This window comes from Nilaparvata lugens, chromosome 2, assembly GCF_014356525.2.
Source record: "Nilaparvata lugens isolate BPH chromosome 2, ASM1435652v1, whole genome shotgun sequence".
NCBI lineage: Eukaryota > Metazoa > Arthropoda > Insecta > Hemiptera > Delphacidae > Nilaparvata > Nilaparvata lugens.
Window position 1 is genome coordinate 6,305,520 of NC_052505.1, and position 286,151 is coordinate 6,591,670.

The following is a 286,151-nucleotide window of genomic DNA, read 5'->3' on the forward strand; positions in this document are numbered from 1 at the left end:
TTTTTAGTTATGGGAGTGAGTGAGTGAGTGAGTGAGTGAGTGAGTGAGTGAGTGAGTGAGTCAGTCAGTCAGTCAGTGAGTGAGTGCCATTTCGCTTTTATATATATAGATAAAAGGTGCTATAAGATTTATTTTGTTTAATAACTTTAATTTTGTTTGCCCCATCATCAGCTAGACTGGTGGATGGGGCGGGTGTAGCCCAGAAACCATGGTTCTTTTGAAAAACAAAATTAAAGTGGTATTGACAAAATCTGTGTCTCATTTTTTCACTTATTATAATTATGTGATTAGTTTGCAAATAGTAAAGTTTGCATTTATGGACCAAAAATTTTATTTTTCTGCTATCACTTTCATGATTACATTGCATATAGTAAAGTTTGTATTTATGTTTTTTACTGTAATTTTTATATTTCATGTTCATTGAAAATGTAAATTCAGGTTCAGATTTAACTGAAATGCATTGTGTAATGGTTGAGACGGACATTGAGAGATTTAGTTATCCATTGAGATAAATTGAAATTTGTTAATCTACAATAACTGCATTCAAAGTGCTTCAATGATGACCATTCGCTGACGATTGGAAGATCTATATTCATTTCTTTAAGCCTTCCGTATAGCAAAGTGACCCCTTTTGTTGAACAGTACCATCAAAGCATCAATGAACCTTATGTCACTTTATCAATTTATTATAATTTTGAGAAATAGAAACCTATCATAATACTTTCGATTGAAAAAATATTCATATTTCTTATGAAACATGAATAATATCTACGAAAAAGGCTGGAGCTGTCAAAGCCTAGGATAATTATGAAGAATTTACCCAAATTATCTGTTTTCTCGATTATTTATCATCAACCAAAAGCCAGTGCGTTATTCAACTCTGATAATTATGAGTGGAAAGTGGATCGTACTTTCCACTAATAATGATTTGAATCTTCATCTTGTTTCTGAGATTATAATGACAATGTCTATATTACTGAGTATAGTATTTAATTTGGGTTACGATTAACAAACCTCAATTCAACAGATCTTACAAATTGAAAAAAATCTTGGAAAGTCGAATCTCTATTGAGTAAAACTCAATATTTCAAACTAAATATTAAAAAAAATAGCTCAACTAACAATTTTACAATTCAAACTCAGATTCTTTTAAAATGCCAATCAAATAGGAGATAGTTTGACATTCATAGTGAATTGCTTTCAACAGTTATGGATGCTGGGTTACTTCACATTTCATTGATAATGTTCACCTGGCCAATTTCAATTATTAATGAATGGCGGCGTCATGCCTGTTAATTGCTGGCGAATAATAATTAGAATTAGGCGCGCTGGTTCTTGTCACTGAGCGGCCGTAGTGTAGATAGTATAGATATAAATTGAGCTTTTTCTTAATGAGTCGGATTGTGATGATTGATGTGGTCCGCCGCACACGCTGTGGACTTCTCCTCTCCTCCTCAGATGAGGACTTCTCCTTTCCTCCTCAGCTGAGGGCTGCTCTCCTCTACAGCTTCCATTAGCGTCCGCCACTCTATAATGTAAGAAGAGTAACTGTTACTGAGACCAACTGCCAGTAAGATTAATTTCCAGGCTGCTCCGCTGTCGTCCCAAAACTAGAGCTCGTTTTCAGCGGCCATGTAAAACAAATAAACGAATCTCATTACCTGCAGCCATAATACTCTCCTACTCTATCTCTCTTTTTATTATCCTTTTCCTACACTTGCCACTAAGCACTGTATATCATATTGTGCTTTATCAATTCTTATGCTCCCTGTTCTTATCTTGTTTTCTCATAATATAGAAATCTCTCCTTGTTCTCCGTTTTCAAAATTCAATTATCTCTCTTCTTTTTTTCTTCTTCTTTTCCTTCTTCTTCTTTCTTCTTCTTCTTCTCTTCTTCTTCTTCTTCTTCTTCTTCTTCTTCTTCTTCTTCTTCTTCTTCTTCTTCTTCTTCTTCTTCTTCTTCTTCTTCTTCTTCTTCTTCTTCTAATTTTCTTCTTCTTCTTCTTCTTCTTCTTTTCTTCTTCTCCTCCTCCTTCTCCTACACCCCCTCCTCGTCCTACTACTACTCCTCCCACCACCTCTTTCTCCTCCTCTTTCTCCCCCTCCTCTCTCCTCTTTGTTCAACACCTATGCATGAATAAATAACTCTAATCTAATCTAATCTAACACCTGAAAGATGTTACTGCTTCTCTTCACTTATTTCTGGCTTTTCATTCCTTTTACCCACTTTGTTCTTTCCTTTCCTATTTCAACATTGTTGTACTCTCTACCAATTTACTGCTGGTCAATCATTTTTCTAGATCAAACTCTTCCTTTGAATATATCTCCCTTTTTTCACATCTTTCTTCCATCTCCTCCTCAGTGTTTCTCAGAGTTAGTTTTCGTCTCAGTTTTTCCTTGCTTCATTTTCCTTTATCCAGTTTCTCCCTTCAATTCCCTTCATTTTCTTACCTACACTCTTGTTCATTTTTAGTTCTTTTTACACTCTTTCCTTCCTATACTGATCCTACTTCTAATATTGTTCATAATCTGTCGATACTTCTTTTTCTCCCTCTTCTCTTCTCTCCTTCCCATCAACTATTGCTTCATCTTTTCCCAGCCTGTTACACTCCTTTCAATTTTTCTCACTTATTACTACAAGTTTCTTCCTCCCTCCTTCTTCAGCACAGTTCTTCCATGTATATTCCCTCATTCTACACCAATTCTCACTTCTCTCCTCTTCCCCCCTTTTCCATTTCTTCTTTATTCTGTCTATCAAGTTCCTCTTTCATGATCTCATTTTTCATTTCTTTCCAAAAACGTTCATTGAATCCCTCTTACTCGACCAGTCTCTTCTTTGTACAGTATTACTTCACCTCCACCTTTACCAGCTGACCAAACTCACCTACTAATTCTTTCGATGTGGTAATCAAAATGTGATCAAATACTCAGTGCTGAAGGGCACTTAGATACTCATGAAAACTGCTCTCAATGTACATGACTGACGATCAAAGGCATTTACAAATCTTCAACGATAATCATTTTTCCAGAATCATGTGCGGTCGCCCATTTATCAACTAAAACCACTTGAAAGGTACACTTATCGTACAGCTCACCTGCTTGATCTCTAATTATTATTTTTATTACCAAATTCATCAACTTAATTCCATTACATAACGGAGTCCAACAATTGAGGCAATGCGTTTTATAATCTGTAATATGTTGTATAATCTGCGTTGTATAATTGCGTTGATTTGATATATATAAATAATATTTATAATAATATTATAAATAATATTTAATATATTTATATAAATAATAATTGATATATATAAATAATTGCGTTGAGAATTGCGTTGTATAATCTGTAATCCTGTCCGCAGCGCCATGTAATAACTGTTGGTATTATAAATAAAACTTCATTTTAGCACAATAACATTTATTAATTTCTTCTTGAACATGACAACATTATTGAGACAACCTTCTTTTAGCCGACCACATTTCTGTCTAGCCTCTCTAGTCTATTTCGATAATCGATCTCTGGACTATATCGATAGGTCGATTCTTAATGTATAATCGATACACAACATATTTATGACACTGTACAGAGGTTAGAGGTTGTCACATAATTGAAACCTCAGCTTTACTACTGAGTTTTTATTGTTTTATTTATATTTTTAGACCATATTTTATATTCTTTTCACTTTTACTCTCGAGGCTCATTGTATATTATCGAAGTACAGCTATAAACCCAACAATTTATTACTGTAAATTATTGAATTGAATGCCTTATAATGAACAGTGAAATAGCATGGATTGTAGTATTCACAGATCGATTTGAAACTTCACATAATCGATAAAATTTTATTTGAAACTGTCCATAATATAACAGTCATAACATGGAAATCATCATGAAATTCCACATAATCGCGTGAGTACTGCCATTCACACTACTGTTGAATTGCCCATTCATTAAAAACCCAATATCCTGTTGCAATATCAATGATAACACCAGTAGCTGTTATTATTTTACTTTCTGTGTCTTGAATTATCCTCCAATGGCATGAAGTAATTTCGATGCGTTAATGATAAATTCTACGATCAGTAAGCGGAATGATTCGCTAAGGTTGACTTGGAATGATCTTGAGTAGGTGCGGCTCATTACTATCATTCATGGTAAACTTTGATAGGTGATCGTTATTTTATTATTTAAATGATTATAATTTTGTGTTTTATTATTTACAGCACCATGGAGCTTGATCTGTTTTTGTCCCGGTTTTCCTGTATTGTTGTTGAGATAACGTATTCATTGCATTGTGAACTTTTTCAGAAATTTGAAATCGACAGCCTCATTTCAAAACCCAGATCTAATTATACCTGTACCTGATGATCATGTGCTCTCGCGAAAGATTGGATATCATAAGTTGTAAACTACGCATCATAGTTAAATTTAATTTTTACCCATCATATCAAATTTTTCAAGATCAATGACTTTCGTGAAAATTAAACTTATTTTGATGGGATTAAATATCCTCACTTCCCAATATCTTGTTTTGTTTTTTCTATTAATTTTCGATAATATCTATATTTGCTTGATAGAGAAAATGTTTATTTCATCTATACACCCGTTTCCAATTTTTCCTATTTCATTTTAATACCCACATAATCTTCCACATGGGTAATGGATAGGATGATGAATTTTTGTTCTCATAAATAATGTCATTCTTGGGTAGTCGAATAAAAGAGTCACCTATTCAACGGGAAAGAAGTCGCATGTTTCTTTATCATATCTCAGCGATTATATTCCAGTGGAGTCAAACGTTTCCCAAACTCATTTTAGTTTATTGATTTTAATTCTGTTAGGAGTGGATTAGATTTACTGAAGGGTAAATTTAATGAAGCATTTAATTCTCAGAGTCATAGATACAGAGTTAAAGATACAATTTTGAAGGAGAACCAATGAATATCAAAGGGCATAAATCTTTAACAAAAATGTAAGGCAGGAGGTGGGACTATAAAACAGTAAAACCGTAGAAGCTGAAGGTTTTGATTCAAAGTATGATTCCACTTTGCTCTCAACAAATAAACAAGTCAGTGTGGTAATTTCATAAACCTTATCTTTATCTTACGGTTTTTGAAAAATGTAAAAGAATCTTGTTTCTGACTCATACATTCTTCAGCGACATCCCTAGGTTAGTTTCCAGTATAAATCAATCTCAAAACATTCACCTTCTTTTACAAATATAATCAATCTCATATAAGTAACGGAGTCTAACTATTCTTCCAAAATATGCCGTATATAACAGTGCTCTTATCTCAGTCACAGCTGTTGATAAGTGTAATCTTCATTGCTATCAGGTACATTTGATACTCTTCCTAGCCTCTGACAATAATAATATATTCTATTACTTAGATTTATTTTATTTTATGGTCTCAATAATTTTAAGATGTCACAGAGTGTATAATAATAATAATAAAGGGATACCAGTTCCCAAGAAGTGATATTGAATAGCACCTACTCTGCAAGAGGAATTTCTGATCGACTGTCAGGGACTAAATCAGTCATTCTATTCCCAAAGTAGAAGAGGCCTCATTACCTCATTACCAACACCTTTGAAGTAATCACCGAAAATTCCCCTTTGGAAGAATAAGTGCCTCGGACTATCATTATTAGAAATGAGAGCTTGAAAAAGATTTGAAGTAGAATTTCGGTCATCACAGTGTATCTAATCATTGTTCCTCAAATCTATAATTATAAAAAGATATCTCCACTCCACCTTCTCTCTTAAACAAGAGCTTAGAATATGCAAGATTATTGAAGGTACTTAACTCTACTGTGGATGATGAAAGTTGTATTGCACTTCGAATTGGCTTGATTTATGAGTGGAAACTAGTGAAAATCGATAAAATCCTCCTTGGATGGTAGGAGCACCCTCGCATTATCCAAATATATCCTGCCAGCAATCTCTCCAGGTGGCTGAGACCTGTACTTCCAACTCCCATATACGCTCTATTGAATCCATTATCGATGATATACTCAGTTTCAGTGGCAATATTGGAGTAAACTCACCCGGAGCGTAGAGATAGGCGTACTCGATTGTTTTAACAGAATTTATTCCTATTATTATGTATTATGTATCTCACCAAACACAATACAGCAGCTCGCTGGCAACAATATGCAAACAATACGGTAAGGGTGAAATAACGGAGAATAGTTTAGATTAGCGGATTCAGATATTATTGTTTTCTGGAGAAGTGAATGCGGAGAAAATTCTGAGAAATAATAGGTTTGTCTCCTTTTCGGTACTTTCTTATTACAGTAAATATTTCATTCTTACCCTTACTCTTCTCACTCACTTGAGAGAGCCTCTCTCTTTCTCTGTTTTTGTTTCACGTGCCCGCCCAGATTACGATGAGACATTGAGTGGGTGGCGACTATGCCAGTGAGATACAGACTGGCAGATAGAATGATTAATGCACGTCTGGTGCTCAAGAACAATGAAGCGGCTGCGTTATCAGCCCGACGCGTCACAACGAATTTAAAACATGCGAATAATTTAATTAAATATCTACGCGCTATGAATCTAGCTAAAAGAGGCCGAAAAGAGAAACCTAGACAAAGATGGCGAGAATAAATTGAGGGGGCAGCAAACGAACGAGATGAGGGTAATTTCCTGCTCTATTTGCTTGTCTGTGTTAGATTTATGAGCTCAATTCCTCACCGTAAATAGGCGTTCGTGTATCTCTCATTTTCGAAAAGAATTTACATGGTCAATCTATACCCTGCGGCCAGAGTACTCCAGCCCACGTACTGTGTTCCCAGTTGCCTATTCTAGTGATGAACGAGATAATGTTTGGGGGAAAGTCAGGCCGCTATCTATCCAAGTATCGTGAGCTGGGAGTCCTTACTTTGTTGTGGTCAGTGTTTGCTTCAAATATTCATTATCGACTTCCAGATAACTTTTTTCATGTATCATCTACAATGAATAGATCATTGTAATGACATATAAGTAGCATATTTGTTTCTTTGACCTTACTAATATGTTAGTTATCAATATTCGAATGTTGAACACTATAGAATAGTTTCATTGTAATATAAAATTTGAACGGCTGAACCTACGACATCCAGTGTAAAAGTGCGTACAGATATACGCGCCGCGAACATGAGCAATTCACTTTTAATCAGCTGACTATATCTGTATTTTTACAGAAACGGTAAGATACAGTTATAAAAAGTTTGGCATCAGCTGATTAAAAGTGAATTGCTCATGTTCGCGGCGCGTAAATCTGTATGCACGTTAAGACATTTTGATGTGGTTTGCACAAAGAACAAAGTTTAGGGTTCACAGAGTTACTTTTCATAAAACTTATTGGAAATGGAGAAATTGATTCAAAAATACAGGTGGAACAATCTAAACCACTTGTCATCACTGTACAAATTCAAGTGAAGTGTTGATTTTCAAACAATACAATTGAGATTTTGGTAGCTTGAGATTCACGGTGTTTTACAAGAGAATATACATAACAAATTCGTTTTTTGGCTGCGGTAGGTCAGTATTTTACATCATATTATTTTATATCATCAATATCCCAATTTATACTTCGAACAATAAACAAGCTACATACATGAATTTTGGTGAATTAATAATGAATATATGAAAATTTAAACAAATTCCACCTATAAATTTAGATAATCTATGCAAAAATCGTTACAGGAACAAAAAAGTAGCTGGCAGAGCAGAACTTCTCATGGCCCTTGAAAATAAATATAGAATATTTATTCAATCATGAGCTTGATTAAATTTAAATTTGAAAATTGAAAATTGAATTTGAACCATAACTCTGAAGGTAACTCATTCTTACAAATTATTGAAAAATTATGGTTTGAATGTGTCGTATTTCAGCATTAATCTCCCAGATTTATGTTTTATTTTGTTGGTAGACACCAGATTACTACCATAGCTTTCTTAATTCGACTTAATACAAGTGAATTTCATCCCGAAGCCTGTTGACGTTGCATTTGCAACAACTTAGGTATTTATGGTAAATTATCATACTCCTTGTAATTTATGACCAATAAAATATTTCGCTGTTGGAGTTGATTTCCATGTGGTCTTACATGAAACGACGCGATCAAGGAAAATTATGTTTTTGATGGATTGATGGTCAAGTACCCCGATTAGTAGCAAATCATAATTTGAATTCAAATTTCATTCTCTACAGTGAATTATTCACTGAATTTAACAATATTGACCATGAATCTTTCGCCAAGAAGGTAATTGGGAATATGTTTGCAATAAATCTATAAATCTGTGTTTTATTTTAAAAAAGACATATACAAATATTATGGATGCGTTGAGCGATTTATTTAGAACTATCCTAATATTTCGGCTAATCGCTCATTGTTCAAGGCAGTACGTTTAGAATGTCATTACATTCTATACTCTCTGGTTTAAGGTGATTTTCAACTTGATTGTTCAGTTAAAAAATCTATCTTTTAAAACAGTCAATAGCTTTTGAGCAATTTTCTAATCCATTTGAGCTTTTCTCATCCATTATCTTCTTGTTGTTTTATCAATAATTATAATAGTGACTCTTGAGAATTCACTCAATCGTTTCCAAGGGATTCCATGGAATGAAGGTTAGTAGACATTCGGTTCTCACCATACAACATTCAACAATATAAAAACCCCTATTAATTTTAATGGATTCCTGATCGAAAGTATAACATACTGTACGTTTGCTTGTTATTTCTCTTGAGTCTTGGTAATGCAATCGATACGCATCGAGAATAAACAGATACACAGCAATTCTGCAATGCAGTGGATGGTAGATTATCCCACGATCATAAAATTTCAAAAAAGCAACACCATATCAGAAATAAAAAGACGTTGAACCGAATCATATTCTGGTCGGACTTTTCCGCCATCTTGGAAATGTTCGGTGTCCATCTGCGGATGTATCGATTTTGATGGGTGGATCGATGGATGATAAATCTCGATTTCTTCATAAGCGAAGATCTACGAGCTGCCAAAGGACATTGTCTAGTCGGCGCTTATATGGACCGATGATATAATTCAAAGTCGTTCGTTCTTTATCTGCGGACGTTATTAAAAACGTGCTCATGACAATACAATAGAATACAGAAGCGATCGCGTAAATAATAGATGATGGCAGCTGACTGCGGAGAGCCATAGCTGTGTTTCTTCTGCTACAAGAAAAGGTAACAGTCTCATTGTCTTTGCGCGGGGATGTAGAAAAAGTTGCAGCGTGGAGGAGGCAAGTGGGTGGATGGAAGTGCAGCCAGCCACGTCACTGCTTTGATTGATCGTCCACCTGCTGATCGCTGATTGCTTCTTGCTTTGCTCTGTTTCTTCTTCCTCTCCTCCTTCTTCTTCTTCTTCTTCTTCTTCCTTTTCTTCTTCCTTTTCTTCTTCTTTTTCTTCAATAATCATTGAATTTCAATAAATTCTCAAATACTCTCGAATTGGAACTTGCATTTCTCTTGACCGTTCCTGCCCAAAGCCTCCTGAAAACGTAGATAATTATAATACTCTACTTAAAAGTTGGAAACCAAAATCAATGTCTCATGTTTCAAACGTCTCTTGGCTTCCGCATCAGCACGTGACGTGCTCAATGTATGTAAAACTATATACCTAATATACTATATACCTAATGTTGATATACCTAATATACTTAATGCTTTCTATTATTTTTCATCTTAAACACTTTCTAAATCATATAATTTGATCTTTTCTATATTTTTTAATGTTTTCTATTTGCACTCTCCTTTATTTTCATTATGACTTGTAAGTATCGAACGAAATAAAGTAGGTAGTAGCTTTGACTATAGAAAGTAGCTTCTTTCTATAGTCAAAGGTAGTAGGGTAACGTAAGCTTATGTATAGCACTGTAAGGTGCTATAGTGTGCTATATACTTTTATAGGGTTGTGAATTTGATTGTCAGGTGTCAATGCCACACTAGGTTTCAAGAATCAAGATTCAAGATTCATTTTATGAACCATCAGGCTACAGTTTATTATACAGTATATACTGCTGGTAAGTATGGCTTCTCATAGTTTTAGTAAGTCTTATTTGTGGTGCTACAATGTTTCTACTGTTCCTGGTATTTTATGCATGGAAGTCTTCATGAATGGAAAATGTTTCTGAGTTTTCCTTGACGTGAATTGGATTGGAATAAATGAAGAGAGGTGGAAGGATTAGTATACCCAAATTAGGGAAATCCAATTAAAGAATTCTTCAATCAATATTGACTGTTACATTATAAATGTTAATCAATCAAAATTCCATTGAATAATGTATTGTATAATCAAATCCCCTTCCAACATTCAAATAGTACCGTAAAAATCAAATTGAATAACACATGGAAAATATTATACAGTGGCGCAGGAAAACGAGATTAATTTTACATTTAGCAGAGTCAGCAGTTGTTCGAAATTTTGCAAAATTGCCGTGCAGTAATCATGAGATGGGCGTGGAACGTGCAATATCGGTGAGGACATTTTATAAAATCAGTGATGTAACTGCCGCAAAGAGAATATTTTGACAGCATTTGACAACGTATCCAAGGGAGGATATCCTATCCTGGCACTTACATATATATATGAACACATACACGTTCAACAGAATATGAACTATACACTCCTATACACGTTATGAATTAATTCGTGGTAATGACATTATTCAAAACCGTTTCCCTGTGCCATTTTGCACTTCAACGATGGACATTTTCTATCCTGTCAATTGTCAGCTATTCAGGAGAATTTCACTTCTATTACATCACAATTACGATTTGTGCTGATTGAGAAAGAATGATAATGACAGTACTCAATATTATGCTTTTTTCTATTTCCGACAACCATCACCTTTTCTCAGATCAAAATCACTTCAGCACCAAATTGTTATCTTATTTTATTTTTGCTACATCTCAAATGAATTATGTTGCCATACAATAATAATTATTAGCTTGAAATAATTTTCTCTGTACTCTTCCTCGGTAAAATATTGAAGATTGAAGCTGTACCTTCAGGATATTCTTGAAAATGGAAATAGCGAGTTACGAATCTTCACTTGAAGAGTAACTTGAGGTTTCCTTGTTACCTGATCAGTTATGTTGTGGGACCTTACCTCACCTACTGGAAACAAATAATAGCGGTTTGTTTATTTTTCTAAATACACGAACATGTTTCACCAATGTTGTTGGTGAACTTAATGAATTCGAATGATGTATGACTCTAATAACGAATTCTTGACATGTCGGTTTTTCAATTAATGAGAACATCACATATTTGCATAGGCAACGCACCTCTCACAAAAAGATAACGGTAACCGAGCAATAAATCTTCAAACAACACTCTGACACACCGCTACCCCTTTCTGGCGAATTGTGCGGTCATAAATTATGATCGATTATCGACGTTGGCTTTTGTGTGTTTCCAATCTTTGTCGACATTGTCGTGGCGAAAATCACGCCGAACATGACATGAGGCCGGTAGGATGGAAGCGTCGTTGTTCGAAAATAAATAAACAGACGCGGCTGATAACCATAAAATCAATAATTACATTCGAACACGCTTCAGCTAATAGGAGCTGGTGGATAATTACAGAGCCACAGTCACGCTTGAGGACTTGGGGCAATCAAGGCTGGACCCCTCTGTGCCCGGGGCATCCTAGCCTGGGTGTTCCTCCGAACTCAGCCATTATTCACACCTACCCCCAACACAACTCGAAAAAATATTTCATCACTTCCATTTGTCCTCCCAGAGAAATTTACAGTCTATTATATGCTAACACGAATCCTATGCTGCACTGGACAACTACGATGCAATCTCAGCTACCTTTCCAATATCATAGCCCAAGATAAACAATTAAGAACAATGTAACATAAATGTGTGTACCACTCAGTAGTTTCGAATTACACCCTCGGTTACCCCAGGGGCCTCAGCTGAGTTAGACGCTTTCGAATTCAAATACCGTGAAAAAGATCCCAACACCCACCTACTCTGAATGGAACAATGCTCCAGTATTTCAGTGAGATGTCGTGTACTCTACTTTATTAGCTGATATCTCACAACACTGTAGATAGCTTCACAATTTCCTGATGCTCACTCGTACCAGCAAGTACCAAGCATCGCGCAGCTTTGGAAAATATTATTTATTTATTCATATACAAATACAATTAAGGTAAAAACAACAGGCATTCGCCCAAAACTGTTCTGAACCTTAATTTGAAATACACAGACTAAAGGTTATGTAAATGATAACTTAATTCACACTCTATTTTGAGTCCAAAAAAATGAATCTACTACATTTTTTTGAATTTATCACATTAATTGATTTCAAGATACAAATCCAAACAAAAATCTCCCTTCACAATCACAAAAAATATTAAAAATTTCACTTAAAACCACAAAATTATAGAATTCTTACACAGTAAAACCTCGATAATTCGGACTTCTATAATTCGAAGTAAAGCAATTTACTGTATTTCGTTCCCCTCGATAATTCATAATAAAAAAGAGCTCTCACTTATCTTAGGCCTCTATAATTCGTAGTTTTGTCTGTGACAACTCTTTACAATTCTTAATAAATATTGTAACATACATAAATAAATAACTCTAATCTAATCTAATTCGTATTTTTTTGTACATTTTAGAAGGAGAAGATATTTACAGTGTACTAAGCTATCGCTAATTCTCCAGACATAAGGTCATCAACCGGAAATCGCATACATAACTACCAGACGGAATTATTGTCTATTGACATAGTATTCAATTCAATTAAGTATTGGACGTCATCATAATGAATTCTTAAATCGGTTTGTGAACGTAGTGTTGTACGCTAGTCTACCGGAAATGAATTCCATACTGATTGAATATTTACAAATCTATTAATTCAGAACATATATAGTCTTTTTTCTTTAGGATTGCTTTTATATAAATAAAATACAAATCTCAGTACCCTTTTAAATTATTTTATCACAACATGTTTCGGACAATGAAAATAACAATAATTATTAGAAATGTCATTTTCATTGAAAATGGCATTAATGTCCGAGACATGTTGTGATAAAATAATTTGAAAGGGTACTGAGATTTATATTTTATTTACAGAACATATATAATACATTCAAAGTATTGGAAAAGTGTCAAGATTTTTTGAATATTATAATAATTTAGAGCTTATAATATCACTCACTTTTATACTATTTTCCATTTATGGAAAGAAAATATAATAGGCCTATACCATAATACATATACCATAATATATGCAATCATACGCTCATTAAATCTTTAGCATCAGTTATTCGATGCTTTCTTCATCTCCATCCATAATAATATTATCAGCGTCCTCCTTCTTGTCCACCCCCTCCTCCTCATCAGACACTTCCTTCTCAACCGTAGCCTCTATAACTCGTAGTAGAAGCTTGGTCCAGTAAACTACGAATTAGAGAGGTTCTACTGTAGTACCATTTCGAATGTTCAATTTCCCTAACTCTTGAATACCAGGATGATTTCTTGTTAGTGTGAATGATGACATTCTGTAAATGAGAAAATTTATCAACACTGAACAGTCTTCTTTCCATTTCCAAAATCAATACTGATTTTTACTTTCCTTGCTCTATTACCATAGGTAAGGAAAGTATTGCTTTCCGAAAAAAATTAAGTTACCTCAATTTCTAAATTTCTATACGTTTCAAGGTGTGTGTGTGTGTGTGTGTCTAAAGCTGCGTACACATATTCGCGCTTCCAACCAGCACTTAGCACGCTCCTCCCTCGTACCGCCCTCGTACCACCATCGAACCACAGTCGCACCGCCCACGCACCCATCATGAACGTTATGGAAGATGTTAAGGTGCGTACAGATTTACGCGCAGCGAACATGAGCAATTCACTTTTAATCAGCTGATGCCAAGCTTTGTATATCTATATCTTACCGTTTCTGTAAAAATACAGATATAATCAGCTGATTAAAAGTGAATTGCTCATGTTCGCGGCGCGTATATCTGTACGCACCTTAAGATCTTCTCGCGTTCCCCGGTCGAACGACTCTTGCTCGCCGGTCGATCATCAATCGTTCTGCTGGAGTGACGTTCGGTTGCGGAGCAGAGCGAAAGTCTGTACGCACCTTATGAGTGTATGTGCGTCTGTGTACACGATATCTCATCTCCCAGTTAACGGAATGACTTGAAATTTGGAACGTATGGTCCTTACACTATAAGGATCCGACACGAACAATTTCGATCAAATTCAATCCAAGATGGCGGCTAAAATGGCGAAAATGTTGTCAAAAACAGGGTTTTTCGCGATTTTCTCGAAAACGGCTCCAACGATTTTGATCAAATTCATACCTGAAATAGTCATTGATAAGCTCTATCAACTGCAACGAGTCTCATATCTGTAAAAATTTCAGGAGCTCCGCCCCATCTATGCAAAGTTTGATTTTAGATTCTCAATTATCAGCCTTCATATACAGTTCAAACAAAAAATATCAAGTGGAAAAGATTAAGCATGAAAATCTCTGCAATTAATGTCCAGTAACATTTTTGCCTAAAATTGAAAATAAGCTTGAAATTCGAGAAAATGTGATTATTAAATTGCAAACTGTTGGCAACTGTTGGTTCTATTAAATCATTCACTACGAAGAGACAGCAGACCTCGTGTGTCTCCAGCGTTATTGTTAGCTGTCTCATAATCTTTGAATAGTAGATTTGAGATGCGCGAGAACACTAGCGTCAGGTGATAAATTTTCATAACGGCAAGGAAAGTTGTGTGAGTGCACCACACCAGATTTTTAAGTTTTCAATTGTCTCATTTCATATTTCCATGGAATATTATTTAAATGGAAGACTATTTTTCCTTCCAAGTCGTAAACATTTCAAACTAGAGGAGGTTTTGAAATGATAGACAATGACCAATTTCAATTGGATGTTCTTGTAACAGAATTAGGATATTCCTATCAGACCGAAATTATTATAATTTGTGATTTCGATTAGAGCTCAATTGAACCCGATTTGATCACCCCAGTTTATATATCGTACTTACTGCAATAACTATAATTTCACATGAACTCATTCGATGAAACAGACAGATTTGTTTCAGATGCAAATTTATTCGTTGATATAATTACAAATCATATGAATATGATCGGGATAGAACAACAGGCATAGCCCAAAACTATTCTGTTCCCAAATTTTGATAAATAATGTCCGAAAAAGTAGGTTATGTTCTTACTGAGGAAATTTAAAGTTCAAAGTTCTGTCCAAGAATATATATATTAGCTAGAAATTTTGAATTTAGAATGATTAAAATACCAAATTATAGTCAAATTTTTCACTTAATATCACCGCACTTTGAATAAATCAAGTTATTTCAAAAAATTTTGAAGCCAAAAATATACACACAACTTTCAACTAGGCACAGCTGTTACAAACTGATTAATTCATAATCCCTCATTCAAGCAGAATGTCTCTACTTTGAAAAAAGTACAATTTGAGTTATTTTGAGCTATTTGAAACTGTAATAGATTCATGTATGAATACATTCATGTGTCAAATAGAACACATCATTTTCAAGATTGACTGATGCATTCAGCAATGCACTAACATTCCAAGTAGTCCAGTCAACGAAAGATTATAGAGGGAAAAGTTTGGAACACAATTTTCAATTTCACAGCTCTTTTAAGGAAAGTTAGAGGATTTACATATCAAAAGTCCTCACCCCTACTCCCTGTGCTAAAGGGGTGGGGCTGGTTTGAAATTACCATTTTTTCGTTTTTCGTATATATCACGGAAACTATGCATCTTATGAACATTTGTATTCTTTACAAAATTGAAGCTTACAAAATTACCAAAAAGTTTTGTCTCTTACATTCTTCCCATATCTCTCATAGTTTCTGAGATATCCGCCCTTGAAGGGCATTTTTTGAAAAAACCCTTCTGCCTTCAATTTTTTCATCTTTTTGGCCTTATAATTTTTGAACGATTGATGAAAAAAATCCGTGCTGATTATGAGCTGATAGAGCATCAAATTATCTTCAATTTGATGTATTTTTTCACTATTCTACGCATTTCCCTACGACTGTTGCAGCAATTTTAGTGTTGAGAGTGAAATTTTCTGTTCAGCAACAATAGATCAGTTGACAATGAAATTTGAAGGGAATGTTAGGAACACAATTTTCGACTTAGCAGCTTTGTTGAGACTAGTTTGGAGGTGAGCATATCAAAAACGCTTCCAAAACAAAGTGCTGAGAAACATTGCTGATGCTCCTTGGTACGTCAGAAACAGCGACCTACACAGAGACCTGCAAGTCGACCTGGTATGCAGCGAAATCCAGAGGCATGCAGAGAAACACTCCACCAACACGACATCATCGAAGCAATCCAGCTGGAAAACGAAGGATTGGTGAGGAGGCTGAAAAGGAAGAAGCCATTTGAACTGGTCTATTGCTGATAGCTGATTCAAGTGTCTTGTGTCCAGTGAAAAGCAGAGCAGTGGAAATGAGTGAAACCCACCTGTGTAGTATAATATTAGAATTTGGATAGGAGACCCTATGGAGGATTCTCATGTATGGATCATTTATTAGTATTATAGGACAGAAAAATGTTGCTCATTAGTCCCTAGACTAGATAGCAATGTATCGTTGAATAATAATAAAATGTTTCAAAATGATGCAGTCGGAAATTGTGTTCCTAACATTCCCTTTAAATTTCATTGTCAACTGATCTATTGTTGCTGAACAGAAAATATCACTCTCAACACTAAAATTGCTGCAAAAGTCGTAGGGAAATGCGTAAAATAGTGAAAATATACATCAAATTGAAGATAATTTGATGCTCTATCAGTTCATAATCAGCACGGATTTTTTTCATCGATCGTTCAAAAATCAAAAGGCCAAGAAGATGAAAAAATTGAAGGCAGAAGGGTTTTTTCAAAAAAATTCTTACCTTTAAGGGCGGATATCTCAGAAACTATGAGAAATATGGAAAAAATGTTAGGGGACAAAACTTTTTGGTAATTTCGTGAGCTGCAATTTTGCAGAGAATACAAATGTTCATAAGATGCATAGTTTCCGTGATATATACGAAAAATGAAAAAATGGTACTTTCAAACCACCCCCACCCCTTCAGCACAGGGGGTAGGGGTGAGGACTTTTGATATGTTAATCCTCTAACTATCCTCAACAGAGCTGTGAAGTTGAAAATTGTGTTCCAAACTTTTCCCTCTATACCTTTATTTGAGCATTCGTTGCCTGGACTAAAGTGGCAGAGTATTGAAATGCATGTTCGAGCTCCTGAGAGGTCTTTTGAACCTGCGTTTCACTGCTTTCAACTTGGGCTGATCATGTGTACAACACATGTCCAACTGCTATCCAACGTTACAATTCTCTAACGTCAAAACATTCAACTAGAGATGGCTGTGGAGCTGTTCATTTATATTGATTCACGTATCCAAATGCCTAGAAACAGCTGAGTTTAGGGTCAATACTCCCACCCCACCTGTCGCATCAAAACAATAACATAACAGGTTGCGAGAGCCTGTTTCAATTTTTTCACATGGTCCTCCTCCCACCCGAACAAGTTCTGAATTTTATCAATGGTGAAGTAAAATGGGACCGGTGTGTGGGTAATTAGTGATAGGCGGTAGTAGTCAATCAGAATACTAGAAGAATATTGGAGTGTGGAAGTGGCGGTAGACAAGCCACCCCCTTTCGAGTGCACCAGAAAACATGGGGAACCGGTTTCCCATTGTGGAGAGACAGACAAGTCCCAATCGAAATGCACCGTGCAACGTGCAATGTGCAACAGTTCAGTGCACTACTGGTTCTTGTCTACGTCACACATCATTGTAGTAACTAACCTCTGATTCATTGTTAGCAACAGCTGGCATACTGGTTTATCTTTATCTCTACTCTACGGTGTACCGTAGACGAAATGGGGCGACCTTCAATGAGGCCATCACCGTCACCTTGCAGGTTAACACATTACAGGTGCAAACTCCCACTATCTCCTAATCTGTGCTTGTGACGGAAATTCCTCTTGATTATCGTCGACTCCACACCTTATCATCTGCTTATCACTTTTGCATCCACCCACGAAGGGTTTTGAGATATCTAATCAGAGGTCTGAGATGAAGCTTAAAATCTGTTATGATTGATGGACGGACGTATTATGATTGCTGTGTTCTAAAATCTGCCATGATTGCTTAAACGTGGTATGGATTTGAAATAAATGCACTATGTTTTCATTTTTTTTTGTAATGATAGTTTTATTCGCTCGTATTTCTGAAATTTCATGTCATCTCTGATGATTAGAATTTATTAAGGTGGATATGTTGATAATTGTAAAGATAGGTTTTGAATTCAAGCTTAGAAAACTGTCATGATTGTTAATTATTATTTTATATGACATGTGGAATAATTATTACTCTATAAAAAAAACATAAGCATGATAAAAACTTGGTGAGGATGCAGGGCCACTTCCAAAATTATCAGATAGGCCTCCTGCTGTGTGGATTATTAGTATTTGTTTGTTATTATTTTCAGTGATTATTTTCAAAATATGCATTGCTTTTCAGGTGCATGATTAAGTAAAACAACAAATGAAGGAATCGAGTTCTATCGAAAAAATGATGCTGTACCAGATTACCACCAGTATACATCGCTAGAGTACCGGCCTCTGATAGAGGATAATATTGATCCAATAAAGAAAGAAAGGAGAACTGTGATAAGAAATTGCATTTGTTCAAATGCTAATGAATGAATAATTTTATTTAAACGAAAATCCAAAGTTAAGTGCTGTAAGCCACCCCGAAAACTTCTGCTACTGGATAATTATTAGATCTGATCGAATTTCCTTCCAGCTGTTCACCCTCTTTGCAGTAGTCGAAGTCTTCGAGGTGATACACAGCATTTAACTTTCGATTTTTGTTCAATTATAGTTATTAATTTGAACTTCTTATAAAATCCGGCAAATTAATGTCAAACTGACAGCTGTCTTGGAGTTGCACTTGGATGCGTTCTGGTGTTGTTTCATGAAACAATCTAGTGTATGCATTTCTAGTGCATTATTAGTTTATAACCAGTTTATCTACTAAGTTAGTTTATAAGCTATTCTGTAAAATGCACTTGTTTTGTGCCTTTTTATCTTATTGAATTTAAGCAATGGAAACATGAACAGACAACTGTGAAGCTGTATAGTGTCACCCAATGAATTATAGATCAGTGATTAGCGTTTAGTGGATAAGTCATCGAAGAATCTTGTACAATAATAAGTGACAACCATTGTTTTTTAATAAACTTCTAAATGCCAATAAGCCCTTCTTTTTAATACGATATTTCCTTTATTGTTCAAGCTTTAAATCGAGGTCGATAATTTTTCAAAAATTCATTCAACAACTCTATTGATCATGGGTAATGATAACCCATTTGGTTTACGTAAGTTTGGTTTTGATAAACGTGAACATAGTACCATGATCCAGAATCACAAAAAAAAAAAAACAGTTTCAGTTTTGTAACAGTATATATCTTCAAATTGATGTGAAGTTCCTGTCAATACTGTTGATCGTATACCGTACTTCTTGGTTTTACGATCTGTTGTAGAGAGCATAAAGTTAATGGTATTTCCTTGTCTACAAAGCGGTAGTCAACGGTTATATCCGACAGTCATAACCTAAAACCTTCTAGAAATCAAATCTTCATCCTGGAAAGAAGTATAGTTCAATTGGAACATTTGTATCATGTTAGATGAGATCTTTTCAGTTCAACTAATAAAATCCAAATAATATTTTGGATTAAAAATAAAGTTGAGCCAATGTTATTAAACTTAGGAAGCTAGTAATTTACATTCACAATATTACTTTGTAAATCATTATTGGATTGCAGTGTGAATAATGGAATTGTATGCCTAAGTTCATTTTCAGAATACAGTAAACAGTAATTATCTCTGTGCAGCTGATGAAATGCAGCAGGAAACTGCAGCTGATGAAATGACATGTTTTTAAATCATAAGGATGTGCCATGAACTCATTTTTTGCAAGAATGTAATGAGAAGTTGAGATTCCTGGTTTGATGTTTGTGACTTGTGGTATAGGTATAGAGTGCAGGAAATCACTTTCCTCATCAAAAACTTGAGTGTTAGTTTTAATTTGGCATTGATAATACTGTAAACCGTCAGGCATTGTTGAAAAATTGAAAACTGCGAAATTCCCAATTGTTTTTCGGTTCAATTGAGGACTTTATTGTATTGGCGAAAGAGATCTCTTTGTTTGTGGAACTGTGAAGGGGAGCGGGTTGAGCGGGGAGAATAGGTGGAGAAATAATAAAAAAATGTGAAGCGAGATGAGAGCGGGAGAGCAGCGCAGCGCAGTATGAGGAAGAGGAGGACAAATAATAAGAAAAAGAGAAGAATAAGAAGAAGAGGGTTAGGTTGGAGAGTTGGATGAGATGAAACGCGGTGCGGTTTTATTTACGAACGTCTGTGTAGGATGCTGTTGTTGATGATGTAGAAAAGATAGAGAAAGAGAAGGCAAATGTATAGATAGGTGGTTAGAAGAGAGACGAAGGAATACAGGTAATGAGAGAAAAGATGTAAGGTGTGGTGTTAAGGTGGACGGCGAGGGGAAGAAGGTGAAGAAGAGGAGAAGGCGGGACGGGTCTCTCTCTGGATAGAGGAGTAATAATAATAATAATGAAAAAACAAAAACGCAGCAGGTAGAGTAGAAGGTATTTGTGTGAGTGAGAGAGCTGTGAAGAAGGAAAAAAGGAAGACCAGGTGAGATGCCCGAAGGTATGTCTATGGCCTCGACGAAGACGGAGTGAGAGAGAAGGACTGATAGTGGTAAGGAGACGTTGAGGGGGTGGAGTGGGGGAACAGGCGGCCATATTGGAACGCGGCGGCGGCCGGCCAAGCTGACTCCCCGAGCCGACAGTCGAGTCTAGAATGCGGGAGAGAAGTACGTTGTTGTCGGTTGGTCTTGGTTTCGCTGGCGTTGTTGTGACCGTTCCCTTGAGCAGCGCAGGAGCTGCACAGCACAGGTGACTCCCAGGACGAGCAGAGCACGATCAGGTGAGTGAATGCCATGCCATGCACTGCACCCAGTGGTGGTCGGCGATGACACTAGGCAGGCAGCGGGTCGCGAACACGCTCTTATAGCAGCAGCAGCAGCCACCAGGCGGTTGTTCTGGTTATTCCAGACCGACCAGTCCCGGAGTCCTCGCGCGCCGCACAAAACAGGGTCCGCTCACTCGCTCACTCCTCACGCCGTCGCAAATTACACTCAAAACAGTACCCACGTCGAAAACAGGTCCGCGGCCGTCATCGCGACAACACCCACACCTGCTGCGACTGCGTGCGGCTAGAGCACTTTTTGTCTATGTTTACAAAACGCCACCTCGTCCCTCCAACCCCTTCCCCCCCTACACCTGCTGCCACCGGCCCGGTTACTTTTACGCTGCGACTTTATGAATGAATGAATGGAAGAATTATTATTGTTGTTGCATCCCCCCACCCCCCTCCCGCTAGTAGAGAACCGGTCTCCAAATACTGTACTACTAGACTACTACTACTTGTTTGAGACCCGCGCACTCCAACAACCTTCCAAGTAGTGCACTTGCTCTTCTTCAGTGCAGTGCAGTGCACAATACAGAACCACCGCAGTGCAGACGGCCAATAATTAGTGGCGACGCTACTTGAGAAGATAGGTTAGGTCGGATGCCCTTCCAGTTCCAATGTCTATAGAAAGTGGCCTTGAGTGCCTTTCAACGCAGCCTTGGTTCATGTCTGGGTGTTGGAGTTGGAGTTGGCTCCTCTTACCCCGTTGTCTGTCTGCCTCGATAGTCACGTTGTCTAGAATAGTCTAATTGTGTAAATTTCCAACATTCTATAGGCTTATGCTAGTCAGAATATACTAGGAACTCAACAATAGGTTGTTTTGTTATTAGCATTCCTACATTAAATACTTGGTTATTTTTAACTTGTGGTCAACTTATTATATGCTTAGTAGAATGTGCCATGTTTGGACTTTCATAATGTAGAACATTGTTTTCGATAATAATGTTTACACAAATTATTCAATACTAGAGATTGCTGAAATAACAATTTGACTTTGAGAAAACATTCAACTTGGTTTCTATGAATTGTATTTTATATCCTCATTTCCAAGACAGAATTTATTATATAGGCTAGTGTTTTGATAGTCTATATATTGAGTTATATTATGTTGTATCATTTAATTATTGATATATTCAATTTGATATAGCTATTTAATTGACTATGGAGAATGAAACATCACTATCATTTTCAATTCGTATCACATTACGGTATCTCTGAAATAATTATCTTTTGATAATAATTATTATAGTTGATATCGGTTCAGTTCCGTATTGCCTTTGCCAATAGATGATGAATCATTTGCCTTTTAGTTATGAGTTTTGTATCTCATTATTTGACAACTTCTATTGAATTTTGTTTTATACTTTTGAGAATGATGAGGTCAATTAGGTTGTTGATAGTTCATGCATACTATCAGACATATTTATTTCTTATTTCCAATTATTCCTGCTGGATTTGATGCCCTCTCAAGCTTCAGGCTTGAGAATGATGACGAAAGATGAGTAAACCTTGCAACTATATGTGTGTACTGAGCCAGCCAAAAGCTAGAGATTGACCCTTGAATAATATGAGCGTTATGATATCAATAATGTACAAGCTCCCATGAAATTGTTTCTAGAATATTATTGGCAGATAGTAATTCTTCCACATTACTTGACCTTGACCATAAACTATTTTTGTCAATAATTACATGAGGCTGACTGTAGTGTTCCTTCCTAAATTCTATCAACACTCTCTGTTCCTATCGGTATTTTACAACAAACTGTGATAGCAGTGCATTAAACGTAGACTATACTTCATTTCTGATAGTGTTAAAGATTCATTATTTTTATATTATATTGACAATCCTAAAGTGAAGCTATTCACTCTTCTCACATACTTAGCCACGCCAGTTTATACATGCCTTTTTATTTACATAACTGATGAGAAATGCAAAGAACAAGTAGGCCTACAACTTGGCCTTGTAAAGCCAAGTGCTTTCGTTCCACCAACTAATCAAGCTATTATAGCTGTAGTAGTTTTTCAGGCCATTAGCAAACATTTTATATTAATCATGCCATGCATCAACAACTATACTGGTATTATATTGCGCTATTATAACAATCTGGAAATCTTCAAATCAATTTTAAATAATTTCCTAGGAATCGTGAACTCTTGTTCTTTGTGATTTTCAACAACATAACATGAAATTTGAAAGATATTTCTAGCCTGATTATGCATTGTCATAGTGGATGATATTTCCACCCACCATTGAACAATATTCAGTAAATTGTCAGCACATAAGTCATAGCTTTTCATCCACTCGTTTGTAGAAAAATGGATAAGATAAGAGATTATATTCTTTTAAATGAAGTTTGATTTTTAAATCCCTCTTGACTAATTTCCCTTTTCTGACTCACTTATTATATATTTTTTATTGCTCTGTTGAGAATCACATCTCACTAAATTCAACACCCAAAAAAATACGATACTACATCTTAATTTACCACAGTTTTGTACATTCTTTTCCATGATAATTTCAGTACAAAGATTCCATTTTCATCGTGAAAAAATTCAAAGCTCTTAAATATTGCACGCCAATTCTTGGCGTCTTATTATTTGAATCTCTATCCATTCCATTGAGATAACGGTTCCGATGTGAAAGGTCAAAGCGTCACGCTTGACTCATAAGCAACAGTGAGAATAGCAATAATATAGGTATATAGAGAATATATTATGTGTATGTGTTTAGTATATGGAAGGTTACACTATAGGCTCTGTGACTGGAGTGGTGGATGGTCAATGCATGTACAGCCATGTCTGTTTCTTCGCTGTGTCCTCTATATATGTATTTCAAAAATAATGTACTGTTTAGGTGTGTGTGTGTGCCTGTGTGCATTCCTGTGTTCCATTCGCTGTTTGTTCTTTCCCCAAGTCACCTTGTTTGTTCTCTGGTACACCTGTTTGGTTTGGAGCACCCAAGTGAAGCTCTTTGCTGAGGAAAAGCTTGACAGACCACGCAACTCTGTGGCTAGCAGCCAGTCAACAGTGAAAAACACTGGTTGGCCGACATTTCCTGTCTCTTTTCTCACAAGTCACAAACGTTATTTATAGCTGAGACAATTTTCAAACATATAGAGCCATGATTCAAGCATTGGAGAAGTAATGTAAATATAGTTGATAAAAAAACTGAAAACTGTGAGAATTGAAACTAATTTCTCAATCATGAAAATTTATTATTTAATCATTGACAAATAATATAATATATTCATTTATTTATTCAATCATTCCTAATTACACAACTTTCAGAAGAGTACCCCAGGCTTACGCCCAAAACGGTTCCAATTCTAATTTATACAACAGTCCAAATGTAGCTTATGTGTCACTTCAACATTTTCCAATATACACACTCCAATTTACAATTCAAAACACACAAAAATCATTTTTAAATTGAAAAATACTGCTAAAATTAATTAAATCAATTACAAATAATTAGATAATTCCAAACTTCGAAAAGTTTTCTTGGTTTAGTACCAAAACAAAATGGATGTTTATTTTTTTTCTGTAGCCGTGTAGCCCATTCTCAAGTACTTTGATGGGTGATGATAATTTTAAATGATTTCAAATCAATGTAGTTGAAAAACAACCATTCTGCAATAAAACACCAGTAGATTATGATTCTAATGCAAGAATAAAACATTAATAGCACTGTAATAGATATGACAATAATCTCGAATAACAATAATCAACTAAGTTACCGGTACTATTTCTATCACTATCGCTGTTAATATTATCATCATTATCGAACTAGGTAATGATAAGAAGATAAAACCAGATATAGGCCTATAACTATCAAGAGATAAGTATTAGGCCTACATCTTCTCTCTGATGAGAAAAACATTTTCATTATGAGTTTATTTTGATTATTGAACTAAATTCAGCTACTGTATATATTTTTTCTTTCTGATATTTATTTAATAAACTTGGAAGTTCAATTCATCTACTGTATATCATGAGAAAAACATTTTCATTATGAGTTTATTTTGATTATTGAACTAAATTCAGCTACTGTATATATTTTTTCTTTCTGATATTTATTTAATAAACTTGGACGTTTAATTCATCTACTGTATATCGTGATTATTCTTTTAATACATTTGGACTTGAAATCGTAAATGAAAACTTTGCAGCCCCTAAATTTAATGCAGCATTATTACTAAACTGAGTCTTCATTGCTATTCGGAGCTATTCGTTGGTAGTTCTCCTTTCAGTAATAAGTCTGATAGATGAAAACAACATACGAGTATTTAGCCGTCGAGGAACTGCCTACTAGAGTACAGCAGTATGTCTGTCTGTAATATTCGCAATTGCAATCTAGCATTAAAACGGTGTCCATTCCGGCGGATAGTTGTGGAAAGTAACGGTGCCAGTAAGTTAGATTCTGCCAAATTAAACTGCCACACACTTTTCCTTCTTCTCCATCATCATTCACTTCTTTTTCCATTATCATGACTCGTCCATCTTTAGTTTTTCGCCTTGTTCTCATTGCGATACTCGTTACTTTCAGCTTCAATCGTGCCTTGTTCCTCCTACTTTTCATCCTACTAAAACTAATATTTTATTTTTGTTGATGACCCCGTCAACTCATACAGTATTTTTTTATTAAATGCACCCAGTCACCACATATAATAATTTTTTCACAAAAAAAATTGTGTCAAATTTTTCTCCCTTGACATAATATGACAATTTACGAATTAGAGTAATCATGAAATAAGAATATCTTTTATTTATCACATAAGTACTAAGAATCTATTTAGATCTCCATAATATAATAATAACAATAGTATAAACTGAGAGAATTAATTTAGATATCCATAATATTGTTATTAAGATTTTGTGGCATCCCCATGAAGCTAATTTTAGCATATATTGGGGTATTGTACTTACTTTATAGATATTTTTGAAATATTTAAATTGATATAATATTAATAATAATAAATTGTATAAACATACAAATATAGTACATAATAATACAAATTGTACTTTACACATTTGGTGCTGGTTACAGTCCAATTTCAATACTTTTTGAGTTTTTTCAAGTACCTGCCTTGCCAACTTCAGTATTTTTCACTGCTCATCAAAAATTTATTTCCAGCGCCCTTAGCTCTTTGATTCTCTCAAATTTTCAAGTGACTAGTGATGAATCCAATTGTTCAATCTCCTTATTCAAGTGGGGTCTCTTGTTGCCTCAACTCCGCCCACATCACTATTATTATTGTAAAGTGTAAATCAAAAGGCATTTATCTATATATCTGTTTACCTAGAAAAAATAACGCAAACTACAAATTATATTGTTTAGTTTACTCCCTCTTCTGTGATTCCTAAACTTCAGTAATTCATTGATTACTGTGTAGTGGGAAGAGAAACATTTTCATGAAGATTTATCCTCTGAACATTTTCTACACTGTCGAAAACATTGTACCTCTATCAAGTTGAGTTACCAACTTCACTCATGTTTTCCGATATTGGTTGAGAAAGGAAGGTGAATCACAAACACATATATTTATGAACAATATTCAATATTTTAATATTGATGAACAATATCGCTTGAAATTACAAAAAAGTGCATCAAATAGTTACAGTATTGGTCAACAATATTCAATATTTCAATATTGATGAACAATATCGCTTGAAATTACAAAAAGTGCATCAAATAGTTTCAGTATTGCTCAATTATATGCGTATATATAGTAAATTTCCATAGCATATCTCGGAATGTTAAAGTAATACTTGATAGTTGAAAAAGTGAATTGTTGAGCATTACCAACAATGCAAGGACACTCTCAAGAGGTTTTTTCTTTACAAAAGAGGCTTTTTCTCATAATTGAAGTGTACACACTGCATAGGAATTGTTGTATGTGTGCGAGAAAAGGAAAGGAATATTTTGAAAGAGAATGATGAGGAAGGGAAGGAACAGAGAAAAATAAGAGAAGTAAGTTAGTTGGTGGCTGGTGCAGAGATGGGGATTATCGATGGAGCTCGAAGACCACCTTTGGCTCGAGCGCACTGCACGAATATAACTATATTGTAATGTAGATACAAATTCAAGAGTATTCCTGTGCTGGCAGTATGGCAATGAAACTGTGCTGATCGTAGGCGTCTTTATTGTGATTTAAGTCCTTGGATCTGTTTCTTCTATTAAAGGTTAATAACCGCTGGAACCATCTCCCCTCTAGCTCACTCTTTGAAATTGAGAAGCATCACTGGATTTGAAAATGCAAATTAGGAAATTCTTCTAAAAGTCACAGTGTGGATGACTGGGAAACTTTTCAGCTTGCAATGAGAATAAGTGATTTATTGTAGCCAAAACGTATTGCTGTTTGAAAAATTATGAGTGAACTGATTTTTCGATAAGAAATAAAAGATGAGGATCTTCCTAAATAATCACAAGCAATGTACCAAATAAACAATGTATTCTAAGTACATTGCTCCTAATTGATACTAATGATACTACCTCATGAAGATTACAGATTATGTAACGAATATAAATGGTAATAATGCATTCTCTATTTATGAATAGATAACTAGTTTGAATGAAGAATATGAGATTTCCTACTTTGACATCATTCCCTTGTAATCTGAATTTCAAATTCCACCTCTTCCAACTCTAATTTTCTCTAAATCAGTCATTCAAATGAATTATAGAATAAATAATTGAAAAAAATTGTTTAATCCCTGCAATAAAAATTTTACAGAAAAATAGTTATTACTACATAATAAATGACACGAAAAATGATATGGAAATACACCTACTTCACTATGGCAAACCATGTAATGGAGTTTGTGTTGGTTGAAACTTATCAGTAGTGGTGTGTATTGTGAGTGAGTATTATGTTTGTTTATATTTGATAAATGTACAAAATGTATTTGAAAATGTACAATATTGACTCGGATTTTATAGGGGATATTCTTGTTCATTTTCTTCTTGTATTACCAAGTGCAATTATTCTCATCGAATACACTATTATCCAAGTATTCAGTTACAGCATGTTTTACAATCCGTTGCATTAGTTGTGTGATATTTGATACTTGTGATTCCTGGTTCTATCTTGAGCGTCAATAGTCTGCACAAATGAATTCCTCTGACATCCATGAAAGTGAATGTTTCTAATGTCATGTTATTTCAAACAGTCTCCTGGGATATGCTATCAATATCCTCCTCTGTTTTTCTCCAAGTGTTGGAATAATTTGCAATAATCTGTTTTGAAACTTTGCCAAACTCTATAACACAAAGATCTTCCACGGATGTGTTGTAAACTTGGTAATGGAGGTATAAACTAACGTTATTGGTTCCTCCCCTATGCTTATGCATACACTTCAACATACATTTGGTTATGGTAATGGATTCATTTGAGATTTTTGTAACTATATTGAAGCATTTTCATGCTAATTGTATACTTCGTGCAACAACGAAATAGTATAATTCTCATGCAGTGCGTATCAATAAAATGTCAGAATTATTATAGTTTTGCCAGACTACTTTGTTGTTGGGAGCTGGAGATCTTTGTTGTATGGAGAATGGGATTTCCAGGGAACTTGTAGTTGAATAGTACTACAGTACTAATGTTTTGTACCATATTCTGTCCTGCTCACAATTCTCAAGTTATAGAAGCAGAAGCTTCCCCCTATGCATAAGACATGTATCTCAGAATGGTTTGCAAAGTAGCAATTAAAAAGCAATATTAAACCTTGTGATCCTCACTCTACGGTAGTTCTTTCTTTGAGACAAAATTCATGAGGGAAATTTCCAGGGGGATTTGCATGTGATACTAGTCACATTGCAATACTCTTTTGATTCGGGGCTAAACTCTTACTCCGACTGATGAATTGATACTATACATCCTAGACCGAAACTAAAAGCATAGACTAAGTAAACGGGTTAGATCTGTAAATAGTTAATCTAGCAATCTATTTAATATGTTAGATCTGTGCTAATAGATAGAGTTGCTAGATTGCCACAAGAATATTAAATTACCACGTGAGTGTTCGTGCAACAGTAATTTGGTATGATACTGATCCGAATTCTGTAATTATACAGTAATATTGAATTGCCAGTCTGACACTATACTGCCTTCTCGATCTTCTAAGTGCATGCATATTCGTTGTCGCTTCCAACAGTGTTATGTCTCAAACTGTCACTTTCTAATTGCTGTGAAAGTTTTCACCAAATATTTTTCAATTCTGCTGTCAAGAATATACAATAACTATAATTATATAGAAGCTATCTATGTTCGTGAAGATAGATTGTGTGTAGATTACACGTAGAGCTGGTAGTGGGCTGCAAGTATGAATACGGTACAATGCAGTTCAGTTTAAATACTAACATATATTGCTATTCAAATTCTCATGCTCATCTGAATTATTCAGTGGTTCTTGCAAGTAGGGAATGAATTAGAATTTTTTGCACTTACAAACAAGAAATAACAAATGATAAGACCATAGAAATTATTTGTTGTGTATTTATTTGAGCACTGTTCAATTGATTGCAAATTGAAATAGTATTCTTATCCTGAAAACATACAGCCAACTAAGTGGAATAAATCGTTATTTCTCCTTCACAGTAGATCGGTTCAATATTACTTCAAATAATAATTATTAACAAATTACGGACGTAGCATTCTCATTTAAGTTGATTACTGTATCGGTTCAGTGGGCACCAATTATTAGTATTTTATTATTCACTCAGTTGTATTGAATCATTCAAGGAATTCACTATATTTTGATTGATTGATCTGTATTTCCCCATTATTGAAAAAACAAATCAGAAACTATCGTCATTTCTTATCATATATTCTGTAATATATTATCTAGACTTCTTCTACTGTATTATATTGCAGTCAGCTCTACCTCAGTGACAAATACACTTTCCTATATTTGAATTATGTGATTTTCTGAGCCTGAGTGATTCCAGATTTTATATTGAAAGACTCAAACTGCGATTTCAGTAAATGACAATTGCAATACTATATTTATATAAAATAAATGTTTTGCTAGGTTAAAGGTGCATTTTAGTTTGTGCGTAAATCTCCGCAGTCGACGACGGCAAGCATTGTTCACATTCATATTGTCCAAACTTCAAGTGTGCTAAAACAGCTTATCAAATAACTTTTCATTGTTTATGTTTATTATTCAAGAATAAAAATATTTCTAATAATATCAAGATATTGCCATTTGAAAATATAAAAAAGTATAAACTCAAGATCCCCCATTTAAACATAATTAAACATCATATTTTAGGTTATTTAGACAAATTGAAATCTACCCAATCTGAGATCCTCACCCTGTCTTGGTCGGCGACGGCATTTACGCATAAACGAAACCCCAGCTTTAACGAGCTTGCTCTCTCTACCTATCGCCTTCAGTGTTCAGTCTGCATTAATTTTTTTGTACAAGGGTGAAATTGAATAAATAATGATAAATAAACAAATGAATTCTATTTCCTACAGTAAAAATAATTTAGAAAAAGAATGCAGAACCTTTCTGAACAAATTAGTTCATATTATCAAGTTGACAGAAGTATATCCCTTAACATACTAAAGACTGATGCAAAGGTCTTCTACAATATGCTTGATTACTATAGTCGGTGGACAGCGATTTTAAGAGTATCTTATCGACCCAAGTGTTGGAGAGTATCTCTACAGTTATATAGTGAATAGATTAGCCCGAACACTATACACCTCTGTAGAACCTAGAGGTATAATTGCCATCATTAGAGCCAGCTAGCTTCGATCACAACATGCTAGGAACCGTTATACATAGGCTACGATCCCTCCAAATAATATCCTAGCCTAAAAATCGGATTGCTTCTGAAACAATCAGTCGTTAGTCCGTCGTGCCGTGGCCTGAGGAGTCGGGATGGAAACCCTCAGTGGCTCCTACCTTCTCACTATGAGACTTTTCATTTTCACCCTTTTCCACTCCATCACTCTGTCTCTCTCTATCTTCTTTATCATCCCGCGGCTATCTCACTATCTACTTGTGCGCTTCTACCAGCTACTTTCACTGATCGGTACATCGGTAAACTACCAACCAGAGTCCCTTCCGATGTCTTTTAATTATTTATCTATCGAACAGCGATTGGGTAGATAGAAACGGAACCGATACATCCGGCGTGGTCAAGTACCTCTCACTCCCTCTCTCTCTTTCAATCTTTTCCTCGCTATTTCTTCATCATCCAATGACTTTCTCACTCTCTCTCTCACACTCACTGAGACACACACTTGCTGCGGTATGGGTGACCTCATAGAAACCAGCAATAAGACGTAAAGACCTCACACAATGGCTTGACCATGTCTGCCCACGCTAAACATGCTGTATTTGACTTTCCTATTCACAAAAACAAAACTGTTTAGTTAATCGTTATCATGCTTCAGAGAGTATTTAAAGTAATATTCTATACATTCTTACATTCTATACTCACTGACTTCAAATCATGTGGAGCTGTGTATTTCTTGATTTGTAAGTTCTTGGAATAGATCTTGAAGCATAGTGGGTTTTTGGAATACATCTTGAAGCATAGTAGGCTTATTGAAGTTGATGGTTCAAATTGAATGGTTGCTTCTTTGTGAATACTTTTTGGAGTTGGAGTTGTTATCTTCCAGTCTTTACTTTTCATCACAATCATTATAAATTAGGATATACTGAAATGTAGTCTCCGTTGAAGAGATGGATTTGGAATTGAACACTATTATTACAATACTGAGTCTTCCATTTCTTCTGCTTATATACGATTCAATATTTTTGGTTTCCTCAAGCTTTGCACTTCTCCTGTTAACGTCAACTCTCTTATTCGAAATATCCAAGTGCTCTGTACCCTAGCAAGAGAGTGTAAATGTATTGATAAGTTTGAGAATCGCCTCAGCTTATCGATCTACACAAATAATTATCATAGCTGCTCTCCTTCTGAAAGCTACAATAGAGATTCAGTCAGTGTCGTAAGTTATAATAGCAGATAATTGGCATATTTTTTCCATTCAGCCCACTTCTACTTGTGGCTGTTGCAGCTCCAGACTTATCAGATTGACCTTTCGGCTCGCTCAGTGGAGGGATATTTACTGCCATCCGAATTTGCCACTTTTCCAATCGTCTTCGAGTTCAATATTTTCACTTTTGAGATGACAACCGATTCGTCGAGTTGAACGCGACTTATCAAGTTGACGCGCCTTCCTAAAGTTGAAAAAAAAATTCGAAATGTCCTTTCCTGAATGTCCGACCCACTTTTTCGGCAGTAGAAAGGAAGGACACTTGTTGCATAACATGCGCGCAACACTCTGAGCTCGCGTATCACGGTCGTGTTTCCAGCCAACTCCGTTCCTCCATCGTATTCATATCACAGGATCATCAGTGGCCAATCTTATGAATTGACGGAAAAATATGTTACAAAGTTTTAACAGACTCAGCGGATGTTGTTTTCAAATGTTAAGCAGCAATATAATCTTGACGTGTAATAATATTTCCCCACTTGATTTACGGTAAATGTGACTACATGAATGGGTAATGGAATGCTCCTTTATGAATATTTCTCACTGTTTGAATAATTTAAAAACAACAGTCAAGTTTCATTTCATATAAATTCCATACACGATACCTTATTGAATATAATATATTGTAATATTGTTTATTGATTCCATTATCACGTATTTGATTCATTTACCTTTTTGCTTATGCCGTATCCAACAACCTCTAGAATCACATCAGTTCAACACCTTCACATCTCACACCTGTCAGATCATACCTCAACATTCATAACAGTTGTTTGTTCACCCCCAACCTATAACGTGATTATTTCTCCATTCAAGTGAGAGTTCATAGAGACAATTATTTACATCACTTTATAAATGAAGCACACACAAAAACTTTTTAAGATTAGCTGAGGTTCTTTTTTACTTTCCTTGCCCTATTACCGTAGGTAAGGGGAGTATTGCTTTCCGAAAAAAATTAAGATACCCAATTTCCAAATTTCTATACGTTTCAAGGTCCCCTGAGTCCAAAAAAGTGGTTTTTGGGTATTGGTCTGTGTGTGTGTGTGTGTGTGTGTGTGTGTGTGTGTGTGTGTGTGTGTGTGTGTGTGTGTGGTGTGTGTGTGTGTGTATGAGTGTATGTGCGTCTGTGTACACGATATCTCATCTCCCAATTAACGGAATGACTTGAAACTTGGAACTTAAGGTCCTTACACTATAAGGATCCGACACGAACGATTTCGATCAAATGCGATTCAAGATGGCGGCTAAAATGGCGGAAATTTTGTCAAAAACAGTGTTTTTCGCGATTTTCTCGAAAACGGCTCCAACGATTTTGATTAAAGTTATACCTAGAATATTCATCGATAAGCTCTATCAACTGCCACAAGTCCCATATCTGTAAAAATTTCAGGAGCTCTGTCCCATCAATGCAAAGTTTGATTTTAGATTCCCAATTACCAGGCTTCAGTTCAGATACAATTCAAACAAAAAATTCCAAGTGGAAAAGATTGGGCATGAAAATCTCTACAATTAATGTTCAGTAACATTTTCTCCTAAAATTGAAAATAAGCTCGAAATTCGAGGAAATGTTATTATTTCAATTGCTAACTGTTGGCAACTGTTGATTCTATTAAATCTTCACTATGAAGAGATAGCAGACTTCGTGTGTCTCCAGCGTTATTGTCCTGTCACCAGCTGGCTTGGATCTTTGAATATAGTAGACTTGAGATGTGCGTGAACACTAGCGTCAGGTGATAAATTTTTCATAACGGCAAGGAAAGTTGTGTGAGTGCGCCACACCAGATTTTTTTTCACTGCTCACCAAAAATATATTCTCAGCGCCCTTAGCTCTTTGGTTCTCTCAAATTTTCAAGTGACTAGTGAATCCAATTGTTCAATCTCCTAAGAGGCTCTTATTGCCTCAACTCCGCCCACATCACTATTATTATTGTAAAGTGTAAATCAAAAGGCATTTATCTATATATCTGTTTACCTAGAAACAAATAACACAAACTACAAATTATATTGTCACACCAGATTTTTTAATTAAATTTTCAAGTATAAATGATTGAATCAATAAATTCATTATGTTCTAGTTGAACCACAGCTATCTATAAATGTTTCTTAAATAATGAGAGCGAGTGATGACGTTTACTAAGTGTGAATTTCCCTGTAAAAGTGTACATTTTGCTAAGCTCTTGTGGCGCCTGCAGAATCAGCAAGCACTTGCATGCAGCATACCTGAGTAAGGCGTTCGAGGTCTGCGCATGCGCATATTTAAATAGCAGTGTCTGACTACCCGGTCGTTTCTAGAATATTAATGATATTTATGCTAATGTAAACACACGCCAACCACAGAAATGATTTAAATGCGGAACATTTAATTAAATCGGTATTAGCGTTAGAGCGCAGCTACATGCCGAAGGCTCGTATTTTAGATGTGGGTTATTAATTCATGATTTTGACGACAGAGTCGCTGTCGCAAACTAGAAATGGACAAAATAAAATCGGTTTATTAGATTTTATGTTTCTTGCCTACAGAATTTACTATTTGATTTTCCATTTATGGTGTAACAACAGTGAAATTTCAAATGAATATTCAGTGCTATGCATGTTTTTAGTGTTGTGACCCGATTGAACCTACTTAATCCAATTGAAAATTTACATTCTACGAAAAGAGAGTGAATTTTTCTCATTTTTTTTGAAACCAAACTGGACAGTGTTGAAACATAGACGGTTGTTGACCTAAGTTAATAAAAACAGTAAATTGAATTTACATTAAAAAATCCATTACATTAACCTATAATAATAAATATTATATTATCCTTATAAAATAATAATAAATAAATAAATATATTAGTCATAAGTTTATCTTAACCTCAGTGGCGTAACTTACACCCCCGCTAAATCCATGGTGCGGGGGTGGCCGGGAGAGCATGCGGATTGATATAAAGTTATAATTGACTCGGGCCCAGACTGATAATCAAATTAAACGATATTATTTTGAAAATATTATCACCCCGTGCCCAGTCTGACAATATCATCAGAAAAAATGAGCAACTATTTAGACATTTAAGCAACAATTAGAATAAATTGAAAATCGTATGCATCATCAAACATTGGATGGAGTTATGATAGCCAAGCATGATAATGATGCAAATATTGCAAGGAAAGAAAATAATTATTGTAGTCAGAAATGCCAGAAATATTTGAGACGTCTAGAACCCTCTGTTTCTCTTGCTTGTTCAATCACTGTTCAAACAAATATCATGAATTCGATCACCAGAGACAATTAACATAATTTATCAGGAAACGTTAAGCCACTGTTTATCCTGGAATGCCTACGATTTCTATAACAACTATACTATTGTGATTCAAAAATGCTGAAAATTTAGTAGCTGATGCTCAAACATTTTTGTCACGGATAATCGCATTAATGATTTGTCTACTTATACCTTCACCACAGAGAAACAATTAAATAGCATACACGTACGCTATTCTTTCTCTATGCCTTCACTTAGTCAACTACTATACCTAGGATAATTTTCTTATCAAAATACTCTATTGGTATTTTGTAGTTACTAAATTCTTGGCAAAATTCAGATGGCAAAATTCTGAAATGGGTGAAAGTATATCAACGGCCAGTCAGGAAGTCTGATCAGGATAGAAAAATGTTTTGTGGATTTCAGTTTTACACAGAAATATTATTAATTTCTGTTAATAAAAAATAATTTGATACAAATTTCCAATACGGAGAAATTTCCAATTCTATAAATGCTTGTTTGGTTCAAGTGGTTTTATATGATAGTTTGTTTCGTAAAATAATTATTTTTGAAGTCTAACCTACTCCGATTTTCCAGGCAAAGGTTTAAAATTTCTCAGTAAATGAGTATGCAATCGGTTGTATAAAATATCAAACTAGATTGTTATTCTATTGGACGTTGGACAACATTATTATATTTTTACAATAATGCTCTTCTGTGTAGGTTGTGTCTCTGTGAATAGTAATAAGTTCTATAATCTTTCTAATATTCAGTCCAATTTCTAAAAGTAATGGCATACACTACTGCAGTAATGGACCTTATTTTAAATGTCACGTTCCAACCTTCGTGTTGTGACTATGTTGAACATTGTTCAGAATTCCTTTGAATAATATAACGATCATCTTGAATTTGTTAGTGTAAAGTAATCAATGGAAAATCCAGCCAACAACTCTAAAAGAAACAGAGTACAATTCAAATGTGTTTTTATTTGAATTTTTGTCTGGATGACTGCCAGCTCTTTGTACTAGCTGAGCCTGAGACACACTGCCAACAGTGCCAACTTGGTCAATAATTCAGCACTGCACTGGTGACATGACATTGAAATACTAGAAGCACACATAGGAAATAAACACAGACTTGCGTTATCTTACCGATAAATTACTGTTCAAATTACCATTCCAATTATTAAAAACAATTAAAGTCAGATTAACAAGATTAACTTGAATTCAATAACAATCACAGATTAATCTAAGAAGGGTATTTTAATAAGAAGATTATATATTATAAGAAGGGGTGATAGATTCATCAATTAATTTCATTCTATTATAGCATAGATAAAGGAGCATAAGGACTATATTTCTTGTCTCTGATTATAGGTAGTCTTCCCTACTTGGTAATTCCACTGATATAATTTATGAATACTCTTATGCCTTCATTAATACTTTTTATAAGAATAAAGTGATCCACTTGTGTCACTCCATGTCAAGCTTGTCTCCTACAAATTTTCCTCTGTCAAGAATTTTCAGTCAAGCGTAGTTTTTCAGAACTCTTTGGCCCTTGATTCAATGTAAACCATTTTCTAACGAATAGTTAACTAATTATAACTTCTTGATAATATACTCATTAATTGATAAAAACTAACTATACTCAATAATTCCTTGGTCATTTGACACCACAAGCACTCAAGTATACATTCAAAGAAATAAGATAATTTCACATCCGGATGTAGAATTTCGTGATCTACACTTTGGTAAAACAACTTTAGTCCTATTTCTGTTATCAAGACCATTATAACAGGTATTGCAGATGAATTTTGGGAATCTATGCTTGGGTATAAACACTTTACTGTAGTTAGTTTGAAAATGTGAATAGCTCGCTGTTTGGATGGTATAAAGTATCATTTGGTAAAATGTCTCAAGTCCACATATCTCATTGTTTTTTTTTCATGGACCAAACAACTCAAGTCCACTTAAGTCATAATTAAAATCAGTAGTTTTTTTATTTTCTCATTACTTTGTATTCATAAATAAGTGTATTTTGAGCCTACTTTGATAGTTTCAATGTGATAGGATCAAAAATATTCTTGAAAATTATGTTTGAACATACAAGAAAACTTTGGACTCCATTTTCTCAAAACTGCAGTTTGGGACTTGCGTGCTTATGACATGTAACTAAGGAATTGATAAAAAGGATTATTTCTCTTTGCATAATTACACGAAAAATGGACAGTTTATCAAGTAGCCTACTAGGAGAAATATCCTGAGAGAAATATATTGAACATTGTTGAATACAGTACTATGTATTGAAGCTCTTATCCAGCATAACTGTAGAAGAGTGGAGACTGATGAGAAAGAATCAATTCCATTAGTTAATTAATAATACACGTTATCAATAGTTAAGGGCATTCACTTGACACCTAATGTTAGCGAGAAAATAATTTTGTTATTTTTGTTTGTGAACAGGTGTGCCTGTCGGTTAGTTGGGAGACAGACAGCGAGCGCAGTACAGCCGAACAAGCAGGGAGTGTCCTGCTTGCCGTATGATGTAAGCAACAGTCTGTACCGGACAGAGACAGTGTGCAAGTGAGTGACAGAGACAGTGCTAACAGTTAGATTTGTTGCAAAAGAGTGATGGAGATGGAGATGGAGCAGCAGCAGCAGTCGCCGCCCCAGGACGAGGTGCCGCCTTCCATGACTCCACCGCCTCCGGCGGCAGCCGAGATCGAAATGCAATCCCCCAAGGACGAACCTCCCGCCTCTCCCGTGATGCTGGCTACAATGACGCCGGTCAGCGTCACCGACTACCAGGACCCCGATGATTCCAAGACGGTGATCTACGTGCCAGGGGGCCCGGGCGACCCCTTGGCGGGGGGACAGCTCTACCAGGAGAATCTCGATACCGGCAACGTCTCAGTGCTGGTACAGCCGTCCTCCCTCGGACAGACCGCCACCTACCAGGGCCCCCCGGGCACCACAGTGCTCGTACTCTCCGAGCTCGTCGATGACATGTCATCTGTTCTCGGATTAAGGTAAGACAGCCTTTACAATTATTACTCAGATCAACAGAATTACGTAAATACAATTTCTAAAATTGTGACAGCAACATCCTCACATTGATTAAACTCCAGCAAACTAACTAATGGACCTCAAAATACCTGCTACAGATACGTCACCCTCCTTCGAAAAGTTTTTTCATCCTCATTCATAAAGTTTTCATTTGAAAGGTTTGGAATTTTAATCTATATTCTAAGAGTGAGAGTAATTCGGGTCTTGTTAAGATTTTCTTAATTAGCAACAGTGAAACTTGGATAATTCGAAGTGGTGGGATTCTTCGATTCTTAATTGATTGTTTATCACAAAGAACAATGTATTGCCAATGTTTTGCAAATTTATTGCCAGGAGGGCGGATCAAACTTGTTGCAATTTGATCTTATTGTTAGACTTCGGATTAAACAAGTTGGAAAGTTGAATAATTGTTTTTTAAAGGAAATCATCCAGTAGCAAGGAAAGAATCCATTTACGTGATATGGTGACAACAAATCATTCTGATCCAAAATCCTTGCATATAAATCATGAAGCCAATGCACTGAAAAAAGACAATTTTTTTTATGTTATACATTTTTGCTGTATATATTTTTCGCACCACTTGGATGTAATGAGCTGGTTTTCGTGAGTCATATGGAGGCCGAAAATGATTGTTTTCTGACCAGGCCGGTAAAAGTTTTACGGCCCTAGGGCTGTAAAATAACCTTGAAGTCAGCTGATTCTGATTTGATTTGAACGTGTTTACAAAATGGTTTATGAAACGGAATCAGTTTATGCTTCTAGAATTGAATAAGTATCCTGCAATAAGATACTATCATTTTATTTGGATGAATAAAATACAGATAAGATATATATTATAAACTATTCAAATTCGATTTTCAGAGTAGGATAGAACTTCTAACCTAAACTTCCGAAGTCAACGACAACAAGCATTGTTGACGTTGACATTCAGATTGGCCAAAATTCAAGTGTGCTAAAACAGCTGATCAAAAAACTTTCCATTATTTGTGTTTATTATTCAAGAATCAAAACATTTATAATAATATCATCTTATTGTCATTTGGAAGAATAAAAAGTATAAACTCAACCTCTTACATAATTGAACATAATCTTTTAGGTTATTTAGACAAATCAGAATAAAAATAAAAATACTTGGACAATTTCCTGATATTCAGATTACCTCAGATTTGCTAGAGCTATGACCTTCCTGTTTTGCTTTCGGAAGTGCCTAATAAACAATTATTCTCATATTTATATTGTTTATTTTTCTGTGTGGCGAAAAATAACGTTCTCACCATGGGCAAAAATTTTTTTCCGGCTCTCAATCTTTTCTAGTCCTCGGCCTACGGCCTCGGACTTGAAAACCGATTTCGAGCCGGAAAAGACTCATTTTCGGCCCTAGGTGCGAAATATACTATTGTTTCTATAGGACCATATTTCAATTTATCGTTATACCAGGTTGAATTTTATAATTTGTTCACTATAATACGGACCCAGATCATAAGCTTTGACTGGGCCTACATTCATTAGATTGCAGCCTAAATCCTGGTTATAGAAGTTACCAGTTATTACAAAGTTGTCATCAGATCATAAAAGATTATCCTCAGTTTTGTTCGCTTAAAAACTAAATTAACTCTGCGGGAAAAGTTTGGAGAAATTCAGTCCACATGCTAAATCCAGTACAGCAGCAAACATAAGTTATACGTAATAGTTGTTGCACGAAAACACAACACACGAAAAGTGATCATATGAACGGAACCTTCGTGTTTTGCATGTGAAGATTGTTGTCATCCGAATTGGATATTTGTGGGTTGCATTACGTGAATCAGTCGACATCGCATGCATCCACACTAATACTCTAGTAGTCGAGTGTAAACTCGGACATCCATTCCATTCAGAAAGTCCTTTGCAATATGGAGAACGCGGAACTAGGTCCTTTCTCTAGATAATCTTCCCTCTTCAATGGTCTACATGCAAGACTATCAAGAACCAAATCTTCCCTTACCGGTACTTGATTAGCTATTTCAATGAAAATAGCTGAGAAATTTTTTTGTTTGATGATTTCATTTACTGTTCTTGAGCTTAAATAATCAATACAAACAAGTTGAAGTTGTGTTTCTTTTCTGGCTCAAAATTACTCTATACAAAAATTTCCAATTTGTAGAGATTTGAGTGAAATATTTTTGTTTTTAATCAGTTTTTAAATATCAAAATTCAAAATTTTTAGTTTAGTCATTAGTTTTGAAGTGGAAATTGGACTTTTTGAAGTGAAAGTGAAATCTTAACCTTATTCTTTTTTGAAACTTTTATTTGTAAAAATTTGGAAGAAGACAGTTTTGGGCTATGCCTGTTGTCTTCTCCCAGTCATATTATATTTATTATAATTATGATATGTAATTGTAATACACACACAGTTAATATTGTGAAGTTTGAAGTGAATATTTTAAGTCTCAAAGGTCATAATAAATCATTTTATCCAAAGTGAGCTTGTGAATATTGTAATGGTCAGTGAATTCTCAAATATTCCTTGTATTTAAATTGAAAGAATTGCTCAATTGAGGAATTTTCTTCTTAATCCTTGATACTTTTGCATGTAGAAAGAAGAAAGGATTCGTTGTTAGTTATCCATCTTGCTTTTACTATTATTATTAGTATTGTATTTTAATATAACTTTAAAGTGAAAAAACACTTCATTCTTTGGTGTGGCGACGACCGTTTCGTGCTGCTATTGCACATTTTCCATCTTCAACCGTTTCTGTTGGGCTTTCTAATGTGCAATATCAGTACAAAATGGTCGTCGCTACATCAAAGAATGTGAGTGTTTTTTCACTTTTAAGTTATATTAAAATACAATAGTAAGAAAGGATTGTTTGGTGGGAGAGTATATTTATGAGAAGGGCTCAATATAAATATGAATATTTCAAATCTATGGGAAAGTGATTTTGAGCAGAGAAAACTTATACTTAAGAATGTTTTATTCTATACTTCGAGGTCCAGGATTGGAATAATGAAGTTTTTAGAGATCTGCGTATCCAGAGGTATTTTGTATCATGTCTCTTGTATATTGCTAAATATTCATGTTTCTAAATATTCAAAGTGTGAAATACATTTTCTCATTTTTCACTTATAGTATGAATAGAAAAGATTGAAGAGATAATTCTCCAGTGATTTTTCTTATAGCAAGATAAGAGATTCTGTCAGTATACAAATGATTGTCATTTGGAATTTTGATGGGAAAATCTAACAACACTGCGAACTGCAAACTATTAGAAAAACGGGAAAATAAAAATATAATATTCCGATTCTTTCGAATTTAGCTTATAGTGTAGGTCGGAATCTATCATCAGTCAGACTTATGACCTGCTGACGGTGGAATTTAGTGATATAAAGTATGGTGTGAATGGTTTCCATTAAAACTTTAAATCATGGCAGGCTGACGATGAACATTTGACCTTCCCGAATCACACGCCTTCTTAGCTGTGATTATCCAAGCAAGGCCAGCTGTCGAAAATACTTCTCTAGATTTATCAGTAGTCGATGCCATTCCAAGTGGATTCTATCTTTTTGTCGACGACGTTCAAACGTTTTACACAGCTCTCCTCAGGATCTATTATTCTTTGCGAGATTTTCGGCTGCTAAAATCTTTGAAAAGTTCATGGCTTATAAAGCATTCTTGGAAATGTCAAACTAATTCACATTAATCAATCTTTTGATTTCGAGTAAAGAAGATAAAATGATTGAAAAATGTATTATTATACTTGGAATATATGTGGAAAGAATAGCAAATTTATGTGGTAATAAAAGCTCCAATCAGAATATAATATTCAAATTCAACACAATCAAAAAACTTTGAAACTTCTCAACCTTAGTGTTGTTCAATGATTTGCAACTATAGATGAATAACGACGAGATGGGCCCTGGATTGCATGCTATCTAATGTTATCCAGAGCTCATCTTGCCATTCATCCATTGCGATTCTCATGCTATAAACTACACATGCGGGAAGCCTATTGATTTTTTTTTTCATCATCTCTGTACCCTGTAGTATTGCAGCTATGGATGCATAATTTGTTTTACCATATTTATCATGCAAATTATATGCATTTCCAAAAGTATAGAACTGCAAATCAGCTATTTCCATGGAAATATTCAAATTGGATAGTACATTTCGAATATCGTAACTCATCTATATTATTATCCGATGTAATGAACCTTCCTTTTAGGGGGAGATTTCTTGTAGACTCCGATTGGAGTTGGTAATGATTTGACTTGATATCTTAGTCTAAATTTTACCATTTAAATACTTATTTATCCTGAAAATACGTGAAAACAGAAGAAATAGAATGTCAGACTTAACGAACTCGGTTCAATCGGCATCCAATTTCCGCTCTTCTTTCGTCAGTCTTTATATTTATTTCTTTTTCAATCTTATCTGTCTGTCTCCCTTCATTATCACGTTTTATTTCACCTTTCAATGTGAATATTTTTCCCGAACGGACACTCTCAGTTTCTTCTAATTAATTGGATTCAAGGAAAGCAGTAGACCAATCATTTTAATTATCTACTGACAACAGGCTTGTGCAACCGATTTTTCAAATCTTATGTTTTGTTTTGTACCGTTGGTGTTGTCCATGCACTCTTTCAACCATGAAAGGAGTACTTTTATTTAAATTTCAATGAGCTAAATTTTTTACCACACCAAATGAATCCTACATTATATTGCGGGTCCTGCACCCGAGTTGAGGGGCGGACCTCCCGCCTCTATCACATCATAGGCTTCAAATGAGTTGGTGAGGGGGTCAATAATATATCAATGTAGTGTCATCTCTCATGCTGAAGATTCACATTTGAATTATTTATTTATTTATTCGTGGACAAAATCACAAATCATATAGGCCTAAATATGATTAGGAAGGAACAACAGGCTTGGCCCAAATCTATTCCATTCCCAAATTTTTTTTCATGAGGCTTATTTACACGACATTTAGAGAAAAAATATATGCCTGAAGCCTTACAAGCGCTTCTGATATTTCTCCAAAAGAATCTTATCGTTGAAATAAATAATCAAACAAGCATTATTGAAAATCAAAATATCGCATCCAAGAGATAAGCTGACCTATAGCCGAACTGTATAAGAAACCTAGAAGATAATGAAATGAAAAGATCACAGTATCGCCGTGGACGCTGACAGCATTTATTCCAGTCAATAAACACAAGCTTATTGTAGTGAATCTATTTAATCAGGCCCATTTTCTCAGATTTTTCATATAATGAAAATAAAGCCTCAAGTTAATGAGGCTACATAGCGTTGGACTACAGTCACTTCCATTCATAATTGTATTTTGTGTTGCAATATTGTTCTGAAGATGGTGATACAGCAAAATAGAATTTTTTCATTTCATGAATGATGATTGTTTGTATTATGATGATGAATGAATGGTCTGCTGTTTTAATTACTATTGAGGAAATAAGGACCGCACAAGATGATAATTAGGTAGCATCAGTGAGTATAGAATGTAATAGAAATACTCACTGGGTAGCATTTGCATTGGTATTACTATCAATATAGTAATAGTTTATTTTTTTTAGATCCGTTGCAAAACATCCAAGCATTCAAGCATAAAAATAAAATCTTTTGCCTCGATCCGGGCCCCCTAGGGCTCCTGTCCCGGGGGATAGAGGTTCTATTTCCCTCCTATGTGAGGGTCAGGCCACATTTTACCAACTATGTATCTTAGTAACAATTTAATTGTCTGAAAACTTGGTATAATAATTAACAATAATATGCATTCACATTTCTCAGCTCATACAAAAATTTCTACGCTTATCCTCAACCAATAGTCTGATTGATGATTCAATAAATGATTATTGAATCATCTCAGTAACAAATTATTGTCAGCACACTCAGTGTAATTGGTAACAATAATATGCAATAACATTTCTCAGTTTTTACAAAACATTTCATGCTTATCCTCATTCAATTTTCGTTATTGTGATAAGTAGTTATTTCAAATCTTAAGTACAACTTTTGGATGTATCAATCTCAGTTGATTTTGTGTAGTCACTTCAAATTAATTTGTAGGTGTGATTAGTGCATATATGTGGTTGACAAATAAATAATACAAGATAGTATAGATTGAGAGGCTGAAATGAACGGTGCGTTTATTCAAATTAATATATCATAGTTCACAGTTCACAGCTAGTGCACGACTCCCCCGATTCACCGCCTACTTGCAGTCTGCTCGGCACTCCATTCCATTACTGGCAATTCACTACTCAACCATGAACTTTGCACGCTCACAAATAAATGGCAGCCAGAGTTAGAGCTAGTGCGCTAGTGCATTCTCCAACGATTATTCATTCTCAACCTATTATTTTACTCTACTCCATTCCAAGTTCCGTTGGCAGTGTAGTGATTCTCTCCTAAACCACTTCACCATAAGCTAGCTTGTTTGAGAGTGAGATTTTTTAATTTTTTTTCGGTATTTATTTTATTTCTACAGAAAAACACATATATCAGGAGAGAGATAAACCAAGGATACCTTGTACTTTTCCTCCCCTAAATTCAGATAACATTGAAAAGTCCGAAATAGGGTTATGTTTTTTTGGGTTTTCACTTTTTATTTTAGGTTTTATTTACTTCCATAGAAGTTATTCTGTTCATTGAACCAAGTGGAACATGAATTGTTCAAAAAAGGAATATTTAATGTTGATCACTCTTTTAATGCAATAATAAAAAAATGATGATTTGTATTTTTTTAAGTAATGTTATTTCCAATGAAGATTCAGAATAAAATAAGTATGAGAAAAATCCTATAATGATTACATTTCTCATTCTATAACCCGTCATGTATAGTATGCATTCACCAACAATGTTTACAATGTTTCACCAACTGCAGACAATGTTTACTTTCTGCCAGTTCAAGTAGTTTATCACGTTGAATATATTATATAGAAATAGATTTATGGATAAACGGTGGGATTAAAGTCTTCAATGATACGAACCCTATTCACCCTATTCAAGTCTGCATTAAATTGATGTAACAAGATGAGACATCTCATTTTAATAAAATTCAACATTGAAAAGGAAGAAACGATAACATTTTTCTATACATCACTAGCATTTTATGAATTTAACAAAACATGGCAGGAGTAGAACGGGAAACGGTAGGCCTATGTCTCTCTCTACACAAAAGATTTGCAGCAACTCGGTCAAAAAGTATCTTGGATGACTTGGGCTACTACTGTAGTAGTAGTTCCATCTTCTTCATTTCGGGGTTTTATAGTTTCTGCTCTCTTCTTCCTTGTCTCATCCCATCTGTGAGCCTGACTGATTGGGAGTTTTACGATGGATAATAAACAACCAGGTGTATGAGAAGGCTTCATAGAAAACTTGTCAGAAAGAATGAACAAGAGAGAAAGAGAATCAGAGAATTATAGAGGCAGAGTGGAAATAGTGAGTTGGTCCAGCATGGCATTGTTTTGTATGCTGGTGCTTTTTGACACTGCCAAAAAACAGTTTCCCTTTGCGTCCGCTGCGCAGCGCTACCTGTCACCATGATTTAGGATCCTTCGCTGCCTTTACGATTTTGACCTTCTAGGAATTTTATTATGACCACGTCCAGATTATAACTGTTCAGCGTTTTTCCGACTTGCGATTGCTAAACTTTTATTTGACATTAAGCTAAATATACATCAGCAGTAAACCTACTTCCACCATTTCTCATTCTTCATGTCATATTATCGCTTACATCCTTATCACCTCTTTGTGTCTCCATTCCTTCGTCTTAGTTAGTACAGTACTCTTCTACATGAAGAATATAATATTTCAGAAATCTCTTTTCATGGTTTTTCCTCTGTACATCATGGGGAATATATAAAATTAATGCTTCATAACTTGCTGGATAATGTGTGATGTATGTGGAAATTCATGTATTAAATAAGTGTATCTGCGACAAAATATAAAAACGTTATTACCGAACCCATCTAGAAATCTACGAGTAGATAGGAGCTTCTCCAGTATACATGGATGCATTCATGATTAACTGAAAAATGCATAATAGATTCAAAAAGGAATTCATATCAAACTGACCATTTATTACACCTTGCAGAAACTAGTCTCTCATCTCTCAAAGAAACCTCAAACCTCAAAGAAATTTGAAGGTTAAGTGTAAGAGAGGGCCGACTGCGCCCTAACTTCGCCCTCCCAGGTATAAAATAAAGGCAGTCATTCTATTCTATTCTATCTCTCAATTTCTCTGAAATAACAAATTCATATATCATTTATAATTGATATCTAAATATCAAAATCCAGTCCCAAGTGTGGGACTGGCTCAATGATATTGGTTGAGAAATGGAAAGTATCATTGATATCTCAATTTCATATTTTTAAGATAACTCATCATAACTGAGCTTTGCTACGTTCTTGAGTGATGCATTGATGTGAGTTAGTAGCTTGGTGAACAAACAAATGTGGGAGAAAAATGATGCGACCTCGACTTGACCTAGACAACGTTATTCAATGTTGGAGTGAACCATCGTGCAGAACTGCAATTAACTGCTTAATTGTCAGGTGTTTTCATAATCACTATAAATCCACGCATCAACCGAAGAACACTATCCTTGCAAACAAAGGTTTTATTATGTTATTACTCAATTTTTCTGTGATTCAGTGTCTTGAGAAAATTGTCGGTGTCCATAATGTCCAGTGTTTCTGTATCTTCAATTTCAAAGCCAGAATGATTTGGCGATTCATCTCTTATTTATTCTCTCTGGAGTTTATTATTTTAAAAGATAATGTAAGATTGCAAAACACTTTTTATGAATGTTACACTTTGTTTTGAAGTGTTATGATTTGTTTTTTATTCATTGTATAGTATAGATAAGTCTTGACAGTATAGATAATTATGTAATAAAATTGGGAAGAAAGATTTGTAAATTGATATATAAAAATGTTTAAGGCATCAATCAGGATATCAATTATTAATGGAAGAGGATTGTACTAGAGAGTACAATGTGAATCGACAGTAAAATTTATCAAAAAATAGATTCAGAAATGGAATATCATTGTAATAACAGTTCAATGTATAGTTGAGACCTTTTGAAGTCAATGTAATAGAGAAAAATATTATATGAATTACAAAGTAAAGTGCATAGTCATGTTAACCTTCTTGACCTTGACCATATGTCAGAACAATGCAAGAAATATGGTTAACATTTGAAATTATCTTCATTCAACAAATATTCCCAGCAGATCTGAATCATGCACGTATCTTACCTCTTGATTAAATTCTATTACTTACTACTTACTCACTCCTCAGCTTACAGGTCCTTACAACCCTTGCCCTCCCTCACATAGTCTCTCCATCTGTCTTGATCCTCGGCCGGCCTCCTCCAGTTACGAACTCCAAGCGTCCTTGGATTGCGTTCCACATCATCCATCCACCTATTCTCGGCCGAATTTTTCTTCTTCTGTTATATATCCTCTCCTTCCATGTATATTTCACTACTCTTCCATTTCCCTTTCTTAACATATTTCCCATCTAATACTGCCAGCTTTAATAAACCGCACAATGACTTCATTGTTTAAGAACTGCTCTATTTCAATTTCTTTTATTCCTCTCCAGAGACCCATTCTCAAAAACAGGGCCCACGATTCTTTTTTCAAAAACTCTCAGTCTTTGCATATATCCAGCAGTAAGCAAGCACCCATGTTTCCGATCTGTAACAAGATTAAATTTTATAATGATTTCGAAATATCTTCATAAGTATAGAATTATGCTAGAATAAACTATCCATGCAAGATACCAGAATATTTAAGAGAACTTGATAAACACGTGAATAAGAAATAGGAATGCTCTACAAATTAGAACAATAGAAATCCCAGTCCCCATACATAACACTGGAAAACTATACTAATTCACAGAAATGCCACTATTTACATAAATGTATTACAACATTTCCAAGTTTTGACAGAACTTAATGAAATACTATGAAAGCTAAGTTTCTACTCCTCTTTCTATCTTTTCGTTTCATTTTCGTTTATCTTTTTCATAGCCTTTGTTCGAATTCGAAATGTTCTTCGGTACAGCAGCAATTTTCCTCTTTCTGCAGCCGATAGATAGTATTGGCATTGTGAATAGCATCTGTGCTGGCAATACATTTGCGTGTATTTAATATTGAGAACGTGTTGGATAAATCTAGGAGAGGCTAGAGACCTCGGCAGCTCGGCACCCCTCAGCTCTCTCAGGCAGGCAACAGATCAAAGCATAGAAAACACATTATTTCGTGTGCGTGTTGTTGCTGCCCTGAGAGTACGGAGAGTACCCAAGTGGGCAGAGGCTGAGGCAGAGGCAGACTCAGTTCATGAAGTGAAGTATACTGATGACCGAAGATCATTGATGATAATGAACTAGCTAATGGCGCTCGATATACATGTATACTGAACTGCAATAATATATCCATGTCCATTGATTTAGTGGCTGGCCAGAACGGTACAGACATGACCTCCGCATAACACGTCTGCACGAAAACATAGCTCTCTCACTCCATCCGAATCACAAAACTATTTCCGTCTCATTCACTTGTATTCTCATTCGTTTTTAACCTCTTTACTCTCTTTTGCTGTCCGTAATTAATCAATATCATTTTTCAAAATAATAGAACTGCTCCAGAAATATGTATATTGAACCAATATATTTTCATTGTCAAAGAGATAATAGAACTCACTGTAATTATGAGCTCAAACTCAAAGAATTAAAATCATCTCTGCACTTTAATATCATAATAATATCGAGTGACCTGGCTGGCTCAGGTCTAGTGTCAGAGTTGATCAGGTCGCAACTGATCAATTTTAGGGCCCCCTGGCATGACTTAACGACCTATTTATAATAATAACATAAATTTATGGTCGATCCTTTCTGTTGCTTTTTTATCTGGCATATGAATATGCATAATGAATTAGCAAATCCCTATGAATTGGCATAATCCCCTAGGATGAAGTAAACTAGTAGTTCTGTGAACAGTAGACCTCACGCAGTATTCTCATCCACAAGTAGGCTACCTGATTGAAACTATAGACCTTATGGAAATACAGCAATAGACTGGCTTCTCCACACATCTGTGTAATCACTTGTCAGCTGATTTATGATGAATTTTTGATGAAAGTCTGATTATGCTGAAAGTCAGCTGATTATGATGAAAGTCTGATTTTTACTCTAATATTGGCGTATGAAGGAGGCTCCTTTTTCCTTTTATATTATCCTTGAAATGCAAAATTTCCAAAAACCTTGTATATACGTCGACGCGCAATTTAAAAAGGAAAATACCTGTCAAATTTCATGAAAATCTATAACCGCGTTTCGCCGTAAATGAGCAACACATAAACATTTAAACATTCAAACATTTAAACATTAAGAGAAATGCCAAACTGTTGACTTGAATCTTGGACCTCACTTCGCTCGGTCAATAATAGCCCAGTCTTAGCCAATTACTCTCTAAAATTGAATGAAAGGAAGAAGTGAACTAAAAAGATATTTATTCCTTTATTCGAATTTGTATGTTGCATACAATTCTTATCCACTAACATTGTGTTAAAACCAATAATGAAACTATAAGTAGACTTATAGAATGTACTCCATACTTGCTCATCAGGTTTACAATTCTAACTGTTAGGAAAAACTGTTCGATCCCTGAAATTAGCGCTGATTGTTCATTCTCTCACGCCAGCATTATTCGTTTATCGATTTCATAGATGAGCGCTGAGCGTAGTCCACATTATTAGCGATTTCATCGTAGCTGAAATTTGTGTTTAATCTCAGGTGATCATTAATTCGTTCTTTAAGGTGCTTGTAAAACGAAACTCCCACACTAGTAGTTGCGTGTGAGAATACTGTATCTACAGTCAAATTTCAGGTGCTAACACGAAATACAAATGCGAACTGCACATCTTTCTTCTTCCCTGTTGCTTCCCCTTCTATTTCTCTCTTTTTCTTCTCCTCCGTTCAACTTCACGAATATTAACTCTTAATTCTAAATTTTGTGTACATGTTCTGCCCTATGAGTTGACTCCAAAAATTGGCCGATAATTTATTTTGAACAGTGAAGCAACTAACTATTCACTGCCTCCCTGTCTCGGACATGCAGTCCTGCGTGATCGAACTGTGTTACTCACCAACTTCCAATATTCTACTGAAAAAGTTCTCTCTCTCTCACTCTCTCCCGCTCTCTCACTCACTCTTTCTGCGTGTAACAAATTGAGTTTTTCACAACTCGCTCACACCTCTCCTCTTCTCCTTTTCTACCTTTCTTTATGTTTTTAACTATGCAACTTCAATCAGGACCTGCAATTTCAGGTGTAACTGTATGCCGAGGATGTTCAACTGTAAATCTCTATTCGATCGTGAAGCTATTACTTTGTGAAATTCCTTTTTTTCTTTTGGAATTTTGCTGTTGAATCTTCTTCATTTACATCGTCATCTTTATCGTCTTGGCTGACACCCCACTTACAATAACTAACTCTCTTTTCACTCCTCATCCTTTCTCTATTTTTCTTCAGCCTCTTTCTACTACTTCCTACTACTCCCACTTCGTTTCTCACAAGCTATTCTTTTTCTTTCATTCTTCTATGATTTTACTTTTCAATTATGTTCATTCTTCGTTCTCAGTCTTTTACATGTGCGCCTTGGCTATAAATTCGTCTTTTTCTTCTACTGTAGACTATAAACATTTTCATATTTGAAGAATTTATAATCCACTTATTCATCATTTGCAATCCATTTGAAACCTCTTAATTGTATCAATATTAATTATTTCACAAATAAGATTAAAATTATTATTATTTTTGTGGTATAAATAAAATACAATAATAGATATTTTACAATAATAGCAATGATTATTTACAATAGTAGATATTTTACTAAACATTCAACAAATAAGATGAAACACATTATTGAGTTTGTGGTAAAAAAAAAATATATATATATTTTTCAATCTCCCAAGATTGAAAAATCTCAAGATGACGAATCTCACTTTTTCGGATCTCAAATAATTCTTGTATGAGGTTAAATGGTTTTGACAATTTCGTCGATATCTCCGAATCACGTGGTTTATTCATTTGAAGGACGATCCATGTATAGGTTCCTTCGCATCATATAGGTTCAGTGCAGTAATAAAACTTGCGAGTTTTAATGAATGGTCGATGCTCGATTCTTGGTTCTTTGATAAATCGAGCTCTCGTGAACTTGCACAAATTAGTGCCGCGGCGGATTCATCGTTCTTCAACAGTGTAAAGGTCAGCACGAGTTTCATGACCAATATTCTTCTTATTTTCTTTTATTTCTTCTTGCAGCAGTCAAATTCTAATGATCAGCTATCATGGCTGCCGATACTGACTCACTGTCACACACTTTTTTCATCGATTGAATAGTGAACAGTAACTGGCTTTACACAATTTATGAGGACACAAGTATTTTATTTACACAATTATTTAAGAATTTATAGGGACGGCAAAAATCGTACGTCCAAAAATGTATGTGTGAGTGTGTGTGACTACTGGCTTTAATGTGTTCTCAGGTTAGTGAACATAAAAGGAACTGAAGAGACAATTATTGTACAGTAAAGATTGAGACTTCATTGAAAGATTCAAAGACTTCACGATTGTAAATGAGAAGAAACATTATCAGTTGGGTGGCTTAGTTTGATGAAACTCCCTGAGTATTCAGTTTGTACCACTTCAGATGCCACAAATTCACTGTATGCAGCATTTATGTGTTCCAACAATTTTGATTTTATGTCTTGATCTACTGTATTCAAGATTTTGAAGGTGGTCAGTACTTCTCACCACCTAACCTTGTTGACTATTATAGAATCTTCGATTGGATTATTGAATTTTTTCTGGTTCATACTGTATTCACTTGTTGTGATAAGTCTTCATCTGATGCCAGCAGAACTAACATAATATTCCATTCTATCAAAGAGGATCAGAAGTTGAAATATAGATTATATTCTTCTACAGTATTACTTTATAAAAATAATGATTCTCTAATAATTGGTAATGCCTTCTCATATATCTGATTCGATCACTAGGGATACCTGTCATTTCTTCTGTTAAATTCACCTCAACCAGAAAATTACTGAGAGCAGAGATTCCTCTACTTAGATATGTTTCTTGGGGATGGTTGAAAGGAAGCTAGACAAGCGGTCTAACATTTAAAAATATTTTCACTTGTAGATATTTGAATGCTTGAGTTGATTCTCTTCTAGCGTTGCTGTCATCAACTTTTAAAACTACATCTACAGTATAATCTGATTTTTTTCCATCCAATCTAGCAGAATAAAGGCCACAGATGGTTCGTTTCTGGAGGAACAAATTCAAGTTTCAACATCGCAAAATGATGGGAAACTCTTGTTATGCCATCCAAAAACTTGAAATGACAAAATTAATTTGAATGATTACAATACAAATGCTCCTTATTGTAGTAAATTTTTGACAGACTCCAACTTTGAAGATGTATTTCCAGAGTAGCCAACTCATTCATTTTATGCTCTACAGTTATCATCTATCTCATCCTCTGTACAGTTGTATCCTCTGTTGATTTATTCTTATCATTTCATTGTATTCTTGTAAAATTTAGTTGGACTATTTCCATAACTGATCGAGGAATTTGAATTAGCACACTGACGCATTGGAAGAAATTAGACCATGCATTTCTTTAGTGCGTTAACTGGAGTAAACTTTTGACAGACTACAACTTTGGAGATGTATTACAAGAGTAGCCAAGTCATCCATCTTATCCTCTGTACAGTTATCATCTATTTTATCCTCTGTATAGTTTATCCTCTGTAAATTTATTCTTATCATTTCATTGTATTCTTGTTGAATTTAGTTGGACTATTTCTACAACTGATCGAGGAATTTAAATTAGCACACTGATGCGATGAAAGAAATTAGACCGTGCATTTCTTTAGTACGTTAACTCGTTAGTGATTCCGCTGGGAAGCACATTAGCTATACAGCCCACGCATTGAGATTCAGATTCCGATCGATTAGAAACGAAAATGTTTTTCAAATTCAAATGAAACCCACACGTCCTTCTCATAAATTATTTATCTCTATTGGCTGTCATGAAACACCTCTCTTCAACATATGCACTCTCAGCTCTGAGGCCGCTGCTAACTCTTTCTCACTCTCTCTCTCTCTGCCTCAGTCCTACTTGGAAGCAGATTGCAAATTTGAATAACCTCGTTCTATCCATAGGATGCAGTTGCTTTTATTTGTGGCTCCGATTAGGTTAATGGATTGTAAGCTTAATTAGGATTTCATTTACGAACCAGCAGAGTTGGAATTTTATTCGTGAGAATGAAGCCAAAGAGAGAAATTTTGATCTTTTGATATTATTATTTTGACTGCATTTTATCGTGGTCGTTTTCATGCTTACCCTCTGCTTGAATGTTGATATTCCATAGATTAGAAATCATGATTATTTGAAATGCCAACTTGATAATTTGTATTGGATGTTTCCCAAAATATCTGCCATTGTCACTCCGTCACATAAATATTTTCTCACACGAATATATTGAATCTAATAAAGATAATTTGAATAATACAGACATCTCAGTTGGATGAGAAGGGATTCGAATAATCACTAAAAATTATAATAGTGATGTAATAGGTGAAATATATTAACTGTAGTATACTGGAAGCATGTTCAAAATTTATGTAGTATATTGAATTGATCCAAATTTATTCAAATAAAGAAGTCATAATGATGAAAATAGCATGAGTGGCATGAATAACACTGTATTTGAAAACATTGACGAACTGATTCCACTCTGAGTGACTCAGGTCCAGGCATTTAATTCCAAGCATGAGAGATCTGTATTTTTTATGTGAATAGTTCTAATTTGTTTAGTTAACGATAGTTTCAACTTGTTTGTTGAAAAATTGTTAGTTTGAAAAATTTTCAACATGTTTGTTTAGTATGGTTTCGTCAACAAGTGCATCGCGATTTGTCACTGGAATACAGAGAAAAGTAGATCTTACCTTTTTCATACTGATCTGTTCTTATTTATGGCGAAGTTCAAATATCTGAGCAAATTCTTTGATTGAGGCGTGGCAACATATCGTCGTAAACAATACCAGTGCAGATGATGAAGATGTATGAAGAAATAAAAGCAAAAGAAGTCTGAAGAGATCTGGTGAGTTGTGTCTTGTGACAGGGTTCAATGTGCAAGGAAAAGGATACACGCAGCTTCTCTCCTCCTTCTTCTATTTCCTCTTTATTCTCTTTTCTCTATCCGCGTCGGAAGTTCTCCACCGTCCCTCTTTGTTTCCTTCAAGTATTTTTTCGTCTTCCTCCATTGCTTCGCAGAACCATTCGAGATCAATCTAGTCGGTGACTTTCTTTCTCAGGTTTGTCTTTCCTATCCTCGTTTCTCCTGTACCTTTGGATCTAGCTCCTTCGTTTTATATAAATATTCTATGATCGCAACGACAAACATTTTATTCGACGTCAGTTCAATGCGGATAGCTGCCTTTTCGCCGTGGTCTATCTAATTTCAACACAATACTTCCATTACTTGTTCCTGCCTCGGCTGAAAGGGAATTACCCTTGGCCTTTGGTTAATATGCCGAGCCTGTTGAATTGCTATTACTGAGAGGGTATTAAAGAGTGAATGATCCCAGACGTCTAGTCACTCTATGTTCTTTGTCACGTAGCGTTTCCTCCCTTTCCCTTTACAACCTTCTTTCTTATTCCTCGACTTTATTCGGTCGTCGTCTCTTTGTAATCGTCTTCGTGAACAAGACCAGGAGGACAACTGATGCATTACAAGAATTTAGTTTATAAATCGCCATCTGAAATTCAAATATGTGAACGACATGACAGGGCTCTCGTTGGTGATCTTCTGCGGAAGAAAAAATGTCTCCGGTTATAACCCGATGGGGATATTGAAGGCGATCTGGATACAAAGAGTTGGTGGTTTCTCACATTATAATCACTTACAGATAAAGTTCTCACATTTCAAATGGAATTCCATCGAAATTTTGTTGTGAAAATGAGAATCAGTAGTCAGTATTGAAGCTTTTTTGTATGAGAAGCTGTTTGAAGCTATTATTTACGAGAAGCTAAGGTAAGACGACGTATTCTTGTTTGAGAGAAGATTGAATTTGTCTATTGATAAGAAAATAAATTATAATTGAAAGTTTGCCGGTGTAGCATACATGTGTCATCTTGTAGCCTGCATCAAAATATTTATCGTTGATCTGAAATAGAAAAATATTTGTCTGTAATTCAGTGTATCTATAGTTAGTAATATCACATTCCGTACAGTCCCATTTTTCCATTTCTCCTCCTAGTCTTCAAAAACCAATTGAAAAATATTGCTTCTCTGAAAACCATTTTCTATATTTATATTTTTCATATTTTCGTAATATAATCATATTTTTTCGGTTCAAATATATACCGGTATCTTTTTCAAGTGATTAATTTTGTCATTAGCGCCGAATCTTATTTTTGCTTATTCATTCCTCTCTAAAACACACACTTTTTCTCTGTCTCTAATGTAAATTAGTGTATAAGTCAGTATATACTGTAACATACATAAAAAAGAGCTCTAATCTAATCTCTCTCCACCACTTCTTTCTTCATATAGTACCTATCCTCTCTGTGTACTCTAATTTTATCTCTCCCACTACACGAATATCGCCATCACCGAACTGCAAATTCAGAGATTACACAGTGAAACTTGGAAGCTATTTGTGTCATCAATCGGGAGCATAAAAAAGCTATTACTAATTTGGATAGTGCCTCCCACTCATGTCACCCAACCAACAATCGTCCAAATATTTGAAGCCAACTGCAAATGGACTCTGAGTTGGCATTGTGCGCATGCGCAGATGGACCAATCCGCGCCATGACGATGCATACGATTATCATCTCGTAAAATGTTGTGGGGTTCTTCACCTTAGCTGCGTCCTCAAGGTCATCACGCCAGGAGCAGAGCAGGCCTAAATCCTAAATGCATCCACCGCCTCCCTAATTAACTATTTGTCTCCCTCCTTCACTTATCTCTCTATTTCATTCCTTATCCTCCTCCTACTACTCCTCCTCCTTCTCCTCCACCTCCTCATACCCTCCTTCTCATCCACCTCTTCCTCCTCCACCACCACCTCCTTCTCCTTATCCTCGTCCTCCTGCCCATTTTCTTCCCTCTTCTTCAATTCTTTACTTTTTCTATTCTTGATTTTTTCACCCTAAAACATCGGTTTGATAACTGAAATAATAATAACGGCCCTGCCGTACCTTACAAGGCCTCTCCTCTGACTTGGAAGCATTAAAATTCCTATCGGTGATTTTATCTATTTTAACACTCACATACGCACTTTCATATGCATGTATTACTGTACTTATCTCACTATACTACACTTCATATGCATGTATGCACCTTGCTTGCTTTTAGTGTTTAGTGTTGGCCACAATTATTATCAAAATATAGCTTACTGTGTGTGTGTACTTGCATGCAGGTGTCTAGAGAGCTCTAGATGGTACAGGTATCGGTTGAGATATCTATTTATCATAAATATAGGAGTTTATTTGGATGCCAGGATGTTCGCTTTCTACTTACGGTTCTCTCATACTCACACAGTTCTATAATAGATAACAACCCGTACGTATAATCTGTTTGTACACTATCTCCCCTTCTATTTTATATCACCCTTTTATCACTCTCTTACAATCCTTTTAGTCCGCATGATTTTAGAACTCTTACCTACTGTAACTCTCAAGAAATTGTAGAAAAATAGGATTGAAATTTCAGTAGCTCACCTTTTTCTTCAGTTCTATTACTGAAAACTGAATAATAAAGTTTACTACTATAGGCTAATTCATTCAGGGCGCCAATACAATAAGCTATTCCAGAGACAAATAATCAAGGTATCTTTACTCTATGGCTGTTCCTACAACTCTCTGAAATACATTCGAATTTCATGCCTTTTTTCGTTATTGATCATAAACCAACGCAAAATGATCGAATGGTCCAGCTCCTTGGAGATTAGAGTAGAGTCCTGAAATATGATACTGTACTGTGTATTATCCTGTATACAAGTAATTTACAAATTTGCTGCTCTGAATTTAACATATTATATAACATGGTTTAATATTTCATTTGTAACACCAATTTATTATTTTAATCGACTTGAAATCCACGTTTGTTCGATTATGGTTGTACAGTTGCCAGCTGATGGTGATTAGCAAGGGATTGGGAGCAGATAAGCTGCCGCTTGATAAATCAGTTTAGCAGTGGCAGCCATTGGAAGCAGACACGATTTGACGTCAATGGCTGATTGTAGTTGTTACAGTTACTCTATACTACCATGGGCTAAAGAGAGAGAGAGAGAGGAGCACTGTTCAAATGAGAGTGCAGGGAAGGACATGCTGGAGAGCCGGTGGCAATGTTTTGTTGCATAACCGCGAAGGCCATTCAATTCTTCGATCACCGGGTCCAGTGACGTGAAGGTAGCTCTTAATTGTACTCTCTCGAGCTGAAGTTTGAGTTTGTTGATGACCCTTAATCCCAAAATTCTCCCCAACAAACCCCTGAATGAAATATGTATGCAAATGCGAATATTTCTATAAATCGCACCCGCTAGAAAGGTTCCTTCTATTTTTGTTTTTGACAAGTGAAAGTCGGCACTAAGCAAACGTGTCAATTAGCAACTGCATCGTTATTTGCTCTGCTGGAAGCACCTCCGGCTAATATTGATCGTAACGTTGACGCTCGCATGGCAGCTGACGTTGTCTTGTGAGTCATTATTATATTTGTATGAAGGGTGAGTGCGGTTCAATCCAAATTGAAGCCGAGAATCGAGTTGATTGTATTGTGAAATTTAAAATTCAGTATTCAGTACAATCCAGCTGGTTACTGAGCTGTAATTTACGTTTAGTTTCGTTTCCTCATGAGAATTTCATCACATGTAATGGAAAACCTTTAATTGGATAACAAGCTGAGGTACATTATTCACCAATTCGGCCATTCCTGCTTGTAAATAATCTAGTAGTTCTGTGAACAGTAGACCTCACGCAGTATTCTCATCCACACGTACCTGATTGAAACTATAGACCTTATGGAAATACAGTAATAGACTGGCTTCTCCACACATCTGTGTATTCACTTGTCAGCTGATTTATGATGAATAATTCTATAGTCTGATTTTTACTCCAATATTGGCGTATGAAGGAGGCTTCTTTTTCCTCTTATATTATCCTTGAAATGCAAAATTTCCAAAAACCTTGTATATACGTCGAAGCGCAATTAAAAAAGGAACATACCTGTCAAATTTCATGAAAATCTATTACCGCGTTTCGCCGTAAATGCGCAACATAAAAACATATAAACATATGAACATTTAAACATTAAGAGAAATGCCAAACCGTCGACTTGAATCTTAGACCTCACTTCGCTCGGTCAATAAATCCAATTTTAAAAGGAGATAATACAACTGATTGTTTAAATCCGTGATGATTGACTGTGACTATATAAAAAGTAATCGTGGCTTAGCGTTTGACGAATATGGTGCAATTGACCCTTAGAAACCCCTGTTTATTGTAGGCCTACCCTCTGAATTTGAATACTCTGACCACTTCCTTCGTTCCAATATCAAATTATTCCACTTCTGTTATGCACTTCAGATATTTTCTAATCATAAATGCATTGATAGTTTTTTTCTATTATCAAAGTGTCTTAAATGACCAGAATAGTCTACAATTTGTTTGTGTTCTGAGTGGGATTAAAGTATTGTAGGTAATCCCCAAGGATGAGCACTGCTGCAATACATAGGAAGGTTGTAGTGCAGCTACTGAGTCTTGAAACATCGTCGGGACATTACGTATTCGTAATTGGAGGTTTTTAGTTTTCAAAAGTTACATTCGAGCAATTGGTGTTGTGTCTACAGCTGAATAGATCAGTCTAATTCACAGCGAGCCCGCGTGTAGACCGAAGTAGACAAGATAGAGTAGTCGTGGCTAGAGTGACCAAGCACATTTCAAGGTCCTTCGAAAGTAAAGAGTCATTTCATTTCTAAATACTTCTCTGTAGAACACATCTGCTCTAGCTCTTAGGACTCCATTCATCCTCATCATCTGCTCTTATAATTTATACCTTGTTGATTCTATTCCTTTTTCCGTAATGTAATTATCATTTTAGAATTTCCTCTTCTCCACTTTGATCTGCTCTTGTCAATAGACGGACTGCAACACTACTATTATTATACAGTCATCCTGGAAGATAGACTGACAGTCGTGCAACGCTACAGATTAGAGGTGTTAGCCAAATATTCATAATAATGCTTCTTTCTTCAAGTGGATTAAACTCATAATTTGAATATATTTTTTGATCGTTGGTAGATATTTACGTTATATGATACATATTTGGTTTCTTGTGTTTGTGACAAGTAAACTTTTCTTCCAAATTCTTCCACACCTACTGTTCAAATGGTTTTATTTTTATGAAACACAACAGGGTCGGGTGTATCATCAAGAAGTGACTTCAACAAACAAATAAAGGATACTCATCTGAACTCATTTCGAATTCATGTTCGAGGATATATACAAGAGGATTTTTTCCAGGTTGGATACAGAAAAAATATTCAAAACCAATAAAATTCAATTTGATTTGATATCACATACTTAACGGTAGGCCTAACATATTAGTGATCTGCTTCATGGTTCAAAACTCCTTCAGTGATTTGAAAAGTTTGGTGATCAATCTCTTATTAATATTCAATGTTCCGTAAAGAATAGGTTAGCTCCGTAAACGGCATCCCTGTAGTCAGCAAATCAATTTCGAGAAACGTATAAAAGGTGCGTGTAATCGTGTGTTGGCCTTTCATGGCCCGAATTTACATGAAACTCACATCGAGACTAACCAACCCTGGCCGGAACATTATTTGCGTCAATGGCCAATTTATATAGAAGGCAGTGAATGCGTTTTTTACGCTCTTGGTTCAACTTCCAGTTTATCTGAGGTTGAGAACCGCCTATCCTCTAAGTAATTCCATGGAATATTGAATTTTTTTCACTCGAAATTCTATCAGAATGCTCAAACGGAACTTTAATAGCTCACAAATCTTGCGCAGCATTTTTCCCTCTGAAGTTTCGGCTACTTCTTATTCCTACGTAGGGTGATTGGAAATATTTAATCTTTGTATTGTTGAGGAAAAAGTCCATTCACAAACACTGTATTATCACAGTTCTTCGAAAACTATCTTATATATCCCGGAATGTAACCCAAGTCTTAGAAGATCGGATTGAAACATATTTAATCTTTGTATAGTTGCGAGAAAAGTCCATTTCAATATCCTGTATTATCACAGATCTTCAACAACTATCTTATACATCCTGGAATATAACCAAAGCCGTAAGAAATCGGGTTTCATCGATCAATTAAAAATTTCCACTCAAAAATAATAAAAAACAACTCTTCTATTATTAAAAAATACTGTTGTACTTTAAATATACTTTATGATTCTCGTGTATATTTTTATATTTGGTTGTATTATGCTTACTGTTTGATACTCGAATATTGTATATTGTTTATTTATTATTCCTGCTTGTATCTGTTTTTCTCTGTTATTTTTCATGTAAATTGGTATTGTACCGTTGGAAGATGAATTGGAAGAATTGGATGAATGGAATTGAAAAATATAAATATTTTTGATCATTTATTCCACCATTAAAAATTACACAACTTCTAGAAACTTCATAATTTTATACAGTATATTAATTTAAACTGATTCTATATCACAGTGTTCGCAAGAACGGTCAGAGTATAGTTTGCAATTCTATATGTTCTAAATGTAATACATTTCGGAACGCCTTCAAAATGACAATCTGCATGTTGGTAGTGACAATGTTAGCTGATGTGGTGAATTATAGCGACCACCCTGTTAATGCACTGATAGAATAGAATTGAGTGGAGTCGCCAAGCCCCCAACCCGACCCGACATTGCACAATGGCCTTTCACTCGCACAGGCATGAGTCTGAGCCTGGGCCTACGCACTAGGTGTACCTAGCCTGCCATTGTGCACACTTTGTCATATATCTCCTCGCACAAGTGCTGTGTGGATCAATGGTATCAAATTGTAATTTTATAAACATTTCGAAAACGCCCATTCGTTACCGTTGTATTATTATGATGCCATTGAATCATCCATGTGCGATTGATGGATGAAAACAATGGATAGGGCTGGTGTAGCTACGTTAGATACGTATCTCGGTCCTGTAGCTCCAAACTATCATTCAAGTTTATTTGTTTGGATCTGTCCAGTAAATTGTGACGATTACATGTTATTTCAATGTGGATACTCCCCCAGCTAGTGAAACTTCTGAAGATCATAAATTGTTATGTAGGTAATACAAGTGAAATTTTTGGCCTGATTCGTGGAATACATGAGGAAGATTATCCCACTTCAGCAATCAAGGTGGGAGCCCAAAATCTGAATGCTCCCTAATCCATTTACTAAATCGAATCAATAGAATATATTGAAAACAATTCTATGTTAATAGTTATTATTAAATGTGTATTAAATTAACAGCATTTATGAGTAATTGGGAATCTCGTTTTATAAATATTATTCATAAATTAGCATTTGAACAAATGCTATTTTTAATTTAATTCGATGTTATTATGTTATTTCTCAGGCTTGATACAGATACTTTGTGAGAAGTATCTTTGGTAATCGAATCAAAGCAGATCTCTTTCCCTGGCTCCTGTGGAATTATCGTTCCAAGATATCGCCATTAAACATTCTGCCCTGTCTAACTAACATTGTACTTGACTGCAATTAGACTGATGAATAGGTCACGATATTACAATTACCAACATCATACCGCAATAAATATCCGGCAGTTCAATCCAATAATTATTACTATTATTGCGGTCTTTGGAACTGTGATATTTACAAGAATGTTCATTGGTAAAGGCGTTTTATGTACTGCACAGATGAATTACAAAAGGGTTGGTCGTCTGAACGAGATAATAGACACACTGGAAGATTTAGAGAGAGAGGAGTGGGTGACAAGCAGAAGAGAGATCTTAACAACACAAACCTGCAACAATTGCACGTATTAGTAATTATTGAGGATGATGATTGCGAGTATTGTTGGAAGGGTTATTGTTGAGAGTCGCACAAACGCATGCGCACAATCAGAGTCCTGATAAGCGGTGATCGAAGGGGAGAGACTTGTAAAGTGGGATAGCAGATGAAGAATATCAATAAATAGTAGATGGGGAAGGGAGAGGCATCACGGAGACTTGAATGCCCGACGAAGCAGCAGGAACACTCCTGGAGAGCGGTCCACAGCCTGGAGGTTGTCAACCTGCTGACCAGGTGAGAGAGAGAGAGAGTAAACGACTGATTGAATGAGTGAGTGAGTGTGTGTCCAGCCGACCTCAATGAATCCACCTCACCTCACACAGTCATGAGGAGGAACAAAGAGACCGCTAGTCCATTGTACGGCAACAGCCTTCGCTGAATCACTGCCATCTCGACTCGACGTCACATGCAAATACTTGATTGTTCAGTTGGCACTACATTTCTCCATCAGTTCGGTACTAGAAGTGTACAGAGCTCTCTATCTATATATTTCTCTCAAAACAAAACAATTGCTCAACGTTCTTGAATTTGCAATCAGTTTGCGCTCTTGTTATCGAATCGCTTATAGTTCATTCAGTTTGCATTCAAGTGGTGGAGATCAGGGTAGATTTTGTAAATTCATTATCATTTCAGTTTTAGGCGATATGGTGTTGTGTTGAGTTGTTTGGTTCATCACAAATTTGTCATATTCCAGTCACAGCCACTGACATGAGAAAAAAGAAGATGATGGAAAAACAAAGAGATGGAAAAATAAGAGTGAAGATGATGATGACATATGATATTTTATTCAACACAGTCTTCTTCTTCTTTTTCTTTTTCTTCTTCTTCTACTTCTTCTTCTTCTCCTTCTTCATCTTTTTCTTCTTTTTTCTTCTTCTTCTTATTCCTTCTTCTAACATTTACAGTTTGATAATGTTAAAGAACATGTAGATAAGAGTGAAATGATAAGATATTATAATATTTTTATTCAACACTGCACATTCTAAAATTTACAGTTGGATAACGTTAAAGAACATGTGAAAACCTCACAGAAAAAACTCAATAAATCACAATGATGATTACAAAATATGCTTATAATAATTATGATGATGATAATGATAATGTGGAGGAGGAGGTGATATGATGTTAGGTTATGTTTTAAGGGACGGATTCAAGGATCCAACGGTGCAAAGAACCTCACACGTCAACCGGAGCTTATTGTGTAGAAGGTGATATAACTCAAAAATAGGAGATTAAAACTGAGCTCAATTTTTGGGTATTTCTACCAAAATATTTATTAATATTACCAATTTTTAAATTACCAAATATTTATTTCGGTACAGACTGAATTACTTGGAATGGGACTATGAGCTTGATTCCAAGAAATGAATTGATCAAATAAATAAATTTTCAACCCAATAAAACAGCTCTGACAATAAAATAGCATGATTCCAAGAAATGAGTTGATGAAATAAATAAATTTTCAACCTAATAAAATAGTTCTGTTCCTGGAATGGATATAATAAGATGAAGAAGGCTGTGAGTGGAGTGACTATGAGTAGCGTGTGGTAACAGGGCACGGACAGTGCGGTGATATCAGTGTTGGTGATGGGCAAGTTGGACGAAAGTGTACAGTCACAGCAGACAGAATGGACAGCGGTGGCGCTCACTGGCGCACCTGTGCGTGTGAGAGTGACAGGAGAAAGTTGTGGCTACTGTCCTGGCCCCGACTGAGAGGCTGCAACTTTGCTAGCAGATTTCAGATTGCAGGTAGATGGTAGAGACATGCAAGAATGTTCGGTTTTCACGAAAACACCTTGAGTTACAACAGAGTACAGAACATTCTGAACATTTATCTACTGAACAGTAGGTATCTTCAAGTATCATGGAATTCAATAGTCTACAATAGTATCCAAAACAAATATCGGGAAATCTGGGCCACGAAGCAATATCATTCTACAATGTATTTTTCAGTATATTATATCCTAATAATAAAACACTGGATTATTGTCTGAATATAATTATCACCAATTTATTAAAAAGTTACAAATATGTTTCAACACCTATGGTATCATCTTCAGTGTGACAATTCAAAACTTGAAATTTAGACAATATTCCAGTGTTTTATTGTGGATAAATATCACTATATCTCACAAAAGAAGAAACAGTATCTGAAGTCCATAATATTTTATTTCTTGTCTTTTTTCCTTAGGGCTACTTTTAATATAAATAAAAATATAAATCTGAGTTGCTCCTCCAGCAAATAATGTGAGTTTTTAAGGGATAGGATGAAACAAATAAACACAATCTTCATGTCATATTTTATCGAAATAGCTTAGTATCTTTGGCTCTACTTAAATAATTATTTAATTAAGGAATAACTACATATACTTCAACATGCATATCACTTTATTACGCCATCCATTCTCATAGTCAGCTTTATAATATCTTTGAGACACAGTGTACTTCTACATGCGAGAAGGGAGAACGAAATACCTACTAGACAACTAGACAATTCCCCTTTTATGCATAATAAACTGATCAACATAAACAGACTTCTATGAATCAATGTATAACAACACCAATAACAAACATCATTGTTTTCGCTCATATCTGAATCGCTTTCAGTAGGTATATTATGTACAAATTGTGGTGCAATTTTCGTAAATTTCTGAACTGTTAGTTGATAAATGAATTCCGTGCAGGCATTGAAGGTTAGTCGGTGTTAGTCAGCTCTCAGCAATGATGGGATGAGAAGTGAGCCAGTCAGGGAAATTTCATAATGAGTGTTCATTCTCGTGCTCGACCTTCCCGTTGCCTTGGTGGCGGGAGGATTACGCTTTTACTAATTATTGTCTCAGAAAAGAAAAATACATGCATCCGAAGAAGTACAGCGCACACTCGAAGATTGTGGCATGTGTCAATCACTGATATCAATTTCCGATACAGAGCAATTACGGAAAATTACGTAACAATTGAATGTTGTGCCCCAATCCCTTATGCATAACAAAGTTCAATACTGTCGCTCATGATTAAAGTGATCAAACCGTTTAAATATTCACGAAAAATCTTATAGAGAACAGAATTTCTTCGAACATTCTACCAATCTAATTGCTCCAATAATTATGTATGGCTAACAAAATCGAAGGAATGTGGCCATCAAATTTCGTAACTTTCACAAAGTTATAACATTGTTGATGAAATAAAAACATACATATATCGTCAAATTTTACAGTTTTAACGACAGTGACTCAGTCGAATTTTTATAACATTATAGTTGATACAGTATTATTATTCTTATTCCTGATGGAGATGCGATAGGATAGGAGACAGAAAAAAACTTCTTCCAAATAACTTCTGAAATTGGTTCAAATTCTTGGAAGTGATTTGTTTGGCTTGAATTAATTAGAATCAGATTGTAACAATGTATATAATGTTTCACGATATTATCAACTCTATTTTATATATTATTTATTGCCGAATACAAGAAATTTTTTTACAAATAAAAATAATCATTAAAATACAATACTTTTTGGCGTGACTGGAAAAAGAAGCCTTGAGCTCCAGCCACGAGTTCTAAAAATAAGAAATACATTTTTTTAATCCAATAACAACATTACAAATGAAACAATCTGTTGATGGATGTTGAATTTTATCAATAATCCAAGTACTTGATAAACAAAATATAAATGCACAGAAAAATATTATAATAATGGTCGAGTTTTTATAATTTTCACATAATAAATAATAATATTACCAAAATTGGTGATTTAGCCAACTCAGTTCTCAATTTTAAAAATAATAGTTTTGTTTTAACCACGATTTCATTAATCTCTATTCGGTTTTTGTTATTTTATCCTTAATAAAGTCTTCTGGAATTTTATTTATTAGTTTATTACTCTGATATTCAAATTGGTGTTTACTAGATGTTAATGAAGTACAATTAATATTGAAATCATTTACTATAGTTGAACGTATAAGGGATTGTGCGACGGGTAAATTGATGTGTAACTAATTCCATTCGCCTTGTAAATTGATGTGTAACTAAATTCCATTCGCCTTGTGAATTGGGTTTGGAAAAAAATTGCTCTTTTGATGAACTGACAGGCATTTTATTTAGTATGAAGAATAGGAGGGAAGAGTTGCAATCGTGGAGTAGGTCTTCAACCATTTAAGTTTGTATTTCTGTCAACAATGAACTACTCTATGATGGTAATTAATCATGGATTAATGATTATTGAGAACTCTGACGCTGTTTATTACATTATACTTACATTCAACTTATTTTTGATTTTTATTTCTTTATTACATCTCTAGTTTAAAATTTGTACTAGCATTTTGAACTTGGAAGCGACCAGCAGTGGCGTAACGTTTCCAAACCAGGCCCCCCCGCAAAAAAAATTCCGGGCCCCTCTTCTAAAATCATGCCACCTTTCTCCAGCCCCCTTCTCCCTTAATCCCAAGCATTAAACTCTAATGTGAACGTACATCTTTCATGAGTGAATTACATATATTTTATAGGGTATATATGTTCAGGAATTCAATGGGAAAATAATTTCTTTCCTCCAATGCTTACCTTAAAGATACTAAATAAAGATAACGATCTACTTTAGAACCATTCTGACAATCTTTGTTTGAATCAGAGAGAAAAGAAGTAAATCTTATCTATAAGTAAGTGGTTTGAATAGTCTCAGTCTGGATTGTCTCACCGAATGTATAAATTTTAATGATTTGTAAACAAACAACATTCCTAATTTTTCAATAAACCAGCACACAATTATTGAAGCTCTGTCAATGGAACTATATATTATTACAAGTAGATTTGCACAATGTTCGTTTTTCTTTCTTGCCTTATTCATTATTTTCTACTTGTATTTTCTTGATATTAATTTATAACGAGACTGATAACATTGTTCTATTGCATATTTCTTCTTACACAATGAATGAAACCTGTCATTTTCCTCAATAAAACTCCTCCTTTTTTATCAAAAGTTACTTCCATGATTATTTAATTTTTCTTTTTAAAGTATGCAATATATAATAATCATTTCGGGCCCTAACCCGGGCCCCCTAGACCAGGTAATTTTATTTTTTCAGAAAACCTATATTAGCCTACATATTATCCGGGCCCTCGCCCGGGCCCCCTAGCAAGGGTCACAAGCCCCCCGCGCCACGGTGGCAGCGGGGGTGTACGTTACGCCACTGGCGACCAGAAATTGAATAAGCGAGCGTATTCATCTAAAGAATCCTTGTTTGAGAAATGTAATGGAACTTAAGAAGGTCGATAACATGTAGTGCTGTTGTGGTGGTGTATGTGATATTGAGCCAACCTGAGAGTCTTGTCTTACCTCCATCGGCAATAACAATAAAGAGAAATAAAATATCGAATGTAAGTACGTTGGAATTGGATCGAGTTTCGTTTCGATGTCGGAGTATTGGAACATATTTCGCTGCAAAGTATCGAATTTCCTATTTCACGAAATTGTTAAACTTTCAAGTGCTTAGAACTTGAACTTTCAAAAACACTTGGACTTTCAAGTGCTTAAAATTATAGTCTACAACTATTGAATTTTCCTCTCCTTTCATCTATCCTACCCTTGTCCTTCCAATTTCATGTTCTTTCTCCCACTCCTCTTTTTCTTGGCGCAAATTTCTCCATTATTCACTCTTCCTCATCCTTCTATATATTTTTTTTTAATTTTAATTCAAGACTCATATAATTGTTCAATTGCGAGTACCCAAATTGTTCAAAATCATCTTCTCGTAGAGGTCATACTCAGCACGATTCATGAGACACTTGCTATCATCCAAAGCTCTCAAAACATGGAAGATAGACTTCAAAAAGTCTAGAATCTGATAATGTTACTATCAGGAAGTAGTCTCACTCACTCTCAGTGTATGAGAGTGACTACTCTCATATTATATGTGTGAGTTTTATAAACGATGACGTCGATACTGTCGGAATGAAACACTGTGATAAACAGACATCAAAGCAGGCCAGTATGTGAGTGAGAAATTCTGCCGGTGACTGGGAGAACGGTTTGCGTGTCTAGAGAAGCGAAGAAGTAGCCAGCTGCTGCTGACGCTGTTGCTGCTTCTTCTGTTGGTGTTTCTGCTGCTACGGAGTGCAGGGTACAACGGCCTTGACGTGGAGGCCACGAGGCTCAAGCGCAAGGAGAAGACAACACAAACCGTCCACAAGAAACAAATACGATTCAGAAATAACTGAAGAGAAATATCTAATGAGCATGATGTTAACGAATTGATTAATTTACATTGGATGAATTCAATGAAATGAGTTAATTAATTCTATTGGATTGGGTGAAGTACGAAAATAGTTATTTGTGCAACTAGTGCGCAAAGTGTCAGTTTGCTGCACCGAAAGAAACGTTTACGCCCGAGCCGTAGGCGAGGGCGGAATGGTTTCTTGAGTGCAGCAGAGGAACTTTGCGCACGTATTTCACATTAAGTTTTTCCTACAGTTACCATTGAATATGAAAAGTGGGTAATTATGGGTAAAATTGCCTGAAATGCATCAAATGTTTTTCTGTGTAATTTTATTATTGATAAAAACCTTAATCCTAAAATCCTAAAGTCCTCGTTGTCGTTGGTTATAATATCTAATGAATAATAATTAGCGCGTTGTGCTTCGTTGCACCTCTGCTCACTATAGCAGCCCAGTCACTGTTACCAACTTCATTTTGATTTTGCTGCACTGTTGCTCCATATAACCTACTAAGTATTTTGCGTTGCCATGTTGCAAATCTGGAGTGCAGAAAAATTTTTCCCGCACTAGAGCGGAAAAGTGATTCTTTGCGTTCTGTAATCAGTGCAGCAATGGCCACTTTTCAACGTAACTGTAGGAAAATGTATATATGCACGTATATTTGGAGTTTGCCAAAATGTTATAAATATGTTGAAAACAATGTACGTTCAAATTCATGAACTCGTGTTAATCAGTATCATCCTAATTTCAATCAGTAACAAAGATTCTCGGATGAAGATCAGACAACAATCTATAAAACTAACACTTGTGAGTCGAAACAGGCAAAGGATTCCTAATCCTTACCGTAACCAACTACTGTATAAGCTCAAGAAGAAGAAGAAGAAGAAGAAGAAGAGTAAAAAGAAGAAGAAGAAGAAGAAGAAGAAGAGTAAGAGGAGGAGGAAGAGGTAGACGACAAGAACAACAACAACAATAACGATAACTTGAAACTTCGACTTATAATTAATAATTTTTGGGGAAAACTATCTTTGAAAAATTTCTTGGGGAGGATTCCCAAAATATTGGTGAGGATCTTTGGAAGGGGTCTACTTCCAGATCTTGTGATTACCAGTCCCCCCCCCCACTGAATTATTATCTATCCCCATTTCCTAGAAATTGGCACCAATTCTTGAAGTAGTATGATAATTCATCGTCTGATAGCGTTTGTAATATCGCTCACTGAAAGTGAAGCTCTAAAAAATGAAGGCAGTGGCAGACAGACGCAGGCAGTGCAAGTGGCTTCCGGCTAATAACATGCACACAAACCATTCCAAGTGAAAGAAGTCAATCTTCTTGTACTCCAAGCTGAGAAAGTTAGTCTATCCGGACAGTAAAAGAAGTCTATTTGTTGGAACGTATTCATTTTTTCAACAATCTATGGAATTATTTCAATACAATTTCAGATTAGTCTGACTTTTTGTAATATAGTAAACACTAACCTAGATGATTTGAAACAAGAAATAGACTGGATATTACCTAACCAATATGAAAATGAATATACGACACCGATTACAGCGTTTATTGTACTTGAGATTGAACACGGAACAAAACGTCTCACATCATATATGAAGGAAATGTGCAATTATAAAAATCTATCACATAAAATTAGTGGAAACCAGTTTCAGAAGCTTAAATCATGTAAGTGGGAAACTGTTTTCTAAGCTAGTCAATTTCCGGCCCAGCAATTGTGAGTCATTTGTGCTCAAGGAAAAGAATGGTAAAATTTCCAAGAAAAGGAAATAATTCAGTTGACAAGATGAGCTGCCCATGAAGGAGGAAAGAAACGGTAAAAATTATTAGTAGTTTAATAATCATACACAATAATTCTGCGATGAATTACGGGATGAAAATCATTATTTTTGCTTGAACTTTCTATAAAAAACGCATTATGTTCTTTGCAATAATTAGATAGTTTTCAGAAGAGAGAAAATATTTCCTAGAAATTTCCTTCAGCACTAGTAACCTACTTCTTCCATGTTCGATGTTCCTGAAAATTCCAAATAATAATGAAAAATATAATCGTCATTGATATAATGTTCTTGTATTCTATTGACATTATTTATTAATCTATTTATTCAATTATATACAATGGTTTTGTTAATCAAATATAGCAATAAGTATCCATTGATAATCAAATATATATTTTAATAAGTAATCTTTTTGAAAAGAGGTTACTCATACGTCCCTGTTAATATCTGTTATGATAGTGAGCTCTTCCTATTTTTTTCGTACATGACAGAGTGAACAAAGTGGGAGAAATGAGAAACACTCATGTGAAAAATTTTCCCACAATTTATCTATTTTGTACCAAAAGGAAGCATATATTTGAAAAGTTCTAGGATGGAGCTTTAATAGAATTTACGTAATATTTCAATGTCTTAATGGCTCATAAAAACTATTCAATCATAGATCGTGAAGCATTACTTGAACGATGTTGTACATATCGATAGTAGGAGTAGGCTGCCAGTTATTAATTGTGAATCCTCTCACTTTCAAAGCACATACAGCTCCTATAATCATGTTAGTATTGAACTGCTCATGATTTTCTACTTTGAACTGTACTCATTTAAATCATTTATGTATTGCGTGACCCACATGAGGCCTTGGCATACAAATACTACTCATAATATATATCTTGAACTCCACCTGCTGAACATTCCTGATTTCCAGTATATTGATTATTATAACTATTGAATCTCCATAAACATAATCCTTCCAAGAACTTTGATTTTTTGCTCATCTAATTCCTGTCGTAGGTTGAGATTATTTTCTACTAGCAGGTAACACGTGCTCCGCAAGGGTCTAATTAAAAATCTGACAAACTGAAAACTTGACATAATGAAATCTTGAAGAATTGAAAATTGGCCTATAACCATCCTCGATAAATGAAGAATCTATATTATTTAAAATGTCAAGTTGATCAGTCCAGTAGTTCAGACTTGATGATATAATGTAAACTATTGTTGCATTTCAGAACATAATCATTTTTGAAATAATTTACCCAAAATATAATTGAAACATTTTCTTCATTTCCCTTATTTAAAAAAGCATTTAACTATTATTTACTTCTTTTATTACAGGTAAGGATATGCAGCCATGTTTTGCACTGAGTGAATGAAATATGTCACGTAAGTTTATTATTCTACATCTTTTAAATATCCATACTGGTTTCCCATATATTGCATGTATAGAACTCTCGTTTACCAACTTTTTTTAAGGGCTTCTCTTATTTATAAGGGTACTTGGATTTTTCATTTCCCAATAACTCTTGTTTATCCTTTTCATTTTATTTGTTGCAATTAGTTGAATACAAGTGATTATTTTATTCTTAATGTTGCACACACTCTAATGGGAATATCATGTCAAAAGATAGAAGCTTCTTCAAGTAAAACCTGATCTTCGATTATTGTTAAAATGCAACCACAAACCTGAATTTGAAGTAAATCTATATTGAATTCGTCCATGAACCAGGGTATCGACCAACTAACTGGTACTTTTTTCGGCTTTTTCCTCTATCGTTTAATCTTCGATGTGGAATCTCAATAACTGTGAGACGATTGACGTCAAATCAATTTGTAGGCTACAATCACACTCACTTGTTATCCTCTTTGAATGCATAACTTACGGTTGATTTTCATGAAACTTATTGACATTTCGACGACTTTAATTGGTCGAAACACGACAAAATTGCTGCGGCTTTGTTCAAAGGTCACACCTAATCTCTAGGACAATGAAAACTCACATAGTAACATCAAAGATGGAGGCTAGAAGATCTACGGTCCTTGTGAGGAACACAGAAATCCTTTCAAGAGAAGAGAGAAATGTTCATTTATCAAGTTGCATCCTTCTCACTTCCAATCGATAGTTGCCGTCGTTGTTTCTTACTATTAATCAGTTCATCCTGCTGTCTCACTCTTTCACTCACTATCATAGGTTTGTTCTCCAAATTCCTATTTCAATGTTCACATTTTCAACACAATAATTTACTTCTAAAAAAGTCGGGGATCTTTTAGAATACCGTATTTGATATTTAATTATGTCAACAAAAGTCTGTTGGAATTTAGATAGTTTTGAACTATTCAACTTCAATGCAAAAATAATGTAGGAAATGTTAAATATTTTCGTTTTTTTCCTCATTCTTCTATTTTCTATATCTCTTCTACACTTGAACTTGTATTCCTCTTCTTCCTCATGTTCTACCCTATATTTTGTCTTTTATTTAATCAATATTGTAGTTGTCTTCAGTGAGTATGCAATGTGCTATTGAGAGGAATATCAGGCATGACATAAATTCAATTCATGACACATTTTCATTCATAACTCTTCAGTCTATCCATTCTACTCCACGTCTCTACGATACTTTTCATTCATACTGTGATCATTACGCGTATTTTATTAAACGAATGAACCCAACCTTACCTCGCGAATTGTCCAAGAGTCAGAGTTTTATTTACTATACAGTTCTTTGTCGAGATAAGAGAATCAAAATATTGTGTTTTACTATTCATTGTTTCTAACAATGCTTATATGAATATATTAGTATTAAACACTATCTCTATGAATAGTTTTTAACTCATTGTTTCTAATCTCATCCTGATACTTCTTTCTTTGATCAAATTCCTTATAATCACATCCTGACACCTTTTTTCGCAAGAAGATACCACATAATTCTGTAATGAGATTCGAGATGTACAGATGATTCAAATAAAATTCTTAAACTGGGAATCAAATCCAAACTTGAACTCAGTTCCTTCACATCACATATCGTTAAAACGAATAGTGACAAAATTATTAAAGCAAATGCATGATCCAGCATAGACTAAATAAAACATAGGTTTGGATCAAAGTTAGTAGACAGAAGATTCGTCACTCATCTGTTGAATTCAAGATGACATGCAATTGGAGTAGGGGAACTGCAGCCGTGACGTAGGCTGTAGTACAAAGTAGGCAGAATGCTGTCTAGTAACGTTGGGTTTAGGTTTAGATAGCCTTAACATAGTAGGTTAATTAGTAGCATACTAATTAGTAGCATTAGTAGCATAGATCTGTGGATGAAGTCATGTAGTCAATGATGAATGAAGAATCAAAATCTTCCTCGATGTCGAAAAGTGTTACTCTTATTTCTTAGTTATACACCAAAAATCCTTCATTTATAACAAAAATGTTCTTTGATCATTTATATTGACATGTTCTTCTTCATTCATGCAATAAATTGTGATTGACAGAAATTGTCTTAGCAGAGCTATTCACAAACAGCTGTTACTACTGGTGACACTCTGTTTCTACATGATATTGTTTGATGTGCATCCCTCGTCCCACCGTCTGTCCACAAAAAACAACTGCAAACGCTCACTCACAAATTTGTTTCGTGACAGTGAACACTCTTCGCACTTCTTTCACACCTTTTCACACTGTAATCGTAATCGGTTAGCTACTCGCACACCATTAATCCGCACCGAGATGACGATAATCGTGCTTTATTTATCATACTGCAGCAGCGGCAGCACGAGTGAGCCTTCACCCTTCAGTGGACTTGAACGAAAACCATCGACTGTATCACACCATCCTCAGGAATGTCTGCGCGTGCAGGCCTGGGAATCTGACTCAGGACTCTGATTCGGGACATTGACTCGGTACTCTGATTTGGGACTCTGACTCCGGACTCGGATTCAGAACTCTGATTCGGGACTCTGACTCGGGACTCTGATTCGGAACTCTGATTTGAGACTCTGACTCGGAACTCTGATTCGGGACTTTGACTTGGGACTCTGACTCGGTACTCTGACTTGGGACTCTGATTCGGGACTTTGACTCGGGACTTCTCCGTTCCCTGCTGCTCACCGGTAATCAACTGGCCATTTGTAATAAGTTATTTCTTCCAATTCCCTCCACTTAGCTGCATGATGGATGTGGTGATGGATGACACACATGATTCGGCATCGGTGATATATGGCGCCTCACCACACCATCTCCACTCAAGGTCAGAGTGAGGAAAGGTCATTAACACTGTACGGGTTCCTGGTACTTCCATCAAGGCTATAGCGACCTCCATGAATTGATTTCAATTTGGACTAATCCACCATAGGAGATGGCGAGGCACAAATCTCTTGAGCAATAATCTGTTATGGGTCTCAATAATATGTTAATTATTACAATCTTCATGATCTCGGTCAGAAATAATCAATTATAATTTTCTTAAAATCAATAATATAATGAAAAGTCTTTAATTCAATACTGGGACTAATTATCAATTCATAGTTCCATGGCTAATGAATTCATGGATTCCATAATCTTTCAGTCTTTCAGATATAAGCTCTGATTTCTTTTCTGCTGTTTCCCAAAATTTTAAGAGGAAACCGAATTTTTGAACATGAAAACACAGCTATGTGTGCTAGTACAATCAATCACAGAATTGTAGCTCTTATGTTTTCTATGCTGATTTAATTGGTGCCTGGTGATGATACACATTTCATTAGACTCAAACGCATAATTATTAACGATTTTGAGAACAAACGTGAACGAAGTATGATTTGTTCTCTTATTATAGGTTGTCTTTAGGCTTGCACTACAATCGTTCTGATTTGCTTTTTTTCTTGGTTGAGGGAGCCGACCTTATTTGGGAAATGTTTAAAAATATTATTACTAGGGAGGATGTCATTGGTTTTGGAAAGGGAACAATTTTTGAGTCTCTTAATAGAAATCAAGAACATTCAAAAATGATATAAGTAAACATTTGAATGGGATTCTATTCATGAGAATAATAGTGATGGAACTATAGGGGGAAGAGTTGCTAGGACAGATTGCAACTAGCAATACTGCACACTCTTTTCCTTTTTGTGTAGCTGAGAGGTTGATATTGTGGTAATTATTCATATTAAATAAAATATACTAAGAAATTTTCAATAAAAACCATAAATTTCTGTTTATTTTGACAATTTCTTAGTCTTTTTATTTAATATCCATACTCTTTACTTTACTGTTCATCACTTTACTCGTACATACTGTACAACATGGCGAGGATATTAATCTAACCACGTTAATTGAGTATGCCTTGTTAATTTAGTCAAAAGTTTTATGGTCCTGTATATATTCTGTTTATTCATATTTTGTTTATTGAGACCAGAGTAATTCAGGAGTTGCCTGTCTGCTCATCCTGTTGACCAACAAACACAAGCTGTAAATAACTAATCCGAAAAATTGAACGCTTAAAAAATAATGAAATAAGACGAACGAGAAAGCAATAAAATTTGAACAGCTACTGTGATGAGCTTTGTTGAAGGTGTTCCTCCTATAGGATGGGGAAGGGTCATTGGGCCGAACCAACAAAGCGATTGGATTTTACGATTGGTGAATATTGTGCGGTTCACCCAATACCTTTCGTGGGTACCAGACATAAAATCGCTAAAATATTATCAAATAGTTTCCGTATAAATTCGACGCATTCTTTGGTTCCGACGAGGTATTACTGGAGAGACTTTATAGCCTTGTCAACGTAAATAATTTTTCGTAAAATAACCCGCTATTTCAGAAACGATTCTCCTGAAACGAACGTAACCCTTTCACACGCGCATGCCCGCACCACAAACAAAAATCAAGAATCAAGTTATCACTCTAAATGTCATATTCGGTGTAACAAATCTCTGAAAATATCGTCACTAAAAGTTTATGCAGTAGAAAGCTCCGGTGATAGAACAATTTCATGCGATGATTGACATTTGGGAGTTGTGCTTCAATAGAAAAAGAGCTCGCAAAGAAGCACATGTTGATAAGAAAATCGCTGCTTATTAATGATTAATGCAAAAGTTGTGTTAGTTTTTCTACCATCACTTCTTACCCAAGTCTAGAATTGGACGAGTTTTGATTGTAACATAATAAGTGTGTTTCTTTCATACTTTCTCGTTTCTTCAGCACATGCTGCATGCCTGTCATCAACAGGATATTATTGATGGGGGCAGTTGAAAAAGAAAAGAAAAAAATCAGAAACTTTCTCATTTCTCAACTACTACTACATAAATTGATTTAGCCAGGAGGTAATCACTGTTACCTGATGATCTTCATTTCACTTTCCTCAAACTTAGATCTGAAACCAACATTTGTTACATGTTATTCGCAAATCGTTTAGAACTGCCCTATATAGGTATAGCTGTTTCATTCTCGTATGATTTATGAAGAATGCGATCACTACTTGTGTGCTCTGTCTTCAAATACTTTCTAGTCTGGGTTTCTTAGATAAAGTCTGGGGCGCTGTACTCCCACCCACAATCAAACAAAACAATAACGTATAATAATTTTCAATGACACATGAATCAATTTTATATGTAAATCTTGTGGGAGGCGAAATGAAGATCAATTTTCAATTTATTATCTTTAAATTTTATTCCTTTTTAATATTGACTCCTGCTCCTACTTTTCAGGAAGAGCGATATGATTTTTATTTTCAATTCATGACTTCATACAAACTCTTTATGCTGGAGCATTTTTCCTGTATGCAATAGGAAAATATCACTTCTGACGGAACATACTTTGTTTCGAAAAGGGGAAATGTCACAATATTTCTCAAGTGATAATTGTTGTAAAAGTGATAAATATTTCTCAAATATGTTCCTATTCATTTACCTTATCCACTTCTAAATGTGTCATCAATTCTATGAATTATTTTTATCACTTATACCACTCAACTGATAATTGAAAACAAGATACTATGTTCCATCCTTTACTCCGTTATATTTCTAGTAATTTTACGAGACCTTCAAAATAACAGACCACTGTAGGAGGTAAATACTGTCGAATATTTCAAGCAAGTATGTGGGATAATAGTTGTACTCAACCTTTCTTCCTCGTATTCATTAGCACCGTACTACAATAACAATTACGATGATAAACATCTTATTATTCGTCAGTGGTTTTTTACAAGTTGATGAGTAAGCCAAGCACAGACCGATAAGATCGCTTCAAGTACACGAGGATGGGTATTATAGCGTGCTAGTACAGGAGACTCAACCAAATATGAGCATTTTTCTAATGCTTTTCAAGCCGCAATAGTTTTAGTATTCTTCGAGCGACTGGACTATTGAGTACGTGTCTCGAATGATTTCCTATCTTTCTTCAGTTTATAGGAACATCACTTGAGAAATATTGTGACATTTCCCCTTTTCGAAACAAAGTATGTTCCGTCAGAAGTGATATACTACACCTGCGCAGTTCTAGTCTTTCGTAGACCAACCTCAGCACCCACCTCCCACCATCCATCTATTTATTTGTAGCTTACAAATACTGAGTTAATTATACATTTTCAAAGGCTGCTGAGTCCGCGGGGAACCGGTTACACTATCCACAATTTTATGTACTATACGATCGTAAACTCAGCAGGACATTTCATTAGGTTTTATATCATTTGGTCGTTTCGTTTTCTCCATTTTGGTGAGCCTCAATATTTTTTCTCCACAAAAAAATTATGTTCACCCATGTATCTGCTTCTTAACTTTGATCGTTTAGAAATTTGTCAAATTTTATAATCTGATGCATCAAGGTTGAGGATAAGATGCCGGTGAGAAAAAATATAAATGTTTTAATATCGATGGAAATACACTGGAATCTGTCAATATTTATAACGTGATGGTTTGAATGTCATTTTTACGACAAAATATCCTTTCGAATTTTGTTTTTATGACTCATCCTGACTAACCCCGTCAGTAGTATCTTGGAATCTAGTGGTGAATTCCAATTTTCAGGAGAAAGAAAATATTTTTATATAATAGAGGGAAAACTGCTCAATGTGGGATTTGAGATAAGTATAATCCTCCTTATGCTGAAGCTGTTATGTCTTCATTGAGATAAATTGGCTAATCGGTTTTTCAGTTTTTGAAGCCCTTTGTTCTATGACGATAGATGACAACATTGTACCATTCAAACATCAGCGGGCTTATATTTTCGTCTAAATTTTGTCTCTTGGACATTATCCAGTTTATCAGGGGAAACTATCTCTCAAATTAAAAATTAAATGAATGAAAATGTAATTCTGTCGTGATTTAATATAGAAGACGAAATAATAAATTCTATTTTCATTAATATACAAATAAGCAATCCAATCAATAAAATGTACACAATATTAAAAGAAATACAATATATGAAATCTACTACAAATATAAATTTAATAAATGCATTTTTTTGGAGATTAACCTACTCAACTATGGGAAACCCATGTTCTAGAGCAGGTGTAGTAGTAATATATTATTCAATCATTTTTTCAATTTTCAATTCATTAAAACACACAAAACAAGACAAAGCAAAATGATGAAGAATTACAAAACAAATAAAATACAATAAAATGTTACAAATATAAAAAACCATGGGCTTTGTGGTTGGGTGTCTTGGAGAAGAGAGAAAAAAGAGAGGAAGATACCTAGCCAACTATGGTTTCCCATGTAATAGGCAGGCAAAGAAGAGAAGAGAGAAGTGATCAGGGAAAAAGGGAAGGGAGAAATGGGGGGAAGGAAGAAAAAAAAGGAATAGGTACGCAAAATAAAGGTAAGCGATTCCACTGAAAAATGAAAAAAAAACTAATGAAAAAACAATGCTGGAGCAGAAATCTTGAGTCTTATATATCTAAAAAAACATTTAATTTAGAGTGGGGGTGCAAGACATTGGGTAAGTGAGCTCACATATTGTTCGAAATTATGTTTTCTATGTCTTCCAGTTGTTGTGATACAGTTTTTAACGGTTTCTATAGATTAAGTTGAGTAAATTTTTCTCAGTACAGCACTGTGCTAAGAAATTGACGGTTTTTCTGAACAGCATAACAAGAGAAAAGATCGGAAGAGTTCAATATCTTTGCAGGAGCTACTAACTAGAAAAAATTGAATTTGAAAAAGGTAAAGAGAGACGGTTTGAGTGTTTGAGAAATGAAATGGAGGAGAATGAGTGAGAAGGGTAGTGGAGTAGAGTAGAGAGGGTTGCGTGCTGAGTTCGTTAGGAGACAAGAGTCAGGAGCGCAGCAAATCAATTGATTAGGATTCGGCAAACGTTGCGTGCCTCCATTGTTTTCATCAAATTGTAATCTTCCAAGTGAGACAGAGGATGCAAGAGCACAGAAGAGCTACTGGTAAGAGGCGAATAAGGGAGGACGATGAGGAAGAGGAATCGAGTGGAAATACATACAACGTTATCTGCACTTTGGAAGACGACCACTCCTTATTGGCCACGTGTGTGTGTGTGTGTGTGTGTGTGTGTGTGTGTGTGTTTGTGTGTGTGCGAGAAGAGCAGAAGAAGCTGGGGCTCATCAAATTCAAGATGGCCGTAAGATTGCAACAACAACGATGTCTGCAAAAAAGCATCACATACGGAGAGATGCGACGCTGCTACATCTGTATACTCTTCGATGCTGTTATTGCGATCGATGTGTCCCGGGACACTGCAAAAAAGATGATGATGATTGTGATGTGGAGGATCCGTAACGCACGTACGCGAATGTGCACACAAGCGCCTTGACAAGTTCAAATACTGTAATGCTGAAAGCGTCATTACAAGAATCTGCGGAACTTGGATCTCCGCATTGTATCATGATAGGAGTATTTTTCCTGCGTTGAGAGGGCTGAATGAAAGCACTGCATTTTGCTCCTGTTGGTAATTTTTCTTCTTGGTGTGTAGAACTTCTCTGTCGGTTTCAAGTAGAATTAAATTAGTGCATTTCTTATAATAGTTTGAACAAAGATTGAGGCTCATATTATGGTTTCAAGGAAAATGGATGGGTTTTGAAACCATATACTTTCCACCCGACCTACTTGAGATCAACCGAATTGAGGAAAGGGTGTTATAATGAACAAGTATCCGTATTAAATATTATGAATGATAGAAGTGAATGACAAATCATTTTAGTAGATCAAAACACTGAGAGTAGAGGCTGTAAGGCAGCGAACATTTTATGAGACAGAATATAAATTTCAATACAAAACTAATGTATGTAATAAATAGAATGATTGATAAACTCTTCAGTGTCATAACTTACTCTTGAATCACTAACTTTCTTATGAAACTTATGATCAGATCATTAGATGCTATTGAACTCCACTTGCTCATTTAATGAAATAAATCTTCCAATTTCTTCCAATATATTTGTCTTGTATATTCACTGTTCAAAGGTTGTCTTTTTTTGTACAGAAAACCTTTCAATTTTTCCATTAGTTTCTTTTCACAATATATCTTTTCCTCATATGGGTTCAACTTTCTCACCAGAACACCCAGAGAAATATTCAATCATTCTAGAATAGCTTGTAAACAAATCTATTCAGTTTTCTTCAGGCACTTTCTATCAATTTCGAGTCAACATACTCTCTTTCGCTGTTCTGTCTTTCTCACACAACGTATGTATATACCGACTCAAATCCTCAAGTTTATTACACTCTCTTTTTCTTTCCTTTTCCTGCTCGAAATTTCCATCTCTGTCGCAACACTCATGTTTCGTGACGTCGCCGTTGTTCACGACCTCAGCATCATATTCTGTGACCTTGACATTTCTGCCGCTCTGATTTGCATGCCTCGAGACAGCGTTCGGCCTTTCCAAGGACTTGCGGCAGCCACCGTCACTCGCTTGGCCGCCATTTTATTCACTTTTCATATTATATTACCACCACTTATCCTAATATATATTGCTGAGCATACGTCACACTAGAATATCTCACGTAACTGGAATTCCTGCATCAGACACAACAACAACAAATCCTATAAAGTGAACTAAGCAATAGCACAGATCTCGTTTAACTAGTCTATGGCAATTCATAGGTTTTACACCTTCCTGTACGCGTCATAGTTGATAATAATTTTGGAATTCATCTCGATCTGAATGAACTCGCTCCAACATACAGTAAACAACAACAACTCAATTATGATAAAAAATGAACGGACGGAGTAAATGTGGATTCTTGTGATAGAATGAAAGAATCTTTCTTGGAAAAAGGCGTAAATAATTCTCGGTTTGGCTCGAATCTGAATACCGGATGCGCTTGTGGCAAACAAGTGTCGTTGTTCTGTAGAATTGGGATGACATCATCCAGCATGAATGAGCGTCAATGGAGTTACCCAACATACTTCTATTTCCTACTCAATGAAAAATATGAGTTTTCCGTAGTGGAAGCTATCAATTTCAATTGAATACTATTAAACGATATTCTGACGGAATTTATGAATGGTTGCTAAATTATACAGAGATAAATGGAAAATTGAAATTACTCATAATTTTTCCTCAAGATCCTTTAGGTCTGAATATTATTAATGAATAGGAATTCTTGCGGGTAGATTCTTAGTAAATGATAATGAAAATGTAGATAGGTGAAATGAAATTATAGGTATCAATGTATTCATCACCTTCCTTTATCTGAATGTGCAGTATAAGAGTAAAATGATTTAAATTTGTTCTCCCTGAACATAATTTGTTCCTATACCATATTCCAGTGAAAATTCTTATCAAAGATCATCTACATACTGTAACATATTATGGATACTACTCAAATATATTTATATTTGAAAAAAATTACACCTATCTCCTATCTTGGCAATAGAATCAATTGGTTCCCACACCTTTGACCGCTATGATTTTACATGTAGAAGACTGATTGAACTCTTTATCAGCTCAAAACTCGAAAGCAGTATGAAATGCAACCATACCAGTTAACAACAACTCAATTATAATAACAAATGAATGGACGCAGTAATGTGGATTCTTGTGATAGAATGGAAGAAGCTTATCTTATATTATTGGTTCCATATTTCATCAAGGGGAAGTCCCTACTGTTCAAACGTTCGAAAATTATTTTCCGATTTTCACTATTCTTATCAAACTGATGTATCAATCAAATTTAACAAATTTATTTATTTATTCAATCATTCTGAATTACACAACTTATAGAAAAGTACCACAGGTTTACGCCCAAAACGGTTCCAATTCTAATTTATACAACAATCCAAATTTAGCTAGATTATGTGTCACTTAAAAATTGAATGTAGGATGATGATTCAATGGTTATATATGATGGATGCGATTACATCAATACAATCAAATTGAATAATAGATAATTATCGTTTCTCCTTTCTGGGTAATATAATCAATAATTGGTTCCCACACTTTTGACCGCTACGATTTTACATGTAGAAGACTGATGCAATTTTCAAACTGGAATATAGGTGAAGATCATTTTTCCAGCAGAAACAACCAGCTGCCTGCTATTCAACTTCAACTTTTTTGCTTTACTCGCGCAGTTAGTTTTGAATTCATTCACGATTTGTCGTCTCCCATTCATAGACCGATGACCGTCAAACGAGAACAGGTCACGCTGACCTGTAGGCCTATATAGGCTACTCACTTCTCTGTAGTCCACTATGTGTTTGTGGCGTATTCAAAACGGTCAGAAACGAGTTCTGGTTCTGGATGAAGGAAGCAAGACCGTGGTGCAAACTGAAGCTGATCAAAGCTGGAAATGAACTGCCAAACCGTGCAAAAGAGCTCTGCCAATATTGAACACTTCCCGTTTTCATCAGCATTGGAATTTGGATCTACGAATAAATATAAGTGGCCAGTTCTGGATCAAATTATATCACACGGTCGAATAGGGATGGGTAATCTCGGGGTTGATTAGAGTGGTAGAAATGAAGAGTGATTGTAGATGGGCTGAAGATAATGAGTAGAGTAGTAGGGTATAGCGTGTATATAGTGTGTTAGTGGAGAGAATAATTATTACAGAAAAGTTGCAAAATAGGAAAGAAGTAGTTGAAAGTAGAAACAGGAGGCATAAAATAGAATAGAATGACTTCTTTATTTATAAAATAGAATTATAGCACCCATTAAAATTAAAAAAACAAGAATACAAATTGTAACGTAACTACTAGTTTCGGTGATTACACCATCGTCAGGCTATAAAAATAAATGTTTACTAATAGTTTTGTTATTTTAAATAAAATCTTCAAGTAAATTATTTTAGCAGCTGCCCCTATCTATCAACTGATTTATTTATTTGACTTCTTTATTTGTTGACGTGACGAAGTTTGGACAATAATGTCCACTCTACCTACTCTAATAACCAAGAAATAATCAGGAATAAGAGAATAAATAAAGCAACAAATATATTGAGAGGAGATTTGCTGCGTGAATGATCGCTTCCCATTGTTTCGAAACCAACGTATATTAGCAACCTATATATCAGGTATGAAGCATAATATTAAAATGTATGGACCCAATCTTCTCCAAATACCATCCTCACAATAATCAACGCACAAGGCTAAAGCAGAGGGAATCATCCTGAGGAGAAAACAGTTCTGTGCAAAATTCAAAATTTTATACTAGTACCTACTTAGAAAATATTATTTCAGTAGTCAGGATGGATCTATGATTAAATATATTTAGCTTCAACTTTTGGAATATCCTATGATATATATTTGATACTAGGTGTCGCGAAATAAATTTCGTTTGATAAAGAAAAAAAATCAATGAATTGTTTAGTCAGTAATCACTGTTTAAAAAAAGGAAATGTTAATTCAAATTGGAAAACGCGCCAACGTTGAATAAATTGAGAAAGTAGTTGATCACATGCGGAGCACAAATTTGACAGGTTAACGGATTACAGAATAAGGGTGGCTCAACTGCTGGTAAGACGAGAATGTAAACAATAATAGAGAACCAGCTTTTGGAGGTATGATTGGCTTTGTGGCGGTGAACTGAACAGAGACGGCAGCGTACAGACTGATGTCTGTTGTGGCGATTTGCCTGCCGGTAACACGTTTGCCTTCACAAGGTCTTTCTCTCCAGGCTGGAGGCTGCTGGAGCTGGAGCTGGAACGCTGGACACGCGTCTCGGCTGCATGGCTCGTGTCAATACTTGCTCTCTTTGTTGCACGCAACCAAAACTAACTTGCTTTCTTTGTTGAACTCGAATGCAACATAGCTTCTGCTTCTCGATTAGTACTGCATTTGTACTCTGATGGTACGAGTACATACTGTAGTTTACAAAATCTGTACTCTCAAGGTATATACTGTACAAAAACTGTACTCTAAAGGTACATACTGTAGTTTACAAAATCTGTACTCTCAAGGTATATACTGTACAAAAACTGTACTCTAAAGGTACATACTGTAGTTTACAAAATCTGTACTCTCAAGGTATATACTGTACAAAAACTGTACTCTAAAGGTACATACTGTAGTTTACAAAATCTGTACTCTGAAGGTACATACTGTAGTTTACAAAAACTTTACTCTGAAGGTACATACTGTAGTTTATAAAAACTGTAGTTTACTTTACTTATCTCTGTTGTACTTAGTAGTTCACAGAACTACAGTATAATGATATTTATAGTATGCTTCTCAATAAGTAGTGTATTTGTACCAATAAATAAAAAATCCAAGTACACTTTTTAAAAACCTTTATTCAAATCATGTTTCAACATATTCATGTCATTTTTAAAAGACTCTGCCATTAATATGATGAAACATGTCTGAATAACAATTTTCAAAAAATGTACTTGGATATTTTATTTCTTGATAAGTTAAATAAGAGTAGCTCCAACCCACATCAAGGGTATTTCTACTAAGATTTTTCACATTGTAGTTCAATCTTTTGTATAATATTATGATGTGTATCTGGGTAAGTGAAGCTGTTAGTGGAGGGGGACTAACTATAGTAACCTAATACAGTATTTTTGATTCACCTATTCATATGCATATAGTGTGATGTCCATATAAGCCCCAGGATTGTACGTTGGTTATAGAGCTCCAGTATTAGAGACAATGATTATGAGAATGAAAGATAAAATTATTCTCTTCTTCTGTCAGGTTCCAACGTTGGCGATCATATTGGCTATGTTAACTTGGAAGTTGCGCTCCGGAACAATAATTGAATGGAGGTTTATCCAAACCCGGCTCTCAGGTTGGCCCGCCAGGATATTCTTCTGCGACAAAAATTAATCTAGGACTGCCGAAATATTAAATTTTAATATATATGATCAAATATTTGATAAAATTTCCAGAAAGGTGTCAAGCCTACTTATACCCCACAAATACCCTACTTATTGAGAAGCATACTATAAATATTATCAGTTTTGTATAACTACATAGTAAGCACTGCAGAGTAAACTACAGGTATTTCTATTACAGGTAGGTATTGCTTATTATCTCCTATCTCATTTCTTTGAAAAGCATCACCAATATTTTTCTACAATATATCAACTTAAAGAACTAAAGTAGTGAGCAAGATAAGAAAAATATTATTGAATTAGCAAATAATATAGTCAGTAATAGGAAGTGAAAAAATAATGGCTGGCCTTCCACTTAGAAATCTCATTAAAAACATGGCGAGTGCCAAGTTAACTCCAATAATAAGATTTGTCCAACGATGCTGAAACACTGAAAGGTTAAAAGCATAAAAACAAACCTTGTATTACTCCAAGCCTTGAAGGCGGTTACAATGTTAATAGAGAATTAAGATTTTTATTTTTGCCATAAAATTTTTATAGTATAAAACTTATTCAGAATAGGCTTCAAGAACTGCCCAAACAGATGCGGATGTCACTAGATTCATTCTCAATTTCTTTTAGGTGATAAATTCTTATGAGGCCTTCTTTTACCTCTATTTTATTATTCCTACTTTATTTTCTTATTATATAAAGTCATCCATATTAAATAGCATGATTGATAGTTGAGGCATTTCTGACCTTTCCCATTCCAATAACCCCTTTCTTCAATTTATATTACTATTTTAATTTGCTACGCAAACATCCTCTTCCTCTTATTCAAAAAACGGCGGCTTTACTGCATGATTACAAACTCCAGTATAATTCATCCTTTAGTGCCCTTTATCCTACCTACGTTCAATATAGTACCGGAGTATAAATATATTCTATTATTTTGATTTTGAAAATTCGGAGACTTTTTCCACAAAATAAAGAAATACTAGCATTGCAAGGAAAGTATTCTTCCTTACTCTGTACATCTAAGGGTGGCCACTAAGAGAAGAACATGCATGATAGTAATAATAATAATAATATCGAGTGACCTGGCTGGCTCAGGTCTGGTGTCAGAGTTTTCAGGTCGCAACTGATCAATTTCAGGGGGTCTGACATGACCTAACGACTGCTTTTAAAGCAGCCGGGACCGACGGCTAATAACATGTCCATCCGAAATACACGGATAAATATGCATGATACACAGTCGTCATACATTGTTGTGTCATCACATTATATGAGCACAACGAAACAATTCGAGCAAAATGTGTTGAGGTTAGGTTTTGTATCTCCGATTCTTTTCCTTCGGTGCTCTATTTGATGTTGAATTATTTTTCTATCTTTATAATTTCTAATTTCTCAGTGGTTCAATTATTGTTATCAGCTTCTCGCTGATGATGAAAATGTGGATGTGCATGCTACACATGCATGTTCTACCATTGGTGACCAGCCTAATGTAGTGCACCTACAACCATGTGAAAATTCATTCTTTGACGTCCATTGAAGATGTTTGAAAAGGATGAAAGGGATGTGATGTGTGCATTTTCACGCAGCCGACGTGAGCCGTGAATGATGAATGAATGTGTGGCGCGACAATTGGCGATGGTCAGTGATTGACCAGTTCTTTGTTCGCGTCGTGACGGTGATATTACGCCGTATAATTGATTTGAGAAAATGGCGCGCGACAGACGCCACCACTCAATGAAGTTCTCTATGTACTGAGATTTACTTTGTCAACATTAGATTGGTTGGGAAGCATTGAAATAATCTCATCTGGGATGCTGACTGTTTGAAGTGAATCTCAGTAGCGCCCGCCAGCCTTGCGCCAATGCAATATAGACGACACGAATATAATCGCTATTGTGCGTTGACAATGCTTCTTCGTATCGCTCTAATTTTCCGCCGGCGGTTCTTGAAGCGATTTGTGGCTCTGAAAAAAGTAAAAGTTTGCTACACTTGTTTGCTCTTCCATTAGCCGGATGGCGTTAACTATCGTGACAGTGGTTATGAGTGGCTTGTGGCGGGATTGAAATGAAGTGATGAATGAGTAAAGTCAGTCAAAGGAAAAGAAAATACAAAGTAATTGATGAAATGATTAATTCAGTCTGATTTATACATTGATAGATATAATATCATTCACAACAATGAATGATTGGTAAAGGAACAACAGGCTTAAAGCCCAAAACTGTTCCTTTCCCAAATTTAGATAGAAATTATCCAAAAATAGGTTATGTTTACACTAGGGTTATGATTTTTGTTTTATCACAGTTGTAGGTGATGAATAAACGACGAGAGGTTGATAAAAGTTTCGAAAGTAACAATGTGAATTTAAAATTCACACTTCAACAATATCAAGCAAAAAATTGATATTTTAAAATTAATTTCATAATACTATGCATCTTGAAATGGGCTTCAGGTTCTATTCAGAATGTTTTGGTGCTTATATTTTGTGGAACTATTTCCTCAGTTTTCTAATAATTTGCATTTCACCATAGTCTGTATAAATTTTATATAATCGATGGGCCCACCAATTTCATCACATTCACCTGAATTGATTCAGACCGTATAAATGCTTGATGATGAATAACAATGAGTTTGATAGAAGTTTCGAAAGTTACAAGGTGAATGTAAAATAGACACTCCAAAAATAGCAAGTACAAAATTTGATATATTACAATTAATTTCATAATACTATGTATCGTGAAATCTAACATTGACTCAAGTAGACTGGATTGGAGTGGTGAAGCATTTGTTTCTCTTTTTCTCGAAAATAATAGAATCTGTGATCTTTTCAAGTATACACATAAAAAATGTTTCATATCAATCATAAATCAATCAATAATATCAAATGAAACATTAATTATTGGAGTATAATATCTATCACTTTTCATAACTTATTACTATCTCTCAAACCAAAGTAGACTTTGTTGTATAACTTGGTGAAGAAGAAAAAATGTTTTTTTTTTCAAAGAGACAGTTGAACAGCTCTATTATCCAGTTTGTCTGTCAGTAAGGATTCACGGTGGAAGGTTTATTAGGCATGTAACGTGGAAGTGAATTGTTATAGAGCGTGACACTCTATTTAGTCGCCATGCCACGGTCTTTGCCTCTGCCTCAATCCTCCTCTCATGTGTGTGAGGGAGCTCACGTTGCGTAACATGGATAATGACTTTGTTTGCTTTCTTTATTTTGCAGGTGAGTGTTCTGTGCTGTGCACGACAAAACCAACCACTGTCAAACCACACAACTCGTCTTTGCTTTCATTCATACTGTGAGTCAATTATAAATGCACATCTACAGCAATAGACATGACATGAACTATCACTTGATTGCCACACCCAAGTTATCAAGTTTCTTTGATTGGAGATGACAATTAAAAACTAGGGATTTCCGATAATGCAATCAGTTTTACAAATTTGGATTGCTCACTGTATCACATAATTACATAGCAGTACTTGGATTAATTTTTGGTACATTTTGAAGATTAAATTGACTTGGTGAAAATTTAGGTAATTTCATAAAAGTATTCTGCCAGTTAGATTCCAGAATAGAGAATAGATAGCATAAGAAGATATTCCATGGTATAAGGTGTTTATGTTTCAAATTTCACTGTTAAAACAAGCTGATAGACCTAGAAGTTATTTTTCTTGAAGGTATGTGACGCTGGTAGTCTCTCATAGTGTGCCGTTTCTTAAACTCTCATCCGGCCAAAACAGTAATAATAGACAGTAATCGGCTTGAGTTGACAAGAAATTGGCTTGAAATATTTGGAACATATACAGCCTATACCATGGGATAAATTCACCAAACGTTCACGGAGGTAGTGATATAGCACAAGGAGATATATATATATATATATATATGTTCCAAATTTCAAGACAATTTCTTGTCAACTCAAGCCGATACTGTCTATTATTAATGTTTTGCCGGGTGAGAGTTTAAGGACGGCACAGTATGAGAGACCACGTATGTTTACGGAGGTAGTGGCTATATTCTCTCTGTGATCTCAGTAAGTGAATTCCCAGTATAGATAGAATCACCCAAAAATTGTCTTCTGATTTAAACTATTTATCCCAGAATTTCGACAAATTTCCTGGAAATACAATCATTAGCTTCTTAGAAGTGTTTTTCTTAGACGTTTCATAGAATTTGGTTGGTCAGAGTAGCAGTGTTTGTTGCCATTCATGAAATCGTGTCCAAAATGAACTGTCATTATCTGAAGGGGCGCACTACACGTCTGATAGGAAGGCGGTGAAATAACAATCTAGGAAAAGACGTCCATACAAATTGGCTGGCGTTTTAGATATAATATTCGTAGAGCAGATAGAGGGCCGCCAGTGAAATTAAATTGGTCGCGATCAGTTATTAAAATTGTGACCGGTTTTGATAGTTTGGTGGTGTGCGGCGCGGGGGTTTATAATTGGCAATAATGCGGGTCTAGTCCCAGTTGAGAAGCTGTATGCAATGGCCGCCGGTCATCCAACAGATTGGTGGTTGGATCCCTCGATCCTGATCCAGATCCAGGTTCGAATCTCCCGCTTTTTCTTTTCTTCCACCTTCATTGATTGAGATTTCAATGAGGTGATTGAAGTCTATCTGGCTAACGGTTGGGCGTTACCAGAAATAATTTCGCTCGCCACAAATTCTCTTTCTCTCTTTTATCATCTCGAAATAATCCCCTACTATGCCCCGGGTGCTTTCAGTGAGGTCCCCTTTACATCTCACATTATCTGTCTCTCTCGAAAACACCCGCTTTTAATCGTGAAATTTCGCTTTAATCTCGGCTACCTATGGCACTAGTCATTAGACTGCGATCATTGGCAACAGCTGTAATTGCCTGGACATCCACTCACTATAACACCGTTAGCCGTGGATCAAGAGGCTGCTCCTGCTTCCTAATAATGCATCCAAGTAGCAGCCATGGGAAGCAAGTCCGCTGCTCTTGGTATTCTAATACATAGGTGAAGGCCTGTTATTATTATTGACATGGTCCCGTAGAATTATTGACGGATGTTGATTCGTTAATGTGATTTGACGATAACAACACTGTAAATCTATCTAATATGAGTCCAAGTAAGTATTCGATAAATGAGTAGTATTGGAGGAAAATGAGTAGTCTTTCCAGGCTATTTGATTGCGAGAAAGCTAGAGAAATATCACTTCGATAAAGACTAGAATAAAATATTTCCATTTAAAATGTTTATCGATCAATATAATTTTTATTGATCTTCTTTGACATTACGATAATGTACTTTTTGAAGTTAATGAATGATTGACAGTATACGTCTAGAAATGCTTTGTAGAAATTCAAATTTTTTGAATCGATATGAATAGAGCTATTCAAATCCTTGACAGTTGAAACAGCTAGTAGAGTAGAATTTTATCTTGATCGAAGCACAAGGCTGAGCTATATTGAATCGTATTTTACACACAGAATATTCCAATTCTTTGAACCTAATTCACACTTTATCTAAGAAGTATATATTTTCTTATGTAAGTCCTCAACATTGTTATGATGTTTACCTCTAGACTGTGTATTCCAAATTAAGGTTCAAAGCAGTTTTGGACGAATGTCTGTTGTCTTTACCTGCATTGTATCAATTGTCTATGAATAAATGAATGATAGGTGTATCAAAATCTCATATTACTGTATTATCTTAGAATGAATTATAATACTGTATTATACAGTAATTTGTTTCAATTATCTATTTCATTATAGACAAATGACTAATACTCTTTATTCACTATTTCACGTTATCTCTATTTCAAGCCCAGAATGAACCTCCAATCTCCTATTACAAGAAGAATATCAGTAGATCAAGCATGTACTTGTGAATAACAATTCTTTTCGAAACTTTAATCAAAATTCGAGAGATGAACAGTTTTGAGCTGAATCTGTTGTCCTCTCCCAATCATAGTATATGATTTTGTACTTGAGTTAAGATGAAATGGAATAAACAAATCTTGATCCACCAATGAAAGGACCAGAGAGAGACATACATTATTGCAATTTGAAGTTGTAAAGAAAGAAACAGAGTGGGAGGTAATGGATCCATCTTATCCATGTAGGAATGGTGAGCTACCAAGATAATATCGACATAAAAACTTCTTTCTCCATGGCCGTTAAAATGTAGCCATAAGAGAGGAGTGTACTTTCGGGCCATAGGAGGAAGATAGATGCTGCTAAGGATAGGCAACCACACCCTTGCTCATTCGCTCAGATGACCTCAGGCTTTAATGGTACTGTACATACAAACTCATTTCAGGACAAAGATCGCTATAAAACTTGGTCGTGAGAAAAATTAGAAACACTTTCTTCTGCAGGAACGCAGACATAATCTTTATTGTAGATGGCCACATATTAAAAGTATATCACACTCACAATACAACTCCGATAAGGCTTTTATTGTTCAGCTGACAGAGCTCGGAATAATGTATGCAAACAATAAAGTTCATCTTTACTATCGGGTTCCATATGAATTATAATTATATTATGATTGTAGTATTTTGTACAATAGATAAATAAATAAATAAATATGAATCACAGATGGGATTGATAGGCTCGAATGTTGGAGAATTGGTTATCACTTATCAGTGCTTCTGATAGTTTTTTCCATGCTATTCATACTAGTTCGAACTATTCCTCTTCCCAAAAAACTGCATCGTTCATGCTACGAGAGTGCCTTCTATTTTCTATACTACATTTACTGAGGAAATTACTATTTGTACCACAGAAATGAGAAAGTCCAATTTCGAAGTTTTGACCATATCATAGAAAGAACCAATTCCAGAGAAAAAGTTATAAAATTAATTTTTCTGATAGTTTTAATGTAATACAATATTTTTCATTGTAAATAGGCACCTGTTGAAATGAATAGGCACCTATAGTATTGAGAGAGCATTCGATGTGAAGAATCTCCAATTTATAACGAAGAGGGTGAAAAAAGCATTGACATAATATAGTTAACAATCATCTTGAAATCATATTATTTCTCAAATTATTGTTATTGGAATTAATGGAGAGTAGCATACAGCCAATTTCACCTCTACAGTATTGTGTATCATCCACGCTATTTAAATAGTTATTTGTGCAACTAGTGCGCAAAGTGACAGTTTGCTGCACCGAAAGAAACGTTTACGCCCGAGCCGTAGGCGAGGGCGGAATGGTTTCTTGAGTGCAGCAGAGGAACTTTGCGCACGTATTTCACATTAAGTTTTTCCTACAGTTACCATTGAATATGAAAAGTGGGTAATAATTATGGGTAAAATTGCCTGAAATGCATCAAATGTTTTTCTGTGTAATTTTATTATTGATAAAAACCTTAATCCTAAAATCCTAAAGTCCTCGTTGTCCTTGGTTATAATATATAATGAATAATAATTAGCGCGTTGTGCTTCGTTGCACCTCTGCTCACTATAGCAGCCACAGCAGTCACTGTTACCAACTTCATTTTGATTTTGCTGCACTGTTGCTCCATATAACCTACTAAGTATTTTGCGTTGCCATGTTGCAAATCTGGAGTGCAGAAAAATTTTTCCCGCACTAGAGCGGAAAAGTGATTCTTTGCGTTCTGTAATCAGTGCAGCAATGGCCACTTTTCAACGTAACTGTAGGAAAAAGTATTTTTCTCATTAACATTTCTTCTGAGAAAGTTTTTTTTCTTTTTTGGTATCAACATTTCTCAAAAGATTCAACATTTTTCAGTGTTTAATGAGATTTAAGTGTAATATTATACAATTCTATTTTGGTTTTAATCAATCAACATTCAAAATTTCTGGTTACAGTATTATATTTTTGGATTAAAAATTGGACTCAAAAAGATTTAGGAATTAATATATACAATTTCTGGTATTTTTAATCTGAGCCTAAATTTGGGAGAGAAATCGATCAAGTTTAATGTTATTCTTTCTTTTTCAATCATTTTAATGTGAGTGTTTTGTAAGAATGAATGAACAGAGATACAATATCATTCTCAACTATGAGTGATCGAGAAAGGAACAAAGAAAAAAGAATAGATAATTATCTGTACAGAATAGTGAATAATTTATCATCCTAAATCCTGTAATTATTTTCTAGGTTCATTTAATCTCGAGTTGATTTAAACTAGATTTCATTCATCTTGAGCCTGACATTACGACTTTAGTATATTTATCTGTGACACGAATATTTCAATTCTGTATTCCAGTCTCATTTAACAGATTCATATATCATAATCCAGAAGGATAACCAATAAGCAGATCCTTCAATTTAAAAACAAATTTCGAATAAATTTATTTTCAGCATATTTATTGAATATTCGCCTTAGAAACGGGGACATTCTTTCAAGTATGAAAACGAGACGCCCTCTAAACCTGATGGAATCACGTACCAGGTTCCATTAACTGTAAATGAGGAATGGCACTTGAAAAATATTGAAAATTTCAGCGACATAAGTAGTAATTTGCATAGATTATCAAGAAAGCTCGTAAAAGTTGAAATGAAAAAGCTGAAAGCTATTTATTGGTTATACAAGTTAGTCCAAAATAAAATCCGTTTTATGATTCTAATATGCTGAGAAGTTCCTTTACTTATGATTTGAAATGGTTAACTGGGTGATAAAAGTGATAAAAGTATATGAATTTCTATTTCAATATAACTGCTAATTAGACCATTTACATAATACCATAGACTTTCTATAAAATGATAATTATTCATCACAGTGATTATAATGTTTTTATAGCTTCTCTGACACAAAAATACCCCTTTGATAATAATAATGATTATATTCCAGAATGACGTAAAGCGTAATAATTTTATATTGAATGTTCAAACAATTAATGAATATAATATCACTTGACAATATCATTTGCATACAATTAATTCCTCATAATTGCAGACTTTTTCGAAAATAATTGTTTACAGGATGAAACATTCATTTGTGATCAAGTTGGTTTGGAAATCGTTTATGCAAATTATGCTATTGTTTCATATGAGTTGAGGTTTTTTCGTTATTCAATTGGAACCGACCGGGAGTTTACAGCAGATTATTCGAAAAACATAGATTAAAATAATTTTGTATCAGAGACGCTAGACATGCCAATTCGTATGGAATCAACAGTGAGGAATTCCGATTGATAACGTTCTTTTAATTATACTTACCGATTTTGAAGATAGAGATAATTTTTTTATCTGTTATTTTGTTATCAAATTTTTGTTCCTCTCTTCGAAACCAATAGAAAATCCTTTCGTTCGGCCAGGAAAAAAAACATAGCACCATTATTACTAGAAAAGAGTCGTTATTAAGTGATGTGAGAAAAATTAAAATTATGTATGCTTGCCAATTGAATAGCTTTGTCAAAAATTTAAAAGTATAAAACTACATGAAAGAACACATATATAAACTTTCCGAAACCATTCAAGAAATTTAATAGGTTGTACAACACATCAATGATCATAGAGCTTTGCTTCCATAAATTTATTATTTTATCCTTTTTCTAAAATTATATTTATTCTCATACAACTACACATTTCATGCGAGGGAGCTTTGGTATGAAGAATTCTGTATGATTGTGGAAGGATATCAACCTTGGCCGATACCAAATGCATCAGTGTGAGTGACTTCCTGCCTCGCCTTGCATTGAACGGCGTCTGCAGTGTGCAGTGTGCAGACGTCATGTCATTTGTGGTGGTGGTGACTGCTGACCGGTGGCCAGAGCAGAGCAGAGGTGATCCGTGCTCAATAGCAGTAAATCTTGGCTATCGGACTACCGCTTTAATTGAAGCCGTAAACAATGTCTGAAGGCTCACAATAGGCATAGGATAGAAGACAACTACAGTGGTGGACAAGAAGAGAAATAATGAAATAGCTCCGGAGTCGGATGATCGACAGAGAGCGAAGGTGATGGTGAAGAGGAAGGGGCGAAATAAGATAAAAAAATATGAGAAGAAAAAGGTGAAGAAGAAGAAGAACTAGGAGAAGAAGAAGAAGAACAACAACAACAACAACAACAACAACAACAACAAGGTGGTGAAGTAGGAAGAGAAAAAAGTTTATAGGAATATGAACGGTTAATATATACTGAAGATATGTTGGTATGAAAGAAGAATAGGTATGAATAAATAAGAGGAATATATTGAAATAAAAATACAAATTCACGGATATTTGAAGGAAAAGGCTATGGGGGACAAAAGAAAGTAGAATGAGTTATTAAGGATTGATACCAGAAAAAATTTAAAATTTTTCGATAAGAAAAATAATTATGATACGATGAATAAGTTGTAACAACCAACAAGGAATGTGATAAGATTTTAGAATGAGTGGAGGATGAGAGAGAAAAAAGAGAGAGATTAATTTTTTTATAAAATAGAATGGATGCCTAAGAAGAAAATAATATTTTGAAAAATTTTTTGAGAGAATGAGAAAGGAGCAGGAGAGGGGTAATATGAACAAGAATAACTAGTAAGAAGATAGAGTTGAAAGGAAAGAAGGAGAAGACTGAGAAAGATGAGTAAATAGTCATGAAGGAGTAATAGAGGAGGAGTAATAATAGTAAAAGGAGGAAGAAGTTGAGCTAAAGAGGAGTAATTTTTATATATATTTCATTTTTACTATTTATTTCATATTTTATATTACTTCTATGCTTAGTTTTGAAGCATCTAAATTCTACTGTGAAAATATTTGAGGACTGAAAATTGTGTGAATTGAGGAACAACAAGACTTAACCTATTTCGGACTATGTGTTACTTCACGTTATCTAAGTTTGGGAGAGGAATAGCACAAGGTTACTTTATTTTTCCTCTTCTTCTCATTTCGATAATGTACTTATTGTATAAATGAATAAAGAATATTTCGATAATTATTAAAATATATAGAAAACGAGTAATAAAGAGATTGAGTTGAAAGCAAAAGAGAAGTACTGAGAAAGAAAAATATGTGGTCAATGAAGAAATTGTACACAAAAAAAGGAAGAAGGTGAGACAGAAGTATGAGAGAAGAATAAGAAAATAGTGCTATAGGAACAAGAAGGATAAAAGGATATAGGGAGAAAAGGATAGAAAGAGAGACATACATAAGAAGAAAGGGGAAGAATAAGAAGATAGCGCTATAGGCGTCGAAGCTTCAATGCTTTACGATTGGTTAGATTTATGCTGTGCCGGGCCCAAGAATAAGTCTATATTTCAAATCTCATTTTGGTAGTCTTGAGTTATTGTACACATAGGGATTTGCATGTGGGCAGACCCTGGTCCAGCGTCCAGCTTTGCTTCTGATGCATCCACATGAACAGCAGCCAGCAGCCAGCAGCTCGCACCATAGTAGCCAATCTTTGTATCCGTTGTTATTGTTGGTTTAGGTTTGGGCGCGTAATGAACACTATTCACGACGAGAGATTGATGATGGCTGCTCGATCCTCTCAAATCATCATTATTCACGCCATCGTCATTGTTACCCTGTGATGTGATTTCCCCGAGTTACACATGTTGGCACTGCATACAGTGCATAAAGTACTGCAGACGTGTCCAACTGAAATTCCTATATTTTCTAATCCTTGAGCTTTCACGTAATGATATAAATAGCAGACTTTCTGATACTCATAATTCTACATATTTCTACGGCAGAATTTGTTAATGTTCCTGTAATTCAAATTTTAAAGCTTGGAATTCACTGCTAAAATCATTTCAAATGTATTGCACATCATCTCTGAGAATTCATACAATCACGCATTATTATGATTGTAATTTTCATTGAGATTGATATCATTACCAAAATCAGAATAATGCAGGATTGATAGATCATTTAGCCTATCAATGTCCGATTATTAGCCTATTATGCCCGAAAATCAACACAATAGGTGAACTATTTCCTTGGAGATTTGAAACTAGTTTCCTTTATTGTTGTTGACACTATTTTAATAGTGATAGTATTACTATTAGTAAAGCTGCGTTTACACCAAAGTTATCAACAAAATGTTAATAACTTAATTCTTATAGATTCTATTAGATTGAACATAAGTTATCATACACATGATGAACATATGTGTTTGTCAAGATCCGTTCAATCTAATAGAATCAATAAGGATTAAGTTATTAACATTTTGTTTATAACTTTGGTGTAGACGCAGCTTTACTAATAGTAATACTATCACTTATAGATTCTATTAGATTGAACATAACTTATCATACACATGATGAACATATGTGTTTGCCAAGTTTCGTTCAATCTAATAGAATCTATAAGGATTAATTTATTAAAATTTTGTTAATAACTTTGGTGTAAACGCAGCTTAATACGTCGAGATAAATGGTAATGATGAGCAATAGCTGGTTACTTTTCGAATTCTGCACCAAGAAACCAAAATTCTAGACCAAGAGGACCATTTACGAATTGACAACGAGAAGTTGTATCCATATCCAAAACCAGAATCGTTTGGTATCCCAATATAACTTATATATCATTTTCATAGTCCTTACTTCTACATCTTTGAACACAGGCTGCTTTCAAATGATATTATTTCATGGATGCCAACAGGCTCCAATTCCACTGATTAAATCAATACAAATTGGTGGGCAATTACTTTTCAGGCTGAGTTTAGGATTAGGAAAATAATTGTCTGGTTACACTAGCCGTTTTTTATGTTTATTACTCAAAATTGCTTACTAAATTACTAATTAAAAGACATGTTTACTGAAAAACTGTATTGCTTGATTCGATCACGTTATACATTAGTAATTAATGCGATGAAATAATTTAGAAAAACTTTAGCATGACGGGTAGTTATGAGATTTTCAAAATTATCTTCTCCTTGCTATTTTGAAAATGGCATGCTTATTATGCTTGGCATTAGAAAGACGTTTGAGGAGAGAATGTTGGGTGTCTGGGAGATGCGTGAGTGGCACTGAAGTGAGGCTACATTTTGAGAGAGTATGTTTCGGAGGGTGTGGTGGGGTGATGGTATTTCCCATTTGATGGTTCACGATTAGTTTAGCACAGGTGACGGGATAATGCCAGTTATTGTGCTTGTATTTGCTAATTTGCCGGTCTTTCACGAAATCTGAAAGTAAATTATGAGATGTCATATCAGAGCGAGCGGAGATGGGTAGATGCAAGTTGGTGGAAATACGCTGTTTAATGATTATAGACCAGATAATGCATGAGCGCAACGGACCCATGCCAGTCATTTCACTTTTCTCTTCTTATTTATTATCTCTTCCCATCTCTCTTATTCTCACGCACTTCCACGTCAGTTTCTGTCTCTCTTCACCTGCTTCGCGACAGTGAAACGTTTCGAGCGGCGCTTATAATATGCTAATTGGCCATTCAAACGGAAAAAGATTCAAAACTGTATCCTTTAATAGAGTGTCATTTCGTCTAGAAAAACACGAGAACAAAAATTATAAGAACGCCTCGTCCGTTTTTAATCTCCTGCACTGACAAGATTAAATGATACAAAGTTATTTAGGATCAAACTGTCAAGGAAAAGAGAGAATTTTTCAAGTGAAGTGTCAAGTGTGTAATATTTATATGTTACAATTTGAAGGTTGATCTTGCATATCCACGATTTTGAGCCTATGATTTCATACGACTCATTTGATTATATAAAATTTCTCATAGTAAAGAATGATCTCCAATTATTTTTAATGCATGATATGAAGAACAGATAATTTCTAATTATAATGGATGCTTGAAGGAAAAATTATAAAAATTCATGATGGGATGGGATAGTATGAGATAATTATGTTTGTATTATCAAAGGAATCTTGAAGTAGGAGTCGATATACATATTATTATCTGGACAATTGTAATCCCTAAAAATCAATATTAATTTCTATGAACCATTACCTATCAGTAAAAATTTCTTCAAAAATGTGCCTCCAATTTGGTCAATATTGTTTGTACTAAAATGCTGGTAATAAGTAGATAAATCAATTGCAGCCTTTCACTAGAGTCTAGAGAATAATCAACCGTAAATTATTGTTATCGTAGTCCAGTAACAAGGTCACAATCATTTGATCAAATGATATCTATTCTACAGCGAATACACTTCATTTGAATTGATCTAACTGAGTAACGGTCAACAGTGCAGTTTAGATCTGTACAACAGGAATGTACCTGAGCCAATAATAATTTCGAACATGGCTGCTCTATATGTCAAGGTGATGACGTAATGGAAGGAATTAACACAGGCCAATGCTTTTAAATGGACCGACCACTTGTTGTATCGATGGTGTTTATCACTGAAATTAAGTCACGTTTTAAATCACGGTACAGTTTGTTATAACGTTAGACAGGGTTTGGTAATTGTCGACACTTTGTTAGAGGGGTCCTCAACCATATCTATCGTGATATTATTTTCAATATTAGCTTGTCTAGTTGTTATACTATAAGTGTGTACTAGTGTATAAGTGTGTATTAGGTAGATTCCGGGCTAACCTTAACCCATCATGTATTGATTCTTGTTAGTTCACCTGCATTGATTATGGTTAGGATTTTTTGTAGCTGTTTTTCCATTGTCAAAATGGCCAAGCCTATATCTATAGTGCTGTTCGAGTCTATATTCTATGAGCACGCACGGCTCTGTGCCCAACTAGGCGTGAAGTTAGTCGACTGTTGGAGCCTCACAACTCTCATAATCCACATCGAATTTTCCTTGACTTTTTAATAGAAAAGAGGACTTTTCCTTGAATAACAACGTCTAACTTCTATCACGTGCTGTTTTTTGTTGCGACAAAAAGTATGGTCATGGCCATAGGTCAGGAATTTCAGGAGAGGAGTTTTAAATTATGTTGTGGACTATCATCATATTAGTTGAAAGTGGCAGTTTAAGTTGAATGTATTAAATCTGTAATTCTAACAATGCACCATAGATGAAAAATTGAATTTTTCGTTCTATATCGTGAAATATGTTAGGAAATACCCAGTTAAAATAGTATTTTAATGAATTATTTTATTTAATTTCGTACATCATATAATACCCTCAAAATTCAGTACACTACAAACTCTTTTTCCAAGGATGATGCACCCTGAATTTATGTGTAGCTAATGGGAAGATAGATAGATAGATATAGGTAGATGGGCTGCCTTTATTTTAACCTGGCGCAGGTTAGGGCGCAGCCAGCCCTCTCTCCCACTTGAGGCTGTGCAAAGGCTAAAAAAAACTAGTGATGATATTTTTCAAAGTTTTTCGATTTGTATATCATCAAGCTATCAAAATGAAATTTTTTTCTCAGGAAAACAATTTTTTCCGATCTTTAATTTTTGAGATATGAGCGGCTAAAGTTTAAATTTTCGGGACAGAACATTTCAAATTCGGTAAGAGATACATGAGATTTGAAGGATGAATTCTTCATGGTATTGTTGATCCAGTACCAATACCATGAAGAATCTATCCTCCAAATCTCATGGATTTATCTCTCACCGAATTTGAAATGTTCTGTCCCAAAAATTAAAACTTTAGGCGCTCATATCTCAAAAAGTAATGATCGGGAAAAAATGTTTTCTTGTGAAATAAATGTTTTCTTGTGAAAACTTTTTCATTTTGATAGCTTGATGATATAAAAATCGAAAAACTTTGAAAAATATCACCAGTAGAAAGTTTATTTTTAGCCTTGTTTATTTTAACCCTTAGATCAGTGTACCTACCGTTTTATGTGGGTTACAACCACTGGGAAGTGATTTTGCCGTTCTCAATACTCTGTTAGCTGAACTGACATCAAGCAGAACCGATACATAGCATGACTCTCATCTCAATCTATGTAATAACATGGTCTTTCTCACGAGGACAATCACACTGATACCTATATATGTTTGTAATAAATAGCTCTCAAAAACAACCAAACTGAAACACAACACAAGAAAACTAAAATAATTCTTGTTATCTCCGGCAATTCAATGTCTATCTTGATACATTGTATGCGACTGTCTCTTGTGCTCCACATTCAACCTACAATATTAGAGCAAACTAGACCAAAGACTTAGACAAATTAGGGAAACAAACTCTTGACGCAATGTATCTGCCGAATTTATCCAATATTTATTATACTTCTATCTAAACTTTATTGCTGTACACCAGTTGAAAAAATTGACATTTACTTTTATTTTCCTCATTCCTATATCTGTTGTTTCTCTCCATTTCAAATCCTCTCACTACTCTAAACATAGTATGCAGCCTCTCCTATAATTTCTACCGTATGAGTTATCTTATGGTCACTAATAACGATTATTTGTATGACTTGAAAATTATAACCCTACTAATCTCCTAAATTATCACTCCAAAGCTTTACGGATATCTTAATTTTGATTAGACTTCTGAATGATAACTCCAAACCCTGGATTTATATCTTACCGAATTTGAAATGTTCTGTCCCAAAAATTCAAACTTCAGTGTTGCTCATATCTCAAAAAGGAATGATAGGAAAAAAATGTTTTCCTGAGAAAACTTTTTCATCCTGATAGTTTGTTTGATGATATACAAATCGAAAAACTTTGAAAAATATCACCAGTAGAAAGTTTATTTTTAGCTTTTTGTGTAGTTGAGAAGTTGATATTGTGGTAATTATTCATATTGAATGAAAAAGACTAAGATATTGTCAAAAAAACACTGAATAAATCAGTGGTTTTTTGACAATATCTTAGTCTTTTTCATTCAATTTATTTTTAGCCTTTGCGCAGCCACCATATCAAATCCACCACACCATGGAGTAGAGAAGATCTTCCTTCTTCTATGACTATACACAGATTAAATACTTCTGACAGGTATCAATAATCATCTCGTTGGCTTGAAATTTATATATTCAACCTACACGATTCAGTGCACGATTATCATAATTGTTACGAGTGGCATGAATCTGGCATGAAGCTGTTTTCACCGCCACTATAGAAACTACCACAAAAACCGCTTCCCAGAAAATGCGATATGGTTATCATGCCTATTTCAAAGTTATTTCCCAGACATTTGTGTAGATATTATAGGCTGTAGTTTTTCTGCGACGTTATTAGTCACAAGTTATTAAATTATCGTCGTACTACTACAGCCGAAATCTTCCTTTATCCTCTTCTTCCCTCATACTGTATTTTAATTTCTTTTCCTTTCAATTTGCTTGTCTTTTTATTGCATTTGTATTGGTGCTGCAGACCTTAGCGTAGCCAGGAAAGTCAATTATCGATTTCACGGGTCAAATTGTTCGACTGGAACTCCGAACCTCCGTAGCTGCAAACTCCCATAAGTGTTTGTATAGACATGGCGCATGCATTCTACCTGTACAGTACAATGTGTGTGTATCTGTTCCTTCTTTCAGTTCGCGCGTTGATCTGACTTTCACGAAATCGCACAAATTTTCCTATAATCTGCTCTCACGACGCTGAAAGCAGACAGACATTCTCTCGCCCACTCATATTGATCTCACCTCTCCCTCCCACAAACATGTCAGATGAAAAATGAAGGGGCTAATAGTTGATAACTTAGTAGAATGTTATTCTGGAATATGCATGCACAACACGAGGTAACACTATAAATAAAGGAATAATAGTTCAGAGTGGAGTGAATCTGAATAAATGAAATAACATATGAAAAGATCAATTTTCATTCAACTGCATATTGAATTCAAAAATTTCAAGTTACTTCGTGTTACAGCTCTTAAATTCTCCAACCATCCAGGGAACTTACACCTTCGAACGTTTGTCACTCGAATCTTAATTTTGTATTTTTCCCATCTTCCAGGTTGCATCAGTGGTATCAAAACTTGAAAGATTCTGTGTCTTGATTAATCTATGAAAGACTGGCAGGTAAATAGTGTTCCACAAGTACAAATAGATTCAATCTAGACAAACTGAAAACTTGACTTACTGAAATCTTGAAGAACTGAAAGTAGGCCTATAACCATCCTCGGTAGACTTTGAATTTATTTATGCAAAATTTCGAGTTCATATTTTCAGTAGTTCTGACGTGATGATGCGTCATTTGTGTATTACCCATCCTGTACATGTATAAGACGATTCTTTCCTTCATTGTATTATAGATATGAATATTGTAATAACTATTCCAGCCTCTTGCATACCGAGATTTCCTCATCTGATTTTGTTGTTGCATCTGCTTATCCTCCTTCAACTTTTTACTGTTCTATATCCCTCTTTTTGCTCCAATAATGTCTACACTCATTCAATTCCAGGAAAGATGTCTACTCAGGAACCTCAGAAAACTCAGACTAGACACTATCTAGCTTGATTATCTTAAAATAATTTATAATAGTTTAGTATAGTATTTGTAATAGATAATAGATATCCCATCCTATTATAGTTTCAATAATTTTAAAATTTGGCTTGGAATATCGAAATTTTACATAACTAATTACATGTAGCAGTAACAGTAAGTATTGTTGTTGTCTCTAGTTGCATTTTGCACACTATTCCCCACATGTTGGCTACTTGCAATGCATGTCCAGACGCCAGCCAAGTACACCACTCCTTTTTCGCGTTTGTGTTGTGTTATGATTGGTACTTGGTTGATGTCCTATATGGTGACAGCACTGTGGATGATGGCCACTGCAGTCTCATTCTGCCCGCATACTTTGAATAGCTCTCTACTCTCCGTTAGAAGTCCTCTAACAAGCACTGCTACCTTTTCTTCTCAATTTAATTGCACATTCGCTACCAACCCATCAAACATGCCAGGTATGTTCCTCCAATCATTTCTTCCATCCTCACTTTTTCAAAAAGCTATTTTCCAATTATATATAATTTTACCTCTGTGGAGGCGTCATATTGAGGAAGAACTGTATCATATATGATATTTTTATCATATGAATTTGATTATTCAAGTAATAGATGAAAACTTGAAGGGAGAATGTTTCAAGTAGAATATGGGAAGAGAGATTGACAAAAAATGATAGGTTTGAGAGAGATTCGACATTAATACATCCTAGTGATTGATTTATTGATTGAGTACTTTATCTATGTAGATTATAATATATACTGGCTTCTACACTTATATACAATAGCTTATAATACGGCAAAATTATAGATGAATTTACATAATATAGACTAATAAAATAATTATTGAACTGTATATGATATGAAAAAAGCAGTTTTGAATAACTATAGATAATATTGTTATGCATCTACATAAATTGGCGGAGCTTTGGACATTTCGATGTCCATTCTTCGGAAAGAATATTCAAAATATCCTTCCCACTAACTCTCTACCAAATGACAGTGACAGATATTTGAGATGACACAATAATACTCGAGTAGTATGAGGTTATCAAAATCTACTGTGACTGAAAAAATATGAAAATCCAATCCGAATCTCAATTCTGGTAATAAATATTATAGATTGTTACTTGAACAGAATGAGATGATCGGAGTTTATTGAGAACGATCGTTCAAGTTCTGATACTACTGCTGCATCATGGATGATGGGAAAAATGCAAATTTGAAATGGTGGAAATCCAATTTATAGCTGAATTTGCTATAAGTGGGGTTTAGTTATTTATTGTAACGTTCTTCGATTAATTGGAATATTGTATTGTATGATTATATCATACACACTAAAACCGGTGTCGCCCCTACAATTGTTTAACTTTTCAAAACTCTAGTCTAGTGCATGGCCTCAAATAATAAACTTGTAGGTTACTCACTAATTTCCAAGTTTCCTGATCCATTACCCACAGTTTTATCACCCTCTCATTACGCTCAGTAGATACTAATTTTGAAACATTTACGGAAACAGTGTATCCTACTAGCTGAGTACATTCCAACCGCCATTAAGGTAATAATGATTTGGCAAAACGTTAATTGTCACTGTAGTTGGCTGCCGGCAGAGTCAGTCATTAGTTGAGTTGCGCAATGTATTATTTTAACAGCCAGCAAAGAGGTGTTCATGATAGAATTGCTTGTTACAATGGAGCCTTGAGTTGCAAGCTGCAAGGCTCCTACACTCACAGTCCAATTGCTTCAACAAATAGCGTACGTTATTCAAAATGTTATTGCTATATCTCGTTATTCTGCATTCGTGATCGCTATATACCGCATCTTATCCAGGGACAATTAAAATATAACACAGATCTATGATCAGTGCACGTTTGTGAAATGTTAATTAAGCGAATTATTTGCGCTTGATTGCACAGAACTTGTTACTGGAGAAAGCAGAACCCTTTTACAGGCTGCATGCTGCTCCACATCTGATCAGGAATTTCCAAACAATTCAATATAAATGTATTTCAAAGCGCAAGTACTTGTTTGCGGAAGATAATGAATTATCCAAGCTGGATGTAATAAATGTTAATTTCGTAATCTATAAGATTGAGTGAGCTTGTTGCATTCAAATATTAATACTACTGTATATATTACTATTTTAGTTCAATGTGGTGAAATAAATGAATTGAAATTATTATGTCATATTTTGGTGGAATTGATTGAAGATTGAATCTAAACTACTAGATTGGACAAAACTATGACTCTGCTCTTATCACCTAATACAGATCATAAAAGCTAGTACTGATTTACTTGAAGATGTTTATTCTAGTTGAATTGGAGATAAATATGAGCTCCCAAAAACTTCATTCAATTTTCACTATACACTATACATGGTATCCAAGCTTTATTAAATTATGCGTCTTCTTTGTAATTTATTATTATTTTTTTCAATAAATCCATGCTATCTATTAAAGAGATATCTTCCTATTCCATCCCTTCTAGCTTCAATATATTATCTTATTTCTCTCATTAACTTTTATTAATTACATAATCTCATTAAATTATGTATCTCCTTCATAAACAATTTCAATTGAAATATTTTACTTCTATAACTTTGTTTCCCATAATTAATCATAAATCCTGTGTCACACGAACACATTTTATTGAGTTTTGAAATAGAATTGCGTTCTTTTTTATCTTACAATTTTTTCCTCTTTGCCTAAACATTCCATTCTTGTATGTACAATGCAGCCCCTACAGCGTTATGTAGATGCGTACACACCCAAATCAGAATAAAAATTGTTAGAATATGTTAATATAAATGTACTTACATGAAAGTTGGTCCATTCACGCTAGCACGATATGGGCTGAATTTTTTCCTGGTTCTTCACAAGTGCCTGTGGAAACGGAAATAATGCAAGGACCTATCTGTTATGCACGATTCATGTTCTTGTACTTTGTCAAATGCTTGCCAGGTTCGCCCGCTGATTTTCATGATTTATTGTCAATTATCCTGAGCAAATAAGTAATACATTACTGCGGCCGATTGCCTTGTTCGTTGCTCTCTGTGAATAATAATTAGACGCGGTCATCTCGAGGGCCTCGGCAAAAACTAGCGCTTGAATATACCACTATCATAAATTTTCCAACTGGCGGATAGTACCGGGTCATCTGAAAAATGATCATTTGCCCACATACTCCGCGCATCAATCTTCCGAAATCTTGCCGTAACAGGCAACAAATGAGAAATTTGTATGTGGCACCAATCACCTACTGCTGGCTGAATCCAAAAACGTAACATGGGAAAACCTGTTAATTATCAAATCTCCTACATCTGAAGGTCTGTCTGTCTATCCTCAACAATTTTGTAATTATTCCCTTCATTAGATGCGGGCTACATTGAAATGCTTATTATAATACAAGCATTTAATATTTATATCAAATAAATATAAGAATATAATGCTTATAAAACCCATCAAATATAATTATTATGCCTGTAATAGTATTATAACTACAAATATTAAGAGAATGAGTAGAAAGATGATGAATCAAGGTAGAAGAACAAATGTTTTGTGAAAAATTATATGGAAAAGATATAAGACAAAACACCGAAGCTTCAACGTAGAGGTATGGATACCGGATAGGCCTCATTAAAAATATATATTTGAGAAAAAATAGATTATTGAGTTATCTATGACTGATTTCATGAAACTTTCAGGTCATGTGGTAGGGTATCATCTTATAAACATTTATAGTTACTCTATAAGCTCATCGGTCTTCTCCTACATATTTAACCCTCCCATTCCTTTTGATCTAGGAGGATAAGAGAATAATTGAATCTTATTATACGCTGAGGGCAGCCATCAAGTCCGATGAAGCGAATGTGGTCACTAGAAAAGGGGACGCAGGAAAACTTTCAAAATAAAGGGTAGTTACGTATAAAAGAGCTGAGTATTCTCCTGACTAGGGTTTTTTTGAGTTATGCATTCTACCCCTTTACCGCGCTAATAACCCACCCCTCGCTTGACCAGAGTGCTGAGAATAAAAGGTCTATGAATAGGAGAAGGAGCATCCTCTCTTTCGCTTTTACTATACCATTAGGCCTATTATTATTATTCTAAAAAACTATTCAAGGACAGGTAGGAGGTGAATAAGAAGCTAGTGCACTGTGGCATGGAAATTCATCAGAACGGCAGATGGACACTCCGTCACAATAGCCACACAGGATAATATAAGAACGAAACGTAACTGAAACCACTATGATATTCAAATACAATCAGCAATATGCTATTTAATACCATTATTCTATAGTTACTATATAGCTCCTGCCAACATCCCACATCCCACAAGTATGAAGGAGAAATATTTCGAAATTGTGGAATGGTTTTTTTAAACGAAGGCGATTCAAGTGCAATAATTTTTTCCTACAGTTACGTTGAAAAGTGGCCATTGCTGCAATGATTACAGAACGCAAAGGATCACTTTTCCGCTCTAGTGCGGGAAAAATTTTTCTGCACTCCAGATTTGCAACATGGCAACGCAAAATACTTAGTAGGTTATATGGAGCAACAGTGCAGCAAAATCAAAATGAAGTTGGTAACAGTGACTGGGCTGCTATAGTGAGCAGAGGTGCAACCAAGCACAACGCGCTAATTATTACATTATTATATTATAACCAACGACAACGAGGACTTTAGGATTTTAGGATTAAGGTTCTTATCAATAATAAAATTACACAGGAAAACATTTGATGGATTTCAAGCAATTTTACCCATAATTACCCACTTTTCATATTCAATGGTAACTGTAGGAAAAACTTAATGTAAAATACGTGCGCAAAGTTCCTCTGCTGCACTCAACAAACCATTCCGCCCTCGCCTACGGCTCGGGCGTAAACGTTTCTTTCGGTGCAGCAAACTGTCACTTTGCGCACTAGTTGAACAAATAACTATATACATACTGCAGTAGCACGATTAATAAATGAAGAAAAATGTACAGGAATTGATTTTTAATAATAAGGAAAAGGCAAATATATTTTCAAAAAATTATAAGCTCACAGCAAGATAATGGAAAGGAGTAAATTGTTTAGCATTATTGCAGCGTCATTCAAAATCATCGCAAAAGTATGTAGCAAAAGATATCAGAAAAACAAAAATTTAATTTTGTGTTGAATCAAATATTTCCAAGATAGATGATAGTTCGATAACAACATAATATAGTAAGTAGCTCCTTACAAGAAGCTTTTAAGAATCTAAACGTTCTTAATGTAAGATTGTTATTTACCTCTAAACTTATCCAATTAAAAAGATACCAAAACACTAATACACATACCAAATGCAATTCAAGAAGTAAATGGACTTCCGTTTTTTTTTTTAAATAAAATGATTGGACAAATGCAGGCCGAATATGTTTGTAACAAATTAAGAAGAACTGTTCCTTACTTACCAAATGCACCTTGTAGTAAAAATGAGCTGAAAGTCTTTCTATTAGAAAATGAAACCATTCTAAAGTCTATATTCTAACTAAAATCTGCACTTATTAACTTTATTGAATCTAATACTAGCCTAACTATTTGATATAAATTTTTTATGGTAAACTATTTAATTTAAGTCATTACTGATTTACTGATTATTTTTTTTTAAATCGAAACTTCCCACACACAAGCTCTGCTTTCGTGGGGCTTACATTCATATACTTAATTTTTTCTTTTTCCTACAAAACTTTGATGTACTAAATGTTAATATAAGTAGATAATATGTATTATAGCTATGTAGTCATGAGTATACATAGGTAACCTATTGAAATTGTCTTATCTATTTTTCATCTTGTTTTTGTGTTAATGTCTATGTTCAACTCATAAATATGAATGTAAGACAGCAATAAAGAATAAAAAAAAATATATTAAATAGCTCCATGGTACAGTATTCAACTTCCAAAAGAATGATTAGGTATCCTTATCTAAAACAATTATATTCTTCATTCCCAAATTATAGACAAGCTGAATAATTTCCCAACTAATCGGCATTATTTCTAAAGTTTTTTCACAACCCACCCATTTTAATTCAGATCTGAAAACTATAACAATTTAATGACTTCCTAAGACATTTATAAATTTCCATGTCTAGAGTGGTCATTGTACAAGGTAAGCTACTCATTCGAAACATCACTGAAATCGTGAAATCATGGAATTTATTGTACAGCACATCGAATTACAGAAAGCTCAAGAATGATGCAACGGAGTCCCATCTAATAATTCACATAGATGTGCCCTCACAGTTGTAGAAGATAAGGAGAAGCGTCCTGCGCATTTTTAATCATTAGAAATACCTGTAAATTTTGAAGGAAGTAGCATTGCATCGGACTACGAAGTACAAATTGCATGAAGCACTTCCATGCATGAAGACCGTGAAGCTTCTTAAATCCTATAATGTCGGCTGAAGAGAAAAATTACGTTGGTCATAGTGTCTGATAAATTTATTCAGGAGAGGTATTTATGCAAACGATATGGGAGATCCGTTTTTTCACATGAGACTCTGCAAGTCTCAGCACTCAATGACCCGATTGAAAACTGTAAGAATACGTGGTTGGTCTCCCCTTTTCAGTAAACTGACCAGAGAGGTCCGATGATGCATCGATTATTATTCTATTCTTCAGCTTAACAACTATCAAGCGTTTAAAGCTATTCTTGATTTTACCAACTCTATTGACTTTTTCTATGTGCACAGTACAGCACAGTATAGTATAGTATAAAATCACTATTTCCTTTTAAAATATGAATTGATACTTGATTGTAATTGTTATTCAAGATACCAAAGTACAAACTTTACAGTGTTGTAATTTTCAATTAACATGGATTTATTATGTAATTTAAAAACTGTGTCCCAATAGGACTCGTCATCAAACAATTTTTTATCCATAAATCATAATTTTCTGTTTTAATCAACAGCTTTGGCGAATAATTTGAAAGTAGGGAATACACAATACACATGCATGATTGAACGAGCATCAACGAGTGAGTTCCTACTATTGATTCAAGGCCAAAATCGTCGTCAGCCTGTTTGTTTGTATATTCAACAATAACTTTTGAACACTGATTAATCAGCTTCAGTTTTTTAAGACATATCTTACAGATCAAGTTCATTGGGCAACAACATTTACCGACTCTTTCGTCCTTTTTCAGACAAAAAAATAATAGTGTATCAATATATCTATGTATGGTCTCTATGTATTTACAGAAAGACTCAATAATCACGAGAGGAAAAAATCATACAAAAGTCATTACTAGCCATACAAATGAAGTAAACAGCCATACAAATTATTGATTCACATATAATATTCTTGTAACTATTACAAGTTGTGGGTTTGAAAGTCAGTAAAATAGGCATGTTCGAGCTCTCCAGACCGGCGGGATCACTAGTAAGAGAATATCCAATAAGCTTGTATTATTAACTTTCTGTGATACAATTCATTTACCAACATTCAACTTTTTTAAGTCTAATATTTCCCACTTTCTGGGATACAATTCATCTTCAAGAAATGAACACATCGAACATTTTTCACTTTATGGGGTCCAGTTTAACTACAATCTATAATTTTATATTTTTTGGGATACAATTCTTCTACAAACAATCAGCATTCCTAAAAATTATATTTTTCTCTGTAAATATGATCTCACAAATTCAATCAAACGGAATTCTAGATAGCCCTTTTTCAGAATCCATGTTAATTAATTGAGATATATCTGTTTCTCAGAGGCTTCTTCCGACCTGAGGACTCAAGAATCGATGATACCTGCAGAACGAATCCACTCTCTAATCATGCGGAAAAGAAAAATTATTCTTCTCTGACACGAAATACGTTGAATCGTCTTCCTTTCACGGTAGTCGATGGTGCATCCCATCTGACAACGTAATTTATTTTTTCTGAATACCAAGATATGAGTGTGTGTTGTGATACACGTTAATTTACTATCGGTCTGAAAGGAGAGATGAGTTAGCATTTATCGGACATACGGCTCTACCATCGTTATTTCTACATGGTAATATGAAGAGCTAATGATCGAACATTCCCACCTCCATTCACTTGAAGCACTTTATCAAATGTGTTTGTCTTGGGAGTCAAATTTTGTTTTGGAAATTAGTATGCACCAACCACCGTCGAATTATCATGATTGGAGAGAACTATGAACACTTCTCCGGAAAAAGTTAGAGCATCATCTATAGCTATGCATTGAGAGAATGTATACATCGTTTTGCTTTTTGTGTGAGAACATCACCTAATTATTCGTTTGTTCTGTATTTCACATTTGATTATTATTTTTCTTATATCATTTTAACTGTCCATCTCATACCTCGCTAACTCCTCACATCAAGGACTATCACTGACTGGTCCTTCTATGGTATTTTTATGGCTGCTATCACTATGGTCCTTCTACGTGGTTGTTGATGATAAAAATAAATAGTAATTGTACCGTATTCTAATTAATTTCCATTTATTTATGAATGGAAGATTTTCAGACTACGTTCGATTTTTCAAATTTGTGAGAATGAAGGTTTGTTCATTCAATAATGATTCCACAATATTGATGGTATTATTAATGTATTGATGGTCCATAATAGTGTAATCTGTAGTGATAAGTTTATATTTATACTGTATTAGTTTTCATCTATAGTGATAAGTTTATAAATTTTATAAAAATTTGTGACTGTCAGTCATCAAATCGGAAATTGTTTTTTGATTACTTTCCATGGTTGTAGATTTATAATAAGTTGACCATACTAGTCGGATTCGATAAAAATATATTAAACAATTACTAAAACTATTGCGATGTTGAAGATCTACTTGAAAAAATATTTTCTCCCATCTTTTTCATCTCTAACATTGAATTCCATCTTCAACATTTAATGGCTGGTGAACTTGCCTAATGAAACAATGTAGCCGTATCGCATCTTGGAGACTCACTACTTAATTACTATTCACTTTTGATTGGAGACATCTGAATGTAGACTACAGCCATTCCTGTGACACCAGTATACCAGGATATGTCCGTCAAATGCACTGAGCTGTCCAGATAACGTCTTGGAAGTAACCAGTGTTCATTGATAAAATCGCCGACTGTCTGTCAATCCTCGTTCCACATTCGATTCGATTCGAACTTGAGATGAATTTTCGATTCAGCGCTTCGCTTTGGCGCATTCCGACAATAATTCAATCGTTTGTGGAGCAATTTTGCGGCTAGATCGAGATTACCGATTCAACAAGTCCGAGCTACGACAGATGATGTGACAACGAGGGGGGACTAGAATGGGCTCGGAACCCAAGACAATCTAGAGAAGAGAATAAATTGGAAGAATTATATCATACTTTGATGCTAAAAAATTATTATCAATAATTTTCAAGTGCGAATTGTATTTTCATATCAACCTAGCTTCGATTGACAGGATCAGCTTGTCAATTGGCATTATCTGCTCTGTTAATCTCAATTTAAAATGCTAGGATAATTATAAGCTCAAATTATCTCTTCAAAAACTTATAATTTTTGGATATTTCTCTTATTAGATTTTGAATTATCATATAAATATCATTACTGACCATTCACTTCAATGAATATAGTAGAGCGGCGAAGGTGGCTTCAAGCTTCACAGTGTTGAATATAATGCAAGTAATTGAATGGTGAGGAATAGTAGAGCACTATGTGTGCCAACATTCAAATACTTGCATTACATTTAACACTCTCAAGCTTGAAGCTACCTTTGCTGCTCTACTATGTTTGAACCCAAAGATAGATGATATACTTAGAAATATCGGCCTATTTGTCAACAATAATTTTTGGCAACTTTATTCTTGTATGGGCAGTATTTTTCTTTAATGTTGTGTCATTTATTGAGTTTTTAACATTTTTTCCCTTATCTCCTAATGGAGATTCAGCTCTTCACTGTTGTCTTTGTGCCCCTCATGCTTTTTCACGTTTTCTTTCCACAAGTCATCCCTTGAAATATTTCAAGTGCTGAAGCTTATAAAGCTTGAGACTTACAATATTTTCAAGAAACATCATCACTGATCGATTTTAACTTATGATAGGCCTATCCTTTATATAGTTATCATTATTGTTATCATCATCATCATTTTCATCACCTTTCAATCCAATTATTCCGTTAAAATGTAACTAATTTATTCTTGATAATAATAGATTGATCATAGTTGGAAACATCTTCAATTATCATTGATAGCTTCTACGGAGGTGAAAGTTGAATAAATCAATCACTTCAAATATACTCTTGAGAAAATTTATCTTATGTGCTAGATCAATTTTAAATTATATCATTGTTTTTATGTGCTACCGGTTTCAACAATAACTAATTTACATTCAAATCGATGATCGCGGTGCTCTGCTCCTGTTCTACTTGTTTCTTTCCAGCACAACACACAACTGTTGCTTCATCTCTTCTTGGACTCCTATCAGTTGTTGCTCTTCTTTCTAATAGGCTATCCAACTGTTTCAAGGACGAAATTCGTGAGAGAGCGCTACGCTAATTACAATAATCGTTTTTCGTTGTTCCATATACCTATTTATTAATCGATTGCTATATAGAAACCTAAATTTGATAGCAACTATATACATTTCCATCTTTTTCTAATCTTTTTTCTGTTCTCTCGCACCTGTGAATCAGTTCTTATAGTGTCTGTTTTGGTGTGTACATTTATTTATTCATCTGGCTGGACGTTTTTTAAGAATGGAACCTGATTGTTCTTGAACATGCGTCAAACGGCGGTCTTGAATAGAGGGCGAGGACACTTGTCACACGTGCCGTGCCGCTCATGTCTAGGTTATCTGATTAGATTTAGTCGCGGTATTTATCCTAAAGTGCCTACCGTTTTGCATTTTTGCGACTTGATTCGGACATTTCTTTCTGGTGACGTAAACAGACTCCAGAAATGTCAAGAAAGTGATATAAACAAAAAATTGATTATTCCAAATATAACATTTGGCAGGTTTGTCTGGTACAGTTTTCCTATTGTATTTTATAAGCAGGGGTGCCCACCATCCCAAGCCCATGAACGTATCCCCTCCCTAAATTTTTGGCCTATAACACCCCCCCCCCCACCACAGAAGGTGGGTTTTTGTTTGTGCGTATTCGCGTTCGGCTGCGTATGCGATTAGTCAAAATAGCAATTATCCAAAACAATAGATCGTACCTGAACCTATTAGTATCACATTCATTCAGTTGCTATCGTATTCAGTATTGAAATTACTGTAATATTGAATGGAACGACGTACTACACGTCGCACATAATAGTTGAAGTTCAATTCATTTACTGGATTTTTATCTAAAATATGAAGGAACGTTCTAGTGTTTATTGCATAGATTCCGTAACCATTCGAAATTAAGAAAGCATTTTATTTTTAACATGAAATACACATTTATTGGCCGAATGGAAGGCTTGGCTTGGCACAAGAATAGTATATAGTTATATTATATAGTAATATAATATAGTATAATACTATAATACTTATACCATAATACTATAAATATTATCCTTGGGCTTGGCATGCACTACCCTGCCTATAATCAATACAATCAATGATGTGATTATTATAGATATGATAGATAATGATGTAAGTAGTTAATCTGTCAAACTTACGCTGCTTAAGAGACAAGATGGTGTGGGGGACATTGACCCCCTCTCACTTGAAGTGGCGTCATTTCGGAATGCAACCATCCCAATAAAAACTGCCCCAAGCCAGGAAATCCCAATCGGGCTAGTAAAAGAACTCCAATTGTGCTTTGATTTAAGTGCGTGAGCGCGTGTTAAAAACTTTCAGTACCCAGATATAGTTGCCCTCAAAATGCATCTATAACTATACACTGTTGAGATTAACACATAAACTGATCTACATAATAATTTGATTTCTCGATATTTACATAGAGGCGAGAACTAAGACAGCTCTGTTGGGATATCTCAATGAAATCTGTATCCGTTGGACTACTGGACCTTCTCGATCCAATTAACATTTGAAAAAATAATACCGTAATTATACCGCTGTCAAACGGGCCCCTCACTCTCACATTTGTTTATTAACTTATTATATAATCCTGCGGCTGCTCACTTTGGTAAGACCGTTACTAGCTGACAAATGGACACCTCTGTAATTTTTATTCTGTCTAGCACCTCAATAATAACTGCTTGACAATGTCTCCCTTGCTCTTCAACAGGATATGTTCATTAAATCTCTGGGCATAGATTAATCTCCCGACTATTACAGAAGGTGTGAGTTATCCTGGTAACGACCTGTCAAATTCGAGATTTTTGTGACAAGAAGTACTTTAATTTGGTCATTCTCCATAACCGTCATGTTGCTATCAACAGCATGAGTAGCATGTGTGTCCCAACCCAACATACACTCATCCTATACCAGTGGAGTACAATTGAGTGATGAAATGTATTGAGTGCTCTCTCTATCTTGACAAGAGATTTTCTCTTATTAAATTGATGAAATACTAGTCTAACCCACTCCACAACTCATGATTTTTCAAAGTAGAGCCTTGACAAGCTGGTAGGTAAAGATAGAGGGTGTTGTTACTGAAATTCCATTAGATAAAAACACTAACTAGCCAAGATGAATGATGTGAACTGGTATGATTAATAGGCCGTTCGTAAAAAGCGTTGAAAGCTCTCTCCGATTGTTATCGAGGTGTTGTCTCTATCGAGTCCCGTTTTCATGATTTATTTCGTTGCCGCCATATTGTTGATATAAACATTACTCTTATCGGCTAAGTTATGATCCAAGTGTGAAGTTGTTTTCCTCTAATTTAATTCAGTTCCGGGTAGATGATAATTCAGGGGAATGTGTGTCCTGATTTAATTTAAATCCTGAAGAATTTATGTGGGCATAAACTTCTTCCGCATGCAGGCTCTTCTCGAATTTAATATCTATACTAAGGTTTAGAGGTTACTATCTTAACTAAAGATAAATTTTCCAGTAATGACTCTTTCACTCTGTCTTGTAATTAGCTGTATCATGAAACCATAGAATCTAGAAAATCTGGAAGCAATTCAGATTGAACATCGACTAAAAAATGCTAACATCAAATACCCTTATACTCTATTTTTCTTAGACAACCTTTCAACATCAAATAACCTTATACTCTATTATTCTAAGACAACCTTTTTGAGATACTAGGCTGCTACCCTTTTCACCTGACTGATTCATGACCACATTGCGTGACACCTTCTTCTTCCTACTTCCTTGAGATGTTATTAACATGTCTCGAATGCCGAGAGGAATGCTCATCGGCTGACCAATCCGCTCTTGTTAAATTAGAGAAGGCTCACTTTGACATGTCCTTTTACTCTGTCAGTGTCACTAGCGCTTGTAAGTAAAGGTCATACGGTAAATGTTAATTTGAGCTTATTATACCTTTGTTGAATGTTGTGTTTGTCATTTGCAAAACTACCTCGGGGAAATTGAAAAAAATTCAAGAATAGCTGAGATTTTCTGAAGCTTCTCTCACAGGACTCCATTTTCTTACGAAATCGATCATTGACAGTTGTTCAAAAATCCACCTTATTAGAAAATGTAAAAAATTCATAGTGGAAGACTTTGAATAATATATTGTAATAGAAAAAATCATGTTAATTATGGAAATTAAATTATTGAATTGAGATATGCACACCAGGAATATGAACACGAGGGGTAGCCTACAAGATATACAGTTGAGGATTAAGCAATTTGTTAATTTTTCATTTTCAATTTTCAAAATAATTTATATAGTTTTTTATAATTTTTTAAATATACATAACACTCATGACTATGATACACATTACAGGATAGTAAAGTTATAAGATACTGACTGATAAACAACAACTTATTTTTGAAGAAAGTAAAGTAAATAAGATTAGTTGCGTAAGAACATAAATAGGATTTTAAATAATCCAATTCCAGATCATTGAAATGAACATTTAGATTGTTACACGTGCGAAATCATTATAATGCTAGTCAATTATGTAAGTACAATTTCTTATTGAATACACAATAAATATAATTTATTGAATATTGAAATATCAATTTCACCCTTACACTGCAAATGTACTATTGTCTAACTTCAAACAGGAGATAATAAATAGAATTTCAAAACATATGCATTTGCATTTACAAATAAAATAAAACTGACATTGAATATAATAATTCTCTCATTAATTTGCGTTTATTCTGCTATTGCCTGACTTCTTGGACTGTCAACATTAGTATATATTATATTATGCACATTAGATATAATGATTATTTATGACGAGCATTCGTGTTATTAGAATGCATTGCTGCCAGAGTTTCAAGCCGACTATATAGCTAATCGCATTACAAAGATTAATCTGCTATTTCTGCATCCAAACGAGCTGAGTTAGCGTGCCAAATTCCAGTGGGATTATGTTGGCTCAACCGGTACTCAAGCTTTTTGAAAAAAATGTGTGCGAGCATTAACCCATGTTACAATTTCATTCCACCACCATAATGAAATATTAGTGAAATCGCTCAGGTCGTTCATTATTTAGAAAACAGTTGATAAGCCAGTGCTGATTTGTGAAAATTAGTTTGAAATTAAATTATTGGTACTGTTGTGGAAAATTTTATTACATTTGTCAAATAATTCTAATAAATGCATTTTTTTATTCGTGATGCATATCTTATTGTTTAACACTAGTAGAACACACCATTTGATAATAGTAGAAACATGATTACTTGTTAGTAAGCTATCAAACGTGTCATCTGCCCATCTGGGACCTAACTCACCCATCTATCCTGAAAAGCTTTGAAGTGTCACTAATTCTCTGACGTTTGGAACGGATTGTCGAGTTTTTGAACAGCTGCAGCCATCTAGCGTCGTAATCACTAACTAATCCTATCGCTTTTTTCTTTGCTTGTCAGTTGGGGTCTTTTCCTTATAGCGTCCTTCTATCCTTGATTGCGCTATCCTTCCATCTCTCTCATTTTGATCTGCTATGCTCGATGCTCTCTGTTCATAAATTATCGTTCTTGCTCTTCCAATCTTCCTCCATATCATAAAATTGTACGATCCTTGAATCATAAAGCTTATGTATCCTTAGTGCATATAATTTACAATTATTTCTCCTTTTTTAAAGTAGACTAGGTTTAAACACAGCGTATATTTTAAAGTCTAAATTTCTATAATATGTTTATGAAAATATTCATCTCTCATTTTATCTAATCTCTTTATCGTTTACATGTTCTTCCATATTCTTATATTTTACTTCACATTCAAATTCACATTTCCTAATGAATATTCCAAATTCATGAGAATAATCAATAAGAGCAAATCTCCACGGATTTAATGCAAATCTCCAATGCAATTTATTCTTGTGAACAGCATTTATCATATTATAACATAAATGTGTTCCTCGATTTGTTATGCCATACTGTATAATCTAGATCTAGTGAATAAAATTTACTTTCTCCTTTGTTTCAGGTGAGAACTTTCAATTTTCCTCTTATGTACAGCAATCATTGCGTAAGTAACTACTTGTACTAATTTATTGCTTTAACCCCTATTATGTTTATTATATTAATTCCTTTTCTTCGTGTTCGCTTCTGCATGTTAAAGGTTCTCTTGATGTTTGCACCCATGTTGAATTATTTATTGTACCATGTATCAGATTATATTATCACCACTTTTTGTAAATCTTAAACTCAATATTTTTAAAAACTCATTATAATTTATTTCCATGATAATGCATACAGGATTGCTGAAACCAACCTGTGATCTTCCTAGTTACACAATTTTCCAACAATATTCATTTCAATTGGTGTATTCTAATATTTGAAAGAATCAGTATCAATGATTTATCGATCAACTGAAATCAATGATCAGAGAGAGCATGTTTCCTGATTTCTCATGAGCTCCAACATGAATCTACCAATCTGATAGATGGTTACAAGTGGCCGGTTCTAAGCTGTGGAGTAAGTCTACTAAGCTATAGCTTAGTGGTGCAAGCAATCTGAATTATGAAGCAAGCCGCTTGTTGATATTCAACATATTTATTAATGAATTTGATGTCCGGTCATTCTGATAACTGAAAGGTCATACAATCCGGCTGAATTTATTACTGTTGTTGACTATATTACTCAGTAAATATTGCTGAGAATTGTAACGACAAGTAACTGTATTCGCCTGCATGAATTTATGAGAGCTATCCATCTTTCATTTGTATCATGTACCTGTGTTCCCCATACACGGACGGCTCAATCTGCAGCTCTGTCTCTCCCATAAATGGTTTGTTCGATTCACTTCTTCGTTGAACTATCATCCAATTTTGATTTATCTCCTTGTTAAATGTATAGGGACAATGTAATGAGCCAATATCTTCTGGATGTACAGCTAGTAGAAAATGGAGTTATCGGGGGAGTATGACGTGTTTGTTGTGAAGTGAATTCAAAATTACTCTTAATTACTCTTGAATAGTTCAAGATACTCTGAATGAAATGAAGAGTATTTGCGGTAGGTCTGCATGTATGAAATCTTTACGATGAATGCACTTGTATTTTTTGTTAAAAAAATCATTGATGTTGAAATTAAACTTGTACTTGTTGTTGAGACAATACTTCAATGTAATATACATAATTTCTAATTCATATAATACATGACCATCACATTAATGTATTTCGATTGATACATTGCAACATATGCAAACAAATGTATTATTATTTTGTTGCTAGAAAAGATAACGATTTGGAATATTGTGACCTCGAAAAAGAAGCCTTGTTCCAAAAATGCAGGGTTGTTGAGAAACTTTCTAATACTTTTAAGAAGACTCAAAGGATATATTTTCTGTATCTTTTGTCTACTAAACAGAGATTACATTTGGTGCGCTGAAGTGTCAGCTTATTCAGATTTGTGAATTGGGCAGCCATTCTGCCGGCTTCCAACCAAGGACTTGGCGAATGCCTCAATGCAATTTTGCGTGCTGACAATGCTCGCTTTAAAAAGAACCAGTTTCAAAAGTCGCTGACTATATTTATAATGGGACTTGACCGTCGAGTGTTGAACCTGCAGGCCATCTCTTGCTTTTTCGTAGGAGTTTTGTTTTTTAATCACACTAAAATTCCTGCTTTTAGAATGAAATCGGGACAGAACAGGTGTGCCACGTTGGGTAGCGCATTAAAATTGACCCAGTTCCCAGCACTCACCTTAACTGCCGCCGCACTAAACTAATCCTTTATTCGGGGTGCTTCTTTATATTTTATCGAGACATTTGAACAATCTGGCCAAAGTTATTCTTTCTCTCGCTTACCGTTAGCTCTTTATCGGCGCCTATAATTTTCTCTCTCTTATTTCTTCTCTTTTCCACTCTTGATAACTTGATACAATTTCCTCATTATGATAATCCCCCATTCCAATTTGGTTGTCCACTTTTATCTAAACTCGAAATATTCAACAGCTTCTATATTATGTTAGCTTTCACATTGTTCGGTGCTATCTTATTTTTCGGATGAGATGAGCTTCTGTCGACCTGAGTACATGATTTTCGAATTTCGGTCGCTGCTTTTTCTATTTAAATCGTTTCACACGTATCCATCCAACATTCCATGGAACCAACACAGATGAGGAGAAAAGAGATCGTTTAGATAAGCTGGGTTTGTGAAGATTGTCACGTATGTACTTAGTGCTATTGTATATCAGTGTTACTTTATATCATTCAAAAACTTACATTCCAGTGATTTTATCTTAATTTCCAGTAGGATTTATATGGGTGTGACATGAACAACTTTTCAGGAAAGTAGCTGACTGAATAGATTTAATATGAATATAAGTAAGTGAATGACTATGATACTTATATCAGATACATGTACATACAGGTTCGATTTATATATATATATATATATATATATATATATATATATATATATATATATATATACAGAGAAATCTGGACTACCTAATGCAAGACTCCATACTTTTTCAAAAATAACAAATAACGATTCTATTGAAAATCTTGAGGGAATAACTAATAAAACACAAAATAAGATAGAATAGAGCTCTCTTTTGTAACTGAACTCGAAACATACAAAATGTTCATTTTCACGGTTATTTTAATTTATTCTCATTACATCGATTCGAATTTTTCAATATTTTTACTTTCCTTGCTCTATTACCATAGGTAAGGAAAGTATTGCTTTCCAAAAAAATTTAAGGTACCCCAATTTCATGTTTTCTATACGTTTCAAGGTCCCTTGAGTCCAAAAACATGATTTTTGGGTGTTGGTCTGTGTATGTGTGTGTGTGTGTATGTGTGTATGTCTGTGAACACGATAACTCCATTCCTAATTAACCGATTGACTTGAAATTTTAAACTTAAGTTCCTTATACCATGAGGATCCGACAATAAGAAATTCAATAAAATTCAATTCAAGATGGCGGAGAAAATGGCGGATAATTACTAAAAGACCATGTTTTTCACGTTTTTCTCGAAAACGGCTCTAACGATTTTTTTTCAAATTTATACCATGGATAGCTATTTATAAGCCCTATCAACTGGCATGGGTCTCATTTCTGGGAAAATTTCAGGAGCTCCTTAATATTCTTGAGAAAAATGGCGGATAATGACTAAAAAACCATGTTTTTCACGGTTTTCTCGAAAACGGCTCTAACGATTTTCTTCAATTTCATATCATAGATAGATATTCATAAGCACTATCAACTGGCATGAGTTTCATCTCTCAGAAAATTTCAGGAGCTCCGTAATATTCTTGAGAAAAATGGCGGATAATGACTGAAAAACCATGTTTTTCACGGTTTTCTCGAAAACGGCTCTAACGATTCTCTTCGAATTCATACCATGGATAGATATTCATAAGCCCTATCAAATGAAATGAGTTTTTTCTGGAATAATTGCAGGAGCTCCGTAATATTCTTGAGAAAAATGGCAGATAATTGCTAGAAACCATGTTTTTCACGATTTTCTCAAAAATAACTTGACCGATTTTTTTTCAAATTCATACCCTGTATAGTTAGTTATTTATCAGCTCTATCAACTGGCATAAGTCTCCTTTCTCGGAAACCAATGGGGGGTCCACTCCATCCTTGGGAAATGGACTTAGTAACCTCCTTCTCGTGCATGAGGTAGGTAGGTAGCGCAGTTCATAAAAAGAACACATAGTCGAGATATTTCATCTGTAGAACAGCTGTTTTGACGACTTTTAAAAAAATGACGACTGAAAAAAATCATCGAATTTCACAATTCACACAAAGAAAAAGTACTCTGAAAACAATTATATATACTCATATACAGAAGTCTGATCGTAGTTTCAAATATGAGCAAGGAAAGTTGTGTGAGTGTAGAACACCAGATTTTTACATTTAATTTTGAATAATAGAAATAATTTGAAGTGTTTTCTTGAATCAAGTCTCCTGTGCTTAATGTATTTTTCGTTGGAATCTCATAATATATCCATTGGTCCAAGTCCAAATTGATGTTTATTGATTAAAATGAAGCATCTTTCTATTTTAACATATTAAGATAGAATTTAAATCATTCACCAAACATTGCAAATGAGTGTATATTCTCCATCATGTATATTCCACCATTTATATTCTCTATAATACCAAAATACATCCACTTTTCATTCACAACCGTCTTATACCAATACATTTTCAACCCCACGTAGATGCAGTACGGTACGCCACTATACCAACTGTTTTCATTTTTTATCCATTCAAACTAGTTTCTCTGGCATGCATTCATTGTCAACCCTCTCTTTCCAATACCACCCTCGCTCGCTAGTGCACCTAGCAATCTTCTTCCTATCCTTTTCATCCCTTTCCTGTTCATCTTGTGCAAGTGCTGACACCACTTCCACCCCCCACGCCACCGCTTATCAATCCACCCGTGAAATAGCCTAACCGTTTCACTTGAACTATTATTCTATTCAAGTACTCTTCCGGATAGGTCATCATCTCCATTAACCGCCCCCTCATTCTATTGTAATCCGAGTAGGAACATTGAATTAGCATAACGGTGATTTTTTGTCGGTTCCGGATGAACTGACATTAAAACATCTTTTTGTTTACATCTTTCATCACTAACGAATATGTCCTCATGCATGAAGATCTTGAAACACACAGTCTCCCGTTTCTGAATTTCAGTACAATAATTTGTTGGTGTATAGTATTTTTGTTATACAATAATTTTTGGTGTATAATATTTTTTTCTATACAATAATTTGTTGGTGTTAAGTATATCAGATATAACCAAGGGAAGACATGAGTAAATACAGACAGTACTCTTATACAATTCAGTTACTGCTTCTGAACTGGAACGTTGTGGCTTTCTGCATTCTTGCACCGGTTTGAGCTTTCAATTGACACATTACATCAATTGGAAGTTGGATTTATACCTTTAGTACAATAAAGATCAGATGTTAGGTGTATCAATAGAAAGTTTCTCAATGAAATAGGTACTTGGGAATATATTCACTTTTAACTTGTCAAACTTATCAATAAAAAGTTTCTCAATGAGATAGGTACTTGGGAATATATTCACTTTTAACTTGTCAAACTTATCAATAAAAAGTTTCTCAATGAAATAGGTACTTGGAAATATATTCACTTTCAACTGTTCAAACTGTTTTATAAAACATAAATACATTTAATGAATTTACTTGGAGAATATTCGCACAAACTTTATACTATTGACTGATCTATTCCTTGATTGAAGACATACGATCTTTCCTCTCTCTCTTTACTTTTGATCACTTTCTGAACCAACGTTATAGACACATCTCCTAACTCCAAAGAATAGCAATAATGTGGGCTTGATTTCTGTATATAAAAACACATTGGGGTGAACTTTCTAAAACTGCCAGGTTTGAGGAAAAAATTATCGTGAAGGGTGAATTCGGAATGGAATCAACGAAAATGAAACATCAACCCTCCCCCTTCGTTTGATTTTGAAAAAAACGACCCCTCGTAATCTATTAAATGAATATAGTAGGGGAAAAATCAATGCAATACTTGTTCACCTGTTGACTGCCGGCATGTGAATAGAGCTTTCTCGTTATTTTTCAGAAAAATGTGTTTTTAAAAAACTTATATGAAGTTGTTCGAAGTGAATGCTTCACACAGTGAGACTTTTGTGTTTGATATTCCTCATGAATAGGTCTTATGTTGAATGCATACTTTTGCTTAAGTGATCAGAAAGAATGATTCTATTGAGTCATGTAGAATTATTTATCTATAATCTAACAAAATTAAAAACTCCTGCGAAAACAAATCTATTCAATTTATTTATTTATTTCAATTTTCACAACATTACATTTCATCAAGTACATATAATAACTTCTCTAGCTATTTAGCTATTTGAGAGGTATACAGTTAGAAAATTTTCAGACAATAATTATTTTATAACTCTTTGATAATTCCAATGAACACAAAGTCAACAACAGAAGTTCGAAAACAGTTCAGTACAGATTGTCGGTACACTTTTTTAGCATCTATTTTCAGAATATACTATTCTTTAACTGCTATGAATAAAGGATGTTGTGGGTACTACTGCTCTAACTATGCCTGTTCGATGATACTATTTTTACATTATCTTGTTATCAAAGTATCCAGGCATTGCATGATATGTGACTTGTGATTGAGAACTATTAAAACAAATCTAAAATTGAAATTCATTAAATAAATAGGTGGAATTTGTGAATGACAGAAGAATATGGATGATAATGATAATATAAATCAATACAGGATCCCAGTTATTATTGGGGTTTATTGAAGAATTTTACATTTTCCTAGTTCTCAATCCTCCTATTCATGCTCTAGGAAGATATTCATCATACTGAAATCAAATCGATCTAGACAATAATATTGGAAATTTAATTTTATAATGTGTCTAGTAGTTTTCGAAAATTTGTAAACTAAATTTCAACTGCAATGGAATATATAATTTTCGAAAATTTGTTAACTTAATTTTAACTGCAACGGAATATAATATTATCTAGATGGAACTCTCAAACAAAACCGCTTCTCATAATGGATTAATGTTTATTTGAATAAATGAAATGAAGCAAGTGGGAAGGTATCATTTGTAGTCGTGGCCTAATACTTGAACTAGAGCCTCATAAACTCATCTTATACAGCAGCCGTTTCAGATTGCTTTCTACTCAGTAGAATAGTAGTTCATGTGGAAGTGATGTGTCTGACTGTATCAGAAATCTTGGAGCAGGGAGACGGTTAACCGGGAGGAGAAGAAGAAGATCGGATTGTAGATGAGTTCAATTCTGTAGCAAGCCAGCAAAAGAGAAAAAATAAGTACACAATCGTTGGCGTTATCTTTCAGCCGCCATCTTTCTTCTCCGCTTCTCTTTGCGCTTAAGCGGATTAATTTCCGCGTCTTTCGACACTGCTCGTCTCCCTCTTATCAGCTCGTCTCTATTCTGTGGAACTCGCACGATCGAGATAGTGAGTGGTCCACGCCTCTCACTCGGCAGGCAGCAACTCCTGTTCGTGAGGGTCTCCTGTCGGTGGCGCGGAGATTACTGATAATTTTCGTGTTAAATGGCAGGATACACACAGTAGACTGAGTAGAGCGTCGTTTGTCTGGACTAATAACTTCGCACCGGAAGCTATCCTGTCTATCTACGCTAGACAGAATACAGCAATGAATAAAGTACAGTATTACATTCTGAATTATATACGTGTAGGTTGTATAGAGCAGATTGGAGCTGAGAATATAGTTGGAAGATGAAGCTTTTTGGTCATAGATGAGTTGCAAGTTTATTTTGAAGAATAGGAGAACTCGAGTACTTGGACTTGAATATTCTTAAATAGTCAGCATTACAATTCATGTACGTTTGATGTCAATTCCAATACCTATGATAGAAGAAATTACTGAGGAAATTGATTACTTCATACCATTGAGTAACTTGGAGAAATTTTCCTCATTACGCTGTCTCATACAGTACAAAGTTTCCATCTTAGATTTCCTTCTAATGTACTTTTTATCACAGTCTTGCCGTATCTCTCATCACATATATACATGAAATTAGGTTTCATATTGTAACTAATGAATTTTCCTTCTACAAGAATATTAAAAACTATTATAAGCACATTATTTAGTTGACTACAGTAAAATGTGTACGATTAGAATCGACGACTCACAATAGGTTTTACATGCGACATTTGTTCCACGATCCTATTCAGCGGTCGGCCAAATAAGGTGCCCAATCTAATGCTAGTATCAATGCCGCTATTGAAAGGCTAATCAAATCGGGTGCTTTGCATAAAGAAGGCAAGGTCAGTACAGTAATACAAACCCAATGATCGCTGTGAAGGAGAGTGTAGGAATAAAGGAAATGGAGAAATGTATGCTAAATACGTATACTGATCAGGATAAGAGAAAATTAGCTCACTTACAGATTATTGTTGGTGAGAATCTGTGAAACTTGCACAATTCTCTCTCTTTCTGTCTCTCTTTTAGTATTCTCTCTATGAGGGGTCCATCCTACAGTGTTGAACAGCCTTCGATTGACTCAATTTCACCATCCCAACTTTCCCCCATTAACCTCTAGAGTACACGAGCTGTGTATTTATATGCAGGTGTTCCAGTGATATATTTTGTTAAACGGCCTGTGTCTATCTTGCGCCTGCGTACAGCACAGTGCACATCACCCGAGTTAATCGCCATAAACAATGGCTTTACGAGGCATTTATTGGGCGCCGTATAATAAGACAAGTACCGTTGATGATGCACATAACTAAACAGCCTTTCAATAGGCTAAAGGCTAGTTAACTATAGCACTTTCCAATCGTAGCCATTGTACGAATTGGAGCCTAAATAATGCTCTCTGGCCTAATGAAGTATGTGATCCTCACTACTCTGTCCTGTTCAGATAACGATGCTACAGGATTCGACTGATTATTGTAAGGGAAATATAAGGGATGTCATCTCTCCTGTATTTGATAGTTCACAGTTGTCAGGGAGACTATTCTCTATTCAGGGAGAATAATTCACAATTCAGGGAAAATAATTCACAATCCAGGGAGAATATTGTAACCTGCATGATTGGGAGTAACTTACCAGATAAGTGTTTCGGACTTTTTTATATGGGTCAGCCTATGGACACAGTATAATTTTGTAACATTCAATGAGTCCTCATTTGATGTTGTTATAATTCATTATATTGTTACTATTATCAATAGTAATTCACCATTCTATAGTAATTCACCGCATTCTACCTAGTAGCCTATTCCAATCGTTGGGAGTTTCTAAGTTGGAACTTGCCTACTCAAAGTTCGCGAATAGAAAAGTTTTGATTTGACTTGAAATAAATAGCCTGAGAGAACGTGTCATGTAAATAGCCTAAAAATTTAATTATTCAGGGAAAGGCTAAAACTAGACAATGCAGAATCTCAGTATACAAAATATACAATAAAGTTAGTTAGAAAATTAAAACTGATGCAACAGATTTAGCCTAAGAAACATAAAAAATAGCTTGCATATCTTGTTAGATGAGTGAATTGACAAATGAAGAAATGGTTGAATGATACATTTTATATTACAATGATACAAAAAAATTATTATAGTGTTCATACATCACCATAATGGAATATTATGACTTCGAAAATGGATATAATATTTAGTGTTATAATCAGAATACACATTTACCACAGGCATTGGCCCATGTGTGGAGCCTTCTTCATCCTGTTTGTATACTTGTCATTTGTATTACACTCTATATGAACGAAGAAGGAAATAGTTATTTGTGCAACTAGTGCGCAAAGTGACAGTTTGCTGCACCGAAAGAAAAGGCGAGGGCGGAATGGTATCTTGAGTGCAGCAGAGGAACTTTGCGCACGTATTTCACATTAAGTTTTTCCTACAGTTACCATTGAATATGAAAAGTGGGTAATTATGGGTAAAATTGCCTGAAATCCATCAAATGTTTTTCTGTGTAATTTTATTATTGATAAAAACCTTAATCCTAAAATCCTAAAGTCCTCGTTGTCCTTGGTTATAATATATAATGTAATAATTAGCGCGTTGTGCTTGGTTGCACCTCTGCTCACTATAGCAGCCACAGCAGTCACTGTTGCCAACTTCATTTTGATTTTGCTGCACTGGTGCTCCATATAACCTACTAAGTATTTTGCGTTGCCATGTTGCAAATCTGGAGTGCAGAAAAATTTTTCCCGCACTAGAGCGGAAAAGTGATTCTTTGCGTTCTGTAATTAGTGCAGCAATGGCCACTTTTCAACGTAACTGTAGGAAAAATTAATTTCAATTTGAACTCAGTGAGTTAAATTTGTTCTAGCAGAACTAACCATTATCTACAAGTTACTAGAATACTGTAAAGTATGTGGAGTTATCGGCAACACTGTTTACGTACATCATGTGACATTTGTAGTGCCTTGGCCTACACACTACTACACACACATACCTGAGTTGACAACTTGTTTGAATGAGTGGCTGCGACTGTGACCATATGCATTTTGCAGTTGCGTCTGGTCACTTTTCGTGGTTTGTTTGTAAACAGAGTTATTGATGCGGTAGGATATAGGTAGAACCAGAAAAACCAGGTCACCAGCCCTGGAAACTTGTTCAGTGTGTTTGCATACTAGCCTATATGGATGGAAGTTGTGTTGCGGCTACGACGGGTTTGTCCAGGATTGATGCAGTCCGGATGCAGATGCAGTGCGGTGCAGAGTGCAGTGGATCGATGGCCCTAGGCTGCTCAGTCAATGACTCTGCCGGTCATTCTCAAGTTCAAAACTGATCATTCTTAGGCCAGTAATCCGGTTTTTAGGATTTATTCTATCTGAAACATCAAGTTTGTTTGAGTAAACTCTGTTATAATCGAATAACTTTGGACATCATAAATTTGGGAGAGGGATAGCACAAGGTTACCTTATTTTTCCTCTCCCTAACATTTTTAAGATGTACTTATTGTATGAATCAATAGATAATTAATAAAAAAGAATAAATAATACATGATGCACTAGTGTCACAAATGAACTTAGCACATCTAATCTGACTCACAAATAGTCATTATCGTGAATAAATGATAGTTTCATTCATTTCGATGACATTTTTCTATTGATCAGTGTTATTTGCTGCGAAAATTATCTGATAATGTAGCTAGATTATATATATATATATATATATATATATATATATATATATATATATCGGCATTCAAACTAACTATGTACCATCATAGAGGTAAGATAGCATAAGAGAATTATATATTGTGCTATCTTTTCTCTATGCTACATCGAGTAAAGCTAAAAATTGATTAACCAATGAGCATCTGACCTTCAGTTTTCACTTCAATATCACTTGTTAATTGTACAGCGTTTTTGTTTCGAAAAAATTAAATCTGATCAAGAATTGGTTGGAAAATAGTTTATTCTTGAAATTAATTTTGGTGAGGGCAAGTTCTGCTCATCAAACCAATTCTCCTAAAAGGGTGTGAATTTTGATTCAAACTACACATTATGAAGGGTTGACTAAATTTATGATACTTTTATCTAATTAATGTGATGAGAAATAAATGGATTACAACATATCTTTTTGGCGGTTTAGAAAGATAAAAAGTGTTCCTCACTACTTTAACTATCTAACTCAATCTTGAGATCTTAAAACTAATTTTACACAATAAACCATCAAATGAGAAAAATATAATATATTTTTCTCATTTCCATACAGAATATAGAAAGTGTGTTCAGCTCCAGAATTTTCATATACCAAAAATTCATAGAACATCATGTCACTCGCTAAGAACGTATAAGTTAATATTCACATCGAATAATATTTTTGATAGTCTCAAGCCTCAACTGAGTCCAATTAGACAATCAAATCATTTATATGTTTGAAATCGTAGACAACCCAATTCGTTAATCTTTAAGATTCATGTTCGGACCCTTAATACTCGAGTTTTCTCTTCCTTATTTTCCAGATTATTTCTTACTTCTGATTCAGTAATGTTTGTCAAATAAACTCAATTTCAAGTCCATTGACGTTAATTTATCAGCGATACGCTTATCGCCTAAAAGAAAAATACATAATAATTGTGATATATCATGAACCTGTTTGTTCTCTTTGTTGAAACTATTATAGTTTTTCAATTCATCGATTGAATTCACTTGATTGATTATTAATTCTATGGTGAATTTTGACAACATTATGGTATTCCAAACGAAACAGTTCCCAACTGATTATCAGTTTTTCATCTCCCGAAGTAATGATCACTGAGTTTTATAGAAAACTGGAAAAATATTGGATGCATTTTGGTAAATCTTATCAGAAATGTCTGGGGCTGAGCATAACTCAATGAAGCAATGCTACAGGTAGAGTCTACATACACGTTTCAGGTGTTTTGTATAGCAAGTAGTCGATGTGAGTTGTGAGTGTGTGTGTGTGTGTGTGTGTCCACTATTGTCCACAGGTGGGGATAAGAGGAGGTACAGGTAGACGTGGTGGGGATGGATGGTGCGTGTGTGTGGCAGGGTGTAGCGGGGAGGAGGGTTGGTTGGAAGGGGCTTTCGTGGCTTACCCAGTCGGGTCCTAGTTTTTACCAGTACTCTTCCACACCAGGCACGTTACAGGTGTTGGAAAATATTGCGAAAGATCATCAGCTCGCTAGCCGGAGGTGCGCGCGCGTCAGTGCTCCAGTGCCACCCGCAGTTTTCCGGCATTTTCCACTCGTGACCACTGTGCAATTCTGGATTTGTGCGTGAAACATGTCAGTGTCTGTGATTGATTTACTTCTCAGTTCGTAATAAATTTATCAAAACAAACAACAGTCGTCGGCTCGACCCCTGTAGCGGGCCGAGTGTTTTCCACCAGTGTTTGTCGTATCTGCTATAACGTCTTACTCGGGAAATTTTGTTTGTCCCCCCGAAGTGCCTCCGCCCGTTTTTAAGACGAAGCCAAAATTTTGGCAGCGCGGTCTGGACGACGACGAGGATACCTGGTTCGAGGAGTACAATAGTTTCAGGTTGGTGTTCTCTCTCAAAGTTCAATTTTGAGAAAATTTTCATTCTAGGGCTAGGTTACCTTGTTTTTTAATAACAGTGTTCTCTCTCAAAGTTCAATTTTGAGAAAATTTTCATTCTAGGGCTAGGTTACCTTGTTTTTTAATAACAGTGTTCTCTCTCAAAGTTCAATTTTGAGAAAATTTTTATTCTAGGGCTAGGTTACCTTGTATTTTAATAACAGTGTTCTCTCTCAAAGTTCAATTTTGAGAAAATTTTCATTCTAGAGCTAGGTTACCTTGTTTTTTAATAACAGTGGAAGATAACGAAATGTTCCCGGTAGAGTGCACAATCGACGAACCTTATAAAAATAGACACCTCAAGGAATTAAAGAATATATATCAATGATTGAAAACGTAACTTGGAGGCTCTTCATAAATTCAAAGCATAGAGAATGAATTCTAGGAAGAACACTAAAAATGTGTAGTTTTTGGTTGAACGAGTTCATGTCACAATATTTGTAAAATAATTTTGTTATAATATTGACCATAAAGTCATATTCAATTAAAATTTATTCATTCATGAAAAATCATATTATCAAGTAACATATTATCATAATAGAGTAACAATAACGTAATGAATAAGATCATGAATTATATAATGAAGTAAATTTCATGGGAATAAACATGATCGTAACTTTAAAAAAAATGGATCAAAATTCAAAAATTATCGATAACGTCTTGATCGTTTATTAAACAGAAAATACAATTCTTCATATTATTTTCATAAACTAATGATAATATAGAAATATGATTTGTCACCCTATTTACTTGACACAACTGTAAGCTTGAACCGTGAATTTTCCAATGAATAGTTTGATGCGTACAATAGTTATCCCGAGAATACGATGAGTGAAATTCTTATAGAAACTCTCCGTATAAGGTCAATTCTCCTAGAATTCATGTTCACCTATTAGATACCGAATTAGCAGTGAAGATAAGAGAAATTTATTTCTAACGTGAAGAACTATGACCTCAACGATAAGTCAGTTGTGATGGTTCGATTGTATGAGGATTTTCCTCCAGATACTATTACGGGATAAAGTAGATTAGGCTACTGCAAACTGAATCATTCTGTTTCCACTGAATTCTGCTTATATGAGATCAGAACGGCAAATAGTTTTCTGAATGAATCCCATAGGACATCTTGACGAAATTAGATCAACATTCATCGTTTCCGAGAATTTATGTAGGCTAATGATAAATCGAGAACATACACCACAGTGAGAAAATCGTGAAAGGTACTTCCCTATACTTGTTGATAGCTTTATCAAATTTTCGTGTCTTATAGTGATATTGTCCATACTTTTCATCATCGTTCACTCCACATGCTTGATGAGAGTTAAGGAAAAGCTTTATAAACTTCAACATATTGTTGATATGATTAATATAGGTAAATGTAAAACAAAATACCTCGGAAGTCCTGTACTTAACCCTGAAGTTCCTTTCCATTGTCGAATATTATGAGAAACTATAACATCCAGTTGGTAGCATAATCGGTTTCCTATGAAAATTTTGTCTCAGAATCTACCCAAGTGATCAACAATTGTACTAAATTGAAAATATCAATCTATGACTCAAAGTTCGGGAATTTTTTGGTTTCTCATGTTGAGCTCATCGTTTTCTATTGAGATTAATCAAATAGGGAGCTTGAGAAGATCGATTTTAGTATCAGAAAAGACATTGTTTTAGTGACAGATCAAAAAACGGTACATGCTACTTATAATTTACCGGCAAACCTTTATAATCAAACTGATAGTTTTTGATCAATTCGAAAATTAATCTATGTCGTATAAAAACTTAAACAGTCCATTGTGATATTTCCAAATTTTCATTAAAACCATTTATGGACTAAGTCAAACACATCTGCTTCTTTAATATCCAAAATTAAAATTTTATATAAACCATCAACTGAGTTTAATAGTTAAAAAAAACATTGATTTTGTAAATCAAAAATAGAAATACCTTTAAATTAAAGGACTTATGAAAAAAAATTTTAAAACTTTGAATTCTTTCTTAATTAACTTACCTACACCAAGAAATATTTCTTACTGATGAAACTTGGGGTCAATTTTAGGTGTATGTTTAATAATTCAAATTGTTTCAGGTATCTTTCTATCAATACACTAGATTCAAGTCAATCAAAAGACAGACGAAATTCATTACTTAAAAATGAATCAAATATTATTGCATAAGATTTTATCATTATGCTATCTTTTCTCTAAGATTTCAGTTAATCTAAATTTGCAGAAAGTCGTTGTAATATGAAATCAAGTGATGCTTTTTAGTGAATCATCTTGAGTTATCTTATGATTTTCCTCCTACTCTCCACCTTTAGTAGTATATAACTACTAAAAGTATAAAAAACATGTAACTTTTGTTTGAATTATTCTGTGAAAACAATAAAATTCGAATGATTCAGCTATACAGTATTTCAATTAAGTGATTCCATTTATCATTAGTTTGGAAAAATAATGAGGCATTATTTCTCTATTGTGAATTTTTTTTGTATGCCAGAAAAATTAGATACAATCAGTAGGCTACTATAATACTTTTATCGTTGCAACTTCCTTAAGATTAAAATTACTCGTATTTTTATAATTCATAGAATTGTGTATAAGAATATTATCTTAGGTATGAGTCGAACATTGGCGATAGAATAAAATCATTTAAATTTTTCATATAAATCTGAATCATATTACTCCTTCACTATAACAAGTGTATCAAATATGTACCATTTAATTGACAATTGAATGTTAAAGTTAAGTTCTTTCCTATTTGAATCACTTACACTATTTTCAGTCCGAATTAGTGCAAATAAAGCAATGGAAAAATGTAATCATTATCTATGAAAAATAAATCAATTGGTTCGAATAGTGAGTGCAGGAGTAATTAAAGTTTACAAATTTTATTATTAATGCTGAGATTTGTCGTTTTGCGAGTAGTGTAGTTTTGTCGCTGGCGTTGTCGCACATAGTGATAGAGCACAGAGCACAGGGGGTCGAGGAAGGTGATCAGAATGAGTGGCAAGACAATGAGTTCTGTCTCGCGATGAGGGGGCTGTATGACAGAGGAGAGGGCATCTGAATATTTTAGCGGTGTCCGTGCGGACCCTGGGCAGAGACAGAGAGAGATACGGGCTCAATTCGTGTGATGGACAGAGAGCGAAATAAGGGCTAAGACTATGGGAACGGCTAGTCGGGGTTATCTTGTGCGTGCGTGCGTATGGATGAATGGGGCGAGCAGATTCACTGTTCGTTAGGGGAGGCATTGCAATGCATTCTGTCGCTGACCCCGGGCCATTCCCATGGCCAACGCGACCCTCGACTCTCGCATTCGGCTAGGGGCTAATCTAATGCAAAGTCCTATAGCTGTAAGCTAGTGTGAACAAGTTAGGACAAGATGTGATTGAATGAATTGAAAATATAAGATTTTAGTAGTGGAGACGAGACTTCTAGGAAAAAATATGTGGTAATTTCCAATGAAATAAAAAATTACACTAATGATCACAGAATCAGTATGATGTTTCCCATTTGAATGTTCGAGAGAATTCCTGTAGAAATAGAGTTTTCCTTAAGTGTGGAAATATTTGAAACACGTATGATGACAGAGAATAAACTACAGGTGTATGATGCTGTAAAAATACGTATGATAAATAAACTGTTGGAGTATAAATATGGAAGAATAATAATGGAATTTGCCACCATGTAATGGGAGTTGATTCATTAGTAGCCTAGATTATTTTCTTACAATAATTACTTTGAAGAAATAACCATAGAAAATTGAATTATAGTACAGGGTTGCTAGAAGTGATGTTGAATTAAGTGAAAGATGATCACTAGTTCAAGATAATTTCAAGTGAAATTATTTGTGAATAGTATCGAAATATAGAAGTCTAGTAGTAAATTGTGATAAATTCTAACGAGAAAAATTTGTTCTATTGAGAAAAGGGTCATTCTCAAAGTGAAAATTATTTTCCAGATGTATCTTTTCAGCTTTAGTTATTGTGATGAGCAATGTTTTCATAGTTCTCAGTAAACTATTCTTATTATTCGATGATCACTGTGAAATTATTTGCTAAGAGAAGATGGTAACTTTGATGTCAAAGAAGGCAAACCTTACTATTGGGCAGCGAAAATCTCAAATCTGGTCCTAATCTCTGGAAAGTAAAGGAATGAGCGTGGAATTGCAATTGTTTTGATGAACTTACTGAAGTCATATGATTGAGATATAGGTTATTATAATTCCCATTTTCATTTGTTTCACTGAAAGAAATATGTCAACTCCTCGGATAATACTGAATTGATTATATAATATTTGTGTGCAATTCAAAAATACCCTTATCCTTGTATATTATGTTGTGGCTAGTTGATTAGATTACAAGCATAGAGAAGGATTGCATTACGCACTCAAGAAGAGACGAAGAATTTTAGAAGGATTTTGGATGTGATTTGATATATGGTTGGTCCACACCTTCGACAGATGAAACTGACACCTCTCGAATTGAGTCTCCTTCACTGTGTTATTTGTATCTCTTTCCTTACAAGTATCCGTCTATACATAATATATAGCTAGAAATATTCGGATTACTAGCCAGAAATTTCACAACACAACAATGCAGCTATTGATTTCACGAAAATATTTTTCGGTCGAATTGTGTAATACAAGAAACTTTCACGCGATTGATAGCCAGCGGTGATATTTTGACATGAAATTCGGTACGTGTGTCAAGCTTAGCGATTCACTAACATAACACAACAGTATTAGTTCTCTAATAAACAAATTATCTAATTTAAAGTCACTCTTCTCATCGAGATAAGATAGATAGACTATTTAAACGTTCATCATATCAAAAATATTTGTTGCAATAGAACAAAATATTCTTATAAGTTTGTGATGATTCTGTGTTCTGTATTCTCAGCAGTATTTCTCCTAGCCTTATAATCAATAAAACATCTTTTTACGTGCCATTTCCGATTTGCTGTCTAGTTCAATCTCTTTTCGAGGTTTCATAAAATCTATAAAAATCCCATGTACTCATATTAGTGCTCAGTAGAAAATATCTCCAAGTGAACTGAAATCATATTCAACTCTTGATTCAACCAAAAGTAAATTTACTTGAATTAACCTATTAGTCACATGTAAGAAATAGTGGGATAGTAAATTTCAAGATTTCGCAAAACATGTCTAGTTCAAAAACATGGAAAATGTCTATGCGTGAAATAGAATATTTATTGATGGCATTTCAAAATTTAAACAATCATAATTAACCTATTATTAGTCATATGTAAGAAATATTGGGATAGTGGATTTCAAGATTTTGTAAAACATGTCTAGTTCATAAACATGGAAAATGTCTGTGCGTGTAATAGAGTATTTATTGATGGCATTTCAACATTTAAACAATCATATTTAAGCAAAATATTATACTCAAGCTATTGGTGAAGAAGCAGTGTTATGTTCCTCAATTTCTGATGATAGATTATTTAAAGATCCCCTATTTTCCTAGATTGCCTGACAAAGAAAAACTGACAATAGCTATGTGAGCATTGGACGTGCGCGTGCGGGAGAGTGATTGTTGGCGTAGCTGTGCCACAGGTGGAGATCGGGCCCCCCTCTTCTTCTAGTCCCCCGCGAGAAATCCCCCCACATACTCGGTTTCCCCCATCGGACGTGGTGTCATGAGAACAGAAGTGGGGTGACACGAGTGACTGACAGGCTTTGGACCAAGAAGGAGGGAAAGTAGAGGTGGAGCCGTAAGTTTGGACACAAACGTCGTCCTCGTATCGTTATCAGAATGAAAGAAAAGCTGCGCACTATTTTCTGTGAATGCCCGCCTCCAGCCTTACAGTCAACCAATCCACAAGTCGGCTTCTTTTTCTTTTTCCACCTTTATTTCTCGTGCACTCTGTCTCTGTCATCAAACACTGCTAGACGTCTCAAGTCTTCGCGACGCTCACTCAAAGTCCAAAGTCGCCAACTGCGTACTCAATAAGCTCTGACCTGGAGTAATTGGCCTGTTCTCTATTCCTCAGTTTCGTTCGAATTTTCTCTCGTACACCCATACAATTGTCCTCATGGATGATGAATTTTGATCAAGCTACAGGGAGCTATAGAGGATATGATTATGAAATGCAAAGGGAATCTGATTATTGTTAATGAAGTTCATGTTGGACATGAGTTTCAAAAAACTAACAACTTTGCATTACATGAATGCTCTTATAATAATTTTTCATAACCTATTTTTATAAACAGTAGGAATTATTACCGTGAAATTAAGATTTGACATTGGAAATCATTTTCCAAAACATGATGAAGAGAGTTTAGATTTGCTGCCATAAGAAGCCGTGAGTTTGAAACACTCTTCAGTGCACAGCAGTCAAAAAATAAAACATAAGAGTCAGTTTGTATCAACACTCGGGCAGAAGTCGTAAATAAGAATTTACACGGCAGTCAGGACGCAAGTTGCGTGGGTGAGAAAGAGAGAGACATTAAATGAGAGAGAGAATGTGTCATGTTTTTCGTAGGGCCAGAATTGTACCGTGTGTGTAAGTGTCCTGTCTAGGCGGTCCGTGTCCGAATCCATATACTTCTCCACTTCCCATACAGATGGACCGCTGTGAATGCTATCTATAGATAGAAGCAGATAATAATGCCTAGATGCAATCCATCTATACACAGATATACAATTCTTTAGTCCCGCTTTCGGCGAGTTTTAATGGGCTACCGATGGTTTATAGTGCACGAATTTAGCTACACTGGCGTATTCAACGCTGTGGGTCCCTGTCAAATCGGACAATGCTCTGTGGCCGATAGGTTACTTTTACCAAACTGCAAATCAGAAATAATTGCACAATTAATTTTGAGCTTTAGGTGTCTGCCTCCATAACAGCACACGCCTAACAAACTATTATTGTATTTTCCATTATACAAATTTGAAGCTGTGGGAATAATGGGCGATGGAGGGCGAGTAATGTGCATTGGCCCAATGTGCTGTGCTCTCTTAATGAATGCGGCGATAAAATTCACGCTCCAAACTCTAGATGCTATCATGAAATTTGTTTCTAGATGCTCGTTTTTATTGGTCGAGAACTAGGGAGAATTGTTTTCGGCGGCTGATGTGCGTGTTGAATTGGTTGGAAAACGAACAGCATTTCATTGAGAATGGAACAAAAAAAATGTATTCCAATGTTTCGTGTTGTTGCACAATTGAATATTTGAGTTGATCTGTTTCAATGAACAATTTCAAAATAATCGATCATTTGAATAGAAAGCATAAAAAACTGTTCAAACAAAAGCAATCATGTTTTGTTGAATAATCAACATAATTATTATCATTCAACAATTTGGATATGAAATTCTAAATCTATGAAGTGTGTGGAATTGCTCAGATAGAAATAGCAGGATAGCAGGTGTTAGAAGTCAAGTGCGAAGAAGAGAATCTTTGGAATAATAACGGAATGATTTCCCTCAACGGTTCTCAATAGGGTACATCTTCACACAAATAAAATAAAAAGGAAAAATACTGAAGGAAATCACAAAGCAAAATGTGAGCTATTCTTCCTTTGTGTGTTTGAAAACAAAAGAGGCCATTGACAGAGCAAATTGCGATGTTGCACTGGCGATATTGCATTAATGCAATTTTCTACGGAAAGAGTGAGATAGCTTGTAATAACGCTGGTGGTGTACTGACTGCATGGTCTCCTCTGACCACAGCGTGTTGCATCTTCGGTAAATGATTTTCTCGAAAGCAAAGGTCGATGATTGGTGTTTTCCGAATTGAATGGATGCATGCATATATCGAATGGATGCATCTTCGAATGCACCGTTGTTTGTTTTGTAGTGGAGTGAAGGTGAATGCAGTTCATTGCAGCGAACATGCACTAAGAAAGATAATAACAAATTACCATTGAAGATGCCAACCCGCTGTGATGTGGTTATGCTGTGGGTTGGTGCGGTTTTGGTCGATCGCTATTGCACTGATTGCTGTTCGATTCTGCCAATATGTTCCCCAGCATTCCCTGATCCGTCACTGATGAATTACAGTCTTGTTCCACTTTGCTCGATATAGTAACCGATTGTACAAATGCATTCGCTAATAATGTAGGATTGCGTAAAACACTTATGGAATGTTAATGATGAGATTATACAATGCACAGCTACCACTGTTACAATCTAGCATTGATTTGTTTCGTGTTTCACTTTCTATCGATTGTTGAATTGATTACAGTTCCCTCTGTGAATTGTAAATCTAGGATTAGGAGATAAGAAGTTGAATATTTGAAGATTCAATTCACTATTCTTCAATATCAAATTCAAGACCAAATTTCATGTGGGACTATAACAACTTCTACATAACGAATTAAAATAATTCTCAATGAATCAATACGAGAACTACAATATAGCAGGTGATAGTGAGGTTGGTTTGTGAATGTACATGGCAGATAGATAGATGTGATATTTCAAATGAACGTGATAGAACTCAGATAATTGAAAGAAACATTTAATTGGCTGTGTGACATGCATCACTGATTCTGTATGATTATCACAAGTATTGTTTCATGAGATGTTTATTGTCATTTTACCTAGGAGAAGTGAAAATGATGATGAAAACAAAGAAGTATACATGTTGACGAAAACAAAGAAGAAGTAGAGCCGTGAAATGGAGTATAAAATAGAATCACTTTTTCATGACGACGTGGCGGAGTTTCAACAGCAATGTCCACTTCAACCACTCAGCCACGTTGTGAACAATACAAAGTGATGATGGTAATGGAAAAAATTATACATCCAAGGTGAATAAACCAATCAACTAGAAATCGATGTATTCAAAATGTATTAGGCAAGAAAAGAAGAAGAAATGAAAATGCCTATATGAACGAACAATCATGGAGACATGAATTTTGGGTATTTTTCATTCTGGCGCTAACTGGACTAAGAACACAAGAATCAACACAGTCCAGTTTTGTTTCAGTTTCTTCTCCAGCTACAGGCCAGTCCAAGTTGCTGGTGCCCTTTTATTTCTCCATTCTGACAAGCAGAGTGTGGGACGGCAGCGGCTACGATTTTCAGCCAACAAAGAGAATATAAATTTGCCGGGCCAAATCCGAAAACAGAACAATCGCAGGAGGTGGACATTTTTGGTAGAGGTCAGGTGACTCAATTGTTATCGAAAAAACCGGGTGAATCGAATAAATAGAAAAGAGGTGTATCAGAATACTGATACAAGACATGGAAGATTACGAGCTCATCAGACTTTGATATCACTGTAATATCGTTGTACTATCGTTTGATTTCAGATTGATCTATTTGATTGTCACGAGATTTCCTTAAATCTTATCGAACTCTTGTAAGAAACATAATATCTTCCATCACTCCATACTGAAGTATTTTCAATCGAAGAAAACCTGTAGAATCATTAATGTTACAAAAATTCAAGTTTTTTACCTTCTCCGTGCATCCTCGTATTGTTTCATTTTTGAATGAGTCAATAATTGAACGCGATATATTATTTGAAAAATGAATCAAGTTACAAATTAGATGTAAGTGGTTTCAACTTTATTAAAACAGTTCATTGCATTTTTTCCATTACTCAGATCATAATTCAATTCACTTTTTGTGTAGTCGAGAAGTTGATATTGTGGTTATTATTCATATTAAATGAAAAAGACTAAGAAATTGTATTAAGCTTTTTTTGGTTTATCAGAGATTGACAATGGTGTAATAACCGAAACCGGTCTTTCTAAGTATCAATAAATCGGTGGTTTTTTGATAATTTCTTAGTCTTTTTCATTTAATAATTCAATTCCAATTTGAATGATGTATTCTTAAAATCCTGTTCATTCTATTGGTTTTCAAATATAGGACTGGAAGTCCAAGTGACCCACGTTCTCTGTAATCTGTATTAGGTCTCTGTGAAGGATATTCATCTTAGTTGGTAAGCTTGGAATGAATAGCTTCAGGGTTTCTACATGTCTGATGCGTTCGATAAATGTATGCGGCTTGGACTATGGAGAGGTGCCTAATGAGTAAGCATTTTCGGGGGTCTAATTAAGAGGCAGTGGAGCAGCATCACCAGCGGTGGTCGATCCGTCGATTCCCAAGGCTCAGTCAGCATCTTTGTTCGGGGTGTTGATAGGATGCTCACAGTGTCCACATCTCGGCTTGGACAATGGATGCTGCGGCAACCCTTCCTTCTCCACAGTCATCTCAGTTCTGCTCCTTCTTTTGTTGTCTACCTGTCCACCCCCCTCTCACTCATCTCCCTTCTCTTTTCGCTTCGATAGTCTTCTGCAGGCTCCTCTTTTCTTGCTCTCTTTCAGGCCACCCTTTCAGTCTATTTTTAATTGTTTTATCAACATTGTTAGTTCGTTCATAGTCCAACAGTTCCAATTATGTAGTCTACCCTCGTACAGTCTACCCAGGTATCGCTTTCTTCCTGTGTGACTGACTGCAGAAGGAACATCCTTATCTTGCATCCGATTCATGGTCAATTTCATGGTGTCAGAACTTGAAATCTGGTTGTCGATTCTTCCCAGTTCATTGTGCCCTTCAATATTACTCGTTTGTTATGGATGTGATAGATCTGAATAGTGGTAAATTGAGCGTCAGATAGCCTACTTTTTGAATTCAAGATTCATCATTCCAATTTTCCAACTATAAAATGACTTTAAAATTCGTTGAACTTGGAGAAAATTTGGCAAAGTTTAACGTTCAATAGGAAAAATTGATAAGTGATAACAAAATTTGCTGAGATTCAAAATATTCAGAACCAAATAACTTTCTCTCCCAGAAAAAATTGAAAAGCTCAATATTCTGAGCATAGCTCAGAGCTCAGCATAGTCTGATATGCTTTAAGTTTTGTGAAAGTCGGAATATTCCCAGATTTTACTCTTTCAGTTTCATTCTATTCAGTGAGGACGCAACGGAGTGTTGCTTCCGGTTGAAGGGTTCCTGTCAAACGTTGTAATTCGGACAAAGGCGCAATCCTCCTGAATGTGTCAGTCGTGTCAAAGAAGATACCTTCTAATACCTAGTATTATAGTATTTTCAATAAAGGTATTCACATTACAATGCCAACCTTTCCTGCAGGTGCAGGAACTAGGAACTACCAATATATTTTGAAGAGTTCAATGACACTTTACAATAGATTTTTACCTCAACTTCTGCTAACTATTGTGGTTCATGAATAGTTGGAAATAGCTTGGGTTTAGTAATTTTAGTCAGTTAATTGTATTTTACAAGTAGTTGTTAATGGGGCCTTGCCCACAAATTCCCACGGATTGTTAGTTATTCTGGTCTGGATTGTTACCTTAATATTCTGAATATAATTATGTTCACGTTCAATTTCTAACTCTCGGAAAACATGTGTGAGTCTGTCTATCTAGTAGCATTTCGAATTGGCTATAAATAGTTGGAAGTGTCAGAGTATCTTTTATCAGTAGCCTGATAGTGATACATTCAGTAGCATTTCGAATTGGCTAAGAATAGCTGGAAGTGTCAGAGTCTCTTTTATCATAATGTAATCTGAATGATGGCATTTATTCCATCAGTATTATTGTCTCCAGGTTCAAGCACTTCAAAAGTTTGCTACCTACTTTACAGCGGTTGGCTATTTCGAATCAAATTAGGAGAATTTTCACCATATTGGAAGAATTTTTTTGTACGTTTTCATGATTTATTTCAAGCATGAGTATTTTTGAGTAAAAGTTATAAATTCCACGTCGCAGTGAAGAGGATTGAGAAGATGATTGGCTAGCTGTCCTGAAAGAACGCGGAATAATAATTACAGCCTAATTATACACAAAAACATTTCAGCCTGTCTATGACTAACGTGTTATTACTGTCAAAGTACGTATAGTAGCAACAGCTCAACTTTCTCCAAACAAATTTTCCAAACGTAGAAACTATTGTTAGCAGTCTGGTTGCAAAACGATGTCTGCAATTAATATGTTGAAACGTTGTCTATTTATCGGAACGAAGGAGAAATTCCAGCGACCAAGAATCTTCAATTGTACCGATGTGTTGAATGTTATGAGAACATCAAGAAGGATGAAATTTCTTGAATTATTCATTGTGTCAAAAGATAAGCAAACTCATTTAGACAAGAATTATGTTTTTCTGCTGGAATTGGAGCTCTACCAGAAGGTATCCCAGAAGGAGAAAAAACTATTCAAACGTTACATTATGAATTTGATCGTTTTTTGAATTTAAGCAGAAAAATTTACTCTTGGATGAGTGCTATCCCTCTCAGAAAAACTATTGAATCATTATTGTTAACGTTTCCACATGGAGAAATTAATCGAATGATTTTTATTTGCTAAGTATGCTCTTGTTACATTCAATAGACAGTTTCCTTTTCTATGTGAGCGTAAAAAGTGATTCTTCATCATTCCAGTCGTTCAAATTCAAATAATTTATAAGCAGTTGAATGTATTCTCTAAAATCAACTCGTTACATCTCGCTATGTATTTGAAAGTAATTTTATAATAATTGATTGCAAGTTGGTATAGTAAACGTTTGAGCCGTGAAGTTTCCTCTGCGAGAATACATAATTGCATATGAACAATCGGATTTATTTCCTACATTTCAACTTGAAAATGACCTAAGTTAGGGTCGAAACTAGTTGTTCAACTATTTTAAAGTTTTAAATATACTGTAAAGGGTACTTCAAGATTTTTATATTGTTTTTATTAATTTTTTATTAATAATAATTATCATGCAATTATTGCATATCTATGATTTTCAAAACAAGTGTTCATCCAATCATAGTAATTAAGCTATCAGTATATTTGCTCAATTTCCATGTGAATTAAGCATTCACCTGCTACTTGTTACAAGATGCGTATCAGGAATTTCGCAACAAGACTCACAACACCCACTCAACGCGAAATAGAGCAATTTGTCGGCGGGCGCATCCATCAAAGAGAAGCGCCACTATTAGTGTGAAGAGGCGCCACTATTTACGAGCGTGGCGCGCGCTCAAGCGTTCCAAAACGGAAGTGGAGCCGGAAGTGTCGGAATGAGAGCGCAAAGTGAGCGACAGTATACACCTGTTGACTCCCACTCAGTCTCTCTGTAGACTCATAGTCCACCGACGGACGACCTTCCCGCCCCGCCCGCCGCACCGGTGATTAATAACATTTTAATTATCGCGGTGCGACCGGTAATGCAGAGTGTCTACACCATTAAACCGGTTGGACTGACAATCGAAATATATCCGATATACCGGTTTCCTCCCTGGCAACCTTTTTCAATACAACTGTCATTCATCTCGCCGTCTGTCACCACCCCCACCCCGACCTCCTACTCATTCATTCATTCATCGTTGCTCTTCTCATTGCGATTGTGATTCAACTCCAGATAATGACAGGCCATCATTATAATGCCACTGCAAAACTCATTCATATTGCGCAATGCAAAATTATCAGCATTAATCCTCATTGGAATTATATCGGGAAACTTCTCTTTTTGGATCTCTGTCAATCTAATAAAATCACTGAAATAATTGGAAAATTACTCAAATCAATTCATTAAGTGTTGCAAAAGAGATTTTAGCTCCAGGTAAATGATTCTTGTATCTCCTGAAAATGTTTCTTCGGCTTCTGAGTTGAGAGAAGGAAAATAAACATTCCTTCGTTACTCGTTCAGCAAGAATTTAACTGATATATTGTAGGCTGCTCCATATTATTAAAATTATACTGTTATCGATGTGTGCGTCCAGCACGCATTAGTGAACTCTTTGTTATTCATCATTTACCATATAGCATCTTGTAAACTATCTATGTAACATTTTGCTAAACTTTCGTTTAGGCTGGTATAAGTAATCCTCTCTAAGCTAGCAAATCATAAATAAGCGCCTGGAACTTTGTTCGATTAAGAAATGCTGTAGCCTATTTCAAGAAGCCTACCACGAACCATGTTTCCCATTTGCTGTGCGCGTAATAGGAAGATGTGTGTTGCCTCCTACGAGCCTTCTGCGATCTGGGAGCGGACGACGTATTTTATGCGATCTCTATCGATTGTTGACCGTCGATAGTACAATCTACAGGTATACAGCCTACGTTATGCAAATGGCTTATGCTCATTTCCACAGCCGAGGTTATTGCATTTAATTGATCTTTCTCCCCGCACATATTTATGCGCCCCGTTATTTATGCTCTCTCCCCTTCAGACTCTCCCCATTCACCTTATAATAACGGAACTCGAGTTGAAAATTTATGTGAAAACGCAAAGTTTTCCATCCTGTAATGAGGTACATCCTCCTATTTCATTTGCTAACTTTATAATATGGCTTCTATGCTTATTTGTTTCGAGTCATTTCAATAATCTTGAAACAAATTGTATAACTGGGTCGTTTGCAACCAGTTGTTAATTCGCTAGTAAATCTAGTGGAGCTTCAGTTGACCTTCCACAATCCATTACCTGCTCTTACATTTGCTGAGAGGGATTTTCCTTTGCAACACCATGTTTGGAATATATTTGGAGTATACCAGTAATATCTCAGTAACAATCAGAACTATAATTGCAGTGTATGAAGTGACTCATAACTTAGGACGAATGATCTTTTTCTACATCTATCTACAAGGAAAGTCTTTCAGTTTTCCCATTCACTATACAAATTTTTCCGCTATTTGCAACGGATTGGATTATTCCAATTACTCATTTCCGGTTCCATAATGTTTTATTTCCTTCACTAAAGGCGATTGCTATTGACATGATATCTTATCCAGTTCAAGCTATTCTCATTTCTGTTATTATTCAGTTGAGTGTTATTTTTCAAGTACAGTATATTCTACTAAGCAACTATATCCTAGGACTACGATTCACATAGCATAGATTCCTGTGTTGTGAATACCACTTATAAATGTCCCATTCTATTATTCTATTATCATCTGACTCTCATCATTCGTGAAACACCCTTCCCCCTTCTGGATGAGCAGAGCAAACAAAAAACAGATTGGTAGAGAAAGAGAAATGGCTTGCTAAACGTGTACGATCATTCATTTCGGCATGTAGAAGCCAAACTCATTGGGGCGTGGAATCGAATTTATTTGGAACTATTTAATCAACTTCAGATTGAATTATTCCGAGCGCACAGTCACGTTGTTGGAGAATAATGGTTGGTGGGAGAGAGAGGGGAGGTTAATGTTTGCTTTTCATTATCAGGGTTGAAAGGGTACTGATATTTGCACAAGACCTGGTTCCTGAGAACGGAGCGCGGGATGAGAAGATTGAGTGAAGAAAAAATTTGAGACTGGAGACGTTGGAAGACGATGACAAATGAGCTTGGGCTAGGCTACGAAGTCCCGCAGCAGATAACGTATTAATTCGCCATCCATCCACGTCCGTTCGACAGCAGCGAAACCAAAAGACGCTCATAAATATTCAGTCGGCGTTCATGACAATCACCGTCTTCTACTCTGATATCTCTTCATCCTCGGGGACCCCAAACTAACATCATATCTGCCCCCTCCCCCTGCCCTCCCACATACTCCAATCGTGAAAGTCGAAACAATTAGGCCCCCAAAACCCCCTGAATGCACGTTAATTTTGAGCCTGCGGCTCTTGAAGCCCGGGATCTGATTACAATTTATTACCGAGCTCAATCAATGTTAAACGCTATTATATCCATAACGTAATACACGACTCGGCCCTGCGGACCTCAAAACTTACAATACCTCACTCTTTACAGTCTCCACTGGAAATCTGTAGACTTTTTGTTATTTTGAACAGATTTATATGTAAATAAATGCGAGATTTATCGGCATAGACATTGTGTATGCATGGCCTGTCCGTTGTTCGGAGCTGTAATTTCGCTAATGCGCTCCGCTCTGCTGTGGTTGTCGTCCGAATAAGGCAACAATGATTAAGATACCCGGCGACTAATGGCTTCACTCAAATTGAGCTGACGGAAATCGCTGAAAATGAACGCAGTTGACTATTCTATACTTCACGGTCATTGAGGCTTAATCAACTGTTTGACAAATTTGAATCGGTAATATGAGCACGCAGGATTTTTCAAATACTTGGTACATAGTGAACCTAATACGCAAATGTAATACCTAAAATACGTAAAAATGAACCCAGCCCAAAGTAACTGAATTGTCCTAGTTCAATTCTATAATCATGGGCATGTTTTAGACACCTATTAGCCAGCTGTTAATTATTTTTCCTACAGTTACGTTGAAAAGTGGCCATTGCTGCACTGATTACAGAACGCAAAGAATCACTTTTCCGCTCTAGTGCGGGAAAAATTTTTCTGCACTCCAGATTTGCAACATGGCAACGCAAAATACTTAGTAGGTTATATGGAGCAACAGTGCAGCAAAATCAAAATGAAGTTGGTAACAGTGACTGCTGTGGCTGCTATAGTGAGCAGAGGTGCAACGAAGCACAACGCGCTAATTATTATTCATTATATATTATAACCAAGGACAACGAGGACTTTAGGATTTTACGATTAAGGTTTTTATCAATAATAAAATTACACAGAAAAACATTTGATGCATTTCAGGCAATTTTACCCATAATTACCCACTTTTCATATTCAATGGTAACTGTAGGAAAAACTTAATGTGAAATACGTGCGCAAAGTTCCTCTGCTGCACTCAACAAACCATTCCGCCCTCGCCTACGGCTCGGGCGTTAACGTTTCTTTCGGTGCAGCAAACTCTCACTTTGCGCACTAGTTGCACAAATAACTATTACGGTCATTGAGGCTTAATCTACTGTTTGACAAATTTGAATCGGTAATATGAGCACGCAGGATTTTTCAAATACTTGGTACATAGTGAACCTAATACGCAAATGTAATACCTAAAATACGTAAAAATGAACCCAGCCCAAAGTAACTGAATTGTCTTAATTAAATTCTATAATCATGGGCATGTTTTAGACACCTATTAGCCAGTTGTTAATTATTTTCTCAACCTGGGCCCTTCATAATTGATAGTTTTCGTCTTTTGGATGATTACTTTTCAAGTTTGAAAGAATGCATAACATTTTTTCACAGTAGCACAGTGACAAAATTGAGAAATTCACTTTTATTTTATTACAGATCAGAAAGTGGTTTAGATTTTTGATGTATTTAATAAGAATATGTGTTAAAAAATTTCTCTAATAAGTGAATATTCTCTATTTTAAAAATAACTGAGTGTTTATTATTATTATTTTGGTATTTTGAAAATCTAAATTCAAAAGAATGGTTTGTATGAATATTTTTGGACTGAAAATTTTATGGAAATCTAGAAGACATAACCTCATTTTGGACTTTTAATGCTACCTAAAATTGGGAGAGAAATAGTACAAGGTATTCTTAGTTTTTCTCTCCCGATCTGTGCTCCATTGTAAAAAGGATAAATAAAATAAAATAAAGATTAATACTGCGATTTTTTACATATTTTCAATACATGATTTTCACGTCAGATTTATTTGAATGTATGGGAAATTTCAAATACAGTATCTATAAAAATATCACTATAGCAAGTAGAATGAGTCTAGTGCATGACAATCATTTATGGCCCTAATCTTTTCTCTACAAGCTGGACTGGAGAGACATCGCCTACCAATAGCATGCGAAAGACTCCTCAGTATACATGGGCGATAATGTTAGCATGCATAGAATCCAGTTTTAATTGGAAAGTCGGGTTGAACAGAACAAATTAAACTATGTAAATTTCCACGGCCAAGCTGTTATCGCCTGACATAATTAAAAAGTTGAAGATCTGGGTATGCAAATGGGGGTATATATGTTGTTGTTAGTCTCTATGATAAATATTAGGTGTCCTCACTTCTGAATTAACTCTCATGTAAACAAGAAATCAAATTATTTTGACCTACTCTTCGGTAATGGATCCCTTATGTACCAAGTTTCATTTGAATAAAACAGAAGATTGTTTGTTCACTGATCACTTTGAGTTCCAATTATCCAATGGATGATGAAATTTGGTAACTGTTATTGATACTGCCTGTATAAAAGATTTCATGTTTATTGAAAAAGGATCTTCCACTTTTTATCCAGTAGGTTACAATGTGCTCAATTTTTCAAATTGAGTACAATTTGAGTTCAATTTGTACAATTTTTCAAATTGAGTACCAATTTTTCAAATTGAGTACCAATTTTTCAAATTGGTTGGAAATATCAACAATTAGAAAGTGATTTGGTTGAGCAAGTTTCAATTTTGTTCAATCATTTCAAAAATGTATTTGTTTTATCCCTCACTCTATGGAGGTGGTTTGTTATATCAATTCAGAAGCACTACACTTCATAAACACTAGTTATGAAGTATTTATGTTATGAAAAGAAATGACACAATAAATTAATGACTTTATGCAATACTTGACCCTCATTACAATTTATGAATTCAAAGTAAACAATTATCCAGAACAATACTATTCCGCCTTTACTATCACAATTGAACAATACTGTACAATCAAGCCAGCTTAAAATCTGGGCTAGTTTGGAAGTGAGCATTTGTAGCACTTGTAGCGGTGCCTAGCTTGCATTTGCAAGTTGCTTGGTAACACAGTAGTCAGGCTTATCTCTGAGGCTGATCAGAGCCGTCAATTCAGTTCTCCTCTCTTTTTTAGACCGAATTTTAATTTGCATATTGCAAGGTGGTGTTACCTGAACCATCAGATTTTTATCGCCTCCATCGGCTTCTTTCAATTCCGATTTTTTGCCCAAGCGAGAAGATTGATGAACGCAGATAGCAATAGGTACAAGGCGATAGGGTTACCACCCTTTTATTACCGTCTAGTTCAAACGAAACAGTTTCTCTCTCTCTCGACTTCTGTTTGCTACGCTTCAGTCTACACAATGAATTTTATTAGACACGGTATTTTTCATGCAATAACTGCACTACGCTAGTGTCATCTGTCATTTCGGGGTTTAATATTAATAACAGCGCTTAGCATATTCTCCCCAACCCTGTGTCTTGGTTTTGTTGTCCAAAGTAAAGCTAACGACATTCCACTGTCACCAGATTCACAATGACTGCTCACAGATAACATTACCGCAAACTAATTACTGCTTATACACACCCACCATCATACCAAAAAACTATGTGATCAAAGATTGTCCTGAAAATTATCTCATATCAGAATGGAAATTACCTGATCCAAACCAAATTTTAAATGGAGAGTTTCCCTTGTATTTATACATGTCTATTCCAATGCTGGGTGTTCATCATCATCATTGTATGTCAAGTTGACCGTCGGTTAGCTGACATAAGATTGTTGCCTCACTCCAATTGGGGGAAGGGAAACGAACGAAATTTACTGATATTATTTTGAAGGTTCCTCACGTATCGACATTTTTGTCAACAGCATACTCGCTTATTTAGAGATTCAATCTATCTGGGAGCAAGTTGTGATTTTGAGCTCAGATTGGTACTGAAATGTCCGGTGGCTAACAACTGAAATTATAATAGTACCTTCTTTTGGAGGCGATCTTAATAACTTGATGCCTTTTTCGAAGTATGCTACACAGTCTATTAACAATTTCATCGAGCTCTCTCAGATTAGCATTGATCCCAATCAGGGAGGCTGTGGGCAGGTTGCCTTGCCCGGATTGTAATGTCATGTCTTCTGGCTGTAACTATTGCATGTACTGCTGTTGTAGTTGAATGAAAGTTCCGTTAGAGGGCACGACGTACTATCGATAACCATTCAAAACTTTGGAATGTATCCGGCATCAGGATTGCTTGTTAGCAATTATTCTGTACGTACTGTACTCCCTTTAGGCTGTTGTGGCTTATACGGTATCACTCTCTCCTTCTAGTCTTGGTCGAGTCGTTTCGGTTTTGCGTATAATAAAAATGAAATAAAGAAGCGACTTGCGTAATCTGATAATTGCTGGCCAGTGGTGTACCAGCAAGAGTAAGCGCATACTGTCAGAAACGGATGTAGAGGCAATTGCGGTTCAAGATAACCATTTACGTGCACAATTAATTGTACAAGACCTCAATTACCGATAGGACGGCGACGGGAAGCGGCATCGCTCCCTATTTGCTGTTTCTGTAGCCAGCTGCAGCAGTAGAAACGTCCGCTGCTCAACCCGGGATGGTATCGCGACACTACTTCAATAACAATGATTCCGTTCTCTGGCCTCTGATTGGTGGATTTGCGCGCCATCCGCCATCGTCGACTAAAACAATACGCGATCACCAGCTGACTGCCAATGAGACACGTGAAAAAATTCAACCGCAGAACTTCTTATTCCTGCGAGGAACAACACGAACACGCAAAAAATCATGGCTATGTGGAAACACATGGTTTGCCTCTGCTCTGACCTTATAGGGCTACGCTGCATCGGAATGCACCGCTCCAAGCCTTGAACGGATTTCCCCTTTGCAGTCGATATTTTCCAATTATCGATTTTTGAAAACAAAATCGAGAGAGGAATCCCACCAGAAGAGAATCCAATTCACGCACGTGAATCACTCAATCTTCAAACAATCTTATCAGCTCCTTTAATTAGCTTCCATTTACCAAATTATAATATTGATCCAATTTTTATTCCCCAAATATACCTTCCAGGCTATACACGAAGAAAGTAGCTTAGAAAGAGTTATGTGCTCCATTGACTACAGTGCCTTGCAGCCACTGGTTCTCGTTAAGTTGGTGATGTACAATATAGACCACTTTATTATAGTTAAAACTGTACATCACGTGATATATAATAGTAATTAATAAGAGAGTGGATCTGGTGAGGATATATCGCGTTGAGTGGTCTGATTTGTGGTGGTTGTTTTTGTGGAGAGTGCGTGAGTGCGCGCGCATCCGAATAACTCTTGTTACCTGACCGTAGTTAATGTTTGGGCCTTGAGAAGTGAAGTATAAAAATAACTACTTCTTCGGACGAGACATGATACAGTGGGCAGTGGGCCTCGTCTATTGGGACGATGTTTCGGCTAGACGCTGGACCATTATCGTCGGACCCGTGGCACAACGGTACATTTTTGTGTTTAGATAAATTTCTTTTGTAGCCAGCTGCGGTCTAGTGTGTAGTGTGTCCCCTATTGAATTTACGTTCACTGACTAGACAAGATAAGCTGCGTTGGTTGTCGGTGTACATTGATTAATTAGAATTCCACTTGAACATTGATTTATTGAACCGATCTAATTGTCGAGATTCAGTGAAACAAAGCAGTACCGTGTACATTGGTTCAATATTTATTACACAGATAAGGAACGTATTCTTATTTGAACAATTTTAAGAATTCAGGTAATTTTGAAGAATGTGGGTATTTATCTAGATTTTCAAGCTGAGTTTCTCCGGACTCATAGCTTTCACCTCACTCGAGCTTGAAGCTCCCGTCTTCTCTTTTTTCATATTTTCCTATTGTTATTTCCAGATTAAACGAAGGAACCTTTTCATTTTTTATATTTTTGTCTCACTTCGAATTTTCCCCATTAATATTTTTGAAATGATTTGCTCAAGTATTATTAACTCAACTCTCGTTACAAGTATTTATTCTACACAATCCAAATCATTCTGTTGAAAGTTCAATTTTTTGATATTTTTCTCTCCAGTTCTTGATAATCTACGTTTGTATACCAAGGTCTTCTGTAGTTGTACAATCCAACAATTTTCTATTGTTCTCGCAGAAAATTTTAGAACTGTAATAAACAATGTATAGTTGAAAGCAATTGAATGCTTGATTTGAATTGGAATGTTTTATTAATATTTTTTTGAATAGCATTGTTCGAGTAATAGATCTGTCATAACCTGACTTACAATGAATAGATTCCTGGGATTCTTGAACCGATGCGAAACCCTACTTTGTTCTGAATTATTGCAGTACTGAATATCGTTACAAAATACATCCATGATGTATGTATATAATGAGCGGATTTTATATTCATTCCTTTTTCTTTCGTTTCCAATATTATAATTTTTTCCAGTACTCTGTATCGTTATTCTTTTATTATATTCCAAAAATTATTATTATTCTATTTGTAATATCTCCGAAAAAGGTACTCCATAATCTAATACATACTCTGAAATGCATCTCCATAATCACGATGGTGAAAAGATGGCAGGTGTAGCAGGATGATGATACGCTGCCGCACATCTATTATACTCATGCGAATTTTGAAATCTTGTAAATTAAATGTCAGCTGATTGTCAGGAGCTGTTGATGATTAAGCCAGCAGCTTTCATGGTCATGTATAATTACTGCGGGTTTCCTCTCTTTACTGAAAAAAAATTCCAATTAGAACGTGAAGTAATAGACTGGAGTTATGTTGTGTCAGATCGAAGATTCTCCAATTATCTTTTAATTTTATGGTTCTTGGAGAGAAAATTTTGCAGAAGGCATCTCATCTCGTTTTTCACGCAGGAATGGTGGAGATACATTGGAATCGTGATGTTGATTTTGGAGTTTTGTGATTTCTATGAAATTCTCCACTTTCGAAGCTTATGTTTCTACCATCATTGTGTGAAAAATACTAAGATTTTAGAAAGTAATTGGTTAAAGAATCAACTGAATCTTGGAATAGCTTAGGAAAGCCTGAAAAAACCATTCACAAAACACTGTTAGGAATGGAAGATAAAAGCCAGAGAACTATTATTCTGTTTTGGGTCTTTCGATAAGTCTCCGAGATAAGATCCTTCATCCTTGAAGTTTGGACTCTCTATCAATTACTGGACTACAGGTGCTTAATTAGCCATGATTAATGCTCAAGACAATTCGAGTGGAAGCTCTCGTGAGGCAGAAAAAACTTGATACAATCTCATGGAACCCTTTAACTCGCCCGTAGACTCCACCAGCTGACTATGTCTTCCTATTCTGTTATGAGTAGAAACTGATTTTCATTTAAAAGCAGTTGTTTTTGTCCATCAGAATCACCCTAGTCTATAGAACAGCGAATTGTTAAACAAAACCTTTCTTGGAGGTTATCCCTTTTTCTTTACTTACTTCTATACCCTTTCACGGAGGCTATCCCTTCCACTTTACTTGAGTTTTTCTTAAAGATCGATATTGATTTTTCCATTAATAGATTTTGGAATCCGTTAATGCGTCATCTCATTGGGTACAGGATAGAATTTGTAGGTTCCCCTCTCTTAAAATTGAAGAAGATGATTTGAAATGGTGAATAATTAAATTTGAATTATTAAGATGAAATATTTGATCATGCTTGTTCATGCATTCAGTCCTACAAGCAGAATAACCGTTCAGGAAGCTCCTTCTTCTCTACAGGAATCAGACCTTTGTAATTCATTGCTAATTGATTCTCGTTGTTGTGCTTTTTAACAAGAGAAATAAATTGTTTACTGAGTTTATTAAATTAAGTAAATTTTTTGACAAGTTAATTGGTTTGTCCCATGTCGGATCTATCCGATTATCCCGCATTCAAATTGAACAATATTTAAAATTATTGTGTATTGATTACTCAATATTATGTTCTTCATTTTTATTTGAAAGGCCTCCAGAACTGTATATTTTCCTGCCAGGAATAAACTTCGAATGTTTCTTGTACATCATATGATTTAAACATATTAATTCAATTCCATGATATCATAATTTCTCCGATTAGCAAACCTTCCCTATGTTACGATCCTGAGAGTGTAAATTATTGGAATTGCTGTTTCATATTGTCCAGTGACTTCAAAATTGGAATCCCACGTTCACATTTATGATTCTGTCACGACTTGGTCGTTTCCAAGTTTGTATCCTGTGAGAAAGTAGGAACTTGACCGTTTTCATAACTGTCAATATCACATCAGCAAGTGTAGAGAAATAAAAGCTGTTAGCTAGGAATGATATTCTTCGGTAAATCCTTTCTTCAACTCTACTAGTCATGTAGAGTATATTATATTGGATACCAACAAATCATTACTCAAAATGAAATCGGATATAAATAATGAAAAACAGACGTAGATTTTTAAACATTATTGAATGAATATACATTCATGAATTACATACACCATTCAATCAAAAATACTTCCAGATATTGTGCACTCTACATTCCCACTGTAAATATTGGAATTCAGCGATTCTGTCCTATAACATTTTCTGTTCTCATTTGATTAGTTTTAAGATGTAATGATTGTAGAGAGTTGTTGATTCTCTATAACCCTGTCAACTTGTTTAAGCCTGATATTTTAAGAACAATAACTAATGTCATCCTCCATGAATGAAGGTGACAGATTATAAACATTCGATTTGATTTTGTGTAAAAAATGAGTTTGGAAGTGACTATTTTGACTCTTTTTATTATTTCTTTAAAATTCTGGATGCATTACTTATTTCAAGTAGTGACAACTTTCAAGAAATTATAATTATTATTCATATTTAAAGCATTCCTGTACCACTGGCTCAGTAGTTAAGTGATTACACAGACCAAGTTTGGTTACTCTGGGCAGGAAATTCGATCACTATAGCATGACATGAAAAAGCATGTTTTCCAGAAATTTTCTTCTCAATGTAAAAATTCTTGGAAAATATTGGTGTTTCTGTCTATTGCACAATGTATATTGAGTACACTCTTGGCATGTTGGGAATCACAGGGAATCACACAAGAGGCTGAAATCTCAAAATTCCTTTCGGGAACTTCAATAACTGTTCATGGGTTTTCTTCACTTGAAAATTTCAGTGAATGGGGTAGTCTAGTCTAGTTTTAGTCTATTGAATCTTCTTTACTTTTGGCTGTTTCTCAAATCAGTCAGTTACTCTTCCAATTTAATTCTTTCAGATTATATTTCCAATCAAATTTTTACACCAATCCAACCAATCAATTGAGTCTCTGTCCTTTGCCGGGCTGCTCAGTTAAATTTTCAATGAGTTGTTCATTCGGAACCAAGAGGAGTTCACTTGTGAATCATTACAAACTTTCTTGAAAACTCAAGTCAAATGATTTCAAATGATCCCAACTTGACTATTCCTTTCAATTTTCACTCTTTACTATCGTCTCATTTTGTTCATCCTCTCTGATTACAATTCTTGGAAAATAAGTTTTAATCTTAATTTATATGACCCTGGAAAACTGGATTAGATTGATTAAATGACTTTCCAATTAGAGTCGAAGATCCTCTAGTTGTTTTGAAGTCTTTTGTTGTTGTTGTGTACAACATTGCACATTTCATTCTGTTAGTGAGTCGCTGTTCTCTGTGAAGTATGTTAATTAGTTGTGTAAATATGTGGCACTGGAGTGCGTGTGCGTGTTTGGGTGCACCGTGATGGTTGGCAATGGTGTTTGTTTGTGTGGACAGGAGGCGGCGTGAGTCGACAGGAGGCGGTCAGGGTGAGGAGGAGGCGGAGGGGCGGCTGATGGAGGGGAGTGAGGGGGGCCAGGGGGCCGTGACCGAAGATGCGGGGGGCGGAGGGGGCGGTTGGCGTGCCTACTACGAGCACCCCCTCACGGCTGCCACCTCCGCGATGCTCAACATCGGCTCGTCTGGCGCCCCCGACGAGATGGCTGCCCCGGCTGCGCCGCCCCCACTCGTCTACGAGTACTACAAGCTGCCGCAACTCACGGCCACCGACCGTGATAAGCAGGCTGCTCTAGCCGACATCTGGCCGTAAGTCCCTCCAATTCCAATCATCAAGAGAACCGAATGCATGTATCGCTACTACCCTTAACGCTTTTCGCTCACTTTTCTGCCTCAGCTTTGCTCACTTGTATGCTTCAGCTTCGCATTTATTCTCTACGTTTATTCATAACCAATTTCAATATTTGTTTTTTTAGCCCTAAACTCGAACAGAATCCACGCCTCTATGATCTGTTCCAATATAAGTGGAGCTGCTTCATTAATTCGATTATATTTTTGCAGTGTTCCATATTATTGCATACTTCGTAGCAATTTGTTGTCTAGTATAATGTTTCAATACAAATAATGGAGCTTCATTAATACGATTATATTTTAAAGTGTTTTATGTTATTGCTTACTGTGTAGCTATTTTGTGGTCTCTGTAGTATAACACAGTTGGTCATTTTTTTCTCCATCATCCTACAAAACGTTTCTTCAACTTGTAATCGTTTTAGGCTGGGCGCACACCAGTTAGTCAAGACAAGACAAGACAAGACATGATCAGACATATTAAGTCACAATACTTCACATAGCTGCTTGTGACGCAACTCACACCGATTAGTCATTGCAATTAGACATGTCTTCATAAAGGATGATATGTTATCTGATTGTGAGGGAAGAATCCGGCTTTTCACTTGTCATAAAAGTAAATGATACTAATTTAGTTTTATAGAGTTGTATAAATCTATTCTTTCCATACTTTACCCGTTCACCAGACCGTGTTACAGTGTTCAGTAACTGACGTTAAAAAAATGTTTTATCCAATATCACTGCTCTACATTTGAACAATATGTTTACTCTGACAACAATATTGACAGTTGATATAGGCTTCACTGTAGTTTTGGATAAATATTTAAGAAACAAATATTTGGGAATATCTATCCAAAGTCTGAGTTATTTGATTCTGGATTGGACAAAAACGAGTGACGTTTCTCCTCCACTCTCTGAGGCATCCAAATTGAGTCGGGAGATATAATACGACACTTCAACAATGTAAGAGGACTCCTGGAATTTCGTATACAGTTGGTTAGGTGGCTGAATTTATTATTTCTTCCTTTCCACGGTCGGCTTTCGTTCCAAAGAAAAAAATAGGAGAAGAGTGCGACGTTTCAAAGAAATTTGCCGCGGTTCCAACAAAAATCAAAGATGTCAGTGCGTCCTCCACATTCATTCTTCTCGTTCTTTCCCTCATTGTGAGGGAAGGATATTTGATTACGAATGACGGTGCTAAAAAAATAGATAAGACCATGGTTGGGATGAATCTCTTGAAGAACAATGCTTGTGGCGTTGATAAAAAATTCAGTCGATAAAAAAGAGAGAGATATCAATAATCTAGAGAGAGATGCTAGGATTGAGAGAGAGTGGGATGGAGAACGATGATGATGATAATAAAACGTAGACAGCCATTTTCCCAGGAGGACAGACGACAGTAGAGGCAATTTATGGTTTAGTTTCTCCCTAACCTTGATATCAAACTCCACTCATCCTGCCCCTTAAGCCATCTCTATCGAGATACTTTTTAAAGCCATCCCTGTTGAGGCTCCAAGGAAGTCACATGCTTGCCTAATTGCATGATTGTGTTCCTCTCACCTCCCCCCTTCCTCCTCTCCCCACCCAACTCTCACCTAAGCATCTATACCTTTTCGAAATTTGAGACTTCACCTGGACTACAAATCTGTAACAAAACCGCGCCAACACATGTTCCTACTCGGCATCCGATTATAATATGAAGTACTAGGTGATAAATCATTTTAATATTTTCTTGTGTTCCGTAATACGGTTTCTTGTTCCTCACAACGGAGAAAGTTGGCTGGCACCTCTGTACTGTACAGTGGGGCCATCTTGTTTTCGATTGTTATCTTATTGATACATTTATTACACTTCATGAGTAATCCAAGGTGCTACTAGTCACTTTCTCATTGTTCTATATCATAAGCACGAATAAAGAAGTACTCTAAAGAAGTACTTAGTACTCTACGTTGTTCTCGTAGTTCGACTTAGAAGTACGTTGTTCTTTACTCCGTGGTAAGAGGCTTATCATCTTACATCACAAAATGATAATTTTTCGGTGTTGTATTTCAAATTTGATTCACATACTACAACTTTTCATATTTTCTTCGCAAAGACCAGAGATCTTCTGCTTCATCCCGACAATACAATCTCATCTTATACAGTTTTTATTTATTTATTCACAGTTTTACAGCTGTGCAACATTGCATATTATTTTGCATATCTATTGATGAAGAAGTTCTAGAAAGTAGCAAAGATGGTTCTGTAGGCAGTAGTAGTGTTGCTATGCGGCGAATCTCCTATCTAATCAATTGTAATAAGCCAATTATTGTCATCTATATAAATATTAAATCAATTCATCTAAAAAAACTTGAATGCATGGTTCCCAGTTCTCACCCCTGAACTCTTGAAAGAAGCTCAATAGATTTATCACGAGCAGAATGACTGCCAACACTCGGTAACGGATAGACCAAGAAGAAAAAGTTAACGGAAGTCAAGAAGTCAAGTTGTGGAAGTCATTATTCGAAACTAAGATGTTGTAGTTTTTTTCATCTCTGACAATAAAACATTCCACATTTCATCAAGTTTCAAGTATGGTCTTCTCAAATTCGAATTCTACGAATATTCCCAGTGCTTGAAGAAGATCAGAGAATAAGGTAAATATGGTACTCATTTGCCCTGTTGTCCCCAAAAGTCATATTTTGGTTCTTCGGTTTGGAAATAATCCCTCCATTTGTGTAATACCTATGTATTCAACTTGTGATAAATCCCTTCAACTATGATTTCGATTATCCTTCATCCTGATATGAGTTATTAGCAGATGGCAATGACTTTTGTAGCCGAAAATATATGTGCACACATTTTATCTGAACGGCCATATGTTAACTGATTGCAAAACACGTATCTTACAAGGTATCTCTTAATCTTAGTTCAAAGATAGGACAATGGTCGCTTGATCATAAGTCACTGGAGATTAAACGTAGATGGCGGCAAATAAATAAGCTGGCCTCAAGTAAAAGACCTTGATTTATGTTTGGTCATTCTTCACGATATTCATTCACTATTATGGAGCTCTCCCCTATTTATTCTCTGGACGTGAAGGTACGCGATTTATTTTTATTTCTCTCATCTTTTACTTCTAATCGTACTTTTTACTGGGAAGTTACTTTGAACCAAACGAGCTTCTGCAAATCTCAGCTCACTACCTGTTTACGCATCCTGACACCGCCAAAACCATTCACATCCAAGATTAATTTCTAGATTAAATTTGAGAAGAAAGAGTTTCTTGAGTGGAATAATCAAGACGATGTGCTGCTGGTTGATGATGATGGTGATAATAATGATAATTTTTGTACGAATTCTTTTCCCGTATTATAATCCTTCTTGGAATTTTACCGTTACTAAGCATACAATACTTTTGAATAACTTGATAGAGTTCCTTGAACTAGCCAAATTCATATTTGTCCGCTTATAAGTCAAACGTTTCCTATTATTTCATTTATATTATTCTATAATTTCCACTAATTTCATCAACGTGAAAAATGCGTCACTCAGTAATTTGCTTTACAACCCGAGTTGAGAATATCTTAGCGACAATTGAACTCTAGTGAGAAACATGCAATAAAACATGAGATGCTTGCCTGATAAACAACATCAGATGCTGAGATGAAGTTAACACTTTATCAACTATATATACTAGATACTTTCAATGTATACATGATTTCTTCTGTTATTGACATTTCAATAATATCCTGTCATAAATCGTTTCGCTCCACATTTTTGAGCTTAGGAGACTCCCACCATAAGTTACAATCGGCGATGAACTGTGAATAAAACTTTTGCACTGAGCAAGAAGTTGTGTCACTGAGGTATAGAAAACAGCGTCAATCGAGGTTGCATGCCTCACGTGCATTTGCGTGCGTGTGTGTACTTAGTTGTGCGTGTGCGATAAGTTTCTTGCACCCTGCTAAAAGACAAGGCCATAAATCTGTTATGCGATGGGGCGGCTGGAGAAGAAGGCCTTTCCTGCTCTGTTTACCTGAATTACTTCCGACCAATGCTTTTCTACAATAAAATCATATACACAACCCGAGTTGAGAATATCTTAGCGACTATTGAACTCTGGAGAGAAATATGCAATAAAACATGAAATTCATGCAGAACGGATTAAATCTTTCTTTTTTAGTTCGCCCTTCACAATAGACACTGCTTCATTGTAACCCAGCTTCGAGTTTTGAAGCCAGAGTCAATAAATTGTTGAAGGGTGAAAACGTCGATGTCTCTTAGCATAACTCTTCTCAGAAAGGAATGTACCAAGAAATGAATACAAGGTATGATATTTCTGTGATTGAACTAGCTCAACAAATTATCAAATCCGGTGATTTCTGTTTGGAAATTAAGTTGAAGCTGATTTGGCACCACGAAATATCTTTTGTGGAAATAGGTGTTACATATTTTTCATTTTATGAAAGATGTTCTTGGAAATGAGAACATACAGTCCAATGTTCAATGTTTTAAAGATACAATATTGATTCCTTGTTATTATTTATATTGAGCATGTTGAAAATTATCTCGTTTTAATTATGTTAGTAATATCTGATGGGTTGGTTGGTTGATGTGGTGTATTTTGTTCTAAACTGATGTAAACAATAAACAACAAGTATCACTTAGTGACCATCAGGTTGTGAGAGCAGGATACGTTGAATAGTTTTCCTTCATTGAAAACATCCTCACTTCCATTCTACTTGAAACTTGAAGTACACTTGAAACTGATGAGAGAGGATGATATTTGAAGAGAGTACTGTAGAGAGAGGAAGAGAGTGGGAGATTTAGAGAGCAAGATTGCAGTAGCAGTGTTGAGGGGTGTCTTCGTGTGGGGCGGTGTTACGTTCTGATGAAATGGGGCGTAAGGGATTTCATTATATGAGTGTAGTACTCAGCCCACATTTACATAATGCCCATACACTGCGCTCAGTTTATCTTCCGCTATCTTCTTGCTATCTTCTCTTCGTCCCTTCCTCATCTCTTTCTTCGTACTTCAGCCCCTAACGGTCGCTTTTTTGATCCTCATCCGCATACGACGACGACATTGAGCGTTTTTCATCACAATAGAAGAATAAGAGATTGCGTTTGTGGCAATAGTTGGGACCGAAAAAATGTCTCCGCATATGTGTCATTCGAGTTGAGATGTTGACATAAATTTCGCTGAGCCATATAGGTGGTAGGTAAGAAGTAGCTTTGTGGATTAGTTACTTGCGAAAATGTGCTTCCTTGTTCGCTATCAACTTCGAAAATGATTTTAATAAATTTATTATAATACAGTAAGGAATCAGATAGTAGTTGAGAGCTATCAACTTTTCAATTGAAATAGAAGCCTCATCAAAATATCCCATACTTTTTTATCAGAATGTTCTACTGTTGACTTTCAGTGCTGTATTGATAGAGAAGATAGCTAGAACAATATATCAAGAGTCAAGATAGAGAACATATCTTGTTCTAGGTTACATTCTTCAAGGAAATGAACACAATTTTCTATAAAAATTCCAGTTCCATGAATCTGAATATCCCGAAACATCCAATTTTCCAATGTTTGTGTATAAATTCTAGTTCTATGAATCTGAACCTCTCGAAATATCCAATTTTAAATTTTTATGTATGAATTCTAGTTCCATGGATCTGAATCTCCCGAAATCCCGAAATATCCAACCTTGTTGCTTTTTCCAATGTTTATATTACGATGTTCTTATTCTACATATCATACTGAAAAAACATACAGACTGAGGATGAAGCAATGCTTTTGTGAGAAATCGATGATTGCATTCATTGGTTGGCACTCATCTCTAAGCAGGGATGCAGTCTGTCGGATTACAAGGGTTGCGCTTTGACAGGTGACGTCACCATATCAGTTTCATATTACACTCACAATGCTCTGCTCTCCACCCCTGCCCAAAATAAAAAATCATTGGCTCCCCTTACTCTCTCGTAAACTACCTTGATAATAGAGAGTCGGCCTTTGTTGGAAACCTGCCTGTCCTCACCCATCAACTCTTTCTTATTTGGAAAAAATTGACATTCGATCCGACTGACGAAATGTTCCAAATCTAATTCTCAAAACGCCTGAGGTGTTGAATGGTGATGAATTTTCAATCGAACATCTCCTTTCGCCAACAAGCCAACACACGTCTTGTTAATACAAATTATGCGGAATTATGATGCCAGATGAACTTATCACAGAAAGGGTGTCGGGTGCTTCAACGATTCTTTCCATCGGATTCGAATCACTCGTTATCATGATTAAATGTGTCAGTCTCTTTAGTACATCTAGTTCTTCTTTTGATTCAATGTTCATTATATATATATATATATATATATGTGATATTCTTCCCCTCTTGACCACATTTTAATTCATTGTTTCACAAACTTCCACAAATTTCACTTCAATAACGTGAAATCAGACTAGTTCGGAAGTTCCTCAGTGAAACATCGTGAGAATATCAAGTTAGAATTTCTAATTTAAATTATTTGTTGTTACAACTGTATGAACCGAAGTTTATTGAACCAAATATACCAGAAAATACTTGAAGTTTTATTCTTTTGTAAAACTGTTGAAGGAATTCTTGGTACAGGTACTTGGTTCAGCTGTAGCTGAACTGTTGCATCATATCAAAATCTATGGATTATGATGGTAAATAAGAATAAATGTGCTTTCTCCATTGTCCATTCCACAAACATCCTTCGGGAGAAGAGGAAAAGAGTAGATGGAAGATGTGAAGAGAGAGAATGAGAGGGGAAAAGAGGAATGGAAGAATGAAAAAAGAAAGAGACGAAACTAGTAGACAGGACGAGGAGAAATTGGAAGGACAGAAAGATTTATGCGCACAGTAAAGAGGATAACATTGGTTGTTGCGCTGCATTGGGCTTCGGTGACAAAACAAACAGAAAATAGAAATCTTCGAAAGACAGACAGCCAGTCATAAATTATTGGCCCATTAAAAGGCGAACCGTACACTTAACGTATGACAATAGAAATAAAAGAATAAAAGTTATTGCCACCTCCGGTAATTTCCATCTGTACAAAATGTGTCTCTGTCAGGCCAAGTGGGAGATGCAGTTTGGTGTACAAATGACCGTCGCCCACTCCACTTGTAGTCATGGACCCCTTCTAGTCATTTCAATCTGTATCTTGCCCTTTCAGCTGATTGCTACATATTTCCAGATTTCCATCAATAGCAGCAGTCTACCCTCTTGACTGTCATCTCGTCAATGCATATTATGGTAATTTTCTATCATAGTTCACTTGCAATAAGTTCATTATAATAGAGATGTTTTGTTTCTGATTGAGAAGTGTGAAGAAAGTGTGACACAAAACACAGACATGCACGTCACGCTCACGTCAATGTCCATTCTGTAAACAGAAATAACTGTACAAAAGTCTTTCCGGAAACTGGAAATGGAAGAGAATCGTGACCGAATCTCATGACGCTGAGCCTCAGCCCTCGTTACCCCTTGCTGTTCCATTGCCAGACATTTATTCAGCTTCTAGTTGTGTGCGCATACAGTAATTACTGATAAAATCAAACGCGAATATAATCAACAACACGATTTCACATCGATGTGTGTTCAATACGGATGATGATTCATAATGGATAGAGAAATTTATCTCGTGTATCTTGTCATAATGGACACTTTAGCACAGTTCCCACCATGCTGGTGTTGGTTGCAATTACCTTGACCAACCTGATTATTGACCTTCAATAATATTTCACCTGCCGTTCCAGCTCTGATAATGCCCTCATTCACCTTCCTCTCCCCAATTAATGCTCAACTATTTTGAGTTATGCTTATTGAATGAGAATGACCCCCATGCTGAACGATTTACCCATTCAATGCGATTCGATTTTTCGAAATTGTTATCACTTCATCAGACCCGAGAAAGCTTGATTTCATTTACGGTACTCGGATGATAGACCTACGTGCCACGAACACCAGATTAACCTTTACACTTTCCGAGTAATTGCTTATTATTGGAACTGAGCTAGTTCGTTTATACAGTTGAAGAATAATGTTATGACCAACGAAATTTTCGTGCCGAGTATTGAACATAACTGGATTAATTGAAGCTATTCAGATTATTGCTATCGTGACTCGTTAAACACGGTTGAACATGCACGCTCCAATCAGTCTGATGCTGAGTGTTTAATCCAACCTGTAAAAAGCGATTCGAATGTTCTGTTCAGGCGTCATATGTAGAATTTTCGTTGGCATGAAGACGTCCAGATCCATTCCAATCTTAGCATTCTTTTAGAATCTGCATTCTCTTCCCCAATTTTGAATATTAGTCTATATGATATACAATGATACAATGATTGAAGCCGAAGACATAATATCTCAATCAAAATTGACAATAACTTTTAGAATTGAACAATGTAAATATTATAGAATAGATTGATCAAAAGAAAATTAGATTAGTCGATGCTATGGCGTGCGAATAACTTCAGTAGAACGTTCAACCATCATTTTTAGAGCTTCTAGGAATCTATGTATTTTATATCTGATACCAGCATATTTATTAGAGTAGTAATCATGAAATGCGTGATTTCTATTCATAGATATGATAATTCCATTGGAATTGTTTTGTTTTTATTTCTTCATTCCGCAGCTACTGATTCACTATTTTTAGAAATTTAATGGTGACTCCTTGATCAATTTTCCGTTGCAGTAAACTTTTGAAAAACTTCTTCCGCCATAACTATGAAGAACCTGTTTAGTTTTTATGTTATGCAGATTCTTCAGCTTGTAATGAATTCATTGAAGTATAATGAATTCGTATATGATCGTTTGTGAATTTGGCCCAAGGGCGTAAACAACAGGCTGTTGATGGTGAGAGAGAATGGAAGATGCAGAAAAAGAAAGGAAAGGGACTGAGTAATGCAACCGAGCTGCTCTATTTGTAATTTGAAGAAAGGGAGGGGGGCTGTTTGATAGTGCAGCCTACAATGCAGAGAATTGCGATGACAAGACTTTTCTCCACCAACTATCACTAGTTCTTTCTTTTTTCCTAATTCTTTCCGTCTATCCCTTTCTTTGTCGTCAACCCTTTCTACCCCCAGCTCGATTCTCATTCTATTATTCATAAAACTGGTTTACTTTTTCATCATCTGATGTATTCTCATTATTTAGCAACTGTTCATGTTAATGCTATTTATGAGCATCCATTTTCTCCCACCGGCATTTCATTCATTTCAAGTGCTGCTCCCTCTCCACGACTTATCCTACTCTGATGTAGGATAATCATGTACCAGCATGCCCAGGGAAAGATTCACATGCATCTAAATGCAAATTCAAGTTTCTGATTGTTTTCTACATTGTTGCCATGCTATTTGTGTTTGTGGTTCCTCTCCAATCAATCGTCGGCATTTGATTCTGATGTCCTTTCTTGACTAATTTTCATTTATTTGAAGAGGATTGAGTAACAAAGATGTGCCCTTCAAGATTCTATCTGTGTTTGTGGTTCCTCTCCAATCAATCGACAGCATTTGATTCTGATGTCCTTTCTTGTCTAATTTCATTTATGTGAAGAGGTTTGAGGAACAAAGATGTGCCCTTCAAGATTCTATCTATTTTTGCTAGATTCATTGACATACCGAGCCAAAAAGTGATTTGTTCGATCAATATAAGTAAACTTTACATTTCCAAATCTGAACGATTCGTTCTTTTGAGGAACGAATATATAGGCTACTCTTCAAGATGGTATCTATTTTTGCTGGATTTATTGGCATACCGAGCCAAGAAATGTTTTGTTCGATCAATATTGGGCATCATTATAAGTAAGCTCCACTTGTGTGCGGCCTATATTTCCACATCCAAACAATTTGTCCTAATACTTCTTTCTAAATGATTCAGCTCACAGTTCATCGTCATGAAGCTTCTGTGAGTGCTGGTGTTCTGGTGTGATAATGTAGGCCTGCACCTCCACTAATGGGTGCGGCACAAGTCGAAATTGCATTCGGCGCTATTGCAACGTCCATCTGCGTCCTCTGTCCAATGGAGGCCGTGTAATTTTCCCATACAGATTGTATCTGAGCAGAGCAGAGGAGATGCTGGGATGGGATGCCTGCGGACGGGGACTGTTGCGGGGTGCAACAGTGTGGTGATTCGGAACAGGGCGGAGGAGCCCTTGGCGCAAACCGGATTTCTACTGTTTTTTCGGGCCTGAAAGACGATCTAGAAACAATAGGAAGCGGATAGGAGTGTGTACCCACGTAAGGCCGCGGGCAGCTCATAAATCCTACTTCGACCTGCTACAGATGACGATAAGGAAGAAGGGAAAGGATACTCCATTCCCCCCCCCCCCAGTTACACTAGCTCTTTCGATACCGTACGTCGTCCTGGATATAGACACGGTGATAAATATCCTCCCAACTAATTTCGCTTCAATTAGAGACAACCCCAGCTTCCAAATCTTGAAAATGATAGACACGCCCCGATCTGGCCAGTGATACGGGTCATTCTGCTATCAAAATTATTATAAATAATGGTTCACGATATCGATTAACTGCGTCACAAAGTCACAATGGAACTTTTGGTGTGGGGTAATCAGAAATTGTCCGTTGTTCTGTCTGTTTCTTAACAATGGAAGTGATGATAAATATCTCGAATAATATAAGAAGAAAATGGAATGATATTATAATTGAACATTGTAAATTGGGTAGTGTTGAAGTTTTACTCGAGTTAATAAAATTTTTTGATTAAATAGCGGAAGAAACTGGGACTTCGGTTATTCTGATACAAAAGATTCATTCATTTTAGTCTATGAGTTCAACATTGAAAATCCTCGTAAATTATCGTTTGTTTTATAGTACAAATTCAAAACAAAACGTTGTCATTATCTGAACTAATGCTCAATAGCTGCAATTCACTCAGCAAATGGCGTGATAAAAATAAATGGAAAAGAATGCTCGTGTGTATTTGAAGCTATTTTCTAGTTATCTACTGCGGACAGCAGTTCGGCCTTTGGAAAGTAGGATAAATTTGTTGTTTTGACATTTGCAGTGTTGTGTGAGCTACCACTGTGGTCAGTAAAGTATCGCCTTCCGCTCATTAACGCAAGTGTGTGCGCGCTCCTATGTTCTTTCTTGTTGTTCATTGTTGGTGTAATTGTGCTCGACTTTAATTGGAAAACTAACAAACAGTACACAAAATAGGACTTCTTGTCCAAGCCTAAATACTATGCGGCATGCGGCAGGTGCGAAAGAATTTTGTAATAAGTCTTCCTTATTTTAACTACTTTACTTGGAGTGTGTATTTGATTGCTCTATTCAAGGTAGCTAAGTCAACATGCTAACTACTCTAACGTCTTGACTTCATCTGCTAGGATTCTCTCTCCATAGTTTAAAGTGGCTAATTTTCTGCATATTCTAACATTTGTAATCCTCCTAAGTAGATGAAAATATTGATGATATTCTATGTATGACTGAATAAAAAACTTGGAGAGAAGTTTTCTCAATTATTAAGAGAAAACTTCTCTCCAAGTTTTTTTTGTTGTATTGCTATGAATCTGCAACAAGAAATTCTGAACAGATTATAGTGGTGATTGAAAAGAATATCCAGGCGAATCTCAATCTTATCAATAAACACCCGATAACTACCCAGGCTGGTTACATTTTCCCCATATTACCTTCTAGTTGGCTAACAGTGCAAGATATCAAATCAGTTTATAAAATTGAAAAGTTTCAAGCGTATTCTGAGTTTCTCCATGATTCGAGTGAACAGGAAAATTTCCCCTGTACAAAACGTTATTAAACATTCTACTGGTTTGCATTTTTATAGCGCATGTGCATGTCCGCATCATGATACTCCTCTGCTTTTGCAATTTATCGGTTTATTACAATATTTTGAAGGCTGTGTAATTGATGCAAATGAATTCAAATGTTGATCGATTTGAATAAATTTATCGAGTAATTACTTTGGAAATGCCGATGTATGATTGATCGATCGTTTAGAATAAAGTGGTTTGAGGAGATTCATTATTTACTTACATAGTAAGTGCGGTTTCTATTTTTGTCTTGTAAATGTAGTTCCAACTTGAAAAATATGAAAACCTCAAGTATCTATTGAAATTTTATAGTATGTTGTAGGCATTTATTTTCCAGTAGAACGTCCATTTCTTCAAACTTTGCTGTTTCTGCCTTTTTAGTGCACACTGATTGCTCCCTAAAATAGTGAAAAATGACATTTTCGGAATTCTTTTTGAAACATCTAGTATGCTAAAATAGATGAATCGTAAGGCAACCAATTCATGTAGTCTCGTATATATCTGTACCCCTATCCCGAAATTGGAAATCTTCAGTATCGACTAATGTCTTGCTATCTATCATCAAATGAAAAAGTAACTTGTATACGTACTGCCGAAGCAAGTACAGAAGTAACTTCCATTGTTTTATTCTCTGGCTCAATTATTTCTGAATAAACTAAATATTTGGCGTTATTTTGTATGTTACAGAGCTGGTACAGCAGGGACGGGCGCAGGCTCAGGAGCCCTTCTGACGTCACAGCTGAAAACGATAAACGGCGTAGTCGGGGGCTCAGCCCTCGAACTAGGAGGGCCCCCCCTGGGAGACCTCGGTCTCTTCCTGCACCACCCCAATTCCCACCCCATCAAGCGGGAGCCCGAAGACCTCAGTCACCATCGGAAGCAGTCAACGCAAAACGCCGCTGATAAGGGCAGGCATAAGGTAGGCCTCACTCATTTTACTCATTAATAAGTTAATCATAAAATGAAATTAGTTAGATTAAAAAGAATACTGGAGTGGGTGATATGAATTTACAAAAAAGTATGTGACATTTTGAACTTTAAATTCAGTTGATGGATAACAAAAATCTACTTTTAAGCATTCTGCTTTTAACTAAGTAGTATTGTTCACAAACATAGAAAACTATGTTTCTAACACTGTTACTTGTGTAATCGAACATCGGAATAAATCATCCGTCTGTGAGGTTAATCTTTCCGATCAGCCTAATAATGTAGTTTATCTATAGAACTGGTAATTCATTCAGGTAATACTTCTGCGAAGGTACTAAATAATTATAATGATGTTAACAAAGATCATTCTCAGTATTTTGATCCACATACCCTTTACTCATTCCAGCATTTTTTGTTCAAACCTTTCTGAACAAACTTGTTGAGATTGATGCAGTTTTCTCGTTTTTATAAAAAAACAAATTCCATGAATATATATTATTATATCTTGATTGGATTAGAACGGCGCCCTATCACTCATCATCATTTTATCATGTATTCATTTTATTTTGTATTTCAGATAAATAACCGATTAAAACTATTTCTCAACTATTATACAGTATTATATTTTACAAACTTCATATTTTATTAATTTCACATCGGAATTGCTGACTTGATATCCTTGTGTACTACAGATTGAATCACACACCATCCTTGAAAATATTGACTGACAATCTGACAAAACACTGACAAATATTTGAAAAATACTGATTGTTGATTTTGTTGTTGCCCAGGTGCTAGTGGTGACATCGGGCGGCCAGGACCTGGTTGTTGATGTGGTGAACAACAACACGACCGTAAAGGACGAGTTCGTGCACTCGCCGGCGCAGCGATCGCTGAACGGGGGCGGCACACCCTCATCAACATCCTCCCTCATCACCGGCGACGTCAACAGCGAACTGATCGCCACCGCCGACGGACTCAAGCCGGCCGCCATGTACAACAGTTCGCACATTTTCACGACGGCCATCACGCCGCATGGCTCCAACACTCCCTCGCCCATTCCCTACTCCGAGCACGGCCAGCAATACACCACCACCGTGTCTCAGGCCACCACTGGGTAAGTAGCAACTAATCAAAATTCAATCGTTAAAGATATTGATTAGAGTACTGATAGGTAAATAAAGGTATACATGAAAAAAGTATAATATGATTACATAGATACTCAATCGCAGGACACCACTGACTGGGCTAGTCTACTAATTAAAACTCTATTCGTGAAAAATCTCTAAATAAGGATAGAAATATAAATTTACTTAGCAAGGTATTAATAGAAAAAATAAAGTAGTATTGAATAGGACTAAGGTCAAAGAACTGACGGCTGCAGTACATCATTGATAAATTTTTCCTGAGTTTGATCCCCGAGATGCACATTGTTCCATAGATTCTTCTATGATTCTTTTATATTAAGATAGAAAGTATCATAGACTGTTATAGAAGTCATCAAATCAGAATATTATTTGTAGATGTGAATTAAAGTATAGGTCTACGGGTTTATAAATATATGAATATGAAATTAGAATAGTATTAATAGTATTTAATAGGACTATCGTGAAGCAACATACTCCTGCAGTACATCATTGGTCAATATATTCTTTAAAGACTTGATCTCTAAGGGGCACACTTTGTATATTTTGTTTGATAGAAAAAACCCATCAAATAATTTTACAAGTCTGATACAAGATGAAAGTATTCTTCCCGTTCTTAATCACAATCCTGGCATCCACACAAAGTGTGTCAAAGGCTACAGTTAAATCTATGAACACTATAATGAGAAGTCTTATTGTAAGATTATTTTCATACTGTCACCATTCTTCAAAAAAAATAACATCAACACTTCCCATCTAATCATGCTTATAGCTCGATGTGACTTTCATTAGAAATTAAAGGATTATTTCTAATCCTTCGCCAGCGTAAAAAACGGAAAAGTAAATATTTCCAAGGGCATTGCTACCATAGTAAATAGGAAATGTATGAGCATTGATTACTTCAATAGTCTAACTACTATATTTTCACAAACAAAGCAAATTGATGCGTCGGTGAAATTCGACGAGACATTGAAAATACTCAATTTGTTTTTATTGACAGATAATAGTAACTTGCTTTCCAATCTAGAAATATTACTATCTATGATCGATGAATGGGCTTCAGATAAACAAGCTCTGACAGTTGGAATTGATTTTTTTGGAACCATGGCTGATGTATCTTGTATTGATCTCTTAAGTACTGTCTTGGCAACAAAACATATTAAATATGTGTTTTACTACAAGGGTATAAATAATCTTACATTTTTAAATATTCCAGAAGAGAAAAACAATGAGAAACCATGTCCAACGGGATACTTACCTGAAAAACCACCCAAACATGAATTTATAAATAGTATGCTGGAGCTCAGAAATCTTCTGAGTCAACATGATCAGATAAATTCTATTATTTACTATGAAATTCTGACTAACATTACAAAAAAAAACTTATTGAGCTCTTATTCGTACCTAATAGAGATAAAGCGTAAAGAGATGAATATTTATGATAATAATCTAAGAACATTTCTATGGCCAACTAGGAAAAGTTATAGAATGGGCTTCTGCTTGGATAACGAAGGAACCTACGTGGAATTCAACGAGAGTAATAAAAGATTCTTAACAAAAGAAAAATACATTCTTGTTAGTAGAGATACACAACTCATGTTAAACGGTGAGCTGTATCAGAAAATATCATCAATTGACATTTCTGCTCCAAGTCTTCCTAATATTACGTGGATAGATGGTGTGCCAGGGTGTGGAAAGACGTTTGAAATACTGAACCAGCATAAACCAGGAATAGATTTAGTTCTCAGTCAAACAAGAGCAGGAATCAAAGACATCAGAGAGGCTGTCATTCATAAGTACGGTAAGGATTACTGTAGAAAGATAATAAGATCAGATTACAGAACCGTTTCATCTTTCATTATAAATGGAGTGGGCAAGAAATATCATCGTGTCTTTATAGATGAGGCTGTACTGATGCATGCTGGCTACATTGGTTTCATTGCGAAATTATCAGGATGCTCCGAAGTTTTCCTACTTGGTGATTCTAAACAGATTCCTTACATCGAAAGGAGTGGACTGAAAGTTAGATGGTCTCATCCTTCAGTTTTTTGTGAGCCCACACGGAAAGTGACTTTAACTAGAAGATGTCCGATCGATGTATGCTGCGCACTATCCAAATTCTATGGTAAAATTGAAACAACTAGTGGAACTCTTCGCTCAATTAGGAAGACCATCTTTAACGGCGGTCTTCCACAGCTTGATCCAGAAACACTTGTATTAACATACACGCAGAATGAGAAAAAAATTATTCAAGAGTTACTAGGTGACAGGATTGATAAAACAATAAAAATTCACACGATACACGAAGCACAAGGTCTTACTTATAGAAATGTTATTCTAGTGAGGACAAATTCAAAGGATCTAGAGATCTATAACAGTGAAAGTCATGTGATTGTAGCACTCAGTAGGCACACTCATAGTTTCAACTATCTAACAACAGCGGAGAATGATCTCATATCATTGCTTATAAAAAACACATTAAGCTTTGATGATAAATATATAATGAGATGGCAGAGGAAAATAGAGGAGAACAAGCATGGAGGGGTGCGTATGAATAAGCATGATGATGAGTAATAATAACGTGCTGGATGTGGCAAATGAACTTGATTCCGTGGATGAGATAGAGGACAGTGTGATTGAGGATAAACAACAACTCCACGTTGCTCTTCAACACTCTAATATAACTGTATTTTCTCTCAATATCAGAAGTATTAGGAAGAACTTCGATGACCTGATGATTCAACTACAGGATATGTCCCATGATTTCGATATAATAATACTAACAGAATGCTGGATCAAAAGAGATTATACACAGAAGCAACTGAAGGACTACAATATTTTTCACTCTTTGAATAATCGTACTCAAAATGATGGAGTAATTGTATATGCAAAGGAAAATCTCAATGTACAATCGGTAGAACTAAATATCAGACAGGCCAACGTTCTTCATCTACGACTTCAAACATCAAAGGAGAGATATAATATATTAGCAGTGTACAGATCACCTTCCTACGCCAGCATAACAGAGTTTTTAGAGGACTTTGAAACAGTGCTTGGTAGACTGAGAGGTCAACTTATTATTTGCGCAGGAGACTTCAACATTAATACGCTACAGCCACATCAGCATTATCAACTTGATGATTATTACGACTTATTGAGTGAACACGGTTTGAAGAACTGCATTAAAAAGGCTACCAGAGTAACAGCGGGAACGTCTTCTTGTTTGGATCATATGTTGACCAACTGTAAAAGTAAAATCCATCCAATCGTGTATCACTCGAGTATCACAGACCACTTCATTACAATTCTTGGACTGGAAGAACATCAGTTAGACAGAACAAATGGGGATGAACAGAGCTCAACTAACTGTCAACTCTCATCTAACTGTAAATCTGTCAACTTGAACGGCTTGAGGAGAGGACTGCGAGTGGAACAATGGACGGAGGTTTTTGAGTCAAATAACACAGACTCAGCTTACGAAAAGTTCCTAGAAATTCTACAAAAACATATGGAGAGCAATACACATCATTACAGACAAAAGAAGAGGATCAAGAGCATAAAACCATGGATAACACGAGGACTTATCTCAGCTATAAGAACAAGGGATTCTCTAAATAGAAGAAGGAAACTGGACCCAGAGAACGGAGAACTCGCTAACTACTACCGAAGATACAGAAATACACTGACGTCACTCATCCAAACTACAAAAGAAAATTATTTCAAGATGCAACTAAATGAAGCAAACAATGATGTAAGAAAGACATGGAAAATAATCAAGGATGCTACAGATTCAGATCAGAAAAAGGATATACAACTGAATGCTTTGAAAATTAATGGTGACATGGTCACACTGAAAGATAATCCTAGAGAACTATTGAGTCATGTAAATAATTTCTTTGTTAATATTGGAGAGAGTATGGCTAACAAAATATCTGAGAGTCTGAATAAAAATATTAACGAAATTATAGCAGATAATGTACCAGAATTGCATGTACAGAGTAATATGTTTCTTTTCCCCATAGATGAAAAGGAAATAATAAACACAATTGATTCTTTACACATCAATAGTGCACCAGGCCTAGATGGATTAGATAACAGGACCTTGAAAGGAATAAAAGATTTAATTTCTAAGCCTTTAACTCATATTTTTAATCTGAGCTTGTTATATGGTACTTTTCCAAGAGCAATGAAGCAAATCTGTGTCAGACCTATACATAAAGCAGGCGATAAACTAATTATTAGTAATTATAGACCTATTTCACTGATTAGCAATGTATCAAAAATTTTAGAAAAACTAGTTAAATCAAGATTAATAAGCTTTTTAGAAATTAATAATATTCTTTCTCCTAACCAATTTGGCTTCCGCAAAGGTATAAGTACAGAATTAGCTGTACTAGAATTATCAAAATTTGTAACTAGCAATTTAGAGGAAAAGAATAAATGTCTAGCAGTATTTTTAGATTTAGCAAAGGCCTTCGACTCTGTTTCCCATGACTTATTAATAAAAAAGCTTGAGGCAATAGGTATAAGAGGAGTGCCACTTGAATGGTTCAGATCCTACCTCAGCAATCGACAGCAAAAAACAAAGGTTGAGAACCATATGAGTGCAGAGGGTTCCATGAAGTTTGGAATACCTCAAGGAACAGTTTTAGGACCAATTTTGTATTCGATCTTTGCAAATGAGTTGTGCTCCATTCAAATTCAAGGTAGAGTTATAGCCTTTGCTGACGATACAGCACTCCTTTTTCAAGGAAAAAACTGGGAAGAAGTGTTCCAAACAGCAGAGATAGAACTCACAAAAATCACTAGTTGGTTAAGAAATAACTTATTGTCATTGAATTCAGAAAAAACAAAATTTTTAGCTTTTTCTTTAACAAATAGCACAAAACCACACATGACAACAATGAAGCTCCATAATTGTGATAGAAATTGTAACAATAATTGTAATTGCCCACTAATAGAACGCTCTGACAATATAAAGTATTTAGGAATAATAGTAGATGATTCATTGAAATGGAACAAACACATAACATATACAACTGCCAAAATAAGGAAGCTTATATACAAATTCTATCAATTAAGGCGTATCATAGACAAAGAAATGTTAAAAACTGTATACTTAACATTAGTTGAATCTCTTTTAAGGTACGGTCTGTTAGTTTGGGGTGCAGCTAACTTCAGTTTTATAGATCCATTATTTAAAACTCAAAAACGCATTTTGAAAATAATGGGAAACAGGGAAATCCAGTTTTCAACTGTAGAATTATTTATAGAAAATAGAGTACTCAGCGTTAGGCAATTGTATATATTATTGTTATTAGGGTATATGAAAAAACATCAAAATAGGAACCATATCATAAATCATAGCCATAATACTAGAATAAGAGAACGTTACAATCAAGAAGTACCAAGAATGAATACAGCGTTTGGGCAAAGATCACTAGGATATTTAGGGCCTAAAATATCTAATAGAATACCATTAGAAATCAAAGGAGAGGAAAATTTCAATAGGTTCAAAAGAAAAATTAGACATTGGTTATTCAGTATTGGGATACAAAGTAGTGAGGAACTAATAGTAAGTAGGATTTAGATTTAAGCAGTATTCTTTTTAATAAGGTAATTTATATGTAGAAAATAGTACCTCGGTTTAGTATCTTTGTACTAGGTGATTCTTAGGGTAATAGATATAGTTTTAGATTTTTGGAATTTTTGTATTATCTGTTGTAGCATAAATTAGTATTAATTTGATGATAACCTCGACACATATATTATATAGTGAGGTATCATTTTTGTAAACACTGAATATTGTTATATTATTGAAAATATATGAAAAAAATATGTATTGTATGAATTTATGAATAAACTCCTCTGGATGTGTCGTCCAACATCCAGAGAAATTATTATTATTATTATTATTATTATTTCATTGGCTTTGATTGTGAAGAGTATAATATCATTACCCCTTTCTTCTCACTGTATATGTAAAACCTCTTGGTTTTGTATATGTTTGGACTTTTTAACAACAAAATGAACTTAATTCCAAAGTGAAAAGTGTAAATTTAAAGTATTGTGCTTACTACAACCTTAGTGTCCGGTTTCCCATTAGGGAACTTTGGACTATAATACGGTGAGGTTGAACTACCCTCGGGTCTCCCCACCATTGAAAGCCATACGCTAATAATAATAATAATAATTCTCACTGTACATCAAACGATATAGCCAGTTTGATTTTGTAGTTGCTCTACACCCTTTTTTATTGGTGATTTTTTTCTACTGTATTTTCTTTCTATTTTTAATGATTATGTATTTGCATGTATTGGATGAATTGAAAGTGACTAATGATGATTGCTGTTGTGTTGACAGAGGATCGTTCACGGAGCCCTACTACCGCGGCGAGTACTTTGGCAGCGGAGGCGGCAGCGTGGACGCTGGCGGTGCCAGTCCCTACCGCAGCGTGGCGGGAGTGGGCGGCTACGAGAGCGGTGGCGTAGCGACGGGGGCGGGAGCGGGGGCGGCAGCCTTTGTGGAGCGCTACGTGCGGCAAAACAGCGCCGCCTACCACGGCAGTAAGGGTGTCATCGCCGCCGCCGGCCTCACCGTCGACCTGCCGTCACCTGATAGTGGCATCGGGGCCGACGCCATCACGCCTCGTGACCAGGCTCAAATCCAACAGGTAGGCTACTCGCTCATTTCAATAATCACAATCCAGTACACATAATATCGACTAAACATTGATAAGTTGATAACATGAATAAGCTCTTAAATACATAAATTTTGCAAGATACTTCTCAAATAATAATTTGAGTTATATAATAAGAGATCAAATTTCACCTATCATAACCTGATTACACAACTACTCAGGAAGATTTATAATTAATATAAACATAATTATCAAATATAAATTAATAAGAACAATATGAAAACTTGTAGTACCCTTTATTAATAAAAATATTACGACTAGTTTCGACCGTAACTTGAGTCTTTTAAAAATATGTCATTGTCAAAATGACCTAAGTTATGAACGAAACTAGTCCTTGTAATATTTTCAATAATAAATGGTACTACAAGTTTTGTTCTTATTGATTTGTAAAAAAGTAACCCATTCAAGTGAAGTTTTTTTTATTAAATATATTATTAATGAGTTTGAACTCTCGAATTTCATAGAAAGTAATATTAGATATGATTAATATGCCCATATCTAATGATTACAATCCTTGAATTCGGATTTGCTTATTTTCAATTATCTTTGAGTATGAATCCTTGAATCCTATAGTGCTGATAGTATACCAGTACCTATCTTGGATAATAAATTCTTGAAGAACTACGAAAGAGGAAAAATGAATGTAGAATTTTGGGAGGAAAAATGGCCCTAGCATGATTATTAATTTTTGTAGAAGTGAGAAAAATATATTTATTGAATTTTGTTTTTCTTTCTTATTTTCAATCGATTGCTAGTAATTTGGATCTCTTATGATAAACGTTTCTATCAAGTTACTCTGACTGTTCCAATAGAATTCTCAAGTCCTGGATAGAGAACTAATAACTCAGATTTGAAAAATTGAAGCACCAATTCCAACTATAGTGTAAAAATTATATTTGAGAAGGTTTTTTTTACCAAGACACTCCCCAAGTAAAGCATTGAAAACATAAATTTTTCCATTATAATTTTCCTCGATTACAAACCCATCAAGTTCTTTCGCTCTTTTCTTGCCTTCTTCATTCGTTCAGCACTTCCTCGACGTCCTCACATTTCAAAATTCGTGCCTTTAGCTCGTTCTTTTTTGGCTGGCTTGTCGGTTTCTGGGCTGGCATTTTTCGTTAGACAATACAGCATAGCAAAAGGCCGTCGGCAAGTTGCAATGTTAGCCGTCATGTTGAGTGCGCCATGTTGTGAATACACTGCTCTGGTGGCCAGGCGTGGGATGATCAACATCAGCATCAACATCAACATCAGTTGGCTTCGACCCCCGTCGACTTCTCATTACAGAACGCATCCAAAGTGCTCACTGGTTCGCTTGTCATGTCCTCCCGCTCCCATGGCTGGCGTATATGCATACGTGCTATTCTGCCACCGAGTCTGTCTGCATACATTATTCAAGTTCGACACCCAACTAGTCCCCTTTCTTCCCGACGCTTTACAATTTGTACATGTGATAGACATGTTAGCGACCTTGGTGCTATACAATGTGAGAGGTGTGGTTTCAGGTATTTTAAAAACGGATGAAAATAATCGAATATATCAGCGTTCTATGTTGGAGTCTCTTTCTAATCGAATGCAACCGCGTTTTAGACTGGAGTCTCTACATTGATTTTAAATGGATACAGAGAAATTTAATCTAATTTCTTATAATATAATAATATGAATGATGTTTCAGACGTTCGACTACACGGAAATGTGTGGAGCCGGTCAACTGCTGGACGGTGGCAGTCGACCCGCGCATGCGTCCCCCTCCCCCGGCGCCCGGTCACGGCCCTGGCACGACTTTGGACGCCAGAACGACGCCGACAAAATACAAATACCAAAAGTGTGAGTACTCAATTACAATTCATCAATTAGTCATAAATAATTCTTTCCACAGGAACATTGGATAGATCATTTTGTGATGAGCCTAGAAAATTGGTTAAAGAAGATGAAGATGGTGGAGGAGAAAAAGTAGAAGAAGGAGAAGAAAAAGATGATGATGACGATGATGATGATGAAAAATAAAAAGGAAGAAGAAGAAGAAGAAGAAGAATATATGAAAGAAGAATAAGGAGATTGAGAGAGAGATTGACTAGTTATTCGAAGAAGAATTTTCATCTTACATGAGTTAACATTCAATATTCAAAATCTATTGAAGTTAAGGAAATAATTCATTCCTCCATTCTTGATCTCTGTAAATAAGAGATAAATGAGCTTCAGCAGCTTCTGGTAGTATTTTCGATGTTGAAAAAATATAACAAAACTCATTAATTATTAAAGAATTATGAGTTCAACAAAGAGAATAGAATAATAATTTACAATGTTTTTAGCCTTTATTTATTCTCCTACTCCGTCAATAGTTGAAGATCGACCACGCGCTACCACTATCAGAAACTCTCATATCCTATAATATAATTCATTTTATGAAAATATTAAAAACTCATGTCCTTCCTTCTAAAAAGTCGGAATGAAACCAGGAGAGGATTCAAATAGTTGTCACTCTACAATAATTCAAGAAGCCTCATTCCAGAAAGAGATATTAGACCCGGTAACAATGTTCCAAACTTCCAATATGAAAACAGCTGACGTTGAGGGCTGTCGGGTGCCCCCTGTTATGTGGAGAACTCAATCTGGGCTTTTCCCATGACACTGTAATTTGATATTTGATTTCTTTCACATTGAAAAGCTCAGAGAATATTTTAATACCATTAGAAGAAGGAATCGGAAACGTTATCAGTCGGCGGCATTCTTGAAAGAAGCCTCGGCGAGTTCAGTGGGCTGTGGAATCTGTCAGGATCTCTTGGCATTCATCTTTTCAGTTTTCAACATACTTTTCAATCCGTTTTTCTACTGGAATGAATTTTTATTTAGCCTTTCAAGTGACAGGGAGAGAGTGAGACAAAAACTAACAGATCTTATTGCTGAGGATGGTGCTTTGAAGAATGCCGGACGTTTAGGCTTTCCAAAATGTTGCTCGTATAACTCAGCCGACGAAGACAACAACAAGGAGACAATACACTGTTATTTTATAGCTTTCTAATTTTGTTGTCATCTGAATAGTTTCTTCCCATATTTATTCAACTTAGAAGTTGACATGCTTTCCAATGTTGATGACCAAACAACATCATTCTGCACTCCAGAATTTTGATTCACTGGATTCACTGAAAATTAGCAGTGTATGATTATACAGCAATGCGTTTGAAATGTATGGTTATACAATAATTTGTTTGAAAGATTCTCTGAAGCACATTAAATTAATGAGCCATTATAAAAATTTATTAGCAAATATTCAAGGGAAAAAGTTTTCTTTATGAATGCCGATGATCAAACTTACAAGTCAAAATGTTCTTTAATGCTCTTCTAATTCCTAATCAAACTAGATCTTAGAATCGATCTAGATCTCGGATCTGGAAATCGATTCATCAACTGACTGACTTAACAATTTAATTTCATAGTTGAGTATATTAGGTCATTTTACTATTAATAATAAGAAACTCATCCATCACCAATATCATAAATTTTCCAAGAATCGGATGCAAGGACGCAGAGATAAAGGCTGTAGATATTACAATAATCGACCATTTCAGAGAACAGTAGAAACCTCAGTTATAAAGAATGTATTATTTCATATTCTATCTTCAAGTTTCCAGATCTTTGTAAGAATCTTTTCAATTTTGTCTATTAATAAACTTTATCCCTCTGGATATAGTGATTTTGGAAGTAACTGTTGACATGTTGAGTGATAAGAAGCTTCTAAAGTCTACGACTGTTGAACGTTTTACGCATAGTATTTTCTCGTTTCACAAACATTCATTATAGTTTTGTTCTATTGATTCAACATTCCTTAAAAATTTACAAATTTTCATGTGAAAAATCAGATTATTAAAAGTTAATGATTTGAATTGAATGAGATCAGCGTCCAGCATCCCGTCGTTGCACGCGTACGCATGCGCAACACCACTCCTTACTCTTCAGGGTCGTGTAGAACGATCCTGTCAGGATCAAGGACGCTCAGGATGGGCGAGAGAAGGATTTCAGGGGAAAAGGGGGTAAAAACTACGGCAGGTGTTGAGTACACGACATTTCCATTATCCTCTATTCCTCTCCTCATAGCTCTCTCTCGCTCTGTAATAAAGGAGCCAAGATCAGAAGCTGGGCTCACGATAAATCAACTCCTTCCATTAATATGCGAGCGGCCGTCTCACTCTTTCTCCGCCTCATTTCTTCCTTTTTCTTTTTGATAGTCTTCTTCTCAAGTCTATCCTCACTTTTGTTTTATCCACCACAATACTTGGAGAAGGGTAATGATTCAGGATGAATGAAGGGTGATGTGATGTAGGGCAATCACACAGGATCTCCAAATCTTTCACCTTAATAGCTGTTAAATCCTCCATCTTATTAGCTGTTTTACTTGTTTATTAGGTTTTCCAAATTGAAATTTTCAGTTTAATTGTATAACAGTAAGTTCAATACCTATATGGTTGTGAATTACAATAGTTAGCTTTCTGGTCAGACAGACTTTTATCAGAACAAGAAAGTTATCAAACTTCATTGTCTTACTAGAAATGATTTATTTATAATTTAAACATGGATGAAATTCAGTACAGCCTCTTGTCACTCTTATAGACCAATTTGAACCCTTCTAAGCACAAACGAGCATTTCCTTTAAAAAACACCATCATTGCTAGTTTATGATCCTTTATAGGCCCAAATATATTTTATAATAAATTCATTGTTAATATCATTCATTAGTTATTGAGTGAAGAAAATTGATTTTTTTAATTTTTATTGAGTGGAATTTATTTGGAATCAACACTTCTCTCAATTTACAACTCATTGTAGATTGTAATTATTTGCCTTTAATCAGCCACCCAGAGTTGGATTAATTAATTGGTCTACTGATAAGTTGATTGGAAAGTAATCGGACCTTTTCAATAATGATATTCCGACCTTATCAATGAACAAGACATGTTGACGCTAACGTCCATACACGTATTGTATAGGGGCTGAATATCTAAAGAGTTGGCGACTCCATATTTGCATAATGAGTGCATAATCAGTAATGAGCATTGAATGGACTTGGATTAAACTTGGTGTATTGATCTCGTTCATTGAAAATTCAAATTTTACGATTAATTTTCTCCAATATTCAACATTTACTCATACGTGTTTTGGTTTACTGTGTTTGTAATCGTGGATGATGATTGGAAGTTAATTATTAATTCAGGGATTGTACTAGCTATTTATGATTAACATGATGCTTGCTATCAAATTATACTTCTTCGCTCATTTGCATCTAATTCAGTTGTTAATCGTACTGAGTGCCACTTTAATTACTTCCAATAACTGTCAAGTGATACTAAACTCAAGTAGCTACTTGTAGAATCGATAAATAAACCACCCCCATGGACTAGTTTACTTAGTGGCTAATGAATCCTTGAGATTTGAATTACAATAATCACAGCTCAAATTAGAAATGCGTGTTGAATTTTATTTACTTCAAATTAAATAATATTTGATTGAGATAATGCCATGACATGCCTGTTTCATGATAATATTCATAGCTTATTATCAGAAAAGTTCGTATTGAAAATTTGATCAATACAGGTGTAGGTATAGTAGTGATCAAGTCATCCTCAATATGCCAAAAAATAATCAATACAAAACAATACAATACGATACAATATTCAATACAAAAAAACCTATATAACCCATGGAAAATGATTATTATTAGTTGAATTTAATGCATCGATTCCTCATTGTAGTAATTCTCACTAAAAGTGGTTGTATTCTTCATCTAAGCGTTTTAGAAAGTTGAATGCATTCTAATAGTTATAGCGGTCCATTAATATTAATATTAATGCTCACAGTTCAGTTATAGGCCCTATTCAACAAATGGAAGAAACATACAACATAATTTTTAAATCATGATTACGAAAATTGGGTGGTCTGTGGTTTTGTGAATGGAATTATTGATAATAACTATCCCACACTTTTTACTACAGTTCATATCCTCTACAGATGAACGCTGCTGCTTGTAAAGCTATACAATCAGAATATATAGTGGATATAAGGCATTCCAAGAGGATTTCGAAGCGGGATCACGTTCATTAATATTATTTGGCTCCATATAAAATATTTCATAAACCTCTCTCTTGTTATCTTGGAACAGTAAAACCATTCATACACTTCCTTCTGAGTTTCTTCTCACGTAATTAGGCATCGTATTCTGTGATCTCTGGAAAAATATCCAAACTCATAAATAAAACTAAAAGCAAATTAGAGACTAATAAGATAAAGCTTTCATCTGAGGAGTGAGACAAAAAACGTATGAAGATGGGCATAGTGGGCATTTCAATAATAAAGGTAGAACACACATGGATCGCAGCTTATCTGGGAAGAGGAGAAAGAGAAAGAAGATACGAAGGGACTCCAAAGAAGGAAGTACGGTCGATACTTTTTTGGTAATAAAGCCACAGGTGAGGAGAGGGTGAGGAGAGGGCCTATAAGTGATATTCCCTGTTACCGGCTGAAGGTTACTTCGAACCTGGTGCGTTAATTGGATCTCAGATACAATCCTTTTCCCCTTATAGGTCTTCTTTCCTTCCTCCTCATCTTACAATCGTTCTTCTCTCTCCCTTCTGCTTCTTATTCTACATTATATAAATCCTCTAATGAGTATAAATCTATCATTATTTTTTTTCGAAATCTCCTTTTCTTGTTAGTTTTGTAGGAGACAACGTTATTGATTCCTCACTTTTAAGACTTCCTTCCTCTCTTCTTTTCCATAGATCGTTCTCTTTGTATTGTGATCTGATACTATTCATATTCCAAACTTTGATTTTCCCAATTTGTATAGTTTTTATGGTATTACTAACCATTATTACTCCATTTGAATTAAAATCTTATAGGAGAAATAATTATAAAAAATTCACAAATGAATTTCAACTCATTTTAGCTATATCTTCGCTATAGCAAGATCCTCGATCCTCTGTCAATTTAATTTCGTCCAACTGAGAAACATTTCAAATAAAGAAGTGCCATAAAGGAATTATTCCATGAAAAAATTCAAATCGGAATAGAATTCGAAACTCCTCATTTGAGAGATAAGATTTGTTAGAATGTAAAATACGACTTGAAATTGATTACTCTAGACTAGAAATTTTCCACCCAAAACCATACATAAATTGAATAGGTCATAAATATCATGTTTCTGTTAGTGTGGCTTCCGAGAAACTTCAAATCAGTGTCAGGAGTTATAAAAAGCCTGTAATGAACGAGAAAAAATAATAAATTATTTTCCAAAATTTATTATTTTTGCAGCCCACCTTAAGTATGTGGGCAGGATATTTGGTTGTGGGTGAAAATGGAGTTTGACAATGGCATCTATTGTGGGTCTTATTACTCTGTCACAGCAATGCATGAGTGCAGTCGCCCGAAGACAATGTTATTGGAGCTAAGCTCCCCTCGTTTTCTATCTGGTCTTGTTACTCCGCGTGGTCCACTTCCCGGGGTCACATCCGCCTAGTGTCAGAGCCAGAGCTGACCACTACTGACAACACCTCCTCCTCCTCCTCATCCTCCTCCTCCTTATCCTCCTCCTCATCTTCCACCATTTGCATCCCCTTTAAGTAGGTCTTCCCCTCCCCCTATTAAAAGGCCCCCTAGAGCATACTGCAGCTCACCTAAAGATAGCGAACGTCGTTTAGCCGACTACTTTCTACTTGTCGCTAATTTAGTCTAAACTTTGAAAACCTACGCGTTCTTATAAAGCCTGTGACGTTTACTGAGTTCTCAATCTCTTCTTCTCTCTCGCAAATAATATTGGTTAATCCTCTTATTCCCTCTTACAATCTCCTGAGGCATCGCCATCTTGGTCGGCTGGACTCATTCTACTTGTCATTTTTCAATGACAGGATGTATTGGATATTGGAATATGCATAAGCAGTGGAAAGCTTTCTTGCATTTATTGTTGTATGCTACAAAGTTGCTTGAATTTATTCAGTCACCAGTATAAACGCCAACTAAACTTACAATGTTGCCTTGTAGGGAAAAGGGAGCATAAAACATTATTGAAATATACGATTCTATGTATATTTCTAGCAGGAGATAATTTATAACTAGGAAATAGTTTCCAGATTCTTATAAAAAAGCTTTCCACTCAATTATTGACATAGTGCTTATATGAATCTTGCTAATTCATAGTGATGCTACATGATGAAATGCACGTTTTATCGTTGACCAGAATGTTTAATCCCGGTTATAAAACTGAAATGTTATGAGAAATCGTTATTCATTATTAGTAGACTATGGAGTTTATCATGAATTATTGGGAAGGTCCGTATACAAAACTTGGCATACTGAGCTCTACAGCTCTTGTAATATAATATGAAGGAGCGAAGCTATTCCTCATTTTAATTCTAAGTGTTTCTTGATTGGATATTTTCACGAAATAAGTATTCAGAATATGAAGCATCTATTTATTATTGGTATCTTCATCATCATCTTCTTGAGAATATATAAAGAAGCGGAAAACTATTCCTCATTTTAATTTTAAATGTTTCGTGATTGAAAATTTCCACGAAATAGGTATTCAGAATAATGAAGCATCAGTCGATTATTGATATCTCAATTATTAATATTGCAGTGTTAATTGAATATTGACTTGTGAGTTATTGATTTGGAGAAACGTGCATCTTTTTATATTTTCAAGAAATGATGCAATCTGTATTAATGAGAATTTTACTCACATTTACCATTTGAGAAGCTACCAATAGAAGATGCATTGTTCAGTCCTCATTTGGATAGTTGTCATAAACTTCAGTAGCCAAGTAGCCTAGCAACGATGACTTATATTGGTTTTCCTTGTTAATTACAGTTATTCTCAACATGGCTTCCGATACTTCCTTGAGACACCGATCTCGACCAATCAGAGAAGAGAGGATGACAGAGTCACGTACATCAACAAAGGCCAGTTCTACGGAATTACCATGGAATACACTCCAGACCCGGATAAGCCTTTGAAAACACAAACTGTTAAGGTAGGAGAAACAATTAGACATCATTTGCATGCATCACTTGTCTACTTCATACTTCATCACGTTCGCATGCTTATGATTTGATCTCTTAGAATATTATCAGCAATTCTATGCTTCCATATTACAATTCTCATGGTAGACTATAAATCACAATTTCAAAAGCAGAATTACATCAACATTTAATAAACGAGTTCTGGCTTATAAATTCAGGTGGCCTAGCATTATTTATCCTTGAACTAATTGAATTTTCCTTATGAGAGTGATAAATGTTATGGAAAATTATAAATGTTATCAGTTCTGTTCCAATAATGTATGTATAATCTTTAATTAGATTGTGATTATTTGTGTTCAAATAACTTAACAATTCAACCGGGTCGAATCTCGAAAACAGATTTTTAATATGAGTGAAGAAGATAGCTCTCATATTCTCATTAGAAATAAATCTTAAATCTAAGATTTAAATAACAAATTTGAAAGTAAGCTTCTCGTCAACACTGTTGCCTCCGGTAGCACTAACATTCAATAAAAAATAGGAATGAATTTCTACATCAATTGCATGAATAAATCAATTTCAGGTTTCAAGCGACAGACGAATTGAATTGGGATAATGAGGATTAATTGAAGTGAATTTCGTAACGTGTGCTTTTTGTGGGACAGCACTGCATCTGAGTGAGTGGGGTGGTCTTAAGACAAATCTGTGTCCAGCGGATACGCGCACTTTATCTCTTTTGATCTGCTCCTAACTGTCTCGTTATAAATCGAGAAACGAATGCATAATAGATTATATTCTCGTTTAATTTTATGGTTTGTCGGTTTATTATAGACACAGCATCCGTTTCCAGCTTGTTATTTTCAGTAAATCTGAATAAATAACTAGATGACTCGAAAACTCTATACAACATAAGAGGGCGCCCAGTACCCATTCATCATTTGATGCTAATTAGACGGTTTTAATAGAAAATTTTATGCTGGTCTACCTTTAACTTCTCTACTTTATTTGAAAATTGATGAAATAGGCTATAACTCGATTGAAAGCTAACAACCTGCTCTTTATTCCTCAACACCTACACCTTTTGTTTTCTCTTCCTTCGAAAATACACTGGTTCGTTTTTTTAAACAGTGTGGGCTGATTTGTAAGAAACATCAAAAGTGTTTCCACAAACCCAACATCTCAACTGGACTCTGACGTCTACAGAGGAGTTAACGAAGATTCTACGATTCAATTTTGAGAAAACTTTGTTTGAAGTACTTGGTTACTGGTGAAAACTTCGAATTGTTTTTTCTCAATCCCAAGTCTCGCTCACGATCAGAACATTTTTAAATGGAATTGAAATTTCATATACATCACGAATAAAATTGAAATTTCATACAACGCGACTGAAAATAATGTCGGCTCATAATTTCGTGAACATTCTGATCAGAATACACAAATTAGACGCAGGGAAATGAGTCTATGAGTGGAACTCGACCGGAGTTGCGACGCTATAATCCAGGGACAGATAATGCACGAATGTATGGCTCATGAAACACGTAAGAAACTTGAGTTGTTGCAACTTAGTTGCACTGTGGCTGTGTAGAGTGAGTAGAAGAGACTGTAACAAGCGGAAGGAAATGTTGCGTCGTGCTCTCAAGTGCCTGGACATGCGCACAAGTGTCGTTTAGACAAGTACCGGAAGTGTCACCGGCCAACGACATTTAGCTGCACGCCCCCCAATTATATGGTGGTGCCGCCTCCAATCGCCAGCCTATTTAAACTGTGACTGAAGGCGGGGGTGAGAGTGAGAGAGAATGAAAAGTAAGAGAGTGAGTGAATTACTGTAGATTGAGTGTGTGTCTCAGTATCTATGGAAGGAAGCTAGATATTGTTCAGTGCTTGAATAAATGATCGAGAGAGAGACGGAGAGCAACTTCAGGAGTGAGAGAAGCAGACAATGAGAGAGACAGAGGGTGAGTGAGAGTAGATAGATATGAATAGAGAGAGAGAGAGAGAGAGAGAGTGAGAGAAACAGAAAATGAGAGAGACAGAGAGAGAGAGAGTAAGTGAGAATAGATAGATGGAAAGAGAGAGAGAGAGCGAGAGAGTGAGAGAAACAGAAAATGAGAGCGACAGAATGAGAGAATGAATGAGAGTAGAGAGAAAGAAAGAGACAGAGAGTAAGAGAGAAATAGTAACAGAGTGCCAGACTAGCCAATGAATTGCCCTAAAACATTGCTTCAGGCTATCTCATTTATAATGGATGATGAATTTAATGATATCCTTGGTGCAGGTTATTGAGCTAAAAGAAAATTTGAATGAAGGAGGAAGAATGAAGAATGATTTACAGGGAGGATAGTGTGGAATATTGAAAAGTAAAGAAGATGACAAAATGCAAATTAAGTAGAACTGTATTAGAAAGAAGATTAACGAAATAAGGAGATAAGAGAAGAGGAGCGAAAGAAGAGCATGTAATAATAAGTTTAAATAATCATTGAAGATAAAAACGTGAAACTTGGAAGAGAAGAAAGGTGGATCTACCCTGTAATCTGGTTCCATTACAATTCAGTAAGTGTAAAAGCTTTCAATTTTCGAACAGAGAGAATACAAATCAGGTAGAACTTTAAAGAGGAGATTAAACGAAATAAGAAGATGAGGAAAGAAGAGCGAAAGAAGAGCATGTAATCATAAAATTAATAAGAACGTAAAACTTGGGAGAGAAGAAAGGTAGATCTTTCCTGTAATCTAGTTCCATTACAATTCAGCAAGTGTTAAAGCTTTTAATTATCGAACAGAAATTAATGACTTTTGTAAGTTGACCTAACCTAACGGTACCAAAGTGTATGCAGTTGGTTATTCGAAAAATTCCTATAGAAAGCTTGATTATTTTGCAGTCACGATTACCAAGAATGCGCTGATGAAGCTGATGTGTCTGAGAAAGAGCAGCTGTCAGAATTAAATTAACAATGAGCCGCCCGCAATTTATGTGTCTAAAATACTGGTTTTTCTCGTTCTTCAAGTGGCTGTATGGAGAAATTGATTGAGCCGTAAAATCTATTGTAGGAGATAAGTTTACTGTTGGTAGAGTATTTGCAGGTTGTGGGTGGAGTATCTACTACGTTGGGAGTTAAAAGTGTTTCTCGACAAATTTAGAATCTAGCTTGTCAGTGGATTCTTGGCAGAATGAGTGTTTGCTCCTCGGTGAATGTGAAAGTAATCAACCTTTACAAAATATACTAACAAAACCGATTCCTTCTGAATTTCCGTCAATAATTTTATTCATGATGGAAACATTAATTTGATCTGATAATTTCCAAATTCAAGGGTTGATAATAGTTTTTATTAATTTAGAATAAATAACAAGTCTTTGAACAATGACACAATACAATGGAGGCATAGAAAATGCTGACTCATCTATCCAAGGACGTTAGACTCCCATTGAATAGACTCATTCGTCCTTGGCGTATGACAAGCAGCCTCCTTACTCCTTCAAACAGCAGAAACAAAGAACAGTACTTGTTTGCTATCTGTTTGCCAATAAGCTGATCTCGTCAAAAGTACTCTTTTTCAACCAGATTTATACATTTATGTAAAATGTTATATCCAAGTCTTCTATGATTGATGTCAACATTCTTATTTGAAAAATATTTTTGAATAATTATTTTTAGTAGTTCAATTTCTTTAAATGATATTGTTGGCGGAAATTTTGAAATATATGTTCGATAATATCTACTCCATTCGACCCCGCACAGCTTTGAATGAGGTGTGACTTCAATTTATTTTTCCAAGCTTTATTGAAATATTTATATTGATTATTTTTTGTTTATTATGTATTTGGCTTGAATAAATTATTTATTCATTTGAAGCGTTGAAAAAAAGAAAATCAACCACAATTCAATGAACATTTTACCAATGAGAAACGAAGATGAAAGAGGTAGAGCATATTGACTCTCAGTACAAAGTTTTGTCGTAAAACAAAATGGCGAATACCTGCTGGCCAGAATTGACATTGTGCTCACGTCCACTGGTTGAGGCGAGCTCATAAATGATGGACAACAACCATGTTTTTTCGAATTTTTCAAAATTCTCTCGCATCACAACAATTTTATTCGAATCGAAATGTCTGATCATTTGCTGTTGCAGGAGAATGGAGCTATTTTAATAGCTGTGTTGATGTTTCTTCTTCTGCTTTGGCTTTTTTCGCCTTCCTCCTCCTCCAGATTGATGGTCCGTATTCTCAATTCGCGATGCAATTACAACGTTCCAATCAGCTCTATACAACATGCTGCTCCTGCAACATGTTTACTCTAGTCCATTTTCGTCGCTTTTTCTGTGTTATAGTTGGTTTTCTTCATGTCCTTCATTTTATCATCATCGTCGTTGTAATCATAAAGATTATCATCATCATCATCGTCTTCGTCGTCGTTATCTCCTGAAGTTGACGCATAGTCAAATAATCGCTCTCAACGAACTCCTGTAATGAACAGACACATAGTTTACTGATGCAAAAACCAATTAGAACTGCTCGAATTCCAGGCGTTTTTTAATCTACTTCAGTAGCCAACTTTTTTGTTTTGTTTTTTTTTCTGTCAGAGACATTGTCGATGACAGACTGCTCTGTTCCATAGAATTGAGAACACTGAACACAACACAAATAAAAATAATAACTGAAAGTTGTTTTCTTTAAATTTAGAAAATCTTTATTGCGCAGATGTTGCCTTGAAATTTTAACAAGCTGCGGTGCGTACTCTTTGGTATTTGAAGCTGAAGAAATACATTTTCTTAGGACTCTCATTCATTGCATTGTTGTTGGTCGTTGATTGAAGGTCATGAATCAGCCCTACGTGGAGTTTTCAATTATGAACAACAGAAAATAAGAACAATGTAAGTGAAAACATTTATCCGCATTTCAATAAACTGCCTCAATCGTTGAAAAAATAGGAGCAGTCTGGAATTTTTCATATGCCATGAGTGAAAGCATTAATATACCGTATTCAGTAGATGTTTTTCAAGGTATATTTTAGTTCAATTACACCAACGAAATTCCGTGATGAATATGTAGCTAGAATATTATAACCGAGGTGATCATGTAAATTTCTACCTCTCGATCTTGAAAACATTGATGAGATTTCCGTGACTAGTGTAAATAAGAAGTTTTTAGTACTGCAGCTTCTCGAACTTTAGTGTACCCCGTATCGCGTTTAAAGTCCTAATGATTTATATCAAGTGATTACATCCATTAGATGCAGCTACACTGAATACACATCAGTGCAGTAATTTATTCTATTGATAGGTGGCTACCAGTGCAGCCAATCAGTGTTGAAGGAGGACAAGGGTGGTGAGTGGTGAGCCGGCTACATCCGTTGAGTAGAGTAGGCCAAACCGTCCATCATCAGCGTCAGGATACATCGTTCGATGAAACTCATAAAAGCTGTATAGCTCCTAGGCTGGGTGCTTCAGAAGATGTAGCGCATGTGCTAAGGCATTTTATTTTAAAATTTCACCATCATAAGCATCTAATACCATCTTCGGGCCCAGACTTCTTAGCAAGAAGGCTACGGTTCTGCGTCATTTGTCAAACGCGATTTCTTCGTCGAGGTGAAGTTTTCAAGAACTGTAAAATGATAAGAGAAACTGGGTAGGATAGGAGAAAAGCTAAAAGGGTCAGATGTAGGCAGTTTATAGGGGGCGTTACAATATAATAATAATGCTGAGAAATGATGACACCTCTCTGTACAAAATGTACTAATACATAAGAACAGTGTTTCTTGTAGTGGTGAGGTGTGAGGGGGGGGATTTTATTTATACACACAAATTGCTAGCGGAAGTTTCAGCGATGTAAAGAAGCCGCTAGTTATAAATTCAGTATTTACTCCCCTTCCTTGCCATGCCATGTCTGTACTCTAATCAACGTAACGAAATACCGTTCCGAGCCTAATTAGCATAAACGTTTATCGTGTATGTAGTGGAGTCGTGCCTCAAAAATTGTTTGCAATTTGCAATATACTGTGGCATTTTCTTGTGACGCACTGTGTAGCAGCACCCTGCTCCTTCAGTCTCCTACTTACAACAGATTTCCGAATCTACTTTTCTCCTTGTTTTTGTAGAATTTTATTATCGACTTCGGTATTTATTCTCCTGTTCTTTTCGTGTAATACTCTTCTTTTTTCATGTATGCATATGAAACTGCAACATTTATTGCTTCTAAGTTCCTACTCTAAGTTTATTTGTAATCTGTTAGATCCTGGAACTGATTCTTAATCCGATTTCTCCTAAATGATCATAATGCTGTGAAGAAGGTTGAAGATTTCATTTATTATTACATTTATTCATAATTGAAATAATGCATACTAGATACTAGTTTTATTTTTCCTTCCTTATCTTTCAATACCCTAAGGTCACCACACGTTTATTATGGTTGAACATTCTTCTGTCTCTTTCATTATTCTCTAATTTGAGTATCCACTCATCATCGATAGCGTTCTTCACTGAAATAAATATGATATATAGATTTCTTATATATTATCGTCTCTAGTATTCTATTCATGAGAAACTTTCGCCTTAAAATTCTGCCAAGGAAAAGATTATTTTTCCACTGCTTCATAATCCAATCCTTATTCATTCTAATCACTTGTTAAATTTTATTTTGTGCTGAACTCTATCTATTTAACCAATTTAAATGATCCTTTTCACTCTCAATTTCCCTTCTCCTTGCGAACTATTTGCTTTCTCGCTTCTCACCAAGAATTATTTTGATTAATAGTAATTCCATCTAGACATTTCATTACATTTTCTCGCTGGATGTGAGGTGTCCTTCACTGGTCACTTGAGTCCCATCCGTCTACCCTATAAAATTTGAGAAGTAACCGTATGCAACCCCAAAATTAGCTTCATGTCGGTATAAGATTTCAAAAGAAAAAGATTTCACTTGTGAACATAATATGGCTCTCATGATGATATCAAGTGACCATGAATGACCATGGGTGTGAGAGAGAGCATAGCTTACATGTGAATGTTATGAGACACTACAAGAAGTGTACTTTACAGACTTTCGTCTTGTTACGGCTCTTCCTGTGAAAGGTTTGTGTGACAGCCGGTATCAAATTATAATTATTTAATACTCTGTCCAATCTAATAGATATATTTTTTCTAGCTAGTGATAGATGAATATCGAATTCTCCACATCCTATCAATGAACACACATCACACAAAAACATTATATCATGAAAGAGTAGACGAGGTTTCTAGTCCTTATTAATTATTACTATACTGGAAATTTTTCACTTGATTCTTGGGAGAATTCAGTTAGATCCACTCATGAAGGCTTCTATAGATTTTTTCAGCAATAGATCTTCTAATCTGAAAGTTATAATTCTTATAGAATCAATGAATTTAAGATTCATTGATAGAAAAAGCTAATTAAAAATATTTCTTCAACAATTTGAAAGTGAACGTTTCCTTTAACCTTCTATGATTGATTGGTTCAAATTAATTGGGCCTACCAAACTTCTTGCTTTGTTTATTTTTCTTGCAGGTGTTCAAAAACTACTTGAAAATGATTAAGAGTTTCCAAAAATGTTGAAACTAGTTTAGAACTTTCTGTTTCATTGTATATTTAGACAAACATGAACAATTAAAATTCCATATACGGGTATCCTTTTCGTTACATCCTTTGACGAAAACATATTCTCATTGACCCAGTTGTTCAGTTTATTTGTTTTCACGTTCTCCGTTTGTTAATTAATTTGATTCTGAATTGCGCTCTGGTTTCAACATAGAAGACACAGCCAACCTAATTCCTTCATGTCGAAGCTACAAATACATTAGAAAACTAGATTTCAACTGTTGAAAGCCATTGCGGTATTGTTTATTTTACTCTTGACTTTTGTTGCCCTAATCACTGCGACACCATAGGCTTTTATATATATATATATATATATATATATATATATATATATATATTATATATATATATATTATATATATATATATATTATATCTCCATCGTAATATTAAAAATCATCAGCAAAGACAATCATGATATGAATTCTTTGAAAACAGTTATAATATATTTGATAACGATTTTTCACATTTTGGAACAACAGCCTTGTCCTACTAATTTGATTATGGTGGCGCTACATTACACACACACATGGTAGATTTTGGTCATTTCTGTACAAGCGACATTTTGAGTTATGGAAATCCGTTTTTTTTTACCTTTCTTTAAAATTTATACTCCATGCCATCTTTCAGATCTCTCAAGGAAGACTGAACGTTCATCACCCAAAATGCCAACCAACCCACACCAAATGTTTGAATTTTATGCGGGCTCCAAGGTCCCTCATTATCTTCCAAGGCCAATCTTTATTATTAGTGTTGACTTTTATTTGACAGTATCTCAATTGATACAAATCTTGATGCAACATATCCCAGCTACGATCAAGTATTTGGTTCATGTATTGAAACGAAATTTAATTGGGTTGGGAGGAAAACCCGAGAGGGTATCTTCGCCAATGAAAATCATACGCGTTAATGGAAAATTGATTCTCGAGTTATGAAAATTCATAAACCTGAAGAAAACTCACACATTTTCACAAGTAGCTGCAAACTTTCGAGATTGCATTTCCAGATTTTCTCATCCCCCAATATTTCAAACATTCTGTGAATTGTACACTCATTGTTTAGAGTTATTATTATTCTCACCAAAAATGGTTGAATTTTAAACTCAAAATAGGGCAACACATTAAGAAATTAATGATTGTTAACTAGAAGTCATCATGAAATCATGATTTGGAAGTATGATCTATACCAAGTTTATATGAGAACTATACAAGTATTGTATATATGGTGATTAGGTCGTAATAATAATCATCATCTAATAATAATAATTAAAAGTGTATGTTTAACAGTGATTTGTACACTAGATACATATTTGTAGTCAATGATTGTCAGTTGGTTGGAGAGAAACATCGAGTGATGGCTAGAAAGATACTTGACTGCTTCGGCCAATTGAACCTAGCTTGAGGCTTGTTCAACTCAACTACAGAAAACTTACAAGTAGATGAGAACACGTTTTCAACGTTAGCTGCCGATTTGCTTCTATATATTGCTCTCAACTACCAGCCAGCTCAACAGACCATAAATCACAACTTGCTTCTCTACCGTTTTTAGAAGTGTTCATCTTTAGGCGAGTTCGCTTTGCACTGATTCTCGTCCCGTCTACTCTGAATCACTTCACAAGCTTATCCATTCATTCTATAGTGTAGTATCGAGTATTTCCATGAAATAACATACTTCCTTAATATTCTGATTCCTTCCTTGAAACAAGAAAGATTGAATTTTGAGTACCTTAATTCAAATTTCAACATCGTCTCTGTAACGATGAAAAAAATCATTTAATCGTACAGGTATAGGTCAAACTTGACTACATATTAGTAAAATGATAGGAATTATTCGTCACTCTGTTCCATGTTCCTTCCTGGAACTTATTCGTCACTCTGTTCCTTCCTGGAGCTGTAAAATGTAATGAAAAATATCCTATGAGGACGTTGAATTGAAATTAATTTTTTCGTCGTTGATATGATTGAACAATGCTTATGATTCTTGTTTGTTTGCGAAAACCAACTCTCTTAAATCTATATATATATAAATCTATTTGAAACATTATTCGATAGCATGAGATTGTTTATATCCCAATGGAATGGTAGATTAAATTTATTGATACCAATCTGTGAAAGATATCACTATAAATTGTATTTTCTAGATTTTGAGTAAATTATACTTCCAGACAAAAATCAATTATTTGATTGGTTGTTTTTGGTAAACTTTCATTATATGATATGAGAATTTGAGGCGCGGCTTCAGTTAGTGTTTCTATTTGAAAATGAGATGTAATTGGAGACGCGTTTTCTGGAGAAGATAGAGATGGGTGCGCCAGGTCATTGGCCAGCTCTCTTCTTCACTTCTCCAGCAGCTTTCTCTCTCTCACTCTGTGGTCCTGGAGCGAAACGCTGGACAGTCCATTTTTAATCCATATACGGCAGTGCGTCTGTTACTCACAAATTCGTACCGTTCGATCCGAACCGCCCCCACCCCCACCCTTCACCTCGCCACCACATCCCTACCCAATTATCATCATTAGCCACCAAAAAAGAAGTGAAGGTAGAAGCCGGCTGTTTTCCTATATAACCGAAGTGACAGGTTGGATTAGGGCTGGTCGGCTCGGATTGACTCTTATCACAAAAATTCCTTGGGGCGCTTATTTTGACTTTAATAAGCCCAATTTTATCGACTACGTTGCACATAATTATAATACTCTCCTGGTGATGTAATTTCTTTAATTTTCAGCAAATAACAAGTGGATAGCCCTTTTTAACATGTAGTCAATGTCAAGGGTATAATAGTTATCATATCTTATTATGTTAATTCAAATTTGAAAAGTAGATTCCTCTCTTTTTGCTCTTGAATGTAGGGTTTTGAGCTCCTAGAACCACAGGATTGAATAAAACATATCCATTCTAATGGCGTGAATTCCTGATATTATTTCATTCATCTCAACTTGAAGACTTGATGGAATATATATATTCATTCTAATATATTGAAGCTTCCCACTAAATGCATACTATATTACGAAATGGCAAAGGGAAGATTCGTGTAGATGGACAAAGCATCTATCAAAACTCACAATCTCAAGAGAATACAATATTACTATTATATGATAGTACCGCCTATTGAAGGAAATTTATTTTATCTGCTGTTCAAATCGGAAACCTGATAATGGAAACGAGGATTGGCCGCTTGTAGTTCTATCTTTGTTTATTATTTCTCATTCTGATAATAACCAGACATGTGTGTGCTACTTAAGCGTGATTTCTTTGTTCGATAATTACGATAAATAATAATTGAGAAACTTATCTCGATTGTTCAGTTATCTCATGTATTTGGAAAGTTGGATAGTGTGGGTTGAGAAGTGATTTGATTAGCCCGTTCATGTTAGTGCTGTGTCTCAAGTATGGCCAGCATACGTATATGCGGATTTAGAATGCCTCTCCACATACTTCTTCCATTATCAGTGATTGTATTTTGCTGGTCAGGTTGTTTCTGTCTGAAACACGTGGGAACTCGTTCGCCTGAGCGCTGAGCCCCAATATTGACTTATCTGATTAAGCCATAATCCGCGGACACAAGTTGACCAGTTGACGTATCCTGTACAAAACGGCTCTTAATAGATTTGAGGCGTTGCCCGTTGCCTTTTGCTATTCTATTCAACGTGCCTTTTTTATCCAAAGACCTTATCTGTTTGTTTCGTGTTCGACGTTAATGTACAATTTTTATCTTGAGTGTTTGTTGTTCGTTTTTTCAGCTCATATTATAATTCTGAGCTCAACATTCTTTTTAATATGCATAGATCTCCAGCAACAAAATGAAATGAAAAGATTCGTTCGTGTTGTTTTCGAAGATTAAAGAAGCAACAATAATCAACTCAATAACGTTATTTCCACAGAATGTGACAGATAAGAGATTTTATTATGAACTTAAACTAATTTTTATGTTCGTGAAGTGATAAGTGATGAAGATTGGTCTAGTCTAGCAAGGTATGATGCAAGTCTTCAGAAATCTCTTACCCCATAATTTAAAAAAGGTTATGAATAAGTAAGTGAAGTTACAACAAAGTAAACTTAATTGGAGATAAACAATGTCTATTAAATTCATACAATACACAGAAAAACATAAACTGAATCATCAACATCTGTATTACTTGTATTATGAATACTGTGTCACATCTTCTCTTGTTCCTCGAATAGTATTTCAATAAAATAAAAGCTCATCTTAATGCTTCTTATTTTTCCCTAGCAATTCTAGCTGATCACTAGCATTCGTAAAGTGAGAAATCTGGTAGTTCTCACTGGATTTCGGCTTTTCCATGTTAAATCGCGAACCAACCACAAGATGAAAGACAAGAGAAATGACATAGTGATATTTTTCAGCTCCTCTTCCCTATCTTAAAATACGATTCATTTATTTATTCATAATAAATCATTAGACCACCGGACGTCATGCTACATGGCTGAAGATTATTATGATACTGACTAGGAGCCTATCCTCTGGAACAACTCCAATGCTTCGTGTCCGTTATGATATATTGGTCCTTAGATGGAATAATACGAACGATTTATCCTAATCGCCTCGCTATGCCTGTTCATTTATTGCGACTGCTTCAGGCTTCTTCATCCTTCTCTCCTCTCCTCTCCTCTTCACTACCCTCGTTTTCTCTTCTCTCTCTCTCTCGTCCTCCACCGACCATTCAGCCACTCTCTTTACTGCGAAGATCAGTAGCCGTGATTATTCTCTAGGTATTTAGTTCGGTATTCTTCGTCCTAAGTATCAAATTGATTGGCGATAAATTTGAAATTTATAGTAACTCCTGATGGGTATTAGGTAGGAAGAGCGGCTGCTGCTCCATGTGATCTTGATCCTGCAATAATTCTCCCAAGCACTTAACTGCACTCCAGGGCTGTGTTTGCTTAATTTGAAGAATAGACTGGAAGTACTCCAAGTTCCATTTAGATAATAAATGTGTTGTCGTTTTTGCTAGATGTTCATTACGAAGTAGTCTATGTCGAATCAAACCACTTGGTAGTACTACTTTTGTTCAACTACAAATTCAAGTACAGTAGTTGCGAGTAAAATCAACTCATATTTACAAGGATGCTTTAAAAAAATACACACAGCTATTATAGCTGTTTGCACAGTCGAAGCTTAAACTGAATTCAATCAGCTGGTGGCTTAAACTAAAAATGGACCACATTATAACGAACGAGACTTGATATGGATTAAGTTTAAAATGAAATTCAGTTCAAATTGTCACTGTGCAAACGGCCCTAAAGCATATATTATTATCTGCATAATTCTGTCATTCAAACATAAAATTATCCTCCAACATACGGTCTTTAGAAAATAACTAGAATAAAATCGATCTTACATACTTGAATATTTTAACAAGGCTTCACTTATCCTCGAAGTGCGTCCAAACAGTTCTCTTCTCGATAACTTTGTTTCATTACATGGAAAAATATCCATTTTAAAGTCCACTGCATGTTTTTCATTGTTATAGCTGTGTGTAATTGTAAAGAAAAATGTTCTATTTATTTTTCAATTACCTCTCTTTATCTTGTTCTTCTTCTTTTGCTCTCATCCCCTCTCCACTATTCTCCATTACAAAGATATCATTATATTACCGTTATAATCATCTCTATCATTTATTTTATTTATTCATTTATCGTTTTCAATTTATATATTGATAGATACAATATCATTCTCAACTATGAATGATAATAATCATAATCATTATCACCATCATCATCTTCATCATCATCATCATAAACATCATTATTATCAAAAAAGTTTTCTCTTTATTTTTCACTTGCATATTAAGTTCAGTACAGTGTCTTCTTCTTCATTTAGATAATTCATCATCACCATCATCATCATCATCATCATCATCATCATCATCATCATCATCATCATCATCATCATCATTGCCACCATCAACATCATAACCACCTTCATCATCTTGATCAAGAAAGCTTTCTCTTCATTTTTCACTTGCATATTTTGTAGTTCAGTGCAGCGTCTTCTTCTTAATTTATCTAATTGTGTTTGTTGATGTTTGTTTGTTGCAGAGTGTTGTGATGCTGATGTTCAGAGAGGAGAAGAGCCCTGAGGACGAGATCAAGGCGTGGCAGTTCTGGCATGGCCGGCAGCACAGTGTCAAACAGAGAATATTGGACGCAGGTATAGGTCGGGCATCATTCTTATTATTATTAGGTCTACTCATTGCATCTGCATGTTGCATGGATGTTCATTAATCATTGCTCAAGTTCCTCGATCTGAAGATAGACATGCATTGTTCAGTCTTCTAGTCTGAAACTTATTATTAGAAAGATTTTCGAGAAAGACTCTAGTTTAATTGATTAATTTGATTAAATATCTAATTAGAAAGACTCTAGTTTCGAGAGTTTCTTTCAATAATTTTACTCTACCGCCACTTGTTAGTTTCATTCCGAGATATATATCATCTCTCAATTTTAAGCAGAAATTTTAATACTAAAGTTCTGTCTTTCTGAATAGAATATAATGAATTCTCATTTGATGAAATTTGGCAGTGATGTCCATTTTACCATTGAATCACTCAATCTTGCTGAGTATTGCAATTTATAAAGTGTATGAAAACATAAAATGATAAGGTATATCACTACAGTAATAATAAAGTATATCATTATAGCTGCAACAAAGTTTATTTTTCGTTGGAAGAATAGTATCAATCAATATAATTTTTATTCAATTTACAATATTAGAACACAATTTAGAAGATTATAAAATATGATTGTATTTTTTTATTTATTTATTTATTATTTTACAAAGGCGACTTCCTAGAAGTATTTTAAGCCTAGGTGATGATGATGATTGTGATGAATGATAATACAATGAAGGTGGAGTTATGAATTATTAAAAATTATAGGTTATGCTATCCACTTGAGTTGATTTGAGTCCACTTTTCAGTCCAGAAATAAATAAAATAAAAATTTTGAATCTGATTTGATTAAAAAACGAATATAATAGAATGATTAAATTCAATAAATTCTAAGAACTTGAAGATATTGAGTATAGTTAGTGATAGTGGATTCTGCGTTCTATAAGCCTCGTATCTGCTGCAATTAATATACAGCTTATGAATAAAGACCAGAATTATAGAGCTTCAACTAGTATAATCTACTGAATATGACTCTTCTTTCTCCTCATAGCATGTATACGATTGGACATTGGCAAGGATATTGTAAGAGCTTTGCAAGCAGTGTTTGTGTGTTTGTGATAGAATCGCTCTGTGAGTGGGATTTAATATCGAAAGATGCGGGTACTTGTCGATTCAGTTCGAGTTGACTGTTGACCGTTGACCGTTAGCAGAAAGAGAGCGCGATTTAGTGCGTGAAAATGTAAGGAGTGAGAGTGAGATAATTGCAACTCGACGTATGAAATTTGTAATTGATAATACAAAGTGTTGGGAGCCTGGCTGGTCGTGTTGAGTCGTTTAGGTACGCGCAAAGTCTCGCTGAATATTGGGTTACGGAGTGGACGCCTCTAATAGCTACTCTGTTCAACAGCCAACATTTCAAGTTACGACCCACGCTCAGGAAAAACGCAAACCATTCTTTTGTAGGGTAATAGAAGGCAAACAAGTGATAGGAGCGATGTATCGGGCTGGAAATCGGTGCAAAATAATGTAAGAACAGGCTTGATTGCAAGTGACAAGATAATGTATGGTGTCTTCACAATTCAATGAAAAGGAAATATTTTGGATATGATTCTATCAAGTTTCCGTATAAGATTTACTCTTCATTACCTATCAGTTCCCCCAAAATATATTTTTCCTACAGTTACGTTGAAAAGTGTCCATTGCTGCACTGATTACAGAACGCAAAGAATCACTTTTCCGCTCTAGTGCGGGAAAAATTTTTCTGCACTCCAAATTTGCAACATGGCAACGCAAAATACTTAGTAGGTTATATGGAGCAACAGTGCAGCAAAATCAAAATGAAGTTGGTAACAGTGACTGCTGTGGCTGCTATAGTGAGCAGAGGTGCAACCAAGCACAACGCGCTAATTATTATTCATTATATAAATAACCAAGGACAACGAGGACTTTAGGATTTTAGGATTAAGGTTTTTATCAATAATAAAATTACACAGAAAAACATTTGATGCATTTCAGGCAATTTTACCCATAATTACCCACTTTTCATATTCAATGGTAACTGTAGGAAAAACTTAATGTGAAATACGTGCGCAAAGTTCCTCTGCTGCACTCAAGAAACCATTCCGCCCTCGCCTACGGCTCGGGCGTAAACGTTTCTTTCGGTGCAGCAAACTGTCACTTTGCGCACTAGTTGCACAAATAACTATTCTTAAATTCTTACTAGTAATTCCTAGAATTGTCCATGTAGTCCGCGGAATTGTCCATGCAGCTAGAGATAGGGTGAAGCTAGCCATGAAGAAAAAATATTGTATATAAAATATATGGTTATTTCGCATGTATATTAATTTTCTCAAACTATTCAAATGTGTCCCACAGCGATAGTTGTTCTTCACATGTTCAATAATGAATAACTAGGACAGGAGGAAGACCCCAGACCGTTCACAAGACTTGGGGGCTGATGTGACATGAGTCAAAATATTTTTGAAGATTGCTTCAATGCTGTCAAATAGAAAATTGAGTGAAGAAGAGCGGTTGGGGGAGTATGATGAGCTGAGGTATTCTGTTGTGGGAGTACACTTGACCACTCAGGTGTGCACTAATGTAGTGTTGACTCTCTCAGGCGACTCAAGTAACAAAAGCCGCTAGACGTCTTCAATTTCTGTTCTCCTCTCCTTATTTCTCTTACTCTCCCTCTCTGTTCCCACACAAATAATCTGAGAATATTTTGAAACTGAAACTGACCCGCCATGAGATAGCTTAGCAACGTAATAATAGTCCGCGCATATCTGATTCTGCTCGGTCTAATCAACATGTCTATTCTGCCAGCACATGTAAAAGGATAGGGTTCAGAATGAGGATCGAAATACGGATATTTAATAGCGATATGAGTTGCATTTCACGGATAAGGATAGGACGTTGTCTATATAATTTGACAACAATTGGGAGCAATCCTATTGTGCGTTAGCTACAGTGTAAATCGTGTAGGTGGATCGGAGCAAAGTTTTCTTAATACTGGAAAATAAAATGATTCTACAGCCTCAGGCCTGTAGGACTCTATTCTACGCTCACCAACATGAATAAGAATCTTTTCAGCACAGCTCCAATACAATTTGCTCCATTAATGGGTTCACATTGACTGAAGTGTTTGTTCGACGTGTAATAAATTTTACTAAAACAGACACTGAAGTTTGGTGAAGCTGTTGATATTGGCTGAGCCACTGCCATCTTTCGCCCAATTTCGTCACGTTTTCGTTCGGTTCGCCGCGTTTTTCGGAGTGCGATCGTTGATCAAGTGCTGCTCCAAGTTTGGATCGAGATCCAATCGGCGATTGTCGTGATCGAGTAATTTAGATATCATCTTCGTGCCAACACCTGCAAGTACAAGTACTCCCTGATCATGGCCACTTGTTTTCAGAGTACCCATCTGTTTCAAATCGTATTCAAACTCTCAAAAACGTTTAATACATTTTTTATGACCAAGTCTTTTGAAAATGTGTTATTTCAACGTAATGAAATTCTCCTAAGTACAAACAAGCCTGATTTTTCACCAAGCTGAACATTACCTGACTTCCATTTCAGTCTTTGGTTTCATCCGTTTTACACTCCGATCATTATCATCATCCTCATAAACATGCATGCGGACTCTCAGGGATCAAAAAATCAGGTCAATTTCAATTAAGCATCAAGATTACAATCCATGTGTTCTGTTTGAGAAAATGTTGGTAGTTCCTCAAATCAATTCATCCACAGAAATTGTAATTCATTTATATCCTGAGTCACACATCAATTTGAGGGAGCAAGACTCTTCCAATCAAGAATAGTTTGCAGAAGCAAATGTATTTGAGTTGTATTGGTAGTATGGCAGTAAATCTTGCATTCAAATAGAAGCCAAAGTTCATTAGTGAATGACTGTGACGGCTTGGGAGGGGCTGCGACGCTCTACAGATTGCTTTTAGCTGTTGGTCCACTTACAGCGTCAGGTCTCACGACTCACAAGCGATCTTAATGCGATTTTAATCTTAAATTGAAACATTTAATAACATCCAAGAGCCAAGCTGGCAATTTGTCTGTACTCTCGACTACCCTACTGCCAACTCAATAGCTTCTAGGATTTATATAATAGCCAACTACCATGGACTGTCCTGAGCCAAGACACCCAAGTCCATAAATCATCAGCACATTTGAATTTCTCATTAAACTCCAGCAGCAATTAATCCGCATCTTGATGAATTTGACTGGCAAGATTTATAGCTTAATTTGCAGTAGGCCGATTCCTATTTCTTGTTTCAAATAACTCTTTCCACCTGGCGAGAATAGTAAAGCTGCGTTTGCACCAAAGTTATAAACAAAATGTTTATTTCTTCGTCCTTATAGATTCTATTAGATTAAACATAACTTATCATGCACATGATGAACATAATTTGTCAAGTTCCGTTCAATCTAATAGAATCTATAAGGGCGGAAAAATAAACATTTTGTTGAGAACTTTGGTGTAAACGCAGCTTGAGCATATCCAGCTACACTTTCATGATGTCTTCAAGATTATTGTACAATTTACGTCTGGAAATTTTTTGAATTTTAATTTGGCACCTCTATTTCATCGAATAAATTGCAAAATATTGTCACACTCGCATGCAAAATATTCCTTAAAGTGTGCCTTGAGAACTTTCCAAAATTAGTATCAACGAATATTTATTAAGTGCATGTATTTTTCCAACTTGATGGATTAAAAATGTTTCATTTTTTATCATTGATCTTGATGATTCTATCTCTTCAAAGTTGATAATGCACGTCTCAATCGCCTACGGTTCGAGCTTGAGTTGGGATTCATACTCAATAGAAAATAAGTTCTCTGAAGGAACTGAGTAAGTTATGAGCAGTTGGTTCACGGCAGGTAGAAATCAGACAGACCGGGCATAATAAATAAAGTTTGTTATTTTAGTTCGGCGTGAAAACAGTAGAGAGCGTGAGGTCATTTATCTCTGTGGCAGCGGCAGCCCAACACTTATTTACCGAGCCAAGAAAATTGCTACGAATCTTGTATTTGGGCTTAATTTCAGAGGTGAACAATAAATCAGGGACGTCACGTTGTTCACGCTTTTCACGAGAACATTCTCGCATCTGAGGAGGGCAACTGACCATTAGAATAATTCATTGATAGCTAGACTGTGGTATGACCATTCAGGGTTGATGCATTATGATTCTTTTAAAAAGTGTAGCTTATTGCACTTCTAGTTTTTCCAAGAGGAAAAATGAGTTCCAGCTTTCATTAGAAATGTCTAGCGGAAGTAATTTTGGAAATGTGTTGGAAGAATGCTTACGTATGGATGAAAATCTTGATTGTCTAATTGGTTAATTCAACGTAGAGTATTTCTGTTTTTCAAAAGACAACGAGAATGCATACTAATTTGTAGCTTCAACATATAGCCAGCAAGAAGTATCTCTGGCACTTTGAAAGTAATGGTAATCAGGTGGTTTACTGTAATGGTGCAAGCATTCAACAAACAGCTTGAAGCGAGTGAAAACATGTGTAGGCGGCTAAATATATAGATAAAGTGGACAGTAGTTGGCGCTCCTTCCTCTCCGCTAATTGGCAATTACAATTACTCAAGACGCCTGCCTCCATCATTTCACCCAACTATATAGTATATGGGAGTGTGGTCATATATTTAGTGGTTGGTTCGACGTAAGTGGAGCTTGGGCTTACAGGGTAATGCACAACGAACTCCCGCTGTTCGATAAATGATTGCTACCGTACTAAAATCGTTTTGTCACAGACCGCTCACTGATGTTTTGTCTCTTAAATAACAATTGTCACTCACACACAAGCCTTCGCCATAACTTTCCACACCAACTGGTGTCTGGCAAAAAATACACACGTCCAAGTTTGAAATACCACCAGGAATTGTTACAGTTTTGTAACCGACTTATTTATAACAATACATTTCCCAGCTGACTGTGTTACATGACTCCTAGTAATGGCGACAATTATTGTTGCCTTTTGTAATTATTTAAGTCAATTTATCATGGTTGTTATGGCTTCAAGAGTTGCACCTGGACGTGTTTTATTATTTGAGTGGTGTAGTGTGGGGAAAGCTTTCTTGTGACTAGAGAGAATTATGAGGGTGCGATGATAGTATGGCTATCGCAATCCCCAGCAGTTGAAACAGATTAGATTGTAGCATTTCAGTATTTGTCCTGATAACGTATGAATTCATACTATAACTAAAACAAGAAATCTGTTGTTGAAGCTACGGCTGATTGAAAATTCTTTTAAAAATATACAGAAAAATATCAATGATGCTCCCAATTAGAACTTGAACCCAATTGAACTTGTTAGGCAACTTAAATATTTTGTGAGCGTATTCGTTCATCAGTACAATAATAGGGATTTCATTATTTGAATTGACATACCTGAAAGCATATTTTGAAAATTATCACAAAGAAGAGTGCTCTGCTTTTCAACAGTCCATTGCTCATTGAATTTGATTGAAGTAATACGAATTGAAGCCTAGCGAATATAATGCAGCAAGGCTCAACGTTCATCTCAAATGAATGCAGCAACACTATCAAATCAACAAAATTGTCTAGTTGTTCTCTTTTTATCATCATTATTGCGCGTGCTCTGTTTTATGTGTTTAAAATTAGTGAGTGTTGCCCGAGTGTGTAGGTAGATTGCATCCAAATTGCGAGCCGTAAATTAAAATCAATCTCCCTGAGTATGGAGGAGAGATGCGAGAATTTAGTGTACTGAGGAGGAGAGATGAACAGTTTCTAGCCTGCAGGCCTCTCCAATTTTCCTCAGTTCAGTGCGACAATGAAGACTATAAGGCAGGGCAAAACTTATAATATTCTATAGTCTACCTGTATATACTGCCGGCATATACATACCTGAGACTATTATTAAAATGATCGCGGACGAATTACTTTGATGCAGTCGAAATTGCACGGCTTCTGATGTCTATTTACCGGTGGTAATTTTAGGACGTGGATTTATAATAATCTAGATTCGTGCGCTCGAAGGCAAGTCTCTACACATGAGAAAATTAATGTTATCGACGCTTTCCCTCCTCCTTCTTCTCTCTCTCCTCTTCTTCTTTTGTCAATAGTCCTTATTCTTCACCAATTAAACACACAGAAGCTTCCTTCTCCTTTTCCTCCTCATAATACTAGTTCTCTATTTTTTCTCCGCTTTTTGTTTTTGAATTTCAGATTTGATTTGTCGAAAATATCACGTGCACTTGCGAGAGAAGACTAATCAATCGATTTCCGCTTGCAATGCTTTTCGAGAGATTATCTCTACCTCCGTTTTAAGTACAACAACGATAGATAATAAAGAGGAAAACATGCCCGGTCTCGGCTACTGCCCTATAACCGGCGCCATTTTCGAAAATCGTCTCATCCCAATGTACCAATTAACGCCCGTAGAAGCAGATCTATAATAATATTTGAAGCGAAAAAAGAATATGAGATAAGCCCCAAATGATACCCTGCGTGTGGCTTGAGTATAGGCCTAGCTACTTTTCCATACCTGCGTATACACGGCTTCTGAATAAATCGACGCCGGATTAAACCGTGTTTCCTAACCGTATAAAAAATAATGGCTCTAATCTTTTTCTCCAACTTCTTATCATCTTCTCGTCTTCTTCACGCTCAACTAGTGATGATTTTTATTATAGTTGAGGATATTAAAGGTGAGCGTGATCACAAACTGAAATTCTTCACGTACAACTGGTGTAAACTTATTTTTATCTAGGATTGAAATGCAATATTCTTCATTCCTAGATCTTTATAAGAATCTGTGTTATGTTGTGATGTTGGATAACATTGGGATTCAATTTTTAAATCTAAATGGATTCTTTTTATAAAAGTTTCTATTCAAATTAAGATGGTCGAAGAGTAGAGAAATCCAATCTCATCATGACAGGATGTGTCGGACGAGTTTAATTATTATGAAAATAACAAAAAAGCCTCGTTCAAAAATATTTATAAAATCAACTCACCTTTTCCCAATGCAGATACTGTATAATAATAAAACCACTACTTGAGTATTATCAATGTCCCATCCAAATTTGGATGCTCAAAGAATTTTAGTACTTTATACCTGATAACCATTCCCTTCAGCTGCTATCTATATAAGAACTTCATATCGACCATAATGTTCAAAATCTAAATTGAATAAAATTCTATTCTCTTTCAAGATTTCATACAAACTCATTTTCTTCTATTTTAAGGTAGCTACGATGTAGTGGAGCTGGTTATTTACTATAATTCCCAACTGTATAACTTCCTACTCCTGATTATTTACTATAACCCCCAACCGTATAACTTCCTACTCCCGATTATTTACTATAATCTCCAACCGTATAACTTCTCACTCCAGTAATACATTATTTAGGTTATGTGCGAGGCACTTTAATAAGTAGAACAAGTCAAACAGAAAATGATGGTTGTAGTGCAAATTGACCCGAAGCATCCTATGACAGGTTTCCAAGTACTTTCAAAATTTTAACAAGTAGCTTCCATGCAAATTACGCGAATAGTGGCGAGTCATAAATCAGCCCATCTCAGGCTGCCAGTTTGGCCTCTCCTATTAGCCATTGTAAAATGCCTGCAGATAAAGTCTTGTCGTCTGATTGAATGCCGCCGCTACACACCACATCTAATCTCCAAGCTTAATCAGCTTGTGTGAGATAGAATGCACATAGAGATGGGTAGATTGGTGTATGTTGAGGTTGAAGCGAGATAACATGCTAGATGAACGAAAATATCAGCCGATAAAGTTGAGTGGTATCCGGTATTATGGGTGCAGTGCCTTGTCAAGGAGGGAGCATAGTCTATAAAAATTTCCAATTTAACCACCAGAAGAAGGATGATCAGCTGTAGAGAAAGAAAGAAGTGGATGGACCAAGTGGGAGAGAGAGCCAATAAGTACTGGAGGAGTAGTGTAATTTAATTTTGAAAATAGTAGACTACCACTCTCAAGGATACCTTGAGAGAAATATATAAGGCATACCTACATAAATTTGAATAAGATAGAGCCGAAATAACGGTGAGGCTTCTTGTGCCGGGCAAATTGCTTAGCACAGCACACATGCACAACAGCAGCACTCTCTACTTGATTTATTTATTGGCGGTCAACTCACTATTAGAACTTCCAACTGCAAATTATTATTAGTGATGCAATGTATGTGAGTTGGCTACCATCAATTTCTGTTGTCGATCAATATTAAAATTGAGTAGCTAATTTTCGTGCATTTATCTTACTTGAAAGATTTGACTTTCAATGTAGGTTGAAATTGGTTTTTAGAGTTTAAGCAACCTTGAATTTGTTCGCAACGAGAAATATCGACCAATTATCTGTAATGATACAGGATTATTGAAAAGATAATATGATTTACTATCTGTGACCACTTAGTTGTAAAATACGGTAAAACAATACTGTATTTCATTCATGGAAATAAAATTAGGCCTACACTTTTCATTCTTAAACTATCAATGAGAGCATTATTAGTTGATTGCATCAATCTCTTGATATTTCAGACATCAAGGAAATACATAATGAGAAAGATATCTACGGTATATTATATAGTTTTTCATATTCTATAGGAATTTCTTGTCTCTCTCCAAATATAAGAAAGTTAGCACTAACATGACTGATGACAATATCATTCTTCTCACTCGTCATACAATCTTAAAACAGTATGGTTTATGAATGAATCTTGGGAATGGTATTAGCAATTTATCAGGAGTATTCTAACTATAGTGATATTTTATTTCGCCCTAAAGTTGAAACTGATGCGGCTTTTAAAAAAAATCTTTATGGCCCACTAAAAAATAAAGTAAACTCGTTGTAGCGAATGACGCGATAAATATTTTTACCTGTGATTGAATACTGCATACTATCTTGTTTCAACGAATATAATTGATTCAAAGTACACGTTTAGTTGGCACTGGAGTTGAAAAAGTTTTAACACTTTTTATTTAAGTTCTCAATAGGCGTAACAATGTTTCTCTTTTAAAGTTGTGTTACTTGATACACCTAGTGACTCTGTAGACTGTGAACCAACCCCATCTGAGTTTTAATGATGGATGATTCCCTCTCGCTTCAACACTCAACACTTCAACTGACTTTCTCAGCACTCGGTAATATATCAGAAGCGTGCTTAGGCATAGGATAATAATTATCACTTTAGAAATAAAATGTCGTTTTACAGCTCTTACCATATTCGTTTTACGGCCACCCGACGAAGTACAGCCCTAATGAGTCTAATAACCGAGCGTTTGTTTTATTGCGATGATAAAATCTAATCCAATAAAAACGTACTTGTGAAGAAAAATCATCAGGGATACGTACAAGAGTTTATTTCTGTCTATGTACCGGCTGACCTATGTGAAGCACAGTTTTTTACGTTTTGCAATGAGAGAGACACCGTACATGTTTTATGTCCTAGGGTTTACGTGATAAAATAATTTCCAGTCTAATAGATCCATTGTGATTGTTCATCTTACTAAGCCCATGATGCAATGTACCAATCCTTGATAATTATAATTGTGAAGTACTGAAATGGAGACTAAGAAAGTATGAATTAAGAGACAGTGAGTACCGATCACAGAGAGCTATGATATGTGAGAAACTGACATTGAATTTCTTCCACTTTGAGAGGCAATTTGAGTTGTTTAATAGTATCGAGATACATAAAACGTTGCTAAAAACATAAATATTGAAACAATAACCAATATTATAGAGTGTAATGAGATTTACACTTATATTTTAAGCTGAAGTAGAAAATATCGTACTTTGAAGCTTCTAGGAATACTTAATATTTTTCCTACAGTTACGTTGAAAAGTGGCCATTGCTGCACTGATTACAGAACGCAAAGAATCACTTTTCCGCTCTAGTGCGAGAAAAATTTTTCTGCACTCCAGATTTGCAACATGGCAACGCAAAATACTTAGTAGGTTATATGGAGCAACAGTGCAGCAAAATCAAAATGAAGTTGGTAACAGTGACTGCTGTGGCTGCTATAGTGAGCAGAGGTGCAACGAAGCACAACGCGCTAATTATTAAGTAGATATTATAACCAAGGACAACATTTTTATTCAATTTGACAATAAATTAAGGTTTTTATCAATAATAAAATTACACAGAAAAACATTTGATGCATTTCAGGCAATTTTACCCATAATTACCCACTTTTCATATTCAATGGTAACTGTAGGAAAAACTTAATGTGAAATACGTGCGCAAAGTTCCTCTGCTGCACTCAAGAAACCATTCCGCCCTCGCCTACGGCTCGGGCGTAAACGTTTCTTTCGGTGCAGCAAACTGTCACTTTGCGCACTAGTTGCACAAATAACTATTTCAGGTTCAAGTAAGTGATACCAGATCATAGATTTATTTAGTACTCTCCAGCTCTTCAGTGCAGTTGAAGATTTCTGTGACGTGGAACACCTTTAAGGGCTAGTTCGTTCTACCCAGATTTAGCGATTCACTTGTAATCTAGATAGAAGATCTTCGTCGGAAGATGAGCAGAACAGAATCGGATGCACATTGCAATCTTAACTTGGAGCAGACGAGTCGCATATCAAATGGTTTACATCATTTTATTTCTTCTCTTTTTAGTTTCTTTTCTCTAGTCGTTCCTGAAACGTCAGCGCTGGTCGTTTACAGTTCATAGTTTACATTATGACGGCTGTAAACGCCTTGCCAGTCTACGTGACATACAAAAGTGCCGCGCGTTAATTCTCAACCGTGTAAATAGATATAGCTGTTGAAAAACATACACGAGATCCACCGATATATATGTATAAATTTTATGCTTTGAAAACTTCATACATTCCGAGTCAATGCTTCACCATCTCCGGCAATACATGAGCGCTATGTCTATATATTTAGGTATGCTTCTATATCTGTTGGCTAGATCTTTTCATCTCTTCCACTTGGACAATTTCTTTAAACAATTTATCGTAGTCGTTCACAATTAAATGGCTCCACAGGTCGAGCGAAAAATTTATTCCAATTTGAAAAACTGGCTACGTCTGGGTTGTCCGTTATCGCGATTGAAACTATGTGTGCGTGAACGGTAATAAAATGTAATCGTTTCAAAGTAAATCCCATAAATTGGATTTGATCAACGAAGCGTCGGCGCGTCACTTGAAAGTTGATCTCAACTTTGAAAAGTCTGAAATATGTGCTAAAACTGAGCTAACCGACAGCTATAGAAGTGATTAACTTCATAGACTTCATAGAAAGCACTTCACTAATTCATGAATCTGAAGTGGATTTGACTTAGTATAGAGCATATTAAAAAAATTCCTTGCTAAATAAGTAATCCAGATTTCATATTAATTACAATAGTGTGAAAGATCTAATATCCATTTACATTTAGGGATAATAGTGAAGTAGGGGAGTAGAACTTCCATGGAAACAGTTCTTTACTTTTGTTCAACTGTAAACACCCTTGTAGAAGTTAACTGATGGTGAAGTCGAATTTTTCTACAATATTAATCTTTCAACATAATCAGACTCATTCATCGTAAGATATTATTTGAAGCTTATATTTATCATCTTTTACGAAATGTTATTGAGCATCTTATGATCACGTACTTCGTATACATCATTAGTTTGAGGCGAATAGTTCACTTCACGACTGAAACTGAAAATAATTAGTTTTTAACGACTAATTGATTTGAATACGACCTCCGTTCTACCTGAAGGCAGCTCATAGGTTAGAGAAGAGACACACCGATGTTATTAATTGATTACAAACGGTAAATAAATTGAGTGGAAAGCTAAACTTCACTCTCCCTGAGGGAGATATGATGTATAGAAGGGGTGCTATCTGCTATGTAGGTAGGTTGGCTGTGGGCAGAGCCATCACTACAACTTGTAGATTATGGCTCCTTGATGATATTGGTGATGATGGCTTTTTCGTTTGAGTTTGCTGTACTCCATGTCAAGGGGTCAGCAGTAAAACATGTTGAGATTGTGTGTGCGTAGATCTTATCTTGGAGAATATTGTTTTATGAATTTATTGTGATTTATCAGTGAAGCAGTTAGGCTGAAATGGGAAATTAGGAATGATTAGTGGGCAGGGTGTTTATTTCAAGTGGGTAAATGAAGGAAAACTCAATTCTTGAACTGAACTAATTCAATGGTATATAGTATATATTAGAATTACCATCGCTACAATCTCATATCCTACATATAGTATATAATATTTTAATAGTATATATTGTTTGCGACCTTTTTTGCGTTGCCGATATGCTCCCTTATTCCAAAGTCTATCGCTATTTCATGTAACTGGAAACATATTAAGAATCTTTTGGAGTTTCGGAATATGTAGTTTTGGAATATGTAGTCTGGTGTAGCTCAATGTAGTTTTTAATGATTCAAATGTAAGTATGGAGCACAATGCACATACAAGATTCGATTCAGTATAAATATGGAAACTATAATAATTATTCAAAAGATATGACATATTTAAAAAAATGGAGACAATTCAGTGTGCCCATTAATGATTAATAATAATAATTAAGCCTTACTAGTACAGTGTATTCAATCCAAATCTGTGCACACTATGGTTATCCTGCTTATCCGCTGTCAATAGAAGCTCTTCTCAATGTATCCATAGTTGAAATGATACCCAATGACCCAATAATTTCGCCCTGTGGAATAGGAAAGGTGGCAAAAAGTTAGGAAGAAGATACTGTTATCAAACCTGACTTCTACTTTACCGTTCCATTCACAAAGCAGCGTCTGTTATGGTAGCAAACAAAAAGGATGAAGAAAAAGAAAATGTTAATTCGAACAAGATATTCTGGTTTCCAGTTCGCAGTTAGAATCCAGTTCTCGTAACGCACCTCATTCATAAAAGCTAGCAACAACTCACGGCCCTACAACTCCCTCAACTTTATTATAGTCTGATGATGAGGGGTTTCCTTTTCCTTTTTCTTGCTCACATCCTTCTCATTACACTGAATCTCTTTCCTCCTCCCCCCCACCATATCTATGAAAATAATAATGATCATACCCAGAATTTATTCACCTTGCACCCTCCAATGTTGCCCTCTTACGATTTCACAAAGCGCCATAAATCACTCAAGCATCAGTAAATCACCGTCGTGAATAAGAAATCGAGCGCCTCTAATCACTTTAATTCTGAACATAAATCAAACGTCTCCAATTGCTGGTTGTTGCAACGATCTTCCGTAAATTGTTCCACTTGTAGGTGTTTTTTGTTGGTGTAATTGTACTTCGAACTGTGTTTAGACCTTTTTGTTTCGAAACTTTTGTACTCTCCTTATCATCATAATTTTAAACATACTATCCACACAAAACTTTATAATGGAGAAAAATTGGATGGAAATCCATTATTAAATGAATAATCATGAATTTGATGTGGAGTATATTTTATATAATCTTATGAAAATTGAAAAACGTTTTTAGATGTAGAGATATCTTGATAATTCATATCTTGTATTTTTGCATGCTTTCAAATTTTTGGGAATCACACAAAATGGTAAGAGTTGATTATATTGAAATGAAATATTCAAAGATATTATATAAAAAATGTTTTCTATTTGTTCAATTAGTTCAATCAATTAGTCTTATGTCTTTTGCTTTCATCTTTATGACTTCTCTTGAATCATCTTTGAAAGTATTAATCATTGACTGATATTTAAATTCCAAGAAAGCATATTTAATTTCTAGAAAATTATCAGAAACATACTGACAGATATTCGCTAGGAAAATTGTACTAACTACAATGCTTTCGATTCTGAGATTGTAATTGAAAAAAATGTATTCCTTAGAGAGATGTTTGTTGCAATAAGAATGATTTATATTAAAATAGCATTGAAAATAATTATGTTAAGTTGATCCGTGAATAATCAGCATGAGAAATTTGATTCTTGACCTTTGAAAAACCATTGACTGATATTTAACATGCATGAGAAGCCACTTCGGAGCTTGCAACAGTGTAATGTTATTGTTTCAATATCAGAAAAATTTTGTTGTGAAGATAATTGATTGATTTACTATCACTTCACAAAATGAATTCTCGATTCGCTGAAGTATGGAAACGTGTAGTCTCCAACACGACTTTTCGCATTATCAATTTATTTTAAACTTCAATGCGAAATTTGTAATATAATCAATAAAAATTTCAATTAGTTACGATACGCGAGTTCATTTGATGTTGGAGCTTGCATCAATAAATGAGCCCTGGCTGAGAGTGATAAGCGTGCATAATTCAATGTGACTAAAATGGAAACTTGTTGGTTGAAAAGTTGATTTGGTCATCAGCGGCTGGCTACTTGCTATTCGAATCAATAATTAATTATTATTCAGCACGATAACATTAAGTTTTCAATTACCCTCATTTATCACCTACGTTTTCATGTTTGTTTTCACCTGTTTGATTGATCACTGGAACTGATGGATGAAGCACGAACTTGATTCCCTCAGTTTTTCAAATCCAATTTCTGGAAATATTCATTCAACTTTACAGACATAACTCATTTCATCGAAAATAATTACTAATAGTTAGTAGTATTGAAGAGTAAAAAATGTATTTCCAACTTTTCTGTTCACAGATACCAAAAACAGTGTGGGACTCGTTGGCGTAATAGAAGAGATCTCTCATAATGCCATTGCTGTCTATTGGAATCCAATGGAGAGTCCTGCCAAGGTAATTATAAATATAACTTGAACTCACTACAAACATCTTGAAATTTTCATAGTATCAGGGTTCGTCAAGAATCGCTAACATCGATAGATTATAACCTTCTCAATTTCAAATAATAAAAGTAGTTTGACCACGGCTATTCGATATCTTATAAATTGCTTGTATGGTTTAATACAGCTCATTGTCCTCTGACAACAGTAAAAACTGTTCAAATAATGATTTTTTCAATTCACCCCTCTATTCGGTTATTGGGCGTGGAGAGGTGGCTGGGAGGCCTCGGTAATTAGTTACTGGCCACTCAAGTTGACGACTAACATTAATTAATATCGGACTGGCCGGCATTTATTAGTTGTAATGCAGTGATGGGGTGTGGGGCGGGGCTTTGCCCACGCGTAAATTTACTTTAGAGAAATAAATATTGCGATCAATCTTCTTGATCAGAGTCACTTCCGACAATGACAGGGAAAGATTACTCTTGAGTAATCAGTGTGCTTGCATATGACTAATTACTTTTCATGTTTTTTTTTCACGAAAACATACTCTACTTGATTGAATGATCCGACATTATAGGTACCTTGTCTTTCAAGAATGCAATAACTGTAAGCGAGCCTCTTAACCTTTCGTATTCTTCTAATGATCATTTCCTTCCCCACTAACTCAATCTATTCCTCTCTCTTTATCTTTTGCCTCCTCCATCATGAGCTGATCGATATGTATTTCCACAAACCATATTATTATTACCCTTAGATACCCCCATTAGTATCTCTCATTCGCCATCTCTTCAACTTACTCCTCTCAATTCTCTCATTTCCATTCTCCACTGCCTTATCGATTTACCTATCCATCCATACCCCATTTCAATATTTTGTTCAATTCTCCTCTATGCCCCTTCAATTTATTTCTTATTTATTCTAATTTTTTATCTCTGTTGACTGCTTCGTCCTTGCTCGTATTTGTCTGACCTTTAATCTGGTACTTACCAACTCCAATTCTCAACTTCCTCTTTTTTCGTCAATGATAAATTACAACTCCACCTTCGGCTTAAACAATCAATCTTTCTTTGCCACTCCCCATATCACAACATCACTCCTTTCTTAATAATTATTACCTTCCTTGTTAAGGTTCAGAGTGATCATTTAATACTTTCATTATTATTCTACTTGCTCACACCGTAATTTTTTCATTTTTTCACTGTCTAGACGTCCAGTAAACAGTATTCAGTATGTAATCCACAATAATCAAATGATACAACCAATATTGACAATAAATTTTTCTGGAATCATATCTGTAAGCAGCAACTGCTTGTTGGTTCGAGAGCTTGGGAGTTATTTTAAAATGTAGTTCACATTAGGAACGATTGTGAAATCCATTAGAAAACGTATTCTCTTGACATGACATTTTTGTTAGCCTCGAACAATTCTGAGTGAAATTGAGCTTGTCACCTGGAATATAACCCATGTTCAACACTTTTTCAGAACAGTTATAACTAGAGCATGCGTTTCAAGTTAATTTACTGTCGTCGTGAGAAAATGTGAAATGACTATTTTGTATTGGCTCACATAATTGTCACACTCACAAAAATAGAAGGACAGTGATGTCGGTGCACGAAACAAAATGATGTCGTCAAGGTGATGCCCCAATTAGATTCTGAGCAATATCTGAAGGAATGTGGTACACATAAACTCTTGTTCCTGAAAGAAAACTAGATTTTTTTATTTAGGAAAGATTTATCAACCTGTAAAATTTCTATGGAGCTAAAGGAAATTGCCAATTAGAGAATATAAACAAAAAATTGAAGCTTTCCCAATTAGTGTAGATCGGTGGTCGTAAGTCTTCTAATTCAACGGATACTACTTGTGTAATCTTTATCCACATAACACTACAATCGGCTATTTCTTTCGTGGATTTTTGTTCGTGTTTTCCTCCTATCACGTTAACACATAAATCGGAAGTATAAAAAAGTTATGAATTATTTATCTATCCACTTTTGAGTGAAATTCATTGATTATAGAAAGGATAACGGGTGCGAATATTTTATGGAACTAGGACTAATTAGAAATCGTTCTTGTCAGTTTGATTAATTTCGAATCCTGTTTTTTTTCAGATTAATATAGCAGTGCAATGTTTAAGTACGGACTTCAGCAGTCAAAAAGGTGTTAAGGTGAGTAATCTCAAGAATTTTCTAAAAAAAATTGTCATTTGATTCATTCTGGTTTGTTCTCTTGAAGATTGAAAAACTATTGCAAGTCGTTTTTCATCACCATGAAAGGAACTTTTGTTAATAATTAGGTAGAAATAGAATAGCAATAAGGAATTTACATTTGAACATACATTTACAATTGAAATACAAGTAATCTAAAGAAATTTTAGCGGAATACGTTGAAAAGATCCAAATGAAGTCTTTCCATCAATTTTCAACACTTCAACGATACATTTTATACATTCATAATAATCATTAATTGTAACTTAATTCGAGCATAGGATGAGGATATGAGTGTAACATTTTTTGAATAGTTGCATGTTAAATAATTGTATCATTCCTGCCTACTTTCATACTGAGGATGACACCAAAAGATAGAATGGAAACATAATCTATAGTAATTTTTGCAGATGAAGTATGTCGACCAAATAGTTCAAATATTTCCTTTTGAATATTCATGCTATTTCATCCCGTATCTATAATAAACTTGTGTTATCTATTACTCGGCATACACACCCAGTCATTACATGAAAAAGCGTTAATTTAATTGATTAATCTAGCCCACTTTTTCTTGTAAGTTATTCATAAAAGCGGCGGGACAGCAACGTCTCTGTAAATGCAAATCACGTCGAAGATTTAGTCCATAAAAAGCGGAGATAGGTGGACGAAAACGTCAACAATATCGCCAAGATAATTCCACCAGCCTCGCTAATGAAGCGAAACACTCAGTTTACGCGCTATTCTGGTGAAAGGCCGCCTGATAACAATCTTTTCGAGCTTAGTGCTTTTTTGTCCACTTTTTCTGTTTCTTTCTATCTTGTCTAAACGGTACTGGCTTTCTCCTTTGGCCTGTCCAAATCACTTTTCGGTTTTTTCACCATCCTTTTTCTCCTGGGTGAAGAATCTCCATACATTATCATCGTAGATGCCGGCTCCTTTCCAATCAAGAATTCGTCGTCAAAGATATGTATAAAAAACAGATTGGCAGTTCATGACGTAGGCGGGATTATATTTATAGTCATGCCATGTCAACAAAAACAGTATATCTGTATTTTGAAGAGAACTGTAGATGCACGAGCTATCTCACCTAACGGTCTCAATGTATTTAATCATTTGTGTGTATGTGTTATATGTGTTTACTCGGGGCATTCCTATATTTTATTGCTGCATTAACCCACGTTGACCATAGCCTCCATAGCGTGTTCTCTCATCGGAGTGGGAGACATAACATGAAATCATGTGCGTTCATCTAAGAAAGCAACACCACTACTGCTCGAAGAGCTTGGGAACAATTCCCCTATTTATACAACTTGCTAATTACATGCAGTGCTTGCTACAAGAGGAATTAAGATGTAAAGTCAACATTCCTGCTGAGGGTGTAGGTGTAGTGCATTAGTATCGTGGCTGTTGTTGGTGTCTGCCGTTCTATCACGACAACCGAATGGTATAAAAGTGTAGAGGAAACCGAACGAAAACGTTGGCTGAATTGAATAAATTGCTTTTTGTTGTACTTTCAACACTATATTACCAACGTTATCTCCTCTGAAGAAACCATTCAACTTTGAATTGACGCTTGAAAATTGAAAATAATATTGTTGTTGGATGTGTATTGACGTTGCGTAAAGGTAAAAATTCATTAAAGGATTTCAAACCTTACATAAACCATTGAATGTTGTAGATAGGTTAATCGGAATATAGACGTACAATATATGGAGGAAGAATAGTGAACTGTGTCTTCCATTGGCCATAACTATAAGTAAAAAGGTACTGATAGATTATCAAAATCATGCTCATACTCTGAAAAAAATGGTATATGTTCAATTCCTATTTTTCATAAGCTTTACTTCGCCCTTTTACTTCAACTCGAATATAAACCTTGTCCAAATTGATAACGCAGCAACAGTCTTAATTTCCAAGTATTGTTTTTGGTTGAAAAGAAAGTTTGGAATTGAACTGTATGACATCAAAAAATACATAAATGATAAATCTGGACAGCATAATTGAGATTGAAAAAAATACAAATATCAAATGAGTTGTATGCCTTGAGTAGAAGAAAATAAGAAATAGACGATGGATGTTTTTTGTTGCTGCATTGAGCCTGAGGGCACTGGGGAGAGTTCATGCATATTTCAATTGAGGCGGCCGATTCAAAGAATTCATAAGTTCATACACAGTTGTTGGGCAGGTCAGTGCAACTTGTAACAGATGGACTCTATGAATATTTAATCGGCGTTGTTTAGTTGGTGTGGAGGGAATTTCAATAAAGGTGAGGGCGTCTTTCCACCTGGCCTGCTACTCTTCTGACACCCTTGGAGACGTTTCAATGAGTTGTGCGAGAAGAAGAAGAAAACGATCAAGTTCTAGGTTGTAGTAGATGAAGAAAAAACAGACCACTAGTAAGTTATGCCTCGCGGATGTAAATCTTTCTAGTTCTTTAGAAAACGCTTCTCTTATCCTAAGCAGTCACATCAAGCTGCAGGGGATTTATTTACATAGGAGTGGGTGGTGGACTAGTGGACTGACCAGATGAACAGCCGGATTATGAATTATTTCCAGTCTCATTCCTTATGACATTCATCGTCTGTCGTCTCTTGTTAACGCTTTCTTTCGTTTCTCTCTAGAATAGAGAAGAGAAATAGCATCCACAATATATAATATTCTTTGTATGTTGTGAGCACATCTGTTCATATCCGAAAACTACACAGCGCAAGCACATATATGAAATACGACACCGTTCGATGAAGGTTTCTGAATTTTAATCTCGATAAGGAATAATATTTCGTCTCATCTTATTCATGAAATCGCTCGGCGTTAATAATATAGACGGACACGTTTTATCGTACAACGTCATCTACGTGATTTTCATCTAGGATTAAACCCGAAAAAAAACAAATCGCCGAGTTAGCTCGTTAAATGAAGACTGAGATGGAAAGGGAAATTTGATGGATTTTTATTGTAGATGTGATACATCTCATACTTTATTTAAAGTGGTGTCATCCTGAGGCTGATAGTTTTATTACCGTAGAAGGCGTCAGCTAATCTAAGGCTGATTTTAAGTTGAAAGCTGTCATTTTCTACAGCTTATAGCACATATACGAAGATTAGCAATTATTTCGAATGGTTGGTTATGAGCAGGATTCCTTCATTAATCTCTGACTTTGATACTTATTATAAATATCCTAAAAGATGAAACCATCAAGTATGATAGATGAAACAGTATTATATAATTTGTCTTCTCATTGTAAATACTTGTTCAATATTACACATTACTTGTAGGGAGGCATTATGAATTTGATATTCAAACTAGAAATAATTACTTATCAAATATTGTAAGTATCATCACAATGTTAAATTTTGCTCAAAGCATTTTATTTATTTACCGTAATTCAACTTTTGCTCAAAGCATTTTATTTATTTACATGGGAAACCATAGTTCTGTTGGCTAGGTATCTTCCTCTCTCTTTTTTTTCTCTCTTCTTCAACACACCCAACCACAAAGCCCATGGTTTTTTATATTTGTAGCATTTTATTGTATTTTATTTGTTTTGTAATTCTTTGTCATTTCGTTTTGTCTTGTTTTGTGTGTTTTAATAAATTGATTGTTTGATTGATTTTACCGTAATTCAACTTTTGCTCTCTCTGTCTGTTTGCCAGGGATTACCACTCCACGTACAAATAGACACCTACGAAGACCACAGAGACGGACCAGTCTTCCATAGAGGCTACTGCCAAATTAAGGTTTTCTGCGATAAGGTAAGAAGCCATTTCGCCTGTTGCTACTTTTAAAAGCATGCTGGATAACACAGAATTATTTGAAAAACAGATTTGAGAGTTTCTCATTGGCGATCAATGAAGCTTTAAATTAAAAACGATGCGCCCTATGAATACGTTCACCATTTTTTAAATGTGTTTTCTTGCTCCACTGATTCTCACGATGTGTTTTGTTAATTCCATGTTTTGATTTGCACTTCTTTCACCACCTGTGGAACGTGCTTCAGTAGAAAACAGGATTGCTACAAACTGATTCTCGATTTTTATGCAACTTACAGGAGTTGAAATTTACTAAGAAAGTTATTTTTTTGTTTCTACACCACTCACTATCTTTCGTAATTGCGATATTTTCCGGAAGTTAATCCTTCATCTTAATTTTTCTATCATAAAATACTCAAATAAAATACTTCTGGTGGTTCTGGCTGTTATAAGTTACTAATTGAAGAATTAGATATATGGAATGAAACTAGGCCTACTTTAGTTCTACTAGAGGCTTGTTCTCATACTTTTGAAATTTGTAATTTTTCACGAATATGTACCTCTCTTATTTAGTGGCTCTTAACATTTAATGATGTTAACTCACATCAAATTACAGATAATTATTGTTTGTGAAGTGAACAAGAAAATTAAGAACTTGATTGAACGAGCAGGTTTCAGACGGAATTATGTAAGCTATTGAAGTTCATAATTGATAATTTCTGTGATCATTAATTACAGAAATGATTTAAATGATCAATTACAGAAATTTAAATATGAAACTCTTAAACACTGTTTATATCTAATAAAAATACCTATATCTAAAATAAAAATGTCTATATCTATAAAAATGTCTATATCTAATCACTTACTCTCACCTTTTTCAAATATCTAATTGGAGCTTTTGTGCGGTGAATTGGGCCACATGTTTAACAGAACACGTTTTTCCCCAGGAAACAAATCTTCTCTAAAGAGTGTGTTCACTCACATCTTTTTAAAATTGTGACAAGATAATATGATCTCTCCTTAAAATAAAAATATTCTTTTTCGTTGAATTATCATCGTATCAAGTATCACTAAACCTTTACATTTCATACTTTTGAACTCAGCTATAACTATGTGTTTGTAACGGAATTTCTTTTACTGAAAATGTGATTCAGTCACAAAATGATGGTATGCTGATTTGAAGCCAATGTGATAGCTAGGGCGATGCTTGCTGGATGTAACCTGGCACTTACCATACAAGTGATAGAACAGTAGTGTCTATATAAATAATGCTCTTCTCTAAACATTGACAAAAAGGTCAAAGGCACAATAAAACTACTTCCTTATTCATCAAGTCAGTCGCTGAAAACTTGGAAGAAGCATTCTGACATTCTTTAGGAGTTGTAATAAGTTTTGTCTTGATGCGGGATATAAAATAAAAATATTCAGACGTAGGCTACCTTTAATATATGGTCGGCACATGGTTTGAATTTGAAAGTGGTCAACAGATGGCTTGGCTAGCGTCATAAATCAAGTTCTGTTGTCGAATATCTATTTGTTTTCCATAGTTGTCCATCAATGTCTTCTAGTATTTTAAATGTAGAAGTCTTTTTTCTACTTTTAATCAACCACAATCCACTTCCATCAATTCATTCATCTAAAAAAAAAATATTTACTAGACATATTACATCAAATAATAAGATATTTTGTTTGAACTCCAAATTCATATTTATGCTGTGATGAAGTTCCAGCATTAGTTCATATCAGTGTCATCAATCTCTTGTGTTGAGGAAAAGTGTCGAATTCTTTTTGAATTTCGTATAATGTATTTAAACTTTGCTGAAGCTTGTATTGCTTTTTGATAAAAGAATCACATATATAACAATAAATTTAGATTTGGTAAGCTAATGCTTCGATACAAAATACATCATAACCTTCAAAAACGTTGTATTTTTAGTAATTTTTTGTTGTACATAGCCTACCTGGTGTCGATCCTGAAAATAATACTATCTATAGGACCTTATTCTTTTTTGGTTTTAGTTCGTGTGTCCACTTTCGAGGTTTTTATTCCACTATTCCTTTATTCATGTGATATCGCATATTTCCAATATTATTCTGATCACTGCAACATATTTCTAGCTCTTGAATCGTTTGACATTTGAATTAGGACACTTATGATAATAAATTAATTTATTCCAGTAATCTGGGATAGGAAATGATTCGAACCAAACTTCATTTCATTTACTTCACTTCATACTTCATTTGGTCCCCAGTTAGTTCTTCCATTCATCACCAGATATCCAATTCATCAATCATTTTCAAAATTGAATCATCTGAATTGACTTTTCAAAATTATTGTCTCACAAACCCTCACAAAGTAGTAATATCATGAAATAGGCCTACTTGTACATCTCCCATTGTGCTGGAGTGAACCGAAGTATTGAAGCTCAGTGCTCCCAATGTATGATTAGAAAAATGACTACATTATTCCTCCTCCGCTGCTACCAATGCAATTAAATCACAGTCGAATCGATTAAAGTAAATGCTGGTTTGCAGGGGCATGGTAGGCAGCCATTGCGGCAGCTTTGCACTATCTCTTCTTAGATTCTCTCTTCCATTCTCTCTCTACCTCTCTCTCTTTCTTTTGCATTTCGATAGTTTATCGCACAATTACCACTTGCATCTGATGGACGATGCATTATTTATACTTTGTATCAGAGATTGCATTAAATAGGAAGGAGGTGGTAGTATGAAGAGAGTACTCTGTAGAGTTCCAAGGCGCATTACTAACTACTAAATGAAACGTCCTTTGCGGCCTGTTCTCAATTAATGATGGTACCGCTATCAATACACGTATTCTGCCATATATTATACTGCATAATTCAAATGCATTGATTAAAATGGGTAACCGCCGTGCAAACTTCTACAAATCATTTGCAATCGTGTAAAGAAAAATGAGAAAGAGCGCACGTCCATTCATCTCGCTTACAAATAGCTCTACAAATTAATGATTTCACGCACTATTGAGCACCATCGGTATACAAATAACAGCTTGTTGGATCATCCTCTGGAACTAGGGAACATATATAAACTACGTATTTCCAATTAATGGTTAGAATACAACATATAATCTGTGACGAAAACACTTTCAATCAGTAGGTACTATACTAGATAATACTAACAATTTTCATTCAATAGAGCAGAAATTGTGTTGAAACTCACAGTTCTATACTAATTGCATTTTGGATAATCTCCCTACAATTTTAGAAAAGATCTTATCATACGATCAAAATAATCTACTCCTCGATATTCTAAACAATTTTCATTTAATGTTGTTATATTGTGTTAAAACTTACAGTTTTATTCTATAATTGAATTTTGGATAATCCTCCTACAATTTTTAAAGAGATCTGATAATACAATCAAATTAATATACTCCTCAATACAGAATACTCTATCAAACAGCAAATCGATTTCTGTGGAATCGGATTTTTACTGTTATCCAGATTCATCTTTGTCATCCAATTCTAGATTTTTTTTAATGTTACTTTTATGTCCATACTTATATTCTTAATCATATATTGTGTGTTGAATTGTTTTGGAAAGTCAACGATCCTTGGAAAAGAATGTTGCAGAATGAAAATTATGAAAAATAAAGATAAGATCTATTGGCTTAGCAGAAGTTCGAGTCAAGAAAAAATAGGCGATCACTACCTTAAGCTGGGTTTTCGTTTGTGCGTGAATGCCGTCGTCGACCATGACAGGGTGAGGATCTCAGATTGGGTAGATTTCAATTTGTCTAAATATCCTCAAAGATAATGTTTTAATGGGGAGGTTGAGTTTATACTTTTAAATGGCAATATGTTGATATTATTACAAATGTTTGATTCCTTGAATAATAAACACAAATAATGAAAAGTTATTTGATCAGCTGTTTTAGCACACTTGAAGTTTGGACAATATGAATGTCAACAATGCTTGTCGTCGTCGACTGCGGAAATTTACGCACAAACGAAAATTTACCTTTAATTGGATTTAATCCCTGCTCTGGCAATAATTCATTAGCTATTCTGTTTACCGTGTTATTCTCGAATCTGTACGTAGATTGGAAGAAGGAGCGACTAAGAAAAACGCTTTTGTCTACGTTGAGCAAGACAAGAGCGAGAAGAGCATAGAAACAAAATAATCGCAGTTATTAAATGAGTATTAGGCTTAAATGGAATATTAATGGATCCGTCCAATTGGGATGAATGGCGGACATGTTAATGATCAGTTGTTGGACGTTGTTTTAAAAATCTTCCACGTTTAATTATGATGGCAGAGCACAAGAGAGAATGGAAGATGATGGAAAAAGAGGCCACACCCTTTCATCATTAGAATTGCCAGGCGCACTGCTTGGCTGTCCACTCCTCACCAATAATAATCATTACTTCATCATCATCATCATCATCCTTATCATCAGTAGAATGAAAATAATCACCGCATTGCTTTTCAAGACTGCTGTAAAAGTTTTTTAAGAGAACACGTGCAAAGGCTGCATATTTATCACGTTTTGCTTGATTTTGGAAAACTATGAGGAAAATTTGAATGAAGAGACAAAGACTATGAGTAAACTGGTGGCAGATATGAAACCCAATCTTGAAAGATTGTATTAATAATGGATGGAAAATAGATCGAAATAGACTTTTTGCAATATATATATATAAAACATAATTGGAATATATTTTAAAATAAAAACATTAATGGATTGCATAACTGTTGCAAAATAATATCGGGCTATGAATCAATTTCGGAAAGTGACTGTGCAGCTCAAGGTCATGCTGATAGAGTCGTGGCCTTCATACTGAGATCATCTAGAAGTCGAAATCAATTAGTATTATCTAGTTCATGGCGCTTCTGAGTGGAAAATGAATGGAATCAATATTAAAATCATTAGAATATCGATAAGATGAATATATACATTCAAATTTTTTCTATGTGTGAGAATAAGAAAATAATTCCTTTATGGTATGCAAAGACTTATCTGAAAGTAATTACTTGTGAGAGAGTAATTCCTTTATGGTAGGAAATCAGTGAAGTAATAAGATTTTCCTATAAATTCACCACATTTTTCGAAGTAGAAAAGTAGGTGAATAAGTTATTGGTTATAAATACTGTGTAGATACAACTTCATCAGTTCAGAGTGCTCAAACCACGTTTCTGGAAACTGTTCTGGCGATAAATAAAAAATATTTTGTTATAGACAATAAAAAATTGTTGACAGCATGCGATGACTAAGTTCTGGCTGAATGATAATAATATCCGTGTTTCCCAGATTCGTCCAAAACTGAATTCAGTTTGATATATGGGTCATTAAAATTTTTATATCGTTTTAGCTCAACTTTTATGTGCATACTAGATGTTTTTAAATCTCTCCATAGAGTAGGGGCTAAACATCCATAAATCATGTAACACGGAAAGGTCAGCGAAAAGGTTGCCTTATTCTTTTTTATTGTTATCATCGTTATTAGTATGTACAAAATGTTATCCAAAAAAGGAATAATATTGGCCCACTCAATGCGGCATTGTTTTCGAGTATGTTTGAAGTCAATTGCCTATGGAAATTCTTTTAATATTGGTCCTCACGATTCGATTGAGAAAACGTCTCTTTCATTATTGGTTCTCTTCCTTTTTCCCCCTTCATATTTTCATATTTAGTCATTCTGTTCTATACTATATTTTGCAGACTCTGCCTCTCCTTCTCTCTTTCTTTTCATCCATCACTTCTTCTCGTACATAAAAATCTGATCTCTCCTACCATGAAGATTATGAATGTAAGATTTGAATGAAGAGGCAGAGACGAGTCTCTTTAGAGTATCACATTAGAAGAAGACAGTGAATTGAAGTACGTATCCTCCAAAAATACGAAGAGTGCAGTGTAACGTGATTGCAGAATACCATTCCAAAAAAGAGGACTGATATGGTTGCATGTGCGTACGTGAATCTGTAGAGTGGAGTCCTCTCTGGAGAGGCGCGTTGCCATGAAACAAGATTAAATCTGGCCGAAGAGTTGGGTTCCTCGCCTGCCTATTGTCCTCCTATCTTAACATCTCTCCAGTCTCCTCCTACCACTTTTAAAACAGTATTCTCTGGACACTGAGCATTGCAATACCATATCATATACATACACTTCCCTTTATAATTTCAGTCGGCTCTCCTAAACAACAACTGAATATTGGACATCCCAAGAGAGTGAAGCTTGCTCGTATGAGATAAAGCCAACCGAAACAATGCACGATAAAAAACCGATCACCTCCGAATAATATTGAGAAGTTTATGGACAAAAGTGCTTCCCATGTTATTAGTATTCTCCACATGTGACTCGGATTAACAAGCATATCGTTATCGCTGGGAGAGAAAGTACAGTACCATTTTCAAGAAATCTCTCTGCAACATGGACGTAGAATAAGCGTTAAGAGATTAGAAATATTCCTTTGAGCGTTTCAGCGCAAAATATTCAACCGTCCTTTACAGAATCATAGAACCGGGATTCGAAAGCAATGAAACTGAATTACAAATATAAAAAATTTTTCACACATTTTCTCAACAGTTCGTCTAGAATTGGGTACTGGAATAAGTGGAGAAATACGATTTGAACCTTTCTTTCGAGTTTGCAAGTGTTGAAAACACAATTTCCAGTGTTTAAAATTGTGTTGCAGAAATTGTTTGTTGAAAACAAAAAGTTGTGTTGTTAAAATTGTGTTGAAAACACTATTTCCAGTGCTGTAAGTTGAGACGGAAAATTTCGTACAGATAATCCATCATCATTAATAATCAATACTCCCCGGCTTTTATGGATGTGAGAATGATGCATTATATGGAGTAGAACCGAATATAAGATGAATTACGCAACAATAAAATCGATTTATGATTATGCAAATCTTTGACAATAGTATATGAATGCATACGACTTGTGTAGGAAGTACAGCACAATACATGATGATTTCAAAGAGAAATATTTATAAATCTAAAGTGCTAATAAAATGTTATGTTTACTTATGTGTTCACCATAAGCTGCAGTTTAGGGTTGAGCAACCACACGTGATATATTTAATATGTTCAATTGTTGAATGCTCATGTGTGTTTAGCCAAAGTATGTCACCATATGCTCGTTTTCGTATATTATTGAACAGATCGTTGAGTCTCTCCCGAACTAAGCACTTGAATTGATTCAAAGCGTTCACTCGTTCGAGTGAGTCAATTTATTTTTAATTTAATTTGAAAATAAAGTTAAAAACGATAATAGGTTAGAAAGTAGGCTTGAGAGCTATTACAGCTATCGCTTTCAAGCATCGTTACATTTGCGATTTCTATAAGCAGAGGCCATTATCTGAGATCGACACCGCAATAAACAATCACCAATACCGATCACGTTTTCGTATTGTACAAAATGTACGCGCACAGTTATTATTTTGAATTTGAATTCTAGTATACTGTCATGTGTGACAGAAAGAGAGAGAGAAAAAGAGTGAGAGGTGGTGTTGGAGAGTGAGTGTGAGTTGTTGTTACCTAGTCGTGATTTAATAATATGGCAGAGGCCTTTATCAGACTGTTTTTAAAAGTTCAGCTATGTGATATATTCTATGCTTAAGCTGAGCAATATCGCCTATTACGCTGAGCTTAACCGATATTATTGGAACACATTCTAATATTCAGATAAAAGCATTTATATTTTAAGGCATATTGAATGGCGTGATATATTATCTCTTATTTCAGATTAACTTCAAGCCGATAATGTAGGAATTAACTAATTTCCATTGAATTTTATCTTTTTTGCTTTACATAATACCTATGTTATCGTACTTGAGATTAGTTCGATAATTTGGCCGTATTTTTGAATGTTCTTTCCAACATGTTACAGCATTTTTATGAGCTTCCAGTCTAATTAATAGCAGCAATAGAAGAATAGAATTTTCAATTTATTTTATTGAATAGTTCAATGAGGGAAATTAAATAAGTGCTCTTTCATATATATTGCTCTGAAATGCCAATGTGAGTGTTATCTCATAATAAAAAATCAATATTGTTAGTCCACATAAACTTCATAGTAGTATGTTTTATTGGTATGTTTTATGCAGTTTGGTACGAGTATGAGTATCATTGAAGTTGAGTAGACAAGACCATACTAGAATATTCTGTCTTTCAATTATTGAAGTGAGCGAAATTTTTGAGAGCCTGTTGAGTAACGTTGAAATTGATAAATAACTTTGGAATGAGATCTAGATAAAATAAAATACCCGGTTAGAAGTTCGATCAATAAAGTCTGAGTCATACTTTATCCATATGTTATTTCAAACCGAATACCATGGAAGAAAATTCTAATGCACATACCGGGGAGACAAACATAATTTTCATAACGTAGTACTGTATTTATGCGTTTGTATACTAATAAAATACGTAGAAATTGTATTGTTCTTGAGATTTAAAATGACAAGAGAAGTACTCTACAAGATAGTTGTGATACTTCGTAGTGTGGATATTGTATTGGTATGAGGGGAAAAGGAGATAGTTGTATAAGTTGGTAACACTCTCTCACTGCTCTCTCACGCAGATTCAATTGAAACATTAAACTCATGTTCCTAGATGCATGTGTGTAAACTTGGAACAAGTATGGACGTATTTCTGGCTCTGCTTGCAGAAATGCGCATGACTTTGTCAAGGGGTATCGTTGTTGAAAGATAAAATCTCCTGATGGTGATTCTTCTTGGTTTCTTATTTATTTGCTCCCTTCTCTAGAATCTTTCTCTCTCTTTCACAATGCAAATTTCGCGAGTTGTTATGTTTTTTTCCTCATGGACACTTATCACTCCTTCATCCCTCCTCTTCCTCTCTCTCTTTCGCTAACAACATCACCATGTATCTTTCTTAAATACACTAACTTACTCTATCTCTCAGACAATTCAAGGCTCTTTGAAAAGTCATAACAAAGTTTGTTGACTACTTCTACGTTCAACGTTATCCAACTCCTTATTCTACTACTTTTGATCGTACTGACGAGCAAGTGATTTTCACTTATGCCAGTGGTTTCATTTTCATCTCTTGTGCTTTAGTTATTAGTGTTAATTTATACGTAGTTATACTAGATTACGGTACATCTTATTGCAAACGTTTGTAGTTTTGTATAGGAAATAAATTTGCATTAAATTGAATTGAAATTGAAGTTGTTCCCGATCTCGTGAATTCTCCAAACCTGTACATCTTTGTTTACATGCATTACTAGAGACCTAATACCCAAATGAGTTTCTGCTATCATCATCTATGCCAGTATTTGCATTCATTAACATTCTAATTTACACAAATTTGAGTGCATCCTACGTGATACTCATTTAGCCAATGGTGATTGATGTTTCCATGAGAGATCCAAATGAGCAACGGTAAAACGGGAGCATGCGCGACAATCTCGTCCAAAGTTGATGTTCGGCGAATGATTGGGTTGTGCGCGTGTGCGTGTGTGAATGGAAAAGGCGCGTTCCGTTCAGCTTCCAACACGCAAGCACACGTTAAATGACGGCAATTAGCATACCGATTGGACAGCGCAGCACCGCTTAGCCCGGCGGCGGACGTAGCATGGCGTCAATACGCCTCATCTGTATGAATCTGGGTGAAGGCAAAATGACACCTTTTCCGCGTAATTTTCGTTCGCTACAATATTTTTTAAATATCGAGCGAATTAGTGAAATGAATTGGTGAAGCGGAGAGGGGGAATAATAGGTTTGAGCCAGAAAGAGTTGATTGGAATGATTCAACTACGTAACATTTTAGGCTAATTTTGTTTTTGTATGAATCAATAGTATATTATCAAGAGAGCTTGGTTTTTATTGACGATAAGCTCATACATTTTCAGATTTCTCTCATATAATTCGAAGTTGAAGAAAAATGATCTTCTTTCAAAATAATCCACCCCAAAATAATGTGATATTTCCAGTAAAACAATGAGGAATTTATCAAGTTTCGGAATACTGCAAAATTTTAATCATGTCTTAATTTTCTGTTACACATCAAGCACTCCTCTATATCATTTAGTTAGAATTTATTATTTTACTTGATTCACTCATTCCGAATCAATCCACATATTATTTGAAAAATCCTTAAAACATAGTGAGTTCTGTTTGTATTTTTGCAGAACATCTTTTATCAGAACAGATGGTAGGTTGTTCACTGTGAGACTGATAAAGCGTCCATTCCAAGTATTTCTTCTCGTTCTTTTTATCGTTCCTCCCAATTAAAGCGTGTCTTCCTCTTTCGGTTGTTTCCACACCAGAAAAACGTCCATAGGCTTCTGTTTTTGGACTAATGAGCTGTTGAAAATTGGATGTGTGCGACGATAGCATTGTTGGCAAAGCACAAGAAAAACAGTCTGAGCACTCTTCTTTACAGCAGGACATTCCCTAAATAAGGCAATGCCTTTGTTAGCTGTACATGACACTGAAGTTCTCATTACTTCTGGACTCTCCGAGCTCTTGCCACTCGGGAGATAAGAAAGAGCTCACTTCCTCCAATTTTCTTCGCTGTCATTGATTGGATTCATTGTATATGGAATTAATACGTCGTTATCGCTAACTCAAAACTTGATCAAAATATCATAGAGATCTAGTTAGGCCTTTGCATTCCTATATTTTTTTAAATATATGTTTTTGTCTCTCATCTTTCTGGAATAAACATATAATTGTTTCTGGAATAAACACATAATTTTTTCTTGAATAAACACATGAAAGGAATCTGCATCTGAATTCTCATTATAAAGTGCAAATAGGAGACATTTATCTTTGTATCTATTCTATTCTCTTCTACTCCTTCTCCTTTCCTAATTTGCTCTCAACTCTCCATTCTTGCCCATCAATACACACTTATTGATCCGTGTAAAAAAATAAAACAAACTGATCATCAATAACTAAAAACTCACTTGATCTTAGTTCATCAATCTCATGAAGTTTTCTCCTCTCATTTATCTAGTCCTGAATAACTTGCTCTTTGTCTCTTAATATTCTGATTTCCTCAAACCTCCCTACATCTTGATCGCAGAAGAGTTTCAATAATTAAGGCGCGAAGAAGTCGTGTTTTGTTAATTGGCGAAGAGAGGTTGCCAGGAGAGAAAGAGTATACGAAATAATGGGAAAGTGAGAGTGAATAAAGAGAAGAGAGGGTGAGATCACAACATTCTGAGGTTGGAATAGGTGTAGGTGAGCTTTGGGCTATCCGTCGCGTGTAATCTGCCAAGGGTCAGACACCCATGAGGTTGCCGTGTTGTTCTACTGTTGTTGAGGCTGCCGATAAGAAGAGGTGGCTCAGAATTTTTCAGAGGGAAACATTGGATGTGAGAAAACGCACACTCTTGCATCGACCCATGAACTGACCCCGCTTGTGCGCCGACCAATTGAAAACGTTCACCAAAACTAAATTGAATTACGATGAGCTGTTGTGATAGGCGTCAGATGAAACACCGCGTACAAGAACGTGAGAACAGAAGGGAATCGGTACGTGGAATCGAGTGAGAGAAAACATAATAGAAATGGTGTAGCCTATGCCATAATAATTAATTATTATCCGACAACATCCTCCTCTAGTTGCGTTCAAGTTTGAATCCACTTTTTTTTTGCTGCCCAATAAATATTGAATGTTCCGATGAGAAAGCTGTTTTCAAGGAAAATACAAAAACGTGATTACTTTTTTGTCAACTTATGGAATGATTTAGTTTTACTCGTTTCAAATTGGCAGATTTTTGCATCATGTAATCGAATTACATCACAAAACTCACTTGTCATGTGAAACACACTTCGCTGAATAGAATCAGTTTATCCCCTACCTTGAAATTTGTATTTAGAATCCAAAATTGAATGTCGTTCCCCTTGAGATAATCCGATTAATCCTATTTGAAGTAATATCAAATTGATCTGGCAACTATTCTAATTTATATTCAAATTATCTTATTTGATTTTCATTTTGTGAACTTTTTTCGTTTTGTTTTAGGGTGCTGAAAGAAAGACGCGTGATGAAGAGAGACGAGCCGCCAAACGCAAGATGACAGCCACTGGCAGGAAGAAGATGGACGAACTGTACCATCCACCCTGCGAGAGGTCCGAATTCTACAGTATGAGCGATCTCGTCAAACCGCCTGTCCTTTTCTCACCCGCGGAGGACATTGACAAGGTGAGTGTTTCTAAAGACTCTACTACCAAATTTAGCCCTCCTACCAAATTTAGGATCCATTTTTTAAAAGTCCTTCAAAAATTATCCATCAATGAATTTTAACAACTTTGAATGGAAATTCCTAACAATATTTTGTGAAAGAATAAACTACTGCTGTACAAGAATACTGTTAGATACCAATATTTTTCCTGAGCTGTAGAAGGTAGTACACAATATTCAGTGTACTTTTATACTGTAGAACAAAGAACTACTGTTGGGACGCTTGAAGGAAAATGATAATAATACCTGCTATTGAACATATTGTTTGGAAGGCTTTAATCTACAAAAAATCATAGATTAATGATTCAAAATAAAATCTAACTTAATTCTATTCTCATTCCGCTCTTTATTATTTTTAATTTTCGTTGATTGTGTAGAGAATGCTACTCTACTGGACTGAATAGATATGAAGTAGCATTATCTCGATCAATCTCGAGTTCCCATGTAGTTGCATAAAAATGTGATAATTTGGAAATGAAATATATGTCACTTGGTACTTTTCAAACCACTTGATAACATATTGGGAATAAATTAATTAATAAAATTAATCAGAAACTTATCCACATTCACTCTATCTAGTGTTAGTAGTGTTATTATAATTATTGCCCAATACAAATCCATAGAAGATCATACCAAATGAAACTTAGTCTCTTTCTGTTTTTCAGTTAACGTCGATGGAGTTGCAGGGATTCTACGGCCATGAAACTGACACTTCAAGGTGAGAAATCAAAGACCATTTCATGTACAAACCAAAAGCAAAAATCCAGAAAATGTGATATTCATTCACGAAATCGTTGCAATACCATATTCAAGACATGGTTCCACGTTATTTGGAATAATATTATGAACAAAACTCTAGTTTATTATTGTCATAGGTACTCCTAGTTATTTGGCAGCTATGAAATAGAATTTCTATTTGATATTTCTAGGTTTATTATTGTCATAGGTACTCCTAGTTATTTGGCAGCTATCAAATAGAATTTCTATAGAATATTGATAAAAAAGGCAAATAAATATTGTAATAAATATTTATTAGATATTGTGTTCATATAAAAATAGCAATGAATATTTTGTTTGTTTAGTGAGAGATGAACTCAAAATTTGTCTAGACCACAACTGCATGCTAAGAATTCGGCAGTTTATCCATAGCACATATTTTCATTTTTCTCAATTATCGTACAAAGTATCAGGACTGTTCACTCTATTATATTACTGTTATTGAATTTAAAAATTTTATGTGACCCATAACATTTCATAATTTCTCAAAGTAAGTGTTTCATTCTGTCTCTTTCATTTTCACTAAGATAAGTTATAATATATAAAGTAAAGTGAACATACGTTACCTACAGTATTACTGTGAAGTAGGTAGCTACAATTCACGCTGTACAAGATTCATTAAGCTCCTTCTGAAATGCATGAAATGTGCTTCAATAACTCTTGATGATAATTCAATGAGTTTTTGTCTGTACCAATTCTAGATATTAGTATAAAAATGATATATTTTCGTTCAATTTTTCCTGGATTGTAATCATTGTATGCTTCCAATTCTTACAGTTTATCGAATGGCGAGCCAGGATCTCTGAAGCACTCGTCGCCTTTCCTCCTGCACTCGGGAAAAGCGCCAGGTGCAGCCACGCAAACTCTGAAATTCCACAATCATTTCCCGCCAGACGCCCTCGACAAGAAGGACTTGGATCAAAGTTTGACTACCGATGGCACCGTCTTCTCGAGTCCCCCGCTGAAAAGGCCAAAAATGGTGCCCCCCCTCAATGAGAGGGTCATGCTGTACGTGAGGCAGGACTCGGAAGAAGTGTACACACCTCTGCATGTGGTTCCCCCCACCACAAGCGGACTACTCAATGCTGTAAGTATATTATCCGATAATCACCACATTGTTTATTAATTTAATCTAAAGAAAATCTTTCAGTTTTCTGAACCGATAAATCATCACAGTTTTAGTACGCACTGTATTCTGAAGAAAATCTTTTGGTATTATGAACCGATAAATCATCGCATCTTTAATATTCTGAAGAAAATTTGTTCAATTCATGACAAACTGAGAATTTTCCTCCAGTTATAAGATTGCTCAACTGCAGTCTGATGTTGAATAATTGAAAAAAACATTAGAAATAATATAAAATTATTTAAAATAGTGGACAGTCTACTTTAGTCTACATTAAAAATAGTAGACGAAATAATATTAGGATTATTTTTGTTGAAACACTCAACAAGAATATGAAAAGTATGATATTTTATTACCGTACTTGATTAGACTCATGTCAATTAAAAAATGGTTTATTATTTCTCAGTAAAGATACTTGATGCTTGTTTGTTTGGATTGAAATGTACTATATATCCTGTTATTCTTGAAAACGATAAACTACAGCCTACTATGTACTACTGCGTTATGCATTGAATAATCAATCCAACAACTTCAATAATTCCAACTAAACTAAAATAATGGTTTTATAATATGAAGATAGGTACTAGTTGAAATAATTTTTTTCGAATTAAATTGATCAATTATTTAGGCCTACATTTATATGTTTTTGTTTATTAGATTAAGAATGAAAATCTTTTGTCTAGTCTTTGTTTTGAAAATTGTCTATGTACACAATACTACTGATATTTATTCTTGAATTTCTAATAGTGATACCTGTTAAATTTCCAAGATATAAAGATTGTACACAATTTATCAATAAATTGTTATTACTTATGAATCATTGTGGGGGTTTCATGCTTTTCATCAAGTTTATTGAATATATATAAAAAGCTTCAATCTCCGAATAGATTATTATAATGTTTCTCATTCAGTTGCATAAAAATTGAATAATTTTGAATTTAAATATTTGTCACTTGGTACTTTTTAAACCACTTGATAACATATTGAGATTGAATAAATAATATTTGAAACGATATAATCTTGAAAGTTTTTCTTAGAATAAATTCCATTATTAAAGAAAAAGGAAAACTTTTGGCATAATTTGATTATTAACTTGAATAGATCACCATCCATCTGCTTTCATGCACTTCTGATACACAATCTTCACTTTTCCTCAATCCTACCTTGCTCTAACAAAAAACTTTTCTAACAATAATCTTTCGCATTTTCAAATGAAAAACCTCGCCTTCAAATTTCTCGCCAAGTTCCTATTTTTGAATTGTTGGCAATATACTGCAATGCTTCGTTATCATTCAAGTTCTTCATGTCTCAATGGTGATTTGAACTTACAGCTTGGTCAACAGATGATAATTATCACATACTTCTCCTAGAATGTGTAAAAAAGAGAAAATTCATACTGCATGCCGAGAATTAATTGGAGAAATATCATGCAAAGGTCATGTCATATACTCCTTATTAAATGTGTTTGAATGTGAAACATAAATAATAATGCAGCTATGAGTATCGAATCCATCACGCTTAATAAAAAAAACAAGGATCAGAACTGTTTTGAACGAATTTACCAATATTGCAGCTAATGGTGAACATTCTTTAATGTTTTCCATTTACGGTGAATATAATTCACATTTTTTACATTGCCATTATTTAATTAGAGAGAATTTAAAAAAACGTATCAAATTTGAATTTTATTTGATTTTGAGAACTTTTATTGCTCAATTTCTTATTCAGTTGCAGCTAACGGAATTTATCAAAAATGGAATCAATGTAAGAAAATTCCTTGGAACTTGGCGAGAATAATATATGGAATAGCTAGCAGTGCCTCTAAACTCAGTAATCTTTGTTTAATCTTTCCAAATTCAATGAATCAAAATTTCAAGAAAATTGAAACAATTTTAAAAAATTTGAACAATTTCAAAAAAAATCTAAACAATTTCAAGGGTAATATTATTTTTGAAAAACAATCCTTATTATCACTGGAATTAATTTATACAAGATAGTGTACGGTTTTCATAATTTTATATTTCCTTTTTCCAGTAGACACCATTTACTGCTTTATACAACATAATATAATCTTTAAGCTGCTAGCTGTTTTCAGTGAAATTATGGCAAAACATTTTTATGTTTCATAACGTACATTATTTGTTTTTATTCTTGATATTTGTTATTAGTGAATGTTCAAAGCACTATAAACAGTCCAAACTGAAGGTAAGGTTTTTCAGTACTTCCTGAGTCTTCTGTATCGCTTTTTAAAGTGCCTATAGGTTGGTTAATGAAACTAACAACTCACAAAGCTTCTTCCGTGCCTTTCTGTTAATTTGGTAAGTAACGAGTAGGCTCTTTGCTTTCGAGGCTTCATTGCATGATGATAATTTATTAACCAACCAGCTGCATGCTGTCTCTTCTCTCTCACTCTATCTCTTTCTCTTCTCAACTAGCCAAAAGTTAATATGGTACTGAAAATGATGAGAAACCCCCTCAAAAACTGTAATTTGAAATTCCATGATTCATCGATCAGATTCTTCTCCAAAAATAAAATTGAAAAGAAGTTGAATTTCCCTAATCCAATTCTTTAAGATTGAAGTATTAATTTTGTTTTCCTTATTTCCAGATTGAGAATAAGTACAAAATTTCTACTTCAAGCATTAGTAACTTGTATCGAAAAAACAGAAAAGGGTAAGTCAGTTTTACATTCTCATAGATCTATTGAACTTAAGGTACCTATTGCTGAAACGTTTATGATGATCCAAATATTGAAGAAGAAAATTGCAATTTTGCTGAAAACCTATTCACTGAAAGTCAGAAAAATAGTCATTATTCTCACATTACAGTTTCCAATCTCCATAAACTTTATAGATGAATTTCGCTTTCACTAACATAATGTATCGTAATTTTAACAAAATTAACTGGGATAAGTGTCAATGATTATTCTGGCTCTCATGAATACTTCTCATTACTACAAACCTGCATTGGAAGCAATTGCAGTATTCTTCTTGTAGTCGAATTACTAAAATATTTAACAAAATTCTGATGTAAATATTTATAACAATTTCATTTCAAGTGGTTAAAATGGCTGAAGTGGATAAGGTGGAGCTTTGAACTGAATATCATACTAACAATGTCCGTCAGAAGTGTACGGAATGCAGTCAACATCGCTTCCCAATAATATTTGTCTACCTTTTTCCACAAATCATTCATGACTGTTAAATTATAATGGGATGTAGGAATGATCATATCTTCAAGTTGCCTTATTTCTCATAATAGAAAGAAATCAATATATTATACGCACCACTTGCGTGTAATGATTGAAAATGGAAGGAAGATTTGACCTTTTAAGTTTCCGGACGATTCCGAAAACCCAGGAACAGATATTTAGAAAAAACAATCAATTATTGTGTTATTTTGGTACATATAGAATGTTTGATCGAATTCAGCAACTAATAAGTCTTACTTCCGAAAAGCAATTTTCGTAAATAATTCCACGGAGTAGAGATCATCTTCTTCTGAGAAGGGTTCCTTCTTCTGTGGCAATACCCAGTAATTGAGACTGAATTTATCGTCCTAGGTTTGAAATTATTAAGAGTGAAGTCACGACATCGTTGTTGACATCTACGTTGTTTAATGTTTGAAATTGTTGCTGAAATTCAACTTAAAGATCTAGAGTGACAACCATCTCTAGATGAAGATTAAATATGTGTAATTCAATCATTTATGTATTTATCCCATCAAAATATGTATGATTGAATCAAATTTCCATGTACAATTTTATTGAAATCGAATTATTTTTGTTTTCAGGATTATAGCCAAAATTGACGACGAGATGATCAAGTATTACTGCAATGAGGACATGTTCTTACTCGAAGTACAACATTCAGATGAGAGTGAAGAATTAATAGACATAATTTTGGTGGAACTAATGGATCATTAGCACGCGAATGTGAAATGAGTAAATTATTGTGAATCAAAACTCGTGATTGAAGAACCATCGTGTCTTTCTTCAGTTGTTAATCAAACATGATAATTGGCTGATCAGCGATTACTGTATTTATTGATTGAATGATGCTGAAATGGACAATCAGATCACTTTTCCAAGAAGAGGATAATAAATTTATAGATTTATTCTTTGTATGTAAATTTTTGTTGATTGTATTATTATATTTATCGCAATATTAGTTGTATATCATTTGCTCTTCGTGAAGGATGGTGCAACTCAAATGCCTTGATGTGCCTACAACTTATTAATTGAATGTTGATGAATTATATAAGTGGTTTACAATGCAATCTTTTTGATTAGCGACTTAGCATTTACAATATAGTGCAGATGCAATTTTAGTATAATACGGCTTAAAATGGATAGAAGGGTAGGATATTGTCAGTGCTTTAAAGACATTGTGCTATGTTGATGATTAAGATCATTGTCTGTTGAATATTCGTATTTTAAATGTTGATTTTGTGTACCTAGGCATTTTGATTGGAAGTGGTTAGGTTGAAATTGAATGCGATATATACTATCGACCAATTCTGGTTCGATTCATGAAAGAATGCGCCTGTATCTGAAATAAATTTGATGATTTTAATCGACGAAATCTTGCCAGATCTTGTGCTAATGAACTCATTAGTTTTAGTTATTGTTTTTATTACTATTGTTGTATCTTTTATTTACGTTATTGTGTTATTCCTTTGAATGACAGCTATGAGTGATGATGCAGTCGATAAGTTGTATAAACTACGAGCTGTTTCAATTGTGTTATCTATTTCAATGTTCATGACAGAGTGCTCAATTTTCATCATCTTCTGAATAGGTAGTTTTAAATTGAATTGCAACAATTTTTTTCTTTTGAAAGAATGAAATTCTAACATGACTTTCGTCCATCTTAATATTTATTTGAATTTATCTGAATTTAGGTTTAGGTATGATCTCATAACACCAATGGTGAACTTTGAAAGCCATATATGTAATAGATTAAAGACGAGAATCAAAACTTGATAAGTTGTTTGAAACGACCAAAAACAATATTGATTTTGCAAACGTTTCATTCAATAGATCACACTGGATAATTTGCGGGATAAGCTACAAGTGCAAAACTAGTAGGCTTTGAACATTGACAGTTTTCTAAAATTCAAAACGTTTATTGGGAATTCATTTTGAATGTTTATTCATTTTGATTTTGATAAATAATTAGCTCTTCCCTGTAAGGAGAGCTTCATACTGTTATCAATCTGAATTCAAGCTGGCATAGACTGGTATACAAGAAATAGGACATTTTGAAATCAAAATTAAATTAGAGCAATGCTGAACATGGATTAACTTGTACAAATTTAATAATATGGAAATCAATCTATCACTGGACTTGTGCTTCAAGTAAGTGAATGTAATATAATTATTGATTTTATTCCATTTTTCCATCGATAATGTTATTGTTATTTCATAACGTCCGCGTGAGCTGTGTCTAGGTGGTAATTTTTCGAATTTTAAAGTGATTTTCTACATTTAAGTGTTCTATGTTTTACAATTAAGTGTTCTTTTAATTTATAAAAGTATCTAAATACTTTTCTCATATTGTTTCATGCTCTCTTTTTTTAATATATAATTGGGAATTGTTAACTTATCTATTATATTTTCCGTTCATGTAAGTAGTTAGAGTAGGGAATAAACGATTTCCAAGAGCTATATTCCAATATATATTTTAAACATCAAAACTTTTATCTAGTTAGATGTATTCAATGTAAAAATAGTCTAGAATGTATCCAAATTATCGATATTTTATCTGAGCTCTCTATTATTATCATCATATTTTTGTAAATTTCATGACAAATATTTCTCATTAATTTAAGAATGTAATTTTATTTTTTGAATAGTGATATACTATTGAAATCAAAACTGGTGAACTATTATAATTTAGGGAAATTTGCAATCGACAATGTAAATCAAATAATTCTAACAACCTTATCCAGGAACCGTGAACCATTGCCATTCTTAATGTTAAACCTTGTTATGAGAACTAAAACATTCCAGGACATCTCATATATGTATATCATCCTTGAATGGAAAAAGAAGTAGTTAAGATTTAATTAGTCTGTATTCAGATTTTAGACAAGTTGAGATAGGATAATTACAAAACCATACTCCAATACTTTACAATTTTTATATTATGATTACAATAGTAATATTGTATAATGTATCTATAAATTTGCTCAATTTTACATCCTATTCCATCATCATAGCAATACGTAATGGAGAAGAAATCCATTGTAATGACAATTTTTTATTTTGAACTACCTTATTATAAAAATGTGTAGCGTACTGCACAATTTTTCCAAACATTTGCGTTATTTAGACGTCACTGGTTATGCTTTACAATTTATATTAGAATATAAACTCTTTTCTAATATTTTGAGGATAAATAAGACAAATTCGCATTGATTTCTGGAATGGAATATTACAAATAAATTAATTTTCCCTTTCAATAGGAATTTATTGTGAAAATGAATTTTCGAGCATCACAATTTTCCATCGATCTAAAGACTCCAATGAAAGTGCCATGTTTTTGTATAATATACAGAATTTCTGAATATTTCTTCATGATTTACTAGTGATCAAGCATTGTATAAATTGTTTCATAGAAATTGTTTACCTCTCAGTGCATTTATTAGGAGGACAATAATAGTATTATTGTTCATGCTCATTATCATAATTATAATATATTTAGATGAATTATTTTGAGAAAACCTTTGTTTCAGTTAAGAATTGTAACCACTCATAGTGTATGTTTAAAATTGTTATATTGTACAAATCTGAATTATTACATAAATACATTTATTTTAAAATGTTACTTTCATTGTTCACTCCATTATACTACCAGATGATTTTTTATCGTTCACTTTGATCATAAGTGATGAAGGCTGATCCCAGTGTACCTAGAATACATTTAAGTACCTTGGCTGATCCCTCGACTGATATAGTTTCGAACAAAGACCTTAAAGATGCATTGACTCACATGCAGCGCTAGTGTCGTACTTGGAATTGAAATCGGCCATTGAGGGGGCAACCTATGAGATTATTACATACCAATGCCTTTGTAATCTATAGTATTACAAATATATAGATATAATATCTCGTGCTAAAATACCCCAATGGCGGCCTTCAATTTCAAGTAAGAGCTATCATTGGGAAGGCATAGGCATTGTGGGTCTATATCTCTTTAAGGTCTTTGGTTTCGAATACCCACTCTTTTTCCTAGCTACGCTACGCTAAAATATGTCTTATCTCCCAATGATAAATCCAAGCTACGTATCTGTCCCGTTCACATCAGCGTAGCGTAGCTTTCAATGTTGGGAGATAGGAGGACGGTTACGTCTTCCGAAGACGTATTTCAGCGTAGTGTAGATCAGAGACCTGCGTAGCATAGAGACCTGCACTCATTGCAAATACAGAGTGTTTCAAAAAGGGGTTATCAATTTGGACGATTCATAGAAATTTATTCATGAAAGATACAGAGATGTACTATAGAGAGATGCTAGCGGTACAGTATTCACAAATTTACCTTGAAAATGGCCGTCTCTATTAGGCTTTAGCGTAGGCCTACTTGAACGTCCAGTACGGTAACTTTAGCATTTCATTGTTAGTCATCGCCATCGATTTTTGGTATCGAAAGCTGTTGCATAGGCTACTACTGTAGTAGCTCTGTGAACAGTAGACCTCACGTAGTTTTCTCATCCACAAGTATCTCTGTGGGTAGATGACACAAGCTGATAAGTCATGATTTGTGAACTTTTCAGGAGAGCAATTTGAAAGTTTGGTATAGCTGCAAAAATTATCTATCATATTTTTTCTTACCCATTTTACACCAACATAATCAGCTGATCTTTGACTATTTAAATATAAAATATCAAGGAATAAAACATTTATTCAAATTAACTATTGAGAATTTTTGCAAGTGATGTCAGAGATATCATGTTTTGCCATCTGCCAAATGTTTCAAATCACAATGTAACAGTATAGGGAATATCTTAAAAAACGATTATTTAGAAATTTGAATATATTTTTTAACAATTAATTGATATTATTCACAAGTATTGATCAAGTTAACCAAACTTGAACTGTTTCAAAGTTGTATGGGTTATGTAGTTCTCAATATAGGTTATTGATTTTCAGATTTTATAATAGCCTACCAGTACATACACTTATCAAATTTTGCCATCTTTTGATAATTGGATTATAATACAAACCGGTAGAAGAGTGTTGAGATATATGTACTTATCAATATTTGTCAACTTAGAGATTGGGAGAAAATGCTCTATCAGGCTTGAGCAAGGCTTATATCTCAGCTATTTACAGAGATACAACATATTTAGTTATACCATCTTATAGATCTAATTTTTCTGAACACAACCATATGCATAACTCAATATGGTCAAAAATGTGACTTATCAACTTGTGTCATCTACCCACAGATCTGATGTCACCTGTTTGAAATTTAACAAACTCAATTCACGTTTAAATTTGTATTCCATATTATATAATTCATCCAGTTCCGTGATAATCTTTCCATTTGATAAAAATTAATTTTTTACAATCAAAAATATTATAATTTCTTCAGCATTATTTAGTTCATTTGATTATTTTTAATCACCAATTAAATTAGTTTTTTCAAATGTAAGAATATTGATACTTATGGGCACGCATAATAATACCATGACTGTAAAACAACATATTGAAACCAAAGACCTTTAAGATGCATACCTCTTCAAGGCCTTTGATTGAAACTATAGATCTTATAGAAATAGACACGGCTTCTCCAGTCATCTATGTGATCCACTTGTCAGCTGATTGATTATGAATAATTCTATAGTCTGATTGATCCTATATCTTCTGAGTAGATGATATATACATATAGTATAGTGATATCGGAGTATGGAGGAATTCCTTTTCTTTTCATATTATCCTTAAAATGCAAAATTTCAAAAAACTTTGTGTATACATCGACGCGCAGTTGAAAAAGGAATATTCCTGCCAAATCTCATAGAATTCTATCAACGTGTTTTGCCGTAATCGCGTTACATACAGACAGACAAAAGAGAATCCGAGTTAAAAAATAGACCAGTTTTCCGGGTCCAGTGAAAGCATCCATTCTTCGTATCTACTGCTAGAGACTATCATGGCACAATTCTGTACTAACAACGATTCGAGTGAAACCTTGAAGCCCACTGAAATATTCTTGTTTTCCTTTTTCGAACAAGACTAGATACAGCTCCGTATATTTTCTGAATAATCTCAGATGAATTGTTCAAATTGGTGACACCTCTTTGAAGCAATCTACATAATAAATGCTATTCTGCATAACTTAATCTATCCTGGATTTTTCGTCACTTGTATATAGTGGAGTGCCATTTAGTATTCTATTCGAACAGTAGAAGCACACATAAGACAAAAGACAAGGATTTTGTTGGTGAAGTGGTATAACTGTAGAATGTGGTGGAAATTTGCTTTTTTGAGAAGATTAGAATATTGATAAGAGATAAAAGGCAATGTTATAAATTTTGAAAAAATTGTCATAGAAGCATAATTGCTTTTTGAACGTATAGAGTTCTTAGTTTAGACTCGCCGATTTTGGTGTTTGTATGTTCGACAGCAACTATAGAATTCTTCGAATAATCAACTCTAAATTGTGGAATCACATCATTTGAACCATTCTACAAATCAAACTTGTTGGTCAATTATTCTTTATTTTTTAGGCAACAAGTATATTTCTAGTAAACTATTTCGTACATACTTGAATTGTTATCTGTTCAGAATCGGCATAGAGATGGATTGATTTATTCATTTATTTATCACATGCCAGGTCTTGAAAACCTATTTCATTTTATAACATTACAACATTGCGAAATTACCTGATGATGATAAATTAAAAATATTATTCTTAATATACAAAAGAAGAAATAATAAGTAAACTAAGTTAAAAATATAAAAGTAAGGCAAAAAAGTATAACTTCATTACAATTGAAAAATAATTATTGAACAAATTAATGAAGAGTAATAATAAAAAAAGTAAAAGAAAGTTATGGTGAAGGAAGAAACAGATGATGAAGAAGAGTACTAGAATTAAAAAGATAATAATTGTATAAGATTGATAAGTTTCCATAATCAAACTATTATTGGTCTAATGAATTCAAATGGAAATAACCACACTAAACCCGCACACAATGCTGTGATTCCATCCATGAACTCTATGTGAAAAATGATGGGGTAGAGGGGTAGACTAACGTTGAAGTGAGATAGAAAACCAGCCAAGCCCATAACGAGGACATTAGCGTGACGCGGTTGTCATAAGGGCCATGCCACATGAAACGTTTTCAAGGTGTTTTCAGACGAGTCGGCAGGGCAGGAAGTTCTCCGATTGGCTGATTGGTTTGACGTTCGGGAATGAGCTGATAATCAGCCAAACAGGGAGCTTCCCTGCATGCTCTGGTGACTTGTTTGAAAATACATGAAAAAACGCTTTGTTTGGTTTGGCCCTAACAGCCGTTGCTTGACGCATAAAGTAAATAAATATTAATATTTCTTTTATCTTATTGTTTCTGTCATGACAGATTATTTCTGTCATCTCTGCTTGTAGTTGCGCAAACACGGATGTGCATTTCTTCCAGAGCTACAATAATGAACACCTCGCATGATGTCACTGTCAGTGGTCAGTCGGTCGTCAGAGAGTACCTATATAGAATGAGTTCAGAATTACAATAAATTTCATTCGCCTCACCCTGCTTATGCAGCAACAAATAACAGAGCATCCTCACTACTTCTAGCTACTCTTCTACATCCTTCATATTCGAGAGAAAAACTATAACAAGTATAGATCAATATATTAAATAAGTATGTAATACCACGGTATATAGAAGAAGATATTATTTATATTTATTTTCATCTAAATACCGTGGGTAATAACTGTTGATTGTTAACTCGAGCTGATAGTCCACGTAGTTCTTTTTCGTGAAGCTATTTGAAGCTGGTAGTCTCTCATACTGTGCCGTTCTTACACTCTCTCTCGGTCAAAACAGTAATAATCGACAGTAGTCGCCAGTAATCGGATTGAGATAACAAAAATCGGCTTGAAATTTGGAACATGAAATACCTATACCTAAAATACCTTCTTATCATTTTTTTCTCTACAGTAATGCACGAAAATATTTTTAGCTAGGGTAACTAGAACTGGCTCAGTACAAAAATCAGATAATCAGAGAAGCTACAACCAGGGTCATGTGTAAATTCTCTAATGAAATAAAAGTACTCTGTTGTATATCCATACTTTTTCACTGTTAAAATACAAAAGTCAATACGTCACTACGAAAGTAAGTGCATTTCCACTTCAAAAGTGTTTTTAAAAATTCAAGTTTAAATAAAAGTAGCTATTTTTTCCTTGCTCCGGGGCACAACTGCAGAAGTATAATATAAATCAAGGTTGGATTGAACACACTTGGATCATTGGAATATTGCAAAATTACTTAAGATATTCGGATAATAGATGTAGGCCTACACCTATATCATTGTAAAGTCATCGGAATGCTACAAAATTACTTGAAATATTCAGAAAGTATGATACGTACCTATCTTTCAAGAGATTATTGGATAATTTACCGAAAATTTAAATGGTTTTTATAATATATAGCATAGTGTGAGTTGGCACAATGAATCGATTACAAGAAATAAGTAGCTAGCGCTAGCTTACCGAAATACCGAGTACCTATATTATAGTTTTTCCTTCCCTCACTATCTTGAATAATAATTTATTATCTATCACTTTCAAGTCTTTGGTGAAGAGAAGTACCCAAGTATGTTACTGTAGAAAACAGCACACATTGTAGTTCATATACAATGCAATGATAATCTGCGCACCCAATCTTTCCACCCAGAGTAAACGAATTATGAATTTATTGCCAAATACAATAAATATTTTTACAAATAAAAATAAATCATTAAAATACAATAGTTTTTGGCGTGACTGGAAAAAGAATAAGCTTTAAGCTCCAGCCACGAGTTCTAAAAATGAGAAATTACATTTTTTTAATCTCATAACAGCAGTACAAATGGAACAATTCTGTTGATAGATGATAATCTACAATTCAGTAGTATTATATAAATCAAGGTTGGATTGCCAATTATTTATCGTGATTATACTACTGTTGATAATGGGGTGATTTTCCAACAGATGAAATTTATTTGCCAGAGTTGGCATTCGTCTCTTCAATGAAAATGTTGTATGGTCTTTGACAGATTTTTTTCTTACACATGAATCAATTCAAAACTTCGGAATGTAGTTTGAGATAATAAAAAAATCTCACAACTGCCAATACTGTATTATATTATTAATTGTTGGAATAGCTCAATAGCATAGTCCGTAGACCATAGTGGGAACTGTGGAAAAAATTCTCACAACTGCCAATATTATATTAATAATTGTAGAATAGCATAGTCCTCAGACCGTAGTGGTTAGAGAAGGGGACTGCCAGTGAGTGACATCATAGAGAAAAGATAGCATATTATTCATTCTTCTATGATGACATGCAGAATACATGTAAACTCATACTGGGTTTAATTTGGACTCCCATCCGGATTCCCGTGCACTTTTGTTTGTTTACCTTAAATTGGAAATGGAAAATGATACATGAATAAGAACGTGGAAAGTGTGATGAGCTTCAGGCTGATGAATGGCGACGAGTAGACCCATCACATCTCTTGGTGGGCTTCAAATCAAAATGGGGTGATTTTCCAACTGATGAGATGTAGGCTATTTGCCCGAGTTAGCATTCGCTCACCCATCGATAGGAGCAGCAACAGCATGAATATTGAATAATGAACAATACATTATTCAAGTAAGGAGGAAGGATGCAAAAGAAAGCAATCAGGGTTATTGAGGGAGCCGAATTTAGGGTTTCATTTTGGCCAATTTTCAAAAAACTCAAATTATTAACAATTCCAGCCCTTTTATTTTTTGGATATTGCATCTTTTGTTTACAGAAACAGGCAGACATTCATGAAGGATAACATTCCACACAGATACCCCACAAGACTTAAAATGGTTACATTGCAGTATCCCACTCATAGACTTCCGCTCTTGGAGGGGGGGGGCACATTATGCTGGGCTCAGAATTTTCAAAAGTTTTACGGATGAACTGATGGGTGTTGACAGTCTTGGTAAATTTTATGCAGGTCTCAAGGATACACTGACTGAAGAATTCATTAAGAGAATTCTATGAGATCTTTTCAAATTCTCATTGAAATCCTAGAGATCAGAAAATCATTCAGACGATTTTGTAAAATGAAAAACTTTCCCTCAATGGAGGGAAACCCCCTATATTTGATACATTTGACATAATATCGTACACCGTTTGAGCTGTGCTCATCAAATGTGGTTTAATACGAAGAAGCAACAATAATAATATAATAATAATGAGAATGTACGAATTCCCCCAAGCACAAGACGCGAGTCAGAAAAGAAAATAGTTTGAAATGAAGAATATAAAATAAATATTTGAAAAATTAGGCTAACTTACCGTACGGTACTGTGTTGGCCTATAAAGAGTTGAGATGAGACCAATACATGAGAAAACAAATTAATTAATGAGGCAATGAACATCACGATGGTAACTTTTCCGGTGAAAGCATGGATAGATATTAGGATAGATAAAAGATAGGATAAGCATGTAAGCTTATGCTATCTTTTAGTAGCGTAACCAGGATTGGGGCTCCCTTTAGACCTTACCTAGTGACCTTGCCTACATGAAGTTGATGAGAGGGGGGTTAGCTTATTTTTTTATTGGAACTTGTTTTTCGTTTTATGAATGTTTGGATTACACATTAGTCTCGCTAAAATAAGTTGAGACATGGCCATCTATCCGAAGAAAAATACTAGCGTTGCCAAATTGTGAAAATTGCAAATTTCTAATTTAACCACTGAATTTTCCAGTAGTGCTGGTAATTTTCAGGGTTCAAGGGTGAAGAGGAAATTTAATTCTAGTCCTTTAAAAAGAAGAGGTTGAATCATAAGCTTTCTCGACTAACGGTAGGTATCTAATGTTGACTATAATTACAAGTACTGGGAATTTTCTTTAAATTATTTCTGATCAACGTTTCCGCTTCCACCACCCACTTATCTTTCGAAACAAAAACGTTTCTAGCATGCATTAAATTTAATGTTTTATGCAGGAAATCTCTCAACATTGACAAACATAATATTAGTTAAAAAATAACTACAGTACGGTATGTGTGAGATAAAAATTATTTAGAAACCAATACAAAGGTGATATTTTCATAGTTATTTTGATATAAAATTCTCACGACATCCTTTAATATTCTAAGATAAATAAAATAACCAAAATAAAAACATTTTTTGGGATATTTTCAATTTTGTCAAAAGATTGAATTTCCTTTCAATCCTTCAACCCAGAAATGTTTTCAGCATTACTCATTACATTACATTATTATATTATTCTATAAATAATATAATCGTGGATTTTATTATTCTACATACAATTGTGTGTAATAAGTGGTTAAATTTGGAAATTTCAAAAACCAGTAATTTTACTTAATTTAGCAACGTTGTTATTTATTCCTTTGAATAAAGAACTGAACTTATTGGCATTAACGAGACGGTCTCTATCAATACAATTGCTATTGCTGTAATCAAACACTATTTTTTAGTATACATCTAGTATTGTAGTTGAAAAAAATTACAGGTCATTTTTACATAGTGCATCTTCGATCTTGGATTTTTGGGCCTCGTTTTTGACCTTCTAATAAGGAATTGTAGTCTAAAAACCCCCTCCCATCGCTGCGCCACTGCTATCTTTTCTTTATGATACTATGTAAAATTGAAAAATGAAATTTTTGCTTTCCTTGCCCTACTACGATAGGTAAGGAAAGTATTGCTTTCCAAAAAAAAAAAAATTAAGGTACCACAATTTCAAGTTTTCTATACGTGTCGAGGTCCCCTGAGTCCAAAAGCATGGTATTGGTCTCTGTGTGTGTTTGTGTGTGTGTGTGTGTGTCTGTGAACACCATAACCACCATAATATTAACCCCATTCCTAATTAACCGATTGACTTGAAATTTTAAACTTAAGGTCCTTATACCATGAGGATCCGACAATAAGAAATTCAATTCAAGATGGCGGAAAAAAAGGCGGATAATTACTAAAAAACCATGTTTTTCACGGTTTTCTCGAAAACGGCTCTAACGATTTTCTTCAAATTTATATCATGGATAGCTATTGAATGCCCTATCAACTGACATGAGTCTCATTTCTGGGAAAATTGCAGGAGCTCCGTAAAATTCTTGAGAAAAATGGCGGATAATTACTAAAAAACCATGTTTTTCACGGTTTTCTCTAACGATTTTCTTCAAATTTATATCATGAATAGCTATTTATAAGCCCTATCAACTGACATGAGTCTCATTTCTGGGAAAATTGCAGGAGCTCCATAAAATTCTTGAGAAAAATGGCGGATAATTTACTAAAAAACCATGTTTTTCACAATTTTCTCAAAAATAACTTGACCGATTTTTTTCAAATTCATAACCTGTATAGTTATTTATCAGCTCTATCAACTGGCATGAGTCTCCTTTCTGGGAAACCAATGGGGGTCCACCCGCCCATCCATGAGAAATGGACTATCTTAGTAACCTCCTTCTCGTGCATGAGGTAGTCTAGGTAGGTAGCGCAGTTCATAGAAAGAACACAATAATTATAGTCGAGATATTTCAACTGTAGAACAGCTGTTTTTACGACTAAAAAAATGACGACTAAAAATATCATCGAATTTCACAATTCACACAAAGAAAAAGTTCTCTGAAAACAACTGTATATACATACAAATACAGAAGTCTGATCGTAGTTTCAAATATGAGCAAGGAAAGTTGTGTGAGTGTACTACCACAGAATATACAGAATGGAAACTTGTAATCAATCGCCTATCTAACCAATGCTTTTTACATGACGCCAATACTAAACACGTCACGTGACCTTGCGAAGTTCCAATCCTGGTCTTCTGATTGGCTCGTGGCAGTGAACGAGATCAATTGATCCGGATCATTGAAGTGATCCGAACCTACCATCAATACTATTACAATGCGGCGCTTCCTAACAAGATGGCGGATTTTGGCGTCAGGATATAGCCAAGTTTCCGTACTGTATGTATACTGTGGTACTACACCAGATTTTTAAATTTATCGGCTAAAAGATACAATATCGATCTTAGTCTCAGTCGATTTACAGTATCGACTTTAGAAATGTTCGTCTCGTCGTCTGCATCTACCCGTCATCTGTTCTATATTTTCAATTCAATCTTCATTCTCCAATGATAATTTTACATTCCCTGTTCTGTTTAGTTGTCCTGCATTATGAAGTGATAACGGTACATAGACCGGTTTCTTTTAGAGCAAAATTGACAAAATTTCTATTGTAATAACACTTGAGTGTATCAAAATATTTAACATATATACAAGGTATGACATTTCAACTACAGTTATTGTTTTATCAGTGATTTTGAATTTGTTCATTACAAAGTGAGGTTATGTTGTGTTGAATCGTGAAAATACAGTTGAATAGTTTTTGTATTTGCACCACGATGAGGAAATATCATCAACTAATTCTGGTAATTGTAACTGTTTCAAGTTTATCCACTCTATTAATGTATAGACACGAGTACTTGAAATTGAGGTATGTTTTAGAAGTACTCAACTTCTTTGGGAACCAACAAGGAACGGTCAATAATTGCTTAGTATTAAATGATACTTTTGTAAGAGACACTAAAAGTAGATATATATTTGGTAACCCAACACCTTCATGGCTTAAACTAGGGCCTCATTTTGTTTATTCAGCGTTTTGGGAGGAGCAAAATGAAAAAAATTATGTACGAGCTTTAGCAATTGGACCTCCATCTGCTTTCACTAACTTTGAGTGTCACATCTGGTTTGATCAAGGAGACGTCTTGTTCTCAGAAATGGGGAAGTTTGGATATTCTGTTAGGAATATTCATCGTGATAACGATTATAAAGATTCTAAGACAAAAATCTATGAACTTTATTGTGAACCCATCGAGACTACACCAGCCGGTTCTCCCCATGGTGTTATATTTATTCATAAAAAGCCTAAAATGAAGATAAAAACTTTTGTTCCAATTTATAATACTTTGAGTAGGATTGAAAGCGCAAACTATTCAGCTGTGTGCGTCAAAGCTGATGTTACTGGACTGTCAAAAACGTCAATACTAGAATTTATTAGCTACCATCAAATTGTTGGAGTAACCGATTTTCTTGTTTACGATAACGGTTTACATCATAGCATTCTGTCTGAACTTGAAATGCTAATAGGCCTTGAAGGATTTATCCGTTCAATTACCACTCTCAACTGGAACTTTCCCTTTGAAGATTTAGACCTGCAGTTGGTATTAATGGAAATGGATTGCCTTGCTAGAACTTCTCGAAAAGTAGAGTTAGTCAGCATTCTGGATTGGGAGGAGTATATCTTACCCAAGTACTCGAATAAACCGACTGTTCTGAAGATGCTTGGAGAAGTGCTAAAAGACGACAGAAAGACAACATCCTTCGATGTATCCACAGTTTTGTGTTGTACTGACATGAAAAACGACAAAAGTGCTGATAAGTCTTGGCCAGTTGTGCTTCGCAAAACGCAATGCATGCCTTTAGACGTTAAAAAGAGTATTATCTATAATCCCAATGTTGATCAAGATGTAAGAAAACAAGATATGCCTTCAAATTTCGGAAAAATATTCATTTATAAAGCCTGTAGCGGGCAAAAAACAATCACAAAGTATGAACCAACAATGGCCCAGTTTCTAGGTGGTCTCATGACAAGTAAACTTCTCAGACTGAGAAAGTCAGGTACTTTCATCTTGAATAGTTGAGTCTCATACCCCTTCAATTCAAATGTTTTAAATTGGATTTTTCATTCCTTTTCCACTCTTATTTCCTCTATAGGCTTCATGTAAAACCTATTCTTTGAGAACTGTTGCTCACATTTTCTATATCATCAGATCTATAGGCTAATAAAATTTGGTGATGCGTTGAACTTTCAACTGTAGCCTGCAATATTAGGCTTTACCTGAATTCAAGAATATATATTCTGCAAAATGAATATATTATATTAAGGTTGTAAAGGTACTGTCTAAAGCTGCGTACACATAAACGCGCCTCCAACCCGCACCGAGCACGCTCCTCCCTCGTACCGCCCTCGTTCCTCCATCGAACCACAGTCGCTCCGCCCCCGCACCCATCATGAACGTTACGGAAGTTGTTAGATCTTCTCGCGTTCCCAGGTCGAACCACTGTTGCTCGCCGGTCGATCATCAATCGCTCTGCTGGAGTGACGTTCGGTTGCGGAGGAGAGCGAAAGTCTGTACGCACCTTTAGCATTGATTACATAATATAAAAATAAATCTACAAAAATAATCGATAACCCCCCCTAGTGGCATAAGAAGCAATCCCGTAACGTTGTACATTGCAATCATTGTACCGTTAATGTACAATGTTTATTTGCGTTAGCTTGTGCTTGTTATTGATACTAGGAATCTCTGTTGGATTGTTAATTGTTATATTTCTAATATAGACTATCTCTACCAATCGGACCACTATAATTCTTCAGTGGTGATAAAAAATATTGCAACCGTAATTTTTGCAATCCTCATCAAACAGGAAAATATTAAAATTAAATCTTAATTATACAGACAGCGACAGCATAAATTAGTTTTATAACTTTATCGGATCTGAAAACAATAAATTATTTTGTTATCACAATTAGATAATACAGATGTAAGATGTTTTGAACTTTTAGGGTCGGTTTCCGAGCTCGGAATTTAGCTAAGTCCTAGACTTTGAACAGCTAGAGTCAGAAAATTGGTTTTCCAAAACGGGGCATATTCGCAGTCATTGTCATAGTCACGTTTGAAATGAATTTCGAAAAACTAGAAAATTGAACATAAAATAAAATAAAGAGAAAATAGTGTAACGTTTCAGCTATTTTGAATTATTTAGGAATGTCTAATTTCGTCAAGGACAAACGTTTCCAATTATAGAAATGAGAAAATAAAAACTACAACTACTATTATAAAAGCTGCGACTACGCCCCGTTTTGGAAAGCCAACTTTCTGACTCCAGCTGTTTAAAGTCTAGGACTTAGCTAAATCCCGAGCTCGGAAACCGGCCCTTGAACCTTCCTAGGGTAAGCTTATCCCTTTAAAACAAGGGGTAGGACTTTTGATGACTTCTAACTATCAAAAAATAGCTACGGGCTCAAAAATTGTGCCCAGATATTCATAATAGAGTGCCCTCTATTCCTTATTTTAAGCATTCGTTGCCTAGACTTCATATGACAGATTATTCAATTTGGCATTTTCTTTAATAGTAGAGCCACTCTAATACGCCGCCGCCCGCGTATGTATGACTTGACACCTTTTCAATACACAAATCTCTTGAATTTAATCTAATTATAAATAATCGTTCATAACTATTGGAATTTATTGAAATTATTGTATCAATGTAGTTGTAAAAAATAATACAGTCGACTATACTAATTGTGCCGAATTTTTCAGATTAGCAGTTTTTTGGTGTTGAAGTAATAATGAAAGAGAATCACAAAAATTGTTAGTTATACTGTACTTCCAAAATTAGGCTGGTTCTCAAAATTTTAATAAAATCATTATCTTTTCTTGAAAATATGGACCAGGAATATTTTTTATTAATTATCAGATTTATTGTTGATGATTTTTTGGAGGGTAGATTGTAATATTCTGCATACTTATATCTTAGTAATATCCCTGCAATCACTAGTTGTAAGTAATAAAGTTTCGCAGTGAGATTAATATAAGTCTTTGAAAGTGGTCTTCTCTAGAATATGCCTACTCGTATCAAATGATTCCCTGTTATTTAGTTCGTTTCTCAATACTATTTTCCCCTGGCTTTCCAGTCTATTTTCTCATCATCCCAAAACTTTTCTTATTCTCTTCACCTTATAACTTATATAAACCAATTTGTCTGTTCATGCGCCACTGATAACATATACTTAAATTAATTATATTTAAGATAAGTTACTTATAAGTACGATAACTCTTACTTATAACTCAATGGCAAGAAGACCTTATTATTGTATTTTTCATCATCAATAAGTTTTTATTGTAAGAATTCTCACTTTGCAATTCTAGTTAGAATTTTAAACACCCTATTTCAGTATAAGCAAATACTTCTAACATTCCAATAACTGTTGTTGCTGTTTATTTTCTTTGTAGAAAATCTTAGCCATTTTTATTCGATAGGAAATCTAGAATATTAGGAATAACAGAAAAAATTTCATTAATTCAGTACCGTACTTCTTCTCTGGAGTAAGTTATACATACTGTAGGACTTCTTCTTAAATTATCATGTAGATTAAGAAAATGAGGTTGTGCATGCATCTGTAGTCTGTAGTATAATAGTATTTTAAGTTTCAAAAATTGAAATATACTTATATATCGCCTATAAATAATGAAAATATATTTTTTAATATGAATATTTGATAGTATTGTACTTGGTAACTTTTATCAGACTCAAATGTAAAATTTATTCCAATTTTCGAGACTATAAATTAGTTATGAATTTTTATACTTGATATGTATACCGTATACCCTTTGCTTTTTTCTAGCTTCACATCAATGTTCAGATTATGTTAAAGTATCAACATTTTTATTTCATATTAACATTTAATTTTTATATTAACAATTTCTTGTTTAAAACTTGATTGTTCTTATTTTTACAAAGTTACTGAGGAGTTATTTTTTTGTTTCGAGAAATTGCCTTTTCTAGGATTTCTGATCTCTTAATAGAGGATAAGATAATCATAATTTGTAGTTTATACACAGTCACTCTTCATACTATTCACTTCCATCCTCAAAATTCATTAGTTAAATTTCATAATTCTATCCAAAATTTTCATATATATATATATATAATATATATATATATATATATATATGATAATCTCAGTCCTATGGATTTTCCAGTTCTGTATAAAAAATAGAATTCTATCTTTGTGTTTATCTAGATATTCTAGCAATTATTTTAAATTACTGTATATTAATGGAAATTATTGCAACATTTAATTGTCGTTGTTTGGGCGTACACTTGAAAGAATACTCTTAAAAATCTGCACCGTTTGTATTCAAGCCAGTACTGTTTATTTGAAAAATGGAACTTTCTAGATTTAGAACTTTCCTCAATTAGTCCAAACAAAATTGTGGTTGACATCATCAACTCAAATATATACATATTTAAATAAATATATCGGTTATAAACAAATTGAAGATTTAAAGACTATAAAGGCTGAGTTAAGTACTCGTGAATAATTTCATATCTTTTGGAAATTGGAAAATCTATTGATATTTTCAGAAGTCAAGACGGTATTCTGTGTAAACTTAGTCATGTTTGAATCTAGGACTGTTCAATTTTTTGTTAATAATTTTCAACTATCATTAGGTATTTGTAATCAATTGTTATTCAATGTCATAATTTCTAATAGACCTTATGTTTATATTTTTTTAAATCCTACTGAAAAGTTTTAGAAGAGTGTTTGAAAAATAAATAAATTTATCGTTAAAATAATGTTCTCTTCCCATCAGCAAGAGAAAAACTAAGGAGTTCCTTTCTTTAGCCGTTGGGTACTACTCAATGAATACTTGTAGTTTTATATTAATATATATGTGAAATGATCAGATTAGGTCTTCCAGTAAACAATCATGTCTACATGTCCCATCACATCAGTCTACATCATTCAATTATTGCAATTTCAATCAGATATAGGAATTTTCAAATTGTCTGCAACTTGACGTTAAGTTGAAATTTGTGATTCAAAAAATTCAGCTCAAATTCAATATATTATTGAGTTTTCAATTCTGTACTTTCACTTAGGTATGATTCAAGTAACTTGAATGATGTAGACTTCTGTGAGTTATCTGTGTAGAATCAGCACCATTGTTGAATATTGTTATCGTATTTATACTTTTGTACATATTCAAATTATTTATGAAACAATGAATTCCAATTATGTGCTAGGTCTATGTGGTAGGAAGAAAGTCTCTGAATCTTGAGTTATACCTACATTTTTGTAAAGTATTGTTACAGAATATTTATGAGAACAAATAATGTTTATATTTATGGAATTGATATTTACTAACAAAGATGAATAGCTGTTATGCAATAGTTCAGTTGAGTTTCATTGTGATTGCTATGAAATTAGCAACATAGTTTTATGACAACTTTCAATCCTTTCATAATTCATAATGAACATGATTGGATCAATAGATTAGTCTGAATCCTATTTGGATGAGGAAACTGTAGCACATTCCATTCATAAATTTATATATTTTAATAAAACTTTGAGTGCATCTTTGGTGACTAAGGAATTATACTTGAAGAGTCTATATAACCGTAGAAAATGTAAACATAATTTTATGACGATATATTGTGATACTATTACTATACAAATTGGAAAAGCATGGATGAATTTCTTTATCTTTATGGAAAGTCTAAATGCGCAAATATATCATGCCTTCAATCTACTTGTATAAAAAATACTTTTATTAGTTGTAACGCTCAAGTGCTATAACTTCTTATAAATCTATTATTGAAAGTAGCATACTTTGCACGCTGTAAAACTATATTTGAACTATACTCTATAATGTATTATCTATTAGAAAATGATCTGATCTATAAAGTTTTATATTTTATAAAATAAACTATCCAGAATTTCTTTAAATCACCTATCTTGTATTTATTGACTTCCTACTCGTTCATAATCCTTGTTCAAAATTGATTGTTCAAGCCCTGGCTAAATATAATTGTCCAAAATAAATTGTACAAAGCAAGGGAAGTAGTGAAATAATTTCTTAAAAATTAACATACTTTAAATTGAAATTTATTCAGATGAAATGATGTGTGATATTAATAATGTTGCTTAGATTTTTGCTTTAGCACTAATATTCTAGCTTATGAAAATTTTCTTATAAATATGCTTCTACTTCTTGGGTACAGGCCGCTTCTCAATCCACGCTTTTATTTTGGGCAGATTCACAACTTTATCATTCAACGCTTTTATGTGTTCATACTTGTCGATTATATCGCTCCAAATCGTAGTCATGAATTCAAGAATAGAAATGAAGTAGATATCGCCCCAGGACAGCTAAAAAAGATGAATAAATCAAGATATTAGTTGGTGATAGAGGATTTTATCAAATGCATAATTCTATCAATACTGTATTATATGTTTATGTATTCGGTAACTTTTTTCGCCTATGAGGGAGTGTCACCCCCACACAATATAAATTATATATGTCAATTTTGTTCAGATTTATCCTGAACCAATATTAAGAACTTTCAAATTTGTATGAAAAGGCATTTGTAATAAACTAGTTCCTTTCGATTTCCCTAATGTAGTTTTATATCTTTAACACCGTTTACTACCAATAATCAATAATAGCCTGCTATGATTTGCTGTGTTGAATAAATAAAATATTATATTCTATTTCAGCCTATTATATCATGATCGCAATGTCCTATAGGAATTAGTAATGCATTTTAATCAGTAGTAATACAACCTGGCAATACATTATCATTTCAATTTGTGATGAAGAATCAATCGATCAATTAATCGGTTGGCTTACTTCGAATAAAGATCAAATAGTTTACAATAATCATTATCACATTATATAAAAGCATTGCGAATATCAATGAAGGCTGCACATATAATATTGCATTGGAAATCACCAAATATTGGAGATAAATAAGTTTACCTTGCCATTGGCCAAGTATCCACCGTTATTCTTGATGTGATCGTTGAATTTGTTGAAATAGAATGGCACTTTTTCATTCAACAATGTCTCCTCAAGCTTTTTTTTCGTAGCTTCATCACTCTCTTTAAACCATTTGCTGATGGCTGAAAAATATTATATCAAATTAATTAGTATGCTTTCCAGTTAGATAATATATTATAATGATATCTGAAAATATCACACTAACTAAATATCAGGAAAGTGATTACCACAGCAGTAAATAGAGGCATAATGTCTAATCGCACAAATTCAATCATGTTGAAAGGGGCTGCTGCAAGCCAACTCCAATAATTGACAGTTCAAAATCACTTTCTAAAAATTTCTCAACCTTCACATAACTGTGTTATTTATTCATCTCATCATAAACATCCAATCAGCTATAGTGAACAATTCAACAATGAAGAAACAATTCAACACCTTTTTAAACGAAACATAAGCCAATTTCACACTCATAGATTTTTTCCGTCCTTATGAATTCTACCAGATTAAACAGAACTTGACAAACTTCATCTGTTTAATCTAATAGAACTTATAAGGACGAAAAAAGTCGAAAAATTGATGAGTCTGTAACTGGCTATATAATGGCAAAATTGCTATTGCTAATTGCCAAGTGCTCACCCAAAATAAATCCATCGATCCTGAAAATCTTTATTGTCAAGAAATACAAATTCAACATACCATCGCAAAAGCGATTTTATTAGAAAATATAATATATGGAATATAATTAAAATTAAAAATGAAAGTAATATAAATGCTTTCATGTTTTGCTGAGGGGTAAGCATACTATTTGAGCTTCAAGCTAGTGTGGGTGACGACATAAAGTTACTAACTACATATAGTTAATCGTTAATCTATAGTACGGTACAATCGGAACCATGATGATAAGTTAGCGATGAGAGGATTTGAGGTTTCAGGTGTGTTATGAACCATCCGGAAACAGAAGGTTAAACGTGAAAAACTTGAGATAGCAGGGGTAATAGATAATATCTATTCTCTTATATCTATCTTTATGTATCTTATCCTATTGAATACCGGTGTGCGAACAACACGAATGACAACGGAGTCAATAATTCAATTTCACGATCTTGCAAGTCAGCAATGATAAAATATTTGAACAATGGAAATACTGTTTGAATGATATTATTATCAATGGTAGAACCTCTTTTGCTAATTTATAATCTTGTTATATGTTTAATAATAATAAGATTATAAATAGATTAAGATTATGGTGAAATAATAAGATTATATATTTATAATCTTGCCTTGAAATGTTTTATACATCTTTGTGTTTTAATTTTGTAAAATTACGTGAAAATGTTTCAATTATTAGTGATTTGAGTGTGATATTTTTGTTTTCTATCCAGTTTCTCAACCTTCAAAATGCTTAGTTTCTGTTGTTTTTGAGTGAAAAAGGACCAAATTTCAGAAAAGTGGAATCATAACCTCATTTTGGACTTTTAAAATAATATTATCTAAATCTGGGAGAGAAATAGTACAAGGAGTATCCTTAGTTTTTCTCTCCCATTCAGTGCTTCTTGTAAAAATTATAATAATAATAAATAAATTATTCATATAAGAGAAATTTATCAATTTATTCTTAATAATTATAGTACACTAAAGCTGGGTTTACACCAAAGTTATTAACAAAATGTTAATAACTTAATCCTTATAGATTCTATTGGATTGTACGGAACTTAACAAACACATATTATAGGTTCATCATTTGTGTGATAAGTTATGTTCAATCTAATAGAATCTATATAAGGGTTAAGTTATTAACATTTTGTTAATAACTTTGTTGTAAATGCGGCTTTAAAGTGCTATGTTTCGATTATGAGAAATTTATTTTTCTATTATGTTCTATTCTTTGGACTAATAAAATCTTTTTCATTTCATTTTCAAATGTAACAGCCTTACATGATCGGAAGTCATTGAAAGTATCAATCATGGTGTCTATCATCAGATCCTCCCACTCATTACTTCCGGCCAGGCCAGCTTTCTTGCCCAAGTACCTTGCAATGGCAGTCGATTGACAAACTTGTTTCCCATCAACTTCAAGCACAGGAACTTGGCCGTAAGGAGTTGCTGTAGGAGAAAAATATTAAATAGGTTAAACGTGAAAAACTTGAGATAGCAGGGGTAATAGATAATATCTATTCTCTTATATCTATCTTTATGTCTCTTATCCTATTGAATACCGGTGTGCGAACAACACGAATGACAACGGAGTCAATAATTCAATTTCACGATCTTGCAAGTCAGCAATGATAAAATATTTGAACAATGGAAATACTGTTTGAATGATATTATTATCAATGGTAGAACCTCTTTTGCTAATTTATAATCTTGTTATATGTTTAATAATAATAAGATTATAAATAGATTAAGATTATGGTGAAATAATAAGATTATATATTTATAATCTTGCCTTGAAATGTTTTATACATCTTTGTGTTTTAATTTTGTAAAATTACGTGAAAATGTTTCAATTATTAGTGATTTGAGTGTGATTTTTTTGTTTTCTATCCAGTTTCTCAACCTTCAAAATTCTTAGTTTCTGTTGTTTTTGAGTGAAAAAGGACCAAATTTCAGAAAAGTGGAATCATAACCTCATTTTGGACTTTTAAAATAATATTATCTAAATTTGGGAGAGAAATAGTACAAGGAGTATCCTTAGTTTTTCTCTCCCATTCAGTGCTTCTTGTAAAAATTATAATAATAATAAATAAATTATTCATATAAGAGAAATTTATCAATTTATTCTTAATAATTATAGTACACTAAAGCTGGGTTTACACCAAAGTTATTAACAAAATGTTAATAACTTAATCCTTATAGATTCTATTGGATTGTACGGAACTTAACAAACACATATTATAGGTTCATCATTTGTGTGATAAGTTATGTTCAATCTAATAGAATCTATATAAGGATTAAGTTATTAACATTTTGTTAATAACTTTGTTGTAAATGCGGCTTTAAAGTGCTATGTTTCGATTATGAGAAATTTATTTTTCTATTATGTTCTATTCTTTGGACTAATAAAATCTTTTTCATTTCATTTTCAAATGTAACAGCCTTACATGATCGGAAGTCATTGAAAGTATCAATCATGGTGTCTATCATCAGATCCTCCCACTCATTACTTCCGGCCAGGCCAGCTTTCTTGCCCAAGTACCTTGCAATGGCAGTCGATTGACAAACTTGTTTCCCATCAACTTCAAGCACAGGAACTTGGCCGTAAGGAGTTGCTGTAGGAGAAAAATATTAAATATAATAATTAATCATTTATTTAAACAGAGCTACCTACTTGAAAGTTTTATTACTTAGAATTACTAGTACCAAAATAAATGAGGAAATGAAAAGGTTAAGCTACTGCTAATTATCATGTACCTAATAGAAAAATTTATTATTATAGTGTACAATATACCAAATTATATAAATGGAGTTATGCATATAATGACATCAAAATCACATTTGGACTCCTCAGTGGCGTAACGTACACCCCCGCTGCCCCCGCGGCGCGGGGCGGCCCGTGTCCCTATGGAGCCCGGATAATATGTAGGCTAATATTGGTTTTCTGAAAAAATGAAATTACCCGGTCAAGGGAGCCCGGGTTAGGACCCGAAATGATAATTATATATTGCATACTTTAAAAAGAAAAATTAAATAATCATGGAAGTAACTTTTGATAAAAAAGCAGAAGTTTCATTGTGGAAAATGACAGGTTTCATTCATTGTGTAAGAAGAAATATGCAATAGAACAATGTTATCAGTCTGGTTATAGAAAGGATTGATTGCAGAATTTGGAGGCTTGTAGGAGACATCAAATCAAAGGTTTTTTTTATAAATTATTATCTTTATTATTTTAATAATTCATGAATCTTAAGACTAGAAACTACTTACTAACTCTAGTTCTAGCTCTAAAGGTTGGATTCTATATTTATAGCTTAAAACATAATTCTTGACTTGAATTGTGGAATTCAATCGAGAACAAGTTCAACTAAGCTATGTAATTCACTCGAGAAAGATGTACGTTCACATTAGAGTTTAATGCTTGGTATTAAGGGAGAAGGGGGCTGGAGAAAGGTGATACGATTTTAGAAGAGGAGCCCGGATTTTTTTTTTGCGGGGGGGCCGGTTTGGAAACGTTACGCCACTGGGACTCCTTGTACATGTTAAACAAATTTTAGAGGAAGATTTGTCCCATTCAAGAGGAGAACAAACTACTTGTATAAATTCGTTGTTGGTTATCCATCTTGTTTCCACTGGAATATTATAACTATTGTTGTGGCCACAACAAAGAATGTGAGTGTCACTTTATAGTTATATAAGAATACTTGAGATATAAGATAGGCCTTTTTTGCGATTTTTTTACAATTACCATATTTCAGAGAAACATAAACATTTATTATTGAAAAAATCAAAGTAGGTCAATTGATATAAGGTGTCCTAATAGAGTGAGAGAAAACGTCAGAAATTAAAATAAGCCTTATATTTATGTACCGTTTGGAAAACGTTTATTTTTTGTGGTCAATAATGTATTTCTTGGTAATAAGCATCTAAAGAATCCTACTGTTTTTTTTTTAAGTTTAACTTTAAATTAGCCAGTAAGAATATTAATATCATCTGTGGTAATTGTGTATACTGTATTTAATAGCATGGTCGCCAGCTACAGAGTGTAGGACAACAAACTTATATATTAGAATCATCATTATTGGTTGCTATCCATAATAATGTTTATAAAAAACCCAAGTTCTAAACTAGTAGAGCATAATTATCTGGAATGAAATAATTTATCAATTTACTTGATTTGATTGTTGGCCATTGCTCCCTTTCAATCCGATTATCTTCAAATGGGACATCTAGATAGGACAACATCCATCTGATAGGTTCTCCCAAACCAGCAAAGTTGAAGTAGGTCAACTTATATGTAGGCATTTCAGCAGCTGAAAGGAGTGATAAAAAAGTACAATAAATTTATTTTGAAATGTGATAAAAAGATGAATTCGATGTCAAGAAATTGTAGGTTTAAAAAATTGAACACTTTCCTTTAGCCTCTTTATTTTACATGACTACATTTTTTGTACGGTAGTTAAAAAGCTGATATTGTGGTAATTATTCATATTGAATAAAAATACTAAGAAATTGTCAAATCCACAGATTTATTGAAATAAAATACCGGTTTCGGTTATTACACCATTGTCAATCTCTGATAAACTCTGATGAACAAGAGTTTATCAGAGATTGACAATGATGTAACAACCGAGACCGGTCTTTCTAAGTATCAATAAATCTGTGGTTTTTGACAATTTCTTGGTATTTTTATTCAAACAAATTATTTACCTATATGGCAGTTTTCATTACTATATTTTCTCTATAGAGTAAAATTATTGTATTATTATTTTTCCTTTGAAAAAACATATTCTAAAAGAAACATTATGTAAAGACAAATTAATATAATCCAGTACGGTACGGTAAATCAAATTTAATTTCACCATGGTACAAGTTGTAGACTTAATTTTAGTAGAGTACTATTAACAATTTTTGACGGTTCGAATCTTTTTTGACGTCTATGAAACCCCGTTATTCAGTTGCATGTCCATAATTATTATAATAGGAAAAAACTTCCAAACCGGTTACAAATTCCTCTTATTTCAGCTATTAGGCTGAAATCACACAAAAATTTATAATTTGTCTAGAAGTGTGTATCCTGTAAAGTTTTTTTTAGAAATATAATAATGAAATTATAACAATTATCTCACAGTAGTAGAAATTTTTAATCAAATTTAATTTTCAATTACCGTATCATTATAGTAATAATTTAATAGAACTAATAAAGACTGTAAAGAAAATTGTCTATGAATGACATGACAAAATTTCTGAGGCACCAATCTTATCATCTAACTACAGTATAATATTTTATTGAAATATGTAAGTTATTTTTTCAAAACTTTGATACGGTAGTGTTCCCGTATACCAGCTACCTACTTTATTTATGAAGCATACACGAGAGGTTTTTAATGGTATATTGTGTAAAGACTATAATCCTCTTCTCTTCAGGCTTAAAATTAAAAAAAAAACTGAATGATTCAAGATTATTCAAAAAGATTTTCCCATAAATCAAATACACTTTTCTACCTAAAAATAACAAGGTGATAAAAAAACTAAAGAATCCTACTGCAAGTTTCAATATACCAAACTGTACAGTACCAAATTACATAAAATTATAATGTTATCTATTTTTTGATGACATGATGAAACAAACTGACATTGAATTAGGTACCGGTATGACAAGTAGGAAACTGTCAACTATCAACTTATTCTGAAATTGAGAAATTTATGATACATTGTACAGTATGTACCGGTACCGGTACAGTATATTTCACATTTTTAATTCAAGTTATTCAATTTCTACACAAAGAACTGCTATATTATTTAGACCTAAAGATTTCTGAAACTCATAAAAACGTATCTTACCGATTTAAAGCAGTGTTTGTTCTCTCAGCTATCTTCCCAGTAAACAATCTTGCTCAACTGAGTTATTTTCGATGTCGCTACGCCGGAGCAAACAACAGGTTTCATAGATTACAGTTATCTAGGAGCCCCTCCCTTTACTCAGCCCGTTTGGTGGTGGGGATCTTTCCAACACACGAATGATTATCATTATTACCAGCTCTGTTCCCTATTCTCTGTTGGTTCAATTACCATCAGTGTTGCCAAAAAGCGGGTAATTACCCGAAAAGCGGGTAATTCTGTGGTTAATGGCAGATGGAGGGTAAAAACCGGGTAATTGGAAATGAAAATATTAATCTGTTTTTTTATTTTTTCCTACAGATACCCTGAAAAGTGACCATTTGTGCACTGATTGCAGGCTGCAAAGAATCACTTTTCCGCACTAGTGCGCAAAGTGAGTACTTTGCGTACTCCAGATTTGCAGCATGACAACGCAAAATAGTTAGTAGGTTATATGGAGCACCAGTGCAGCAAAATCAAAATTAAGTTGGTAACAGTGAGTGGGCTGCTATAGTGAGCAGAGGTGCAACGAAGCACAACGCGCAAATTATTAAGTAGATATTATAACCAAGGACAACGACAGCACAGTGCCACCACAGCACACACCACACAGCTGCTGCCCCCCGCCATTCAAACACTACTACATTATTCAGGCAATTTTACCCATAATTACCCACTTTTCATATTCAATGGTAACTGTAGGAAAATTTAATGTGAAATACGTGCGCAAAGTTCGTTTGCTGCACTCAAGAAACCATTCCGCCCTCGCCTACGGCTCGGGCGTAAACGTTTCTTTCGATGCAGCAAACTGTCACTTTGCGCACTAGTTGCACAAATAACTATTATCTTTATAATCTTCCACAAGAAAATTATTTTTCATATTTTCTCATGTTTTTCGACATGTGGAGTGGAAAGTAAGTAGGGAATTCTTGGTTGAATAGGGAATTTTTTGTTGATTAGGGAATTTTTAGTTTGTTGAGGGTAATTTTGACGAAATGCGGGTAATTTTTTGCTCTGGCGGGGGTAATTGGGAAATGTTGGACTAGCAACACTGATTACCATTGCAAGCATGAAGTAAAGGGCCTTGAGTATTAAGTCTATACGCTCTACGGCTACACGAGCGGTTTATTTTCTCTCCGCTTAAATTTTCGCTGGTTTCTGTTCACACAAGCGGTTTTTCACGCACATAGGCAGCTGTTTTTCTATCCGCATTAATATACCCGCTGGTGTATGATCAAACGCACTAAATAGGAGATTCTCCTCTTCTCTGTGTCAAACGTGCGATTTTTACGCAGTGTTCTGTACACGCAGCTTGAATTCACTCGTTTTTCATCATGTGTAGTCCGGGCACAACACAATTGAAACCTCATTGTTGAGTTTTCATGAATTCGGATAATTTTTAATAAATAAATAAGTCAAGTTTGGTGTCAGAGTTCTCAGGTAGCATGTGATCAATATATTTTAGGGCTCTGACATGTCTTGACTTGATAGGTAGCCGGGACAGACGATCCATCTGGAACACGGGGAAAGCCGTAGAAAAATATCTGGTCTTCCCGAGTAAATTTCCAACAGTTTATAGATTTTTTAAATTTTAAACATAGGTACTAAGTTAATGAGAATAATTTCAGTGTAAGACTTCAAAATTGTTGTCGCCACCTTAGTATTAATGGAGTAATATTGAAAAAGTAACAGTTTTTCTTTATAATAGAATCAAAATTTCCATTTGTGTTCTTACGATTTGTTTGAATAATATGACTCGAAAATATTTTCTGCGAATTTTATTTTTTAATACCTATCTAAAATTGTGCGACATCCCCACTTTGTATTCGCTATTATTAAATCCTGATGAATTATATTTTCTTGACGATTATTACATATTTTTATATATAATTTATCATTATTAACAAGAATAAAAATTAATCACATCAGATATACGTAAATAACATTAATTGTAGCTATACATGATAGAAAACGGTGGTATATAGATTTGGCAGCTCTATGTGCTTTCTATATAAGTGAATCTTTCTATGTAAGTTATACTATAGTGAGGTCCACGTTATAATGACTGTGGAGAAAGATAGGAGAAAAACGTTGCCGATCCTCTGTTTTGTCAAAGCCTTCTATAAATGGCAGCTGATACAGGCTTATTGATGTAATATTAACGGTTCATTCTTGTTTGAAATAATCAATTACCGGTATATTTTACTAAGCAAGAGATTATATTTTTCAATAATTTCATAAATTTAAGATGACATATTTTGTTAATAAGTTATTAATTTCATATTGTTAAAAGACGATCTGTCAACAGAGCAAAGGGAGAAAGAGATAGTGCTATCCGCTTTTTTGAATGATAGACAAGGATAGCAATACCATTGCAAATCAAACACTGCCATTATAACATGGAACTCACTATAGTGAGTATTAGATAAATTTTGGTGTTGCAATTCTTGTCTATCATTGAAAAAGCAAATTGCAATTTCTCTACCTCCGCAACGCTAACAGAACGTTTTTACTTTCCTTGCCCTATTACCATAGGTAAGGAAAGTATTGCTTTCCGAAAAAAATTAAGGTACCCCAATTTGTAAATTTCTATACGTTTCAAGGTCCCCTGAGTCCAAAAAAGTGGTTTTTGTGTATTGGTCTGTATGTGTGTGTGTGTGTGTGTGATTTTATATTCCCAAGTATCAGGCTTCAGATACAATTTAAACAAAAAAATTCAAGTGGAAAAGATTGAGCATGAAAATCTTACAATTAATGTTCAGTAACATTTTCACCTAAAATTGAAAGTAAGCTCGATATTCGAGAAAATGTGATTATTTCAATTGCAAACTGTTGATACTATTAAATCATTCACTATGAAGAGATAGCAGACCTCGTGTGTTTCCAGCCTTATTGTCCTGTCACCAGCTGGATCAAATCTTTGAACAGTAGACTTGATATGCGCGGGAACACTAACGTCAGGTGATCAATTTTCATAACGGCAAGGAAAGTTGTGTGAGTGCGCCACACCAGATTTTATTTAACAATGGAGAAATATATGTAATTAACAAAATATTTAATCTCAATACGGTAATGAAAATTAATAATTTAATCATTGTCAGTATACCAGTATCAGCTATCTTCCATGGAAGGCAGTGGCAAGACACAGAATCGGCAATGCCATATTCCCCTATCATTCTTCACTGTCATTGTGTAAAGTTTAGGTTGTCAATTGTTCAGATATCAATCAACTAGTGGATTGGCTACACTCAAATCGAGCAACTATAATTTTGAAAAAACTAGTGCGAACAAACACCGTTTCATGATCAGCTGTGTGGCCTCCCACAATGCATCATCACCACAAGTACATAACCTAATTTATCTGAGTTTGACAGTCAGAAACCGAACCAAACGATCCCGGGATTTAACGTGAAAGTATAATGAATTTGTTTTTCTTAAGCCGAAAGTAGTTGATTGACACGACAAGACGTGATAAAAGTCTGTATTATTTTATCAATTTTGATTATTAATGGGTACATTATTCAAAAAGTTTTAGTTTTTAATTAGTTATTTTGTAATAACATACAATGGAAAAATTGTCGACATTACACTCTAGGAAACCAGATTTTGGATGGACTGTTAAAATGAATCATGTCTTTCCAAAAAAAGGAAAACAAAAATCCCCAGTGAGGATTCGACAAATTTTGCCGCTTATACCATTAATTCTCAGGTAAGTTTGTAATTCTTTATAAAAATAGGCTATAAGCTACGATACGGTAGGTATAATCTTGAAAGTAATAATAAAAACTGAATATACCGTACCGTATGAATTGAAATGGATTATTGAATCTTTTCAAGTCAATTACCTTTGCCTTAAAATAACAGAGAGGAGAGTGTCCGAGCGCCTCCACTGCATGCATCTATACACTCTATGTGGAACTTCAATCTAGAAACCAGCAGAGGCCTTCTCTGGTTTAATTAAAGAAAATCTTGTAAATCCTCTACAGATTCAAATATCTTCATTTTATTAAATACTTTTCAAGTATCACGAGTTATTGAAGTAGTGGAGAAAATCTCTTGATTGAAAAAAGTCTTTAACTTGCCGATATGTGGACACTAGTTCAAGTTTATTGCTTTTCCAGAAACAAGAGGAGGCCTCTGCTGGTTTCTAGATTGAAGTTACATAAAGAGTGTATAGACGCATGCAGTGGAGGCGCTCGGACACTCTCCTCTCTGTCATTTTGAGGCAAAGGTAATTGACTTGAAAAGATTCAATAATCCATTTCAATTTATCTTATTCAGTTTTGACTTTAAAAATTATACCTACCCATAAATTTTCAGTGCAAATCGTTGACTGTAGTAACTTATACTGTGTTTGGTCAAAACTCACTTAGAATTGTGTTGAATGTTAATTTTTAGTTGTTAATATTGAATTTATTTTTATATTAACATGTTAAGGCTATGTAATTCCCTGTTAATTTATTGTTTTGAAAGCTTCGATGATTCGTAAATGGTAAGTGAATAGGCTACCCTTTAAACTGTATTATTCTATTTAAAAATGCTTTCAACTTTTCTGGTACGGTAGGCTATAAGAAATTCAAGTATATCAATCTACACAATACTGGAACCTGATTGACTTCCTAGTAACCACAAAAAATGCAATTGTATATAACGCTTCTTATTCACTACTAGCTGGCACGGCAAACTTTGTATCGCCAAATAGTTCGATGCATCTTATGACAAACTTTAGCTGGATGCACCTGATGTGGCGCGATGCGGCATTTTGTTTATATAGATAATATTCCAACTGCAAAATAAATAATTTACTAAAAATCAATTAATTCTGAACCTCGAAGACAGCACAATTATTCAAAACAAAGCTATGTCTTTAGAGCATGTAAGTCTTTAACCTGAGGCCGCACTGCTGGATGGTTACACACAGAATAGTCATTTTGTTGTTTTTAGTTGTGGCGTTTAGAATAAAATACATTGGCGGTTATGGAGCAGCACACACTCTTGTCTACTATCTACCGATGGCTGTTGTATGACGCAATGATTATAACAGCTGATTTTTATTTCTGTGTGTGGTCAGCTCACAAAATCTTCTCCCATAAGGATTACTTTGAAGGACCGTAGGAAAGAGTCCTGAAGTCGGATTATAAATTTGATAGGCCATAAACCTGGTCCTGAACATAACAAATACAACTAAAAACATCATCAAGTTCGTTGCACACATAAAAATTTATTGAATGTAAAAATTTGAGGCTTGATTTTTATTTTTATAGATAGATTAGCCAATACAATTGAAAATAGGTAGTGTCCCACTCATGTTTTTCATTAAGAGTCTCCACTGGATGCATGAAGCTTCTTGACTACATGAACCCCCTGATACTGCTTGAAAAGGTGATTCTAGATTGGAATTACAAATATTGTATTGAGTCACTGCTGCGTGCTTCTCAACATGTGAAGTTTAAGTAACTCTAAAAAAGTCAATGAGAGCCTGCAAGAGAACTTGCAATGGCTACAAAGGAAATGATAACAAACTTACAGACTTACATGGTTGCATGAGGAAATGATTACAAAGGACAAGGGCTCATGAATGCTCAGCCTATCCTCAACTTGTGCATTTTATTAGTTAAATGTATCACTATCAATTATCATCGGTATCAAGGGTGCCTAGCAGTATTGACAAAACCTGATATTTGATCCCTTATTCTATTAAATCCAATTTTTTCAAAGAAAATAAAACTGTGTATTTGTAATCTCATTTGTATTCTTGTATACTTTTCAAACTACACCCCAATATGGTACTTTGTTGTTGGGAGTGTTTTTCGCGTAACTTACGACATGGCCTAGTCTTTAATTATTGGGAAACCTGACCATCCTTCCATATTTATTGATAAATTTTGTTTCACTTAATCAAAATAATCAATTACTTAGTATGTCTTTATATAAATAGTTCATAGTTTTATATCTAAGTAATAGATGTAGATGACGAAATGAAATGTTAAAAACTTGATTCCTTTCAAAATTAAGTACGTTTCATAGTTACTGGAGAATTTAAAACGCTCTACCCTAGACACAAGTTTTCAAGTATGCATTTTTTCAGCAAAAGCTGTAATTTTTTAATTCATTACATTTAATTTGAATATTAGATGATTTTACATTTCAAAAATAAAATCATGCTGAGCCCAGTGAATTTATTAACATTTGGGAAGTTTTTTAAACAATAATTATTTTCTAGGTACCTGGTCTACTACTGTTGGAGGTGGCTTAGAGGAAAGCTTACTATCATGGATTTTGTGAAACCTCTCAACGCCAATCCAATTTGTGGTAAGTTGATAGCAATTACGATTTCTGTATAAAACATTGTCAAGCTAGCAGTTTTGAGACAATTTTATGTCAAGAAATAGCCGGTATTTGTTTGATTATCGTAATAGTACTCAGATGCCCAGGTATAAACTATAGTTTTAAACTTTAAGCGTATGATTACTCGTACGTGACTCATGCTTTTATCGCAGTGGCCTCGATTTTATCATTTTCATCACTGCTCTTCCAAATTACAGACTGCATTACGCAATGTTCAATAATAGCGTTCTTTAATCAAGATATAGAATATTTGAATAATAAGGTAACTTAATTACAAGCCAACTAGCATAAGTATAAGTTATACAAACTCTGAATGTGGAAGATGACAGGACTAGGAATCTTCTGAGGAAGAGTTGAATTTTTTCCAGAAACTCGTAAACGATCTAGAGAAATTGTATGGTAGCTACTCAATTGTTAAAATTCGGTACTAATGTAGTCTCGTGGTGAACTTTTGGCACCTTTTTACTCAAAATGACAAGTTTGTCTTAATATTACTTTACAATTAATATATTTAGACTTTATTTGCTGTAGTGGACTTGATAACTTTAGTCGGCCTTCAGTTTGCTAGAGTCACCAGACTATCCACCTTTTCGCTTGTCTGTATGTCACAGTTTTATACATATTATGTAATCTCATCTAGACTAATTATCTCTCAATAATATTCTCTGCCCATTAAATTATAAACTATCAACTTTTGAATTTTATTTTTCATCATTTTATCAAACAATGAGAAAAAGTAAAAAATCATCTATATCGAGATTGAACTACGATGATGGTTTCAGTTAGTAATTCAATTATATGTAGAATAAAAATTCTCAATTCAGTATTGTTTTAATTTTAAATATTAATTCTTATTTCTGTTTTTTTTTTAATAATTTTCTAATCTTCTTGTGAGCAACTTTTTCTGTTTCCTCAATTGAGTTTTGTTTCAATTTCCATTTTTAATGTTGATTCCTTATTTGTAATACATTTTTGTCATACTCTTGATGTAGCCTAAATGAGGTTTGTTTTGGCGTTAATCGGTAAACCTCTTTGAGTTTTATAATTATTTTCATGTAATGCAGCAATAAAATACCGGTACTGATTTTTTATTAAATTTAAGCATTATTGGATGTGTCAAGACTTACCAAATAATCATTGTTTATTTTTTTGTAATGCAGGTGTGCCTATTGGAGGCATTGGGGGTGGTTCGATTGGGCGTGGCTGGAAAGGTGAATTCTGCAATTTCCAGATGCGTCCAGGAATCTATGACTACAACATTGTAGACGCCGACCAGTTCATCCTGACAATACTCGATGAAAGTGGATCGCTTCTTTATCAGAATGTTCTTTCACCTAATCGGTAAGCAATACATTAACTGTAGTCGTCTACTGGAAAGAAGATTCCTGGGTCGATTTACTCCTTTCAAGACTAAGACTCTATAATGCATAGCTATGACATTAGATCATCCAGCTGATTTGTTTTCAGCTATTTGTGTCAACCAGCCAGCATTCCGTAATTTTATAATTAGGAATGCGCAGTTGGCCTCCTTCTACCTCAGCCCGCCCCCGCACCGAACAACTGGGCAACTACTATAGTACAATACTGTACTGTTCATTCGATTGTCAAAATAAATTATTTTCTTTTTCAACACTACTTATTGATAAAATTCAATTAATGTTAACTTTGTAATTGAATCTGTTTCTGCCTCCTACTTCTGTCTAATAGATACAATATTAAAATAAATAGATATAATATTTGAATAAATACATACAATAATAGAATGAATAGATACTATAGACACCAGGTAAATAGATACAATATTACTATATAACTAAATTTGGTTTTGGAATTTACATTCCTCATGAGAGGTCATGCAAATTCTAAAGGATTCTTTATTCAGTTTATTCATTATGTCAACGGTCCTTGTGTAATGTGAACTTCACCTTATAAGAATAATAATTGACCGAGCGAAGTGAGGTCTAAGATTCAAGTCGACGGTTTGGAATTTCTCTTAATGTTTAAATGTTTGAATGTTTAAATGTTTATATGTTGCGCATTTACGGCGAAACGCGGTAATAGATTTTCATGAAATTTGACAGGTATGTTCCTTTTTTAATTGCGCGTCGACGTATATACAAGGTATTTGGAAATTTTGCATTTAAAGGATAATATAAAAGGAAAAAGGAGCCTCATTCATACGCCAATATTAGAGTTAAAATCAGACTATAGAATTATTCATCATAAATCAGCTGACAAGTGATTACACAGATGTGTGGAGAAGCAAGTCTATTGCTGTATTTCCATAAGGTCTATAGTTTCAATCAGGTACTTTTGGATGAGAATACTGCGTGAGGTCTACTGTTCACAGAAATACTAGTATTGAAATTTTGAACGCAATATTTTCCTATGTGTATATTCTTTTATCGTCATATATTAATTTTCAATGGATGTAACCGGAGAATATTATTTGAATTTGAAAGAAATATATTTACCATTTCATCTTATTTCCAATTTGGTTCACTTAAAAATTAGGAGGCCTAAAAATGTACAGAAATCATGAAATAAGGGTACCTTTAAGGTTTTGTGAAAGCAATACTTTCCTTACCTACGGTAAGTATAGTAGGGCAAGGAAAGTAATAAGTTGTCACTTCATTACAATCACGTTCAATTTCAACGTTAAAATTCTAAAAATGTAATATATTGAGAATTTTTCGTTTTAAATTGTCTGAATTCCACTTTTTTAATTCTCAATAATACGTTGATAATTAAAAGTGGGGTATTATAACTTTGAAATTCAGGCTAGGATTTTTTTATTAATGTGTATCATTTCTACCATGAAACAAACTGAGACATTTTATATCAATATCATAGTGTCAGATATTCATTTCCAGTTTGAGATTCTTTCGTGATTGAGTGTTTTTTTTTTAAATCCAGACCTCCAAAAGACGGCAGTCTTAGTAAGTGGAAGTGGAATTTCCCGGCGGACCAGGCAGAATATACAGCTCTCTATCCTAGATCCTGGACCACTTACTATATTAAAGAGTATGATTTAACTCTGGTATGTCGTCAAATATCGCCTGTCATACCAAACAACTACAAGGTAAATAGATTATTTTATTTTGATGATATACTATGATAGAGAAACGATAGTATAAGTAGATAACCCATGGTATAGGGCGTTTATGTCGCAACTTCTACTGTTATCCCAAGCCGATAGTTCACATATTTCTTTCCCATGCAGCTGTGTGACGCTGATAGTCTCTCAAATTGTGCCGTTTATACACCCTCACCCCAACAAAACAGTAGAAATTGATAATAATCGACTTGAGATAACAGTAAAAGTTGCGACATAAATTCCCTATACCATGGGACTATCTGTAAAATGTCAATCTGTGAATCACGTGTTTAATCAATATCTCGTTAGAGCACTTTAAATTTCATTCATAATAACACCCAACCACTTATTAATCTAAATGTATCAATCGATTACGAGTATTCAATACCGGCGTGTGTTCAATTATTGAAAATGAAATAAACTCTTGAAATATTGAGATCGAACAATATTTCCAACAATTTTTCCAGCATTCCATTTCCTTTCATTCATTGTGAAAAACACTATAATCAAAATACAATTATGACCATGGAGGAAAACCCCAGGCTGAGACTTTACCATTTCTCTTCAAAATGTTGTTAAAAAGTTAATTTTTTCCAAAGTATTATTAGGTTATGAAATCACATTCAGCAACTTTTAACATTTCAAATATTGATTAAAATTCCAATTTAACTTCTGAATGAAAATTTAATTTTGAAAAAGTAGACTAAACTAGGGCTTCTAAACATCAATACTTTGTAATAGAATAATAATCAATCCGAGTAAACAGCAATTTTTTGGAATTTTCTGAATTATTTTCCTTGAATATTGAAAGGAAAAACATCAAATCCAAACAACGAAACCCCTTGAATAGTTCTCAATAATAATTATAGTCTACAATTTATGCTGTTCGTTCCTCACTAAACTCACTGCTCTCAAATTCTTCGTGTTCAGCTTAATGAATTTGAATTTTATATAAATACTTCATATAAAAATCAAAATAGTTGTCAATGTTGTAGAGAATTTTCTCCTCTTTCCGCTCCCATTAATCGTTTTTCTGATTTCAATACCGTTCAAAAGTTACAGATAATTGAAAAAATGATTATTTTCATTTTTTCTGTGATCTTACTGTTTCAAGATTACTTGAAACTGATTACTGTGTAATTTTCCATGATCAGAGTTGTATCCCGATAGTTCTTCCTTCCAAATTCTATAATTCTCAATATATTCTCATAGTTCAATTTAGAAACATAATCAGAGTAGAATTTTTTCATCTATGTAATCTCAACTCGTTCACAGTCTATTCAGAATAAATAATTTTTCGTTTCTAGCAAATATAACTGTTGATTCTGGATAAATAACTGATTATTATTGTTGATCTATTAAATTATTTCCAAGTTATAGTTTTGGAAAGGCATAACAGACTTCAGTCTCTTTACTCTCTCAGTTTATAAAAATAATCAATATATATATATATATATATATATATATATATATAAAAGCGAAATGGCACTCACTCTCCCACTCACTCACTGACTCACTCACTCGCAGAACTAAAAATCTACCGGACCAAAAACGTTCAAATTTGGTAGGTATGTTCAGTTGACCCTTTAGAGGCGCACTAAGAACGGATTTGAAAAAAAATCCAAAGATACGCCCAAAATCTGCGTTTTTCCAGCGTTTTTTGCGCTTTCTTAGCTTTATCGAGAACAAATGAACAGAAAATGTTCAAATTCACTACAGAAGCTCAGCTGGGGTGTAATAATGTTGTGTTAGAAGGAATTTGAAATAACGCCAAAGATACACCCAAAATTAGCGTTTTTGGCGTTTTCTCAGTACTTTGACTTTCTGATGGAATGAAGCATGCTTAAATGAAAAACGCAGGCGAGCGAAGCGAGCCCGCTGATCTCATTTTTGGACGATCCAGTCGGGGCCCAGGGGGCGGAGCCCCCTGGCTAGACGGATATGGCGACCGAAGCGAGCCTAACGGCTAGTTATTATATATACTGTATATATCATCTATGCGTAGATATATTTCATCGATATTTCCGATATATAAAGTTCAAAGTGTGTGCAGTTAATTGAATCTCGCTCAAATTTTCAGCTCTGAGACCTCCAGGTTGATTGCCGTGATTTTTCCCGAATTATAAACTTTGAAACCCCTACTTATCTAATAGACATGCAATTTTGAAATAAATAGTAAAATACCAATACTTACTTAGCAAATAGTTCACAATTCTCTTATTCATCAATTCACATGTTATGTCATAAAAAACATCTTATTCATGTTTCTAATGTTAAAAAGTATGTACATTGTTATCTATTATCAATTTAATTCATAATGCTGTACCAGAAGCAAATGGCGATTCATTCTATCTATTGAACAATTGGAAGAACATGTGTTGAAGAACAATTGTTTTAACATGGGTGCAAGTATCAATGAAGTAATTTGTTTTGTACTTCTAAGTTACCATCCATTGTTTCCGGATTAACAACATATTATTTTGACTACAAAGTAATGCATAAAGAGACTGCAGTTCAAGTCGACACCTGAGAAAAACAAACTTGCCCTATTGCTGTTTGAAAAGCATTCACATTGTTCCAACTGTTTCTATAATTGGTTTCATTTTAATAATGCAAGAAAATATAACAAAGAAAAGTTTTCAAATATCAAATCTCCTACATTCTGTATAATGTATAAGGTGGATGAACAGGCTAATAATATAAAAGTGTGAGTCATACATTGAAAAAACTCATATCTTAGAATTATGTATTGAAGATCAATAGGGTATCCCACTTCCAAGTCAATTGGCAGAGAATAATGTTACGTTTGACGAGCTTCTAGAGCGCTTCACGTTACAAGCACATAATTTATTAAATATATTTATTTCATCTTTTGTTTGATAATAGCATTGATGAAACTTAACATTAGTATATCAAATTATTTATTATTAATGGCATTTTGCACTATAATAAAAGATACCGTTATACTAATACCTTGCATCATTTGTCTCTGCTAACTTGAAATTCAAGTTTTAGTTCGATAAGCTGCGTTTACACTAAAGTTATTTACAAAATGTTAATAGCTTAATCATTATAGATTCTATTAGATTGAACATAACTTATCATACACATGATGAACATATGTGTTTGTCAAGTTCCGTTCAATCTAATAGAATCTATAAGTACTAGTAGTTCTGTGAACAGTAGACCTCGCGCTCAGTAAGTTACATTGACCTGTTGTTATGTTTTCTCAAAAATTAATAAATAATTTATAATTGAAAATCACTCCATAAATTTATTCCTCTAGTCATCTAGTACATTATCTATAGCCTACGAAATCATTAATACCAATGAATGTTTTGCTTCTCCAATAGAATGCTATTTAGCCGGGCTTCAAATTATCATATTGTAATTATTTATAATATGCATAAAAACAAGAGAATCATCAACAACATACACGGCATTAACAAGAAGTTACATCGAAATCTAACCATTCATTCTATTTACATTTTCTCACTTCAAGGGTTCAATGTGAGAAGCCTTTTTTTTCTTCTACTCTCAGCTGCAACAGTTTCATTCCCTTGATGCGCGTCAGACGGTCGAGGTTGAATCCTGGATCAATGAGAATGTCAGCTTTTTCGCCCGAGAAAGGGCAACATTAGTGCAGCCAGGTGCTAGCTCCCTCTCACTAATTAATATCCACCACCACCTTTTCCAAAGTTAGGCCTTGCGATTTGTGAATTGTTGTGGCCCAGGCAAGAATTAAAGGAAACTGAGTCATGGAGCATGATGTTCCAGAAGACTTACTTCCATGATCTCGTTACCGCTGCTACAGGGACATTGTTGTTTATTTTGGGTCCTGTATAGTTGACGAATTGAACGAGGATAACAAAAGGTCTGTCATTGGGTGGAGACTGTCCTGGTTGATAGAGAATATCGGTCACTGTGCCAAGATCACCATTCACAAGGCCTTTTTCAACCCACAGGTTTGTTTTCAACATAACTTTACTTCCCATGCATAGATATAAACACATTTCAAGACCCTGTGCTACATCATAATCAACCTTTGCGGCTTCCTCATTGTTATGGTCAGCAGGTCTTTTTGCAGTTGGTTGATTCAAAGACTCTAACTTCAGAGGTCTATATTTTTAAGCAGGGAGCAACCAAGCATACTCATCTCATCTATGATAATGAAATGACAATCTCTCATATCTGTCTGAAATTTTTGAACCTGCTCTGCTCCAAACTGAATATGAGTTTTTCCAATTCTTATTGAGAGACCTGAATGAATAGTGGACCTACCTACATTCACTGCTGCTGCTGCTGCTCAGTGACGAAAACAGTGAGACAAAAACTTTCTGTGCCCAACTATGCAGAGAGCTTAGCACATTTAGGCTCTTATCACAGTGCTTTTACCACTACCTGCTTTCCCTTAAAAAATTGACATTGAATGCTCCAACTCTACTTCCTCACCTCTCACAGCTTGGATTTGCTGTGTAAGAAGATTCAATATCTTCTGCTGCTAATAGGACAGTTCAAAACTTGGCGTTTCTCATTCATTTTGATTAGTATTGTCACTCTGCTTACTCTCAGAAACAAATGCAGGGAAATTCATTGGATCAGCATAATTGAGAAAACTTTCTGACCAATCAAAATTAAAGTCGATATCCCTCATTCCGATTTCAATAGGTGGCATTAGCTCACCATCAGGTCCAATACCAGCTACCAGCATCCATTCCTCAGAAGGGTCTATCAGTTGTTCCTGGGATAGATCTTCATATTCATCTTCTCCCAAATGAGGCAATCCAAGTAGTGCTGGGGCTTGAACCAAGTTGTTGTAATGTTCTTCCCAAGTGCTTGCTTCAAACTCTCTCATGTCTCGCCATGGTACATTGACAAGTACCTGTTGTCTATAGAATACTTGCTTGTTATCACTGTTGATGCGTCGCCTTGGAAAGATTCTTACAATTGCTAGTGTCCTTCTTTTCACCCATCTCACTCTCTTCCTTTTCACTCTCTTTCTATAAAATTTCCAAAAAAAATATTTCAAAGAGACCTGTTATTGTTCATTTGCTCTTTGAGGGTAAGTATCAATTACTGCTTTGACCAGTGTGGTATCACCATCAGGATTATCATTAAGTGGAATCCACTGGTTCGTGTCCACATTAATCTTGACAAAATTTCTTGAGCAATGATACAGAGGCCAGCCCATAACAATATTAAATGTTTCCTGAGCTGAGTAGTCTCTTTCACTGCACATTTTTATGAAAAGTCTTTGAATCGCAGTCTTGGCACTATCATTATCTTTTCCTAATGCATTAGCCAACAGTTCTTCCATGCCTTTAGATCTGGGTTCACATTTGCTGAAATATTTAGCAATATAATTGAAAACTGCATCAACACTGAAAACGCATTGAATGTCAGTATTGGCCCTCCATTGCTCAGTGATGAATCTATTGTGCCTATTCACCAAAGGATCATTTCTTTTTGTGATTATTTCCCATTGACCACTGGCTTTGGTCACTTCTGTCGTTTCTTGGAGCTTGAATGGGAACTTGAAGCGACACTCTTCCAATCCAGATAATTTATTTTTACGAATACATTGAGGCCCATGACGGGTGTGACGTTGACAGCAGTTGATTCCTATATTCTTCTTCATGGTTCGGAATATCATGCTTCTATGTAAGAATAGTGTTGCTGACAAGGATGGACCATTGGCTGTGGAGCATTGATGTGGGGATTCGGTGTAGAAACAATATCATCAAAGTATTTTGCAATCCCTTGTAACGTATCTTTATCAGCATCATCCAGTCTTGTAACATCAGGAGCATTTTTCAGCCACAAGTTGCCATGTATGTGTGGAGAACCTCTGTATTGATATTCAGCTCTGTACCAAAAATCTACCTCTTGGAATGTGGGAACCAAAATCTCCTTGATGAAATAATCAGCTCTTGAATGAAAAAAATAATCAACTACCATAGGATTTTCATTCAAAAGCTTACAACGTCTTTTAAAAGCTGTTTCTTTATTCAAATTAGAGTAGTCAGTCTCTGGGTCTAGAATCCTGTAATCCTGTACAACTCAGGCCAGTGAATGTCAGCTGCACTCAATGTAAAAAAAGCTGTTGTGGCGCACTCACACAACTTTCCTTGCCGTTATGAAAATGTATCACCTGACGCTAGTGTTCCCGCGCATCTAATATCTAAGCCAGCTGGTGACAGGACTATAACGCTGGAGACACACGAGGTCTGCTATCTCTTCATAGTGAATGATTTAATAGAATCAACAGTTACCAACAGTTTGCAATCGAAATAATACATTTTCTCGAATTTCGAGCTTATTTTTAATTTTAGGTGAAAATGTTACTGAACATTAATTGTAGAGATTCTCATGCTCGATCTTTTCCATTCGAAATTTTTTGTTCAAATTGTATCTGAAGCCTGAAAATTGGGAATCTAAAATCAAACTTTGCATAGATGGGGCGGAACTCCTGAAATTTTTACAGATATGGGACTTGTGGCAGTGGATAGAGCTTAACACTATTTTAGGTATGGATTTTTATCAAAATCGTTGGAGCCATTCTCGAGAAAATTGCGAAAACCCCTGTTTTTGACAACATTTTCGCCATCTTAGCCGCCATCTTGAATTGCATTTGATCGAAATTGTTTGTGTCGGATCCTTATAGGGGAAGGACCTTAAGTTCCAAATTTCAAGTCATTCCGTTAATTGGGAGATGAGATATCGTGTACACAGACGCACATACACTCATATATATACACACACACACACACACACAACACACACACACACACACACCACACACACACACACACACACACACACACAAAACCACTTTCTTGGACTCAGGGGACCTCGAAACTTATAGAAATTTACAAATTGGGGTACCTTAATTTTTTTCGGAAAGCAATACTTTCCTTACCTATGGTAATAGGGCAAGGAAAGTAAAAATGGTTGGTGGTCCTAATTGTTGAACCATATCAAATAACTCTCCACACCTAGCTTTCCAATATGCAGTCAAACCTCGAATTGTAGAGTTGAAACATATGATTCTATTTATCACTCCCGGTTCTTCCCTCAATTTGAATTTAAGTTCAGCTGCAGTGAGATTTACTAAGTCTGTGTTTCTTTGCAAACAGATTTTTCCATTTTGCAAAGCAGCCCAACGGCTACTGCTATTCATAGCAAAGAATCTGAATCGTGGATTTTTCGCAAACCTTTCGTCTTTGTACTTGAGTAAGTGTTGGAAATAATCTAATGGTGTTACTTTGATTTGACGTGGAGACCTCAGATCAGCATCCCCTGTTGGAAAAAGGGTGGGAAAAGCCGTAGCAATGTAACCAATTGAGCTGAATTCATTCACTGGTTCAGCTGAAATAGTAAGCCAAGGAATTGGCAAGCCATCTTCAATTATATTTTGTATTTTTTTTACATTTTCAAGCGGAAAAGTTTAATTGGGTGCATCAGTGGTTACAACTATCTCACTCGAATCATCTACATTCGCTGATGAATGTACAACGAAACTTCTTTCATTTTCATCGATGAGAATACCCCCACCATCATTGTTGAAAATAGTTCCATCTTCAGGCAAAGAACTCAGTTCATCAAAATCAATCACAAAATCTCTGTAGAATTTATTATTCTCTTTCAAGAATAATAGAGCTTGTAGAATCTCTGTAGAATTTATTAATCTCTTTCAAGAATAATAGAGCTTTGTAAACACGTTCTCTTTTGACTCTAAAATCCAAAAAAGAGTCAGGATTTTGTTTCCTTACAACTAAAATTGAGCTTGAGGAGCTCACAGGCCTGGGAAGCTTCTATGCTATCTCATTCACATCCTGTGGAAAGTTTATAACCTGGAACTGTGGAAATTTGGAACATAGTAGGTTTATGATATAAAGATTCGATTGCACTAGGTCTCATCCTTGAGAAAACTCGCTGAACGACATTAAAAGGATAATTCATCCTTGGCTGAAACAGCTGTGGATAGTAAAAAAGTGAGTATGTGAAAAATCAAAATATCGCATCCCCGAAATTCATAAGATGACGTATAGCCAGCTGTGAAATATAAACACGATCATTTTAGAGAATTATTGTGTTCTGTTTATCAATAAATAAAAATCTGGTGTGACGCACTCACACAACTTTCCTTGCCGTTATGAAAATTGATCACCTGACGCTAGTGTTCCCGCGCATCTCAAGTCTACTATTCAAAGATTTGAGCCAGCTGGTGACAGGGCAATAACGCTGGAGACACACATGAGGTCTGCTATCTCTTCATGATTCAATAGAATCAACAATAATTTACAATTGAATAATCACATTTTCTCGAATTTAAAGCTTATTTTCAATTTTAGGTGAAAATGTTACTGAACATTAAATGTAGAGATTTTCATGTTCAATCTTTTCCACTCAATTTTTTTTTGTTTAAATTGTATCTGAAGCCTGAAAATTGGGAATCTAAAATCAAACTTTGCATAGATGGGGCGGAACTCCTGAAATTTTTACAGATATGGGACTTGTGGCAGTGGATAGAGCTTAACACTATTTTAGGTATGGATTTTTATCAAAATCGTTGGAGCCATTCTCGAGAAAATTGCGAAAACCCCTGTTTTTGACAACATTTTCGCCATCTTAGCCGCCATCTTGAATTGCATTTGATCGAAATTGTTTGTGTCGGATCCTTATAGGGGAAGGACCTTAAGTTCCAAATTTCAAGTCATTCCGTTAATTGGGAGATGAGATATCGTGTACACAGACGCACATACACTCATATATATACACACACACACACACCACACACACACACACACACACACCACACACACACACACACACACACACACACACACACACAAAACCACTTTCTTGGACTCAGGGGACCTCGAAACTTATAGAAATTTACAAATTGGGGTACCTTAATTTTTTTCGGAAAGCAATACTTTCCTTACCTATGTAATAGGGCAAGGAAAGTAAAAATGGTTGGTGGTCCTAATTGTTGACCATATCAAATAACTCTCCACACCTAGCTTTCCAATATGCAGTCAAACCTCGAATTGTAGAGTTGAAACATATGATTCTATTTATCACTCCCGGTTCTTCCCTCAATTTGAATTTAAGTTCAGCTGCAGTGAGATTTACTAAGTCTGTGTTTCTTTGCAAACAGATTTTTCCATTTTGCAAAGCAGCCCAACGGCTACTGCTATTCATAGCAAAGAATCTGAATCGTGGATTTTTCGCAAACCTTTCGTCTTTGTACTTGAGTAAGTGTTGGAAATAATCTAATGGTGTTACTTTGATTTGACGTGGAGACCTCAGATCAGCATCCCCTGTTGGAAAAAGGGTGGGAAAAGCCGTAGCAATGTAACCAATTGAGCTGAATTCATTCACTGGTTCAGCTGAAATAGTAAGCCAAGGAATTGGCAAGCCATCTTCAATTATATTTTGTATTTTTTTTACATTTTCAAGCGGAAAAGTTTAATTGGGTGCATCAGTGGTTACAACTATCTCACTCGAATCATCTACATTCGCTGATGAATGTACAACGAAACTTCTTTCATTTTCATCGATGAGAATACCCCCACCATCAGTTGTTGAAAATAGTTCCATCTTCAGGCAAAGAACTCAGTTCATCAAAATCAATCACAAAATCTCTGTAGAATTTATTATTCTCTTTCAAGAATAATAGAGCT

The 286,151-nt window shown here is 34.8% G+C and overlaps 4 protein-coding genes across 20 annotated transcripts in view; 3 read left to right on the forward strand and 1 right to left on the reverse strand.

Annotated features, from left to right (window-relative positions):
- Positions 1–20,925: 20,925 nt before the first annotated feature.
- LOC111057893 (protein grainyhead) lies at positions 20,926–243,461 on the forward strand. 14 transcript variants are annotated; one of them, XM_039420401.1, is made up of 18 exons: positions 20,926–21,064; positions 37,835–38,400; positions 56,979–56,985; positions 100,206–100,214; positions 170,041–170,283; positions 171,083–171,408; positions 177,800–178,109; positions 179,812–179,963; positions 186,997–187,159; positions 200,813–200,930; positions 216,485–216,579; positions 218,681–218,737; positions 222,431–222,529; positions 234,515–234,694; positions 235,381–235,451; positions 236,288–236,597; positions 239,245–239,309; positions 240,429–243,461. In XM_039420401.1, the coding sequence occupies exons 2-18, from the start codon at positions 38,003–38,005 to the stop codon at positions 240,559–240,561; spliced, it is 2,736 nt and encodes a 911-aa protein (XP_039276335.1). In that variant the 5' UTR covers positions 20,926–21,064; positions 37,835–38,002; the 3' UTR covers positions 240,562–243,461. The 14 variants fall into 14 exon arrangements, with proteins under 14 accessions (XP_039276335.1, XP_039276337.1, XP_039276336.1 ...); XM_039420403.1 differs by having other exon boundaries at positions 235,399–235,451; XM_039420402.1 differs by having other exon boundaries at positions 200,813–200,924.
- Positions 243,462–252,962: 9,501 nt separating this feature from the next.
- On the forward strand, positions 252,963–254,877 carry LOC111057821. Its single transcript, XM_022345292.2, has one exon. It carries the CDS (start codon positions 253,254–253,256, stop codon positions 254,550–254,552), a length of 1,299 nt encoding a protein of 432 aa, XP_022200984.2. The 5' UTR covers positions 252,963–253,253; the 3' UTR covers positions 254,553–254,877.
- A 4,689-nt stretch (positions 254,878–259,566) lies between these two features.
- On the reverse strand, positions 259,567–273,518 carry LOC111057829 (glutathione S-transferase). Of its 3 annotated transcripts, none has more exons than XM_039420417.1 (5): positions 273,245–273,518; positions 265,310–265,450; positions 263,585–263,752; positions 260,463–260,605; positions 259,567–259,852 (listed from the first exon to the last, which is right to left on the reverse strand). In XM_039420417.1, exons 2-5 carry the CDS (start codon positions 265,440–265,442, stop codon positions 259,688–259,690), a joined length of 609 nt encoding a protein of 202 aa, XP_039276351.1. In that variant the 5' UTR covers positions 265,443–265,450; positions 273,245–273,518; the 3' UTR covers positions 259,567–259,687. The 3 variants fall into 3 exon arrangements, with proteins under 3 accessions (XP_039276351.1, XP_022200993.2, XP_039276352.1); XM_022345301.2 differs by lacking the exon at positions 273,245–273,518 and adding an exon at positions 266,982–267,163; XM_039420418.1 differs by lacking the exon at positions 273,245–273,518 and adding an exon at positions 266,493–266,733.
- Positions 270,368–286,151, forward strand: part of LOC111057812 (non-lysosomal glucosylceramidase) — a 49,477-nt gene continuing 33,693 nt past the window's right edge. Inside the window, exons 1-4 of one of the 2 annotated variants that reach the window (XM_039420415.1) lie at positions 270,368–270,726; positions 273,241–273,329; positions 274,526–274,706; positions 276,282–276,447. In XM_039420415.1, coding sequence (XP_039276349.1) covers positions 270,584–270,726; positions 273,241–273,329; positions 274,526–274,706; positions 276,282–276,447 — 579 coding nt within the window. In that variant the 5' untranslated portion in view covers positions 270,368–270,583. Of the gene's footprint in view, positions 270,727–273,240; positions 273,330–273,554; positions 273,628–274,525; positions 274,707–276,281; positions 276,448–286,151 lie in introns of those variants that run through there. The other variant, XM_039420416.1, reaches the window with a different exon arrangement.

What these genes read in the sequence shown, in the direction of transcription:
- LOC111057893 (XM_039420401.1), top strand. Translation starts at nt 38,003, where the DNA reads ATGGAGATGGAGATGGAGCAGCAGCAGCAGTCGCCGCCCCAGGACGAG. An exon ending in AAAATACAAATACCAAAAGT is followed by an intron (nt 179,964 to 186,996) that starts GTGAGTACTCAA and finishes TGTTAATTACAG; the next exon opens with TTATTCTCAACATGGCTTCC. An exon ending in TGAAAACACAAACTGTTAAG is followed by an intron (nt 187,160 to 200,812) that starts GTAGGAGAAACA and finishes TGTTTGTTGCAG; the next exon opens with AGTGTTGTGATGCTGATGTT.
- LOC111057821 (XM_022345292.2), top strand. Translation starts at nt 253,254, where the DNA reads ATGAGGAAATATCATCAACTAATTCTGGTAATTGTAACTGTTTCAAGT.
- LOC111057829 (XM_039420417.1), bottom strand. Translation starts at nt 265,442, where the DNA reads ATGCCTACATATAAGTTGACCTACTTCAACTTTGCTGGTTTGGGAGAA. An exon ending in ATGGCCAACAATCAAATCAA is followed by an intron (nt 263,753 to 265,309) that starts GTAAATTGATAA and finishes TTTCTCCTACAG; the next exon opens with CAACTCCTTACGGCCAAGTT. An exon ending in TTTCAATGACTTCCGATCAT is followed by an intron (nt 260,606 to 263,584) that starts GTAAGGCTGTTA and finishes AATATTTTTCAG; the next exon opens with CCATCAGCAAATGGTTTAAA.